Source organism: Amphiprion ocellaris, chromosome 14 (assembly GCF_022539595.1).
Source record: "Amphiprion ocellaris isolate individual 3 ecotype Okinawa chromosome 14, ASM2253959v1, whole genome shotgun sequence".
In the NCBI taxonomy this organism is placed as follows: domain Eukaryota; kingdom Metazoa; phylum Chordata; class Actinopteri; family Pomacentridae; genus Amphiprion; species Amphiprion ocellaris.
Window position 1 is genome coordinate 27,294,914 of NC_072779.1, and position 278,657 is coordinate 27,573,570.

Genomic DNA, 278,657 nt, shown 5'->3' on the forward strand with positions numbered 1-278,657 from the left:
TATCCTTGAACTGGTGTATTGTTCCTTAGTCCATATAGATGGATAGTTGGATGTGGCATCACCTGGGCTTGCCTCTGATTCTGCTGCTGCTGCTGGCTCTCTTCTGTTGTCCTCATTGTCCTCATCCTGAATCTGATCTATTTGACTCACATCTTCTCTGGTTTTTTCTTTGGCTGCACATATTCATTTTCAGTAGAAATCTTCCGCTTAAATATTTGATCAATTTTTCTCTGCATCTTTATTTCTTTTTGTCTTTCTTTCTATCTTTCTTTCTTTCTCTCTAGTTTTGATCCTCGCAAAGTATCAAAAATTCGTCTTTTAAATTACCCTATCAAAACATACACATTTATTTGTCATTTCATTTATTATTTGCATTGACCCGCTTTCAAATGTATTGTGTGAATGATTGGTTTTGACAGAAGCAAGTGTCCCCGAACATCAAATCAAACGCACCCCTTTGCAGACCGCGCATGCTCAATTCGGTCTCGGCTACTCGGCTTAGAGTAAAGGAAAAGTTTCGCCGGGTTTGGCTTTTCGCCTCTCACACTCGTGTGTGAGCGAGACAGACGCCCGCAGGGAATGAACGCTTTGTCATGGCTTATTATCCTACGGTTGCAAGCAAAAATAATGTCGTGTTTGAAATTTACGTAGGAAATAAAGAGCTTAATGTTTTAGGCTTCATGCTTTAGCATCACTTTTTTGTTTTCACGAGTACGATTCGCACGGGTCGCGGGATCCGCGGCCGGTTCACTGTTTGAGCTGGCAGCTCATCTCCCGTGATCTCCGTACCACGCCGTTTCGGGACCTAAACTCTTACCGGAACGCCGTTCCGGACCGTACCGGCCTACTTTCACCCCTGGGTACTCAAACCAGAGAAGAGGGGTAACTCTAGCCTGTTTCACAAAGAGAGGTAACTTAAGCTCTCGGTCAGTTACTGTAGTAACAGAGTCTATGAATCTAACCTGGTCGGGACCAGGTTTATCTCAGTAAACCTCGAGTTTCTCTTTGTCTCCGCCCTCTTTCAGTCACACGCTATTTGATTTCCTTATTCATTCATTCAGCTGGCGAGATTTGGCGTAGTCTACTTCTGCCGTGTGTCAAAATGTCATGTCCTTTTATGAACGATCCAGTGGAGGAAGGAGCAGCATTACTGCGCAGAGAATTAAATATTCGTCGGGAGATTGTTATCAGACCGCGCATAGATGCTCTCGTATTTCCGGACAATTATCTTTTTGATCGATACCATTTCACATCACAGTCCATAATACAACCTAATCCGTCCTTACATTTGCAATATTACCAACCGCAGTCATGCTCTCACATCCCAGCAGATGCTGTGTGTTGCAGTGCGGTTCTTTGCAAATGGAAGTTTTTTTATATAATGTCAGAGATGCAGAACACTTAAGTAAGGCAACTGTATGTAGGACGGTCAGAAAAGTGTGCCTGGCCCTGAAACGACTTTTACCCATCTTTGTCGTTTTCCCTGGACATAAACCTGTCAGAGCCATCAAGGCTCTGTGTGTGTGTGTGTGTGTGTGTGTGTGTGTGTGTGTGTGTGTGTGTGTGTGTGTGTGTGTGTGTGTGTGTGTGTGTGTGTGTGTGTGTGTGTGTGTGTATACACATACATACATACATACATACATGTGTATATGTCTATACACTGAGCTGAGTAGAAGTCTGTTAGTTTAAATAGGCTTAATTATTTAACCGAACATGATATGGATGCAGACATTTAGGCTATGTATGGGATAAAACAACTGCACAGTCAAACAGCCACCTAATATTTAGGCTACTTTACAATGTAAACCAGGGGTAGCCAACACGGTGCCCGCGGGCGCCTGGTTGCCCGCAGAGACCATGCCCTCCACACATGTTCTAAAAATAACACTAGTCACCATGAAATTCCTTATAAAAATTATAGTTGCTGTTCTTTTTAAATCAAAAAATACTTACATTAATGCAGATTGTAAATTACAATATTTATAATAATTTTTTTAAAAAAACAAAAATGTCTTCGGTGTAAATAAACTTTGACCTTGTCTGAGTCAGAGTTCAATGCGCATGTCAAACCACCACGTCACTCTGCTGAAGCGTCCGGACGCAGACGCTTTGGGAGCTAGACGTGGTTTTTACCCCCAAAACATGACAGAGAAGTGAAAGAGAAAACACTATTTTCATGATGACTGGGAGAAAGAGTTCTTTTTCAAGACAGTGAAAGATAAATGTGTGTGTCCTATTTGCGAGCGACTATTGCGACGGCAAAGCACACTGACAAAAATTTGGAGTGACGTTTACTCAAAAAAATTTAGGACACTTTTTCCACACAGAAAATGCTTGTAATCTTTACTTGGGCTATTTCTAAGTAATATTTACTTAGCACAACCAATTATCTTTAATGAAAAATAGGCAAGTAAATTATACGGGCAATACTCACGTTTACATTGTAACTTTCACTCAGATTACCATTGCACGTACTTACCAAACTTAAGTAAATTTTGCTGCTGTTGCTTTGTGTCTTGTACTCATTTTTTCTTTGTTCTAATCTATGTATTTATTAATTAATATTTATTATGAATGCATTACTAAATATTAATCATAATATTGAATAAATTAAATATTTTTACTATTGTATTAAATAAGTCAATATTTCCGCCCCCAAAAAAATTGCAGCTTAAGGGATTCTTGAAAGACACTTTTATTTCACATCTTAAACAGTACATATATTTAGAATATATATATATATATATATATACACACACACACACAGACACACACACACATATATATATTATATATATACACACATATATATATATATGTATATATATATATATATATATATATATATATATATATATATATATATATATATATATATATATATATATATATATATATATATAACATTATAACCACAAACACACATACATATCATATATTACAAATTATGTGTAAATGTTTTTTTTAATATTACCTGTAGGGCCAGTTGTCTTGTTTTTTAGTCCAAAGTCGTTGCTATTTGTGCATACAAAGGCTGATACTCCTCACACTCCTAAAGACTGTTGTGACTTCCTGTTCAAGTCTAAAAGGAAAACAGAAATATAATAACAAGAAGAAGTGTCTCACTTTACATAGTGCTGTGTTGAAAATTCATCAAACAACAGAAAGTTACATTCCCTAACAAGTACATAACATAACTTGCTGGTTAGACAGGTGTAACTGCTGGTGTATGTGATGTGACATTGTTACACAACAGTTTACAAAGTTAAAGTTATTGAAAGTAGATCATAATAATTATAACAAGAATAAGCAAAAACAGATCTCCAAATTTATAGTACAGACAGCAGAAATCAGAAAATATGCCTCATTAGGTTTCTGACTCAAACATGCATACAATGTAAAAGTGGAGCCCAACTACAAAAATCATAATAATTCCCCAAATTTTTACCTGATATTCACACGGTTTTGTTTTTTAAAAATAGCTGAAATATTTATGAAACAGGACACTCTCACACATTAAAATACATGTTTCATGTTGAAATACAAATATTTGGTATGACATAAATGTATATTTTTACATTTTACTAAAGAAAGAATTTGACTGTTAATTTCAATTTATATGTTTATATTTGTATTTCATTCATATAAATAGTTTTAGCTTGTGATGCCCAAACTATAAATGAGCAGACTTACACTGTCTTGACATTCAGTTGAAGTTAAAACTGAACCAAAACCTTTACTTGTTAACTCAGACTTCTTCTTTCTCGCTGAAGAAACAAAAACCTACAGGAGTTATTAGGTGCATACTAGTTTAATGGTAACAATTCAGACCTATGTTTATGTTAGTTTCAACCTTAGGCAGTTAGTAATTATTTAAACTTTATAGCTGAATTAAACTAAACAGATCAATAGTTTCCTTGAGTTATGTTCATGATTGAAGTATTGCCTTTTAATTTTAAATTTTAATAGGAAAAGAATGTTTTAAAAATATGCCTACAATTTGTCTTAAATACCATGTTTTCTATAAAAACATCCTCAATTAATTGATTATTAAACTCTTCCTTATACTCATCTTTAAAACTAGACGTTTAACTTTTACCACAAAATAGAATGGAGTTGATAATTGATCTTTAAAGAAATAAAGAATATACAGTATTTTAAATTACTACCAAAACAATAAAAATTAAAATGCCTTTTTTTCTTAACAATCGATAAAAATAAGTTAGCGTGTGTATTTTATTGTTCCTTCAGTGTGACAATGGGGCTTGTATAAAAACCTAACAAAATAAATACTGAAAATTACACCAAAAAACAACTGAGTTGTACTGTTAACTGACGGTGCAGTGGAGAGACACACCCAATATGGCTGCTACGCTCCTTTACCACCAGCACCTCATGCAGCGTCTATGTATCTATCATGTCTGGGCAATTTGTTATTTATTTTTTTCTGTACACGAAGTATCATATAACAATGGCATTCACTTGTTCCAGCCAGCAACATGTTTACAACAACGCGCTCTGATAAAACATGGCCTAATGTAATGGGACATTTCTGGAGGAAAAGGACATAGCGTGTCGGAAAGGTTAGTTAGCCAGCTAGCAGGAAAATACACTCTTTACTTGCCCCGCTGCCGCTGTTCTCACTACCGAGAAACTGACTTTTTAGGTAGGTGAGCCAACAGGAACGTACAAAGTTTGTTTTGAAACTTACCTTCATTGTCCCGTATTCACCTTCTTCCATCTGCAAAGTCTGGTAATGATGTGGATGTGAACATTCCTGTCTGGAAAAACCGTTCAGCCGGATGACGTCAACTGCATGATGTCAGGCAGGGCTCTGACGTCATGCTCCGAAAGCAGAGAAGGTTGCCAGATTCACTGATGTTACTCAATTACATTTTACTCAAAATCAACTAATAAAGGCAATGAGCTGGTAAAGTGAATATTACTTGGATTGAAGGATTCAATTTACATACAAAAATGAGTACACATGATTACAAACAATTACCAAGTAATGCACTATGTGAAAAACTTCTATTTTAAAGTAAAAACACTGAATTGATATTTTTTAGTTGAATTTTTATAGATAATTGAAGTAATAATAACAAAGCCAAAAAATCATTTCATTGTGCTGCAGCACAATGTGGAGAGACTCTACTTTAGCCGCCACAAAGCTTCCATGCTAACTAGCCACCTGGTAACGCACATAGACTGTATGCGCACTACGGACAGAAAAACCCAGGACTTAAAGGCAGCTTTGGCATCTACTACGCGGCGAAAAGTTTCTTCGTGGAGAAAAATGTACCATTAGAAAAGCTTGTTTCAGTGATGACGGATGGGGCTCCTCCATGACAGGTCGACATGCAGGCTTCATTGTACGATGCAGATGTGATCCAGACTTCCCAACATTCCTACATTACCACTGCATCATTCACCAGCAGACCATATGTATGTACAAAAGTGGCCGGATTTGATCATGTGATGACTCGTGTCATGAAGATCATAAATGGCTCCAAAGCCAAACAACCAGGACGTTGAAGGTGCTGCTGGAGGAGCTGTCAGCTGAACATGGTGACCTGTTACTACACACAGAAACCCCATGGATCAGCAGGGACCAGTTTTGCAGCGTTTTTTGTCACCGTTGGCCGAAATCAAAGAGTTCATGCAATCCAAAGGGGAAGACACCTTGCTGCTTGAGGACACTGAGTGGATTCTTGCCCTTGCATTTTTAACGGACATCACTGGGAAACTGAACCATCTGAACTGTGAGCTGCAAGGTAAAGGTAAGACATGATAAGCTCTGCAATGCCAGGCTTCCCACTAACACACATTTACAGACAAAGAAAGAAGTAACATATGTTGTCATTCAAAACACCATGCCATTACACAAAAATGTGAAAAATAATTTGTTAAAAACGTAATGATTTGTTGTTATGATCTGATAAAATTGTTGCAATGCTGGTGAATAATGCTGGTGATTAGTACTAATATGATAGGATTCATTTCAAAATGGGAAACAGTTGATTTTTTTTCTTACATAACTGTAATTTGTACAAACATGGGACAGAGTTCATGAATTGTTCAAAAATGTTACAAAGGTAGGGGTTTGCACAAATGAAGCATGATTTGTTGACAGTTAATATTTCCTAAAAATGTTAGAAGTGACAATTTGCACAGAAATGTAACTAGTGTGATTTTGAACAAAATGCTGCAAATATGCTGATTCATACAAAACTGTCAAGAAAGATATTTACCAAAGTTTCAGAGATGGGATACCTCTGACTTTTAAATATTGGAACAGATTTCCATGTGTGTGTGTGTGTGTGTGTGTGTGTGTGTGTGTGTGTGTGTGTGTGTGTGTGTGTGTGTGTGTGTGTGTGTGTGTGTGCGTTTCCTACTGTCATATATCATAATTAACATAAATGTGAGTCTTTTTACATATTATTTTCATTATTCTTATTATTGTTTAAAGATGATGGCGCAAGTTTGATAGTGAGGAAGTTTGTATCAAACAAGGTGCCCTTCATACTACTCAGTACCCTTGAAGTTGCTCTCAGGTTTAAACAGGTTGGTGACCCCTGATGTAAACCATGATCAAAATGAGGTAGCTCCATGAGATTATGCCGATTTCTTACCTGTTTTAAAAATGTTTTTATATTTCATCTTAAGCTGCTGCCACATGCTCTTCTCCCCTGCGGGATTGCACCTAAATGAAATAATTTAATAGGCTACCATTCAAACAGTTTTCCTGTAATATTATTGTGATTTAAACTTATGCATTGACCCGGGCAGCAATGTTCTCCCACGCCGTCTCCCTCTCTTTTGCAGCTGCAGGTGTTGCACTTCTTTCTAAAAACATGTTCAAACTCGCTATATAAGCGCATTAAGATTTCCAGTTCAAGCGGTGTAGTCCTCCGCTTCCCCGTTGCCATGGTGACTCGTCGAATCCGCGCTCCATTGATAATGGCTTTTCAGAGTTGTGGTGCACGTGCTTAACTCCGGGTGAAACTACTCCAAGTTGATTTAACCAACTCAAATCAGCCGTTGTGAAACTGAAAACTCAGAGTTTTCTATCTCAGAGCAGATCAACTCAGAGTTCAGGGTTACACTCAGAGTTTGTTGAACCTGCTTCGTGAAACGGACCCCAGGTCTCGACTGGTTGGGCACACTTGGTCTAAACAGTTTAGTTTGGTATATTGGTGGTATCTGATGCTCTCATTTGTGAGGATTCCAAGTTCCATTACTATGAATTTGGACAAACAGGTGCACTATGGACCTATGCCATTTTTACTTTGTATCACATAAAATATAGTACCACATACACCAAGAAAAGTGCAATCAAAGCTAGTTCACTCATTAATCCTTAAACCACACACACAAGCATGCACACTAAATATTGCACACAACTTCATATGGCAATAAACAACCCAAATAAAATAAAATTCAGTCACTAAAAACAGAGGGTGATAATTTGAAACATTGTGATGAGTTTTGGCACAGTGAAATTCTATGTACATATGTACATTATTAATGTTCCACAATCCACCAAAAAATGGATGAGCACTTTTATCTATTACAACAAAAATAATTGAGATATGTAACAATTTCATTACTAATACATAATCTTTAAAATTCTGAAAAATATTTTAATATCAAATCAGGAGTTGTAGTATGGTCAGCAGGAGCCAATTGATTGTTAGACAGAGTGTATTTTTTCTACAGTGCATAAGAGTGAAGTTATTGAATATTTTTACCAATAAAAAATCCTTAAAATTATGAAATAAATATTTTTATATCAAGCCAAGAGTTGTAGTATGACCAGCAGGAGCCAATTGATGGCTTCAGTAAATTTAGTGACACATAAGAGTGAGGTTATTGATTATTTTTACGATAAAAATTCCTTAAAAGTCTGATTATTTTTATATCAAACCAAGAGTTGTAGTATGACCAGCAGGAGCCAATTGATGGCTTCAGTAAATTTGGTGACACATAAGAGTGAAGTTATTGAATTTTTTTAACTATAAAAATTCCTTAAAATTATGATTTTTTAAAATATATATGTCAAACCAAGTGTTGTAGTATGATCAACAGGAGCCAGTTGCTCGCTGCAGTAACTTTACTGACGCTACAGTACATAAGACTGAAGTTACAGAATTTTTTAACTATAAAAATTCCAGAAAATTATGATGTATCAAACCAAGAGTTGTAATATGACCAGCAGGAGTCAATGGGTGGCTGCAGTAAATTTGGTGACACTACAGTGTATAAGAGTTAAATTATTGAATATTTGTGTCTTTCTTCGCTGCAGCGGTTTCCAATTTGCAGGCGGTCCCTGTGCACTCAGCCGGCTGCGCACAGACACCAATGTTATTTCTGCAGCTTGAAAGACAGCTAGTTTTGAGAAAACTGGGCTTGTAGCACATTGTTTACCTTACAATGACAGGAAAGAGACATTGTTTATGTTTTGAGAACGTGTACCTAATGAGTTATTGCTGCTGGAAATCCGAATATGTGAATATCTTTCCAACTTTACCGAATTCGTCCTCCCGTCCTCCCCTCTTAATCCCCCCCCCCTCCTCCTCCTCCTCCCCCCTCCCTCCCAGTCCTTCTCTCCTCCCTTCCTGCATTCGCGCGCAGCTCTCTGTACTTCACCTGTGCTTCGGACATTTTGCGGACTTTCCACACTCCTCTTAAACAAGAAAGACGCATCGACCGTATCAGTCCAGCTGAGAACGACTACAGCTCCTCGTCTCTTGGATCTCAGTGGAGGTGTTTGCTCTCAAACCCAGACGGATACTTCTCCGGGATGGATTCGGCTGCTTTCTCGTTGTTGGCTCTCGTGGCTGCCGGGACGCTTCTTCAAGGTAAAGCTCGTTAGCAGTCTGCCAGGAATGTCTGTCTGGAGGCTACTCATGCTGCTCCCACACAAGGAGTCAGTACACTGGAGACACGTTATGTTTCAACTGTTAACAAATACATGCAGCCGTTTGTTAAGAACAAAAGGAAAGTGCTTTGTGAAGTGGTGCTTAGAAAGGTGCGTTGCTAAACCAAAAGTAATAAAGGGCTCGTACTAACTCCACTGTGACAGCATGTGGTTACAGCTCTGAACTGATGTCACCTATATGGAATACAGGTAGGTAAACTGTGCTACAGCTGCAATGATTAGTCGATTAAATTATCACATCTATTTATTAAGAATCGTTTTGAGCATTTTTCAAAGAAAACGTTTCACATTCTCTGATTGCAGCAGCTTCAGCTTCTTTGTAACCTTATAGTAAATATCTTTAGGTCATAGACCAAAATGTATGAATGTGATATTGGGCTTTGGAAAACCAAGTTGGGAATTGGTGCTCTGGATCATTGATTCCACACGAGGAGGCCAAGTCAGTTAGGGGGGTTAACATTTCATGATGAAATCCATATCTATCCTCCACATAACAGATGCCAGCAGAGCAGATAGCAGCTCACAAGTCAGTCTCCAGCTGGATCTGTACCATTCCTCACATCAAAGAAGCCATGATTTCCAAGGGACTTTCAGATGTAATCGTTTGAAGTCAATTGAAGCTTTTCAGGGTGACACATGTAAACACACCTGCTAGTAGCACAGATGCAGGGGGATGCAGTGTAGGCTGTTTGGGAAAAAAGTAAGTGTAATGTTTTGAAAAGTCATCATTAATAACAAGTAATGGCATTATACAAGAATTTTTTCACAATTTGTCTGTGATGCGGATAAATTAGAAGCATGCTCACATATTTCAGAAGGGTAGTTGCTAGGGAGAATTTCAGTTCTCGGTTGAGCTTTTCATTTCTGCAGGGATTTTAAACCCTAGTTTATTAATTTTAGAGATATACTAGAATGTTACTCATAGTGTCCTCTATACTAAGGAAGGCTGACCAAAAAAATATTTTTTGACACATTTAGGGGACCATTATTAAGCATCAGTCATTGGCCTATTACTATTATTATTAACAGTCCCTTGCTTTTTTAATGCTGTTTTTGGTCTGAACAGCCACTGTGTGGCAGTTACTGCTACATAATAAGAAACTGAAAACATGTCCCCTCCCCAAGATAGCCTTTTGTCTACCAACAGAGGCACGGTAGAACTTTTCTTGTAAGATTTCACTTTCCTTTCCTAAAGAACCACACCTACCACACTGACATGTAGCCATATAAACAAATATTCCAATGGTTTGATGTCTCCCCATTTTATCACTACAACATCATTTAAATTTCCCATTTTTATACAAGTTGCAGTACTTTTCTCAAAGAAGCCAGCACCCATTCAATGATCTGGTCCTTTGGTGCTGAACTTTGATGCTTTTTTTTTTTTTTTTTTTTTTTTAGCATGGATTATAATTCACTGCAGTCAGATTGTAAGTATACTTTACACTTGTTGACAAGGGCCAAAGTACCAACAATTTGATACTTTGGTTTCAAGTACCAGATTAATGAAAACAAACAGCAAACTAAAATAAACTGTTCTCTTATTAAAAAGGTGATAAACCCTGCTGGCGGTCAGAGAAGATAATGGGTGTGGTATGCAGTTGCACTTCCAGTTTGCTTCAGGCTGGGGGGAGAGGATGGTTTGAAATGCTATATCCATCTGCCCTGACATGTAACATGTCATGTCTTTTTCTAGAGGGAAAACACCTTGGTGGGGGTTAGTGGTTGTAATGGGGGTGGGTGATAAAGGCTGCTTTCAGTAATCTTCCTCCAGCAACCCCAGTAGCTGAGTTCTGAAAGGTTGTTGTCTATGAAGTCCCACCTATTTTTTTTCTGTCAGATGGCTTTAGTTTGATCTGTTATTCAGAAAGCCCCCAGCCAGACCTTCCCACTGTTGAAATGAATCACAGAAACATTTGCTATTGTCATGTGAAAGGAGTTAATGGTTGTCAAGGTTCTTTTATGGGTTATGGAAATTCCATGAGCTGCTGTGGGATCATTTCAAAACTGTGAATGATATAGAGGTTAGGGTGAATGCAGGTGTGTTTTATTTACATTTTGAAAAGATAACATTAGGGAGAAACAAAGTTTTCTCTTCCAGCAGCGATGTCAGCTTCAAATCAAACATTTACTTTAAATAATAAATTAAAACTTTACACCAAGAAGAAACCTATCACCAAAGATTACTGAAATTATACCAACATAGGTAATGTTGGTGAGACACTGCTCTATGGCTGCTTTTTGTGTTCAATATTTTATAATTGGCAAGTGTTTTGATAAAATGTTGTATATTGCACCTTTCCTGAATTTATGCACCTATACATTAAATGTTTCATATTAACAGCATGTGTTAGCAGAAAACCTCATAACAATGCTTCTTCATTAATAAGAATATGTGCAAATAGAGTTAATAGTAGTTTTGATGTTGTAGCGTCACACTCTCCTCTCTGTTTACTGTGTAATTGATTAGTTGAGATCAATAACTGTTTGTCTATTTTCTTCATTTTTTTTGCTGGTCTGACACATGTATTGCACACTAAGGCCCACATCATTAAGCATGACTTTTTATTGTTCTTATTGCTCCTGAACCTCAGCTAAAGATTTATGAAAATTACAAAACCAATTATCATAAAAACATCAAGTATCAACCTCAGTAGTCAGTCGGGTTGACCATCGGTCGATCCCTAGTGTCTAATGCTGATGCATCACATCAAGCTAGCTTGTACTGCTGCTGTCTTCAGTTCCTGCTTGTTGTTGGGGCATTTTCCCTTCAGCTCTGTTTTCAGCAAGTGAAATGCAGCTCACATGGATTCAGGTCAGGTGATTGACTTGGCCATTGCAACTCTCTTAACTCTTTGGTTGCTTTTGCATTATGTTTTGGGTCATTGCCCCTCTGCACCGTGAAGTGCCGTCCAATGAGTTCTGAAGCATTTGGGTAAAAATGAGCAGATAATATTGTCTGAAACACCTCAGAATTCATCCTGCTGCTTTTGTCAGCAGTCACATCATAAATAGATATAAGAGAACCAGTTACTTTTGCAGCCATACACGCCTACGCTGTCATACTACCACCACCATGCTTCACTGATGAGGTGGTATGCTTTGGAGGATGAGCAGTTCCTTCTCTTCTCCATACTCTTCTCTTCCCATCATTCTGGTACAAGTTGATCTTTATCTTTGTCTCATCTGGATGTTGTTCCACAACTGCACAGGCTCTTTTAGATTTTATTTATTTATTTATTTATTTATTTATTTATTTATTTTTTTTTTGCCAAAGTCTAATCTAGCCTCTAATCTAATCTAATCTAATCTAGTTTTTGAAGCTCACCAATGGTTTACAGCTTGTGGCGAACCCTCTGTATTCACTCTGGTGAAGTCTTCTCTTAATTGTTGACTTTTACCTCCTGGAGAATGTTCTTGATCTGGACAACTGTTGTCAAGGAGTTTTTCTAGACCAGGGAAAGGATTCTTCTGTCATTCAGCAGGGTCTTTTGGCATTGCTGAGCTCATCAATGCATTCTTTCTTTTTAAGAATGTACCAAACAGTTGATTTGGCCTCACCTAATGTTTTTGCTATCTCTCTGATTGTGATGTTTTGATTGTTCGGTTGAATGACAGCTTGCTTCACTGATAGTGAGAGCTCTTTGGACTTCATATTGAGAGTTGACCTCACCAGATTCCAAATACAAATACCACACTTGAAATTAGCTCCAGACGTTTTTCTGCTAGTTGTGAATGAAATAATGAGGGAATAACACACACCTGGCCATGGAACAGCTGAGCAGCCAATTCAATTACTTTTGGTCCCTTTAAAAGGTGGAGGACACATCTAAAATGTGTTGTAATTCCTCCACCGTTCACCTGATTTGGATGTAAATATCCTCAAATTAAAGCTGGAAGTCTGCACTTAAAGCACATCTTGATTGTTTCATTTCAGAGCCATTGTGGTTGTGTACAGAGACACAAGGGTGAAAACTGTGCCAGTGTCCAAATATTAATTAATAGAAATATTGGGGCTTTCCCCCTGTACCGCAACTCTAAGAACAAAAGCACATTAAGAAGCAGTGTTCCTGAAAGTGAAACTAAATGAGATCATGGGCAAATCTGCAAAAATACCCATAACTAAACAGACATTGTCACACACTGTTCTTGTGAGGCAGTACTCACTGACAGCACCTTTGGTCCTGTTGTGAGTGTCAGGTTGTTTCCACCTAATAGTGATGTCATGGTCATTTGACAAGGAAGCGTCACTACACAAAACTAACCCTGTGGGGAAACCTGATGGAATGAGGAAGTAGTGAATGAAAGCAGTTAAAGAAGTCCTGTTATCATGTTTTTGACAGGCAAAACAAGAGTCAAGCAGTGTGTTCTCAATTGAATGATGGCAAATTCTTTGTCATGTGTAGCACTAATGCTTTTATCCCCAGCAGAATTGTGAGATTGATGGAAGAACTGTTCCTGAGGACAGGATTTTACTGATTTTTTTCCTCTGCCACTGCATTGGGTTCTGGAAAACTTGTCAGATAAGGGACTTCATTAGGCACTGATAGAGACTGACAGGAAAACTTGAATGTTGGGGAGTTAGCTTTAGAGAATAGGACACAAAGGCAGTTCAGTTTCCCTCAATAGGTAAAAAAAAGAGAAAAAATACTAGAGTCAAAAGCTGACTGTGCTGGTGGGTGAAGATGGGGTTGGTAGTAGAGCAAATCTCCATTAAAACCTTTTACACTAAAACCGTGGGACAGTGTGAAACAGTAAATTGCTACATGATTAGCACAGCTGAGGATTTCTTTTGCCACTCACCCTGTTTGCAGCTATTAGTGGTGTAATTTTAACTGTAACACGTGTAATGTTCTTTTAGGCATAGCAAAATTAACTCAGGGAAATCTACGTACTTTTCTAATCCCCCTGGAACCTCGCTAAACATTAATAGTTATTTTAATTATTATTTTTTATCACTAAGGTTCTTACTTTTTTTCTTTATATTTGGATAGTTGCCAGAGCTGGGTGTGTTTGTCTCTGTGTGTGATTAGGGTCCTGAATGAAACCGTAGTCATGTGGCACAGAGTGGGCTGCTGAGCAACTCTGTAAGATAAGTTTTGAATGAAAGATAGCATCAATGTATTTGCAATGTGGTATTCACTTTGTAGTTGCTGAATACATTAGTCAAATAGTAAAGAGAAAGGGCTGAACAGAAAGTGAAAGCGCTAATCTGTTTGATGGGCAACCCTGGGTGACAGACATACTGATGGATTAGATGAACTTTGGCTTATATGCTACAAATGAGCATTGAACCTTGAACTCAGACGCTTAGGACTTAAATGCCCCATGACTTAATGAGCTGTTATATAAGTTTATAAGGCTTGGTGTCTGTCTTAAATCCAGACTGAGCTCTAGGAAAACCATTCAGCTGCTTTGTCTGCCTTGGTGATTTTAAATGCCTTTGAATACAGCTAGCCATTGAGCCAGTATTCCCTACATCATAGATCAAATTACCTTGAGTTATGAATATAATGGAGATGCTGACAGAATCGTGCTGCATTCAGGGTTTGTGTCTGTGACTTTATTTAGAAATGCAGGACTCTGGATTAGCATTGACCCTTTAAACATCCAGTTGCTTCATTGTATTAGCATCTTGAAAGCATTTATGAGAACAAAATGCCATGGCCTTCTGTCGCAGGCAAGACAAGCTATTTGTCAGATCCATTTAAGACTGATGAATGATAGCCCATAAAAAGTTAATGAAACTGAACAGCTTAAGACATTCTGTATAACGGAGTAGTTTGAAAACACTTCCTATCAGACAGAAAAACTTGTAAAAGCATTATTGTACATTTTTTGCTATAATTCGCAAAACAGACTGCTAGCTTGTCTTTGTTGTGACCTCTGTCTTGCTGCCAGGGAGTGGTAGCTGACAACATGGGCACTAGAGCAGTTAGGGAAGTGGGTCATGTTGACTATGTTAAATTGGTTAATCTTAGTGGTTCACAACGCAGGCGTTCAACTTGTGTTTTCCCACAGCTTCCTAATGCTTAAAAGCGCCTAAGTTGTAGATCAACATGTTTGCGCTAAACTTTTTCCGACTGAATTGTCTGCCACTTACTATCTGCAATATCTTAAACTTTTGGATTCTTTGGAAGCTTCAAAATAAGGGTGCTGTTGATAGGGGCTGGACCCTGACTTACAAAACTAAGGCTGAGTTTAATGCAATTGTTGTAGTTTACTGTTCTGCTGCATGGTAGAATGAAGCCAAATATGACCAGACCCTAATGTACTTTTCTGAGGCGAGGGGTATTAAGGTCTAACTTTCATTTTGACACTGGATGGGAACCACTGCCTGTTTTGCCTCCTCTGGCCTTATTGAAGAAATATCAGGACAATCTCCTGTGGACCAGTCAGGAGGTAACACCCACCACCACCTAACTGTCTGTCAGGATATTTGAAGCCGTCAGGCATTTCATTCTGGCCTACCTGTTCTTTCTGACAACAAACTTAACACAGTGTGTGTAGTAGCAGCAGCTTGTGAGTTGGTGTCTTTGACATTTCTGTTTCATAGTATATACTATTTCCCTCAACTGCTAAAAGCTGCTTTGAGGTTCTTCTAAGTGTGTTTACTACTGATAAGAAATCATGGTAGGATTTCAGTTTGAAATTAATACTTTTGGGAGGATTTCTATCTCTGTCCGCCTAGCAGAGCAAGACAAAGATCAGTTGAGCCCCTGTCAAATATGGGACATGACACATTGCTGACTTTAACAATCTATTAAAGTGACAGAATTGTAGTCATTCAGACATAGGTCAGTTTTCCGTTGATGTTCATCACGACTGCGTTTAGATACAGCACTTCCAGTGCCGGAGAGCACCGTGGGAAACACACAGTATTTGTCATTCATGCAAGACTAGTTAATACACCAAAGGATGTATAAAACAATACTGCAATATCAGACTAAAACTTTACCAATAGCAGCTGATCAAAGTCTCCAGATAGCTAACAGCCCAGTTTATCTCTGATTTTTTTAACAGTAAAACTGAATGCTCAGGACTCCACCTGAGGACAACTGTGATGTGACAAAATATTTCACAGCTACTGCTAGATCCTGATTGATCCTTTCTCCTTGTCCGGACAATTTAAAGTTAAACCTAATAACTCTTGCTGTGTGTGTAATTGTACACGGCTCTCCCTCTCTTTGGAGACACTTGTGGATCGTACCACAGTCTGATGCTGCAGGTTTGCAATAAACTATGAAAAAATTGTCTTTAACAGCAGGACACTAAGCTGCATTTGTGTGTGAGACAGCTCACCTGTCTCATGACTGATCTGCTCTCCAAGCTGTCTCAGGGATAATTTTATAATTAGAAAAATGTAATAGACATTTTTTGTAAACAGTTTTTAGTGAAGTTGTTGTTTTCTCTCTTTGGAAATGCTCATATTGATATGCCATATGATATTTGAATGTTAATTGAATACCCCTGGACTAGATATTCCACATACCTTCTTTGGTCAAGTTAAAACTTGTACAGTTCTTAAGTCACAGAAAGAAAGCTGGTTGAGTCCTTGGGGGCAAAATTCCATTTTGTCTCTAAACAGAGTTGTAAAGGAAGTAGACCCTACCTCCACAGTCTCAATTCATATACACTAAAGACTGAGAATGAGTTAAATAAAAATCCAAGAAATAAATACTAAAAGTGCTAAATATTCAAACAGGCAAAAATGAAAAGGGTATGAGGAACATGAGGATAGCAGAGTACAAAAAGCTAATTGTACAAATCAGAAGCAGACAAGAACAGCATCAGGTAGGCAAAAACAGGAGACTGAACAGGACTGTGGCGAACAGAATGAAGTGACAAAAGGCAGGGTGAAAGAGGTGGGCAATCACAGAGACAGCAACAGACAAAGAGAGGAAGCCAAACAAGAGACACACAAAGAAGACAGGGAATGTCGAAATTAACCAGGAAATTAAACAGAACAAAACCCAAGACTATGACAAACCATTCACCAATCAAATCAAGGACAGTAACTCCATTAAATACAGGTTCGTTTTTGGCAGTTTTTCTAGTTGCTTTGCCATAACTCACAGAATTTAAACTTACTTGGACTCAAAAAAATGTCTGGCAGATAGAGGGAAAAAGGGTCAATGTTCCCTTTTTTGACAGAGTTTGCAGTTAAAACAGCATATAATCCAATTTCTTTATAAGATGAGTCTTTATTTCATTAAGACAGACAGTTTGTGTGTATTTCAATCAGCGATCCAGAGTACATGACAGTCACACAGATTAGTGGGACAACAGAATTTTTCATTAAGTCAACAGTGTGTTTAGTAATATGATCAGAATGTGGTTCAGTTGCATTCAGCAGTTGGGTATTTAACTGCTGTTTTTTTGACAGTACACTTTATGTTGTAGTTTCACCACTACAAACTTACTTAAGGTTGATCTCTGTTTCAGAATAAACAGACCATCCAATTTGCTTCTTATTCTGATAGTCCCACCACACAGCTACCTACAAGCTGACTGATAGAGTGAAATCATGAAGTTCTGCACTTAAAGTACTGGTGATGTTTAGACCTTAGTCTGTCAGGTGTAGTTGTAATATTTGTACAAGATTGTTCTATGTAAAACCAATAAGTCATCATCATGTGTGCCTAAAACAAATAGTGTTTTTAGCAGCTGATATTGGACATCCCAGAATCGTCTGCCTGTCAAATCATTTCAGAAAAAGTGATTAATTTCCCCTTAATCTGCTGTTGGCAGTGGATATATTGGTGCCATCACCTTGAGGATGTATCTTTTTCAGGGAAACAGATTGCTGTCAGCACAGCTCTTGATTTCCTGACACTGTTTCATCCTCAACTCACAACTGACAAACATGAACCTGTGTTGCCACATTCCTGAGTGCAATTCTACTGGGTCACATATGTCTCACATGTCATGTGAGACATATGTGCATATCTTTGGCAGTAAAAAGCCCTATTGTTTGGCCTTTGTTCTGTTTCAGATCTGTGACTGTAAATGCTTGAATGCTTATATGCATTTTTTAATTTTATGCTTGAAGTTAAAGTCAGTAAGAGCTCAAAGCCTAAATATGTGTAAAATTAACAACCATCCAACGTTCCGTCCAGCTAACTTTTAACTGTTTGTGTTGTCACATGATATGTCTGTATTGTATTTACACTGCGAAGAGGAATCTAATCTTTCTTTGGATCTATTTGTATGATCTCTTTAAATTCAAGTCATAATTTCATCTATAGTAAGGCATATAGTGCCATTTGTTACAGTGAGAGTTTATCAGAGCCATTGGCATGACCTGCAAGATGACCATTTTGTTTTAATAATCATGTACATTCTCAGTACTCATCTGAAGTCACACATTAAAAAACAGCTTCTTTCCGAGAGCCATCACCACCCTGAACTCACATGGCTCATGCCCCACACCCAGCCAACAATATAATGTGAAATGTGCAATATACACCACTACCTCATGCACTTTGCTATTTATATTTATATTCACACTGTTATTTATATGTATATTTGTAAATAGACTGTTTTGCACTTTTTTTTAAGATTTCTGCACTGAAAAGGAGAAGCTTTCCAATTTCATTATACACTGTATAACGACAATAAAGCATATTCTATTCTATTCAGTTATGGCACCTTTGAGACCATAGAAAAAAGAAAAAGATGGTTTTTTTTTGTCTGTCCCCTGTATCTTTTGATCCAGCTCATCTGATAAAATGGATAGCGTGAGCATGATGCCACCCCAGTGTTTCTAGCTTGTCATTTTGAAGCCAGGAGATAAAGCTAATGACACTTGCTTTGTTGTCGTTTTTTGCATACAGAGCAGTCAGGGGAAGGTAGGGGAAGTGGCAATGGAAAGAGGACACGATTAGGTCTGGGTGACCTGTTTCACTTGTGGAAAAACTCCTGATCGTATGCTACCGTCTATTAATGTAAAGTTTGTTTTTACAAAATCATATGAATGAACGCAGTTGAAACCATTTTGACAGATTTCCCTGAAAAGGGAAAAATACACCATCATGTAGTTTTTTGAAATTTCCAGACTGTTACAGGTGAACCCCGTCAAACCCAGGAGTTGCATTAGAGATTTGATGTTTTATGCATAAAATTTAGAGGTTTGTGTCAAAATACATTATACACAATTGTTGTAAACAATTACTAAAACATGAAAGAAATTAACCATCATACATTTTACTAGTTCATTCAATGTTTTTCATAATTTTTGAGGTCAGGATTTTATGGGAAGTCCAGAAATTATGGTATTGTGCTGCACTGGAGCCATACTATACCTGACCCCTTCCTTAAGGAATGACGCTACACTACAGCCTACAATTTGCCAGCTATCTGTGCCTTTGTCTCACCAATACATCGGCTCTTGATGCCAGAATTAACAAAACAGCTGGGTTTCCCTAAGAATGATGAAAGCCACATGGATTTCCATCCATGTGGCTGGTGAGATTCATCACCGTCTTCCACTTCTGCAGTGACTTTTACAAGCTTCTGTTTGAGACAGCTGAGTTCTATGAATAATTCTGTTACTGGTGAATCAGGCAAAACTGACTGTCCCCCCAGTCCCTCATTGTTCTGTCCTGCCGACATTGGATGCCATCAGTGGCAGCACGTGCCTGCCAGTGACCTAAAGTTGCCTTGGTATTTCACATGTAAGAGAGGCTTCCCCTGTCCCATGACGGGGCACACTTTCAACACCTTCTGGGTTTCAGTGCTTATCATACAATATTTATTTGTATTATTTAAATAACCATATTTAAATAATACAAATAAATAAAAAGCATTGAATGAAAAGGTGTGTCCAAACTTTTGACTGGTAGTGTACAATTTTTCTTGTAATCATCCAAATTTGATTGGATCACAAATATCACATTTTTCTGTGGTATATTAAACTCAGAAAAGCATATTTACATCACAGCTGCATATGGAAGGGGCAACAGTCACAATTCAGAGAGCAAAAGATTGGAGGAACTGGAGAGAAATGATCGCCTACGCTGAATGGCATGGCACTTGATTGATTGCATGGACTTGTCACCTTCACTAGCCTGCAAATTGTATTCCATATGGATTTGACTGTCTTCATGGTATTTGATAGATAAGATAATAATTATTTTGATGTCTACACAGCTTCCATATAAGGCTAAGATACGCTAGTCTCCATGGCTGGAATTGTTTCTAGATTACCATCCACAGACCTCGTCATGATAAAGCGTCCATTCACAGTTGTTTAGTGTCTCCTTCTCAGCCAACACTGGAGTGCCTGAGAAATTAGCTGCTGATGGAGGTTTTTTTAAGCTCACAACAGCATCACTTGACATCCCATGTCTATTATTTACTCTGATAAACAAGTTGAATCTCTGTGTATTTCTGTTATTGGAAGTCTGCTCTGCAAGCACACAAACAAGTATAATTGCACAGGGCATCTGCTGAAGGTCAAATTTATTCCCTCGCTCCTAACTGATCTCCTGAGCTTAGAAAACAAATGCTCATTGTTTTTTTGTTTTTTTTTTTGGTCAAATTAGGTGATTAGGAAGTAATGAAAGGCAATTAGACTCATTTTTTTTTTAACAAGGGCATATTATCTTTGTATACTCCAATTCAGATGCTTGTGCCTTGACAGCCTGCTGGAGCAGAAGAGGCCATTTTCCCATATTGAGTCAATTACTCTCAATTCCCAAGGGTGCTTTCCTTTCTGTCTGTGTTCTGCTACTGTGCAATACATACTGGGGCACTGAGAGGCCAAGTTGAGGCTGATCAGTAAGTTTAAGAGAAGAGCAGTTGTGTCACTGTGATAGTAGATCAGAAATAATGCATGGTCCCCTGAGAGGCAGAGAGAAAAGTATTAGCTCAGGTTCTTAATGCAACATTAAAGTAGGTGCAACTTTTTGTTCCTTTTAGATAAATTGCAAATTTTGAAAATGTAAAACCTTGCCACTGACAATGCACTAGTCATGTGATTTAGGAGTGACAACTTTTACCTTTGGTTTGTCTTTAAAAATCATCATTGGTCAAATGCTCAGATGCTAAAACCACTTGATACTTGTTCTGTGGCTAGGTAGAGATTGTTTGACCCTGTGCAGTATTATAAATGTTTTTTACTTCTTAAAAAGATAAATCATTGTCTTCATCCTATCATCTTGTACTCAAAACAGTCAATTGGTTTTTAGTCACATCCACCATGTCTTCTGGCCTTACTTAAACACACAAGTGTCTCTTAGTCAGTCTCTTTTATTCTCTGTCATAGCTGAATTATAAATAGCTAACTTCCTTAGACGTCACAGTGATTTGCTTTTACCTCAGCAGATACATGTGTGGAATAAGGAGAGATGAGCATGAAAGGACAGTAGGTGCAATTTTTCAGAAAAGCAGAAAAACACAGCCTTACCATGCATTTTGTTCTTTGAGTCATGAATATCAGTATCCCCAGTTCCAGGTGGCATGGTAATGACAAAAGCAGCTGTCAGGAAGAAGTTTCCAAGCAGCCCCATACTCCCCCTCCTGACTCCCTGATAGGCACTTCAGGGCAGTGGAAAAAGTTTGTCTGACCTCCATGACCCATCCTATTCATTTGGACTCATGTCTAGAGAGGGACACACAAAAAGAAAAGTAGTTTTTTCTCCCAGCCAGTGTATGTTTACTAGACAGACACGCAGTGTTAAAGAGCAAAAATGTCCGAAGGAATTGCAAGTTTTTAAGAGTAAAGCGAAGCGTTCCTCACAAGTCACTGCACAAATTTTATAAAAAATAACTCAACCTATTGTGAAGTAAAAAAAAAAAAAAGAAATCCTGAAGACAATGATGAAAGTATTATTTTGGTTAATAGTCACTAGAGACAAGGTAGACAATCAATATGGCATTGATCGTTTACCTCCCTGCAAACTCCACCTTTTAATAAGTCTACCTGAGGAATAGGATTTTTGAGAACTGATTTAACAAAAAAAATCTAGTAATTTCTTTACTTACAATTATGAAGAACATTTGTTTTTTAAACATCCTCTACTTTGACAAAGAAACCTGTGTTTTTCCACTGTGGAAGACTTTTTTGGTGTTTGTGGGAATGAAGGGAATCTCATCTCCTAAAACACCCAAGACATTTGTGGCCTCCAGTCCTGGTGCTGTCCCATTGCTTACAATCCTTGTATGTTAGGCTTTGATTTTTAGTAGAGGAGTGTTGCTTTTTTGATCCTCTGTTTTAATGATATGTCAAGGCCACGACCTTCCTGACATTCTTGTTCTTATCCATGGCAGTCCTCTGGTGAGGAGGTTTATGTGCCGTTTCAAATTTTTCAAGCTCCAGTAATATAACAATTTGATCTTAAAATAATAGTGCATATATATTGACAGAGTTGGCATTTTAGCAGTGCCTCTTCAAATGTCTAAAATGTCTAATATATTGTGTATTAGTGCAAAAAGTACATTTACACTTTCGAAGACTTGATTTAGATTCTGAGACCACCCTGCATCCCCTTTTGAAACGTATATGAACGTGTGCCCTGATATGAGACCTGCTTTTTGGCGATTCTTGGTTGACTCTTGGCCATCATGACCAATTGTCTGTCAGCAGCAGGTGATAGTTTGTATTTTGTTCGTGATCGTGGTAGTAAAATGACTATGCCATGCACTTAATACTGACTGTTGCACAGTTGATTTTGGGATCTGAAGCATCTTTAAAATGACTCCAAGAGACTTGTTCAATATTGGCTTCTCTCGTGTGTACTCAGCTGCTTAGACTTGAGGTCATGTCACTAAGAAAATTTGATTAGCTCAGCTTTCTACATCACCACAACTCATATTTCAAGTTTCCATATGTACATTTTTAACCCAGCACATTTTGTCATATTTCCAGAAGACCTATAATAAATCTATGAAAGAACTACAATGCATGATTGTTTGTGAGCGTCTGAGAGCGAAGAGTTCTGCTAGGATAATATGGTACTATCAGGTCTTTAAGATATGATGGAGATTGGTTGTTAAGAGTTTTATATGTCAGAAGAAGGATTTTGAATTCTAGATTTAACAGGAAGCCAATGAAGAGAAACCAGTATAGGAGAAATATGATCTCTCTTGCTAACTTCCGTCAGTACTCTGGCTGCAGCATTTTGGATCAGCTGTAGATGTTTCAGAGAGCTATTGGGACAATCTGATAATAAGGAATTACAGTAGTCAAGCCTAGAAGTAACAAATGCATGGACTAGTTTTTCTGTATCACTCTGTGAGACAGGATGGTCCTGATTTTCACAATATTTCTCAGGTGGAAAAAGGAAGTCCTACAGATTTGTTTTATGTGTGAGTTAAAGGACATGTCCTGGTCAAAGATAACACCGAGGTTCCTCACAGTAGTACTGGAGGCCAATGTAATGCCATCCAGAGTAACTATATGCTTTGAAAGCAATTCTCCAAGATGTTTGGGGCCAAATACAATGACTTCAGTCTTGTCTGAATTTAGTAGTAAGAAATTATAGGTCATCCAGGTCTTTATGTCCTTAAGACAATCTTGCAGTCTAGCTAGCTGATTAGTTTCATTTGGCTTCATAGATAAATACAAGTGAGTGTCGTCAGCATAACAATGGAAATTAATACAGTGCTTACTAATAATATTGCCTAAAGGAAGCATATATAATGTGAACAGTATTGGTCCTAAGACAGAACCCTGAGGAACTCCATGATTAACCCTAGTATGCTCAGAAGGGTCATTGTTGACATGCACAAACTGGAACCTGTCTGATAAGTAGGATTTAAACCAGTCCAGTGCTGTCCCTTTAATGCCAATACAATGTTCTAGTCGCTGTAATAAAAGTTTGTGGTCGATTGTATCGAATGCTGCACTAAGGTCCAATAAAATAAGTATAGAGACCAGTCCATTATCTGACGCTATGAGAAGGTCATTTGTAACTTTCACCAGAGCTGTTTCTGTGCTATGATGCACTCTGAAGCCTGACTGAAACTCTTCAAACAAGCTATTCCTTTGTAAATGTTCACATAATTGATTTGCAACTGTTCTTTCCAGAATTTTGGAGAGAAATGGGAGGTTGGAAATTGGTCTATAGTTGGCTAAAACATCTGGATCTAGAGTGGGCTTTTTAAGTAAACGTTTGATTACAGCAACCTTAAAAGCCTGTGGTACATAGCCTGTTACTAGAGAGAGATTAATCAGATCTAACATTGAGGAATTAATTAAAGGTAAAGCCTCCTTGAACAGTCTAGTTGGGATAGGATCTAAAAGACATGTCGATGGTTTGGATGTAGAAACTATTGAAATTAGTTCAGAGAGATGTATGGGAGTGAAAACTTGTAAGTATCCATCTGGTCTTACAGTCAATTCTAAAGCATCTGTGCTCGATGATACATCTGTGACATTTGTAGGAAGGGCCAGATTAATTTTTTCTCTAATCGTAATAATTTTATTTGTAAAGAAGCTCATGAAGTCGTTACTGCTCAAAGCTAAAGGAATACAAGGTTCAACAGAGCTCTGACTCTTTGTCAGCCTGGCTACAGTGCTGAAGAGAAACCTGGGGTTGTTCTTGTTTTCCTCTATTAAAGATGAATAATATGTTGTCCTGGCATTACGAAGAGCATTTTTATAAATTACTAGACTATGGAAGTGATGCAATACGCTCACCGTAAGGTGAGACGTCAGCAGGAAGAGTTCAACTATGTGCAACTCTATGGCAGACAGGGACAGCTATGGCAGACAGGGACCAAAGAATAGGAACTGGCAGGAATCCGGGGGGAGAGCTGAGTCCAAGAGGGGCTGAAGCAGACTGGAGGACCGCCGGGATCAGTGGGAGAACAGAGTCCATTTGAGAATCAGAGTCTATGGTTCAGCATGGAGTGAATGACTGAACCGGCTTTTATACTATGAGTTGGAATTACGAAGAGGTGAGATGAGTGAGCTAATTACTGCAGCTGATTCACATTGCTGCAATCAGACTGCAGGGCTGGTGGAGGATTCAGGAAGCAGAGAGAAACACACAGGAGAGAGACAGAGACAGGAGAGAGGGAAACAGGTAGACAGATGCAGAGATAGACAGATGCAGTAAGAGGGACCCAGAGGGACAGAGAGACACACAGGAGAGAGACAGGATGAGTGAGACATGATCCCTGCCATAACAGGGATCATGACAATTCAGGTGTAAACTTCTGTTCACAACCGTATATGTGTGTCAGTGCATGTAAAATGCTAGGCGATTGTGAGCTGTCTATCAATTTGCTCTCAACTGTAAAATTCTCAAGCATCAAGGCTAAAGATTAGGGTTGGATCAAAGTACTTATTCTGGCTTTCAAACTAGGTCTTGAATGGACAGAAGAGACTGAAGAGGACAGTGGACTGAAGCTTTAGGGAGGGCAGTGGGGTAATGATAAGGCTGTTCTGTAACACCAGCAGCATTGGGAACATTTTTTATAGTAGCTGCAGGTGGTGGACAGAAATGAAACCGCTGAATGAACCGTCAAGCTAAAACACCCAATGTCTGCTATGTTTGCTGCTCTAATCCACACTACTCCAGCATTTTAGGACCCTAAAACGGAAATTTTAGAAACACTTTAGACCCTATTTTAGATTCTGTTTTAGTCTGGAAGGACACAAACTGAGACTTTAGAAACACAGGCACACATGCTCGCTTTCTGATGGGGCTTTAATCATTGTATGTGTTGTTCATTGATTTGTCATGCTCCTATTACATCACCATTTTCCAGAACTAAACAAAGACATTTGCCTTGACTACCAGTGACTAACTCAACATCTATAACAAATTACAGTAGTGGCTGACCTGTTGTACACTTAAGGAAATCTGTGGTCCTTCTGTATTTTGTTTGTTTTATTTCTACAGCTAAGCAACCAATCCAGCTTGAAGTTTACACAAACACTTGCATGTGTTCGGCTGTCGTGTAATTAATGCTGTAATAGTGCTGAAGCACTTTTAATGCACAGTTTCGGGATAAAAATGTATTATTCATTGGTGTGGATGTAGCATCAGACTGCAGATAAATAATATATGCGTTTGCAAAAGAAGTGTGTGTGTGCGTGTGTGTGTGTGTGTGTGTGTGTGTGTGTGTGTGTGTGTGTGTGTGTGTGTGTGTGTGTGTGTGTGTGTGTGTGTGTGTGTGCGCGCGCGCGTGTGTATACATCTGTACAGCTCTGGGGTAATTTTTTTGTTGCTGCTATTGTAGAAGGTACAGTTCTGCATATCTTTGTCAGTACCTTTGTAAATTCAGGGTTATGTAAATATTTGTTTGCCTTGTGTAGTAAAATAACTGTGGGAACACATGATACCATGTCACCATTCCATTTAATTGATTGATTGCGTGACAGTATTCACTTTGTTTTTCTGGTTTCTAGCTAACTGTTAAGTTGCTTTCATTGTGTTCAGTGATAAATGATAATGTGTTGAGTCCCAAAGTGATTATCCACAATTCTGTGTGCCTGATGCTGATTTGTACATGCCTGTCCAATCAACAGCACTGAACATACAATCGTATTCTTTTGCAGCCAGTAACTACTAGTTTGCAAAAGCCTCTGCGGCATTGTTTATAGTAAAAAATACGTTAAAGAGTGGACTTGTATTTAAATGTTTTCTTTTGACTCGTCTTCAAAATTACCAGACCACTGATATGAGGCCTAGATCTGTTCTCCCACCAACTGGCCTACTCAGTTGGTGGGAGAACAACAGCATCCACTGTGGGATGCTGCTGTTGACCTTCCTCCAGCCCACTGCTTCCAGCTGCCCATTTCCACCAATCTACTCTGCATTGCCCTTACTGTACTTGATTTGCTCATCTGTGTATTTTTGAATTTACCACCAGCTATATACGTTGTATATTTAATGCCATAGCCGTACACCATAGCAGTAAACTATAATCCGTTTCCTTGTTAGTTGTACTTTGCATGTATCATGTCCTATCATGCATGTATCAAATTATGGTCCTTGCCCCGTGCTTCTATGTTGTGGGTTTTCTTGGTGAGACAGTAATTAGTTTTCTGACTCGTTCTTAACCAGGCCTGTGTTAAGTTGTGACTATCCCCAGTTGACATGGGCATGTTTCCTGAACAATCACCAGGTGTGAAACATCTGACAGAAAGACAGTGATCTATATGGATGAAGCGGAATGCTTGTCGAGCTGATCGGTAGCATAATGAGTAAAACGGTGGTCTATGATGACTCCACCCATGATGAGGTGGTACTCAATGTAATGGAAAAACAACTAAACTGAGACGAGCCAAGTCCAGTACAGTAGTGGCGAGCCATACCGCGCCGAGTAGGTGCTTGTCGAAACGCAGCTTTAGATTCATGGATCATGCTTCAGAGCACCGCAATGCAGACATCACAGATTTATGTACAGTTGAACCTATTGTCTTCTTCATGCACCACAACTTGTATCTACAAGTTGTGGCACAAAATGTGCACAAAATGAAAAAAATATGTTTTTAAGTTACACAGACTGAGAGAGCCAACACATGGACCTTCTTGAAGCATCTTGCCAACAATGAATTCAAAGAGAAAAAGGTTAGCAAATGTGAAAAACAACATAGTAACCTAATGTCCTCTAATATAAGTTAACATAAGTTAAAAAGGGGTGTGCTTTCACTGTAAGCAGTGAAAACAACTGAAACAGAACACAGTTCAGCAGAAAAACAACACAGTGAAGAAAACTTGCATTTTTTTTTTTACTTCTGCACAGGGAACTGTCACATGATTAATCAATTAAGGGAATAAACAGTATACCAACACAAATTCAAATTGCTGTCTACAACATCAGTACCATCACTGAGAACAGGCTAAAACTGGTTGTGAAGTCCAAGGCCTGTCAGGGTGAAGTCTGACACAGACACTGTTTGCAAAATTTCCAATATATTTTTGGACCACTTGTGTGCAAGCTGCCAGCATCATGTCTTAAACTTACAAACTGATATGCTGAACTTTGATTATTCATTTGTCGGATGGTAACGAGCTAGGACATCTGGATGGAGCTCAAAGTAGAGTTGCTTTCGAAAGGAGCTAGCTGTGGTAGTTGAGGCATTTGATTAGGTCGCCTCCAGGGAGACTCCGGGTAGACCTAGAGCTCTTTGAAGGGTTTACATGTCTCACTGGCCTGGGAACACTTCCAGATCCTCCAAGATGAACTGGAAAGTGTTGCTGGTGAGAGGGATGTATGGAATGCCCTGCTTCATCTGCTGCCACCGTGACCTGACCCTGGATAAGTGGAAGATAATCAATGGAAGAATAGATTCAGTAATTTCAACATCCAACAGCTGTTCAGCAAAATGTGTCCACATCATGGTGTCAAGTACAACATTCACTGTCCTCTAGCTCTGATGTTGATGTCTACCAACTTCTGAGAGTGTTATGAGGCTATTAAGATGCATAAGGCTCCAATATAGTCACGAGGTTAGTCGTTAACCACGTCTCCCATTTTGGTGCAGGGAGTATACAGTGTCTTCTCTGAAGAACTGAAAACTTCTGATGACAGTTGAATGGTTGACTGAAATAAAATAGGTTATATACCGGTACGTCAATATACTGAACATTTAATATACTGCACTTCTTAACTTCAAAAATTCTGTCTGCTGTGGACAGTGATTTATGTCATGTATAGTTTAAAGTTTCAGGTTATTGCTGCACAGTCTACCACCGCTAACTGTGCTGTGTGGGTGGGTGCATTGTCCTGAAACAGCGGACCAGGTCAAAGATTTCCTCACTTTTTTTCTTTGATCACTTGAAACATTTTAGTTTTTGTAGACAGTGATATAAGGCTATAAGTAATGCCACAAAATAGGAGTTACAGTCCTTATTTCCAGGTGAGGACTTTTTGAAGTACCATTGTAAGCCTTACATTTACCAGAAGAAAACATGCAATTCTATGCAGTTCATAATTGGGTTAATTAAATCATTTCTATTGTTGCACATTCTATACTATGCGTTGCTTTAATTTGCGACACAGCTTTATGCATGAATTCCTTGAACAATTGGCAATAAAAAAATCTCTACTGCTTTGTTATATTTTAAATTCACACATTTTATGCGTTTTGTGTTCTTTTTAAACACTGAAGCAACTTTGGCTTGTTTGTGAACAAACATAACTGCGGTTCACAGCTGACATTATTACTTTGCCAAGGAATGCAGCGGAGTTAAGTGTCGATCAGCGTACCTTTGTCTCTGAATCTGTTTGTCTGTCCGTGTGCAACATTACTTAAAAATAGACAAACGAAATTGGATGAAATTTTCAGGGAAGGTCAGAAATGACACAAGGACCACCTCATTAGATTTCGGCAGTGATATATCTGGCATATAGTGTGGATCCACAGATTTGTTAAGGGTTTGCAAGATATAGCGGCCAGCACGGCATCACTGTAACTATGACAAGAAGTGAACACTGTTTCAGTTACCTGCATCATTTCACTCAGTCCACTACATATTTCGGTCATGCAGTTTGGTATCTATACATGACATATGCATGCATAACACACGTGTGTGCTCACCGAAAAGTAATTTTTAAATTTATTTTATTTTGTGGGCATATCTATTTTAATTGGGCAGATTCTGTGTTGCCGTGATTTCTGAATACACAAATTGAGGAATGAACAGCCTTGGCAGAGAGTGTTCATTATTCCAAAAGAAAGGGAAGATAAAATCTAGTTTTGTATATGCTCACTTTCTGATAGACTCCAGAATGGATAGTTAGAGTTAATGTGATCTAATCACATTAATCAATTAATCACACTGGATCAATCTATGTCTATCATGGCAATGAAAAATGTGATTTATCATTACTGACTGGGACCAACAGGTATTTTCTTTTTTACTGTCATTGCTTTTCTTCCCTTAACCCGTCATACCCAGTTTGCTAAACAGATTAATTCTTAAGAAAAGAAGAGAGCATAAAGTGATCTGTTATGTTTTGCTCTAGTGTTTAAAAACATATTACAACCTCAACACATTTAGCAGCACTGTTTTAGCTTTTAGGGCAAGTTATTTGAAAATTTGAGCATGTTTATGAGAAGAACGAAAGGAAAAGAAACCCCCCAAAAGGTGAGATGTACCACACAAAGCTACAAATTTCTCTGTAAAAACCTGATTTTTAGATGAATCAGAAAGACATGTCATATTTTTATACATTCCTGAAATGACAGATACTAGAACCCGGACACTATTATATTTTATTTGCTACAGAGGCATTAATTTACATCTTGAACAGATGAGATGGTAATTTCTCTCTACGAAACACAGCAATAACAAACCATCAGATGCCGAAATCCTACCAGAGAAATGATAAGTTCTGTTTTAAGAAAAAAATTTGAACTGAGCCATGTTGGTTTTAAAAAAGCTGACTTTTCAAATTGAGACAGATCACTGAAATGTTCATTTTATTTATGGTTTGATCACTGTCTACTCTGACTTTGTATGAACTTGGAATAGAAATGCTATTGGATTGACTGTAGACAAAGCTCTGATAAGATCAGATACCAATCTCTACCTCCTTATTATATGTGATGTGATTTTTAACTATTTTTCAATTGTTTTTATAAAATGTTGTTTTACAATGTCTTATTTTTATTGCACAGCCTTAAAGGAATGATCACTTTGCATTTCACTGCACATACTGTATGAGAATTTGACAAATAAAAAGTCATAAATTGGATCAGCTCAGAGTTGAGGATGTATTAAAAAATGAGCATGGATTGCCTCCAGCCATTGTAGCCTCTTCAGGTAGCAGCTGCAATTGTGTGTTTTCTGACCTCATCACACTGGAATGACCAGAATCTGAACCACTTTTCGTTCTGCCTGTTTAGCTAAAAGCTCAAAGAAAAAGAGAGTGTGAGGACCTTAGTTTCCCTCCACTGTGTTTTGACCCCCATTCATCTTTTTACTATGCCTTTGTCCCTTATTCCACTTTGTACGTGAATGGACTATGTGCCATAGCAATTACTCCTCAGTTTTGTGCTGATGATGCAGAGCACAGGGATCACTAAGTTTGATCCTCTGAGCCTGATCTCACGCATGTTTTACATCAACCCCTTTTTAAGCCATGCTTAAAATGCAGACAACATTTGAAAGCATATTGTGGTGTAGCATTATTCACTTAGCTGTCCATTTTTGGACATTTATTCATCGAAAGACCTGGCTTGTCTATTCACATTCTGTTTGTGGGTGCCTGAAAACTTTGCGATCATAGGGATATGAACAATACATTTAGTTTTATTCTCTCTTCTTCCTGCCTGCACCAATAGCTTCGGTTCAAGTGATCTAAAACAGGAGGTTGTTCCTCATTAGATATGTGTGAATCTCATCAGCATTCTTATTCTCATTTTTCTTGCTGGATCTTAGGATCTCAGGTGTTTTAATACCATTAGTTCTAACACAGCTTTACAGCAATGTTTGGGTTTGAACTTGCACAAACAGCAGTATAGAACATGTGACCAGCTTTGAACACTCAGGATCCAAACAAGCAGTACTCGGGACAAAAACTCACACTGTTGATGCACATGCATTACTGAATAAAGCAGTCAAGACTGTTTTCTTCACTGGCTCTTGTCATTCTACCTTGCATTTGTATTAATAGTAACAGTCCCCTTTTGTATTGCAGTGTGGGGTACAGAAAATGTGACTGCCTTGTATGGAGGGACCATTGTTGTACCATGCAACGGTGGAGCTCCAGCTCCTGATGATCTGATGTTCATTAAGTGGAAATATGTAAGTAGATCCTGACGGTTATTATTGTCAGTGAGAGGTTTAACGTTAAACGTGAATTCCTTCGGTGTAGATGGATACACATTGTCACATTCATTTTTACAATCATTCTTCCTGGAAAAATTTGGAAAACTTTTTCATTTTCAAATGACAGATTTTGCGTGTGTGTTTTTTTGTACTGTTTAGGTTTTTTATTATTTTAAGAGGAATGAAAATACTGAAATTTACTGTAATAACTAACCACTGAGTAAGATGGAAGAGTCACATTTTTCCATGAATTACATTTGTGTCATTTTCATCATCAAAAGGCTAGAGACACTATGTTTCCTGGTTGTCCTCTGCCCATTTACCTGATTTGGGACTCCAGATTGAACTGATTTGATTCAGTGGTCGAAGGTCAAGGTCACTGTGACCTGAAAAAAAAACATGCTTTTGGGAATTATGGCAATACGCAGATGAAGGCATACAAAGTTGAAAGCACAGAGAAGAAATAGCATAAAAGCACAGTGGAAAATTCTGTTACATATAGCATGGTCACCGACTGAGACAAGAAGCAAATATGCACAACAGTGTGTTTACATTAACATATTTGTTACTTGAGCTGCAATATGCCTAGGTTTGTCTTTCTTCTAAGTATATTAAAAATTATCTCAAGGTCTGTTGTTTATTCTGTTTTGACATACTATCTTTTGTCTCCAATGCAAAAGATAGTATTTACAATTAGTGATGTGCTGATGTTGATACAAATATCCTTGTCTCTTCTAGAACTAAAATAGGTGTTCACAGGACTAAAGGGATTCTCTGTCTAAAGTCAGGCATCCTAATCGAGTCGACCACTATTTTGCAATGCCTTTCAGTGCTTTATTTTTTATATTATTATATAAAAATAAAGTAAGTAAAGAAGACAGGGTACACCGACACTGTAACATTTTTCAATCTAGCCTTCACATCCAATGCACACTGCAGGATATAAGACCTTTGTTTTATAGTAGAAGTTTATTCAGAGATATCCACTGACAGATACAGCATATACGATCTGATTTATAATTAGAGAAAATGCACTTTCAGCCAGTCAATACCTGAATGATTCAGGATAAGCACTGCAGGCCATAAGAAAGATCAGTTGCCTTTGCAAAAACGCGGGTTGTATCAAATGTAAATCTGGACCCAGGTAGCCTTTATACAAGATACTCACTTGATTGATTGAGAAGCTGTCAAATTAAAAAGGGATTGGATGGGCCAGATATATCATAGTTCATATTTAAGTAAAAAAAATGGAGTGGCTGTTTTGGTGCACAAGAAATTGAATTTTCTCATTATTAAGGAACAAAAAGATGAGGAAGGAAGAATGATATATTTGGAGGCAAAATTTAATGGAATAAAAGTTTTGTGTAACATATATACTCCAAACATGGAACATATGAGTTTCTATCATAAAATAAATAAAGTAGTTGGAGGGACAGATGATGGACATACAATTATTGCCGGAGATTATAATCAGGTTTTAGATGGGGCTCGAGATGAAACCACTTTCTCGAACAATATACCTAAAGATAGAAGGGCAATTAAATTATTGATGAAGGATAATGGATTGATTGATATATAGATACTTGTAAATCCCCGAGAGAGAGAATGTACATTCTATTCTCACAATCACAAATCACATTCCAGGATTGATTATTTTCTGGTTAATCCCTGCTGCAGTGCAACTAAGTTTAGTAATGAAGTCACATTAGGTAAAGAAAAATTGATGGAGGATGAACATATCTCTGTTTCAAGATCCTCAATTTAAGAATTTGATAAAAGAGGAGCTTGACCAATTTTTTCGGCTGAACATTGGTTCAACTGATAGGGTGGAAACGGTTTGGGAGGCCTCTAAGGCTTATATAAGTGGGAAAATTATAGCATATTCCAGTAGAAAAAAAAGAGGCCAAACACAAAGAATAAATAATCTTGAGTCTAGGCTCAAATTATTAGAGAAGGTAGTATCTGGAAAATATAATGATACAGTATTTTAAAAAATATGTGACCTGAAACTTCAAGTAAATGAAATATATAATAAAAAAGCTGAGTACGCCCTGTTTAGACTAAAAAGTCATTTTTATGAAAGTGGCGAAAAATCTGGGAAGTTACTAACTAGACAGCTGCATCTGAAGGAGGCAAGTCATGCTATAGCCATTGTTAAAAATTAGGGCTGGGACTTCAATGCGTTCATTTCAATTAATTAATTATGGCGAAAATAACGCATTAAAAATAATAACGCAATTAATTGCACCCTCCTCAGTTCCCTTATTTCTGGCACACCGGTAACACTGATGAACACTCCAGCCCAGTAGGTGGCGGGAATGAACCTGAAGTCTGTTTGTAGCCATGAAGAAGAAGCACGGAAGCACTGAGTGAAGTCAGGCACTGGTGAACAGTCAAGGAAGATGAGATTACATTGAGCTTGTTGGGCAGAAAATTTTCTTTTAAAAATCTTCCAGCCTGCAGATAAAAGCCTGGTTGTGTGCAAATTGTACAACAAAGATTTTTCTGATCACTGCGTCACTTCAAGCCGACGGTATCACCTCAGTGTAAAACATGTTGCTGTTAGCACCAGAGCTAACGTTAGCTACGAGTCACGTTAACGGCTAACGGTGTGGCCATCCCATAATAGACCACTTTTCTGGACAGTGCTTGAGTTTACAGAAAGTCTTAAAATGTTGAATAAAATCGCTATAATTGCACTTAGATTTGCAGTAGTCTGTGAATGTAGCAGACAGATGAAAAATGCAGATAAATAGAAATGAAACATTTTTGTGGTTTAAGTTTTTACTCCGTCAAGGCTCTGCCTCCTTGGAGGAGGAATAACCTAAACAACAAAAATATCTCTTTTAATAACTTAATTATAAACTTTTTGTTTATAAAAAAAAATTACATGAATAAAAATTGATATTCCTATAAAAGGAACCATCAAAATTACACCATTTATCCCAGAAAAGATGGAAGCAGAATGAATCTGTGGATTTATAACTTTCTGAAGCTCCTTGAACTACTTATGCTGATTTTATGTGCCATACAGTGGAAAAAACAACTAAATTCAGGCATACAGTGAAAAAAGTGATTTTGATGACTTAAAAGTCATCAAAATCACTTTTTTCTGTATGTCCCATTTTCCTTCTTTAAAATAAATTTTAAATTATAAACACGTATATGTCTATTCATTGATTCAACTGTCAACCACAATTTTATTTGAATTGAAAAACTTCACTTATTGTGTCAAATATTGCTATTTGACAAAACTACAATTAAATTGCGGTTAATTACAAAGCCTGTAATTAGTTAAAATTTTTTTAATCGTGTCCACCACTATTAAAAATACTAAAGGGGAATTGTTGACAAACATTAAGGAGATCAATAATACATTTGCAAATTTATATAACCAACTTTACAAATCAGAAATTAACTCAATGAGCACTCTCAGTGAGCATGGCCAAGGACACAAATTTTTGGGGCTTTCACAATATATTCAAAGCTATTCTTCTATATGGAATAATTCTTCTATCTGTACTGGAAAAACATTTTTTTGTTGGGATATATGGATGACAAAAGGGATACATGTTGTCAATGATCTTTATAAAGACTACATTTATGTAATTTGAGGATCTTAAACAGCAATTTAATTTAAATGATAAAGGGGATTTCTGGAAGTATTTGCAGCTCAGACGTAGTATGAAATCCATTTTTAAACTAGAAAGGGTAGTGGTAGAGGAGAATGAGGTCCAAAAATTTCTAAATTTACTTCGTATTTCATTTTGCATCAGGTTTTTATTTTAAAAAAAAAATCAAATTATACCAAAAAGATTATGTGAAAGTCTGAGATTGTTATGGCAAAAAGACCTTGGTAAAGAGATTAATGAGGAAACATGGCAAGATGTGATTTCAAATGTGGGGTGGGCTACGAGGGATGCAAGAAGTAAATTTATCCACTATAAAATTGTACATCAGTATTATTTTACATCCCTGAAATTGTTTAAAATGGGATTAATAAAGGGCAAAAAATGTTGGAAATGTAATAAAGAAGAGGGTACATTTTTTCATGCTATATGGGACTGTTCAAGGGTCACCACAGAATCACCACAGCTACATAGCTGTTAGCTGTTGTCTCCTATACCGTCAAGCCTGTGTAAGGCAGAGCTTAGATTGATTTTAACAGGCTGTATGGTAGGGCTGTATGGTATCATCTTACGGAATTGGAAGAGACCATGTAAGCCAGAATTTGCAGAATGGCTTAAGCTGATGACAGAGACAATTGCTTTTGAGAATATTGTCGCCAGGGTAAACAATGTCCCAAGTAAAATTAGCCAGATGTGGCAGGTTTTTCTGGCTCGCATTGGTGATGCATAACATCTATATAAAATCTATGATATTCATGAGATGTAAAACTGATATGTGATTGCTGCCCTTTTTGTGCGTGTGTGTTTTTTTTTTCTTTATTGACTCATGGTCACCATATCTTGTATGCGGACAAGAAAACTAGAACTAGAACTTTCTCCATTTTCAGATCCCTTCTGTCGGCGCCTCTTAGGAAGTTCCTCATATTCAGAGGCTTCACTCAAGGTTTCACTGACATTTCTCCTACGGGGCTTGCCCCTTTGGAACTCCTCAACTTTGATGAGGTCCCTGGGTGTTGCTCGACCTCTGCCCGCACGTTGAGCACCACTGCCGTTGTTATTGTTGTTATATGCCCCTCTGAGATTATCGCCACTTCGGCCACCACGGGTTCCACCTCTAGAGCTAGAGAGTTTTGTTGTTTATGTTTTTTGGGTTTTTTTTTTTTTTTTTTAAAGTTAAATTCTGTGTGTTTTTGTTTGCTTAAAATTAATAAAAACTCAAATGAGAAAAAAAAAACGTACATCTGGAAACGTCAGTCCACAAGTCCATTGTGTAGACATGTTCTGAAGGTTCCTGGACTCATAATTAAAAGAGACTTCTAATCATCAGAGTCATTCAGAGACTAATGGATTAGCCTCTGCTCAACAGCTTTACAAAAGAAATAGAATATCATTGAAAAAAGTAATACTTCTTTATTCTTTTATTTAAAAAAATGAAAGAAACCTGTTTGTTTCTGTAGTCATTGAATTAAATGAAAACCTAAGTTTTAGAAAGAATTTTTTGTCATGCATGCATTATTTCAGGTGCATATTCTTAGCTGGGCTTTTTTGAAGATTAAATCCAACATCAATTTGCTTTCTATTATGTCAAAAAATTGTCTTGCGTTCTCAAAATTAAAACTAACAAAATTTTTGTCTCTCTGTCACTTTAACATGATACACAACACCTTTAATACAAGTGGCTCTCAAATGAGAGGATTTGCTGCTCCTCTTGTCATGTCTCTTTATAAACTGCTTGAATTATAGGCTTTTGGTCAGAAAAAAGACAGAACATTTAAATATGACACCTTCTATAGTATCACCAGTTGCATTTGATATTTTTACACTTTTTTTTTTACATTTTACTCCAAATAAGTAAAAAAAAAACAAAAACAGGAAAAACTACAAATTAATCAGTAACAAACAAAAACACCTTTTAGTTACAGCACAAAATATATTTTTGTCATAAAGTTTTTTTGTGACCCCACTAAAATTTAAACTCTAAAGCTCTATTTTTAATTTTGTCTGACAGCAATGAAATTTAAGTGTTGCAACCTAGAAGTTATGACCAAGAAGTCACTCTGAATGTATATTACCATGTGCTGTACAGCTGTAAGCTGCAATTAAGTGTAAACACGAAACAGTATGATGTTCTGTCAGGCAGGTAGGATGAAGACCCAATTTTTCTTTGACTTATTTACCACAGCATCAAATTAGAGTAAAAACCAGTAAACTAAGATTTTGTTTCACCTAGTTAATAAAGTGTGTTAATTGACTTAATTTGACTGGTTTCAACTAGTTTGTTTGCTGGACCTGCTTAGCAAGCTAGCTACTATGCATAAAGACAGATCTGCTAGAAATTTAGTTTAGAAGTAGTTTGCTAGGTCAATAATTTGACCAGCAAGTGTTCAACTTTAAATGAAGTAAACTAAAATAACGCTTATCTCAAGGTGTTTTTTTTCAGTTTGAAGTAAATATTGTAACAGGCAATAGTAAGTGTGTAGCTATGTAATGGTTTTACAAGTGAACGATCTTCCTCGTTGGTCCTCCTACTTAATTCAGTGTCCTAGATAAATATATTTTTGTATGTCTGTTTAAGTAAACAATTATTTGGTTGAGGAATGTAATGTATGGATTTACAAAATTTCACGTTACTATGCTGTCTGTTTCCTCCCTGTGTTGTCTGACACATTAGGAAAAAAATGATGGCACTCCTGGCGATCTTTTGATCAAACAGACACGCAATGACCAAGCCACCATTCAGGCCACAGACGATTATGCCCAGCGGGTCAGCATTGATGACAAGTTCAGCCTGCTCATCAACCGGGCCTCACTTAAAGACCAGAAGACCTTCACCTGCATGGTGGTGTCAGACACTGATCTCTTGGAGTATCCCGTCTCTGTCGTTGTTTACAGTAAGCTCTAACATGAACAAGTCATAATATGAACTTGATTAGTGAGAACCTGCAACATTTCTGTTAAATTTCATCTCAGCTTCAATCTCAACTGAATGCTGTCACAATCATATTAAAACTGAAGTAGTACAAGGTTAACCTCAGAGATAGACTGAGCACTGTGAATGAGCTTATTTTACACAAAAAACTGTCAAAAATTAGTATTCAAAATAGGCAGAGCAGTAGTCCCTTTCATCGTAGCTAGGTAAATTCAATTACAGGTTTCTTGCTAAACACTGAATATACAGCAAGTAGCAATTAAATGAAAGTCCAATTTGAAATTTTGTCATTGCAAGATTTTTTTTTCAAAGAATCCTGGGAAACAAATGAAATACATAAATATTTAGTTTCTTCAAACAGATAAACTCATGCAAACCTATTCATTATACAGAATATTTTGTGATTATCAGTGTGTTACTAGCCACTTGGTGTCTTCTATTTACATTTAAAAAAAAAATCTAAACAGAAATCCCTAGCATTTACCAATCGACCTAAAACATTAGCATTTGCCTTGCTTACGCAAAGACACATGGGTGACATTTGGAGGCAGTTTTGCTTAGAACAGTTTTTGTTGTAGTTCAAAAACCAAGCTGTTTAAAAATTGTTACCTACTGTGGATTTATCTATTCTGTTTCTGTCTGTTTGATGGTTACTGATTGCTGTGGGTGAAACATTTTTGTGTTTCTTCATTGTGCCCCAGAAAAGAAAATGTAGGAATTATTGAAAGTATGGGGGAAAGAAAGTTTTTTTTTCTTTCCATTTTTTGTGTCTTTAAGCCAAACTCTGACACTGTCCTTTCACATTTGTAGAGAAACCATCATCATTTCAGATTATGGACAAATCTGAAGTATTGCAGAAGGACATATTAACAACGGTAAGACTTCCTACAATTTTAATACTTTAGTGTCTTTGTACAGTGGTGTGAAGTGTAAAGCTGTCTCACTGAGCCACATTAATTCTGCACACAGTAATGTGTTTATGGTCTGAAATGATGCGTACATGACCTGCAGCACAGTCAATGTTGTGCACTGAATGTAAACATTTATCGGTTCAGGGAATTGCTGTTTGTCTGTTTGACTGAGCTTGTGAGTTTCTGTGGGAAATGACTGTTGTGGATACGTTGTTTTAGTGAAAACCACTCCACACGATATTAAAAGCAAATGAGTGTTGGATGAGTTATCACTGGAGTCCAGTGATGGGTAAGCAGAAGGGTTAGGGTTAGCTGACATGTCGAATAATTTGCTTAGTCCAAGAAGCCTGAGGCATTAGACAAGGTCATATCAGAAGAACAAAGAAAAGAAAGATGAAAATAAGATCTTCTAGATGATACAGTTTTGTACTTGTCATCTTAACTACAGTTCATGTTTATAGGACAATATTGGAAGTTGTTTGCAAGGCATGTCAGTTGACTAATTTCTTGCTTCCAAGTAGATAATTCTTTTATTCTACCAGGGTTCTCCATAAATATCAACACTGAGCTTTAAACTCCATTTAGAGAGAGAATTGGAGATAATTTGAAAATGTGTTAGTGCAGCTATCTTGTGTGAGGTTAACATTTTTTTCAATTCAGTTCAATTCTATTTATATAGCACCAATTCACAACATATATCATTTCATAGCACTTACCGTAGTTAAGGTGAAGACCTTACAAATTTAGAACTCCCGTCCTAATTCTGGAAACTCTGGAAACCACAATTAAACCAGCAGTCTTGTTCTGTTAGGATGATATGGTACAATAACACCTTTGCGATATGATGGAGCTGGCCATTAAGAATTTTATATGTGAGAAGCAGGATTTTAAATTCTATCCTGGATTTTACAGGGAGCTGATGAAGAGGAGCTAATATGGGAGAAATATGATCTCTGTTGCTGGTTTCTGTCAGAACCCTGGCTGCATCATTTTGTATCAGCGAGAGGTTTTTAAGAGAATTATTGGTACATCATAATACATAATTAGGAATTATAATAGTCTGGCCTAGAAGTTTTAAATGCATGGGCTAGTTTTTCAGCTATAAATGAGAGATTTTGACGATATTTATAGATAAATATAACTGGGTGTCATCTGCATAGCAATTGTAATTTGTACAGTGTTTCCTAATAATATACTGCCTAGGGGGGTATGTACAAAGTAAATAGCAAAGTCACTCTGGTAAATGGTACACAATTTGGATATAACGTGTACAGCCTCCAGTTTGATCTTAAATTATATGCTGTTTGATGAGAAAATACTTTACACAGAATTAATTACACATTCCTCGAAACTATTACGGAATAATAACAGGAATGGAGGTCCTCTTGCACTATGTGGAAGCCAAGTTGAAAGTCATCACTTCTATATGGCTGTTTATCGTAAATTTCAAATATATCTCATTTAGCAGCAGTAAACTAACATTGAGAATTTATGCAGTGTGTGAATGTCAGTATTGGCATTATTTGCTGATCTTAATTATTCTACAGGCCATTTAGGTGTTAAGGAAGCTGAAAGCAAAGGCAGTTAATGTGGCTCCAGCTAAAAGTGCTAGACTAAACACAACAGAGTTTACTGTCACAGTAGCTTAAATTTGTAAACAGATCTGTCTTATCAGACCTGCTTTATCATTTTCACTTATGTTTCTAAACAGACAATCACACCCTGCATTATGTATTTGAGGCACCTCTTGATCCATAGTAGAATATCCATTCCTGAAAGAATTTCTTTCCTTACTAATCTGTTTGTATTCATTTTCTGAACACTAGTATGATAATCTGTTTGAAAAAAAAGAAAAGCTGGACAGCATATTCACAGTGGTCATCTGTCTTATCTCCCTAACAAGCAATTCACATTTCTTTCACCCTGTGCAGCAAACTCGTTCATTAAGGAATCAAGAGAGTTCCGCCACCTCTATAGGCTTTCTCACCTAAACATGTGAGGGTAGTAGTGAGGGGGGAGAGAGAGAGGGAAAAAGTGAAGTAATAGTGAGTAGGAGAGAAATATAACTGGGAGTGGAATGGATGGATTGAGTTTTGATGAATTGTAAAAAATAAAAGAGGAGGACACAGATGCTTCATACTAAATTGGAATTTCTAATTAGAGGTGAATGTCATGTTAAATGGTGAAGAATGCAGCAGGCCAGATCTACCTCTGTGGAATTAGTATTTTCATTTTCGCTACACTCAGCCCCTGTGTAGTTTATAATGAAATGATGTGAGTCATGCAGCTGAAAGGAACTGCCAGATCCTTAATAGATGAGATTCACACAATGCACAAAGTTTTGTTATTGAAAATCATGATCAGACGGGTAGTATCTGATCTTTCTCGGTCACAGCGTTCTCATCTTGTGATAGTGTGTTGCTTGTGAAAGTGAAAGCATAAAAACCTCGTTTCAGGTTAATGCAGAACAAGATATCAGCTTGGGGTAATTTTCAGGTGAAAACACCAAAACTGACCTGCTTCTTAAATGCACAGGTCTGCATGTTATGTACATATATGTGTGTGTCCTCAGTGAGCAAATACTATTGACTGAAAATGACAACACTCCAAGCATACATCTGTGAATGATATTGTATAAAGAGTAAGATGCAACATCCTGCTCTGCTGGAGTAAATTAGGCACTCCTAAACAACATACATTTCATGTAATGACAGATATGTCTTAATTTCTTGCCTTTTTTCTTTGCTGTCACCATAGCTTGACAAATCTACTGTGCTCAATGACAACAGCAGAAGATTGGCTGTACTGTGCTGCCCCTGATACTGTGTGAATGCCTATAGCTTTGGTGTGAATGTAAACCAGGGAGTCTCTACAAAAAAACTTCTGGGGACAAATTAATTCAATGCTACAATATACCTAGAATCTCATAATAGTATTAGATGGGTTTGTCAAATAATAATCAAGACAGCAGAATAATCCTTCACATAGATGTTTAAGCTTCACTGTGTAATTAGACAATTGGAAGTCTGCAGAAGAATGCAGGTTTCTCTATTTCTCCAAAATCTCAGTTTAACCACAGGATTTATGACATCGCAGCTAACTTGTAAGCCAGTCAAACACCATGATGTACCTTACACAAGTGTGACACAGAAACATGAAACTGTCCCGAGAAAATACACTGAGAAGTGAAGTCTAACTTTTCTTGTGTAACGCAGTTATGCTTTAAAGTTTAACAGTGTTGACATATTCAGAGATCCTGGATTTTTCAATGGGGAAGAAGAAGTCTTTAAATTTTAAGGCCACAGAGCCTTTTATGGTGGGTTCCCTCAGCACAGTCACATGGTCAGACAGAATTGGTGCAGTAGCTGTCTTTATTGGGGTCAACCACATATTTTCTGTTTTCTTCTGCTTCATTCTGTCCATCTCTGCTGAAGTGCACACGTCTAACAAAAACAAAGGACTTTTTTTTAAGCAAAATTAGTCTGTGTGACTGCTCTGAGATCCAGCATCCTGCTGCATAAGAAGAGACTGATGAAACAATGTGGAACAGCTGTGCCAATCAATTTACCCTGGCACTGCCCCCCTGAAGGTGCCCCCCCCCCAGCCCCCACCCCCCACACCCCCCCCCCCCAGCAGCTGCACTAAAACTACACCCCACTAGCAGTGGGTTGTGTTTCAATACGTTACTCCTTTAAGATTCATGGAACGATAAAAGTGTGTATGAAGGGAAACTTTAAATAAAAACATATATGCATACATCAGTAAATTGATAAACATTCTAATAAGGGCTTCTGTGACTTGTATTTACTGTCAGAATACTTTTTTGTGGTAAGTCAGAGGTGCAGGCTGTACAGGATATGAAACCATGGGAAAAGGAATGTAGTTATGACTCACACCTTATCTGGTTCACACGCAGCATATCTCTGCTACCGTTGGCGACCTTAAGTCCTGAAGCTGTAACAGACAGGAAAACAATGTGCTTTTGAAACAAAATCTAATTCATCTCTGAATAAGGGAATTGTTTGTCTGCTCTGGGAACCATCCACCATTCTTCTGTTACTGTTATATTGTATTATACAACTCTAGGGCAGGGAAAGTAAGGCTTCACTGGAATGGGTGTTATAATGAAGGTGCTAACAACAGCTATTTGGTCAGATTTTTGTCCAGGGCTTTCTCCTCAGTTATTCTTTTTAGAGAGAATAGCCCATGACATTTGTTTGACCTTACCATTTACATTTAACACCCAATAAAATGTTGAACTGACGTATTATCAAGGCCATAAACAAAAACTTTGTGGACAGTTTTTGTACAGATAAAACATATCCAGTTTCCTCATATACTGTCACACATTGGATATTAATGAAATCTTCTGCCTTTGCTTCTTTGCAATCTTACTGATGGAATAATCACTGGATGTGTTCCAAATTCTGTCTGTGTTGCCCTCTAAGGAATTTTGTGATGAGCACTCTGCTTATTGGATCTGACATAAAACTGAACCTTCTCAATTCCCCTGTGCAGTCCTTGTAGCAGGTCAGAGCCCACACAGGGCTCAGTGTGTGAAGGTGCCTCTCCTAGCTGCTAATATGAGGAAGAGGAAAAAATGCTCAGCCGAATCACCATAAGTCTCATAATAAGTCTCACTATAAGAATCACTATAAGTCTGAAAGAGGATGCCATGACCTTATGTTTGTCATGTGGGATGGGTGCACTGTCAGTGCACAGATGTTCCTACCCCTCTTAGCAGTGGTGAGCACCAGCAAGAGCATCATCTCAACAAACACCAGATCCAGGCTTGACTGCTTCTGTGGCTCAAACTGTGAGCGTGAGATCATCGAACACTGTCTGCAGGTCCTTGTGGGGAACAAGCCAAATTCGTCTGCCAACTCCTGCACAAACCAAAAAAACAGGACAGCAGGTTCTGCTCTGACACCAGTCAGTGAAAAAACATTATAGCCTTGCAGTAGAAGGGCCTAATCATACGAAGTTAAAATACTGATTCTCTAGTTCAGGAAAAGGGTTTCTATGACAGATAATAAATTATTGTATGTGTTGCAGCAGTAAAAGAAACAGCTCTGTGACTGTGCAGGCTTTGTTTTAACAGTCTGATTGTTTTTCTGTTTTGTTCAGGTAGGAACATGTGTTGTTGCAGATGCAAACCCTGCAGCTACTATCACATGGAAAAAGAATGGGCAACCTTTGTTAGCCAGTGGGAAAGGTAATGTGCTATACACTGTTTGGCGACTTACCCAGAAACTATCTAGTCCACACACAGTGCTGTTAATCAAAGATTCGCTCAGGGGGCAACCAGTGATTTATACATTGACAGGAGAGTAGAAATAAAATCTGTCATAGAAATACATCATTGACTCCTGTTTATCTGTCACCAGGGATGCAGTAAAATGGAACTACAAACTGTTGGATCAGACAGTAATTATTGGAGTAATCAGTGTGCAAAACTGTTAGACCTTTGCAGTAACCTCAGTATATATGAGTAGATGTGAGTGATGAGCGTATGAATAAGTGCATTCAGGAAACAGGTTAAGCACAGCACTACAAAAGTTTACATGTACTTTGTAAACACTTTCTTGGCAGTCTTGAATTTCCAGTGACTCCTACAAACCTTTATTTTCTTATTATGGAATGACTGAAACACATGCATCTTTGTCTCAGAAAACCAATCATGCATACTGTTCTTTCCTGGAGTTATTACAGATTCTCTTTAAATATCATCATTCCATGGTAGAAAATTAAGAGTTGTATGAGTCATTAGAAACCCAATACTGCCACGATAAACATTGTCTCTGTGTATGTAAAAACCTAACTAATAATTGATTAACTTCCAAGATACTTTACCTTCACTTTGTGGAAAAAGAGGAGGGGACAACATGTTCTCTATGTTTATATACTGCAGATGCTGATTGGCTGATAGAGCTCTGGTCACGAGTACTCTTCCTCAGTGACGTGGATGTGTGGCACAGTATGACAGAACCTGAATCTGAGTTTCAGTAACCGAATTTGAATTGTAAAAACCAAATGTAGATAGTTGACTTTTTCGGTGAGCAGTAAATATAACAACAAAATTCAATTTTAAATTTTTACATTGGATTTAAAGTGTATTGGAATGCAGTTTCAATTTAATGACTTCAAATTCAAATTATATGATTCTAATTCAGTTGTTTTTTTTTTTTAATTATTCAAGTTGGACCATACAAATTTAAATATAAATCATTCAGATTCTGTTTTGGTGGCACAAATTCCTGCCTATGCATATGACAACAAACCCCTTGAATCTTTGGAGTTTGTTTGATTCTATTTAGAACAATGGATGGGTGACTGATGGTAAGCATAATCAATGCAATGTGCCTGTCAATCCAGCTGTGATAACACCCAGCTTGAGGCTGGACCCAGCCACGGGCCTGTCCACTACCTCCTCCACCCTCCAGTATGTAGCCACCAAGCAGGACATTGGTGCAGTCTTTGCTTGCATTGCTACACACAAGCTGACCAATCAGGAAATGGAGATGGAACCATTTCCTATTCACTGTAAGTGAAATGCAGTTTAATTTTTCCAGTGACAGATAACCAAAAAGATGATAATTCTACTTTCTGTTTATGAACCTTTCAGATCCCTCAGAGAAGGTTAGTCTCCAAATTATATCCAAGGGGCCCATCATAGAAGGTGATAATGTGACATTGAAGTGTCACGCTGATGGCAACCCTCCACCCAGCTCCTTTTTCTTCTACATCAAGGTGAGTCGGCGCCTAGTGTTTAACCTGAAGTCAGGTACTGTTATCTACTCTGCAATGATAGCAGTGCTATTATGTAGCGCTAAGCGTAGGGTGCAGTGTTAGTGTCCTTGCCCCTGCTTTTTAGATATTGGAATGGGTTTTAAAAAGACTTAATCTTCATCTGTACTAATTTTAAAAAAAAAAATCAGTGTTAGTCTACTCAACTTCCCGTCTTCACCCTTCCTTTTTCTCTCACTTCCTGATATTATAACAGTGAGATGAACTAATGGTATCTCTGTCTACTCCTTCCTCCTCTGACCAGGGCCAGAAAGTGCTGGTGGAAAATTCAGACACCTACACTTTGAATGCCATCAACAGAGTGGCTGCAGGTGAATACAAATGCTCCATGGCAGATAATGAAGAAATGGAGGCCTCCCAAAGCATCGTTGTTAGCTGTGAGTGCTGGTAGAACGTAACCATACCGTACCACAAGGAGCGAAATCGTTGCTGCTGCACAGACAGAAACATCCAACTGTTGTCTTCACATTGCCTTTGCTAAGAAATGACAGCTCCCCCAAAACTCCAGCATAGTTTTGCAATGTTTACTTACATTATTTTGTAAAGATTAAGGCACCTTTATTAACTATAAACCAAGTCATAGGAACAGAGCTATTATAATGAAATTTTTTCTTTAAGTTATTTTTTTGGACATTTTTTGCTTTATTTGACAGGTTAGTGAAGAGGCAGACAGGAAAGAACGGAGAAGAATGAGGGGGTAGATTTGCAGCAAAGGGCCATGAGCAGGTATCAAACCCAGGCCGCTGCGTCGGGCACTGTTTATGGGTCTCAAGCTCAACCTGTTGAGCTATCTGGGTGCTCGTCATAATCAAATTTTAACTACGAAAACCCAGCCTGGCAGTGTCGCCTGTCACGCAAGAGACGGAAAACTAATTTAATTTTTTTTAAACTGAGTGAGCAACAGTGAGAAAGTGAAGTGATAACTGTTTTTTCCTCCTACCATTCTTCTTCAGCACTGCTTCAAGTAATTACTCCCTTCTTGTGTATGTTTCTAAGTCTTCAGTTCAACCGGGAACAATGATTGAAAACATTTTTTTAAAAGGCTGACACAACTTACAAATTGAGTTTGAGTGTATCTAAAGGGATCATGCCCTCCTTGTAACAGAAAATTGGTGTTGCTCTGGTTGACTTGCAAGCTGTGATGTAACTGTCCTAAATACGCAGTATATTTTGCAGTACCAAATTTCCTTCACTTACAGTCATGAACAAAAGCTTACATACACTTGTAGATACCATGTATATCATGACAGTCTTGATTTTCCAATGAATCTTATAACTCTTAATTTTCTATGATGGAATCATTAAAACATTGCATCCTTGTCACAACTTACAAACATGCATTTTGGTTCGATCGCAGATTTAATATGAATCTTCTGGAAATATGACAAAATCTGCTGGGTCAAAAATATACATATAGCAACTTAAATTATAAGTTTTGGTGATGTATAAAGCTGTGTTCAAATCAAATTTTTTGACATGACATCCTCGCAACTTGTGAGTGATTATAATTGACTACAGCTACTGACTTCTCTGTGTCTATTTAAGTAGGCCCATTTGATACATTCATAAGACTCAGCCACAAACACCACAGTGGCAAAGTCTGAAGAGCTCAGCAAAGATCTGAAGAAGGAAATCATTACATTTTTGTTTTATTTATGTTTTATTTATTTTTAAAATGGGACAGTTCGTATTCATTATTATTACTATTATAGCCATACGGCTAATTTCCATCCCGAGCCCCATTAGCAGGTTAAAAATAAAAAAAAACCTTACATATACAATATACATATACCTACATATAGCATATTACCATAACTGAACAAATATATACAAAAAAGAAAGACAAGCGACAAGCAATAACACATTGTGCACACAAACCAACAAAAGCTGGAGGGCTAAGGCAAGCTACCAAGCAATAATTAATTAACATTTACACAGGATTATATTGTAAATATCCCTTTGTTGTTATTGCAAATATCCCTCTATCAATATTGCACATTGTTATACTACAGTTGCCCCTCTGTCACTAGAACACAACATTCCACTACATATATCCCTCTAACACATTATGGTGTACATAATTGTATTGCACATTTCCATTGACTTGAACAAGTCAGCAAAGTCACTTCAAACCATTTTAAAGATGCTTCAGATCTCAGAATCAACTGTGCAAAAAAATTCTTAGAAGAAAATGCATGGGACAACTGTGTCACTGCCGCAATCGGGGAGAAAATTCAAGTTAACACCTCCTGCTGAGAGACCAAGAGACCAAGAATCACCAAAAAGCAGGTCTGCAATTAATTAGAAGCATGCTGAACACAGCTGTCAGTATCCACAGTAAAGCGTGTTTTCCATCACCATGGGCTGAGAGGCTGCCATGAATGAAGGAAGCTGTTCCTCCAAAAGTAGCTCCTTAAAGGCTGACTGAGGTTTGAAATTTGCTGCTGATCACATGAACAAAGAAGAAGGCTATCTCGAGGTGGTGGTCGTAGTATTTTGCTCTGGGGCTATTTTGTTGCCAGTGAGCTGGTACATTACGTACAGTGAATGGGATAATGAAAAAGGAGGAGGACTGACTGCATTCTTTAGGGAAAACTAAAACCATGAGATTGGGTCTTGGATATCGTCGGGTCTTCCAACAAGACAGTGACCCCAAACATACATCAAAAATGGTAAAAAAAAAAAAAAAAGCTACATCAGGCTAGAATTAAGGTTTTACAGTGGCCTTCTCAAAGTAAGAAAGACACCAAATTTATTTCAACTACACCAATTATCTTAAGAGGAGTGGTCAAAGACACCACCAGAAGTTTGTGGATAGCTACCAAAACTGCCTAATTGAGGTGAAAATGGCCAAAGGACATTAAACCAACTATTAACATTGCTGTTCAATTCAATTTCAATTCAATTTTATTTATATAGCGCCAATTACAGTCAGATTGTCTCGAGACGCTTTACAGAACCCATATGTCTGACCCCCAGAGCAAGCCAAAAGGCGACAGTGGCAAGGAAAACACCCTTTTAACAGGGAAAAAAACCTCGAGCAGAACCCGGCTCTAATGTGGGGGGACCCATCTGCCTGCTGGCCGGGCGGGTTGAGAGGGACAGAAGAGGTAGAGAGGTAGAGATAGAGGGATGGAGGTAGAGGGGAAGAGGTAGAGGGATAGAGATGGAGGGGTACAGGTAGAGATAGAGGGATAGAGGTAGAGGGGAAGAGGTAGAGGGGTAGAGGAAGAGGTAGAGGGGTAGAGATAGAGGTGTAGAGGTAGAGATAGAGAGGTGGGGGGTGGGACACAAGGACCATAAAACACAGCCACACATCTGAAGCATCCAGCTCTGGGACCAGGGACACTCGGAGAAAGGACACAGAAAGAAACAGAGTGAGTGTAATGCAATAATGGTATATATAGTAAATACATAGGTAGTTAGAGAAGGGCTCAGTACATCAAGAGAGTTCCCCCAGCAGCCTAGGCCTATAGCAGCATAACTAGGGGCAAACTAAAGGGACGTCAAGAGGGGAAGTCAGTTTTGCAAATGAAAACACCAGCTCACCCCGTCAGGGTCCCCCAGTCAGCCCTAACTATAAGCTTTGTCAAAAAGGAAGGTTTTAAGCCTGGTCTTAAAAATAGAGAGGGTGTCCGCCTCCCGAACCCAAACTGGGAGCTGGTTCCACAGGAGAAGCGCCTGATAACTGAAGGCTCTGCCTCCCATTCTAATTTTAGAGATTCTAGGAACAACAAGTAAGCTGTATGTGTAATAAATCTATGAGAGAACAAAAATGCATAATTTTTTTTTGTGACAAAGACATATGGGTTTCAATCATTAAATATAAAACATAAGTAGTAGGAGTCACTGGAAGCTCAAGACTGCCATGATATACAGTCAGATCCATAAATATTTGAACATTGACACAATTTTCACCATTTTGGTTCTGTATACCACCACAATAGATGTGAAATGAAACAATCAAGATGTGCTTTAGAGGCAGACTTTGAGCTTTAATTTGAGGGTATTCACATCCAAATCAGGTCCACCACTGAATGGTGGAGGACTTACAACACATTTTATATGTGCCCTCCAACTTTTTAAGGGACCAAAAGTAATTGGACAAACTAACGTAATCATACATCACATTGTCACTTTTACTATTTGGTTGCAAATCCTTTGCAGTCAATGACAGCCTGAAGTCTGGAACCATAGACATCACCAGATGCAGGGTTTGGTCCCTGCTGATACTCTGCCAGGCCTCTACTGCTGCTGTTTTCAGGTCCTGCTTGTTCCTGGGGCATTTCCCTTCAATTTTGTCTTCAGCAAGTGAAATAGATGCTCAGTTGGATTCGGGTCAGGTGATTGACTTGGCAATGACAGAACATTCCACTACTCTGCCTTAAAAAAAGTCTTTGGTTGCTTTCGCAGTACGCAAAAGCATACTGTCCGTCTGCACCGTGAAGCCCCATCCAATGAGTTCTGAAGCATTTGGCTGAATATGAGCAGATAATATTGCATGAAACACTTCAAAATCCATCCTGCTGCTTTTGTCAGCAGTCACATCATCAATAGATAAGATAAGATAAGATAAAGATAAAGTTCTTTATTTCTCCCCACTCCAGGGGAAATTTACATTGTTACAGCAGCTTATGTAACAGTGGACGTAGTGATAAGAATAAAATAATAATAGAACAATAGTAATAATATTTACAGTATATACAAGGGTGAGAGATGAGGATAAAGTGGCTTAACAGAAAAAATAAAAATAAAAAATAAAAATAAAGTTTAAAAGTGCAAAGATGTGCAGTGCAAGAATGTCAGTGCAAATTTTATGGTTTGGGGTGGTAATGATATAGTCCAGTTTATGTTAACATCAGCCAGTGATGCTGATGTTGTAAAGTCTTATAGCAGATATAAGAGAACCAGTTACTTTTGCAGGCATACATGCCCACGCCATCAAACTACCATCACCATGCTTCACTGATGAGGTGGTAATGCCTTGGATGTTGAGCAATTCCTTCCCTTCTCCATACTCTTCTCTTCCCATCATTCTGGTACAAGTTGATCTTTGTCTCATCTGTCCATTGATCCACAACTGCACAGGCTCTTTTAGATGTTTTTTTTCCAAATTCTAACATAGCCTTCCTGTTTTTGAGGCTCACCAATGGTTTACATCTTGTGGTGAACCCTCTGTATCCACTCTGGTGAAGTCTTCTCTGAATTGTTGACTTTTACCTCCTGGAGAATGTTCTTGATCCGGCCAACTGTTGTGAAGGGGTCATTCTTGACCAGGGAAAGGATTCTTCTGTCATCCAGCACACTTGTTTTTCGTGGTCTTCTGAGTCTTTTGGCATTGCTGAGCTCACCAGTGCATTCTTTCTTCTTAAGAATGTACTAAACACTTGCTTTGGCCACACCTGATATTTTTGCTATCTCTCTGATGGGTTTGTTTTGGTTTTTCAGCCTAATGTCGGCTTACTTCACTGATCGTGAGAGCTCTTTAGACTTCATATTGAGAATTGACCTCACCATATTCCAAACACAAATATCACAGTTGAAATGAACACCTGACCATGGAACAGCTGAGCAGCCAATTGTCCAATTACTTTTATTCCCTTAAAAAGGTGGATCACACATATACAATTTGTTGTCAAATTAAAGCTGAAAGTCTGCACCCAAAGCACATCTTCATTGTTTCGCTTCACATCCATTGTGGTGGTGTACAGAGATGAAATGTTGAAAACTGTGCCAATGTTCAAATATTTATGGACCTTACCATACATGGTCTTTACGAGTGTACGTAAACATTTGTTCATGACTGTATTTGTCACCTGGATGTGCCATAACAGCATGTTTGTGTTTTATTAAATTTAAAGATGTTCCAAAAGAAACGTGTCAACCTGTTAAACGATGGTTTGTTTGCAGATGTGTAGAAAAAAACACTCTTCAGAAAGTAGACGTAAAAACTGGACCTTTTGCTATTAGTGTAGAATGAGTCCCCTTCAAGGTTATCGCATTATGGCAGTTGTTTTGCCATGTTTGCAATAAGAAGCAGCAAAAATGAATAGACGTGTCAGCTGATAGGACTCAACAGATCCGTCCTTTTTCTGTTGTGTTTTCTCAGACCTGGACCTGAGTCTGAGTCTGACTGGAAGAGTTGTTAAGACAGTAGGGGATGCCTTGTCTGTGAAAATGGAGAAGAACGCCTCGGGTGATGCTAAAGTGTCATGGACAAAGGTAATGATGCTGGGATTAGATGGCTGATAATAGAGATTTGGCATTAAAAAATAAGAGTACAGTTGACAAAATTATTATCCCCGATATGAAATTTTAGTGGTTTTTTTTCAAAAGAATTCCCAAGTGCTGTTAAACTGATTAAGGAATTTTTAGCACAGCTTTTCCAAACATCCTAGTTTTATTTTGGATGCTTACATTATTTTACTTTGCACACAGAAACAAAATAATTTAACAAAAAACAAAAACTACCAGGGTCAAAATTATTAGCCGCTTTGATGCTAATAGTCAATTGTGTATCCTTTTTGCTGGAAAGCAGCTAGCAGTTGGTTTTTGTAGTTTTTAACAAGTCTCTGACACATTTCCTGAGGAATCCCAGCACATTCTTCTTTGGCAAATCTCTCAAGCACCTCCAGATTTGATGGTCTTCTGGAATGGACCCTGATCTTTAGTTGACCTCACATACAGACCTGATCAAAATCTTAAGACCAGTTGAAAAATAGCTAGAATTTACCTTTTGCACATTTGGATCTTAATGAGGTTTTAAGTAGAGCTACAATATGCAAAAGCAAGAAGGGGGAGTGAGACAAAAAGCACTTTGAAAAAGTCATTTATTGAAAACAACAAGTAAACTGAAATAGGCTGTTTATCAGCTGATCAAAAGTTTAAGACCACAGGCTATAACAGCCCAAATCTGCTCAAAATTCTCATTTTCTGTCAGGCATTCACACGGTCATGCCCTCCTGATGGCTAAAGCTAAGAAGCTTTCTCTTCTTGAACGTGGTCGGATCGTCGAGCTGCATAAGCAAGGCCTCTCGCAGCGTGCCGTTGCTGCTGAGGTTGGACGCAGTAAGACAGTCATTCTAAATTTTTTGTAAGATCCTGAGCATTATGGAACAAAAAAGTCAAGTGGTAGACCCCAAAAAAATTACACCTGCTCTGAGCCGGAGGATCCGATTGGCTGTCCGTCAAGACACAGGGCGGTCCTCGACTCAAATTAAGGCCCTTACTGGTGCCGACTGCAGCGCAATAACCATCAGACGGCATCTGCGGGAAAAGGGTTTCAAAAACAAAAAACAAGTTCAAAGACCTCGTCTCCTACAATGCCACAAAACTGCCCGTTTAGACTTTGCCAGGGAGCATCAAACATGGGACATTGAAAGGTGGAAAAAAGTCATATTCTCTGATGAGAAAAAATTTAACCTTGACGGTCCAGATGGCTTCCAGCGTTACTGGCATGACAAGGAGATCCCACCTGAGATGTTTTCTACCCATCATGATCTGGGTGCTTTTTCATTCAGTGGAACACTGGAGCTTCAGGTGGTGCAGGGTCGTCAAACGGCGGCAGATGTTGCAGCGGGCATCCCTCATGACTGAGGGCCCTCGTCTGTGGTAACAGCTGGGTTTTTCAACAGGACAGCGCTGCAGTTCACAATGCTCGCTTGACGAAGGACTTCTTCGGGGAGAATAACATCACTCTTTTGGGCCATCCCGCATGTTCCCCTGATTTAAATCCCATAGAGAACATTTGGGGATGGATGGCAAGGGAAGTTTATAAAAATGGCCATCAGTTCCAGACAGTTGATGCCCTTCGTGAAACCATCTTCACCACTTGGAGCAATGTTCCCACCAGCCTCCTGGAAACACTCGCATCAAGCATACCCAAATTTTTTTTGAAGTGATTAACAAGAACTGTGGAGCTACTCATTACTGAGTCCTACTGAGAAAATTTTTTGTTCTGGTTTGGAGAGTCTTTTGTAATTTTTTGAGCGATGGTCTTAAACTTTTGATCATGTTTATCAAAACAGCCTATTTCAGTTTACTTGTTGTTTTCAATAAATGACTTTTTCAAAGTGCTTTTTGTCTCACTCCCCCTTCTTGCTTTTGCATATTGTAGCTCTACTTAGAACCTCATTAAGATCCAAATGTGCAAAAGGTAAATTCTAGCTATTTTTCAACTGGTCTTAAGATTTTGATCAGGTCTGTATTTTCAATGGGATTCAAGTCAGGGCTTTGTGCAGGCCAGTCAGTAAGTTCACTTTGGTCTTCTGGAGGTAATTCTTCACCGGGAGCGATGTATGTTTTGGGTCATTGTCATGTTGGAAGACAAAGCAACCACCCAGACCCAGTTTTGCAGCTGACTGCTTGAGGTTTTCTTTCAAAATTTTCATATATCCTTCTTTCTTCATGATTCCTTCAACCTTGACTAGATTCCCAGTTCCAGACGCGCTGAATGTTTAGAAGTGCTAGATTGAAAATCCTCTGCTCTGGTAAAAATGCAAATGGTAAAATATAGAAAAAAATGGATTATGTCACATTTATAAACGGGACGGGAGATTTAGAAATGTTCATAAGTGGAGACTATGGATCAGATTTATACAAAAACAGTTTCATCTCCACCTCTCTACCTCTTCTGTCCCTCTCAACCCGCCCGGCCAGCAAGTAGATGGGTCCCCCCCACATTAGAGCCGGGTTCTGCTTGAGGTTTTTTTCCCTATTAAAAGGGTGTTTTCCTTGCCACTGTCGCCTTTTGGCTTGCTCTGGGGGTCAGGCATATGGTTTCTGTAAAGCGTCTCGAGACAATTTGACTGTAATTGGCGCTATATAAATAAAATTGAATTGAATTGAATGGATCAAAGGTTTATCTACAGTTAGTTGATATAGTAAACTGAGTCTAGTTTTAAACATAATTAAAATTCAGAAAAGGTTATTCTTGAGTCTAGCTGTAGCTGCAAAAGTGGAATAAACTGTGGTAAAGCGCAAAGCCAATGAGGAAATACAGAAGACTAGATACAGCATCCTCATCCCATTGATACTTGATTTCATAATCACTTAATGGCTGCTGAATTTCCATACTAAATTCTGGAATGAACATTTCTGCAGCTTAGAGTCCAAGCGGGTATGGAAAATATCTTGCATTAATACATTCGTAGCTTGTCATTGGTAGGGCCAGCTGTAAGAGCATTTGGAAAAGTGAAAATGACACTGGATAAAAAACAAATCTGTGTGCTTCTTTTGCTTTTACACTTCACTGTTTAACACTTCACTTTAGAAAACAGACTGAATATGGTTCTGATTTTCAGAATGGAAAGACCGTGAAGGAGCCAGAGTATAGCAAATTGACCTACACTAATGCAGGAGTCTACATATGTGAAGTTTCCATGGCTGGCCTCACGCGACGTCAGAGCTTTGAACTGGTCATAGAAGGTCAGTAAGTGTGTGTGTCAAGACGTCACATCGTCAACACTGACAGTAGTCAGAAACAGCGCGTCTACTCGATTTTTGGAGTTTTTTCTTTTTATTAATTAACAATTTTTTTTAAAGCCAATGCCTGAGATGTGAACTGATAGACCAAAGTGTTGGAGACACGTTTTATATTGCACCGGTTCACTCATGTGCCTTTCTCTCTCATGAAATGATGCACAGTCTGTCCAGTCCATGGAATTCACAAGTGCATCACAATTAATCTGGATTTAATCCATTTTTCTGGAAAAAGCTGGAGTTCATAAAATTTTCTAAACTTGTTGTATATCACATTCTGTATTGGTGTATGATAAAATATTACTGAACCAAACTATGTCAATAAGATTTTTGTCTTTCTATCAGGAAAGCCTTTAATCACAAGCCTGAACAAACACCTTGCTGATGATGCTAAACACAAAGTCCTGACCTGCGAAGCTGAGGGAGCACCAGAGCCAATCTTCAAGTGGAGCATCAATAACACAAATGTAAGTGTTGGAGTATATGTGTTAAAAGTAGTGAATATGCGCTTGTAATTGCTAAATCCTTGTTAAACAGATGATAAATGGTGGCATTTTCCCACAGTCTCACAGTGCATAGTAAGAATAGTAGTCTGCAGTAGAAATGAATGCTGCTGTAAGTACCTGATAGTGCATTTTCAGTCAATCCTGTGTGTTTTTAATGTTTTTTATCTTGAGAGATTTTCCTAAATGATACAGGAACTCTTAATCCAAGAGAATAAACACTCAACATCAAGATGTTTTGTGATTAACTACCTCAGGTCTCATCACAAACAATGGTCTAACAACAAGTCAACATTTTTCTGTTAGATTCAAGTTGGCAAAGGAAGAGGATTTTTGTGTCTACTTGTATATTCAGATTGAATTGGCAGTTTGGGTTTATTGTCAGAATTCACAGCATGTCAGCAGAACTCAGCTCCCCTGTCTGGTGTTAACTTTTGCAGTATTTTCCCCACTATTACCTATCTCCAAGTACTCTCCACAATATAGAAAATGTCTTCATTTGTGTGTAACTAAAGAGGCTGCTACATTTTCAAGCTATTTCTCCAGAGATTTCAGAAGCCCTTTATTCGTATTAATGTGTTTTTGGTATGCTTCCAGGAGGAGAGCTCTTACATCAACGGCAAGGCCACCCATAAAATCACTGTGATACCCAAGGTGAACCTGACTGTCACCTGCAGTGTCAGCAACAAGCTGGGAGAAGATACCATGTCAATCAATGTTTCCTCTGGTAAGTTAATGCTTCTGTATCTTCAGGTGTGTTTCCTGTGTTAGGTTCCTTGTTTTAGCCATTTTTGTCTTTGAAGCACTTTCAAACAGGCTGGCTTCGTATAGACACAAAGCACGGCAATGACAATTGTGTCTTTTAATAAAAAGCACGACCTTCATTAGTGGAACACTGACACCAAAATAACAAAATAACATTGCCCAATACTTGAAATTTCTTATGTATTTTTATGGAAGCAATCAGTTTTAAATTTTTAATGACTTTTTTAAGGATTTGTTTAGTATTTTGGCTGTAACTGTACTAAAATAAATTGCATTTGCAGACCTAAGAGTGATTCTTAATGCAATATTTCACAAATGCATGGTGTGTCCGAAAACTTTTTTGCACCACTGTAGTTTAACACAGAGAGACAAATTAGTTGAAATACAATGAAACTGAAAAACTATTTTCTGAAATGTTACTTTTAATGTTCCCTAAAATGCGGAATTGCAGAAATTTGCTGTATAGTGACAGCTTTTCTGAGCTTGTCAACCTGTTGATCATCGATACACCATACAATTTTTCAGCAGTTAACTCAATAGGAAACAAACTGGTAACTTGTGTTGATGATTGTGTTGCTGCCAGTTTGATTCCACATTCCGACTGCAGCTTTGAGTGCAGTTTGACTATTTGAGCCTATTTTAATCAGGACTGCTTATTGTAACAGTGCACTTCTGGTTCTAAGACAAAAGAAGCTACAGAACTAGATCTAATATTTATATTTATTGAATATTACACAGAGATAACCCACAAAACACAAAATTACATTTTTAAATTATGTTTTAATGAAGATTTAACGAAAAACTTGTATCACTCCTTTGACAAAGTAATTGCCCCCCTGAACCTAATAACTGGCTGGGCCGCTCTTGGCAGCAACGGCTGCAGTTAAATGTTTGCCTTAGCCTGTGATCAGTCTTTTACATCACCATGGAGGAATTCTGACCCACTGTTCTCTGCAGAATAATTTTAATTCAGCCACATTAGATGGTTTTCAATCATGAACTGCCCTTTTAAGGTCTTGCCACAGCATCTCAATTGGATTGAAGTCCGGACTTTGACTTGGCCACTCCAAAGTGTTAATTTTGTTCTTTTTGAGCCATTCAGCTGTGGACTTTCTTGTGTTCTTTTGGCCTTTGTCCTGCTGCATAACCCATTGGTGTTGAACTGACAGTGGATATTCTCCAGGATGATTTTCTGATAGAGAGTAGAATTCATGGCTCCATCAGCTATGACACCACCATGTTTCACTGTTGGTATCGTGTTCTTCTGTAGAATGCAGTATTAGCTTTACACCAGACATAACAGGACCTGTGTCTTCCAGAAATTTCCCCTTTTGACTCATCAGTCCACAGGATGTTATTCCAAAAGTCTTGGGACTCATCTAGATGTTTTTTAGCAAGCCTTCCTAATTGTGGAATCACCTTAACTGAGGCTAGTGAGGCCTGTAGATCTTTTGATGTTTGTCTGGGTTCTTTTGTGACCTCCTGGATTAGTTATTAATGCGCTCTTGGAGAAAAGTTGGTAGTTGGTCCACTCCTGAGAAGGTTCAGCACTATTCCATGTATCCTCCATTTGTGGATAATGTCTCTCACTGTGGTTCTCTGGAGTCCCAGAGATTCAGGAATGTTTTTTTTTTTTAACCCTTTCTGAACTGATAAATATCAATGACTTTTTTGCATCAGTTCTTGAACCTCTTTAAAAAATGGCATCATATGCTGCTTTTTGAGACCCTTCGGCTACTTCACAATGCCAGATTGCCAGGTTCTACTTAGTGATGTTTAGATTCAACAAGTCTGGCAGTAATCATATGTGGGTGTGGCTAGATAAAGTTAACCCAATTGTCAAATGAATTTGGTCATTTGGTGGATTGATAGATTGATAGATTGATAGATGTCAGTTACTTTTTCACATACGCTACCAGTCAAAAATTTGGACACACCTTCTCATTTAATGTTTTTTCTTTATTTTCATGACTATTTACATCATAGATTCTCACTGAAGGCATCTGAACCATGATTCCATGTTTTAGATTCTTCAAAATAGCCACCCTTTGATTTGATTACTGCTTTGCACACTCTCGGCACCTGAAATGGTTTTCACTTCATAGGTGTGCCTATGTCAAAGTTAATTTCTGGAATATTTAGCCTTTTTAATGGGGTTGTGTTGTGCAGAAGGCAGGTTGATACACAGTTGACAGCCCGATTTGACAGCTGTTAGAATCCATGTTATGGCAAGTGACTGATTGGTATCAGGTAAGTAAGAGAAACGACAGTCCCTCATTACTTTAAGAACTGAAGGTCAGTCAGTCTGAAAAAATCGCAGAAACTTTGAATGTATCCCCAAGTGCAGTCACAAAAACCGTGAAGTGCTACAATGAAACTGGCTCACATGAGGACCAACCCAGGAGAGGAAGACCGTCACCTCTGCTGCTGAGGATCAGTTCATCCGAGTCACCAGCCTCAGAAATCACAAGTTAACAGCACCTCAGATTAGAGCCCAGATAAATGCCATACAGAGTTCTAGCAGCAGACACATCTCTACATCAGCTGTTCAGAGGAGACTGCGCCAGTCAGGCCTTTATGGTCAAATGGCTGCTAAGAAACCACTACTAAGGAAAATCAACAAGCAGAAGTTTATGTTTGGGCCAAGAACCACAAGCAATGGACATTCAACCAATGGAAATCTGTGCTTTGGTCTGATGAGCCCAAATTTGAGATCTTTGGTTCCACCTGCCATGTCTTTGTGCAATGCAGAAAAGATGAATGGATGGTCTGTGCATGCATGCTTCCCACTGTGAAGCATGGAGGAGGAGGTGTGATGGCGTGGGGGTGCTTTGCTGGTGACACTGTTGGGGATTTGTTCAAAATTGAAAGCACGCTGAACCAGCATGGCTACCACAGCATCCTGCAGCGACATGCCATCCCATCTGGTTTGCATTTAGTTGAACCATCATTTATTTTCCAAAAGGACACATCTCCAGGCTGTGTAAGGGCTATTTGACCAAGAAGGAGAGTGATGGAGTGCTGCATCAGGTGACCTGCCTCCACAGTCACCTGACATAAACCCAATCGAGATGGTTTGGGATGAGATGGACCGCAGAGTGGAGGCAAAAGGGCCAACAAGTGCTCAGCATCTCTTTATATATGATATGCATGAGGTTAATTGTATTCCCAGGGTATATAAGAGGTCATTTCATGTCACAAGCAGCACTGCACATGCAAAGGCCTAGATTGGTTTCCTGCTTACATTACTTGTTCAGTAAGGACAGTTCGAAAGTGACTCCTTGAAGCTGGTCTGAAGTCACACAGGGCACGGAAACGAAAGGCAGAGGAAAGCCTGGTTACTCTGGGGATCACAAGGACTGGACTGTTGATGATTGGGCAAAGGTTTTCTCCAGCGATGAATCCAATTTTCAGTTGACGCCCACTCCAGCCAACATACTGTTTAGGAGGAAGCCTGGAGAAGCCTACGAAACAGACTGTCTTGCTTCTATAGTAAAACATGGGGGTGGATCAATGACGATCTGGGGTTGTTCAGTATGAGTGGAACAGGGCAAATGCAATTGCGTGAAGGGAAAATGAACCAGGTCATGTAATGGGCTACACTTGAAAACAGTCTAAAAGGTAATAAAGGAACGAGTCGAATATTCGGATCGGCTTGTAACGTACTATCAACTTGTAACGTTGGACGATCATGCAACATCGTCCGACGAGGGGGGAGTGTGCAGTGGGGGAGTGGGGGTGGTGATTCAAATATTCGAATCTCAAAATAAAATTTCAGACCATCGTGAGCCAGGTTAGTTTTACCGTACTGATGATGTGTTGTTGCAATGGTAATTGGAATATTTGGATATTCTAGTCCAGCCCTACAGGAATGGGCTGCTGTGACAGCAGGAGAATGTCAGAAGCTGGTGGAGAGCATGCCAAGACACATGGCTGCAGTCATCAAAAACAATGGTTATGCAATCAAGTACTAACTCCTTTGTGTGTCTTGTGACTAAAATAGACAGGAAAGAAAAGATGGAATGCCTAAAAGCACTGTTTTTTGCAGTACAATGCCATAGCTATTGATGTAAGAACTTAAGTGATTTTGGTTATTATCAAGAAAACCATGGAAAAAGGCTAGATATCAGCTCTTAACTTAAACACCTATGAGCTATTTTTTTGTTATCATAATATTTGTCCGAACAAATGTACAAATGTACCTTTAGTTGTACCAGAGATTGAAATGAAAATTGTTACACCACCCTTGTTTTCTTCAACAAGGGTGGTATATATATATATATATATATATATATATATACAGTATCTCACAAAAGTGAGTCCACCCCTTGCATTTCTCCAAATATTTAATGATATCTATTCATGGGACAACACTGACGAAATGAAACTTTCATACAATGTAAAGTAGTCACCGTACAGCTTGGATAACAGTGTACATTTTATCTTCCCATCAAAATAACTAAAACACAGCCATTGATGTCTAAACTGCTGGCAACAAAAGTGAGTACACCCTGAACTGAAAATGTCCAGATTGGGCCCAAGTGTCAATATTTTGTGTGGCCACCATTATTTTCCAGCACTGCCTTCACCCTCCTGGGCATGGAGTTCACCAGAGCTTCACAGGTTGCCACTGGAATCATCTCCCACTCCTCCATGATGACATCACGGAGCTGGTGGATGTTAGAGACCTTACGCTCCTCCATCCGTTTAAGGATGCCCCACAGATGCTCAATTGGGTTTAGGTCTGGAGACATGCTTGGCCAGTCCATCACCTTTACTCTCAGCTTCTCTAGCAAGGCAGTGGTCATCTTGGAGGTGTGTTTGGGGTCATTATGTTGGAATAATGCCCTGCGGCCCAGCTTCTTAAGCGAGGGGATCATGCTCTTCCCTGGAAATTTTTAGCAATTTTTGGATGTTTCAGGCCTCAATAATGGCTTCTTAGCAGCTATTCTTCTCTTTAGCCCTTGTTCCTTCAGTCATCTGCTTATTGTCATTCTGGGACTTTCTCAGATTCTGATCTAGAACCATTCTGATCTAGAACCAAGATCAGCAGTGGTCTTCCTTATGTCTCTCATACTTGAAATATTGAGTTGTCTGACATCTGCTTGTTAGCTTTGTTTTTTGGCCTCTTCCTTGCCATATTTTCTAAGAAAGAATCTCTGCAGTTGAGTTCAAAGTATACTTGACCACACTGTGAGAACACTTTATGTGTTCCCTATTTGTCTCAAAGACCATCCAGCATCATGAAATGCTTTAATTTAGACTCTGTCTTTCTCAATGAGTTCCCTACACTTCACCATTTTGAACAGGAGTCAGGAATTTCAAATTAAATTCATGTTTTTATACCCATATTTGAGCCAGCACATGGGACTTTTCTGAGAAGTCAGAAATGAATCAAGAATAACATCCAACCACTAAAACAAATACTCTGTTCAGGAATGCAAGCAAGCAAATTTTTAGCGTCTCAATTTAGCATCTCAATCAAAAAATACTAATGTGCTCCACTGTTTTTTTCTGCTGTTTTGTAAAATAGTAAGTTTGAAAATTGATGGATTACAACAATAATTATATTTCAGCATTCAAGATTCAAGATTTTGATTAAATAGCTTGTGTACTGGGTGATTAACCATTTCAGAAACATAAAAGGATATTTTGGTAATCAGCAATGCTGTTAATTTAGGGCAGCAGCGGCAAACATCTTACACTGGGTGGTCTGATACATTTATCAAGCACTATATATGCTTTTTCACTGTTGTTTAGTGTATATAATTTGAGTTCTAATTTATTTCTCTTTGATTTCAGTTTTTAAGGAGGACCCTGAAGGAAGAGGTAAGATTTTGTTTTCCCATATTTTCCCAGACTTTCTTCAAAAATGTCATCTTAGCTTTGTGGTAATAATTGTATCATGGCAAGTTTAATCTGTTTAACCTGACTCCACTGAGACTCTATTGGATTCTCTGACTGGGCACACACTTACATTCAAGGGCAAGGACCATAAAACACACAATTTGATAAATGCATGATAACACAGATGATACATGCAAAGTACAACTAACAAGGAAACTGATTATAGTTTACTGCTATGGTGTATGGCTCTGGCATTAAATATACTACATATATAGCTGGTAAATTCAAAAATATGTAGATGAGCAAATCAAGTATAGTAAGGGCAATGCAGAGTAGATTGGTGGAAATGGGCAGCTGGAAGCAGTGGGCTGGAGGAAGGTCAGCAGCAGCATCCCACAGTGGACATGATGGAGACTAGGCCAGTTGGTGGGAGAACAACCACATATTTTCAAGGTTTTCAAGAGTGATGAAGTCATCAGATCTATCCCTGCATCTCTGATAATGGCAACATTTGAACTACAACATGACATTTTATTCATTATTTTATTTATTTATTCAAAGCTGTAGTAGGCAAATTTGGAAAAGGCAAAAACTAAACATCAACAACAACAAGCAAAACAACAAAATGCTACCATTTGAAAGAAAATACAGCCGTCCACTTCTCCTCTCCCCTGTCCTCACCTCGTTCTACCAGACAAGCATAAGCCTCAAAGATAGTCAAGAATCAACATTCATTTCTGCTTCACGCAGGACTCAAGTGAAAGCCCTCATCTATCCCATTGTATCAACACGTCCTGTTCTCACTGCAAGCTTTGTTGCTCTTTATTTGCTCTCATTTGGGGCCTGTGCTACAAAGTTCAGCATATCCAGGGTATCTTTTCATAATTTGGTTTCCTCAACCTAGCAGCCGCAATCGGAATAAGCGATCTTAAGAAGCTGGCTATCAACTCAGTAAGCCAACCCTGGGTTTGTAATTCTACCTCTGAGCGTATTCACATTATAGAAGCAGAACTGGCATCATATGACCAATCCCAAACATGGACCAGAGTGGCAGATTTTACAAACAAAGAGCTGACTGTAATATTAGTAGGGCTGGACCTGAATAGCCAAATATTCGGTTGTTGTGGTGATGTCCGAATATTAATTTTGACTTTTGGCCTATGGCTGTGACGAGGGCCGGACTTTTATCACACGTGAAATTTCATGTAGATTGGAGCATGTGCAGGCTAGATATGCAGCACTTCCTGTCCGTTCAGCTGGTGGCACTATGACTGTGAGTGGATATTGCAGCAGCCAGCTTCACCGGAGAAGAATGGAGTAATCACAAAAATACTACCACAGACAGCGTCTCTGTTATTGTTGAGAAGCACTGATCACACCGTTCAAACTACCACCTATCCAATTCCCCCGGATTCCTGCCTGTACCGTCTCTGTCTCCAGTGTGTTCTTCTTCTGTGAAGAACACAGAATGTGATCAGGGCAGGACTGTTTTCAATTATTTAAAATTTGAGACAGATTGCAGCATGTACAGGGGGTTGACACAGCACATCGTCTTTCATGGCAAAGCATCAAAGTTCATTCAGCTCATTTGCATAAAGTAGACTGGACTTCTATTTTATGCAAATTTCACGCATCGTGGACAGTTGTCCTCAAACTTCTAAACTAGGTGTCGGTGACCTAAAACGAGGACAGATTCAGCTGCTGCACGGATTATTTCTCGCCTCATATGATTTCAGAAATACTTTTCGCTGACGTGTTTTTGAAATAAAAGGGAAAGTTTGCGGCCGAGCTGCTGTGTTTATCCGACTTGTCTGCCGGACTGTCCAGCTGAAAGCTCGGTCAGGTGACCACGTAGCGGCCTGCTGTATCTCAGCGCTGTCATGTGACCATGTTGTGGTCCGCTAGTGACTGCCCGCCATCCGTGCGATTTTCAGATGCGGTGCGTTGCTGTGCGGGAAAATCGCATCTAGTGGACACGAGCCTTTAGCTCTGCACCGGTCGCCGCCATGTTGTTTGTGTATCAAGCGCGGGGGGGAGGGGCGCGCACTCTGAACTACGGGAGCCCAGCGGGAAGGCGTTGGTGGCGGATGTTGATGAGAAAATCGATTTTCATTAAAACAAATCGACATTAAGTACAAAGTCGAATTAATCGATAAAATCGATTTATCGCCCAGCCCTATGCTGAGGACAGTTACACAGCAGTTGATGTTTAATGGCGAAGCATCAAAATTCTGGAGACTGCCATGGCTACTCAGACTTTTGTAGAACATTTTGAAAACTTTTAATCACTACGTCCTGGCCAAATTCGAAGTCTCTTGGAGTTACCCTGTATAGCTCTTGTTATAGCTCTTGAAAATGACATAAATCACCAAAAATCCCACACTTAATTCAAATCGGTGGACTTCCTGTTGGGTTTAGGGGATGCTGCAGGGGGCGCTATGGCACATGCAGTGCCAAGATGCATACAATGTCCTTCCTTTATCCGACTGTGATGTGTGTGGTAATTTTGGTGTGGTTTTGAGCATTTTTAGCCTGTCAAAAAGTACTTTGTTTGTCACAGCGGCTATGGGTTACCACATCAACAGCGTTGTATCAAAAGTCAAAATCTTCACCATATGGCATTGTCAAGAGCTGAAGACTGAGCTGACCAATTTTCAGAATTATATGACAAAATTTGGGCCACAGGGATGTGCAAATGTAATGCCTAAACTTCCTTTTAACAATAGGTGGCGCTATGATTATTTCAAAATTTTTGAGTGTGGATGTCTTCAGACTGGGCCTGGTGTCTAACATATGAAGTCTGGCACAGATATGATCATGTGTAACTGAGATATAAACACTTCAGTAGTCATTGCAAGACATCGAAATTCAGCGCGCCGTCACAGTTTGATGACAAGTCACCATTTTCTCTGTGAATCATCATCAGCGTCTTAAGGCTTATGTCACCAAATTTGAGATGAATATGTGCAATGGGCTAAGAATAGTACATCAAAGTGTTAAAAATGGCATTTCCTGTTGCCAGCAGGTGGCATTATGACTGTGAATGTATTTCACAGTCATAGCGCCGTGACAGTCATAGCATCTGGATGTGATCAGGGCAGGACACTGATCATACCTGTAAAGTTTCAGGCAGATTGGAGCATGTTCAGGACATTTACATAGCACCTGATGTTTCATGGCAAAGGATCAAACTTCCAGAGACCACCACAGCCATGCCCTTTGACTTATGCAGAACATTTTAATGACTTTTCATCACTAAGGCCAGTACTGTATGTACTGGCCAAATCTGAGGTGTTTTAGAGTTACACCCTTTGAGTTTATAGCTCTTAAAAATGAGCAAAAATCTTCAAATTTCAAACTGTCAATTCAAAATGGTGGACTTCCTGTCACTGGCTATCACTGACTTTTTTGTCCAGCCTGATGTGCTGCATATGCCTATCAAATTTGGGAGCTGTAGGTGAAACGTGCTGCCTGTATGTCACACATATTCCAGGGGGACGCTATGGAGCCGTTTTGGCTCACACCTATGTATTTCCCCTAAAATATCAAATTTTTTGCCGGTCCTGATGTGTGTGCAAAGTTTCACACATTTTTCAAGTATTTTTAGGTCCTCAAAAGTCCAAATGAGAGGTCTGCCAAAGAAAGAAGAAGAAAGAAAAAGAAGACGAACAAAAAGAAACCCATGGGTTTCAATAGGGTCTTCGCACCGTTCGGTGCTCGGACCCTAATATAGGGAATAATGGGAAATATAGCGAGTAGAAATAAATGACAATTATCCTTCAGAGCTAAAACAGAGCATACCAGACAAAGGGTGGAAAGAGGTGCTGCAGCAACAATATGAGAAAAAAATAATGTGTTCCTTTACATTAAAGCATGTAAATATAATGTAGTAGACCCCTGAAATAAATTTAGAAACCCAAAGATGTGCCTAAAATGGGCTCTTCAGAGTAACGCCAAGTACTCTGTAGAGTGTCACATGTCACTCTGTTGAATAACACAAATTAACCATGACAAGAACAGGTTCCACATTCCTGCTATGCTTTGTAAGATGCAGACAGTATTGTTCAGCATCTGTAGTACAGCAGAATAACTGGTGAGAAAATGGAGAGATGTTGATTCATGGTGATGAAGTCTCAGCTGATGACACATTTTTGCTTGAGTATAAACTAGTGCAACAGAGGCAAATTTGAAAAATTGATGAAAATTCAGATCTCTGTAGTGCGGGCTAAGCTAAAATGTTAGCAAGGATCGTAATAGTTCATCAGAATAAAAAATATTTTATTGATCCTGAGCTGAAATCGCTTGATTGCTTGAAGATGCATGTTTGTGTTGTCATCACAGCCTTTCATCACATCCTTCTGCCTTTCACTGAATGTCTTTACGTGCTCTGTTGGAAAGCTTCTTCTGCGACTTTGTGTGGTAGTCTGCAGCTAAAGCATGGAGCGGCTGTTTGTTTACAGAATCTCCAGAGGATTCACAAGACCAGGCAAGACTCATCGTGGGTGTCGTGGTGGGGCTCATCGTAGCTGCTGCTCTAGTGGGGCTCATCTACTGGCTCTACATAAAAAATTCAAGGTATAGAAACACACCTGAGCACAAACATTTCACTGTCAAATTTCAAGTTCCCACTGAAGTTCCCATGGCAATGCTCTTACCTCATGCTGCATTTTAAACCAAAGAAATGGAATTTGTACCCTAGAGAGTAAATTTAGAATAATGGGATAGATAGATAGATAGATAGATAGATAGATAGATAGATAGATAGATAGATAGATAGATAGATAGATAGATAGATAGATAGATAGATAGATAGATAGATAGATAGATAGATAGATAGATAGATAGATAGATAGATAGATAGACTTTATTGTCATAGATAGACTTTGTCTGTCCCAAATGGTGACAGAAATTCTTCTTTGACAGTCTCCAACAATAAAATACAACACATAAAAACACACTGAAAACGCACTGAATAAATACTTCTGTCTACCAAAAAAGATTACATGTCAATGAGTTACTGATAACAATGTGAGGATGTATGTACTAACTGGTGGGAGATGCAGCAGCTGCTGGTGTGACTCTCGTGGAGAAATTAGAAACATAATTTCTGTGCATTGAAGAAGTGAGCCTGCAGCCTGCTGTGGCGTGACTGGCTGTGCTGTGAGTCACCCCACATCTTGATTTTAGGATTCTGTATTCATTACAGACAAGGAAGCTGGAAAACCGGTGAGAATGGAGTTGAAACATCTGAGGAGAGCCAGAAGCTAGAGGAGAACAATCACACTGTTTAAAAGGCACTAAGGCTCTATTTCATGAATGAAAGAGGTAAGGACTTGCATACACAAACACAGGTCTATATTATGCTTAATAATTTGACCGGAGTCAAGATGTTAAGTATAATTGTCGCTTAGAGAAACAACTTTTAGTTCTCAGTAAATTATTTGCTACAATCTCATTACAGTGATAAAGTTAAAACAAAATCTGATGGGACAAAAAAAACAACAGAAAAAAATGTTGCATATTGGCCTCTTTGAGAAACTCAAGCAAGTCTAGTTGGATTTGTTTTAGCACTCATCAATACCTTGACTTAGATCAGTGAGAACTTCTACGGACATTGTTAAGCACTTTGGGATGACCAGTGAAAAAAGCCTTAACTGTAGAAGTACAGTGAGATGAGTCATTCAGGATGAGCTGTTTTCTCAAAGTCCACCAACTCTAGAATGTGCCAGCTGTTCTCATTTACATATTCTTTCTGTTCTTCCTGTTGTCAGACAACTTAATGGGTACGAAGTAGTGACTGAAATGTAGATCATTAAGTAGTCATGATCAAGTTTTTTTCTGCCCCCAGGCTTATCTGAGTCATTTCATATTTTGTATCTGCTTTACCAGTGTCAATCCAATTTTTCTTCAATAGTACACACTTCAAGTACATTAAAGTCATTAAAAAATATCTAATGCCCATGCTTGATGACTCAACAACCCTACAATGCATTAAAAAAATGCATTTCTGCATCCAAGTTGTTCCTTAATGCTATGTTTCTTGTACTTTGTTGTAAAGCTCTGATATGGCACCATCTGAAATGTTGGTTAGGTAAGGGCTCCACAAACCCAAAAGAGAATAAAAATCTGTATTCTCCATCACAGGATTGGGTGCTCATCTAGCATGATAAATTCAGTCATTCTTGCTGTCCTTTCGCCGTCTCAACTAAAATTTTCTCTCCTTTAGGAGTAAACTCTAGCATGCGTTGCCTCAGTGCAGCCTTTGCCCGAGTTACCCGAATGAGCTTACTACATTCCATTGAGCATATACTTTTTAGGTCCTGCATCAAATTTGTAATATTGTATGCCGCTCAACCACTACTACTACTACTTCTGCCTTGTGAAGGTGGGTGCCCAAGAAAGCCAAGACTGACCAGGTCAAAATGCCATTTTACAAATTACTGTTTTGCCTGCAAGCACAGTGACACTGGCTGACAGCAAAATTACTATTAACCTTCTTTTAGACATGGGATAATAAACACTGGTGGCTTCACCAATACAGTAAAGTGACTGCATTCTAGAGTGTGTATCTTAGAAGGGACTTTAGATTCCCTCCTCATTTTCTACATATTTATCATAGGCCACTACAGTCATGTCGCACTGGAAAATCATGTTATGCTGGTCTGAAAGATACATTCATGGAAAAAAATTATTAGGCCACCCTTGTTTTCTTCAATTTCTTGTTCATTTCAATGCCTGGTACCACTAAAGGTATTTTATTTGAAGAATACAATGAACATGACAAGAAATGCAGCTGATTTCATAATACTTTATGTCCTTTTTGACATGCTTAAGCTTAATTATATTCCAAGGGTATATAAGAGGCCAGAAAGTATTGTTGTGATTCTCTTTCATAGCTACCGCTTGCTTGTTCTTGAGACGCATTTCTGAAATCCTTGGATTTGAACTTGTGAAGCTGCACTTGGCCAGCCGTCTCTCACTTCAGACCAGTGCAGAATGTTTCTGCACTGGTCTGTACTTTGGGATATATATATATATATATATATATATATATATATATATATATATATATATATATATATATATATATATATATATATATATATATATATATATATATATATATATATATATATATATATATATATATATATATATACACATATATACAGTGGTCCCTCGTATATCGCGAGGGTTATGTTCCAGACCCTCCAGCGATAGACGAAAATCCGTGATATAGGGACCACATTGTAACCCTTAAATATTGGTTGACTCACCCATCTCCAGGGCTGTAGGTCAGGCCGGTTACAATTATTTTGCGTTTTTATGCTCATGTCTTTTGCTGTCTTCCATGCTAAACATCCCTCAGTAGGACAGGACAGTTTTCTGCAGGTTTTATTCACCGCTCAGTACAACAAACACGGACCGCTCAAAAATAATAAACAAAATGAAGTAAATGCAAATGAACACAATTATACACAAATCCGATGCTAGAATATTTATTTTATTATAACTCTGCCAAGGAACGTGGCAGAGTTATGTGACGATCAGTGTACGTTTCTCTGTGAATCTGTCTGTCCTGTGCAATATTACTCAAAACAGACCAATGGATTTGGATGAAATTTTCAGGGAAGGTCAGAAATGACACAAGGACCAAGTGGTTAGATTTTGGCAGTGATGCGGCTTATAGTCTGGATCCACGGATTTGTTAAAGATTTCCCATTGCGAGATACAGTGGCCGGCATGCGTCACTGTAACCAGGACAACAAGTGAACGCTGCCTCAGCTCCCTGCTGATGATCATGTGATCCTACTACAAATCTGCCGTTGCCGACTTATTGGAATTGATACAAGGAACAATTGATTGATTGATTAAATTGTGAGGTTTTTTGAGTCCATCACATATGTCCCGCTACATATTTAGGTCAGGCGATTCACGCACACATGCATAACACACATCTGTGTTCAGCGCCAGGTCAGAGAATGAACAGTCGTGGCGGAGTATTGCGCTCTCTGAGTGTTTTTCTTGTTGATATACATTTTAAGGCTTTATAAATCCTCCAGACACACCTCACATCACCGCAGAGCAACACTATGCAGCAATCAGACGTCTGTGTGAGACGGACAGGCCAGATACTGAATGCCGCTATACCATACGCACTATACTCAGGGGAGACGGAGGAGACTGACTACGGTCGCTGAGCCAATCAGAGCCCAGCGCTGTACGCTGGTCGCTATGACTGAACTATTGTGCTGCAATGCACCATGGGAGTTCGGGCTGTTGGGGCTTTAAATGTCATTATTGTGGTTTATGTTAGTGTTCCAGTGTTATTAGTATTTAGGTTTTATTGTGTTTTTGTGGTTTCGTCAGCCTAGTTAGTTTGATTAAGTGTCATGGTGTCAGGACCATGAGTGTGAAGTGTAGTGTGTTTGATGACTTCCTGCCACATTTATATTGTAGTTTGTATCAAAATAAAAGCTCTAAGCAATTATAATGTTCCTAATGAGTAGGTACATGTTGTCTAGCGTTACCTTTTAATGCAACTTGCAACAGTAAGAACAACAGAAAAAATATCTGTACTGAAAAATTCTGTGATATAACGAAACATCCGCAGACCCAAACCCAATCCAAAAATCCGCGGTATAGTGAGACTGAGAAGTGAACAGCGATATAGTGAGGGACCGCTATATATATATATATATATATATATATATATATATATATATATATATATATATATATATATATATATATATATATATATATATATATATATATATATATATATATATATATTGCTGTAAAACGATTAAAATTTGTAATCATAAATCACAGGGTTTCTGTAAATTAATTTCAATTAATCCCGATTAAATATCATTCATATTTATCGCGTTATATACACACATACGCACACACACATATATGTGTGTGTGTGTGTGTGTGTGTGTGTGTGTGTGTGTCTGTGTGTGTGTATATATATATATATATATATATATATATATATATATATATATATTCTGACTCTAGTGCCATCATCAGCAACATTGTCCAACACTTTGCGACACGTGTTTATGACCACACACCTGCAAAACATATAGCACCAATTTTCACCAACTTTTTACAAATATTAGCATGGTACCATGGTAACCAAGCTGATAAACCTGCTTTACATCGGCATGGTAACATTGTCCTTTTGAGCATTTTAGGATGCTACCACATATCAGCTTGTGTGCTGCAAGTGGTGGCATATACTAGTATGCATGATTTTCTCCAAAAGTATGTGGTCCTTGGAGTTTCTTGCCACATATACATGTAGTGATACCGCAAAACTAAGATCAGAGTCTTCATATTTAGTAGGCTGATGGTCAAAGCTAAAAACTGAAGATTTTATTTGTAATGAACTCACATTTTCTGTCAAGATGAATGTGACATTAGATTTGTGTACAACTGTTTTTCACAGTTTGTTTAAAATCTTGGAAGAATAAATTATTTTTAATTACTGTATTTCTAGGTATGTCTGTGGGGAAGAAGCAGTTGACAGCAGCCTTGCAGCGTCAAAATACAGACTCCTGGTTGGTTGCTGAAGTGCTCCGTTAGGCTCCACATGCCATGTAACTGGTAGTGGCCGTGCTGGACTGCCGTGACGGGGCAACAATCAGTTTTCCACCAGGTCCAGCCCTCAGTCTGCTGTCCCACTTCGCTTTCTGAAATCTACACTGAGGCTGCCCTGTGTTACTGTGTCATTCATTTTTTGTGTGTTCTTGTCTGTTCTTGTCCACTGTTGTTTTACTTTGGCAGTTTTGTGAAGCTGTGTGGAGGGGTTTTTCGGTACCTTAATTTTTCCTTTAGGACTTCTTCTTGTTGTTCTTGAATTTCTTCAAAGAATGTAAATTCCTTGTACATTTTTTAAGGCCTGCATAACTAATTATAATTATGCATGTGCCCTGGGTGACAGTGCCAATGTTTTTTACTTTTCATTTTTGATCTGGCTGTGTGTGGAGAATCCTGTGTTCAGCTGTGCACAGACAAAAAGGCAATTCCCTGCTGTTTACTGAGACTGTTCTAAGACTATTCAAAAGATAGTCTCACCATCTCTTAATTTCTGATTTTCAAATGCTGGCAAATTAATTGTTTGAATATTTCATTAACAACACAAAAACCCCAGCTATAGTCAAAATATTAAATTAGGAACTCTGAATGATTTGTTCATTTGTATTAGCATTTCTTTGTAAGTGTTGTAAGAACCAAGCTGAGTGCGTTTTAAATTGCAGTTGCGGAAATGTAAATTGGACGCAATGTGGAGCATTGAAGCATTATGGCACACTCTACCACTAATGAACAGTTTTTTTAAATGACACAAATTTGTTCCTCTTCAGTGCCATTCACATTTTGTTAATCTCAAGGACTTTTTTATTCCTTTAAGTTACAAAGGATTATCAGAGAAGGTAAATGGAAACAATAATACATTTGAAAAGTGTAACAACAAAAAATGCAGTGTGTTCTGTTGTGTTGTCCATGCTAAAATGAGGTTCAGTTTAATGCAGTACATTGTTTTCTCTCTTGAAATAGCTTTACTGATGCCTGAATGTTCAGTTTTATTTGTTTGTTTTTTCATGTGTATTTGATGTATTTATCATCTGTGTGCAGCTTACTTATGAAAGATCATTATTTCTTTTATTCCAGTAAAGAAATCATCATTTGATGTTTAAATGGCACTGTGTGGTAGAAATGCTAAATGGGGATGAATAAGGTTATCACCTTATTCATCCCCATTTAGCATTTCTACCACACGCTCTAGGAACTGCACGGTGTCAGACCCCCCCCCCCCCGGCCTGTTCGATGGCCACGTCTGGCCCATGTACCTGCAACACAAGAACATCATGGACATATATTAGTGTCCATGCTAATTTTCTACTGTATTATTATTATGTTGTTGTTTTAGCTGGTGTAAAGGATAACCCAGTCCTCCACTGAGGACAGTGGATTGGCAGATTAGATGAGGTGCACAAAGATAGTCACCCTCTGAGTTTTTCTGGTTTGTCCCACAATACAACCCCAGTAAGCCAGCTTAGCCTTGATAAGACAGTTTAAGAGGAGTTGTAAACCATTTTCTTTGCTTTTTATCAAAATCATATTGTGTGGTGGCATGAAACCAGTAGGTCAAGATTGTTAAGTACCAGTCGCTGTTTTTTTCATGCCTTTCGATTTAACAGTTTAATCAGTGAAACCAAAGAGGTTACAATGAGAAAGCCATAGTAGTGTTGTAAACACAGAGTTTTTGTATTATTGTTGACAATAAAATGTAGATTTGAGTTAAAAAAAAAAAAAAGTTCTGTCAAAGGGGTTTTCATAATGACTCCCTATTTGTTTCCATTTACTGTGATGTTGTTACTGAGTCCCACTGGACTCAGTAACAAGAGTAGTAAGAATGGGCAAAATAAAACACTAGATGTATATGCTATGTAATGTTAGTGCTGATCATATGTTAAATTTTATCATAGTGGTTAAATAAATACAACATTTTCTAAAAGTACAGAAATACACACACACACGTGTGTGTGTGTATACACATACACACATGTACAGGGTGGGCCATACGTTTCCATACATAGGAAAAATAAACATTTAATGTTGGACAACCGTTTTTATTTATATAATGAGCTCTATATGATTACCATTGTTCCGAAAACACATATTAATACGTGTTTTCCAGTGTTGATGAACTTGCATTAGCACAGTTGAAGTTATGCTTGTAATGGTGTTGGTGATACGTTCCTTGAGATGATTTATGTCTTGTATCTTCACCTGATACACCATGGCTTTCAAGTGCCCCCAAAGATAGCGTCAAACCCATCTTCTAGGGTATCTGAAACATAAATATACATTATACATTTTCCTATGTATATATATACAGGGCCATAATCCAGGGCTGCAAGTAATAACAGTTGTAAACTTCTGATTAAAAATGGTGATTAGTTATTATTTATTGGCAAGATCTATATTATTCCTCTGAAAAGATTCACATTGTCTGCTTGCATATCAAGGAAGCCTGACCTACATATAAAGATTTTTTTCTCAAGCGTTGCTAAACAGACGTGACTCACAACCTCCCATTCACAGTGGAAACCACAGACATACAAAAGGCCAAGAACTCACACACAGTGCTCACATAGAAAGCATAACAAGAGGAGAAGCTGAAAGAATATAACATCTTCCCACAATTTACAAACGCATGACATGACTCTTCACTGACAGTCCACAATGAGTAAGCATGGAGCAGTGCAGTTTTGTGGTCCATGTTGTCAGTCGATCACTTAATAGATGAGTCCACCAATTCGTTCCCTTATGATTTTATTATTCCCAGGTAAATTCTGAATTCCATTAAATCAAGTACTTTGCATCAGTTATCAGCTTTCTCCCAATCTGCCTTCAATAGCTTGTGAGCAGAGATGGGCTCCCTGATGTCATAGTTACAGTAACACTGTTAATTCTGTTGCATTAAAAATTACTAGAAGTTTCTGACTCCAAGTCACATATTTATTTCATACACAGTCAGGAAGCCGCTGTCTCATGACAAACGCACGCACTAAAAAAAACAAAGGAACCTTGACTTTTTATTTACTTATCCATACAAGTAACATATCAAGGAAAAGCATTAACAGTATATAAATTACTAGCACATTACTCTATGCTTTACATGTAATGAACATATTTTTTGTCACCAAAACACATTAATATAAAATGTAATCAGAGAATAAAATCTGCCCCTTACCACCTAAGGCCGTTTACCCCCTTTCACAAGGGAGTCCGATGAAAGAGATTCATTTAAATTTGACAAGTAAAAACCGTCCAGTGCAAAAATGAAGCCTCTACATAAAGGGTAATGCCACTGCATCTCACATCTCAATTGCCTGTTTGTTGTTTTCTGAGTCTACTGGAAATACACCAGATGAGTGTTAGCTTATCTTCTACTTTGCCACATTAACTATGATCTCACCTGTGAGCTGGAAAAAAGAGCAGTCTTGCAGTTTTCATTCAGAGGATTGAAATTTAATACCAATAGAAGTGTCACAATAGTGTCAAAATGAATCTTGAAGTTTCCTCTCCTATTGTTAGAGGAGCAGATAAAGCTGCTTAGCTGATAAACATCACCTAAGTGTTTAATTATAGATTTATTTATGTTTTTGTTTGGCTGATTTTTATGGTTGAGAATATAATACTTAATTGAGAAGCTCTGTCAGCATTGTGGATGATCACAAAGATTAGAGACTTGGTTCTCTGGCATCCTCCTTGCCCATGCACATTATGACTAATTCTGTATGAACTAATAGCCCCACTATTAACATATGTACATTAACAATGGTGTTCCCCTTTGGAGTGCTGCTCAGAAATGCAAGGAAATGCAGTGCAGTGGGGTGAATGCATCCTCTTGGTAGGATGGGGGTCATTGCGTTTCTGCTATCTGTTACACTGACCTAACTAAAATATTCAATTAAATGAAACTATTTAAAACAATGTTTTGTTCCTGAGTGTATGAGCACATTCACTGATGGTTATTTTCTCTCTGTCACACTGCATTGTTTTATTTTTCCCCTTGGTTGGCACAGACAGCCACACTGACTGAATTTATCCATCCATCCATTATCTATACACCGCTTAATACTCACTAGGGTCGCAGAGGGGGCTGGAGCCTATCCCAGCTGACTCGGGCAAAGGCAGGGGACACCCTGGACAGATCGCCAGTCTGTCGCAGAGCCACATACAAAGACAAACAAGCACTCTCACATTCACACCTACGAGCAATTTAGAATAATCAATTAACCTCAGCATATTTTTGGACTGTGGGAGGAAGCCGGAGTACCCGGAGAGAACCCACGCATGCACAGGGAGAACATGCAAACTCCATGCAGAAAGATCCCGGGAAAGCCGGGACGCGAACCAGGGACCTTCTTGCTGCAAGGCGAAAGTGCTAACCACTACGCCACTGTGCAGCCCCTGACTGAATTTAACTTATAGCAAATATGTGACTTTTAAGCATTTCATTTTTCCCCAGCTTAGTTCTTATTTCTACAATTTTGCTCATCATGTCCATCTGTCACAAAAGCTCTGTACTCTCCAAATTGCAGTCATTTGGAAACTCTGCTGAAAGGAGAAATGTTCATATGGTAGGACAGATCTGAATCAAACCCCCAGTTTGGTACCAAATTCCAAATAGTTGTGTAAACGGATAAACGGCTGGCTTGTTTACAACTTGTTATCATCTGACAGCTCATATTTCCTGACCTCTCTCATACTTTGTACTGATGTCAGTCTGTTACCACCACCGCATCTGAACAACTACTTTATCGCAAAATTCCAAATTATAAGGTAGAATTATTAGTGAATTACTTAATATAAGAGTAACTTCTGTCTCATGGCAAACTACTGGTACAGAGCTACCAAAGTTCTGCATACTACCTCAAAAATAAAATTGCACAGATGGGACATATTGCAGTCATTAAGAAGAAATACGAGTGCTTCCTATGAGACGAGTCATTGTACAGTGAATGAGTATATGACTCGTCTCATAGTTTCAGTGCTCTGCAGTATTGTTTGTCTCCATTGTGTTCCCATACTTGTGTTGACAATTTTATATTAGGTAAAATGCATAATGTTCCAGAGCTATCAAACAAAGTGGACAGTTATTCCATCTAAGGAATATAGACATTTTTACCTTTTGATGACTGTGACTGAAGAGGAGGCAGGAGGCATTTGGCTCACTGATCTACACAACAAACTCACTCCTGTCATTTAAATGCTTGAGTTTCAATGCAGACACAATCATCTAACTTTAATAAAATAAAAAATAAAAACATCCACAAACATTCAACATTTTCGCCGCTTAATCATTTACGGGCATAACAGGGCTTGAGAGGAGTGTACAGAGAAGCTCATTCATGCAGAACAAATACATTCATAGACTTGTTGGCTGCAAAGAAATAAAGTAATTACAAGAAAGTCCCAGCCTCTGTTCAAGGAACAGAAACAAAGAATTAAACCAAAAATACTAGATAAGAGATAAGAGTCTAAAAAGAGTGCTCCTCTGGAGCCATCATACAGTTTCTCCAGGTTGGAGGAAACAAGTGAATTAATAAGGCATAAGACACACCCTGGACAAACAGAGGAGTATTTTCTAATGAAGACCCCGTAAGGGATAGAAGAGTAGGAAGTAGGTGAAACAGGAGATATTTCAGAGAGAAAAAGAGAAAATTAGTTATACAAGAGAAATGGTGGAGTCTGGCTCCCCCACCTGGTGGTAAATTAAATTGATCTCTAACAACTGGCTGTGCATGTAAGCTGAAATGAGCTGGAAATGTCTTGCACTTTTGAAAGTCCCCTCAAATTAAAGTCTTTAGAGTGGCAGGATGTGAAAGAAACAGTAGCAGCAGTAGCCGGATCAGGACTTTAAAACAGGCATACAGGTCAAGCCCTCCACGCACAGGAGCATTTAAAACCAGAGGCCAGCACTGGCAAAGCTCACTGTAAACAAGCCTCTTTTTCAGTTTCACAGATTGAAATCATTCACAGATGGTCTTTTCTCCCTTTTAAGACTCTGTGTTCTGCCATGATTTGATTTTAGCCACTTTTATTGTGCGTTGCCATCTCTGTTCGACAGCAAAAGACAAATCTCTTTTAAAACATTTGTGTTTCCACTCATTATGGGTTTTTCCAACAGTGACCAGCAGAATAAAGAAGCCCTTTTTAGAGGCACAGCTTAATTGTTGTGCTCCTCTGTGACAGTCTCTTAGGACTCCAGATGTAGTCTCGGGTTCACTAAGGCAAACTCTCGCAGGATGTTTCGGGCCACATCCACTTTATACTGGGCAATCATTAGCGCCCGTTTCACATCATCAAAGGAGTAACCCTCCCCCATCAGCTTGGCAATCTTTGCGTCTTCATTCTCTGGGCTGTGTGGTATTCCCAGCTGACTGTCTGGAGGGGTCTTCCTGGGAAATGGTTTGGGCGGCCTGGCAGGAGCTTGCAAATTGTCCATCGATACTTGAAGAAAAAGAGAAATCGTGAAAATGACTTGCTTTTCTACTAAAACTCTTGTTCTTTTGGTTGAATAAAGGAATCTTGTAAAATTTCAATTTCAAACTCTTTCTCAGGACTTTAGTTCATACAGTACAGATTTAAAATAATTAGTGCTGTCAAACGATAACATTTTTAAATCAGATTAATCACAGGATTCCTTTTTAATCTATATTAATCGCATTTCATTTTGCATGAGGAAACAGATTCAAGAAAGAAGGGAATATATATGCACTCAACGCCAACACCTGTAAGTTGGTGGACTGTTCTGTCTTTGGGGGGTTTTTTGTGTTCAGAAAGAAGGCCAACATGCCGTTTAGCGCAGGGGTATTCAACTAAAATTCGAAGAGTCAGAGAGTCAGAGAAAATGTATTAAAGCAAAGGTCCAGAAAATCTTAATGTCTAACTTGAATTAGCATGATATATGTTGTTGATGTAACCTAGTAGTTTTTATTCGTGTCTGCATGTAATCAATAACTGACCGTCAAATCAAATAAATTCAGTACAGTTCAGAAACATTTTGGCAACATTTATTAATAAATAACTTTTAATATAACTGTACATCTGAAAATAAAGTGAAAGATAATGACTGAACAACCTGAACCAACTTATATACATCTTTAACAATACCTAAATCTCAAAAAATTTACATTTTTTTCTGTCTTACACCATTCCCTTTATACCCCTGCTGCTTAATGGGAGAACTGAGCTGCCAGTATTTTGAATCGTGGCCTGAATGGTGTCAGGGTTTTTCTCAAACACATTTGTGTCATTGGTGAGTCTGGAACCAGATTTAGTTTGGATTATATTCATAGTTGAGAAGCTGGCTTACAGCTGTATGTTGAGCCAAACACAGTCAACATATGCAGGGCGACTTTTCTCTCGGTGTTGATTTGTTTATTACTCCCTCAAGGAACGCGGTGGAGTTATGTGACGATCGGCGTACATTTGTCTGTGAATCTGTCTGTCCGTCTGCAACATTGCTCTAAAACAGACTAACGGATTTGGATGAAATTTTCAGGGAAGGCCAGAAATGACAAAAGGACCACCTCATTAGATTTTGGCAGCGATGCAGTTTATAATCTGGAACCACGGATTTGTTAAGGATTTTCAATTGCGAGATATAGCGGCCGGGACGGCGTCGCCGTAACCATGACAAGTGAACGCTGTGTCAGTTACCTGTGTTGCAGGCCAAGCCTGTTCTCCTTTAACCTAGGCAGGTTGCAGTGTGTGTGTACGTGTGTGAGTGAGGGTGACGTAAGGAGGAGCGCTGCAGTGTGTTATTGCAGAGACGAGTGTGGAAGCGGAGGCATAGTGAGATGCACCTTGATGATAGAGCCAGTCATAGAGAGCAAGTGGGAGAAGCCAGTGTACCCTGGATGTAAGTGTGGACAGTTGCTGCCGGTTCAATAAAGTGCCTCGTTCTCCCCCCTGCAAAGTTTGTCCGGACTTATATTGGCTGTTACCATTAACGAGCCACGCTAAGCTAAGCGGGCTAGCGCTACCCGAGACTGCCCAACCACGGTTCGGCGGCTTGCAGAATTGGGTCAGTAACACCTGCAACAATTCACTCGACCGGTTACGTATTTCGGTCACGCAGTTCGGTATCTGTACTACATAACGTACGCATGCACAACACATACATGTGCTCTGGCAAGGCAATTTTGTATTTATTTAGTTAGTCTGTGGGTCGATCTATATTAAACGGCCACATTCTATGTTGCCGTGATTTCTGAATACACAAATAGAGGAATGAACAGACTTGGCGGAGCACTGCACTCTCTGAGTGCTTTTCGTGTTTATCTTTTTGTCCGTCCTCCTCTCGTCTGTCCCTCAGCTGCGATGCTTAGCGGCTGGAATGCAGAGATCAATTCATTGGCTGAGTAGCGTCACATGGGAATGGCTTAACTCGTACCTAATTGGTCTGTGGTGTTTCCTCAGCTGATAAACTAATGCCGTAAACACTGGAAAAGCTGCGCCGGTGAAATAGAAGCGACCCATCAAATTTAAAATGCCCGAAATGCGTTGCCGGAGACGTTTCAGGGATTTTGAGTCATTCTGCTCTGCAGATGCATTAATTGCGTTAAAATTTTTAATCTGACACTCCCTGAGCTCCAAGTTAGGAACACCTGTTTTTTCTATCCAATCAGCTAATCAAGTGGCAGCACCCCAAACATCAGGATGAGGGTGATATGTTATATCAGTGGCTGCTTGGAGTAGTTCTGAATCTGTTTATCAGAACAGATTAGAGTTTACTCAGAACACAATCATTCAGTGGGCAGCAGTTCTTCTGTGGGAAACTCCTTGTTGGTGAGAGAGATCAGAGGCCAGATTGGCTGGAGCTGACAGAAAGGCTACAGTACTCATTTAACCATTATTTATAATTCTGCTGAGCAGAAAAGCAAATCAGACTCACAGCACACCCAGTTTTGACATGCAGGGGCTACATCATAAGAACACCAAACTGGGTTGCACAAATGTCAGCCAGGAAGGAGAAATGTGAGGCTAGGATGGTGCAGGCACAGGCTCACTGAAACTGTAAAGTTGAAGATGGAAAACCACAGCCTAGTCTGATGAATCTCCATCAGATCAGAATATGGTTGATAACCTCAGAGTTTGGAACTAATGACTCAAATCCAGGGATCCAACCTCCTTGTGTCCACACTGCAGGATGCAGGTGTGGGGAATGTTTTCTTAGAGACTTTGGGCCCTGTAATAGCAGCATATTTGACCATGTCCATCTTTCTGTGGCCAAAGTTTGCCACCACAAAACAAACACTATCTCAAACTGGTTTAAAGAGCATGACAATGAGTTCAGTGGATGTAACTGGCCTCGCTTGTCATCAGATCTGAATCCTGTACACCTCTTGAATGTGGTAGATCAACAGATTTGCAGCATGGATGTGCAGCTCACAAATCTGTAGAAATTTTGTGATGAATCATGTCAACACAGAGCAAAAGGAACGTTTCCAACATTGGATGGGATCCATGAGAGCAGCGGGAGGTATGGTGTTCCTAATGTAGAACTCAGGGAGTGTATGTTACAGCTTCATTTTTAAATGTTTTGTGAAAGTTACACACCTAGAGCTAGACATGTTGTTGAAGCCACATGAGTGCATTTAACATGTAGTAGTTTGCTGAAAAATACATATACCTTCACCTTGACTGGATGGTAAATGATCACACTCCAGGCAGCTTCTGGAGTCCTTAACGCTGTCAGTGTGTTGTCTGGTTGGAGGCAAACGAGCAGCACCATTCAGCCTGTCAAACACTGTATCTACACAACAGATGACACAGATAAGTTCAAGCAAGCAAGTCTGTCAACAAAATCATACTGTAAAAAAATATGCAATGTGTTGCATTTTACACATTTTGGTAAGCCAAATAAACATTTAATCTAGTGAGAAATATACTAGATCATGATCTAAATGTATGTTTCATTTTCTTTTGGTCTGAATGATGTGTTGTGACAGCTCACTGGGGGTTAACAGCAAGTGCTCTTCTCCAGAGGAGGGCCAGTGTGGTCGAGTGATAACAGAGGAGGAGAATGTGGAGGAGTTGCAGGATGAAGGCGGAAAAGAGGAGGAGGGGTCAGTCAAACTGTGTCGCGCTGGTGGTGGTGGTGGTGAAGGAAGAGAAGGAAGCTGGAATGGAGGGTGCATGTTGAGGGGGTCTTCTAATGCTGGAACATAACAGAAGCCACAAACAAGATTGAGCTCTGTTCTGCTCTCGTTTAGTTTATACTTATTCCATGGGGATGGGGCTGATTATAAAGTCTGAACCATCTGCAGCAGTGGGATTACATGCCGAAGAGCGGCTGGAATAGGGGTGTGCGATATGACGATATTAGACCGTCTTACGATCTCCACAGCTGACGGTCTGTCATTTCCAAGAGATCGTTTTATCACGATCTAGTCCACAGCACCTTTGCGCAGTCTTTAGTCTAGTATCACTTTGCCGTCTGACACTGTCTCTGGGCCACGCGAGAGAGAGAGACAGAGAGAGAGAGAGCGAGAGAGAGAGAGACCCACACACGTGCCCTTAGCCAATCAGTAAGTTCGAAGGTGTACGCCCCCTCCTTTCTGCTTTTGTTTTCGAAAAAAGATGGCAACTGCGGCGGTGAGCGATAGCGAGCTGCTTCCGAAAAGAAATTCATCATCCATAATATGGAACTGGTTTGGCTTTATCCCAGACGACAAAGACCAAAAGAATATCCTGTGCAAACTTTGTAAGGAGAGCGTAAAGGCAAGCGATGGCAACACAACCAATTTATTTAATCACCTGAAAAGAAGGCACCCTACACAATACAATGAGAGCCAAACAGCTAAAGCTACAAAGTTAGCAGCGACTGCGCCTGATTCTGCTCCTTCAAAACAACAACAGACGCTAACCGAAGCATTTGCCAAACTTACTCCATATGACAGAAGCAGCAAACGCTGGAATAGCATTACAGATGCCATAACTTTTCATTTGGTGAAAGATTTATGTCCAATTCAAACAGTTGAGCGTGTGGGATTTAATAAGATGGTAAAAGTTTTAGACCCACGTTACGAAGTTCCCAGCCGCAAGTTTTTTTCGAACACGGCCATCCCTCGTATGTACGCAGACTGCAGAGATAAAGTTGCACAAGAAGTACATAAAGTGGTGTTCTTTGCTACCACAAGCGACCTTTTACAACGTAACGTCTTTCTTCCCAAACATTAGCATTGCTGGACAAGTTAATGTTTTTATTTTGTATTTATTTTGGTTGCATTCATTTTTTGAGTTTACAGTATTTATATTTACTTATGTTCTTGAAGTGTTAAGTTACTTGTTGATTTTGTTTTTTGTTTTTTTCATTTATTGTGGTAGCATTTTTCCAAATTCATATTTTAAGTTTACATTTTATATTTGTATATATGTTCTTTGAGTGTTGATATGCACAAATGTTTAATAAATGTGCATGCTTATCCAAATTTTGTTTTCATGTGTAATTTATGTTCTATTTGTAAGTTTTTAAAAAAATCGTGATAAAATCGAAATCGTGAGTTTAAAATGAAAAAATCGTGATATTCCATTTTTGTCATATCGCCCACCCCTAGGCTGGAATGTTGCCTTTTAGAAGAAAGGAAAGACAGAGTATTTTTGAGATGCGACCTAACGTGAGAACTGGGAAAGGAGGTGCATGAAGGCTGGCATTGAAACTTCTTGTGGGTCAAAAATGATCCAAGATTGGGGGTGGGCTACCTTGGGGAGGAAGCAGAATGTCATAATCAGAGGGTGTCTTGTTGGTGTTGAAAGGGCAGAGGTTTGTATGGACTGCTCCCAGGACCAAGGAGCTGACTGAATCAGAGTGTCCACCTGAGGAACACAAACAGTGAGTGAGGTTCAAGCAGCCACTCCAGCAGGAACAACACACTCCACTGTCAAGATAGATAGCTAGATAGACCTTCATTGTCCCCAGGGGGATATTTGTTGTCACAGGCACCGTCAGGTACATAAAAAATACACATATCATGGACAATTGAGCACAGGACAATAGGACAACACACATGCTGGTGAGGAATGGGTGGGAAACACACTACCGGTATTTAAGAGCAGCAACGGCGGAGGGGACAAAACTTTTGCTAAAGTGTGCCCATTTCCACCTAAGAGTCCTGTATCTCTGGCCAGAGGGCAGTAGGGAGAGTGGGTGTGGAGGGGATGGTCCGGGTCCCTGCTGACTGTCTGAGCCATGCGTGTCACAGCTCTATTGTTGAGTCAAGTATGTTTTTAAAAATAGTGTTTGTACAGTTTAATTAATAAGTCAGAATAAGACAGGACATGCTATAGGGATCAAGATAATTTTTTTCAACAAGAATCTCTTCTGGAGTCAGTACTACAATGCTAATATAAATACTCATTTTATCAGATTAAGATGCCAATGGTAACTGAAATAAAGGGCTCACCAGGCTCGGGGGATCGGGACCTCTTCTCCTCAATGTAAGACTCTGAAGGCCAGTTCTCCAAGTGCCTACATGAGAGAGGAAGGCTTTTTGGCTCACAGCTGCCAAATTAAACAATAATGAAACCAGCAATCATCATAGCAACTTCTAAAAACTCAGAAATCATCTGTACCTGCTGGACACAGAGATGCCGATGGGAGCCTGGCTCAAGCAGAGGTTGGATGAAGGGGTTTGATAGTCACCCTCCAGCCTCTCCATCAGCCCCCACTGTCGTTCCAGCACAGGACTGCTGAAAGGATTGGATAGTCTGTAGAGAAAACCATGATTTATGCACTCAACCTTTTTAGTGTCACTCACATTTATTATATATAATTTCATTCACAATTTTATACTGACCTCCTTTGTCCTGAATAACAAAGTAAGTTAACTCACAAAAATCGTTATTCAGGCTAACCGTGGTTAGCAAAAAAGGAGTTTCATGTTGTGTATAGTGCTATGAAAAAGTATTTCCTAATGTTTTCTATCATTGCATATTTCTCTCACTTAAATGTTCCAGATCATCAAAAAAATATATATATTTTTAATAGTAGACAGAGATAACCCACAAAATACAAAATGCAGTCTTTACATGATAGTTTAATGAAGATTTATTAAAAAACCTGTATCACCACTTTGACAAAGTATTTGCCCCCCTGAACCTAATAACTGGTTTTGCTGCTCTTTGCAGCAACAACTGCAGTTAAATGTTTGTGATAGCTTGTGATCAGTCTTTTACATCACCATGGAGGAATTTTGAACCCACTGTTTTCTGTAGAATAGTTTTAATTCAGCCACATTAGATGGTTTTCAATCATGAACTGCCCCTTTAAGGTTTGCCACAGCATCTCAATTGGATTGAAGTCCAGACTTTGACTTGGCCACTCCAAAACATTAATTTCGTTCTTTTTGAGCCAATCAAAAAGGGCCACACTCTTGACCTGGTGTTGTACAGCAGTCTCAGTCCATACAATCTTGTGACCAAGGATATCTGTGTGTCCGATCACAAACTAATTTCATTCAGTGTAGTTTTATCAATTGTACCGGCCGATCGGAATGCTCCAATCTGCCGCCGTGTCTGCTGTCAAGTTCGCCGAGTTTTTCATCTCTGCTTCTTCAACTGCTTTTAATCCAAATTTTAACACAGATGTGCTGGTCTCCCTTTTTAACTGCAATTGTCAATCCATTTTAGATTGTGTTGCCCCTTTTAAATTCAATCACTCCAGTACTACACTACTGCTGCCCTGGCTTACTGAAACCACACAAGTTTAAAAGAGATTGCAGAATGAAGGAAAGGAAATGGAAGAAGTCTCATTTACATGTGTTTTATGAAATTTGGAAAGATGCTATGAAAAAATATCAAAGTGCACTTAAAGAAGCAAAAGCAGCCTTTTTTTCTAAGTTGATTTTAGCAAACCATTCTAATCCCAGATATTTATTCAAAACAATAAATTGTCTTATTGCCCTCTCCTCCTGCCATTTTATCGATCCCTCTCAAGAAACCTGCGAAAACATTTTTGCAGTTTTTTACTGACAAAGTTAATGCCATCAGGCAACCGATTACCCCAGCTGATGTTCTTTTATCTTCTACTCGGCACATTTTTACATATTTCAACAATTTTAAAACTGTTTCTTTATCCCACATAATCAACGTCATAAATAAGATGAAACCAACCCCGTGCAGTCTCGACAGCATTCCCACAACATTTCTTAAAAAGGTTATTCACACTGTTGGGCCCAGCATTTTATCGATTATTAACAGTTCCCTTTTAAGTGCTTGTTTCCCCTTCTGCTTTTAAACATGCTGTGGTCCAACCCCTTCTAAAGAAACCCAACCTTGACCCCTCTGTTCTAAACAATTATAGACCGATTTTCAAACTTCTGTTTCTATCCAAAGTTTTAGAAAAAGCAGCTTCTACCCAGATTTTATCATTTATGTGTCATAATGACATATTTGAAAAAATTCAATCAGGTTTTAGAGCTCTTCACAGCACAGACACTGCCCTCCTCAAGGTTACAAATGACCTACTTCTAGCTGCTGACAGAGGGGAGAGCACAATTTTAATTCCTTTAGACTTAAGTGCAGCCTTTGACACAGTAGACCACACCATTTTAATCGACCATCTTAGATCATGGGTTGGTGTCAGAGATACTGCACTTGACAGGTTACAGAATCTTTTTGGTCACCATAGGTAACGACTCCTCCTCCTCAGCTCCTATTACTTGTGGTGTACTGCAAGGTTCAATTTTAGGCCCAATTTTATTCTCTATTTATATTAGAATGGCTTTATTGTCATCATACATGGCATGACGAAAATATAAATAGCTTCCGCTGGACAGTGCACAACAACAAGCAATAAGAAATAAAATATCAACATTAAATAATATAATCAAATGTACATATAAAACAAAACAATATTAAAAATGACAACATCTGAAAAGGAGGGCTGATATATACAATATGGGAGGTAAATGAAATAGAATAAGAACCAGTAGAATATGAATATGTTAGGAAATTGTACGAAAGCAGCAAAAAGTGACATTGTGCATTCAGGTAGACAGGTATTTGGAGTTCAGGAGTCTGATGGACCATGGGGTAGAAATTGTTCCTAAGCCTGTTTTCCTGCATTTTGAGGATCTCAGTCTCTTTCCCTGATGGCAGCAGGCTGAACAGCTTCTGGCCAGGGTGTGTGCTGTCTGTCCAGATCTTTTTTACTCTGCTGATGCAGCGGGAGGTAGGTCAGCACAGACTCTATGGTGGCCCAGTAGAAGAACACCTGCAGTCTCTCTTCCAGGTGGTTCCTCCTCAGCACTTGGAGGAAGTGGAGTCTCTGCTGTGCCTTTTTAATTAGTGCTGCTGTGTTGACTGTCCAGGTGAGGTCCTCAGATAAATGAGTCCCCAGGAACTTGAAGGAGGCCACTCTTTCCACACAAACCCTGTTGATGGATAGTGGAGCATGGTCCCCCTTATGCCTCCCGAAATCAATGGCCATCTCTTTGGTCTTCTTGGTGTTCAGCTCCAGGTTGTTCCTGAAACACCACCCTGCCAACTCCTGTATTTCAGCACCCCACGAGATGAGGCCAACCACAGTGGTGTCATCAGCGAACTTAATGATGGTGTTCGAGGGGTGGATGGGTGTACAGTCGTATGTGTAGAGGGCGTACAGGAGGGGACTCCGCACACAGCCCTGGGGAGAACCAGTGCTGAGTGTCAGGGTGAATGAGAAGAGCTGATCCACCTTCACAACCTGTGGTCGGTTAGTCAAGAAGTTCTCGATCCAGGAGCACCTCAGGGGGTCGAATTGAAGATCCCCGTCAGAACTCCTGCCAGCTGGTCTGCACAGGCACGAAGCACCATTCCAAGAACGCCGTCTGGTCCGGCAGCTTTTCTTAGATTTACTGCCTTAAGTGCATGCCTCACCTGATGTTCCTGGAGAGTCAGAGACTGGGGGCTAGAGGGTTGATGAGGCACCAGTGGAGTGGCTGATCTTGATGACTCAAAGTGGGCGAAGAAGCTGTTAAGTTCATCCACTAATGAGGCCTTTGTGTTGGCTGCTGCTGGTGACTTACCGTATTTTCGTGATCATAAGGCGCACTTAAGAGTCTTAAATTTTCTCCAAAATGGACGGAGCGCCTTATAATGCGGTGTGCCTTATGTGTGCACCAAGTTCCAAAATCTGTAAATGTTGTTGTGTGACTTTGATGAGCGCTCTGCTTGACTGACTGAGAGCGGAGTCATCGTTAAGGCCAATCAAAAGGGCTGGATGGACGAGGAGAAAATGAAAGAGTGGCTGAGTGAGGTGTACGTAAAGAGACCAGATGGGTTTTTCCACGCGTCACCGTCCCTGTTGATCTGTGACTCCATGCGCGCCCATCTCACAGCCGCTGTGAAAAACCAAGTGCAGCAAATGAACTCGGAGCTTGCTATCATTCCGGGAGGCTTGACGAAGGAACTCCAACCACTGGACATCGGTGTAAACAGGGCGTTCAAAGTGAAGTTGCGAATGGCGTGGGAGCGATGGATGACAGATGGCGAACACAGTTTTACTAAGACTGGGAGGCAGCGCCGGGCGAGTTACGCCACAATTTGTGAATGGATTGCGGATGCTTGGGCTAACGTGTCTGCCTGACTCTGACAATGACGAGCGGGAACCTGGTGTGTTCGATGGATAACTAGCCCAGCTGTTCATTTTGGATACAGAAGATGAGGACTTTGATGGATTTGTGAATGAGGATTGATCAAAAAACAACGTGAAAACATTGCTAAATACTTCAGTAAAGTACAACTGAACTCAGTTTTGCTTCCGCTGCCTTTTTTAATACACACACTAGCATGCATGTTTTAAGCTAGCCATTTTACCATGCATGCGCTCTATAATCTGGTGCGCCTTATGTATGTGTTAAATACAGAAATAGCACCCGTAACTGAGACTGGGCCTTTTAATACGGTGCGCCTTATGGTTGCGAAAATACAGTACCTTTGTATTTCATCAGCTGCTGGATCCCTCGCCACATCCGCCGTGGGTCGTTCTCTAGGTGAGATTCCACCTTCCTCTTGTACTCCTCCTTGGCCGCTCTGATGCCTCTTCTAAGGTCAGGTGTGCTGTACAGGGCCTTGTCCCCTGATTTGAAGGCAGAGTTCCGTGCTCTCAGGAGCGTTCTCACCTCAGATGTCATCCAGGGCTTTTGTGTGGAATAAACCCGGATGCACTTATCAACAGTAACAGTATCTGTACAGTAACTGATGTAGGATAACACTTTGTCTGTGCACTCTTGTAAGTCCATATGGTTGAATACAGACCACCCTGTGCTCTGGAAGCAGTCCTGTAGCTGGCTGAGTGCTGCTGCTGGCCAGGTTTTAATAGTTTTAGTCACTGGCTTTGTTCTCCTCCTGATGGTGGTGTATGCAGGAACTAGGAGCAGGGAGAGGTGGTCTGACATGTCCAGGTGGGGGAGGGGGACAGCTTTGTATGCCTGCTTAAGGTTAGAATAGACCTTGTCTAAAGTGTTCTCCCCTCTGGTTGGACATTGCACATACTGCACAGTCTTAAGGCAGGCTCTATTAAAGTCCCCGGCAACAACAAAGGCTCCATCTGGGTGATCCCGCAACTACTTATTGATGACGTCATGCAGGTACAAGAGGGCTAGGCTAACATTAGCATCAGGTGGAATGTAAACTGCTGTTATGACCACCACACTGAGCTCCCGGGGCAAATAAAAGGGTCTACACATGACTGAAATGGCCTCCAAGCCCGGACAGCAGTGGGTCTATATGATTCTGCTGTTTGTGCACCAGTCATTGTGTGTGTAGATGCAAAGTCCCCCTCCTCTGCTCTTACCAGAGTCAGAGTATTGCGGTCATGTCGGTGCAGCTTGCGGCCTGTTAGCTGAACAGCAGTGTCTGGAATGAGTGGGTGTAGCCAGGATTCCGTGATAATAATTGCACTGCAGTCCCGTATAGCTTTGTGCTAGCTAGCAGCAGTTCCAGCTCATGGTTTGTGTGGCTGTCGTGCTAGCCTAGCCAGCAGTCCCGCTCTGCATCCCTGCTTCTGCTTCCGATACCTCCGCTGGCTGCTCCACTTCACATGTCTGAGGACGAGCCAGGGAGAGCCCGGCGTTCTGGCTATGTCCTCTGGGATGTCGGGGGACCATTGAAACTCAGTCATAACATCCGTGCAACACATCAGTCTGTAGTTGGGCTTGAGTGTAGGAAAGTCTGTTTCCATTCACACATACGCATTCACACAGAAACAACCACAATAAAAAGCACCGACACAGGGAGCCAAGAACCGCTGCGTCCGTGCGCGCCGCCATCTTATATATAAAAATCTAAAATATTACATGCTCCCGCTCAGTCAAATTATCATGCGTCACAATGCTTCTTTTCATTGCTACACGGATCATTGACGCACAAATATACCTCCCGCTGAGACCTGCTGAAAGCCGAGCATCTGTTTTTAACTGTTATAATGATATAAACTGTTGTATGGCATAAAACTTCTTACAATTAAACAACTCCAAATCTGAAATCATACTGTTCAACCAAAAACCAAAATTCAAATCAATCCTCCCTCGGTTAAAACTTTAAAAATATCATCCATGCCCTCATTTTCTCCCGTCTTGATTACAGCAGCTCCCTTTCAATTGGGCATTCCACAAAAATCACTCTCCCGCCTCCAACTGGTCCAGAATGTAGCAGTTAGGCTTCTTACTGGTTTTAACAGACATCACATCTCCCCTGTTCTAGCTTCCCTCCACTGGCTCCCTGTCCATTTTAGAATTGATTTTAAGATTTTACTCATCACTTTTAAAGCTTGCCAGGGCCTTGCCCCTGGCTATATTTTACACACAGTGTTGCCAACTCCTCAATAAGGAAATTAGCTATTGGCTGTCCTAAAAGTCGCTAGAAGTCGCAAAATGACGTCATCATTTAATTTGCATAATTTTTCGTTTGCATGTAATTGTCATTACCGTTGTAGAAGAGAGGAAAAATGTTGTGGAAGAGACAAAAAGTGAGTAGAAAACACACAAAATATGTTTTTTCATTTGTTCATTTGCCGTCTGGCCGCGGAGTGATGTGGGTCTCCTCTAATCAGACAGTGGGATGCTGTGGGGTTACAAGACTGATGGCCTGTGCTTTGGGACAGGGAGGAGCTCACAGCAGCATCTCTTGCTCTTTGAGGACAGTAACTGCAGAATGATCCGAGCTTTCATGTCAGTCTCCAAAACACCAGAAAAAGTCACTAGATTTGTCGCTAGTCACTTTTGCCAAAAAAAAAGTCGCCAGGAGGATCTGGAAAGTCGCCAGATTTAGCGAGAAAGTAACCAAGTTGGCAACACTGTTTAGACATGCTAACTCTGCATCCCCTCGCACAGCCTTAGATCCTCGGGTGAGTCCCTCCTAGTTGTTCCAAAGTTGAGGCTTAAATCCAAGGGTGACTGGGCCTTCTCCATCAGGGCCCCTCGGCTTTGGAACAACCCGCCTGAGGAGATAAGGCTCGCCGAATCAGTAAATCCTTTTAAATCACTTTTTATAACCCACTTTTATAGACTCACCTTCCAGTAAAGTTCTCTTTTATTTCTCGTTTATCACTATGTTCTACCTGTCAAAGCACTTTGTGAATGTTCTTTTGAAAGGTGCTATACAAATTAAGTTATTGTTATTATTATTATTATTATTATTATTATTATTATCATTATTATTATTATTACTATAATCAGAGGTGGACTTGCTTGTACGCTTTGGGTCTTTTTCGTGCTGCATAAATCATTTGTGCTCGAGCTTTAGGTCATAAACTTATGGTCAATATTCTCCAGGAAGATTTTCTGATAGAGAGCAGAATTCATGGCTCCATCAGTTATGACAAGTCGTCCAGGTCCTCAGACCATCACACTACCAACACGTTTCATTGTTGTAATCATGTTCTTCTGTAGAATGCAGTATTAGCTTTACACCAGATGTAACAGGACCCATGTCTTCCAACAAGTTCCCCCTTTGACTCATCAGCCGACAGCATATTGTCTCAAAAGTCTTGGGGCTCATCCAGATATATTTTTGTAAATGCCAGATAAGCTATTATGTTCTTTTTGGTTAGCAGTGGTTTGTGACTTGCGGCTCTCCCATCAATACCATTTTATCCCAGAGTCTTCCTTATTGCTGAATCATTTAGACAGACCTTAACTGAGGCTAGTGAGGCTTGCAGATCTTTTGATGTTCATCTGGGTTCTTTTATGACCTTCCGGACTAGTTATCAATGCACCCTTGGAGAAATGCGGGGAGTTGGTCCACTCCTGGGAAGGTTCACCACTATACCGTATTTCTCCATCTACTTTGGTGATTGGAGAAGTCCTATTCTTAAAATGGTTATAGGAATAAAGCCATGATATGACAGAGAAATAATTTTGACTTTAATAAATGGATGAGACTCAGTAAAATAATATTCTGACAGCTGTGATGATGCTCAGGGCTCAGCCTGAGGACAAATGATTTAACTGCGATTTGTTTGTCATTGTAACTCTGTATGACAGCTCACCTGAGATGAAAAAAAAGGACACAGTGTAATTTCCTGTCAGATCTTGATTGTTCCTGTCTCCATGTTGTGGATGATTTATAATTAGAAGCAATGCCTATGTTTCTGCTGTTTCATGTGTGCAAACAACATACATGGAGAGGTCTGCGCGCGCGCGCACACACACACGCACACACACACAAAAGGGAAATGGGAAATAGGAAAATGTGTCTACACTACTCTAACGAAGTCAAAATATTTCACGAGACTGAATTGTTTCCAGAAGAATCAGAGCTTCCCTTTTGGCTCAACCTTCATCAGTAATGACAGTTCTTTCTCCTGCTTCTACTGCAGCACAATACACAAAAATACACTACCAGTCAAAAGTTTGGACATATTTTCTCATTTAATGGTTTTTATTTATTTTCACGACTCTTTACATTGTATATTCTCACTGAAGGCATCACAACTATGAATGAACACATATGGAATTATGCAATAAATGAAAAAGTGTGAAATAAGTCAAAACATGTTTTATATTCTTCAAAATAGCCACCCTTTGCTTTGATTATTGCTTTGCACACTCTTGGCATTCTCTTGATGAGCTTCATGAGGTAGTCACCTGAAATGGTTTTCCAACAGTCTTTAAGGAGTTCCCAGAGATGCTGAGCACTTGTTGGCCCTTTTACCTTCACTCTGCGGTCCATCTCATCCCAAACCATCTCGACTGGGTGTAGGGCAGGTGACTGTGGAGGCCAGGTCATCTGAAGCAGCACTCCATCACTCTCCTTCTTGGTCAAATAGCCCTTACACAGCCTGGAGATGTGTCCCGTTGAAAAATAAATGACAGTCCAACTAAATGCAAACCAGATGGGATGGCATGTCACTGTAGGATGCTGTGGTAGCCATGCTGGTTCAGTGTGCTTTCAGTTTTGAATAAATCTCCAACAGTGTCCCCAGCAAAGCACCCCCACACCATCACACCTCCTCCTCCATGCTTCATGGTGGGAACCATGCATGTAGAGACCATCCGTTCACCTTTTCTGTGTCGCACAAAGACACGACAGGTAGAACCAAAGATCTCAAATTTGGACTCATCAGACCAAAGCACAAATTTGCACTGGTTTAATTTCCATTCATTGTGTTTCTTGGCCCAAACAAATCTCTTCTGCTTATTCTTTTTCCTTAGTAGTGGTTTCTTAGCAGCTATTTGACCATAAAGGCCTGATTGGCGCAGTGTCTTCTGAACAGTTGATTTAGAGATGTGTGCTGCTAGAACTCTGTGTGGCATTTATCTTGGCTCTAATCTTAGGTGCTGTTAACTTGCGATTTCTGAGGCTGGTGACTCAAATGAACTGATCCTCAGCAGCAGAGGTGACTCTTTGTCTTCCTTTCCTGGGTCGGTCCTCATGTTAGCCAGTTTTTTTTGTAGCATTTGATGGATTTTGTGACTGCATTTGGGGATACATTCAACATTTTTGTAATTTTCCAGACTGACTGACCTTCAGTTCTTAAAGTTCTTAACGTCAATTCTTTTAGTAAAAAGAATCGACAAAAAAAGAATAGCTGATTGGTTCTTGCCATAATATGGATTCTAACAGTTGCCAGAAAGGGCTGTCAACTGTGTACCAACATGACTTATGCACAACACAACTGATGGTCCCAAACCCATTAAGAAGGCTAGAAATTCCACAAATTAACCTTAACAAGGCACACCTGTGAAGTGAAAACCATTTCAGGTGACTACCTCATGAAGCTCATCAAGAGAATGCCAACAATGTGCGAAGCAGTAATCAGAGCAAAGGGTGGCTATTTTGAAGAATACAAAACATGTTTTAACTTAATTGACACTTTTTCGTTTACTGCATAATTCCATATGTGTCCATTCATAGTTATGATGCCTTCAGTGATACAATGTAAAGAGTCGTGAAAATAAAGAAAAACATTAGAAAATGTTACTATGCCCCTCTCCACAATCAGCTTCGGGTCTTTAGGAGGGCATTTCTCATTTTTGTGTCCAAAAGAACCTTGCATAGTGGAAAAAGGATTTATTGCAGCATTCTTGTGAGCCAGGTTGCCCTCTCTCTCCCATGTGAGTGACATGCTCACCCCTCATGATACCTCAGCCAACAGTCGATAGGATTTTACTATAGTGGTCTTGCCCACCTGGTTACTCTCTCTCCCATGTGAGTGACAAGCTCACCCTTCACGACACCTCAGCCAGCAGCCAATAGGATGTTACGGCTATTGGCAGTGTATTTGACTGTAGTGGAGAGCAGACCAAAACATGGTCAACAAAGCATTCATGGGGTCCAGCGCTATGCCACACCACTGTTGCGAGTTCCAAACATGCCCAATTTATCTGCTCCTAAGGCAGCTGTGCTCCCTTGCTTCACAGCACTGAGCAAAGATTGGCCAAAAGTCCTGAGCAAGCACTTGCCTACACTGCAGAGATCCAGAGACTGGAAAGGGAAGGCTACATTGTTAAACTTCTAGCAGGAGAAGAGGAAACCACCACTAGCTGGTATATCCCACACCACATGGTGGAACACAACAGCAAGCTTCTCGTTGTGTTCAAATTCACCTTCCGGTTCCAGGGACAGAGCCTGAACGACCTTCTACTTCCCGGACCTAACCTGGGACCATCTCTTCTTTTTTTTTTTTTTTCTAGTGTAACCCTGAGTGTCATGTGGTGCATTAAAAGTGGGGAGGCTGGGCGAGGCGTCCAGGGGGCGGGCCAGAGGACCACAGAGGATGGCTACTCTGCAGCCTACCCTGGCCCAAGTTCCCCGTGCCGTCCCAGACCTTGGGGGTCCAAGGTGTGAGTGTGTGTGGTGCATTAAAAAGAAATTAGAGAGCAGGGGAGGCAAGCAAGAGGGTGATGGGGAAGAGACAAGGCCGTAGAGCCCTGCCATCCGCCCCACCACAGAGCCCATCACTCCTGCCCCCACCTGCTCTCGGGGCCCTAGCTGTCATGTGTGTGCCTAAGAGTAACTATATACAGTGACGTGTGAAGTATGTGAAGTGCACAGTAAGAGGCAGTCTGGTGTGGATCCGGCCCATGAGGAGAGAGCAGCGGGGGAGACAGGTAGTAAGACCACCGGTACTGATGCAGAGGGCCCCCAGAGCCCGGAGGCAAGAGGCCAAGGTGGGCCCACACGAACCCAACCGGCCCGGCCAGCACCGAAACCCCCAGAAGTCGCAGCGCCCCGGCAGACGCCGTAGCCCCACCACGGGCCAGCCGCATGCAGCACCCTGCCCCGGAGGGAGGACCAGGCCGCACCACTAGGAAGCAAGGGCCATGAGCCCCCACGCCCACCCCGGAGCCGGCACGTCCAGGATGCAGGGCGCCCACCCCGCAGCACCACCGAGACCCCACCCACCCCACTACTCCCCAGGACAGCACCGGGCCCGGACAGAAGCCCCCAGCCAGCAGAAACTTATCTCCAGTGGCGGCACACAGGCAAGTACCAAGGCCTGTGCCCGGATGAGCCAGAGCCACCCCCCCAGAGAGACCACCCGGCCCCCATGCCAGACCCCCAGGCAGCGGAGGGCCCCCAGCCCCCCCAGGGGAGGGAGAGGGACGAGGACGAGCGGCCAGGCAGGAGAGGAGGGAGGAGGAGGGAAGCAGAGCAGGAAAGGACAGGGGAGCGACCGGAGGGCCGACCCACCCCAAACCCCAGGGCCAACCAGGGCGCCCCAGAAGAGACCAGCCGCCGCCACCCCCAAGGCCCCGGGAGAGCGCACAAACCCAGCAGACCCAGGGCTCAAAGGGAGAGACACCGGGGACACCCACCCCCAGGCAGAGGGGCCCGAGCCACGCCGGCCCCGCAGAGCCAGAGAGCGACCCCAAGAGCAATAGGGAAGGGACACCACTAGTGCATGCACACAGCCTTGAAGTCCATGGTGCCATCCTACTTAAAAAGGTAGAGGGTTAATAAACTGAAATAAAGCAGACAGAAGTCAGACCATACACACAGACAGAATAATAATTACAATTTTATGAGGGAAGTGGCATACGCCCACATACAAGCGGAAGCTATAGATTAATATTTATTGATTTAATAAATGGAGACCATTTTTCTTTGAAGGAGTCCAATTGTTTTTTTCTGATAGCAGATATTCTCTCAAGTGAAATGTGTTCTGTGAGGAGGTTCAGCCAATGGATGATGTTGAGGGCTTTCTTATCTTTCCAGTTAACGAAAATAGTTTTTTTGGCAATGGCGATAGCTGCAAGTGTGGGTTGGATATGAATGTCTGGAAGGGCTGTTTGCGTTAGATCACCAATTAGGCAAACGTTCGGGGAATGTGGAATCCCGCAGTCCAAAATATTGGAGAGTTTCTGCATGATTGTTACCCAGAATTGATAGACGGGTGTACAAAGCCACAGAGCGTGAAAGTAAGTGTCCGTCATGTTTTGGGTGCATTGCGTACATGTGTCTGAGTGTGAGAAGCCCATTTTATACAGTTTATATTGCGTTATATGCATTCTGTGAAGCACCTTAAATTGGATCAATTGTAAGTTGGTGTTTTTAGTCATTTTAAATGTGTTTTCACAGATTTGGGTCCAAAAATCAGAGTCAAAAGATTTGGATACGTCTTTTTCCCATTTTTGAGTTGGTAGGTGTATAGAGTGTGTCTTTGAGAGTAAACTATAAATTTTTGAGAGATTCTTCTTATTTCTTGGAGAGAGTTTCACAATGTAGTCGACAAATTAGGGTGGCTGTAAATCCGTTGGCTGTAAAGTAGTCTGAAGCGATGGAATTCTACTTGTAATAGTCTTCTTTACCTGTAGGTACTGAAGAAAATTTCCATTTCTTATTTCAAATGTTTGGAATAAGTTTATATATGTCCTAAATGTGTTATCATCCAGAAGGTGATGGAGGTGAGTGACTCCTCTCTCTGCCCATGTGCTGAAATAAAGAGCTATTTTGTTGTTTGCAAAATCAGGGTTGTGCCAGATTGGGGAGAGTATACTGGGTTTTAATTGGGAGCCTGTGATTTCCAGTGCTTTCCACCAAGCAGACAAGGTGGAAGCGATCATAGGGTTCTTGAAGCAGGAGTGATGTTTAAGGGCAGAAGTGATAAAGGGAAGGTCAGAGATTTTGATCTGGTTACAATCTAACTGTTCTAGTTCCAGCCAGGATTTATATTCTTCATGAGGATGTATCCATTTGGTGAGATATTGTATTTGGTTGGATAAATAATAATACATGAAGTTGGGAGCCTCCAGTCCTCCTTCGGATTTATTCTTCTGGAGGGTAGTCAAACTGTTTTTATCCTTTTTATTCTTTGAGTAGAATTTACCAATAGCAGAGTCTAATGATTGGAACCACTTTGATGTGGGTTTAAATGGAATCATGGAGAAAAGATAGTTGATTTTAGGTAATATTTTCATTTTGACTGTAGCTATTCGTCCCAAAAGGGAGATGGGGATGTTGTTCCAACGCCTCAGATCATCACAGACTTTGTCCAAAAGTGGAGTGAAGTTCAGGTGAACTAATTCTGAGAGTTTGGAGGAAATATTTATGCCCAGATATCTGATGTTGCCAGTAGGAAAAGAATAATGCGAGTTTTGGGCTGCGGGCTTCCACGAGTTTTCTGTTAAAGGTAATATAATTGATTTTGACCAGTTGACGGAGTAGTCTGAAAGACGCGAGAAGGTTGTGATGAGGTTAAATACTTCCTTTACTGAAGTTTTGGGTTCTTGTAGATAAAGTAAAATGTCATCTGCGTATAGGTTAATTTTATGTTCAGACTCCAGAGCGCAGATACCTTTGATATCGGTGTTCTGACGTACAGCTGTTGCTAATGGTTCGATAAAGATCGCAAACAATAAGGGAGAGAGTGGGCATCCCTGTCTCGTTCCCCTTTGCAGACTGAAGCTTTGTGAAGTGATCCCATTAGTGGTGACTGTAGCCTTGGGTGAGTTGTACAGAGCTGATACCCACTGGATAAATGATTCTCCGAAGCCAAATTTGTGGAGCACAGCAAAGAGAAAGGACCAATTAACTTTGTCAAAGGCTTTTTCTGCGTCCAGTGACATAACAATAGCTTCTTTGTTGTGGCGTTGCGTGAAAGAGATTAGATTTAGAAGTCTTCTGATGTTGTTGGTGGAGTGTCGGCCATTTATAAATCCTGTTTGATCGCTGTGAATTATTGATGGGATGATTTTCTCCAGCCTAGAGGCGAGAGCTTTTGAGATAATTTTGATGTCGGTGTTGATTAGTGACAGAGGTCGATAGGTAGAGGGAAGCGTATGATCTTTGTCTGGTTTCAATAGTAATTTAATTGCAGCTGTATTCATGTGCGGACTGATATAACCATTATTTTTAATCTCTGTCACTGTCCTGAAGAAAAGGGGTGCTAACATTGACCAAAAATGTTTAAGAAATTCAGCAGGGAAACCATCAGGACCAGGTGCCTTGCCTGCTGGCATACTGTCTAATGCACATTGTAATTCTTTCATAGTCAATGGAGCATCTAATATGTCTCTGTAATTTGACGTTAGTTTGGGCATGTTTAAATTGTTGAGAAAATTATGTATATCTTCTATGTTTGGGTTAACTGCTGCTGAGTATAAACTCTGGTAACAATTATAGAAGGTCTGGTTGATTTCCTGAGGTGACTGAGTATACTTTCCTGAGGGATCCTGAATTGCTGTTATGAAGGATTTTTCTTTATTGCGCTGGAGTTGGTTCGCCAGAAATTTTCCTGATTTATTATTGTGTTCGAAATCATTATATCTTAGTTGTTGTAATAAAAACTCTGTTTTCTTGGATAGGATATTATCGAGGTTTAGTTTTGCATTTTGTAGTTCGGACCATAATTGGTCACTTGGGTTTATTGCATAATTCTCTGTAAGTTGTTTAATTTTTTCTTCAATTTCTTTCTCTGTTTGTAGATCTTTTTTTTCTTGTATGAGGAGTATGATATTATTTTACCTCTGATTACGGCCTTTCCAGTTTCCCACAGCAAAGATGGGGGTAAGTCATCAGAGTCATTGTTTTTTAGAAAGTCTGCCCACTCACTCCTTATTACTCGATCAAATTCTGGGTCTTTGAGTAGAGAGATGTTGAGGCGCCAAGTCTGAGGAGGTTTAGGGATGGAATCTGTTTGCAGGCTGAGTGATATTGGTGCGTGGTCGCTGATAATGATTGGGTGGATTTTAGTAGTAACTTTATGTGCGATAGAGTTATTTAAGAGGAAAAAGTCAATTCTTGAAAATGTTTTGTGTACCGCAGAGAAAAACGTATAGTCCCTCTTTGTAGGGTTTTTGAGTCTCCAGACGTCGTCTAGTCCGAAATCTTTCATATAGTCATGTATGACTTTAACTGATTGTGACTGTTTTATGTGTATTGGACTATTAGATCGATCTACTGAAGGGTTTAAAACTATGTTGAAGTCACCACCGATAATAGTTGTTGAGTTAGCAGATAAGTCTGCTAAGTGAGAGAAAACAGTGTGAAAGAAGGCTGGATCATCATTATTCGGAGCATAGAGGTTTACGATAGAATATAATTTATTAAAGATTGTTGCCTGGATAATAATATATCTGCCCTCTGAGTCCGTTACTGTACTGTTTAAAGTGAATGGTACTCTCTTATGGACTAGAATGGAGACCCCTCTTTGTCTGCTGTTATAACAAGATGAAAAGATGATACTATAATTCGAGTCTGATAAACATTTTTCTTCCGACTGTAGTAAATGTGTTTCTTGAAGGAGCAAAATATCTGCTTTTAATTTAGAGACATAGTCCATGATTTTAACTCTTTTTGTTTGTGAGCATATGCCATGAACATTCCAGGCTACGATATTAAACTTGAACATACAGAGAGAAGATGTTCTGTCACTGAGTATGTAGAAATGTAATATAACATCTGTGTGTGTCCCTGTGAGCTGTCTGTTGCTGTCTGTGAGCTGTGGGTGTTGGAGAGAGATGTATACAGCAGGTCAGGATCTATATATACATTATATAATAGCACATCATTGCGTGAAAAACTATCAACAAACACATTATAAAACATACAAGCACAATAAACATGGGGGGTACATAGAGTGTGAGTGAGAGTGTGGGGGGTGAGTATGTGAGAGGGGGAGAGGGCTAAAGGGAGACATATAGAGAGGGAGAGAGAGAAAAGTAGAAGGAGGAGGGGGTTCTCCAGTGGGGAGTGTATATTAGGAGAGTGAGACATTTACACCTGTGAGATATTTCTTTTTAAATAACATTTTCTAACATAAATGACTAAGTGATATATTAAACGTTTAAGCCATTTTTTTTTTTTTTTTTTTTTTTTTAGAAGAGCCAGGGAGTAATGGAGGGTTCCCGAAATAGCTGCCCATCTATGTATAGTTTGTCCACAACCAGTGCAGTCCGTTTACCTTTCTGTCTGTGTTCTTTCATGATGGGATATAATACTTTGCGCCTCTCGTTGATTTCCCTGGGAAACTGGTCGTTCATCCCGAACGACGTGCCTTTCAGCTCCCGTCCTTTGCTTCTTACGAGCACTTTCTGCTGGAAGTGCTCGAACTTTGCAATGATAGGACGGTGTCGGTTTCCTCCTCGGGGTCCGAGCCGGTGGACGCGGTGGAAAGTGATGTTTTTCACCGTTTCCGCAGGGATTTTAAGCACCAACACCATGAAGTTTTTAACAAGGGTCTCTGGGTTATCCGGTGTGGACTCAGGGATACCAGAAAAGATCAGGTTGTCCCGCATGCTCCTCGACTGGATGTCCAGGACGGTCTCCCTCAGGGTTTTGTTTTCTTTTTTAAGTGTATTCACCTCTGAAGTGACCGCTGTCAGCGTGGACCGGAGTTCGGTGTTGTCCCTCTGCAGATCCTCTATCTGCTGGTGGGTGAACTCCAGGCTTGCTTTCAGGTCTTTTATCTCCTGGTGAAGCAAGCTAAGGATATCGAGCTTCTTATTAATTGACCCGAGAACACTTACCTGGATATCCGTGACCTCCAAGTCTTGTGTGTCTGTCGAGGAGTCTGCCTTCTTCCTCTTGCTCGGGTTTACGTCTTCCATCGTGCACCGGACGAAGTAGTCGTCAATAAAGTTCTCAAGGTCCTCCACTGTGAGCACTACTGTTTCCGATCTTGAGCAGGCTATTTAGTTAGGTTGTTGTTTTATTTATTTATTTATTTTTAATACAAATACGTCGAGATAACGGCGATTTGTTTACTTCTCATCTAGCAGCTGGGAGCCGCCATGTTGAATTTCGTCACTCTCACTGAATCTCGCGATCTCACAGCATCTCGCGATCTACCATCTCTTCTAGCGGTGCTGCTGTGGTTCAGAGAGCACTCTGTTGCTGTAAGCAGTGATGTAAAAGGGATGTTCCATCAAGTGAGGCTCTTAGATGAGGACCGCCCACTGCTGCGGTTCCTCTGGCGAGACATGAAATGGGACGAGCTGCCCCATGTCTATGAGTGGAGAGTTAGGACTCTTTGGCACTACATGTAGCCCATGTTGTGCTATCTTCGCTCTTCAAAAACACATGCTGGACCATAGTACACCGGGAGAAGCTGTCCAGGAGACAGCCTACAATCATTCCATGTGGATAACTGTCTCCAGAGCTGGCCAACAGAAGACACTGCCAAGGCTTCAGTGTTAAGCTGTATGCATTGCCAAAGGAGGGAGGGTTTGAGCTTCGACAGTGGGCAAGCAACCAGCCCTCTGTTTTCAGTCACCTCCCTTCAGAGGCCAGGTCCACCAGCGCTGAGCTCTAGATCGCTCAAGGCAACCCTGATGTGGCAGAGTCAGCACTTGGTCTCCACTGGCACTGCTCATCTGACAGACTACGGTACAAGCTGTGACCTGTTGACCATCCCCAAGTGACACTGTGCACAATCTACAAAGTTCTGGTGAGTCAATATGATCCCCTTGGCTTTATTATCCCATACACCACCAGGGCTAAGGTCACTGTGCAGCAGCTACGGGCAAAACAACGGGACTGGGGTGATCCTAACCTCCCTGAGGACCTGCTCCAGGCATGGAAGCAATGGGAGAGTGAGCTGCCAGATCTGCAGGATGTATCACTAGCACATTGCTACATCAGTTCTGAGATGAACACAGAGAGTTGTCAACATGACATCCACATATTTTGCAATGCATCAGAATGTGCTTATGGATCAGTAGCCTATCTTAGGACTGAAGACGCTAGTGGCAAAGTAGAAGTCACCTTTCTCGCAGCACACTCCAGAGTAACTCCCAGAAATCAACAAACCATCCCTTGTCTGGAGCTGTGGGTAGCTCTAATGGGAACCCAGTTGGCCCAAGTCCTCACCAAAGAGCTAACAGTTCCTATCTGCCAAGTCATGCTATGGAGCGACTCAACTACAGTGCTAACGTGGCTTCAGTCTGACACCTGTCGATATAAGGTCTTTGTTGGTACTCGGATAGCAGAGATCCAAGACCTAACAGACTGGCATTATGTAGACTCAGATAACAACCCCGCCGATGACATAACTCGGGGTAAGCGTCTGTCTGAGTTAGGGATGCAAAGCCGTTGGTATTGAGGCCCAGCATTCCTTTATGGAGCTCAAGAGCAGTGGCCTGAGAAACCAGATTCCATACCTGATAGTGGTGAAGAGCTACGAAAGCCAGTTACATGTCTGCATATTGACACAACCGTAAGCCTGCCCTTACCTGATGTCAATCAATTCGAGACCTTCCAGGACCTTTTGATTGCCACAGCACTGTTGCTTCATGGGGTGGCTGACACCCCTGTCTCTGCTGAGGAGTATAGGAGTGCAGAGAACGCTCTCATACAGAAGGTGCAACAGGACTGCTTTCTGTCGGAGCTGACCCACCTGAAAGAAGGTAAGCCATTACCTAAAACCAGTTGTCTGCTCGCTTAGGTCCTGAATTGGACACCATTACCAATCTCATCCTAGTAGGAGGCCGACTTCAGCAAAGCCCTCACCTCGACCAAGCATCCATACATCCTGTTGTGCTTGACCCAAACCACCATGTTACTCAGCTGATTATTGCTGATTTGGATGAGAAACTACACCACCCTGGTGCAGAGAGAGTGTTTGCTGAAGCGAGGCGCAAATACTGGATTCTGCAAGGGAGAGAGGCAGTTAAACGACACCAGCAAAGATGTCTAGAGTGTCGCAAATGGCGCAGCAAACCCAAGGTGCCAAAAATGGCTGACTTGCCCCCAGCGAGGCTCTGCTTATATCAGCCTGCCTTTTATTCAACTGGTGTGGACTGTTTCTGCCCTATAGATCATCAAAGTCGGCAGAAGAAATGAGACAAGATGGGGTGTTATTTTCAAATGTCTGACCACCAGAGCAGTTCACCTAGACCTTCTTGCAACTCTTGACACAGACTCTTTCCTAATGGCCTTCAGGAGATTCGTGGCACGTCGAGGTAAGCCATTCGAATTGCTGTCTGACCAAGGAACCAACTTTAAAGGTGGAGAAAGAGAGTTAAAGGAAGCATTTGCTGCACTTACACCTACCCTTCAAGCTGAGCTGGCTGCCCAACAAGTGAACTTCAGATTCAACCCCCCCAGTGCCCCGCACTTTGGTGGCTGCTGGGAGAGGGAAATCCGATCACTGAAACAGGCCCTACAGACCACCTTGGGTGCTCAGACTGTAACAGAGAAGAAGGCAGACTGTTCTCATTGAGATCGAGGGCATTCTAAACGCCAAGCCCTCGGGCTATGTTTCATCTGATGTGGCTGACCCAGATCCAGTCACTCCTAACACTCTATTGATGGGGCGGCCTGATGCAGCTCTTCCCCAGGTCGTCTACCCTAAGTCAGAGATGCTCAGCAAGTGAAGATGGCGACACAGCCAAATATTGGCAACATTTCATCAAATAATCTCCCCAGTCTGCAGACTCGTCAAAAGTGGGCCACACACAATATCCGTTTTGATCCATGAGATGAGAGGCAGTGAGCTAACGGAGGAAGGAGCCGAATTTTCGGATACCACCGTCGGGACCGAATATTCGTCACATGGGCAGTTGGGTGTTCTTTCGGGTTAGGACCTGTACAGTACGGCTGATGGTTGGAGTAATGAGGCAGATTTCCACAGTAAATCTGGGGGCGGCTGTAAAAAGGATTTATTGCAGCATTCTTGTGAGCCAGGTTGCCTTCTCTCTTCTATGTGAGTGACATGCTCACCCCTCATGACACCTCAGCCAACAGCCAATAGGATTTTACTGCAGCAGTCTTGCCTACCGCAGACCTGGTTACTCTCTCTCCCATGTGACTGACATACTCACCCCTCATGACACCTCAGCCAGCAGCCAATAGGATGTTACGGCTATTGGCAGTGTATTTGACTGTAGTGGAGAGGAGACCGAAGCTGTGTTAGATACAGAGCTGCACAGAATATGCAGGGTTGGAGTTGTGTGCATTCTTGAAACACGTGAGTTGTCAACTATGATTGTTTGTGTAGAGTTCTTGTGTTGGAGTCAAAATGTTTAAGTACATTACAGGCTGTATCTCTGTTAGCTTGTGTATTTATTTAGATTGTTGAGCTAGGCTACAGAGCAGTTGTTTCATTGTTAAGAATTGTTAAGAACATTAAGAATTTGGTTTGTTCGCTTTGTAGAACCACACATATAGCTTTCAACTTTGACTGAATGTGTTACATGTGAGGCAGTGCTCAATAAAGATGTCGAACGAGTGTGGCATCTCCTCGTGTTTCTGACTGAACACATTGCAGTGGAACAGCACAACAACCATCTCAACATTGGATGGTGATAAGATCTTGAAATCACATAGTGTAATATTGGAAATAAGATATAGCTGAGTCTAAGAGAGATTTGGCATACCTGGTCCACTTATCAAACAGATTTTTGTCCAGCACTGAAGTATCACTTTATATTTTACACAGACTTTTATCTCGATGCACTGTTTCAAAACACAATGATCTGTCTCAATTTGAAAAGTCAGCTTTTTTAAAAACCAACATGGCTCAGTTCAAATTTTTTTCTTAAAACAGAACTTATCATTTCTCTGGTAGGATTTCAGCATCTGATGGTTTGTTATTGCTCAGAGGCAGGTTCATGAGCCAAAGCATGGATGCAGAGAACAGACATGGAATTGCAAACTGCCTGTTCTGCCCAACATCAACACAGAGTGGCTGTACACGATCATTTCAATTTTGCTAAAATGTTTGTCTGGTATTTGCAAGGAATGTGTTCAAATACTATTGGATAAATGTCCCAATTATGTGTGTTTGTAATACTCACTTGTGGCTACTGGCAAGTGTGAGCTGAGCTGGCAAGTGCCGTGAGGGAAGGATGTCATACTTGTCGCCGACTTGCACACCATTAGAAAAGGGCTGCACAGACATACGAAAGTGAAGGGGGTAAATTATAGAAACCCAAAGCAACAACTTCAAAATTTTATATCAGCTGAGTTTGATGAATAGAAATAAAGTTGAATACAGTATGTTATGCATACTGTATATATGTTATGCCAGTGTTCCTTCCTGATTCTGTAGTCAGAGGCTTGCAGTGAAGTTCTTAGCAGTTAGTGAATAAAGTCAGGATAATATACTGAAAGTGGATATAGCAATTCAACAGTCAGCAGCTGTGGCAACTCACTAAAAAATGATAATGTGGGTTCAAGATGCAAAAAAAAATTAAAGTTTATATTAAAATTGATTGTTTCATCACTTTCTCAGGGCTAATCTATTGTTATTTACTATCACAAAAAAGTATGTCAAGTTGTTCTTGTAAAATCAGTGCTGCTGAGACAGAATGCAACACAGCACATTATTATGTGAGGATTAGATCTTAATTATCTGTGTCAAACAGGGAAGACAATTTGTGAATCTGGTGCCAGATTAGCCAGCATGAAGCATATACCCAAAAATTTGTATATAAATATAGTGGAGTGGAGTGATCCTCTAAAAAGACACACATTTGGTTTCCATACAACTGCTTGAGGTGACAAAGCTACTACATTTATACTGCATTTATGGTATTTTATAGAAGTACTCCACTGCAATTAGTAATATCAGTGGAAAATTCCAAAAACCCAGGACAAAATATTACCTTCAGTAACACTGGTTTAGAAATATATTCCACATGCAAATCGCACTTGCCTTTGAAATGAAGGTTGCATTTGCAGAAATGGAAGACGAAAGTATGAAAAAAACACTTCAACTTCCTAAGTATTTCCAGAAATGACAATGCTTCTCTACATGCAGCATGAGGTACATTTTGATAAATAAAGAATCTCTAGATAGAGATTGGGTATGTGCATGAGTGTATACACAGCACTCTCAACATTAAATGATGAAGCAGAGAGAGGGTGCAAATTATACATATGCTCAGCAGTTTTCTAGCTCCCACCCTGGGACGTCCGGAGGCAGTCTCTGGACAATTTGTGTATTGTATTGAATGGTGAGTTACATTTTTGAGTTTCAGCTAAACCAAGGATTTCATTATTTAGCAGTAATTTTTATAATTATGCTCCATCTATTTACTCACTAGCGCTGCATAGTGGCTTGGTGGTTAGCACTATCGCCTCACAGCTAGAAGATCCCCAGTTCGCATCCTGGCCTTCCTGGGATCTTTCTGTATGGAGTTTGCATGTTCTCCCTGCGCATGCATGGGTTTTCTCTGGGTACTCCGGCTTCCTCCTACAGTCTAAAATCATGCTGAGGTTAATTGGTGATTCTAAATTGTCTGTAGATGTGCATATGAGTGTGCTTGTTGGTCTCTTTATGCAGCCCTGTGACAGACTGGTGACCTGCCTTCACCCTAAGTCAGTTGGGATAGACTCCAGCCCCCTCGTGACACTAATGAGGATTAAGTGGTGTATAGATGATGGACATTTACTCATTAGCAGAACTTAACTAATGAAACGAAAATCTGGAAACAATGAAAACATAAACTATAAACAAAAATATTATAAAATTGACAAATCTAAACTCATTAACATTTTGTCCCATTTAAAAAAAAAATACACTTTCACCTACTTTATCTAACCCATTGTCCAAAGAGCTGTACCATTGTATTTGGGGATTATTTATCTTGTTGTCAGTGGGAGGTGATTCAGGGAAAAACTCTATTCAACTGTGAACAACAAACCTTTAACAGACAGGACAACACTTGACAAAAAAATTGAGAGACTAACCAGAATAAAAGGACAAATGTATTACAGCAATACATTTTCAAGTTAGTGTCCTGTTTAATTGAAAACAGATGTCCTTTTGTTTATTTTGCACTTGATGCACTTCAATTATTTCTACCACCAGATAATAAAAAAAACTTTAGTTTGGTCTAGTGACCAAACTAAAGTTTTGTCATTGGACATGTTTAATCTTGAGTTGACTGTTTTTGGCTTTATGACTGTAATTCTTCCACACAGTACTTGTGCCTAAACATGACTATTTACTTAAGTTTGTTTTAGTAGCAGACTAATCAGTCTGAGAAAAAAAACAACTCTGCCTCACTGACTGTGGGGATTTTTATCTTCCTGTAATTGTTCAAAACACTTCAGAACTACATAACTCTCATGAATAATACAGACAAGTACAGTACAAGTTTAACTTTCTTTCAACCATACTTTCACATGCCTTACTGAATACTAAATCTCATTCTAGTACAATACCTAACATTTTTGAAAGTCTGCAATCTATAGAAAGAGCTGCAAAAATAACACTTTATATATTACAGAAATGCATGCATAATACATTTCACAAACGTAGGCAGAAGGAAACCCACATGATGGCGATGGATGGTATCCATCACCTATTATGTTATTATAAGGAATTGCCAAAGTAACTCATTTTTTTTGGCATGCAAGCAAGCTGTACATGTACAATTAGCATCACGTTGTTCTAGCTGTGAGGAGCTCTTTCATTCCCAGCATGGCAGCAGAATCATGTGAATGTGAATCATTCAATGGTTTTAAATAGGCATATTTTGGATTTGCCCCAAAGGCTGAAAAGCTCATCATTAGCAAAACCAACCTGTACACACTTGGACAAAATGGTTGGTACCCCTCGGTTAATGAAAGAAAAACCCACAATGGTCACAGAAATAATTTGAATCTGACAAAAGTAATAGTAAATAAAAATTCTATGAAATCTAACCAATGAAAATCAGATATTGCTTTTGAACCGTGGTTCAACAGAATTATTTCAAAAAATAAACTCATGAAACAGGCCTGGACAAAAATTATGGTACCTCTAGAAAAGACTGAAAAAAATTTGACCATAGGGACATGTTTAATCAAGGTGTGTCCTGTAATTAGCATCACAGGTGTCTACAAACTTGTAATCAGTTGGCTTTTTTATAGGGTTGCAAGTAGTCACTGTGCTGTTTGGTGACATGCTGTGTACCACACTAAATATGGACCAGAAGAAGCGTAGGAGAGAGTTGTCTCAGGAGATTAAATAGAAAATTATAGACAAGCATGTTAAAGGTAAAGGCTATAAGACCATCTCCAAGCAGCTTGACGTTCCTCTGACTACAGTTGCACATATTATTCAGAAATTTAAGATCCATGGGACTGTAGCCAACCTCCCTGGACGTGGCCGCAGGAGGAAAATTTATGACAAATGGAAGAGACGGATAATACGAATGGTAACAAAAGAGCCCAGAACAACCTCTACAGGCATTAAAGTTGAACCCCAAGGTCAAGGTACATCAGTGTCAGATTGCACCATCCATCGTTGTTTGAGCCAAAGTAGACTTCATGGGAGACGACCAAGGAGGACACCATTGTTGAAAACAAATCATGAAAAAGCCAGACTGGAATTTGCCAAACTGCATGTTGACAAGCCACAAAGTTTCTGGGAGAATATCCTATGGACAGACAAAACTGTAACTTTTTGGCAAGGCACATCAGCTCTGTGTTCACAGACGCAGAAATGAAGCATATCAAGAAAAGAACACTGTCCCTACTATGAAACATGGAGGAGGCTCTGTTATGTTCTGGGGCTGCTTTGCTGCATCTGGCACAGGGTGTCTTGAATCTGTGCAGGGTACAATGAAATGTCATGATTATCAAGGTATTCTAGAGAGAAATGTGCTGCCCAGTGTCAGAAAGCTTGGTCTCAGTCACAGGTCATGGGTCTTGCAACAGGATAATGACCCAAAACATACAACTAAAAACACCCAAGAATGGCTAAGAGGAAAACACTGGACTATTCTGAAGAGGCCTTCTATGAGCCCTGATCTAAATCCTATTGAACATCTGTGGAAGGAGCTGAAACATACCATCTGGAGAAGGCACCCTTCAAACCTGAGACAGCTGGAGCAGTCTGCTGATGAGAAGTGGACCAAAATACCTGCTGAGAGGTGCAGAAGTCTCATTGACAGTTACAGAAATAGTTTGATTGCAGTGATTGCCTCAAAAGGTTGTGCAAAAAAATATTAAGTTAAGGGTACCATCATTTTTGTCCAGGCCTGTTTCATGGGTTTATTTTTTCAAATAATTCCGTTAAACCACGGTTCAAAAGCAATGTCTGATTTTCACTGGTTAATTTTCATAGAATTTTTATTTATTACTACTTTTGTCAGTTTTAAATTATTTCTGTGACCATTGTGGGTTTTTCTTTCATTAACCGAGGAGTTAACAATTTTTTCCACGTGTGTAAGACAGATGGACTACAGTAAAGGACAGTTCCAGGTTTTGATCATGTTTCATGAAAAGCAGATTAACAAAGCTGTTAAATACCAGTAATGTGTACACCAAACTGCAGATTCATCAGTCCAGTAAGTGGCGTCAAATTCACTATATAGTCGCCATGTTAGTTTAGCATATTGGTTTCAGTATTTTGCTGAGGCTGATAGGGATGCCATTACTTTTGTAGGTATATTAGACAATTCAAATTTGGATCTGACAATTCCACTAGGAGAGAAGTTTAAGAATCACTAAGTGGTTCTTATTCTTTCTGAGAAGAATGTCCAAACCAAATCATGAAAATCCATTCAACTGTTGAGGCATTACATTTACAACTTTCTGCTAGTGAGTTAATAAATTAATTAAGGAATTACGCTTTTCCGCTCACATCCAACCCATTGCTTTACCGTGAAATTGACATCTAATTCCTACCTTGGAGCTCTCTGAGTTTCCTGCTTCTTCGATTCTGTGATGACACCTCCCAAATTCCCCAGATGGACAACTGAGTGGTCGTCCGTTCAGGTGAGAGGGCCCAGCAGGTCCCAGCTGGAGTTGGTATTCTGCTCCAGTCCGGTGGGTGTCTGCCAAGTGGCTGTCTTTGGAACACCTTGTGTCAGGTGGTGTCTGGGAATCTGACAGCGCACTGGTAGAAGATGAGATAGAAGAGGACAAGGAAGAGGAACTGGGGAGCCAAGAGTGGCGGGATTCTAGTGGGATAGGAGGAGGACGCTCAGGGGGAGGAGGTGGAGGTGGGTCCCTCTGAGGAGGAGGTGGAGCTGGTAGAGGCTTTTCCTGCTTTCTGGACATGCCTGGTGAAGACTACAAAGTAACAAAGATACAGCTTGCTCAGTGGTTCACTGAAATGTAAATGATCGAAATAATTTGACTTCTTCTTAAATACAGTAATTAGTGCTGTCAAACGATTAAAATATTTAATCGGATTAATCATAGGGTTGTTGTGGATGAATTTCGATAAATCACAATTCAATATCATTCATTTTTAATCAATAAAAATCGCATGTGCAAACACTTTCAAGAAAGAAGAGAATATATATGCACGTAAGGTGTTTATTAAACACTTTTAAAGGTTCATGTTAGAGTCCCCGACTAATGCATACTTTGTGTTAATGTGGTACTTTAAGCTGGAAGTGCTTCGGTGAAAAGAAAACTCCTTCTTGCAGAGTGTACATATTACTGTAAGTCGGTCGACTGTTCCGTCTTGCGTTTTTTTATATTCAAATTTACCACTGAGAGGGCCAATGTGCTATTTAGTAGGGCCGATGCCGATTACAACATTTGGCAGAAAAAAATTTCCAAAACTGATTAATTGGCCGATTAATTAAAAAATATAGAATGAATAAAATAACTTCTTTTTTGATCCCTTAATGTTTACAACAACAAAGATATGAATTACAGGCAGAACATTTTACTATTTTAGAATACTTTGTCCGCAAGTATTTGTTTAACTTTAGAACAGAGAGGAATTTTCAAGTACAAAAACATGCAACAAAGCATTAAACCTTTGGGAAATTACATAACCTTAAAAAGAGTCAATCTATAAATGAGTTATGAAATACATCTTGTCTTGTACTTGTTGCTGCAAATTAGAGGTATTTTATATATATATATATGTGTGTGTGTGTGTGTGTGCGTGCGTGTATGTATGTATGTATGTTTGTATTTATATATATATATATATATATATATATATATATATATATATATATATATATATATATATATATATATAAACATTATTTATGCAGCCCTCTGATGCCCTTAAACGTTAAATCACATTTTCTCTATTCCATTTCTTTCTTTGCCATGAAGTCATGACTCATATGAACCAAAATAAAAACCAGAGACATCTTTCTCAGATGTCAACACGTCATCTATGACAGAGTTGCATTTTAAATATATTATAGTCACAAGTAGTCTGACACTAATGTTACTCCATAACAACACACACACTGAGTTGCTTTAACAGCCTGTGCACTGTGTTATAGTATTTTCTGACAAAGTAAAACTAAGAGTGACATGACATCATGACAGTTGCTGAAGACAGACAGTAATGCTAATCATTTTCACTTTAACTGTTTCTCTTAACTGAAATGGGAGACATTTTGAGTCATTGTTAATTTCACAACATCGTTGTGAACTTACCTGTCGGCTCAGCCCACTCCTGTAATGTTGCCTGGCTGTAGCTTACTCCTGTACATTACTGGGAAGACAGCGGTGAGGACTGAGGATTGAATGGAGTCAGAGCTCCACATATTGGGCAAACAGCGCAAGGACGCTTGACAGCATTTACTGTTTTATGAGAAATTAAGACTATAACGGCGTTTAATCAGCAAAATTCAGGCCGTTGACGATTATTTTGAAAAGGGCTATAATCGGCTGATTTAATCAACCGATTATACCCTACTGATTGATCCTACTGATTAACAGTAGGGTCCTACTGTTTGCCGTCTTCCATGTGGAGTTGCTTGGTTCTGCCACTATTGGATCAACTGCCGACTATCACCGACTGCCGACTTACCGTTGCACATGCCTTTGCATGTGCAAAGTCTATGTAGACAAACTGCCCAAAATGTGTTGCCAGAGGCGTTTCAGGGATTTTGAGTCATTCTGCGCTACAGATGCGTTAATTGCGTTAAAATTTTTAATCAGATTAATCATGATGATGGATTAATCCGCGTTAATATGTTAATTTTGACAGCTCTATAAATGTTAATGTTTTTAAGCCTTTCTGTAAAGCACTTTCTAAACATTGCATTAATATTTGTATATTTGTTTTAAATAATTGTGTAACAAATCAGTAGTGCTCAATGATGTGATGGTGTGCCAGAAAATTCAGGTGACCCATTTTTAATGTTTATGCCTGTGGGATCCTGTGGCTGACCTTTGGAGAGCTGGTGGGACTGGCAGATGGAGAGCGGATGGCACTTTTATGCATGAGGTCGCGTCGTGGTGGGACAGGGGGGAGGCTGAGGTGCTGGACACAGTGGCTGGGGTCTCCCCCGTGGGCTTTCCTATGTTGGCTGACAGGTGAAGAGCTGGGAGACACTATGGGTGAGTTTTGGTGCTCGGTGCAATGCTGAGAGAAAAACAAAAAAAAATCTTTTAAATCTGTTTCTAATAATTTAGTACCCGCTAAGGTTATGTAATGTGTAACAGAGGTTATGGGATCAAATTTCACAGACTGCTAGTAAAAATTATGGACAAGCAAAAGACTTTTTTTTTCATTTTTACCACTAAAAGTTAAACATAAAATCAATTAAGCCAATTTCTTGTGTCTTGTAAGCACCAGAGGGGCTTTATGTTGATAGAAGGGATATCCTACTAGACAGATACCAATAGACAGACAGCTCATTTATTACATGTACTACCTCTTTGACCCCTTGCTCAAAAAGACAATTCAGGATGTTTTGAAGTTACTCTGAATACACTTCACATTTGCCTTATTTTACTCTTTTTCTGTAGGGAATAACATTTTCTTTTGTTCTGGTAAAGCGCTGCTGGTTTTAAACTCTGGGCATATCAAGGTATTAGTAAAATTATTATTATTGGGCACCCAGATAGCTCAGCTGGCTGAGCGGGCAACTCATTAACAGGGGCTATAGTCTTGACACACAGCAGTCATGGGTTTGAATCCAGCCATTTACTGCATGTCATTCCCCCACATACAACCCATGTTTCCTGTCTGTCTCTCCATTGTCCTATATAATGAAGGCAAAATGGCCAAAAAATAACTTTAAAAAAGATTTTTACTCTTTCCATGCATCTTTATTTTCCAAACTTGTTTAGGTGGCACCAAATTCTTTTTAGACATTTTTGGTTAAAGAATATCATCTGCCAGTAGCAGAATTTTCTCCTTGCTCCAATTTAGCTTGTTTATTTATTTTTTAATTCTATCTCAGTCAACATCTAGCTATTTAATATGAATTATTATATACTCACATACCATTAATACACTGGAGAGGATTTCATTTCATGTTTTGATTGCTACTAGAGTTTTCAGATTCACACAAATAAAATGAACCTTTACAAACAGATGTTGTTACAGAATAACATATCTGTACAAAAAAAGTAAGGTATGGATCTTTTGTGGCCGAGGCAGAGTAAATCCTTCAACACGTGAGTAATCATGAAACACAAAAATATTACCTGGTATTGTGCACCTATTACAAACAACCAGAAGAAAATGGAAATCAAATATCTTTCAGCCCCTTCACTTGCCCATGAATAGAACAACAGCTTGCACTGTAAGTCTTTACCTTCCTGATGTTAGCCAGTCCATTCATGACAAGACAGTCTTCTCGATCTTCATCGTCATCCACATCCAACATTGGGCTGCTGTGCTGGTCCAAGAAGAAACACTTGGTGCCCTCATTTCGAGGGTCAAAGGGATCCACAATGATGGGCTCTGTGCCTTTAATCTCACAGCGACAGAAGGGGCATCCTTGGCCATCTGATTCCTTTATGAATAAGGAAGAAGTGTGCATGAAACCGATTATTTCATACACACAGACACACATGTGCAGTGACATTGCTAACCCCCAAACATACATAAATACATACATCAATACATACATACATACATAGGATATAAAAAGTCTACACACCCCTGTTCAAATGCTAGGTTTTTGTGACGTAAAAAAAATGATACCAAGTTAAATAATTTCACAACTTTTTCCACCTTTAATGTGACCTATAACCTGTACAACACAATTGAAAAACAAACTGAAACCTTTAAAGGGGAAAAATAAAAAAATAAAAACCTTAAAATAGCCTGGTTGCATAAATATGCACACCCTTAAACTAATACTTTGTTGCAGCACCTTTGGCTTTTATTACAGCACTCAGTCGTTTTGGACAGGAGTCTATCAGCATGGCACATCTTGATGTGGCAATATTTGCCCACTCTTCTTTGCAAAATCGCTCCAAATCTGACGGATTGCGAGGGCATCTTCTGTGCACAGCCCTCTTCAGATCACCCCACAGATGTTCGATCAGATTCAGGTCTGGGCCATTCCAAAACCTCAATCTTATTCTGGTGAAGCCATTCTTTTGTTGATTTGGATGTGTGCTTTGGGTCATTGTCGTGCTGGAAGATGAAGTTCCTCTTCATCTTCAGCTTTCTAACTGAAGGTTTTGTGCCAACACTGACTGGTATTTGGAACTGTTCATAATTCCCTCCACCCTGACTAAGACCTCAGTTCCAGTTGAAGAAAAACAGCCCCCAATACATGATGCTGCCACCACCATGCTTCACTGTAGGTATGGTGTTCTTTTGGTGATGAGCAGTGTTGTTTTTATGCCAAATATACCTTTTGGAATTATGGCCAAAAAGTTCAACTTTGGTTTCATCGGACAATGACACATTTTCCCAAATGCGTTTGGGAGATTTCAAATGTGTTTTTGCAAAATGAAGCTGGGCTTGGATGTTTTTCTTCGTAAGATAAGGCTTCCGTCTTGCCACCCTACCCAACCCAGACATATGAAGAAGACGGGAGATTGTTGTTACATGTACTACACAGCCAATACTTGCCAGAAATCCCTGCAGCTCCTTCAATGTTGCTGTCGGCCTCTTGGCAGCCTCCCTGACCAGTTTTCTTCTCGTCTTATCAATTTTGGACGGACGTCCTGTTCTTGGTAATGTCACTGTTGTGCCATATTTTCTCCACTTGATGATGACTGTCTTCACTGTGTTCTATGGTATATTTAATTCCTTGGAAATTCTTTTGTACCCTTCACCTGACTGATATCTTTGAACAATGAGATCCCTCTGATGCTTTGGAAGCTCTCTGCGGACCATGGCTTGTACTGGAAGATGTGGCTACAAAAATGTCAGGAAAAGCCTACTAGAACAGCTGAACTTTATTTGGGGTTAATTAGAGGCACTTTAAATGGTGATAGGAGTGTGTTGACTCCAAGTTAACATGAGTTTGAATGTAACTGGTTAAATCTGAACACAGTCACATCCCCAGTTATAAGAGGGTGTGCACACTTATGCAACCTTATTATCTCAGTTGTTTATTTTTACTTCACCTCCCTGTAAGGTTTCAGTTTGGTTTTCAGTTGCGTTGTACAGGTTATAGGTCACATTAAAGGTGGAAAAAGTTGTGAAATTATTAATCTTGGTGTCATTTTTTTACATCACAAAAACCTGGCATTTGAACAGGGGTGTGTAGACTTTTTATATCCACTGTACATACATATATGTGTATATATATATATATATATATATATATATATATATATATATATATATATATATATATATATATATATATATATATATATATATATATATATATATATATATATATATACCTATTATTTATATTCGATTAAAAATTAATATATTGAATAAAATGTTGTTAAAAATTTCATTTCTTGAAAATATATATATCACTTAGACTGTCAGGCTGGAAGACTGCTGTTGCAAACAACTGGGTTGCACATGCTTATTGGCTTTAGCACTGCCCTATATCTCACTCTCTGTCCCCCCATTCATGAAAGGCATAATCAATAGACACGTTTGTGTAGATCACCTCAAGTGAAAGCTGTTTTTGTAAACTGCACAACAGTCATTGGCCATGTACATATTTCTGGGGGACAAATCATAAATAAATAAAATAAATAAATAAAAGAGTAAAAGATGCTTTGGTTTTCAGTGCATCTCTCTCTTCTAACTCAGACAATATTTACAGAGACCAAACGAGGGACAGATCAAAGGCATGTGTGAAACTTAATCCTAATTAGAGTGGGAGGAGAGGGGAAGGACTGGGAGGCCAAACGTAAGAGAACTCAGAGGGTGAATGAAAAATTTTTGTGGTCATAGACATTAAAGAAACTGTTCAGTTAGTAAAGACAAGCTAAATGAATCTGCTTCCTGGTGAGAGGAAGAAAATGTTCTTTGATTAACTTCTGCTCTGAAGTAGACAGAAAAGTTCAAAAACAGAGTGACAGTAACCCTTCCCACACCGATTTAATGATTTGCATGTTTTGTCCAGATGTTGACATTAAAACAGAATAAAATTTGGTTGAGTAGTGAAAGTTTTCAGATTGAGTAATTTGATCAGTTGGGAGCCTATTAACACACTCAGAAGACAAAGTATGAGCTATATTAACATTTATTTGTAATGATATTTCTGTCAGTGTGACAAATGTCAATATTTGCTCTCCTTTAGTTGGAAATGGGTCTCCAACATCTGCAGAGGAACTGCTGCTAAATATTCCCCAAACCCCCACTGTGTCCATCTGCCGATTGCTGCTGACCAGTACAGTGGATTTGTTAAAATGCTTAGAGCTGATGGGAACTACAGTCAAGTGTGACTTTATTTGTTCACACCTTTCATTATATAAATACACATTTTATCTGTCGTTAATATAAAGATATGATTCATTAAGACAAATGAATATATTAGTTTTGAAAGTATCCTCACTTTACTATTAGTGTACAACATTTGCACAGTACTGTATGCATAATGAAACCTGTCCTACAGTCTGCTAAAACATTCTGAATCCTCACTGTATTGATTCTGGATAAAACTAATAGCTATAATAAGGGAACCCTCACATGTTCCACACAGAGATCAAAAATAGTCATTAAAGAAAACAGGACGTGGAATTACATTGATCATCAGCCAGCTGTGAGTGAGGATGTCTGTTCCACCGCAGCTGACTAATACATAGAGGAAAGCACCACTGAGTCAATGGCCTGAATGGACTACTGCGGGGTTACTCACTGTTGCAATGTAGGAGGACTCCCTCTCTCGCTGACACAGTCTTTCATGAATGTGGAAGGAAATACTTCATTTCTGAAGCACACACACTGACATATTTCACTGAGGTTGTGGGTAAAGCAGCATCACACTGAGTTGTCCTAACAGGAAGAATGACGAACAAACGCTGGTAATGTGGGTGCTGCTGAACGAAGAGCACACGACTGAACTCTGGAAAGACTGCACTCATTTACTAGACCTACAGTTATGTACAGGCTAAAGCCAGTTAGTCTGAATACGTCCTGGGAAACAAGCATCAGCTCAAACACTACTGCATGTACTCCAAGACGCTGCTCAAACATTTAAGGTTTTCTATAAACCTTTCAGGCCAAGAAGTCTTAACATTACATTCTGTGGATCGTAGAGCATCAGTTAGGAAACCCATTGCAGCTGCTGTAGAAATACATTGTTTCAGTGCTGTAATAATTCTGAATAACCCAGACCAAAAACATGGTGCGAAGACATCTCAAAACATGTTGGTATAGATTGTGTTTCCTTTTTTCCCTTTTTTTGGCGAAATGAAAATGTCTATATGTCAAATTAGCAACAGGTGTGCAAAATACCTCTCAGTATTACTGAGTAAACACTGTATTATCATAAAGAGTTAACCAAAGTTGTTTAAATCAATCCAACTTAAGAAAGTTCCTTGAAGACGTTTCACCTCTCATCCAAGAGGCTTCTTCAGTTCTGGTGGTGGTTGATGTTGCCTCAGCTTATAACCCCTGTGAGGTGTGGTCAGTGCTATTCACATTCCGACGACCATTGCCAAGGCCCATCTGGCTCCTCAACAATGGTCGGTGGGAGCCAGGGAGTGACAAAGGGGGTCGTTGAAATACGAGTTTCACCAAGCCCTCGTATGCTAATGGTGGTCGTTAGCATGAGCCACTTCACGAGTCATTCTGCTGAGTAGTTCTTTTGGGGAGTTTTGAAAGGACCTGATTGTAAATCGGCAAAAGATGATGTCGCAGACAACCCCCCCCGTTCAGAGATGGCTTCTCCACTTTGACATGGATGGCCACCATTGATGGTTTGAGAGAGGTGTGAAAGAAGCCATCCATGTCAAAGTGGATCTGAGTCCTTTAGTCTTTTCTCTCTTCTATGCAGATTCGTTCTGACAACAACAAAAAATGAAAATCTAAAATCTCATATCGGTGAAAGCTAAAAATGTTCATGTCTTCCCAAATGGACACAACAAAGAGGCAAAGATGGGGGGAAAATTGACACAAACCTACAATCCCCCATGTACACATGCAGTAACTCCAGCAAACAATTTATTTCTGGAAACAGGGTTCTGCAGAAAGGTTCATTACAATACCTGCCAGGCCGTAAGACATGAAGTACACATGAGGTGACCACAGGGTTCGATCTTGACATCTTTGTCATTCTCAGCACATATCTTGCAGAGCTGGAAGGTGGAGCCCATTTCACAGTACAGCTCATACTGCTCCTGTTCAGGTGCAGCAAACTCCAGTTAGTCATTAAGTGATGCTCATATCGAACTATACATGAGAATAAGATACAAACCTATACAGACAAATACATGCAGAATACATGAAATAGAAATTTTTCACCATGGCCCTAATGACAAATTCGACCATGTTTTCAGGTACTTCCCAACACTAATTTTGAGCTATCCCATAACTGTTAATTATGATGGCCACTGTTCTTGTCAAACCCACTTGTGTCACTTTGATGTGATCATGAGGCATCGGCCCACATAAACCAGTGAGGTCAGGATTGTAACTGCGACCATCAGGGAACAAGTAGCTGTGAATTAGAAAAATAAAAAACACTTAAAACACACAATAAGATATTCATTTTAAATATCTAAAAATAATGTGTTGTCCGCTGTGTGTTATGAAACTGATATATTATCAGGTATACATTTTATTAAGAATCAGCTAGGAGCAGATGCTTCATGAAAGAATCTGAAGTGTTATAAAATAAAAGAATAAATGAGTCAGTAATACACTGCTCTCTGTATAGAATAACAGACTGAGCAGAATCTGTGTTCTGTTTAAAGTCAGTTTTGCAAATGAATTTCCAAATTTGGGTATAACCATCATGACTGGCAACAGAAAGAATAACTTAAGTGAACTTCAGTTCCTCAGAGTTTCTATGGCCTCCCTACTAGACTAAAAACAGATATGCTTAAAACAGGAAGAAGACACTGTGTCTTTTGGATAGCCTCAACCTGCTGCAATTGATGGTTGGAAAAGGTAAGATCCTGACCACTAAAAGAAAGGCAGCATCTCTGATTTGTCTAGGTCAGTCAGATTACATGACTGAAACAGTAGTGGTTTTCAGAAAAGGCTAATACTTTCACAAAGCACTACTATGCTATTGACACAAACCTACAAACCTACAAACCTAAATGTCTATTGGTCTGCCAATAGACATTTAAAGACGATGCATCAGATGTGACAAAGTTTGTCACATATCAATTGTACACAGTGAAGAGATTAGGACAACTGGTCAATTTTCACACAGAGACTGACCTTGAGAGAAAGACAATATGTGAAAGGTTACATACAATCCCTCTCTGTAGCCATCGATAAGAGCCTGGAACAGCGGTTTGTTGTGGGGAATGGTCTGCAGTATGTTGCAATCATTGGTCACATAGCCGATGGCCCACTGGCCCAAACGTGTACAACTCAGTCTGAAGATGTAACTGTTAGAGAAAGAAAAAGGACAGACTTCCCTAATTCACACACACTGCAGAAAAACCTGAATAACAAACTTTAAAAACTAATCCTGTTTAAGCGATACGGTACAGAAGTTTTCAAATGTCAACTTCCTGTTGTCTTTTATCAAGAACATTCAAAAAGATGTTGTATGTTGTAAAACTAGTAAGAATAAAAAGTTGTGTTTTAAATAAATGTAAAAACTATGGTTTAACACCCTAATTTTTTTTGACTAGTCATTAGCAAGATTCTCATTAACACTTTTCGTTCAACCACACATATTATATTTATATAATCATATCAGGCCTTCAAAAATACTCAAATTTGGAAGGTCATGTGATGCAGCGGAGCTCAGTAGACGCTTGTCCCGGAGCTCTTCATGTACACTCGGTTTAAAAAAAAAAAAAAAAAAAATATCCACTTGTAGTATCTGACCTGAGATATGTGTTGCTTATCAGAATATAATGTGTTTTTCTGCTGAAGGAACTCAATGCTGTGTTTAGATGGGAGTCCTTATGACTAGGAGGATGACCTCTGGGGCTCTTTGGGTGCCACAGGGACCCTTATGATGGGTGCCACATGTCTAGGGGGTTGATCAATATGGGTCTTGTTTTTTTGACCAGATGTCTTCTAAACAGGACACATATGTTGTGACCTCGTACTTGTCCAAAACATATAAGTGATCTCCGGCTGTTGTTCTGGGAGGATCATTTGGCGAAGTCGTTCTAGGCAATTTCTGTCTGACCGAAGCTGTTCTTCCTTATAATAAAACTTATTAAGTAAGTCAGTGTCAACAGATGTTTCATCTTCACCTGCACGTCATGGACGTTTGAGAAACCCGACACACTTAACCTCCAATTTCATCTAGAAGTTGCAACATGGACTTGAGACCTAGAAATAAAGCTCACAATTTGTCTACTGACCAATTTCCAGTTGGGGAAGCTACAACACCTGAAGCAAGCGACAAAGGCAGCATGGCGGCTAGCAGGCAACATGAGGCGGAGGGAAGCTCACTCATACTACAAGAGATAAAACGTGGTAATGAAGCCCTGTCACAAAAGCTCGACTTTAAAACTGCTGAAATCAGCCAGTCTGTTTCTTAAAACAGTGATAAATGGGATGTGCTCTTGTATTGCTGAAGCAGAGGTACGAATTACCACGGCGGAGGATAAGCTAACAGAGCTAGATACCCAGGTCCTTCGGCTAAGTAAACAGAAGGACTTCCTGATGGATAAAGTTGACCAACTGGAGAATCATAGCTGCATAGCATTTTGCTGAGCCCCTGATTATTGAACGAGCGCACCAGTCCCCGGCATCCCGCCCCCTGGCAGACCAGCGACCCAGACCCATCCTCATCCGTCTGCTGAAGTACCCGGACCGAGATAAAATTCTACGCATCTCCGCCAAGCTATCCAAAGAGAAAGGGGGACCCGTCATGTACAATGGAAACCCGGTGCTGTTTTTCCCGGACCTGAGTGCGAATCAGGTGAATCGCAGGAAGGAATACAACCATGTCAAGAAGGAGCTACACATGAGGAAACGTCCATTCAGCCTTCTCCATCCAGCGATATTGAGAGTCACCCTGCCCAATGAAAAGAAGAAATTCTTCAAAACACCTGAGAATGCAGCTTCTTTTCTCCAAGATTTTCCAGGAAGCACCAACAACTGATGCCGATCCTCACCTGCACCGCAGCCTCTCGGGGCATAAAGAAGAAGGGGGAGGCCCGCTCAAAATTTGTCTGTTTGTAATTAGGTTTTCAAATGTGTAAAAAAAATCTGCTAATCTGTATTAAATTTGTACATGTAACAAGATTTGTCCATGTGTACAAAGAGTTGTCCATGTGTACAAAGGTATTCATAGTTGAAAAGTTTACGTATTCGGCTACGCAACTGCTGCAAATACAGACAAATCACCAGTCCAGCGGCTTCACAATTAGCTGTTTTTTTACACGACTTTTGCTACACTTCTGCTGTGAGAGGGATTCGTATCTAAAAGCTCAGGGTTTCTGCTCCCTGAGCTCAGGCTCACAGTCTTGTTCATGCTGGCTGCGTTCCACTCTGCTGTCCTGTACCTCAGTAGTTGAGCAGAGGACTCTCTGTCCCGCCCACATTTACCGGCTTCTCCTGTTTACCGACGGTGCTACTAGCAACGTTAGCATCTAAAAGTGAAGATAAATTCTACAGGTAACAAAGGTTAAAGTAATCTTAGTAACTAGTTCTCTTCTCCACATCTGGACAATGTTATATATAAAGCTACACTACCGTGGCTGAAGTTACTGTAAGTTAACATCAGATTGTAATCTCTGATGTAAACATGTTCTAACATAGGATTTTAAAGTTGTTCTGTACATCTCAGGCTACATTTCTTGACTTAGTGTACACACTGATGCTAAATCAGGTTAGTCAGCATCATAAATTTGTTAACTGTTAGCTTTAGCTAAGTGTTCTGCAGGTTGTATTGTTTTTGTTGTGGGTTCTTAATAATAAAGCCGTTACTTGAAGAAGAAGGTACTTTATATATAAAGTTTGGCTTCATCACATGTACAGACAGGAAGCTTGAACACGTCTGAGTTCTGCGCTTAGTCTACTCACAGACCCCAAACGCCCCCTACTGTCCGGAGGTATAAACAGCATTCACATGAACCACTGATACTACACAAATATGCATTTGCTGTTATCATTACATCTTCCCTTTTTTCTTTCAAAATAAACACATTCTACTTTCATAAACATAACCTCTCTCAGTTCAACATAAAGAACATATACTACTATTAGAATGACTTTTTTCCACATAAAACCATTTTTCAATTATTAACATAAAACCTTGCTCTGTCTTGACAAAATTGTTGTCTTCCTTATGTATATACTTGAAGAATAATGATTGCTCTCTTTTTACTTATTAAGCTAAACTCAGTTAACTTAAAGTTAATAACAAAATCAGCTTGCACTAACCTCAGTCTGTACCACACAAGTACACAATTGTGCTTAAAACTTAAAGACATCATAACTTTACAACCAACATATAAACACATTTAAATCTGTTCAATTAGTCTCTCAGGTGGCTTCACATTTCTTGAAGACTTTCTGAGTGTTTGTTCTTGCATATGGGTAGGTGACTCAGTTGATGGAGTCTTGAGTGTGTGTTGAGGTTGTTCAGCAGCCTCAAACCTCTGTTCTCCAGTCGCAGGTTCCTTGAGAAGATCTCTGCGATTTCGTCTCAGGAAAGCTCCACCTTCTGTCTGAATGGTATATGACCTTGGTTGAACTTCACTCAGAACATTTGCTTTCTGTGTCCATGTATTTGTTTTGTCTTTAAACCTCACTTGGTCCCCAGCATGCAATTCCGGTAGGTTCTTTGTTCCTCTGTCATAATAGAACTTCCGCTTTGCTTTTTGCTGCTCCTTGAACTTCTTCACACTGTTTTGGAGTGTTCATCAGAGTCACTGGTGTGCCAGAAATTAGGGAACGGAGAAAGGTGCGAGTAAACACGTTTATTTAACGTGTTATTTTGGTTGCAATTAATTGAAATTAACGCGTTAAAGTCCCAGCCCTAATATATAACATGCATATATACATACATACATATTTCTTATGTGTTTTTATTCTTTATTCTTTTGTTTCGGTTTGGAACAGGTGCACAACGCATTTCACTGCGCATTATACTATGGATAATTATGTTTGTGATAAAGGTCTTGAATTTTGAATTAACTCCAAAATGTGCGTAAGATGAAATGAAGTTTCACACCACGTTGTTTTTAGTTGTGGTGTAGGAGGTACTAACTGTTTTGTACTTTGGTAAAAGTAAAGAGTGCCAAAAATTTACTCAAGTAAAAGTATCAAAGACATGATTATGATTGAAAGTGGAGGGACGGGTGGCTAAACACATCATTTTTCTGTCTTTGGTCTAGAACAGTGGTTCTTAACCTGGGTTCGATCGAACCCTAGGGGTTCGGTGAGTCAGTCTCAGGGGTTCGACAGAGGTCAAGACACACAGCCGATATGATTCGTGATAACACGCCCTGCTTGGCCATCACTGGCTGCAGGTGATCACGCTACATTGCTTGGCCAATCTGTGCTGCAGGGAATTTGGTGCGCTCAGTAATCGACTTGTGACTGTCGTGATGGTACGTTGTGTGATTTCTTTCTTAATATTTTAATCCATACTAACTATGTTGAGCAAAAAAAAGAAAGTGGTCGTACGAATATGTACAACATGGATTCACATGTATAACGGAACGTGATGGGAGTCAGTGTCCTATCTGCATGATTTGCAATGCCAAGTTAAGCAATTCTAGTCTAGCACCGGCAAAACTAAAGGAACACTTCCTTAAGCTGCATGGAGATGGGGAATACAAGAACACAAGTGATGTTAATGCACGGTTCATTTTGTGCACCAGTAAAACATATAACTATGTCTGGAATTCGAAAAAAAAAAATCATATTTTATTTTTCAATAAAGAAGGGTTCGGTGAATGCACATATGAAACTGTTGGTGTTCAGTACCTCCAACAAGGTTAAGAACCACTGGTCTAGAAGAAAAGGGGCCACAGCAAATTGGACCTTCCAAGTGTACTTGTTGAGAGGCAGGCTGAGGAGGAGCGGAGCCGTGCCCAGCATGATGAGCACACCCAGTTACTCCTCAGCGACGCACGTGAGGCAAGAGAGAATGAAGCGGCATTGTGAAGGGAGGAGATGGCTCAGAATGCTGCCTTCAACCAGGCATTCCTGGTTGAAGGCAGGTGTAAGAGACTGCATAGCAGTGCCACGTGTAAACTAAACAATACCAAGTCCATGATATTTAGATGTAGGGGTATCAATGTAAAATATACGATTGATGGACCCAAAAATTGCAAGAGCCTTTTCAAGTTCGTTATCTGTTTCAGTTTTAGTTTAACCAGAAATTACACGTTATTGCAGACTTCATGATTTTTATATGCTTCAAATGCTGTTCCTGAGCTGAAATGCACACTTTGGTAAAATATGTTGTCCCGGCAATTCATTCTTACCAAATCAACTTAAACATCACCTGCCTTCATATGAGGACATTGCTCAGAATGCTGCCTTCAACCAGGCATTCTTTGGGTGTGCTGGTGCAGCTGGTGCAGGCAATGGGCTGCCGGCGAGTGTGAGCGAGTCCACCTCCCAGAGACTTGAGATCTAATTGCAAATATTTATACTTTCAGTCCTCCGTTGTAGGAGAGGCCTACCACAGTTTGTACTTTGCACATTGTAAATAGTTTTGATTTTGCTGCTGACTAATAAACTATTTTGTGACTTATGTGATTGCATCATAACTTTACATTTTGTCTGTTAAGACACTGGCGGGAAAAGAGTCAACAGTCTGAACCAAACAATTCTGTATGCTACTAGCATTTGCATTCCCTAATAATGTATTTGTGTTTAATGGGTTTTAACATGTTTTAACACAAACTACTTTATGGTTCATCATTCCGTTGACCAAATTACACCAAAGCAATACGATTTATCAAACTGGAATATTCTTAAAACAGCCGTTTTAATGTTTTGGCATTTAATTTCTCATTTACTCTTGCTAACCTTTACAAATAAAACAAACAATAGCGTAGACACATCTGCAAAAGGTACAAAATTTATTGTCAGAATTACATTATATATATATATATATATATATATATATATATATATATATACACACACACACATATATATATATATATATATATATATATATATATATATATATATATATATATATATATATATATATATATATTATAGCAAGAATAATAACTTTTAACTTTTGCACAACAAGTACTGCATCCCATACATCTCTGCCCTCCTCCTCTACATCTTGTGCCACTACCATTGCAGGCTCATGTGCTACTGCTTCAGGTACATCCCATGAAGTCTCGTAAGAGAACCATCTGAAACACATACGCAGCATACATATTTTAATACCTGACAGCAATAAATTGCAGCCATTACAGGGTTGTGCACGTGACTGATATACGATAACTGTAGCGAACTAGCATTAGCTTACCCTCATACGTCGTCTAGTTTGTGTCCTCTTGTCTTCAGCTTGATACTGCTGTATCGCCTCCCTAACTCTCCTGTGCGTCTCCTGAGTGTTTCGACTCGCCGCCCTCAGCTTTCTGTGACTCTCTTCTTTTACTTTGAATCTGACAGAAAGCCATAGACCGAGCAGCAGTTGTACCATCGTCTCCATGTCTTCCATTGTTGTGTTGCGTTTGTGTCGCACACAAATGACGTTAGGGACTTCCGGGCCGCCGTGCTCTGACGACTCCACCCGCGATGAGGTGGTACTCAATTGTAATGGAAAACCACCTAAACTGAGTCAAGTAGAGTAAAGTTGAGACGAGTTGAATCGAGCCGAGTAGGTGCTTATGGAAATGCGGCTTTAGCTTTCGGTGTAGGACTGCTATGGCTCACTTGTTTATTCTCTAAACCTTCATAATGAAGCTTGGTCAAAGTTGACAGTAGCTGCTGAATTTGATGACCCACTCTTCTGCACTTGCTGAAGGTCGCTGATGAGGGCGTTGTCCCAGCAGCCATGACAAAACTGCTTCAGGAGATGCCGATTAAATTCAGTAGCAGTGACACCTCCTCTCTTCATGGCTGTGTTCAAAACAACTTGGAGACGATGCAAATACTCTGAAGGTTTTTCACCACAGTTTTGTAAAGTGGTTAAAAACATTGCGAAACACTCATCTCCATCTGCCACAGTGTTGAATGCTGAATCAAGAAGTTCAAGATAAGCACCAGGTAGCTGGTGGCACCAGACTTTCAAAAATCTTCCGAGATCTCTCCAAGTCAGAAATTGAAGAATCTATGAGAAACAAGTCCACGTTATTTCTCCATGTGTCATAGTCTGTTTCATTACTGGGCTGTGTGACCTTCCCAGAGAAAGTCCTGAGTCTGGAAGAGCCCTGGTGGGACACAACATTGTCTGTCTTGACAATATGGTCAACTATGATTTTTTGAACTTCAGGTGGGTTAAATACATCACCTGGAAGATGCTTTACTGTAGCAGGAGGTACAACAAGGAAAGCAAAATCAGTGGTCAGGCTTCTTGATGGAGTTGTTTCAATGTGTGTCAAGTTAACTTTGAGTGGACTGTCTTTAAGACCTTTTACTGCAGGCTCACTGGTAGGTGGTGATGCTTGTTCCCTCTTTGACTCAACCTTTACCTCCTGTGTCAAAGAAGGGGACAGAGGAAAATTTTGCTAGCTCCTCTTGCAGAAAAATTTCAAATGACTTTCCAGTTAAATTTGCAATTTCCTGCAGTTCCTCAAGGTAGCTCTTGGTACATGCGATAGGACTATACATACTGGCCAAATTACACACTTTAAAAGTAACATCTGTCTCTGTGGAACTATTGTAAAGCAAAGGAAGTAAAGGTGTAAGAGACTGCATAGCAGTGCCATGTGTAAACTCAACAATACCAAGTCCATGATATTTAGATGTAGGGTTATCAATGTAAAATATACAATTGATGGACCCAACAATTGCAAGATCCTTTTCAAGTTCTGTTTTATCTGTTTCGGTTTTAGTTTAACCAGAAATTACAACAGCATCTGGGACTTTTATGGACTCTTGCACAACAATTTCTATTATTGCAGGATTTTTTTTCCACTCAATGTACCATAAAATGTATGTTCATTAATATTCAATCCAGCTCCTGGCTAGCTCGCCATATTTTATGTAACACATATGATGCGATATTAAATTAATATTATTAATAAAAGTTAATTATAGAACAGGGCTTGTTTGTTTGGTTAGATAAGGCTTCTGGAGCTGGAAGGAAATTAATGAAACAACAGAAACAACACAAAGTTCTTTTCTAACCAACTGTATTAAACAAAAACATGATGTAAATCAAGGAAAATAGCAAATACAATGAATTAAATGAAAAGATTACAAAATAAATTTAAAAAGTATCTAATTTATACAATTCAATAAATTTCAGTCCTTTAAGTTCAAAACAGAATCAGACAAAACAAAAAAAGTTCAAAATAAAGAGTTCGGTTGAGATTTTCTAAATCTCAAGGAAAAATGAAAAAGAGAGGGAAAACTGTTGGCACAGCATGCATGCTCCTACCACTACAGCAGTACTGCAACAAGGCTTTGAGGCCTGCAGCGAACCAGGAGTGAGGCATACATCGTACCAGAGTTGGAGGCCTGCATCGAACCAGGGTTGAGGCCTGCACTGAACCCAAACTTGTAGGGTTGTCTAGCTCGCCATCATCAATCCACACAAAAAACCTGACCTGTTTTGGTAAACAGGTAAATCTAAGATGGCACCAGGGTGATCAGCTGGACGTCTGCTCTTCTCTGTGTTTGCTGAGTACTGATTTACCCGTTCTGTCATGAGGTGTCATCTCTCCTCACCTATGACTGTCAGACTCTGCTTGAGATTGGAGGCCTCTCCGATCAGCTCAAATATGATCTGTTGATGAACTTTTCTCCATGCCTCGAGGAAATCCCAGCATTCCTGAGGTGTCCTCCACTCCATCTTGCCCGTCGGAGGCACCGGAGAAGACAGGGTAAATGCGGAGGTCTCCGGGTCAGGCTCGAGGCTCACCTGAGGTATGTTTGTGGGTCTGATTGCTGCATTAATTGGCACTTTCTGGATGTTCCCCCCACCCTGCACTCGAGGAGGATTAGAGACTGATGGATCCGGCCGATGCTCCCTGATGTTAGCGGCTCTGACAGCGTCAGCTGTTCGGCGGACCCCGATCAGCTGTTGCTGCCTCCAACCAGCTGGCGCGTTTGGACCGGGAGACGTTGCGTGAACAGTCGGAACCTCCGCACACTGATGCGTGCTTCACCATCTGACACTTTTCATCTCTATTTGGCTTTGTTGAATGTGAGATCCGTCACCAATAAAACTTTCTTACTTAATGACTTTTTTATCCCACACAACCTGGATTTTATGTTCTAGACTGAAACCTGGCTCTGTGACGGTGATCTTGCTCCTTTTTCGGAGCTCTTCCCCCCCTGGATGTAGTTTCTTCAGCTCCCTTAGCACCACCAGCAAAGGTGGAGGACTGGCATCCGTATTCAAATCCTCCTTTCACGTCCAGCAGTCCCCAGCTGTCAACTGCTCCAGTTTTGAGCTCCAACTTATTGAGGTAAAAACTCCTGTGATTGTTCTTTGTGCGGTGGTCTATCGCCCACCGAAATTTAATACAGACTTCATATGGGACTCTGGAAACTTTGTGTCAGGTGTTATTCTCGAATATGGTCATTTTCTAATTGTGCATGTCTGCTGGGAGACCAGACCGCTGGTCAGAGACTTTCTGAATCTCATTGACTCTTTAATCTCACGCAGTCTGTTTTGGAGATGACACACAAAAAAGGCCACACATCTTGTACTGTCATATGGATGGAATGTACAAATAACTGAAATCCACCACACACCCTGTTCTGACCATCTACCCGTTTTATTTTCCTTCTCACTGCCTGCACCCTCCACCAGGGACTCCGAAATTGTTGAACACCTATGCCCTGCTAACTGTCCATCTGACAGCATTCCATCTTGTTTGCTTAAAAAGGTTTTCAGCTCAGTTGGGTCTTTTATCTTGTTTCTTATAAACCTGTGTCTCAGCTCTGGATGTGTTCTATCCTCCTTCAAATATGCCACAGTACAGCCTCTTTTAAAATAGAAGATTTTAGATCCCTTGGTTCTGTCTAATTTCAGGCCAATTTCTAAACTCCTTTTTACATCCAAGTTGTGTTTAACCAACTCCAAGAGTTAGTGAATTGTTTCAGTCTGGTTTTAAGCCTCTTCACAGCACCAAAACTGCTCTTTTAAAAGTTTTTAATGATCTCTTTTCAAACCTTGATTCTGGTAATTATGCCTTTTTAATTCTTCTAGATCTAACAGCGGCGTTTCACACAGTGGATCACACTATTCTTCTATCACGTCTCGAGCACTGTGTAGGCATTGAAGGCACTGCTTTGGACTGGTTTAAATCTTACCTCACAGATAGATCCTTCTGTGTGTGCTTGGGGCAGTTTTCCTCCTCAGTGGCCCCTCTGACCTGCGGGGTCCTCCAGGGGTCAGTTCTGGGCTCTCTACTGTTCTCCCTTTATATGCTACTGGGGTCGATATTTAGGATTCATGATACTCCTTTTCACTGCTTCGCTGACGATATGCAGGTGCCATTAAGGGTCCCTTCTAAGGAATCTCTTCATGTTGTGTTTAATTGCATGAGGGATATTAAAACATGGATGGACTTAAATTTCTTAAATTAAATGAAAACAAAACTGAGATTGTCCTGTTCAGTTGCCCTGACCTGGTTCAGGTCCTTGCCAGCTCCATTGGCCCACTAGCATCTTATATACAATCACAGGGTAGGAATCTTGGGGTTATTATTGATGGGGCGTTTAAATTAGACTAGCAGATCAGCTCAGTGGTCAAGGCTAGCTTCTTTCAGCTTCGGCTTCTGGCCAAAGTCAAACCCTATCTAAGAAGGGCTGATCTAGAAAAAGGTATCCATGCTTTTATTACATCACGCTTGGAATATTGTAACTCCCTGTATGTCGGCATTGGCAAGTCAGAACTCAGCCGTCTGCAGCTTGTTCAGAATGCAGCAGCTCGTCTCCTTACTGGGACAAAGAAACACAAGCACATAACGCCGGTGCTTTCCTCACTTCACTGGCTTCCAGTTACGTACAGGATTGATTTTAAGATTCCTAGAGCCCTTATGTCAGCTGACCAGATGGTTCTGGATGTTCCTCGATCCCTCATGAAAACCAGAGGAGATCGAGCCTTTGCAGTTGTGGCTCCCACGCTGTGGAATGCATTGCCCCTCTCTGCGCGGTCTGCAAGTAGCCTCTCCATTTTTAAGACGCATCTTAAGACCCACTTGTTCACCCTGGCCTTTGGTTGAGCACAGTCACCTCCACTGGATCTTTTATCTGTTTTATTTCACTGTTTTATTGCTTTGCTTTTATTGTTTCTTATTGTTGAGGATTATTTTACTGTGAAGCACTTTTGTTGGCCATAGGCTTATAATATATATATATATATATATATATATATATACATATATATATATATATATATATATATATATATATATATATATATATATATATATATATATATATATATATATATATATATATATTAGTGGTGGGATGCGATTAAAAAATAATCTAAATAATCACAGGCTTTGTAATTAATTAATCACAATTTAATTGCAGTTTTGTCAAATAGCAATATTTGACACAATAAGTGAAGTTTTTCAATTCAAATAAAATTGTGGTTGACAGTTGAATCAATGAATAGACATATACGTGTTTATATTTTAAAATTCATTTAAAAAAAGGAAAATGGGACATATAGAAAAAAGTGATTTTGATGACAAAGCCTGAATTTAGTTGTTTTTTCCACTGCATGGCACATAAAATCAGCATAAGTAGTTCAGGGAGCTTCAGAAAGATTCATTCATTCATTCATTCTGTTTTCATCTTTTCTGGGTCTGATAAATGGTGTAATTTTGATGGTTCTTTTTATAGGAATATAAATTTTTATTTATGTAATTTTTTTTATAAACAAAAAGTTTATAATTAAGTTATTAAAAGAGATATTTTTGTTGTTTAGGTTATTCCTCCTCCAAGGAGGCAGAGCCTTGATGGAGTAAAAACTTAAACCACAAAAATGTTTCATTTCTATTTATCTGCATTTTTCATGTCTGCTACATTCACAGATTACTGCAAATCTAAGTGCAATTATAGTGATTTTATTCAACATTTTAAGACTTTCTGTAAACTCAAGCACTGTCTAGAAAAGTGGTCTATTATGGGATGGCTACACCGTTAGCCGTTAGCATGACTCGTGGCTAACGTTAGCTCTGGTGCTAACAGCAACATGTTTTACACTGAGGAGATACTGTCAGCTTGAAGTGACGCAGTGATCAGAAAACTCTTTGTTGTACAATTTACACACAACCAGGCTTTTATCCAAGCTGCCATCGGGAACATTTTTAAAAGGAAACTTTCTGCCCAACAAGCTCAATCTCCTCTTCCTTCACTGCCTGACTTCACTCAGTGCTTCCTGTGCTTCTTCTTCATGGCTACAAACAGACTTTAGGTTCATTACCGCCACCTACTGGGCTGGAGTGTTCATCAGAGTTACTGGTGTGCCAGAAATGAGGGAACTGAGGAGGGTGCAATAAATTGCGTTATTATTGTAACGTACATATATATATATATATATATATATATATATATATATATATATATATATATATATATATATATATATATATATATATATATATATATATATAAAAATAAAGCTGACATTGACATAAAGAAAAAAATGGTCGTTGCAACAGGATTTAAACTGCAAATCTGGCATTTCCATATCGAGCAGCTGTTTTGTATTGCATGCCTCACCATGCATCCACCAGCTTGTCAAATAGAAGCTGTCCTGAGCAGTCCAAGTTCCAGTCTGCTCCAGGTTTGAAAATGCAGTGGTTTGTTGAGAGGTTCAGCTGGGCTGTGCAGTTTTTTTTTTTTGTGCAGTTTTAAGGGCTTGGTCTGACTGACTGACTGCATGCATGCAGCAATTCAACTGCACAGGTGTAGAGCAGGGCTAAGGTGCGCTACCACTGGTTTACTCACATTGACTGACAGCTTAGCTGTCCAAATAAAAAAACAGAACAGCTTGATGACCAACAAAACTATTTCAGAGGGTCCCATTTTACCTGGGTTACACAAACTCCATGCAGAAAGATCACAGGCCCAGGCCAGAACGTGAACCGGGGATATTCCAGCTGCAGAGCAACAGTGCTAACCACCAAGCCGCTGTGCAACCCATCTGTACCCTTACTAGAAGCTATTTTATTGTAATTTCTGACTCCTCATGGCTTCTGTTTGCCATTGACTAGTGCTCAAACTCTGCAGGGAGGCACAGTGTGGCTATAGATATACAGTACACAACAGTCATTTAATCTCAAATCATCTATATTTTTAGAACAATTCCTGCTCAACCATCTCTGATTTGCCTGAAAATTTTAGAGCATAAAATACCCTTTCACATAGGGCAAAGTGGCTCTAGATGGCATTTTTTCTTCAATAAATTAAATCATCTTTTATAAACTGCATTTTTGTTTTCTTGGGTTATCTTTGTATAATATTAAATTTAGTTTGATGATCTGAAATAAGTGTGACAAATATGCAAAAATAGAAGATTTATGTAGGGGGGCAAGTTCTTTTTCACAGCACTATATAAGTCTGACACATATACACAATTGCTTATGGTAACACTTTTCCTAAAAATCTTTGAATCTTTGAAGTCTTCATGACTATGAACTGTAAAAGCATGATTTTTCTTTTAACCTAGTAGCAATATTATACAACTCTTCCAGTTGGGACTGCTGTTGGAGTGGTTTCACCATCATACCTGCTCAATGATTGTCCTAATATTGGCCATAAATGTAATAAATGTAACTAGGTTTTATAGTTGGTAGAATATTGGAATAGAAAAGAAACATGGAATTTTTTTCTACCAAATTTATAACTGGTTTGTATTGTTGTCTTAATGGTTGTGTAGTATCTGATCTGATATGAGTTCTGATAGTTGTTGACCATAAAGTGAACTTGTAACTAACAGGAGGCAGTAAGTATTGAGGAATGTCTTTTCGGCTCCAGAAATCCTATGCTTTGTTGACATTGGGGTCCACTGTTAACCTATAGCTGACCTGTGACCCTTAGGAATGTGCAGAGTAGGGGGTTTTTGTCTGAGGAGGTGTTGTTCTTGAGTAGGGGTTTAAACCAGATGTTGTAATTCTATCCTTTACCAGAGGGTATAAAATGACCACCAGCCCTTTGTTCAAGTGGGATTTTCATATTGGCTGGGAAACTCTCCACAGGCAGACCATGGTGCCTGTTCAGATGCTGTCTTATTTATGTAATAAATTATATCAAAAACGTAACAGTGTCAACGGACGTTTTCTTCAACATCTACACATCCTTGAGGTCTAAGAGAAACTACGACAAAAAGTGGCGACGAGGATGGGATCAGTTTGTGGTCTCCTTTGAGGTCACCGACAGCTCCAGCGCACTTTGTCACCGCTTCAGAGAGGAGAAGAGAGAAGGACTGGTCAGAGAGAGAAGAGTGAGTATGTTTCTCTCACAGTGTGAGGTGCTGGTTGGTGCGTGGAAGCTGGGGGTGCTTGGCTGCACTGTAAAGGATCATGTGTGCATATGCCAGGATGTGTTGAGGTTGAGGATAGCGTTTGGTCTAAATTGGGGGGTTTATTGCGCATAGATAGAGTTGAGGTTAGAGTTGACAGACAAAGAGTTTATTGAGTTTAAGAGAGAAAAAGTATAGAGAGAGAGTTTAGAAGTGAAGAGAGATGATGCTGCAGCAATAGAGTAGAGAAGAGAATAGAAGTTGAAGAGGTAAATGTAGAATAGCAGAACTAGTAACGATGGAGCAAGCTAAATAACCATGCAAGTTTAATGAGACAGGCCTGAATCTTGTTAAGGGTAAGACATGTGTAAATTAGATGCTTTAAGTGAAAGTTGGCTTTTGAGTAGTCGAATTGGTGTTTAGAAACAAAAGAGGACAGAGTGGATTTTACCTGTGGGGCCCAGAGGTCAATTGGCAAAGTGAAAATATAGAGAGGAAGAGATGAGATGAAGAGAGACTAAGGGAGAGAGAAGAGGCCTAAACGAAATAGAGTTTGAGAAGAAGAGGAATGAGGATAATAAGGGAAGCCGCAGATTTGGACAAAGCCCTCTGGGAGGCAGGTAGCTCTGGCCACAAACCCTGTTATGTGAATAGCCTACATGTAATGGGTCAGTTCATTGAACTGGGGGTGTAAGTTTTAATTCAGTCGTAGATGAAGTTCCCACTCGATTTATAAGTAGACGTACTGTAAACGAAGCAGCTTTTCGATTGAATATTTACGCCTCAAGGTAGCACAAATTTAGATGATAAGGGAGAGAGAAAGTTGAAGGAGCGGCTTAAGCATGCTTTAGGATTTGTATGAATGTTGACTGCGCTTGTGAGTCTGGGTCTGGGTCTGGCCGTCCCAGCCCCTCCTCCCTGCTCTGTCTGTGTCTGTCTCTGTGTGTGTGGGAGATCTCTGACATGGGGCAGGTCCCTGTGCTGTTTGTTGGGGAGAAATTTGGCCAAAATGAAACAGATAATGAATACATAGATGAATATAGGGGATATTTCTGATTGAGTCGACTTTTGTAGCTGATATAGATAGATATATATATATAGGATAGACTTCTTATTAAGTAGATATATAGAGAGAGGTTGTGGCCTCCTTAGTGTTGAATACCTATGATCCCTTCTGCAGGGGGGACGTTTATGAGTTGCTGAATCCATATGAGCCTTATGAGAGGACTATTGTGAATTGATAATACATCTGAGCCTTATAGTGGATGTGTATACATCTGATGAATATATGGGAGCCTTTGCTGAGTCTGAGGAGAAGTAGAGACTCTTGAGGGAAGATATTAGTGGGGGACAATTGAATGATTTAAATGTTGATGGAGAGATGAGTGCGAATTGCAATGAGTGGTTTTTGGGGTGATGTGGAAGATTGATGGTGATCATATGACATTAACCCTTTGTTTTGTTTTTCCAATGTTCGACTGTGATGTGTGAGAATTGTGGAGGAGACGGAGGAGATGGAATGCGTCTGAATTCCGATCCTCCAAGAGGACAGATGAGAGGACAGCTGATGGTGCTCTACAGGAGCTGAAGCTTTGCAGATGACAGCATGTGTGGCTCTGGTGTCTGACGTCATCAAGGCTAGTGTGATTTTATCCACAAACTGTTTTTGATGTTATTTTGCTTATGCACACATACATTTATTTCTGATATTGGGGACACATATTTAGTTTGTTCACATATCGGTCCACAGTGTTTCCTTTAGTTTGGGGTTGATGAAGCACATCTGTGTATATATAGAGGGGATGTTTCACTTATTGGAGAGGAAGCTTGGCAACAGACTGACCATCTGAGGCATTTATTGGTTAGTGGAGCATTAGTGATTGAGATGATTGTTGAACATTTGTGGAGAGGTTGCTTTGGCTTAGAGGCTGTTGAGTGGATGATGTCAAAGATGGACCGTGAAGTTAGGGGAGTGATTATGCCGGTTGATGTAGTCCAAAGGAGCAATCTGCTTGTTGAAGGTATTGCAGAGATGTCAGGGAAGTGGAGCAAGCGATGGCCTGATGTCGACCGACCTTGGCCAGTACAGGGGACTCTCAATCCTGATGTGATAGAGACGATGCAGGTGCTGGTGTCCACCCATAGAGCAGAGAAGAAAGGGAAGAAAGGACAGAGACGCATGGAGAGGAGACGGATGGAGCTGGGTATGCTGAAGTTGTTTGAAAATGAAGGACAGAAGTTGTTGAAGGCTGTGAAGGGAAGGAGAGAGGAGAAGGTTGAGGCAGCAGAGCAGCTAGTGGAGAAGGTTGATGCACCTTTCTCACATGTGGCTTCGATGAAGAAGCCCTCACCCAAGGAGAAGGAGGTGAAGTTTGCTGATGTTTATCCTCAGCTCCCAGTGCTTAGAAAGTGGGGTGACTGTTGCATCAGAGATGAGGCTGTTGGAGGATATGATCCAGTAGTGAGAAGGATTTTGGCTAGAGCAGAGAAGAGAGGTGATGAGAGAGTGCAGAGAGGAGGTCTAGAAGAGGAGGAGATCCTACAACAGGTGGGTCTTAACAGATATGTGGCAACTGTGGTGAATGATGCAGATCTCTTTGCTGCAAGTAGAGGTAGGATGTGGAGAGCATTGAGGGATACGTTCCCAACGAACATACATCCGGATAATATTTTGGTTGAGCCACTGGGTCCAGAGGAGAATCCGAGGGCCTATGTGTTGGGGGCTCATCAGATGTGGAGAAATGTCACAGGAAATGATCCAGATGTGAATCAGATGGAGAAGTTGATTCTGCGAGGTACAATACAGAGGGGGTTGCCCCTACCAGTGAGGAGTAGATTGGCAGAAGTGGTTTCTCTGGGGAGCATGACGAGAGCTGCCTATACAGATCATGTGGCTCATCTGGTGGAGCTACACAGGAAGAAGGAGCGTGCCCGGAAACAGCAGGACGAGGAGATGCTTAGGAAACTACATCAGATGCAGCTTGAGGACTCTAGGAGAGAGGCTTGTAGTGACTAGTGGTTATAGAGGAGTGAGTCTGACTCCTGAGAGCAACATATATCTGCAGTCAGTGAAACAGTGAGAGGATTCTTATTGTATGATAGATGATTTGTGAGTGATTTTTCAGTGTTTCACTAAGTGTGGAGACATTACATAGTTCTCATATTTGCGATACATATTGGAAGATGACTTGGATACTCAGTCCGTTGCTAAGTTGTTGCTAAGTTTTTGTTAAGTTGGTTGTTAAGTTTGATGTTGGGGTGTCACTTAAAATAGAGATGTCCAAACCTTAAGGGGATTTAGTTTGATCAAAGGGGGGACTGCAAGATGTCCGATGATAGTCTGATGATAATCTGATGATAATCTGGTAACAAAGTGAATTGCTATGCATGATGTTGTTGGTTGCAAGATACTGGTGGATGATGTGTTTCTTCCTAGAACACTGAGAGTGGCTGTGGTGCAGAGATTCCTGCAGCCGAGTGGATTCAGATGTTCACATGTGGACAATGGAATGGACAATGAGAAAGGAGGGAGAATCCTGAATGAGGACACTGCAGTGAGAGCATACTACGACATCAGATGCTGCTGCTGAAGAGCGACAGTTTGATATATTGATGTGTTTTCATGTATGCTTACAGGATTGGATGTTGTTTCATCATGTATGATCTGTTTTATTATGAGAGGTTTACTCTTGCTTATATTTTCCTAGATAGGTGGATATTTGAATTGTGATAATGCTAGTATGTCTAGTTTAGGGGGTTTCTATAACTCTATGATGGATGTGAGCTGTTTATGATGAGGGGATGTTTTCTCCTAGGAGGTGAGTACATTGGGATCTCAGGTGTTTTGTTTTTTTCGATTGTTTAGGGGCAGTGATGTTAGGCAGGAAGAGGTCCACTGAAGGGTACGATGGGTCGACCAGCCTGACTTTGGACACTTTTTGAGTTTTATTTCTGTGACTCCCAAATGTATTTGCTTCTTTTTATTTCACATAATTGTTTGAACCTCTTTTCTGATTGGCTTGGAGTACCATATGTGGTCGCCTAGGCAGAGGGACCGTGGGAGAATTTTCCTGTCTTGATTGTTTGATGGATAATTTGGGAAAGATAGCTGCCAGGCAGGTTTTTCGCTCTCACACTCCATAAATTTTCTATGTTGCTGAGCTTGTGCCATGATTAGCATGGACAGACGAAATGTCATGAACATTCTGTGTGTGATTCTTCTGTACTCAATATTACGATAATTAGCGAGACAAATGTCTCGAAGGGGGGAAATATGTAGTATCTGATCTGATATGAGTTCTGATAGTTGTTGACCATAAAGTGAACTTGTAACTAACAGGAGGCAGTAAGTATTGAGGAATGTCTTTTCGGCTCCAGAAATCCTATGCTTTGTTGACATTGGGGTCCACTGTTAACCTATAGCTGACCTGTGACCCTTAGGAATGTGCAGAGTAGGGGGTTTTTGTCTGAGGAGGTGTTGTTCTTGAGTAGGGGTTTAAACCAGATGTTGTAATTCTATCCTTTACCAGAGGGTATAAAATGACCACCAGCCCTTTGTTCAAGTGGGATTTTCATATTGGCTGGGAAACTCTCCACAGGCAGACCATGGTGCCTGTTCAGATGCTGTCTTATTTATGTAATAAATTATATCAAAAACGTAACAGTGTCAACGGACGTTTTCTTCAACATCTACACATCCTTGAGGTCTAAGAGAAACTACGACAGTTGTACCATACTGCATATATGGAAGAAACACATTCTAAATCAAGTTTTCCATACCTATAATTAAAGTCTTTAAAATATAAATTATAAATGTTTCATTTGTAGAAGCATTAGAGCAATACTTCGATGACACAGTGACATACCTGCCGGGCTTGCTGATGTACTTGTGCAGTCGAGCTTTGACTTCATCATAAGTAAGGAAGGCCATGTAGCCGGGGTGCGTCACTGCCAGGAAATTCCAGTTCCTCAAAATTGATGCCCATGGCTGAAAAAAACAACCCAATTTTGTTTGAGCTAAACAGATTTTTTTCTACTTACATTTACATTACATTTTTGATTATCCAGACAAAGTCATTTTGAGTCAATTCATCAGTAGCAAGCGACTGATGAAATATATGCTGACCTAGCTTGACGTGAATTCTCTGGTTGGCTTTCAATTGGTAAACAACAAAATAAATTAGATAGAGGACAGAGACTATGATTTCTGCATAGACTGTAAAGAAAAATTAGATGTTACCTCCATGTCTGAAAAGTGCCTTAAACCTGCTTTCTTTCTATCAGCCAGCAGGGGCAACTCTTCTGGTTGTAAAAAGTACGAGACCCAAACCAGCAGACAAATGCAAAACACTTTCAATGAAACTAGAATAAAACATTCCCATAAAAGAGATGCCAACATTGAAACTTTCAAGTTTGCAATAAAATACAAGTGCTGGTGAGCTTTTCTGCAAACAACCTCAGTGTTTGAGTCAAAGGTTAGTTGGTTGTCGATCATAGTTCCAAGGCACTTATACTGCTGGACATCTTTAACACTCTCCTCCTCCTGTTTAAATATAAACAGGAGGAGCAGGTGGAGTGTTCCTTCTAAAAATCAATGAGCATTTCTTTAGTTTTTGACACATTTATGCTCAGATAAGGTTGTTGACACCAGTCTGTGACATCATCGAACACGGGCCCATGGTCGATGACATCCTCACTGAGCAGAGACACGATGGCAAACTGCTCCACATGCATTACTGATCACTGCATTACAGTCTGTGTTTGCAAGAGCATCCCTCAAGAAACCCACCTGTGACAGTTTTCAAACACTTTCTGAAAAACGTCAATCAACAGGCTTTCTTGTATGATCTAGCACATGTGGACTGGCACAGAATTCGGCTTTTCCCTGATGTTGAAGAGGCGTAAGCATATTTTTAAAAAATCAGGGTAAAAAAAAAACGTCTCAGCCCTTGGTTCAGTCCTAACTTGTCTGAGCTTTTTTGCCAAAAACACAACCTATGGCGTAGTTTTCTCTACGCCATAGGTTGTGTTTTTTGACCTCTAATAAGACATCTGACTGGCACTCATATAGGGTTTAAGAAACAAATGTATTCAGTCTATCTGACAGGCAAAGTCGAGCTGTTACAAATAGCAACTGACTGTTGACTGTCCATCTGCCCACTGTAATTAAATGTGATGGTTTTGTCGTTGCAGACAAATCCATAATAGTGGACCACTTCAACAGATGCTTTGTCAAAGCTGGCTGTGCCTGTGAGGACAACTCCAGTACTCCTACTTGTTTTCCTGTCAACCCAGCATCTGTCACCCACTCATCTGCCTCAGGTTCTGATGACACAATTATTTACACATCTAGTTCCTCCGTGACTACTGCACTGTCTTCACTGCAGGCCAGTTTCACAAGCAGTCTCAATTTAGTTTTAAATACAAATAAAACTAAATGCATGGTTTTCAACAGAAATCTACCACTGGCTAAGTGTCCCCATAAAAATTCCTGCTTTGATGACTCTGAGATCAAGCATGTCGAAAGGTATAAATATCTAGATATTTTGCTTGACAGCAAACTCTCATTGGAAATGTATATAAATCTACTGCTCACAAAGGCCAAATCTCATATTAGTTTTCTTTACCATGACAAATGGATTTCAGATATTTTGGAAGTTTCACAAATAAGAAGTTTGAAAAGCTACTTGTGCAGTGTAGCCTACTGTTTTTGTCTTTGTTTACAACTGGTTTGTGGCTTTCTCCATGACAGAACTACACAGATGTCAAAATATTTCAAATAGAAGACAGCTAACATTATCGCTGAAGAGTACAGTCTGTTTGCTTGACTGTTGACCAAGTAGCATTTAATAAATTATATGTTGAAAAAATTAAAACAACAAATTAATGCCTGAACATTTTAATAAGCACAAATGTGTGGATGTTTTTTTTTCTGTAGCACAAGTGCAACTTATTTCTGAATCCAGAAATTTTGTCCAAAAGGAAAAATAAAGTGAAAAACAACACATGGCATTGACACAGAAGATGTCCACATAAGATCCTTAAAATAAAAATCTAAAGCTGTGGGGCACTGTGGTTGAGAGTTTCAGTGAGTTGAATCAATGTGGTGCCACAACATGCACATCCATTCCATTAGCTGGAGATCACCAGGGACAATGATGTGGTGTCCTCACTGTATAGCTTATTTGGAAGAAGAAAAAGATTGGACTGAAATGCAACCAGCCCTAACCACTCTGTGAGTTTGTTGATTTGAGTTTTAAGCTGGAAAATGTCCAGCTTAAAACCTGAAAAGCAACCTGAAAAGCAGAAGGCAGCCAAATTGGGGAAAAAAAGACTATAAAGTAAGTAAACCATCATCCTCTCATTCAATCCTTCATGTGCGCATCACACTTTTTTGGAATGTTTAATTGATTTGAAAATTTTAATGATAGCACCAGCAGTCACATTTTATATACAATACCAGTCAAAAGCTTGGACATAACTTCTGAGTTAATGTTTTTTTTCTTTATTTTCATGACTATTTACATTGTAGATTCTCAGTTAATGCATCAAAACTATGAATGAACACATATGGAATTATGCAGTAAATGAAAAAGTGTGAAATTAATCAAAACATGTTTTATATTTAGGATTCTTCAAAATAGCCACCTTTTGCTTTGATTACTGCTTTGCACACTCTTGCATTCTCTTGATGAGCTTCATGAGATAGTCACCTGAAGTGGTTTTCCAATAGTCAAAACATGTTTTTTTTCCCTATACAGTGGTCTCTTAAACCTTCTCTTCTGGATAATGCCTTCCCACAATGGTTCAGGAGGGGGTTGAGATGTGTGAGGGGTTGTTTGTCAGGAAATTATGTTCTTTTTTTGAAACAGATATAATGGATAGCTTTCTGTTGTTCCATTAACTTCACGTGTTCATTTAAGTTTTGCCCTCATAATTATTGTAATTCAGTAAAAAAAAAAAAAAAAATCTCCCCACTATGAGTCAGCTAAAAGAGCAGTAGGTTAAAAACTTTGATCATGGAATTACAGACAAAATTTTGCAATGTGTACTTTCAAGAATCATTTTAACGCCCATACATGGTCTTCATGAGACCTTCATTATATCTTTATTTTTTAGCCTTATTGTACTTTTTGTAATTCTTGTCCTGCTTCTTCCTGTATGTAGCTGTTGTAGCATGTACATTTCAACAGTGATAGATAAATAAACTAAATCTTATCTTACATTAGAAATGCTTTCTTTGGGTTTTCCAGTAGTACACAGACTACACTACATAAGTAATGTAGCTACTGCTGTCATTAAGATGAAATCATTCTGTATCACATTTGAACTGGTTTGATTCTGGTACCACTCTGTCTATTATCTTCAAAACACTTTCATAAGTAAAAGGAAACCTGAACCAGGAGATGCAGTATTTGGTGTAACACAAAGAGAGTTTGCACTTCGGTGACACAAGGATGAAGGATAATGTTGATTCAGTGGAAATCTGCTGAGCCTTCACTATTCTCTGACAAGGTCAAGGACAAATATGGCCTTGCACAGGTCACTCAACGAAGAGATTATTCTGCAGGAATGTGTATCTCAGCACTTGCTGAGGGTATCTGTGTGAAAGTTTTTTGATAATTTTGATGTATATTTTTATAATTTCTCGTGGCTTTTTACAGGGTTTGTTTCACAAAAATAACGGTGAGTGAGGGCACAAATCTGAGAAAAGAGGTTGTGCGAGTGCACAGAAGCAACGTGAGTTTGAGGATATGCACTCAAATTCAAGCAGTGGACACTAATGGAGGAACAGTGTAAATGCAGAAAAATGGTTTGGAGCAGGAGCAGAGCAGACTGGCACCTGAGCAGGGGCTATCTGAGGGAGAGGGCTGGGTTTTGAGGAAAAGCATATCAAAATCTGGACATAAAATGAAGAAATAATGCTCACAGATTGAAAGACCACAATCTGTCAGTCTGGAAAATTGCAAAAAACTTTAAATGCATCTCCAAGTGCAGTCGCAAAAACCATCAAGTGCTACGATGAAACTGGCTCACATGAGGACAGCCCCAGGAAAGGAAGGCCAAGAGTCACCTCTGCTGCTGAGGCTAAGTTCTGGACATTAGACCATTGGAAATCTGTGCTTTGGTCTGATGAGTCCAAATTTGAGATCTTTGGTTCCACAAGGCGTGTCTTTGTGTGACGTAGCATGGCTACCACAGCATCCTGCAGTGACATGCCATCCCATCCAGTTTACGTTTAGTTGGGACTATCATTTTTTTTTTTTTTTTTTTTAACAGGACAGTGACCTTAAACACACCTCCAGGCTTTGTAAGGGCTATTTAACCAAGAAGGAGGGTGAATGGAGTGCTGCGTCAGATGACCTGGCCTCCACAGTCACCTGATCTAAACCCAATCGAGATGGTTTGGGATGAGATAGACTGCAGAGTGAAGCCAAAAGGGCCAAGAAGTGCTTTATTAATTGATTAATTTCACACTTTTTTTGTTTACTACATAATCCCATATGTGTTCATTCACAGTTTTGATGCCTTCAATGAGAAAGTACAATGTAAATAGTCATGAAAATAAAGAAAAACTATTAAATGAGAAAGTGTGTCCAAACTTTTGCCTGGTAGTAGTGTATATTAAGATTTATCAAAAGGTTTAAAAAAAATTCATAAGCCACAAATTTGCTCCAGTGTTCACCAAAAGTGGTACAGATGATCTTCACACTGGACCTCACAAGTGTTATCAGAAGAATTGTAGCTTTTTGAAACAGCAGTTTGAAGTCAGCAGCAAAGCTACCAAACAAGGAGTGAGATCATATCTTCAGTATCTTAATAACTGTTTCATGCACTGACACCAAACTTAGTGTCAACTTTGGACTTCTGCAGGTTGTCCAAAAAATTGCATCATTTGACTACTGGGTTGGTACAGCAAAAAAGCAAAAATGTGCTTCTTCGAAGTGAACTTTCAGCCAAACTTTGTACATGTCACATTCAAGTGTGGCAACTGTGTCCTTTTGAGCTAATTGCCTTCTCTCAGTCTTACTCTGAATTTTGGACTTATTTTTGACCAACCTGGAAGAGGCGTGTGAAAATGTCAAACTCAAACACAGAAATGTAGTCATTGCAGGTGAGGTCGATGGTGGATTTAAGGGCCATGGCTTCCAGGCCCGAGCTGATGGGATGCACTTCATGAAGGCACTGTCGGAACGCTTTCCATTGCACAATCGTCCTGCAAGAGAATGTATTCATGAACCCATATGGTAAACAAAGATATTTGTGAGATAATTGCTTTATCCAGCAATGCATCTTTGCTGATATAGATGTCGATCTGCCAAATAAAGTGCAAGAGATTCTGTACAACAAACAAAATGTATAAGGAGAACATTGAAAAGATTCATAGATATGACTGAGATTCTATCTCACTGATACAGCTGTTATGCCTTCAGATTAACTAAAACAATGAAAAGCACAGAAAAATGCATTTTCTCTAAGGTCATGAGACCTTAAAATGAATGAATCTGATGTGAGCTAACCCAGGAAGTTAATCTTACACTACTGTCTTACTTCCACTGCATTGCTACCAGAAAGGAAAACACATTCATTAGGTTAGAAAAAGCCATTTTCAAAGAAATAATACCAAACACAAAGTTTTCAGGAACAAGCATCATATTTGTGTACATTGGCAAGGAATGCGATGGCAGTCAGGTGCCAAATGCTAAATCAAAACCCTGATGTCTGTTTAATTTCATGATTCAAGAAACTGAACCACATCAAAGTGGAGAAACTTAAATCAGAATCAGCAAATGCTTCTAACAAAATTCTACAACACTATAAAGTCCTGTTATACATGATCAACACAGATATAATTCCATACATAACTGACAGCATGGAAAAATAAAGGACATATACAGTACATTTTACTGGCCTCTCAGCCAGACTACTGTAAGCTCCATTGTTCTGTTTTGCACTGACATGATGCTAATGAATGCATCTCTGCTACAACAATGGAAATGTCTATTTGGAGGGGAGACTGTCATGTTTAACACCAGCACACAGCCAGAATTAGAAGGAAGGGAAATGAGAACGGAGGGAGATAGAGGGAATACACATCACACTATAAAAAATTACAAGTATATCCTATGGCAAAAACTACAATTGTATCATAGATTGGTAGGCTTTAGAATATAAAATTACCTGTATTAAAGCATGACACTGAAATTGTGCAAACAAACAAAAGCTGTCTCTTGCTTCAACTGAATGTGAGTCCCAAAAATCACAATACATGATTTATTCCAAACGCAAAAGGTCAGTGAACCTGTGGTCTTTAGTTGGGGAATGTAAAAAAAACAGTTTGTAGTCCTTGTTTACTTCATCTGTCATAATGTTGCATCTCTTTTTGAAAGTTGTCAAGGCTGTGAAGAAAAAAAGTTAGCCAGTGCTGATGGTATCATCACTGTCTAACTCAATGAACAGCCGGCTACAACTTCAGTATTCTCTTGCCTGGATACATTAACCTCCATTCCACACATCCCACTGCTGTGTCTAATCTCGCTAGAATACACACACACACACACACACACACACACACACACACACATGCGCACACACACACACACACACACACACACACACACACACACACACACACACACACACACACACACACACACACACACACATACACACACCTGCAGCCAAGCTCACAGTCAGCAGCTCACATTGGTGCCTCTCGTGTTCTTGTGTTTTGTGTTCTATGTAACTTCTGATAGCAGCTGTTTAATTCTGATAAGAAGTTACTTGTAGTCTCTTGTTTTCTGTGTCCTACAGTTGCCTAAAAATGGTTACTAGTTGGTATGTGTTTTGAGGAACTCATGTACCCAGCTGAGCCCAGACAGCTGGGTCATAACAATCAAGATTAAATTTGATTTCAGAGAACTCTAAAGGTCTCTAAGGATAGCTAAGAATAGAATGTTACTGTTCAATATCATTGACAATAATGAATAAAGCATTAAAATTAATTTCCTGCTCTAGGTCAGTTTTCTTTTTAAATTCAGACTATTTCTTATGAGTTCATTCCTATTTACAGAAATATAAAATGGTATTAGAAATGTTATTAATTGCTGCATGAGATACTGATCCCTATGAGCCATAGGCTGTTGTCAGAGTAACTTTACTATCTTTGAAGTTTTTATCTTAGTCATCTAAGTACTAGTCATACATGCTGTATCTTTTACATTTCAGAAAGGTTTAGGTTATGCAGACCGTTTGATATAATACTTGTATATTTATATAAATGTAACCCCTGGGTTATTATTTTTATTTCATTTCTTCCTGTAAATGTTCATTTGACCAAGTATTATCTTTGTTTATTTCCTCATGTAAACGTTCGGTTGACTTAGTGTATTTACTGTACTTTATGTATTCCTATGCTGACATTAAGATCCAATCGTATGTGTTACTTAGGATGTAGGTATTGGTGAATAATAGTTTCCAGTTCACCTTGAACGCACCATGAGAAATGGGGACTTCCTAACTTTTTTTGACTTTAACTCGATTGGATTAGCAGCTGGAAGTGGCTCCGGAGACTCCGGAGGTGAAGAGGAGAGAGAAGAGCGGGTTTTTGGGCCGGGCGGAACGGGAGAGGAGAGACGGCGAGGATCCAGGGGAACACCTGCGCTTTGCGAGCCGAGCAGCACGCGTCGGTGAGCCAAGGCAGCACTCGAGGCTGGTTCCTGTGTGCGGCAGAGAGACGCTACCCCTGTCGGCTGCGAGAGGAAAGTTCTGGGGAGGAAACGGCCCGCGCCTGCCGGCCTTTTCAAAATACAAACTGCGAGCGAGAGCTGGTGTCGGTCTGCCTCGGTCCGGGCGGCGTTTCTGGACGGAGCGGAGGAGACCGTCTACTCATCAGGTTGGAGCCATCTCGCTGTGAATTCATGTCTGCAGAGGAGTGAGTACTCCTTCTCAAAGAACCGCCATATTAACTTCTACTGTGAGTGAGTACTCTCGTTCGAGTAGCCGCCATCTTGTCTTATACTGCGCGGAAGTCCGCTATTGCGCTCCCCTCACCTACAGGCCTACCCGGGTGACTGTTATATTAGCCGGCTTTTTCTTTTCTTTGTTCGGTTAGCAGTATTAATTGAACGGGCCCACTTCACATATTAACTGTATGTTGATGCTGTGTTTAATAAACCGCAACTTGTTGTTAAAGTTTAATATGTGTGTACATGTGATTTCCTCTGAAAAGTCCCACAGTCACTGTTATCTTTGGGGGTCGCAAGACTTCCAGGGAAAGCATAGTAGTTAGTAACGAACCTAAAGCACTGTTAGTAAGTCTTAAGGAGCAAAACAGGGCTACATAAACATAATTGGATGGTAGCGTTGGATGGTAGGACACAATAAATCTTAGAAACTGGGAAAAATATGCCTAAAGGAAATAAATGTCATTATTTTTATTTACTTAAGTGCTTACTTACACATAATATCAGTATATCATTGCACAGGTGTTAAATGTCCCATATGGGGAAAATTAATTTTCATTGTTTTCTGAGGTTGTTAAAGAATAATCTTTCAAGATATGAACAAATGTATATGTGCCATTACACAAGCCCACCGACAACTGGATGGCCTCCCAGCTTCACAATCCAATAAGACTGTTACTGAATTTCTACGTACCAACACTAGTACCAATAATCATCCAGCTTAAACGTTGAAAAATCTTGCACCCTAATTGCCGCTCACATAAACTGCATTTTCATACAACCAAATTTCCAGGAAAGATGTTCTTAATTATATTTTTTCTGTTTCTGTTGTCAGACAAGGGTGGCACAGTGATGCAGTGGTTAGCACTGTCTTCTCTCGAATCTTGGCCTGAGATCTATTTGTTAATTTTGCATGTGCTCCCTGTGCCTACATGAGTTCTAACAGGGTGCTCCAGCCTCCCCCCACAGTTCAAAGACATGCTGAAGTTAATTTGTGACTAATTTGTCCATAGGTGTGAATGTGAGTGTACTTGGTTGTCTGGCTCTCTGTGCTGCCCTGAGATAGACTGGCAAACTGCCTTCACCCTTAGTCAGCCACATGACCCTACAGAGGATAAAGTCGAGTATAGATAATGGATGGATGGACCATGTCAGACAATAGAACAGCTATGAAATAGTTGCCATGCAGCCATTTAAAACTATGTGTTAAATAGCAGTTACTTCGAGTCTTTTTCAAGCTGCTGCACTGCACTGCTAAAATACAGATTTTTATATCCACATTGTCTGACAAACTCATTATACATGAGTTAAAAACAATGGCTGTGCTATGAATTCTGCAATATTTCCCTGTGAAATAAAAGTTAGGAGTAATGGAGAGTTTTGGAATAGTCTTACACACTCATTCATATCTGTCCCAGCTGCCATGCAGTCAACTGTTTTGCTCTGTGCCATCTATCACAGATGCAGTGAGAGTCTTCTTCCTGGACGGGGCATGGACATCAGCAGCTCTGCTACATTTAAAGCTACAGACACTGAAACAGCCTGTTTAGAACATGGCTAAAACTTCATTGTGAAGTGAACCATCTCTGCAATATTTTGATCTCAAAATGAAGACACATTCTTGTTATATTTGAGGCTTTCCTTAATTTCCTAAACACAATATGGGACCTTAAACATATTTACCGTATTTTCGTGACCATAAGGCGCACTTAAAAGTCTTAAATTTTCTCCAAAATGGACGGAGCACCTTACAATGCAGAGCGCCTTATAATGCGGTGCGCCTTATGTGTGCACCAAGTTCCAAAAACTGTAAATGTTGTTGTGTGACTGTAATGAGCGCTCTGCTTGACTGACTGAGAGCGGAGTCATCGTTAAGGCCAATCAAAAGGGCTGGATGGATGAGGAGAAAATGAAAGAGTGGCTGAGTGAGGTGTACGTAAAGAGACCAGATGGTTTTTTCCACGCATCACCGTCCCTGTTGATCTGTGACTCCATGCGCGCCCATCTCACAGCCGCTGTGAAAAACCAAGTGCAGCAAATGAACTCGGCGCTTGCTATCATTCCGGGAGGCTTGACAAAGGAACTCCAACCGCTGGACATCGGTGTAAACAAGGCGTTCAAAGTGAAGTTGCGAACGGCGTGGGAGCAATGGATGACAGATGGTGAACACAGTTTTACTAAGACTGGGAGGCAGCGCCGGGCGAGTTACGCCACAATTTGTGAATGGATTGCGGATGCTTGCACTGTTGCACTGAAACACACTATGAGCCAATATGAAGAGACAGAAATAACGAAGCCAGTGTAAAGACAATGAAAAAATAATGAACATGAATATGGGCAATTGGCTAATAGTACATCAAAATGTAAAATATGTCATTTCTCTCCAGCAGGTGGCGCTATCACTGTGAGTGGATATTAGCATATGGATGGGATCAGGACAGGACGGTGGTTAAATATGTAAAGTTTGAGGCAGATTGAAGAATGCAGAGGGTAGTTAGACAGTTGTTGATGTTTCATGTGAGATGCTAACTGCCTGCCTGCCTGCCTCCTGCTCCTGGAATTCCTGCTGACGTCTGACGTTATGGTGAGCGTATTGCGTCACTTCCTGTTGGAGCGCTGTGTTGTGTTCTGTGACTGTTGTAGCTTATCCACTCCATCTAATTTGATATTCGTTAAATCTGTGTGTAGTGGTAATATTTGAATCGTAACATACACTCGTTTTCTTCAAGCACCTTCTCAGTACTTAATTCTAAGTTAATCTGTTATCTCTGGGTGCTAGCCTAGCACTTAGCAGTTAGCATTCTCCCTCTTCCTCTCCTTCTCTTTCCTGCTCAGTGTGTCACATGTTTAGTTACTCCTCTGCCTCCTTTAGTGATAACGATACCTGTAATAAATGCAGTCTCTTTGTAGCTTTGGAGGTGAGGCTCTCTGAATTGGAAGCGCGGCTCCACACCATGGAAAACACCCCGCTAGCTGTTAGCCAGGCCCCCTTAGCCGGTGCGGACCGCAATAGCATAGGTGCTAGTGTAGTTCTGCTAGCCGTCCCCTAGCAGCTCCCGAGCAGCCAGGAAGTCAGGGTAGCTGGGTGACAGTTCGTAGGAAACGTAGTCGCGCTGCTAAACTCAAGCCTGCTGTCCCAGCACACCACAAACTGCTTCACGTTTCTAATCGTTTTTCCCCACTCAACGACACACCCGCTGAGAAACCAACTCTGATCATTGGCAGCTCCATAGTCAGAAACATGAAGCTAGCGACACCAGCGACCATAGCAAAATGCCTCCCAGGGGCCAGAGCGGGCGACATAGAAGCAAATTTGAAACTGCTGGCTAAAGATAATCGTAAATACAGTAAGATTGTTATTGATGTCGTCGGTAATGACACCCGGTTACGCCAATCGGAGGTCACCAAAATTAGTGTGGCATCGGTGTGTAACTTTGCCAAAACCATGTCGGACTCCGTAGTTTTCTCTGGACCCCTGCCAGATCTGACCAGCGACTATATGTTTACCCGCATGTCATCGTTTCGCCGCTGGGTGTCTACGTGGTGTACTGCAAATGACGTTGGCTTTATAGACAATTGGAGCTCTTTCTGGGGAAAACCTGGTCTGATTAGGAGAGATGGCATCCATCCCACTTTGGCTGGTGCAGCTCTCATTTCTAAAAATATGGCTGATTTTATTAGGACTCATAAAGCATGACAACCCAGAGTTCAGACCAGGGTGCAGAGTTGTAGTCTTCCACACCTCTCTGCAGTTTCCTCTCAGCTGTCACCCTCCAGTATTTCAGTTAGCTTTATTGAGACTGTGTCTGTACCCCGACCACCAAAATTCAATAAATTAAACAATTGAAAAATAAAAGACATAGTAACCATAAAAATCTAATAAATATTAATACCACTATTTCAACTGAGCGAAGAAACAGGACAATTAAATGTGGTCTGTTAAATATTAGATCTCTCTCGTCTAAATCTCTGTTAGTAAATGATTTGATAACTGATAACCAGATTGATTTTTTCTGTTTGACTGAAACCTGGTTGCAGCAGGAAGAATATGTTAGTCTAAATGAATCAACTCCTCCTAATCACACTAACTGTCATGTTCCTCGAATCACAGGCCGAGGAGGAGGAATGGCAGCAATCTACCACTCTAGCTTAAAAATGAACCAGAGACCTAAACCTAGTTACAGTTCATTTGAAAATCTTACTCTCAGTCTCTCTCATCCAGGTTTAAAAGCTCAGAAACCAGTTTTATTTGTTGTTGTATATCGTCCTCCTGCTCCTTACTCTGAGTTTTTATCTCAATTCTCAGACTTTTTATCTGATTTAGTGCTCAGCTCAGATAAAGTGATTATTGTGGGTGACTTTAACATTCATGTTGACGTGGACAGTGATAGCCTTACGACTGCTTTTAATTCAATATTAGACTCAATTGGGTTTTCTCAACATGTAAATAAACCAACTCATAGTTTTAATCATACCCTTGACCTCGTTCTGACTTATGGCATAGAAATCAAACAGTTAACTATTTCCCCGGAACCAATGTTCCCTCTAAGCTGCGCACGTGCGCAATTGTGCACTGCTGACACGGTCTCCGCGCACAGAAAATCTGCGCTGCGCACAAAAAAAAAAAAACTCCAACCTAAATTGAAAATAATTCTGTGCTATTTTTCAATGTGAGTCAGTGAGTGACCGGTGACTGGCTGCTCCAGCCAATGATACGATTCACATACGTATTTACGCAGCTAATCAACGTCATTGACAGGCGTCCTTCTGTGCAGCCACCGTTGTTCTAGCTAGCAGAACGGTGTGGCCGATGTGGAGGGAAGACACGCTAATGATGCTAAATGCTGCTTATGTTGACCCTTTATAATAATGGCAAAACGAACGGGCAGTGGCGCATCCCCTCACCAAGCCACAGTAAAAAAGAAATGCGATTCTTTTTAAGATGGAATGGCTGTCGGAGTTAGGGTTGCCACCCGTCCCTTAAAATACAGAATCGTCCTTATTTGACAATTAATTGTTGCGTCCCGTATTGATTCAATACGGGACACAAATTGTTCCGTATTTTCATAAATGCCCCATACACGTCTGTCACACACTCATCAGAACTGTATAATTAACAAAATAAAACACAGGAAATATTAAGGGCAGCCAATTTCATTTTCGTAGGACCTATGTAGTGAGGACCCGATGCGAGGTCCAGCGGATAGACCTGACTTCTCTGTGTGTCCGGTCCTATGGTCCTGTCGTGGGTTGCCAGGTTACAGATGCTGCTGCTCCTGTGCGTTTAAAAATGTCTGCACCCGAAACTCCACCATGTCCAAAGAAACGAAAACGTTTGCAAATGTAGCGACGTGAGTGGGAAGACTCGAACCCCTGGCAGTAGGCACAGGGCAAAGTATGTTTTCTGTTGCTCATGGATTAGCTGAAGTAAGGCGGCATCAGGAGACCAACATGTAAGAAACATGAGAACAGAGAGAACCCAACCAGCAGGTCACAGTTTATCATCATCTAATTATCTCCTGAAGTCCATATGGTAAGGGACATCAGTATCTGGTTGTTAATTTACCAGATCATGCTCATAATCATGCTGATGTGGTCCTAGACTCTACAGTATTTTAGTGACTCAATAAATGCCTAAGTTGTTTTTGTTGTTTGTTTTTTATAAAGCTTTTTAGTTTTTAATAAACATTTCTTTAATAGCCTATATGTGATCAATAAATGGCCTTTCCCTATCTAAAGAAAAACTCACTCAGAACTCTATGTTAACAGTACTAAATAAATCAATAAATACATGCATACACACATAAGTTAATACATTAACTGTGGTCAGATTAAGATTTAGATGAAAAAAAATGTCTGTAGAATTTCTTTGTACAGTATTCTGCATTCAGTTAAAGTTTTTGCAGAATCCAGTATTGCACACTGGCTGGTGTGCAATACTGAGGCCACTTATTTTCAGACAGAACCTGCGATCATAAAACAATACAAAATTTTTAGTTCCGTGTTAATAAAGCACTTAAAGCTTTAAGTATGGCTAAATGCTTTTTTCAAAATTAAACATGCCACTCCTTGGGTGGTAGTGGCCCTGAGTTTGGTAAAGTTGGAAAGATATTCACAGGTTCGGACTTCCAGCATCAACAACTCATTAGATATAGGTTGTCAAAACATAAACGATGCCTCTTTCCCATCGTTGTAAGGCAGACAATGTGCCACAAGCCCAGTTTTATCAAAAGTAGCTGTCTTTCAAGCTGCGGAAATAACACCGGTGTCTATGGAGTGCCCAGGTACAGTCTGCAAATTGCAAAATCGCTGCAACAGCAAAGACAGACACAAATATTCAGTAACTTCACTCTTATACATTGTAGTGTCACCAAAATCCCTGCAGCCTTCAACTGGCTCCTGTTGACTAAGTGTTTTAACAGAAATGTAAATTCTGTAATTAGATTCTTTTAATAAACCATGTAACTTGAATGGATGCGATGCTGGTGTGACCACAGTGCACACGTCTGATGTTGCTCACAGTGGTCCAAGGGACGCTCAGGGAGTTTGTGTGTTTGCTCAGACTCATGAAAAATTAGAGGGAACATTGCCCGGAACCCTCTTCTTTCTGACCATTTTATGATAATTTTTCATTTCAATTTACAACAATAGATTGTATAGGAGTTAAGAATAAATATCATTACAGTAGATGTCTGACAATTCGGTGACTAAATTTAAGGAAATAATACCCTCTCTATTTGGTTCAGCACCACTTACTGATAAAATGGAAGGGAAATATTATAATTTTTATCCCCGCAGAAGTGGATTATATTGTTAATAATGCTGCAGCCTCACTGCGTACAACACTTGATAGTGTTGCACCTGTAAAAAAGAAAGTTCTATCTCAGAGAGGACCTGTTCCTTGGTATAATTCCCAGCTGCGGACTTTAAAGCAGACGTCCCGAAAGCTGGAAAGGAAGTAGTACTCCACTAATTTAGAAGAAGTTTATGTAGCTTGGAAAAATAGTCTCGTAATTTATAAAAAAGCTCTTCGTAATGCCAGGACAACATATTATTCATCTTTAATAGAGGAAAACAAGAACAACCCCAGGTTTCTCTTCAGCACTGTAGCCAGGCTGACAAAGAGTCAGAGCTCTGTTGATCCTTGTATTCCTTTAGCTTTGAGCAGTAACGACTTCATGAGCTTCTTTACAAATAAAATTATTGCGATTAGAGAAAAAATTAATCTGGCCCTTCCTACAAATGTCACAGATGTATCATCGAGTACAGATGCTTTAGAATTGGCTGTAAGACCAGATGGATATTTAGAATTTTTCACTCCCATACATCTCTCTGAACTAATTTCAATAGTTTCTACATCCAAACCATCGACATGTCTTTTAGATCCTATCCCAACTAGACTGTTCAAGGAGGCTTTACCTTTAATTAATTCCTCAATGTTAGATCTGATTAATCTCTCTCTAGTAACAGGCTTTTAAGGATGCTGTAATCAAACCTTTATTTAAAAAGCCCACTCTAGATCCAGATGTTTTAGCCAACTATAGACCAATTTCCAACCCAGACAGGTTCCAGTTTGTGCATATCAACAATGACTCTTCTGAGCATACTAGGGTTAATCATGGTGTTCCTCAGGGCTCTGTCTTAGGACCAATACTATTCACATTATACATGCTTCCTTTAGGCAATATTATTAGGAAGCACAGTATTAATTTCAATTGTTACGCTGACGACAATTGTATTTATCTATGAAACTAATCAGCTAGCCAGACTGCAAGATTGTCTTAAGGACATAAAGACCTGGATGACCTATAATTTCTTACTACTGAATTCAGACAAGACTGAAGTCATTGTATTTGGCCCCAAACATCTTAGAAAATTGCTTTCAAAGCTTATAGTTACTCTGGATGGCATTACATTGGCCTCCAGTACTACTGTGAGGAACCTCGGTGTTATCTTTGACCAGGACATGTCCTTTAACTCACACATAAAACAAATCTGTAGGACTTCCTTTTTCCACCTGAGAAATATTGTGAAAATCAGGAACATCCTGTCTCAGAGTGATGCAGAAAAACTAGTCCATGCATTTGTTACTTCGAGGCTTGACTACTGTAATTCCTTATTATCAGGTTGTCCCAAAAGCTCTCTGAAACAGCTACAGCTGATCCAAAATGCTGCAGCCAGAGTACTGATGGGAGTTAGCAAGAGAGATCGTATTTCTCCTATACTGGTTTCTCTTCATTGGCTTCCTGTTAAATCTAGAATAGAATTCAAAATCCTTCTTCTGACATATAAAGCTCTTAACAATCTCCATCATAGACCTGATAGTACCATATTATCCTAGCAGAACTCTTCGCTCTCAGACTGCAGGCTTACTTGTTGTTCGTAGAATCTCTTAAAGTAGAATGGGAGGCAGAGCCTTCAGTTATCAGGCGCCTCTCCTGTGGAACCAGCTCCCAGTTTGGGTTCGGGAGGCGGACACCCTCTCTATTTTTAAGACCAGGCTTAAAACCTTCCTTTTTGACAAAGCTTATAGTTAGGGCTGACTGGGGGACCCTGACGGGGTGAGCTGGTGTTTTCATTTGCACAACTGACTTCCCCTCTTGACATCCCTTTAGTCTGCCCCTAGTTATGCTGCTATAGGCCTAGGCTGCTGGGGGACCTCTCTGGATGCACTGAGCCCTTCTCTAACTACCTATGTATTTACTATATATACCCTTATTGCATTACACTCACTCTGTTTCATTCTGTGTCCTTTCTCCGAGTGTCCCTGGTCCCAGAGCTGGATGCTTCAGGTGTGTGGTTGTTCTCAGCTCCAGCTGCCCATTTCCACCGATCTACTCTGCATTGCCATTACTATACTTGATTTGCTCATCTACATATTTTTTAATTTACCACCAGCTATATATGTAGTATATTTAATGCCAGAGCCGTACACCATAGCAGTAAACTATAATTAGTTTCCATGTTAGTTGTACTTTGCATGTATCATCTGTCTTATCATGCATGTATTATACTGTGTGTTTTATGGTCCTTGTGTCACCCTCCACCTCTCTATCTCTATCCCTCTACCTCCACTTCTAACCCTCTACCTGTAACCCTCTACCTCTATCCCTCTACTCCTCCACCTCTCTACGTCATCTGTTCCTCTCAACCAGCCCGGCCCGCAGGCAGATGGGTCCCCCCACATTAGAGCTGGGTTCTGCTCGAGGTTTTCTCCCTGTTAAAAGGGTGTTTTCCTTGCCACTGTCGCCTTTTGGCGTGCTCTGGGGGTCAGGCATATGGGTTCTGTAAAGCGTCTCGAGACAATTTGACTGTAATTGGCACTATATAAATAAAATTGAATTGAATTGAATTGAATTCATGGTGAAGCATCGAAGTTCAGGAGGTTGCCATGGCCACCCCCCTTTGATGCAGATGATTTTGATAATTTATCTTCATCACGGCCTGTTTTGTAGACTGTCCAAATTCCTCTTTGAGTTGTCCCTTATGAGTAGTTAACCAGTGAAAATGACCAAAATCACCAAATATCTCGCAATGAATCCAAGATGGTGGACTTCCTGTTGGGTTTAGGTCTTTGGTTCCGTAGACTTTTCCAATCGGCCTGATGTGCTACATATGCATACCAAATATCGTGGATGTAGGTTCATGTGTCAAAAATTATTTATTATTTACTCTTTCATAGTGAAGGATCAAATTTCCAGGGGCCGCCATGGCCACGCCCACTGTTCTCTCTAAGCTGTGCACGTGTGCAATTGCACACTGCTGACACGGTCTCTGCGCACAAAAAATCTGCGCTGCACACACAAAAAAAAATCCAACCTAAATTGAAACTAAAATAAACACATAATTCATTCTGTGCTATTGTTCAGTGTGAGTCAGTGAGTGACCGGTGACTGGCTGCTCCAGCCAATGATGTGATTCACATACGTATTTACGCAGCTAATCAACATCATTGACAGGCGTCCTTCTGTACAGCCACCATTGTTATAGCTAGCAGAGCGGTGTGGCCGATGTAGAGTGAATTTTCAATCCAATTCAATTTTATTTATATAGCGCCAGTTACAGTCAAATTGTCTCGAGACGCTTTACAGAACCTATATGCCTGACCCCCAGAGCAAGCCAAAAGGTGACAGTGGCAAGGAAAACACCCTTTTAACAGGGAAAAAAAACGTGAGCAGAACCCGGCTCTAATGTGGGGGGACCCATCTGCCTGCTGGCCGGGCGGGTTGAGAGGGACAGAAGAGGTAGAGAGGTGGAGGTAGAGGGTTAGAGGTAGAGGGGTAGAGGGATAGAGGTGGAGGGTTACAGGTGGAGGTAGAGGTAGAGGGATAGAGGTAGAGGGATAGAGATAGAGAGGTAGGGGGGGACACAAGGACCATAAAACACACAGTTTAATACATGCATGATAAGACAGATGATACATGCAAAGTACAACTAACATGGAAACTAATCATAGTTTACTGCTATGGTATACGGCTCTGGCATTAAATATACTACATATATAGCTGGTGGTAAATTCAAAAATATGTAGATGAGCAAAGCAAGTATAGTAAGGGCAATGCAGAGTAGACTGGTGGAAATGGGCAGCTGGAGCTGAGAACAACCACACACCTGAAGCATCCAGCTCTGGGTCCAGGAACACTAGGAGAAAGGACACAAGGAGAAACAGAGTGAGTGTAATGCAATAATGGTATATATAATAAATACATAGGTAGTTAGAGAAGGGCTCAGTGCATCCAGAGAGGTCCCCCAGCAGCCTAGGCCTATAGCAGCATAACTAGGGGCAGACTAAAGGGACGTCAAGAGGGGAAGTCAGTTGTGCAAATGAAAACACCAGCTCACCCCGTCAGGGTCCCCCAGTCAGCCCTAACTATAAGCTTTGTCAAAAAGGAAGGTTTTAAGCCTGGTCTTAAAAATAGAGAGGGTGTCCGCCTCCCGAACCCAAACTGGGAGCTGGTTCCACAGGAGAGGCGCCTGAACTGAAGGCTCTGCTTCCCATTCTACTTTTAGAGATTCTACGAACAACAAGTAAGCCTGCAGTCTGAGAGCGAAGAGTTCTGCTAGGATAATATGGTACTATCAGGTCTTTAAGATATGATGGAGATTGTTTGTTAAGAGCTTTATATGTCAGAAGAAGGATTTTGAATTCTATTCTAGATTTAACACGAAGCCAATGAAGAGAAACCAGTATAGGAGAAATATGATCTCTCTTGCTAACTCCCATCAGTACTCTGGCTGCAGCATTTTGGATCAGCTGTAGCTGTTTCAGAGAGGTTTTGGGACCACCTGATAATAAGGAATTACAGTAGTCAAGCCCAGAAGTAACAAATGCATGGACTAGTTTTTCTGCATCACTCTGAGACAGGATGTTCCTGATTTTCACAATATTTCTCAGGTGGAAAAAGGAAGTCCTACAGATTTGTTTTATGTGTGATTTAAAGGACATGTCCTGGTCAAAGATAACACTGAGGTTCGTCACAGTAGTACTGGAGGCCAATGTAATACCATCCAGAGTAACTATAAGCTTTGAAAGCAATTTTCTAAGATGTTTGGGGCCAAATACAATGACTTCAGTCTTGTCTGAATTTAGTAGTAAGAAATTATAGGTCATCCAGGTCTTTATGTCAAGACAATCTTGCAGTCTGGCTAGCTGATTAGTTTCATTTGGCTTCATAGATAAATACAATTGAGTGTCGTCTGCGTAACAATGGAAATTAATACTGTGCTTCCTAATAATATTGCCTAGGGGAAGCATGTATAATATGAACAGTATTGGTCCCAAGACAGAGCCCTGAGGAACTCCATGATTAACCCTAGTATGCTCAGAAGAGTCATTGTTGACATGCACAAACTGGAACCTGTCTGATAAGTAGGATTTAAACCAGTCCAGTGCTGTCCCTTTAATGCCAATACAATGTTCTAGTCGCTGTAATAAAAGTTTCTGGTCGATTGTATCGAATGCTGCACTAAGGTCCAACAAAATAAGTATAGAGACCAGTCCATTATCTAACACTATGAGAAGGTCATTAGCAGCTTTCACCAGAGCTGTTTCAGTGCTATGATGCACTCTGAAGCCTGAGTGAAACTCTTCAAACAAGCTATTCCTTTGTAAATGTTCACATAATTGATTTGAAACTGTTCTTTCCAGAATTATGGAGAGAAATGGGAGGTTGGAAATTGGTCTATAGTTGGCTAAAACATCTGGATCTAGAGTGGGCTTTTTAAGTAAAGGTTTGATTACAGCATCCTTAAAAGCCTGTGGTACATAGCCTGTTACTAGAGAGAGATTAATCAGATCTAACATTGAGGAATTAATTAAAGGTAAAGCCTCCTTGAACAGTCTAGTTGGGATAGGATCTAAAAGACATGTCGATGGTTTGGATGTAGAAACTATTGAAATTAGTTCAGAGAGATGTATGGGAGTGAAAAATTCTAAATATCCATCTGGTCTTACAGCCAATTCTAAAGCATCTGTACTCGATGATACATCTGTGACATTTGTAGGAAGGGCCAGATTAATTTTTTCTCTAATCGCAATAATTTTATTTGTAAAGAAGCTCATGAAGTCGTTACTGCTCAATGCTAAAGGAATACAAGGTTCAACAGAGCTCTGACTCTTTGTCAGCCTGGCTACAGTGCTGAAGAGAAACCTGGGGTTGTTCTTGTTTTCCTCTATTAAAGATGAATAATATGTTGTCCTGGCATTACGAAGAGCTTTTTTATAAATTACGAGACTATTTTTCCAAGCTACATAAACTTCTTCTAAATTAGTGGAGTACTACTTCCTTTCCAGCTTTCGGGACGTCTGCTTTAAAGTCCGCAGCTGGGAATTATACCAAGGAACAGGTCCTCTCTGAGATAGAACTTTCTTTTTTACAGGTGCAACACTATCAAGTGTTGTACGCAGTGAGGCTGCAGCATTATTAACAATATAATCCACTTCTGTGGGGGTAAAATTATAATATTTCCCTTCCATTATATCAGTAAGTGGTACTGAGCTAAATAGAGAGGGTATTATTTCCTTAAATTTAGTCACCGAATTGTCAGACAGACATCTACTCTAATGATATTTATTCTTAACTCCTATACAATCTATTGTTGTAAATTGAAATGTTATCATAAAGTGGTCAGAAAGAAGAGGGTTCTGGGGAAATACTGTTAACTGTTTGATTTCTATGCCAGAAGTCAGAACGAGGTCAAGGGTATGATTAAAACTATGAGTTGGTTTATTTACATGTTGAGAAAACCCAATTGAGTCTAATATTGAATTAAAAGCAGTCGTAAGGCTGTCACTGTCCACGTCAACATGAATGTTAAAGTCACCCACAATAATCACTTTATCTGAGCTGAGCACTAAATCAGATAAAAAGTCTGAGAATTGAGATAAAAACTCAGAGTAAGGAGCAGGAGGACGGTATACAACAACAAATAAAACTGGTTTCTGAGCTTTCAAATCTGCATGAGAGAGACTGAGAGTGAGATTTTCAAATGAACTGCAACTAGGTTTAGGTCTCTGGTTCATTTTTAAGCAAGAGTGGTAAATTGCTGCCACTCCTCCTCCTCGGCCTGTGATTCGAGGAACATGACAGTTAGTATGACTAGGGGGAGTTGGTTCATTTAGACTAACATATTCTTCCTGCTGCAACCAGGTTTCAGTCAAAAAGAACAAATCAGTCTGGTTATCAGTTATCAAATCATTTACTAACAGATTTAGACGAGAGAGATCTAATATTTTACAGACCACATTTAATCGTCCTGTTTCTTCACTCAGTTGCAATAGTGGTATTAATTTTTATTAGATTTTTATGGTTATTATGTCTTTTGTTTATTTTTGAAATGTTTAATTTATTGAATTTTGGTGGTCAGGGGACAGACAGTCTCAGTAAAGCTAACTGAATTACTGGAGGGTGACAGCTGAGAGGAAACTGCAGAGAGGTGTGGAAGACTACAACTCTGCATCCTGGTCTGAACTCTGGGTTGTCATGCTTTAGGAGTCCTAATAAAATCAGCCATATTTCTGGAAATGAGAGCTGCACCAGCCAAAGTGGGATGGATGCCGTCTCTCCTAATCAGACCAGGTTTTCCCCAGAAAGAGCTCCAATTGTCTATGAAACCAACGTCGTTTGCAGTACACCACGTAGACACCCAGCGGCGAAACGACATACGGCTAAACATATCATCGCTGGTCAGATCAGGCAGGGGTCCAGAGAAAACTACGGAGTCTGACATGGTTTTGGCAAGGTTGCACACCGATGCCACATTAATTATGGTGACCTCCGATTGACGTAACCGGGTGTCATTACTGCCGACATGAATAACAATCTTACTGTATTTACGATTATCTTTAGCCAGCAGTTTAAAATTTGCTTCTATGTCGCCCGCTCTGGCCCCCGGGAGGCATTTTGCTATGGTCGCTGGTGTCGCTAGCTTCACGTTTCTGACTATGGAGCTGCCAATGATCAGAGTTGGTTTCTCAGCGGGTGTGTCATTGAGTGGGGAAAAACGATTAGAAACGTGAAGCGGTTTGTGGTGTGCCAGGACAGCAGGCTTGAGCTTAGGACTACATTTCCTATGAACTGTCACCCAGCTACCCTGACTTCCCGGCTGTTCGGGAGCTGCTAGGGGCCGGCTAGCAGAAGCTACACTAGCTTAAAATATTTGGCTGCAAGACTAAATATGCATCAATCTCATACAATGTTGACACCTCTTTTGTGGAGTTAAACAATGAGAACAAATGCAGACAAAAAAAAAGAAAGAAGCTACACTAGCAGCTATGCTATTGCGGTCCGCACCAGGGGGCCTGGCTAACAGCTAGCGGGGTGTTTTCCACGGTGCGGAGCTGCGCTTCCAATTCAGAGAGCCTTGCCTCCAAAGCTACAAAGAGACTGCATTTATTACAGGTATCATTATCACTAAAGGAGGCAGAGGAGTAACTAAACATGTGACACACTGAGCAGGAAAGAGAAGGAGAGGAAGAGGGAGAACCCATGCTAACTGCTAAGTCCTAGCCTAGCGGATAGAGATAACAGATTAACTTAGAATTAAGTACTGAGAAGGTGCTTGAAGAAAACAAGTGTATGTTACGATTCAAATATTACTGCTACACACAGAGATTTAATGAATATCAAATTAGATGCAGTGGATAAGCTACAATAGTCACAGAACACAACACAGCGCTACAACAGGAAGTGACGCAATACGCTCACCGTAACGTCAGACATCAGCAAGTCTGTTGGTGTGAAAGCTGCTGAAAGTGGCCGTGAAGACACACTAATGATGCAAGTGCTGCTTATGTTGACCCTTTATAATAATGGCAAAATGAACGGGCAGTGGCACATCCCCTCACCAAGCCAAAGTGAAAAAGAAATGCGATTCTTTTAAGATGGAATGGCTGTTGGAGTTAGGGTTGCCACCTGTCCCTTAAAATACAGAATCGTCCTTTATTTGACAATTAATTGTTACGTCCATATTGAATCAATACAGGGTGCAAATTGATCCGTATTTTCACAAACGTCCCACACACATCTGTCACACGCTCAAGAAAACTGTATAATGAACAAAATAAAACACAGAAAATATTAAGGGCAGCCAATTTTATCTTCGTAGGACCCGAGGACCCGATGCGAGGTCTAGCGGATAGACTTCTCTGTGTGTCCGGTCCTGCCTGGTCCTACCCGGTCCTGTCTCTGGTTGCCTGGGTACAGATGCTGCTACTCCTGCGTGTTTCAAAATGTCTACACCTGAAACTCCACCACGTCTAAAGAAGCAAAACCATTTGCAAATGTACAGATGTGAGTGGGAAGACTCGAACCCCTGGCCTGACAGCGATAGTGGCAATAGGTACAGGGCAAACTGTGTTTTCTGTTGCTCATTGACTGGCTGAAGTTAGGCAGCATCAACATGTAAGAAACAGGAGAACAGACAGGACCCAACCAGCAGGTCACAGTTTTTCAACACCCCAACCATCTCCTGAAGTCGATATGGTAAAGGACATCTTGATGAGATCAGCTAGATTTCCTACAGTATATGGTTGTGAATTTACCAGAGGATGCTTATAATCATGCTGATGTGGCCATAGACACTGCAGTATTTTAGTGACTCAATAAATGCCTAAGTTTTTTTTTAATGCTTTTTTTTCATAAACATTTATTTAATAGCTTATATGTAATCAATAAATGGACTGTGCCTATCTAAAGAAAAACTCACTCAGAAGTATGTTAACAGTACTAAATAAATCAATAAATACATGCACGCACACATAAATAAGTTAATATACACTGCTCAAAAAAATTAAAGGAACACTTTTTAATCTAAGTATTGCATCAAGTCAGTCAAACATGTGGGATACTGCTCTGGTCAAGTAAGTAACAGAGGTGGTTTTTAGTCAGTTTCAGCTGCTTTGGTGTTCATGAAATTAACAACAGGTGCACTAGAGGGGTAACAATGAGACAACCCCCAAAACAGGAATGAGTTTACAGGTGAAGGCCACTGACATTTTTTTCCCTCCTAATGTTTTATGACTGTTTTTCACTAGTTTTGCATTTTGCTAGGGTCAGTGTCACTTCTGGTAGCATGAGGCGATGCCTGGACCCTACAGTGGTTGCACAGGCAGTCCAACTCCTCCAGGATGGCACATCAATGCATGCCATTGCAAGAAGGTTTTCTGTGTCTCCCAGCACAGTCTCAAGAGCATGGAGGAGATTCCAGGAGACAGGCAGTTAGTCTAGGAGAGCTCGACAGGAACGTAGAAGGTCCTCAATCCATCAGCAGAACAGGTATCTGCTCCTTTGTGCAAGGAGGAACAGGATGAGCTCTGCAATAGCTCTAGAAAATGACCTCCAGCAGACCACTGGTGTGAGTGTCTCTGACCAAACAATCAGAAAGAGATGTAACGAGGGTGGTCTGAGGACCTGAAGTCCTCTAGTGGGCCCTGTGCTCACTTACGGGCACCGTGGAGCTCAGTTGGCGTGTGCCATAGAACACAGGAACTGGTAGGTCCATCACTGGTGCTCTGTGCTTTTCACAGATGAGAGCAGGTTCACCCTGAGCACATGTGACAGACATGAAAGGGTCTGGAGAAGCCATGGAGAAAGTTATGCTGCCTGTAACATTGTTCAGCATGACCGATTTGGTGATGAGTCAGTGATGGTCTGGGGAGGCATGTCCATGGAGGAACGCACAGACCTCTACAGGCTGGACAATGGCACTCTGACTGCCATTAGGTGTCGGGATGAAATCCTTGGACCCATTGTCAGACCCTACGCTGGTGCAGTGGTCCTGGATTCCTGCTGGTGCACGACAACGCCTGGTCTTATGTGGTAAGAAAATTCATGCAGTCCCTGGAGGATGAAGGAACTGATACCATTAACTGGCCCCCACACTCGCCTGACCTGAATCCAATAAAACATCTTTGGAACATTGTTTTGGTCCATCTGACACCACCAGGTTGCTCCTCAGACTGTCCAGGAGCTCAGTGATGCCCTGGTCCAGTTCTGGGAGAAGATACCTCAGGACACCATCCGTCGTCTCATTCCCCCGACATCGTCAGGCATGCATACAAGCACATGAAGGCCATACAAACTACTGAGTACCATTTTGAGTTGCTGCCAAGGAATTTCAGCAAGATGGACTAGCCTGCCACATCAGTTCTTCACTTTGAGTTTTGGGGTGTCTTGAATTTAGCCCTCCTGTGGGTTGATAATTTTCATTTTCATCAAACAATGTGGCATCTTTTCATTCCTAACTGTCCATATCAATGTAAATATCCAGTTAGTTTTTTCCTCGTATTGAAATATGATGTGTTTTCAAAGTGTTCCTTTAATTTTTTTGAGCAGTGTATTAACTGTGTTCAGGTAACATTTAGATTTATATGAAAAAAAAATGTCTGTAGAGAATTTCTTTGTACAGTATTCTGCATTCAGTTCATGTTTTTTGCAGAATACGCAAAACACTGGCTGGTCATTACATTTTATTAGTATGGTTTCACTGTTTAAAATGATGCCACTTCTTTTCAGACAGAACCTGTGATCATAAAACAATACATTTTTTTAGTTATGTGGTAATAAAGCACTTAAAGCTTTAAGTATGGCTAAATGCTTTTTTCAAAATTAAATATACCACTCCTTGTGTGGTAGTGGCCCTAAGTTTGGTAAAGTTGGAGAGATATTGAAAGATTCAGACTTCCAGCATCAACAACTCGTTAGATATAGGTTGTCAAAACATAAATAATGTCTCTTTCCCATCGTTGTAAGGCAGACAATGTGCTACAAGCCCAGTTTTATCAAAAGTAGCTGTCTTTCAAGCTGCATAAATAACATTGGTGTCTATGGAGTGCACAGGGACCGTCTGCAAACTGCAAAACCGCTGCAATAGCAAAGAGAGACGCAAGTATTCAATAACTTCACTCTTATACATTGTAGTGTCATCAAAAACACTGCAACCTTCAACTGGCTCCTGTTGACAAAGTGTTTTAAAAGAAATGTAAATGCTGTAATTTGATTATTTTAACAAACCATGTAACTTGGAAGGATGCGATGCTGGCGTGACCACAGTGCACACGTCTGATGTTGCTCACAGTGGTCCAAGGGACCGCTCAGGGAGTTTGTGTTTGCTCAGACTCATGAAAAATTAGAGGGAACATTGGCCACGCCCCCTTTGACTGATGCAGATGATTTAGATAATTTGTTTTCATTATGACCTGTTTTATAGACTGTCCAAATTCGACGTCTCTTGGAGTTGTCTTCTGTACGTAGTTAACCACTGAATACGACCAAAATCATCAAAAATCGGACAATTAATCCAAGATTGTGGACTTCCTGTTGGGTTTAGCTGTAGGGCACAATACACTTTTTTTTCCCACCCTGATGTGCTACACATGCCTACCAAATATTGTGGATGTAGGTGAAACGCGCTCTTTGTTAAAAATACTGCAGTCGGCGCAATGGCACATGCAGTGTCGAGATGCATACAGTGTCCTTCCTTTTGCCAATTGTGATGTGTGTAGCAATTTTGGTGAATTTTTGACCATTCCTAATGTGTCAAAAATATTTACTGTTTTATGGCGAGGGATCAAATTTCCAGGGGCTGCCATGGCCACGCCCTTCAGCTCCTGAGGAACCTTTAGATAGCTTTTGATCATGACGTCGCGTTGTTTAACCTCCTGAGAACCAAGGGAAAAAAGTGTCTTACAGTTTCTCTTTTTGTGTGATGTCCTATCCATTTGGGCCTAAAAAAACACTTTACAATTTTCATTTTTTTAAAAATATTTTTTATTTTAATTTCACAGCATGTCCATTGTAGAGGACAGCAGGACGATATCTGCCTGAAAAAATGTACTGTGAAAAGTACTGGATTGGACTCCAGTATTCACGAATTTTAGGGTTATCTTGATAGCCAGGAAGCACAGGTAGCACAGGTGTGAATCTATTATGATGGATGATCAAGAAAAAACACACAAAAAAATTCAAGTTAATAAAAAGAGGAACACTGAAATTTTTTCACATCAATTTCAATTAATGCAGTAATTTCAGTGTCATGGATGTGATATGACTCCCTATTGACTAGCTTTAGAAGCAAATTTTTACGTAACTTGCATATTTTTAACAGCATTTACATAGTACAAATACTACAATAATATAACATGACGATAAAATGTAATAAATTAGCCTGAAACTAAATAAAACATACAAGCTAGTCCTGGCCCATAGATCACGATGACTTTGTTGCTCCCTCTCTGGCTCTAACTCTGTCTCATCAGATTCTCCTGCATCTTCTTCTTTTTCTTCATCATCATCTGTCACAGGCTGATACTCATCTTCTGCATCCTTTTCCTCATCTGAAAGCTCCAAATCTGAATCTCCCTCTACTATCTGGTATAGAATCCTCTCTGCTTCACTTCTTTCTCCTACAACAATATGCAGTCATTGATTACATTAAAATAGTCCTGGTGTCCACCACAGTTGACATTCATTAAAGGCCTGTTATTTCAAAACATAAATAATGAAACTGTTTTCAGATGTAAAAATATTGTTCTTAACATGTTTATGAACAAGAATATATATAGTTATCATGGTAAAAATAGCAATAGATAATGAATATTTGACTTACCTCTCCTCTTTCCATAAAATGTGGTTGCTCGTATAGCAGCCATCTTGATACAGGAAAAAAGTAAAGTTCCCAGCATGCAAACCCATCACGTGACACATCACTGGAAAGCCCAGGATGTCCCCTACAGAATACAATAGGGCTTGGAAGGGTAACTCCAAATACTTAAGAAATATACAGGTGAACAAAATGTCCATTATAAAGGACATAAATGAATAGGCCGGGTCTATATACTGGACAAATTTGAGGTGTCTAGGAGTTAACCCCAAGGAGAACTTCGCTCTCGAAAATGAAACAAATCTCCAAAATTTGTTCAATTAATTCAATATGGCGGACTTCCTGTTGGGTTTAGGGCATGGCTCCAAGAGGCTTTTTTGTGTTTCCTGGTGTCCTCTATATGCTTCCCAAATTTTGTGGACGTAGGTGAAACATGGTGCGGGGGCTGATTGTTAAGCATACTGCAAGGGGGCACTATAGCACATGCAGTGCCAAAATGCATACAATGTCCTTCCATGAGCTAATGGTGATGTGTGAATGGATTTTCACATATGGACGTGATCAAGGTAGGATTCTGATCATACATATAAAGTTTCAGGAAGATTGGAGCATGTTCAGGGCATTTACACAGCACCTGTTTCATGGCGAAACATCAAAATTCAGTCAGCTGTCATGGCCACGCCCTTGGAGTTCTGTGTACAATTTTCACAAATATTCAGCCTGATGGCATGTTGTATATATTGCCCCAATTTCAGGTGTTTTGGAGCTATCCCCTGAGAGAAATCAATTGTTGAAAATGATCAAAAACACCAAAAATCTGACATTGAATTCAAAATGGCAGACTTCCTGTTGGGTTTAGAATATGGCTCCCGGAGACTTTTTTGTTTGCACTGGCATGCTACATACGCATGTCAAATTTCGTACTCGTAGGTTAAACTTTGTGCGGGGGTTATTTTTTAAAATGCTGCAGGGCACATGCTGTGAATGCATTTTGCCATATGGATGCGATCAAGACAGGAATATGATTAATCAATTGAAGTCTGAGGACTGATTCTGATTGGAGCATGCAGAGGATAGTTACACAGCAGTTGATGTTTCATGGCGAAGCATCACAATTCTGGACACTGCCATGGCCACACTTTCACTTTGGAGGAACCTTTTGATAACCTTTGATCAAGACATTGTGGTGTATATACTGGTCAAATTTGAAGTCTCTAGAAGTTAACCCCTAGGAGGAGTTCATTCTCAAAAATTAAAAAAAATGGAAAAATTTGTCCAATTAATTCAAAATGGCAGACTTCCTGTTGGGTTTAGGGTATGGCTCAAAGAGGCTTTTGTGTGCATCCTGATGTTCCTATGTATGCCTCCCAAATTTTGTGGGTGTAGGTGAAACGTGCTGCGGGGGCTGTTTGTTAAAATTACTGCAGGGGGCGCTATAGCGCATGCAGTGCTGAGATGCATACAGTGTTCTTCCTTGGGTCGACAGTGATGTGTATGGTAATTTTGGTGAGCTGCTGAGCATTCCCGACCTGTCAAAACGTACTTTCTTTGTCACGAACACAACGCGTTGCCATGACAACATTATTGTATCAAAAGTCAAAATCTTCACACTGTGCCATTGTCAATGGGTGAAGACTCAGCTGACCAATTTCCAGAATGATATGATAAAGTTTGAAGCAATGGTGTGTGCAAATGTAATTTCTAAACTTCTTGTTACCAATAGGTGGTGCTATCACTGTTTCCAAATTTTTGAGTGTGGATGTCTTCAGACTGGGCCTGGTATTCAGCACATGAAGTTTGGGGCATCCTTGCTGGCCAGCGAATCCAAGCATGTCCACCAGGTGGTGCAGCGACCAAGAGTGTATATTGGCCTATGGACGTGATCAGGATTGGACTCTGATCACACATGTAAAGTTTGAGGCAGATCAGAACATGCAGAGGATAGTTACACAGCAGTTGATGTTTAATGGCGAAGCATCAAAATTCTGGAGGCTGCCATGGCCACGTCCTTAGACTGAAAATGAAAATTTTGATAACTTTTGATCACAAGTACCTGTTGTACATACTAGTAAAATTTGAGGGCTCTTGGAGTTACCCCCAATGAGGAGTTCTTCCTCGAAAATGATAAAAATCACCAAAATTGTCACAATTAATCCAAGATGGTGGACTTTACCTTTTTTGTGCGCCCTGATGTGCTCTATATGCCTCCCAAATTTGGTGGATGTAGGTTAAACACACTTCAGGGGCTGTTTGTTAAAAATGCTGTAGGGGGCGCTACAGCACGTTGCTGTGCCAAGATGCATACAGTGTCCTTCCATTCACCAATGGTGATGTGTGTGGTAATTTTGGTGAGTGTTGGAGTATTCCTAACCTGTCAAAAAATACTTTGTCTGTCATGGCAATATTTGGTTGCCACGACAACAGCGTTCCATGAAACGTCAAAGCCTTCACAGTGTGGCATTGTCAAGAGGTGAAGACTTGGCTTACTGTTACCAACAGGTGGCACTACGATTTTTTCAGAATTTATGAGTGTGCATGTTTTCAGACTGGACTTGGTGTCCAGCATGTGAAGTTTGGGCCAGATTGAATAATGTCCAGCTGAGATATAAATAATTCAGTTTTCATGGTGAAACATCAAAGTTCACCGCGCCGCCACAGACATGACCTTTGACGACAAGTCACCATTTTCTCTGGGAATCATCATCAACATGTTCAGGCTTATGTCACCATATTTGAGGTGAATATGATCAACCTGCTAAGAATAAAACATCAAAGTGTAAAAAAATGGCTCTTTCCTGATACCACAAGGTGGCGCTGTGACTGTGAATGTATATAACAACATGGATGTCATCAGGACATGTCACTGATCAAACGTGAAATTTCAGGCAGATTGGAGCATGTACAGGAGAGTTAGACAGCACTTCCTGTTTCATGGCAAAGATCAATATTTTTAGGCAACACCATGGCCACTCCCTTTAACTTAATATAAAACCTTTGAAAACTTTTCATCAGGAAGCACTGTTGCATATGCTGGCCAAATTTGAGGTTTCTTGGACTTACCCCCTAGGACAGGGATGGGCAATTAATTTTCATACAGGGCCACATGAGAAACTTTGACGGTTGTTAAGGGCCGGACCAGTACACTTAAAAGCTCTGTTCAATATATATCTCAATAAAAACAGTAAATGAAACAATACAATGATATAATGAAAATGCAGAACACAGAACATAGCTATTTAATGAAAGATTTAGTTTTTTCATTCAAACTATGACTGCTGCCTATTGAGTTGTAGATATTTACTATCATAAAGACATACTTAAAATGTGAAACTGATTTTCCAAGTGCTTTAATTACTTTTCAGCAGTCACTGTTTTTACAAGCAAAGTAAGTAAGCCATCACTCAGAATTTATTCTACAACAATATGACCATCAGCTGGCAGAGATTTGAAACTTGCCTTATCATGTCAGTTTTTGTTCATCATGAACGCTATGAGGTGTTGTCAGTTTTTCTAAATTTACATTAAGATGACTGTGAAGCATAAAGAAAGACAACAGCTCCCCACTACACTTACAGCAATGTTCAATATATCACAATAAAAACAGTAAATTACACAACACAATGATGTACAATGCCCAAGTCGTGAATCTCTGCTCTCAGATCCCAAACTCGTTTAAGCACCTTGTCCAGGCTGAGCCATCTGACAGCTGTCTGGTAACCAAGGTCACCATGTTCACTGTCATCTCCTCCAAAAAGACAACAAACTGTCTGTAATTCAACGGTCTTACCCTGATGAAGTTAACTACTTTAGCTACGTGATAGTATGTGTTTTTCTGGGATACGTGCTTTCCATATATTTTCTTTAGCTCAAGAATGTTAAACAGAATGAAACCATATGTTGAAACGTTTACTTTAGCTATCATCCATCACAGGTTGACCTGTGGGTTAACCTAAAGGGACTAGGGACCTCCTAGCTCCCTCTTTCTCTCTTTCTTCTTCTCACGCGATGTATCCTAATGTATGCCAGATGTTGAAACCTATAAAGATCTAGTCATTGTAACTCTCTTCATTCATTCACCGCATGATGCTTGAATCACGAGCTTGTCCGTATTAAATGTACTCTTAATTTGATCTACCTGTGTCATCTCTTCATTGATGAACATCCACCTTCAGATCAACATCATTTCACTACGACATCAGTCACGTGGTTGATTTTTAGCACTGACTTACACAGCACCTCCTGGTGTATAATACAATGCAAAAATATCAGTTTCTGTTCTGGGTTTATTTCAGTCATTTTATCTTGCATCCGTTTCAAAAGTCCAACATTTTTCCCTGTCAAATTTGGACAGCCATCAGTTGTAACACCAACCAAATTCTCCCATTTTAGTCCCAGCTTGTTCAGGCATGTATTTACCTCAGTGAACCGTCGTGGTTCCTTTCATTGGCTACACAGCTACCAGCTCCTCCGTCATCTCAAAGTTTTTTTGTTAATCCACGTACAAAGATAAGTAACTGGGCTGTGTCACGGACATCACAGCTCTTGTCCAGAGCCAAGGAGAAAACGTCAAAATCGTCCACTTTGTTGTGCAGCTGAAGCTCCAGATTCTCGGCGCTGCTCTCCACCCGCCTCGTTACGGTTCGCCTCCTAAGGGGCACATTAGCGAACGCTCCTTTCTTCTCCGGGCATATAAGCGCTGCACACTCCACCAGACATTCTTTTACAAACTCTCCATCAGAGAATGGCTTACTGTTTTTGGCGATTTTGTAGGATATTAGAAAACTCGTCTTGACTCCTGCATCCCTTGATGTGAGCTTTGGTAAAACTGCTTTAGCAGTTTAGCTAGCAAACCTTCAGATATCCTCCCCGCTCTGCATCAAATGTTTGGACTTCTCCGCATGTTTGGTCTCGTAATGTCGATTCAGATTATAATCCTTGAGCACCGCGATCTGTTTGCCACAAACTAGGCCACAACTTTACCTCTGATTTCAGTGAAGAAATACTTGGAAGTCCATGTCTTGTTAAAAACTCTGCATTCGGAATCAATCTTTCTTTCTTTGCCGTTAGCTGACATCTTCCCGGGTTGAAGCTGACCAACAAACCAATCAGCGCATAAACCTTATGCTAAGTACGGAAAGCACGCGCAAAAAATGTTAACTTAGCAGACCTTTCAAAATAAAAGCAGCGCGGGCGTATTGCTTGCATGTAATTGTGATGATATATATTTGCATTGACTTTTAATATTTTCCAGTGACCTCATACGGGCCAGTCAGGGTCGTCCGGCAGGCCGGATGTGGCCCGCGGGCCATAGGATGCCCAGGTCTGCCCTAGGAGGAGTTCATCACAAAATTTTTACAGCTAATTCAAGATGGCTGACTTGCTGTTGGGTTTACAGTATGGCCGTGATTGACTTTTTCATGTGTCCTGATGTGCTGCATATGCACACCAAATATTGTAGCTGTAGATGAAATCTCTTGCGAGATGGCTTAGTAAGAACAATTTTCAATTTTGTAGGGAGCGCTATGGAACCATTTTGACACACACATGCACAAGTCCCATAAAATATCAAATTTTTCGTAGGTCCTGATGTGAAGTTTCATGCATTTTCGAGTACGTTAAGGCCACCAAAAATGCATTTTCCCCAGCAGAAGGAAAAATAATAATAATAATAATTAAAGCTGTAAGCAGCGTTGAACGGGTCCTCGCATCCTTGCTGGTCGCCGAATCCAAGCATGTTGTCAGGTGGCGCTGCGACCAAGAGTGTATTTTGGCCAGTGGATGTGATGAGTGTTGGACTCTGATCACACATGTAAAGTTTCAGGTAGATTGGAGCATGTACCAACTAATTATGTAGCACTTGTTGTCCATCCACTAGGTGGAGCTATGACTGTGACTGTATATTGTTCTATGGATGTCAACAGGACCACTTGATGTTTCATGGCAAAGCATCAAAATTCTGGAGGTTGCCATGGCCACGCCCTCAAGACTTATAATGAAAATTTTGATAACTTTTGATCATGAATACCTGTTGTATATACTGGTCAAATTTGAGGTCTCCTGGAGTTAACCCCTAGGAGGAGTTCGCTCTGAAAAATGACAAAAATCCCCAAAATTCTCACAATTAATCCAAGAAGGCGGACTTCCTGTTGAGTTTAGGGTATGACTCCAAGAGGCTTTTGTGTGCGTCCTGACGTGTTCAAAATGCCTCCCAAATTTGCTGGATGTAGGTTAAACACACTGCGGGGGCTGTTTGATAATAATGCTGTAGAGGGCGCTATAGCACATGCTGCACCAATATACATACTTTACATACAGTGTTCTTCCTTGGGTCAACTGTGATGTCTGTGGTAATTTTGGTGAGGTTATGAGAATTCCCAACCTGTCAAAAGCTGCTTTGTTTGTCATGACAACAATGCATTGCCACGGCAACAGGATTGTATCAAAAGTGAAAATCTTCACACTGTAGCATTGTCAACAGGTGAAGAGTCAGCTGACAAATTTCCAGAATGACATGACAAAGTTTGAAGCAATGGTGCATGCAAATGTAATTTCTAAACTTCTTGTTACCAACAGGTGGTGCTATGACTATTTCTAAATTTATGAGTCTGGATGTGTTCAGACTGGGCCTGGTGTCTAGCACATGAAGTCTGCGGCAGATAGGATCAGGATTAGCTGAGATATAAACACTTCAGTAGTCATGATGACACATCAAAATTCACCATGCCGCCCCAGACACGCCTGTTGATGACAAGTCACCATTTTCTCTGTGAATCATCATCAATGTGTTTAGGCTTATGTCACCACATTTCAGGTGAATATGAGCAACAAGCTAAGAATAGTACATCAAAATGAAAAAAAGACATTTTCTGTTGCCAGCAGATGGCGCTATGACTGCCAATTTTTTCATCATATGGATGTGATCAGGGCAGGACTCTGATCATACATCTAAAGTTTCAGGCAGATTAGAGGATTTTCAGGGCATTTACACAGCACCTGATGTTTCATGGCGAAGGACCAAAATTCCAGAGGCCGCCACGACCACGCCATTTGACTTCTGAGGAACCTTTTGATAACTTTTGCTCACTAAGGCCTCCTGAATGTACTGGTCGAATTTGAAGTGAATTGGAGTTTCCTTCTATGACGAGTTCGCTCTAGAAAAAAATCAAAAATGGGCAAAATCTGACATTCAACACCAAATAGGTCACTTCCTGTTGGGTTTGGAATATGTCTGTTGCTGACTTTTTTGTTCAGCCTGATGTTCTGCATGTATGTACCAAATTTGGTAGCTGTAGGTGAAATGTACTGTATGTGGGAAAGTTTAGTGGGCGCTATGGGGCCATTTTGCCATACACCCCCACAATTCCTATAAAATATAAAAATTTTTCGCCAGCTCTGGTGTGTGTGCAAAGTTTCATAAGTTTTCATGTATGTTTAGGCCCTCAAAAATGCATTTTTCCCGTCCAAAGAAAAAATAAAATAATTAATGCTGCAAGCAGCATTGAACGGGTCCACGCATCCTTGCTGGTCGGCAAATCCAAGCATGTCCACCAGGTGGCACTGCAACCGAGAGTGTATATCGGTCTATGGAATTCATCAGGGCTGGACTCTGATCACACATGTAAAGTTTCAGGCAGATTGGCACATGTACAGGCTAGTTATGGAGCTTTTCCTGTCCATTAACCAGGTGGCACTGCGACCGAGAGTGTATTTGGGCCTTTGGATGTGATCAGGATTGAACTCTGATCACACATGTAAAGTTTCAGGCAGATTGGAGCATGTACAGGCTAGTTATACAGCATTTCCTGTCCATCCAACAGGTGGCGCTATCACTCTGACTGTATATTGGTCTATTGATGTCTTCAAAGCTAGACTCTGATCACACATGTAAAGTCTGAGGCAGATTGGAGCATGCAAAGGATAGTTACACAGCAGTTGATGTTTCATGGCGAAGCATCAAAATTCTGGACACTGCCATGGCCACACCCTTTGACTTTGGAGGAACCTTTTGATAACTTTTGATCAAGATGTTGTGGTGTATATACTGGTCAAATTTGAAGTCTCTGGGAGTAACACCCTAGGAGAAGTTCGTTCTCAAAATTTAAAAAAATTGGCAAAATTTCTCAAATTAATTCAAAATGGCAGACTTCCTGTTGGGTTTAGGGCATGTCTCCAAGAGGCTTTTTTGTGCATCCTGATGTGTTCTATATGCCTCCCAAATTTTGTGGACGTAGGTGAAACATGCTGCGGGGGCCGTTTGTTAAAAATACTGCAGGGGGCGCTTTAGCACATGCAGTGCCAAGATGCATACAGTGTCATTCCTTTAGCTGGTGGTGATGTGTGTGCAAATTTTGGTGATGTTTTGATCATTCTTAAGCTGTCAAAGGCAAGTTGTTTGTCATATCAACTTTGCATTGCCACGGCAACAGCATTTTATGAAAGGTCAAAATCTTCACAATGTGGCATTGTCATGGTGTGAAGACTCAGTTAACCAATTTTCAGAATGATATGACAAAATTTAGGGCAATGGGATGGGCAAATATAATGCCATAACATCCTGTTATGAGTTGGTGGCGCTATTACTATTTCAAAATTTTTGAGTGCCGATGTCTTCAGGCTGGACCTGGTGTTCAGCACATGAAGTTTGGGGCAGAATCAATCTTGTACAGCTGAGATATGAGCACTTGAATTTTCATGGCAAAACATCAAAATTTGCCGCGCCGCCACATGTCAGGTCACCATTTTTTCTGTGATTCATCATCAGTGTGTTCAGGCTTATGTCACCAGGTTTGAGGTGAATCTGGCCAACGGGCTGACAACAGTCTATCAAAGTGTTAAAAATGTCAAATGTCCTGAGGTGGCGCTATGACTGTGAATGAATATTACTATATGCATGTCATCAGGGCAGGTTTCTGATCAAACATGTAAGGTTTGAGGCAGACTGGAGCATGTACAGGAGAGTTACACCAGTACTTCCTGTTTCATGGTGACGGATCAAAGTTTAGAGGATTGCCATGGCCACACCTTTTAGCTTTGGAGGAAGATTTTGATAATTTTTTTTTATCAGGAAGGTCTGTTGTATGTACTGACCAAATTTCAGGTCTCTAAGACTTACCCCCTAGGTGGAGTTCATCACAAAATTTTCAGTTAACGCAAGATAACAGACTTCCTGGTAGGTATGGAGCATGGCTGTCACTGATTTTTTGTGCATCCTGATGTGCTGCATATGCCTACCAAATTTTATAGTTGTAGATGAAACATCCCCACAGTTGGCCTAGTGACCACTTTTTTCAATTTTGTAGGGGGCGCTATGAAGCCATTTTGGCACACACAAGTGCAACTCCCATAAAATATAAAATTTTTTGCCAGTCCTGATGTGTGGGCAAAGTTTTCTAAGTTTTCTAGTACGTTAAGGCCACCAAAAATGCGTTTTCCCCATCCGTAGAAAAAAGTATAATGATAATAATAAACCTTAGGGTTTCAATAGGGTCCTCCACAGGTCGGTGCTCAGACCCCAATAATAATTAAAGCTGCAAGCAGTGTTGAACGGGTCCTCGCATCCTTGCTGGTCAGCGAATCCAAGCATGTCCACCAAGTGGCGCCGTGACCGAGAGTGTATGTCATCCTATGGATGTGATGAGGGCCAGAATCTGATAATATTTGTAAAGTTTCAGGCAGATTGGACCATGTACAGGCTGGAAATGAAGCATTTCCTGTGCGTCCACCAGGTGACACTATCACTGGGACTTTATAATGGTCTATGGAAGCCATCAGGGTTGGAGTCTGGTCACACACATAAAATTTCAGGCAGACTGGAGCCTGTACAGGCTAGTTATACAGCATTTCCTGTCCATCCAATAGGTGGCACTATCACTCTGACTGTATATTGGTCTATGGATGTCCTCAAAGCTGGACTCTGATCACACATGTAAAATTGGAGGCAGATTGGAGCATGTACAGGATAGTTACACAGCACTCGATGTTTCATGGCGAAGCATCAAAATTCTGGAGGCTGCCATGGCCACGCCCTCAAGACTTATAATGAAAATTTTGATAACTTTTGATCATGAATACCTGTTGTACATACTGGTCAAATTTGAGGTCTCCTGGAGTTAACCCCTAGGAGGAGTTCGCTCTGAAAAATGACAAAAATCCCCAAAATTCTCACAATTAATCCAAGAAGGCGGACTTCCTGTTGAGTTTAGGGTATGACTCCAAGAGGCTTTTGTGTGCGTCCTGACGTGTTCAAAATGCCTCCCAAATTTGCTGGATGTAGGTTAAACACACTGTGGGGGCTGTTTGATAATAATGCTGTAGAGGGCGCTATAGCACATGCTGCACCAATATACATACTATACATACAGTGTTCTTCCTTGGGTCAACTGTGATGTCTGTGGTAATTTTGGTGAGGTTATGAGCATTCTTAACCTGTCAAAAGCTGCTTTGTTTGTCATGATAACAATGCATTGCCATGGCAACAGGATTGTATCAAAAGTGAAAATCTTCACACTGTAGCATTGTCAACGGTTGAAGAGTCAGCTGACAAATTTCCAGAATGACATGACAAAGTTTGAAGCAATGGTGCACGCAAATGTAATTTCTAAACTTCTTTATACCAATAGGTGGCGCTATGACTATTTCTAAATTTATGAGTCTGGATGTGTTCAGACTGGGCCTGGTGTCTAGCACATGAAGTTTGGGGCAGATAGGATCAGGATTAGCTGAGATATAAACACTTCAGTAGTCATGATGACACATCAAAATTCACCATGCCGCCCCAGACACGCCTGTTGATAAGTCACCATTTTCTCTGTGAATCATCATCAACGTGTTTAGGCTTACGTCACCACATTTCAGGTGAATATGAGCAACAAGCTAAGAATAGTACATCAAAATGAAAAAAAATGTCATTTTCTGTTGCCAGCAGGTGGCGCTATGACTGTGAATGTATTTCATCATATGGATGTGATCAGGGCAGGACTCTGATCATATATCTAAAGTTTCAGGCAGATTAGAGGATTTTCAGGGCATTTACACAGCACCTGATGTTTCATGGCGAAGGATCAAAATTCCAGTGGCCGCCATGGACACGCTCTTTGACTTCTGAGGAACATTTTGATAACTTTTGCTCACTAAGGCCTGCTGCATGTACTGGCTGAATTTGAAGTGAATTGGAGTCATCCCTTAGGAGGAGTTGGCTCTAGAAAAAAATCAAAAATGGGCAAAATCTGACATTCAACGCAAAATAGCTCACTTCCTGTTGGGTTTAGAATATGGCTGTCACTGGCTTTTTTTGTTCAGCCTGATGTGCTGCATGTGTGTACCAAATTTGGTAGCTGTAGGTGAAACATGCTGCTTGTGGGAAAGTGTAGGGAGCGCTATGGAGCCATTTTGCCACACACCTCCATAATTCCTATAAAATATAAAAGTTTTTGTCAGTTCTGATGTGTGTGCAAATTTTCATGAGTTTTTGCGTATGTTTAGGCCCTCAAAAATGCAGTCGTTCCGGCAGAAAAAAAACTCTAGCATTCCAATAGGGTCTTCGCACCGTTTGGTGCTCGAACCCTATGATACTAATATTGACATTTTAGGTTTGTCTTATTTACCCAGATGCATTGTCATTGGCATTGCATAAAAGAAGTGCTGAATCAAAAATAAAGCTACAAAAAAGAAAGCCAAGATGAGGTGAAGCTTACTTTTCTCCAAAAAATCTTCTCCAAAAGTCAGCGGCATCAGCTTTGGTGATTCTAAAAGTATCCCCCAGGAACTGTCCACCAGGGAATATGGCTTTGATTTCAGCCAGCATGTGGCTGAAGATCAGCGACAACTTGGTCAAGTTTCTCCTGCAGAGAAGAAGCCAGAAAAGAGACGAAACAGTTGATGAACCATTATAGCCTCAAATGGTCAACAGACACAATATAGAAATTATTTGATCTTGAGGATTCTGGATATATTAGAAAATGTTTAGTGGAAATGGCCTGTGTAATCTGACATTCACTTACTTCAAAATACACCACTTTGTAGTGTAGAGATGTGATAACTTGACATTCACATAATCTAAGAGAAATCCTTCAAAATGGCCATGTTTACATGAGACCTTTAATTCCTCTTTAATTTGGAATTAAAGTTAATTCCGCTTTAAAATCTCCTTGTAAACACTTAATTCCGAATTAAAAAGTTAATTCCGAATAAACTTAATTCTGAATAAACTAAATGGTTTATTCTGATGTTAATTCCGAATAAACTAATTCCTGTGTACGTTCTATTCATGTATACAGTTAATTCCGCTTTAGTTAATTCCGGTCATTCTGCGCATGCTTGGCTCCTCACGTAGCGATGATGTAGCGACATACATGTTCTCCTTCTCAAGTGACACAACAGAAGTAGTACGCCATTGTCGAGTTGCTGTTTCAAAATAACATTAAAAAGCAAAGCGAAAAGCGTGCTTATTAGTTGTTCCTCCATGTTGTTGGGGAAAAGAAATGCCGCGGCAAACGGAGTTTCTTTTCTTCCGGTAAACAGGGATACATCACGTCCACTCCCTGTCCAATCAGAATCCTTTCCAACGCCCAAGCGTTAAAGCAGAATTAAGGAAGGGGAATAAACGTGCGGTCCATGTAAACCTTAATTCAGAATTAATATTTCCATGTAAACGTGAAGCACAAAACTTTGGAGTTTTGTGTTTCATCCATTTTCAGTCATAGTCTGGAGACGAGGTCCACTGTGATCAACAGAGCAGACACCAAGGCACCCCGCCAGATGGTCAGTCTCAGACCTTCCAGATCTGTAGCATTAAGTTTGTGTTATCAGGAGAAGGCCAGGGGAAGGCAGCCCTTCAGAAGATTCCACAACACACACCTCCAGACAACGAAGTTGCATATTGGGGCTAGCTTAGCCAAGTGGATGGCTCAAACCCCCAGCCACTATCAGACCTACAATGGACCAAATGACTGCCAGAAACACTGACTTCTGACCCTGCAGTAAAAGAGGGCTCCACTTCACCGACGATACCGCAAGGAACACTGAACTCACATTAGGACCAAGAAAGACAATTATTTTATCATCCTGGATTTCACCATTATTTGTATTTATTTATTTAAAAGAACTGGTGAACACTGACTTTAATACCCTCATTATGATCACCATTACACCATGATCCCACTTTAAATGTGTTGTTTTATATGTAAGTTCATGTGAACTAGAAATTTTATGGAAAAACACATTTGTCATCTACGTCTGATGACATATGTGCTTAGTCTTGTTGTGATTGTCTGTCTACCAGGAGTAAAAATATAAAAGTGATGCATCACAATACTGGATCAAGTAGAAACCATAAACTATTAAAAGCTATCTGAAAGTTTAACTCTGTGAGGGAACATCTGGACATCAGCCATCCCTGATGGACAATGTATCAGACCCCCTCCTGAGTTAATGTTATGCAGAAATCCACTTTAAAAGACCACACCTGAAAGCACCACTTTGACTCCTCCTTTCTAAGAGTCATCCTTCCCCTGAGTCATCTTTCCTAATAGCCCTACGTAAGTTGTCAAGACCTACTCGGAGAGTCCACTCTGTTCCGACCCGCATCCATAGGCCAATGGACCATTCATCAGCAGAAGCTCGGTGCCAGCATCACTACATGCACGCAAGTTGCAGTCACTGAAACTGGGTGGGTGTCTCCGGTGTCTCTCTCTTTGAGCCCTGTGTCTGCTGGGTCTGAGCGCTCTCCCAGGGCCTTGGGGGTGGCGGCGGCTGGTCTCTTCTGGGGCGCCCTGGCTGGCCCTGGGGTTTGAGGTGGATCGGCCCTTCCGTTGCTCCCCTGTCCCTTCCCACTCCGCTTCCCTCCTCCTCCCTCCTCTCCTGCCTGGCCGCTCGTCCTCACCCCTCTCCCTCCCCTGGGGCCCTCCACTGCCTAGGGGTCTGGCATGGGGGCCGGGTGGTCTCTCTGGGAGGTGGCTCTAGCTCATCTGGGAACAGACCTTGGTCCTTGCCTGTGTACTGCCACTGGAGTTCAGTTTCTGTTGGCTGGGGGCTTCTGTCTGGGCCTGGTGCTGTCCTGGGGTGTGGGGGATGGGTGAGGTCTCGGTGACGCTGCGGGGTGGGCGCCCTGTGTCCTGGACGTGCCAGCTCCAGGGTGGGCGTGGGGGCTCGTGGCCCTTGCTTCCTGGTGGTGTGGCCTGGTCCCCCCTCTGGGGCAGGGTGCTGCGTGCGGCTGGCCCATGGTGGGGCTATGGCGTCTGCCGGGGCGCTGCGACTTCCGGGGGTTGTGGTGCTGGCTGGGCCAGTTGGGTTCGTGTGGGCCCACCTCGGCCTCTTGCCTCCTGGCTCTGGGGGCCCTCTGCATCAGTGGTCTTACTACCTGTCTCAACCGCTGCTCTGTTCTCATGGGCTGGATCCACACCAGACTGCCTCTTACTGTGCACTTCACATACTTCACACCTCACTGTATATAGCAACTCTTAGGCACATATAGGGACACAACAGTTAGGGCCCCGAGAGCAGGTGGGGGCGAGAACGATGGGCTCTGTTGTGGGGCGGACGGCAGGGCTTTACGGCCCTGTCTCTTCCACATCACCCTCTTGCTTGCCTTCCCTGCTCTCCAATTTCTTTTTTTTTAATGCACCACACACACTCACACCTTGGGGATGGCTCGGGGAGTTGGGTCAGGGTAGGCTGCAGAGTAGCTATCCTCTGCGTTACTCTGGCCTGCCCCCTTGACGCCTTGCCCAGCCTCCCCACTTTTAATGCACCACATGACACTCAGGGTTACACTATCACGGCGCAGGGATAATGTCTCCCGTCAGGGATTGGGAGACATATTAATAGGGGATAATGGGGGGGGGGGGGTTCACTGGTATGGCCTTGCTGGTGGGACCCGGCCCCCTTATGGCTATGGGGCGGCAGGGGTGGACCATCATCCGTGTTGCTGTGGCTGGGGGGTCCCCGGGGCCTGGGGGTTGTGGCCTGGGGGGGCTCTCCTGCTTGCCCGACGGGTCCCGGCTGGTGTGGTGGCTCTTGGTGGGCTGCGGGGGCTGGATTGGCCATCCTGGTGGGTCCTGTGGCTGTGGCTGGTGGTATGTGGTGGCTCTGTCCTGGGGTTGGATTGTCGGGGCGTGTGCAGGGTGTGGGGACCTTGGGTGTGCTGTGCTCTCCTGGGGCCTGGTGCGGGGGGTATGCGGGGTGCCTCCCTGTCGGCGTCGCCGGGCCCCCACCACACTGTCCATTTTGGCCCTCTGGACTCGCATCGGGGCCCGGCTCCGATTTCCTCTGGCCGGCTCCCGGTGGCGGCCTGCTTTGTGCTGGGCTGGTGGCCATCCCTTCGGTGGGCCACTCGGCCCCTGTGTCTCGCTTCCTGGCTGCGTGGGGCTGTCGGCCCCCTTGGGGGTGGAGGAGTAGGCGGACGGGGTGGTGGGCTGGGGTGGGCGGGGTAGGGGTTTGGGTGGCGGGGGGGGTCCTCGCGCCCCGGGTCGCCTGGGTTGGTTTTGGTCCACTGGGGGTGTCGGTAGCTGCTCCCTCTTGTTCTCCGGGTCTGCGTGATTCATGGTGGCCCCAGTGGCTCTCTGGGGGCCCCGGTGGCTCTCTGGGGGGGTGCTGCCCTGTGGCTCCTGCGGCCCTGGGGGGAAGGGTGCCCCGTTGGCTTGGCCCTGCCTTGCCGTGATAGCTGTTCTGGGCTTCAGGGTCCTTCACACTTGTATGTTTGATCAGGTCTTGCCAGCTCCTGTCGAGTCCCATTGACAGCGAATGATGGGACCCACCAGAATGTGCTGAGACTCTCTCCAGAGTCTCTATACTAAACTCATTCACTTTTTCACTAGTATCCTCTTCCGGCCTATTCTATTCTATACTGTCAGGACATCCACAATTATGGTGTTCAATACTGTTTATTTATTTATTGAATCTCTTTTTTGTTGTTGTTTTTTTTCTGTTTTATTGATGGGCAGTTAGTAGTTGGGAATAACACACTACCTCACATTCGTTAATTGTAATAGCACCGCCTGTTAGTTTCTATCCCTGTTCATCCTGTTTCGTCCTGTCCAGTCTTTGTTTCCCCTGCACATCACTGAGGTGTAGCACTGCCCTCCCTGGCTCATAATAGGAAATTCTAATAAAGAATGTTAGCTTAGCTTTCAGGGAGAGCTGGTGATGGTCACACATGCACTAAATATTAAAATATTTGGCTGCAAGACTAAAATATGCATCAATCTCATATAATGTTGACACCCCTTTTCTGGAGTTAAACAATGAGAATAAATGCAGACGAAAAAAAAAACTTTCTGCCCAACAAGCTCAATCTCATCTTCCTTCACTGTTTACCAGTGCCTGACTTCACTCAGTGCTTCCTGTGCTTCCTCTTCAGGGCTGCAAACAGACTTTAGGTTCATTACCGCCATCTACTGGGCTGGAGGTTTCATCAGAGTTACCGGTGTGCCAGAAATGAGGTAACTGAGGGGGTGCAATTAATTGCGTTATTATTTTTAATGCGTTATTTTCGCTGTAATTAATCGAAATTAACGCGTTAAAGTCCCAGCCCTAATGTGGACAGAAGAACAGCACTCAGAGAGCACAGTACTCCGCCAAGGCTGTTCATTCCTCTATATGGCATTGTCAGAAATGCAGTATATTTTTGCAGAAATGCAGCATTGTTTTTATTACTTATTGATGATCAGAAATCACTAGAGATCAACCGATATGGGTTTTTCAGGACCGATACCGATTATTAGTAGTTAGAGGAGGCCGATAACCGATATTTGGAGCCGATATTCATTTGCAATAAAAGTGTAAAAATTAGCGTGAAAAAAATTGAATAATGCAAACACTGAACTTTGTTTAAATGCCTAAAGCATGTTTATTTAATCAAACAAACAGAAAATAATAGCTCCAGAAGTGCATGGATTTCCTAGACTCAGAAGCATCTCTTATAAAGTTGAATAAAAGCTTAAATAAATACCTCCCTGAAATTTTTCCACAGTAAATAAAGTAAAATTTAAATATAACTATAATGACTTATCTTTGCTTTAACCCTTAGGAATCTGGGGGGACAATTTGACTGAGGTCCATTTTTGACCTGTACCTTTATATTTCACCTTAAAAATTGTTGATCTTGCTTTGCTTGGTGTCCTTTTTTCAGCACAACCTCACCTGTATGATTCTACAATTATTTATACATTTTTGATATAATGTATGAACACACTTGACCTAAAATTGCTGAAAAAATACAAAGTCTGAGTATGAAAAAAGTTAGATTTTTTTTACTGTGGACACCATAAACATGTGTAAAGAATCCTTTTCAGAACTTAGAATGCAAATATAAATTGTTTATGTCATAAAATAATGTGCAAATTCAGCAGTCAACACAGTTATATAGCACTATTTGCACTAAAATGCAGGAAATTTTTAGGCACTTTGTCACAACTATTTACAAAATCATCAGGAGTCACAATAAAATTTTACATAAATGAATTTGTACCACTCCAAAAAAACTTTTTCTGTCCACCACAGTCTCTACAATGGCAAAAACAATAGGAAAGGGGCTTTATGGCTCAGTGGGTAGAGTGGCCGTCTTGTAACTGGAGGGTTGCAGTTTGATCCTGGCCTGGAGAGCCTGGAGAAATCTCCCCTGACTAAATAAAATGATAGAAAGTTCCAAATCCGCACTTTGGCCATCTCTCCTCCGTGTATTTCTTAAATATTCCACTCTCTTACTAGTAACACAGAGACGCTCTGACTGGGATCATGCCTGTGCAGACGCTCTCATCCCCCAGCCGCTGCAACTGTTGAGCGTCTTTGTCCCAGGTGCTTCCAGCAGGGAGTCTCAGAGCTGTTTGTTTTTCACACGTCACTCCCTAAGAGTTGCAAAAGTCTCCCTGATGTTTCTGATTGTTTTTGTGTCGGCTACAGAAGGCTTCAAAGAATCTCCCGTTTAGCCGTTCACCATACAATGACGCACGAAATGCGCTCGTCTAAAGTTCGCTCAAAAGTACAGCGTTTATTATTGATCATAACTCTGGTTTTACTTGGTCGATCAACACTATTCAAAAACTGGTAGAAAGTTCAAAATCCGCACTTTTGACACACGTTTAAAGGGAGACTCGTCGACGCTTCATCTTCCTGCTTCGTTCGATTACGCAGAGGATTAAGTAATTCACAGACATGTCGGGAGGTAATAGGAGTTAGCAGAGCTGCCGCTAATGTTTACTCCGCTCTTACGTTATTCTGCTGCTCACTGTAACGTTAGTAGTAGTTGTGAGATCTAGAGCACTGGGATGTGTATTACAATTTTGGAAGAGTTTTCTGCATTTACCTTCGACACGTGTTTTCTCTCTGGAGCTTCTCACACAAGAAAACGTTCCCTCTCTGCTGTGTGTGTGTGTGTGTGTGTGTGTGTGTGTGTGTGTGTGTGTGTGTGTGTGTGTGTGAGGACAGCTACTGCTTCAGAGGCTCTGCCACTGAAGCTTAACCAATCAGAGCGCGGGGTGGATAGTGCTGGAGACAGAAAGCAGGGAGAGAGACGCGGCTGCATCTGAGCCGAAATAACTCAGGTTTAAATTGATTTCTTCATATCGGCCCGTCGGATTAAAAAAAGGCCGATGCCAATATACGTCAAATATCCAAATATCGGCACCGATAATCGGCCCGACCGATAATCGGTCGATCTCTAGAAATCACGGCATTATAGAATGTGGCCATTTTATATAGATGTACCCACAAACAAAATGATCTTGCGCTGAGCAGAGGCACGTCTTATGCATGTGTACATTATGTACGGACACCGAATCGTGTGACCTAAACATGTAGCGAGTGGCGGGAATTGATGGGACTCGGAAACACCACCACAATTTATTCAATTGTTCCTAGTATCATTTCCAATAAGTTGATTTGAGGTAGGATTGCAATCAGGTGATCATCAGCATGCAGGTGACGTAGTGCTCACTTGTTGTCATAGTTACAGTGACGCCATGACGCTATCTCGCAATGATACCGAAATCCTTAACAAATTTGTGTATCCAGACTATAAGCCACATCACTGCCATAATCTAATGAGGTGGTCCTCGTGTCATTTCTGACCTTCCCTGAAAATTTCATTCAAACCCGTTATTCCGTTTTTGAATAATGTGCACAGACAGACAAATTACTCCACCGTGTTCCTTGGCAGAGTAATTAACAGAAATGTCTGAAAAGGGATTGAAAGACAGAATGCTGTCACTTTATTGGAATGATGAACTCAGCAATGTTCCATATCCCATGTCTGAAAGGGCCTTTACTTCGACTGACAGAAAAAACTGAATGTCAATACTTTATTACTGCAATGTGGTCTGCTGCAGAGTTTGATCAGTCGGAGTGCTGTTTGGGTGAAATTATTTAAGATATAGTACACACTGTGTATGTTCTCGCCTTCACAATCCATACACAGCTTCTAGATGTGTTGTACACAATACAGACCTGATCAAAATCTTAAGACCAGTTGAAAAATAGCTAGAATTTACCTTTTGCACATTTGGATCTTAATGAGGTTTTAAGTAGAGCTACAATATGCAAAAGCAAGAAGGGGGAGTGAGACAAAAAGCACTTTGAAAAAGTAATCTATTGAAAACAAGTAAACTGAAATAGACTGTTTATCAGCTGATCAAAAGTTTAAGACCATCGCTCAAAAAATTACAAAAAGCTCTCCAAACCAGAACAAAAAATGTTCTCAGTAGGACTCATTAATGAGTAGCTCCACCGTTCTAGTTAATCACTTCAAAAATTCGTTTGGGCATGCTTGATGCGAGTGTTTCCAGGAGGCTGGTGGGAACATTGCTCCAAGTGGTTAAGATGGCTTCACGAAGGGCATCAACTGTCTGGAACTAATGGCCATTTTTATAAACTTCCCTTGCCATCCATCCCCAAATGTTCTCTATAGGATTTAAATCAGGGGAACATGCGGGATGGTCCAAAAGAGTGATGTTATTCTTCCTGAAGCCTGAAGAAGTCCTTCGTCAAGCGAGCATTGTGAACTGCAGCGTTGTCCTGTTGAAAAACCCAGCTGTTACCACACAGACGAGGGCCCTCAGTCATGAGGGATGCCTGCTGCAACATCTGCACGTAACCAGCTGCCATTTGACGACCTGCACCACCTGAAGCTCCAGTGTTCCACTGAATGAAAAAGCACCCCAGATCATGATGGACCCCCCTCCACTGTGCCGGTAGAAAACATCTCAGGTGGGATCTCCTTGTCATGCCAGTAACGTTGGAAGCCATCTGGACTGTCAAGGTTAAATTTTTTTTCTCATCAGAGAATAAAACTTTTTTCCACCTTTCAATGTCCCATGTTTGATGCTCCCTGGCAAAGTCTAAACGGGCAGTTTTGTGGCGTTGTGGGAGACGAGGTCTTTGAATTCATTTTTTGTTTTTGAAACCCTTTTCCCGCAGATGCCATCTGATGGTTATTGCGCTGCAGTCGGCACCAGTAAGGGCCTTAATTTGGGTCGAGGACCGCCCTGTGTCTTGACGGACAGCCAATCAGATCCTCCGGCTCAGCGCAGGTGTAATTTTTTTGGGTCTACCACTTGACTTTTTTGTTCCATAATGCACAGATCTTTCAAAAAATTTAGAATGACTGTCTTACTGCGTCCAACCTCAGCAGCAATGGCACGCTGCGAGAGGCCTTGCTTATGCAGCTCGACGATCCGACCACGTTCAAGAAGAGAAAGCTTCTTAGCTTTAGCCATCAGGAGGGCATGACCGTGTGAATGCCTGACAGAAAATGAGAATTTTGAGCAGATTTGGGCTTTTATAGCCTGTGGTCTTAAACTTTTGATCAGCTGATAAACAGCCTGTTTCAGTTTACTTGTTGTTTTCAATAAATTACTTTTTCAAAGTGCTTTTTGTCTCACTCTCCCTTCTTGCTTTTGCATATTGTAGCTCTACTTAAAACCTCATTAAGATCCAAATGTGCAAAAGGTAAATTCTAGCTATTTTTCAACTGGTCTTAAGATTTTGATCAGGTCTGTATTGCTGATAGTAATATGACTCAGTGACTGTGACTGAGAAGCAAAATCTGTTTTGGAGAAATGCTGAAAACAATTCTGCAAATGTCCACAAAAATTAAATGCATTCACTTCGAACAACATTGATCAAGATATCAGATGATTATCTGATATCATTGTTTTGAATGTATCGTATTGCAGGGTGGTGACTGGCATTAAATAAAGAAGAGAACAGCAGGTTAACGTGAGAATCACTGTTCTCCGCCTTGGTGATAATAACACTCCAGTCTGTTTGCATGCGTACGTGCATGCGTGCGTGCGTGCATGCGTGCGTATTTGTACAACTACTTTTGTGAGGACCAGTTTGAGCTTCAAACCATCAGAGTGAGGGCATTTTGGGAAAGTGAGGAAACTCTAGCCCAGCCCATAGTTTCTCACACCCCTGCAAGGTTTTTTTTGTTATTTTTAGCACTTGTGATGGTTAAGGATAAACGGCTGAAAAATACATAATGCTAAATGACTGTCTCACAAAGATAGACAAACAGACGTGTCTGTGTATGCATGTGTGCCTGCATCGACAAAGCCAAGCCTGTCTCAGTAATTTCATGCTCCTCCAGTCACCATTAAGCCTCCAATCTACCGAGGACCTGCCAAAAAACTCTCCATTGGGATGCAGAGGGAAACACTGCAGATGCTTACATAATGATTTGAACTCAATTTTAGCTTTGTTGTGGAAAAGAGCTTAGCTCGAAAACACCTCAAACTTGGGCTGGCCGATAAATCGATTTTATCGATTAATTCGACTATGTACTTAATGTCGATTTGTTTTAATGAAAATCGATTTTCTCATCAACATCCGCCACCAGCGCCTGCCTGCTGGGCTCCCGTAGTTCAGAGTGCGCGCCCCCCTCCCCCCCGCGCTTGATGCACAAACAACATGGCGGCGAGTGGCGCAGATCTAAAGGCGCGTGTCAACTAGATGCGATTTTCCCACACAGCAATGCACCGCATCTGAAAATCGCATGGACGGCGGGCAGTCACTAGCGGACCACAACATTGTCACATGACTGCGCTGAGCAACAGCAGGCCGCTACATGGTCATGTGACCGAGCTTTCAGTTGGACAGTCTAGCAGACAAGTCGGATAAACACAGCGGCTCGGCCATAAATTTTCCATTTTATTTCAAAAAACACGTCAGCGAAAAGTATTTCTGAAAGCATTTGAGGTGAGAAATAAGCTGTGCAGCAGCTGAATCTGTCCTCGTTTTAGGTCACCAACGCCTAGTTTAGAAGTTTGAGGACAGTTTCACGATGCGTGGAATCTCCGCACGCCGCATCCAATTTGCATAAAGTAGAAGTCAGTCTACTCTATGCAAATGAGCTCCAGCCCTCTCCAGGTAAACACACTGGATCGCAGCTGGAAACGCACCGCGACCGGACCTGCATGCTACATGCGGCACATTTCCAGCTGCGATCCGGTGTGTTTACCTGTAGCGGGCTGCAGCTCATTTGCATAGAGTAGACTGGACTCCAGCATGCGGAGATTAGTTAGGGGGTTTAAAAAAAATCGGATAAATCGTGAATCAGGATTTTTTGTGAAAAAATCTGAGACTTTTTTTTTTTAGGCCATATCGCCCAGCCCTACCTCAAACAAATGGAGATGATTCTAAACTATTAGATGCACAATGCAATATGTTTGGCATCAAAATTTTCTGTTCGCTTATTGCATCATGAAACTGCACTTCTCAGTGACAATGTGATTGATATATTTTTCTATCAGTGCAGACTGTATGATCAGGCCCGCAACAATTACATTTTCCATGGTTTGGATTGGGTAATTCTGTCTCAAATCATGAGGGGCTTTATGCTCAACCATCTCTGATGGTGCTTGAAACTTTTCAATATCAAATATTTTCCAAGATGACAATTGTGTTTTGTTTTTTTTAATGCCCGTCGACCCACCTTTAGCATATGTTTTTGCACATTGAAATTTGAGGCTGTGTTTGAATGACAATATCTCAGGAACTATTAATTATTAAAGGTAATTTCTCACCATGCCATTGAATAAGAATGGAACTTCGTCTGTTGTTGTGGCAACTTTCTCTATCATATACAGTCTTGAACAGAAGTTTACAAACAGCTGAACAGACCATATAAATCATTTCAGTCTTGAGCTTCTGATGACTCCTATAACTCTGAATTTTCCATTTGATACACTCATTAGATTCAGCCACAAAACACTACAGCGGGAAAATCCGAGGCGCTCAGCAGGTCTGCAATGAATTAGAACCTGCTGGAACACAGGTGTCAGTGTCTACAGTCAAGCATGTTTTACATCACCATGGGCTGAGAGGCTACCATGCAAGCAGGAAGCCCTTCTTCTAAAAGTGAGACCTTATGACTCAAATGACGTTTGCCACATGGACAAAGAAAAGGCCTTGGTCAGATGAAACAAAAATGTAGCTTTTTGGCCACAATGACCAGAATTATGTTTGGGGGCGAAAGGTTGAGGTTCTTAATTCCAAGAAAACCATACCAATCAACAAGCATGGTGGTGGTAGCATTATGCACTGGCAGTGTTTTGGTGGGTGCTTTACCCAAATTAAAAGAAACAATTAAAAAGGAGGATTACCTTCACATTCTTCTGGAAAATCTAAAATCATTCACCAGAAGGTTGGATCTTGGGCATAGTTGAGCATTCCAACAATACAATGAGTCCAAACACACATTAAAAGTGGTGGAGAAATGGTTAAATCTGGTTAGACCCTAGGTTTAAGACTGGTCTCCTCAGAGTCCTGAGTTAAACTCCAACAATCAATCACAGTCTGTGGACTGTGCTAAAGAAAAAATTATTTGTAAGAAAGCCAACAAATTTAGGTTAACTCTACCAGTTCTGTCAAGAGGAGTCAAACATAAACCAGAGGCTTGTGGACAGCTACCAAAAACCCCTACTGGGGTGAAAAAAGCCAGGGGACATTTAACCAAATATTAGCATTGCTCTATGTATACTTTATAGTATAGTACATCATTTTCAGAAGAACTACATGTATTTTAATTCTATGAAAGAATTAAAATACATGATTATTGGGGGTTTTTTGTGACAAAGATGCATGGGTTTTAATGATTACATCATTGAAAATTCAGAGGTATTAGGGTCACTCGAAACTCAAGACTGCCATGACTGTGGTTCTCTGGAATCCCAGAGCTTTAGCAATGGCTTTCTAACCCTTTCCAGGCTGAAAAATGTTATTGAATCTCTAGAACATGACATCATGTGCTGCTTTTTGAGACCCTTTAGCTACTTCGCAAAGCTTGGCAGTAGTCATACATGGGTGTGGCTGGTGAAATTGAACTAATTGCCAAATTAATTTGATAAATTGGTAGCTAAGGGGGCAACTACATTTTTACATAGGGCAACGTGTGCTGGACAGCATTTTTCTTTCAAAAAATATAGTCATCATCTAAAAACTACATTTTGTGTTTTCTTGGGTGATCTTTGTCTTACCTTAAAATTAGATTGATGATCTGAAATGTGTACGTGTCACAAATATGCAAAAATAGAAGATTTCTGTAGGAGGGCAAATACAATTTTACGGCATCGTATGTAGGGTCCTTGAAAGATGAAATTGACATGAGATTCTCCATTGACACAATAGATTTTCTGTTATGTCAAGCAACTGTGGAAAAACGGTAATCTAAGAATTTCTCTTTCTTAGATGTTGTAGAGAAATCTAAAAACCTACTGACATACTTCTTATGTCAGGTAAGTGCAGAGAAAGGGTGGTCAGCTTTGAACCAAGTCAAGGTATCCACTGACTCGTATGCTTAATTTTCCTTTCAATGGTTTGCAGAGACTGTGTTGCATGATGGTGTATTCACCATTATCGAGAAATTCATTAAGATACTGCTGCATCTGAAAGCAGACAAAATTAAAAACGAAATCACAAATTAAAACAATTGTCACAATATGATGCTCATGACAGAGCTGGGGATCTACAAGAGCAGTTTTAACAGAAGATTTTTACCAGAGATCTTATCAAGCGGAATGTATTAAAATATAGGGGACAGAGGACAGAGAAAGAATAGAGCATGTCATGGATGTCATTCAAATATCCCTGAACTTTGAAGAAAGCGATGAAATGCAATCTATGGGAAGAACAGGACAAGCTAAGACCTGTAGTCAAGCCTACAAGTAGTATCTCAAAGTGTATTAATTCCCCATAGATGAAGCATTGAAGGGAGGGACCCCAACCCGCACTTTGAAAAGTCAATTTTAAGGCCCAGATTTGACAGATTATTAGTAGTGCTCTGCTATGTTTTACCCAAAAAGTATGAAATCAAATTTAAACTGCAACATCGTTCAAATACTAGGTCGGGTCAGACGGAGCAGACGGGGGTCCAGGTCCTCTTCAGGAGGAAGAGTCCAGGTTCCCAGCAAGCGGCTGGGTCAGATGGAGCAGACAAGGGGTCTGGGTCCTTTTCAGGGGGAGGGGTCCAGGTTCCCGGCAAGTGGCCAGGTGAGGCAGAATTGGGTATAACCGGACAGTGCAGTCAACAGATAGCTAAGCTGGAGTGATGAGCTGGTTTTTATGAAGTTGTTGATGAGGCAGGTTGCTGATCCACAGCTGTCCAGAATTCCTGGAGATTTGATTGCTTAGTTTGTTACAGCCACAGGAGAGCGGAGCAGACAGGAGAGTGCAGAGTGGTGAGGGGAGAGAAAGGGAGCACAGAAAGAGGGAAAAAAGAGGGAGAGCAAAAGAATGAGGGGAAGAGGGAGGTAAAAGGAGGTCAGGTGGGGGCAGATGCAGAGACCAGGCAGAGGGCCCTGACAAAAGGGCTAACATAGATATTGATTGCATGGTGAACTTTCCCCACTGCAAGATCAATAAAGTTCATCTTATCTTATATTTTAAATTCCCAAATAAAGCTATTCGGTATCAGCAAAGTGAGACCATGCATATGAACTGTTGGAGGACAACAGATGTAACCCACAGAGAAGATACACTGTAAACTCCACACAGAAGAGCCAAGGCCAGCAGGATTGAGACGATGGCATCATATTATCTGTGATATACAGTCATGGAAAAAATTATTGACCACCCTTGTTTTCTTCAATTTCTTGTTCATTTTCATGTCTGGTACAGCTAAAGGTACATTTGTTTGGACAAATACAATGATAACAAAAACCGCTCATAAGAGTTTGAGCTGATATCTCGCCATTTTCCATGGTTTTCTTGATAATAACCACAATCACTTAAGTTCTTACGTCAATAGGTATGACATTGTACTGTCAAAAACTGTGCTTTTAGGTATCCCATCTTTTCTTTTCTGTCTGTTTTAGTCACATGATACGCATAGGAGTTAGTATTCGATTTGCATAACCATTGTTTTGATGACTGCAGCCATGCATCTTGGCATGCTCTCCACCAGCTTCTGACATTGTTCTGCTGTCACAGCAGTCCATTCCTGTCGCACATATTCAAACAAATTTGCTTTGTTTTTGGGCTTGTGGTTCTCTATTTTGTGTTTTATGATTTTCTACAGGTTTTCAATTGGATTTAGATCTGGTGATTGAGCAGCCCAAGGCATGGTTCGACTGTTCTGGTTCTCCATCCAGGCTTTAACTGACCTTGCCCTCTGGCAAGGGGCATTGTCTTGTTGGAAAATCAAGTCATTGGGGGCAGGAAAGAGTTTTCCAGCTGATGGAAGAAGACTGTGTTCAAGAGTAGCCCTGTACATGATCTGGTTAATTCACCCTTCACACAATTGCAGTTGCCCTGTTACACTCATACTGAAACAACCCCAGATCGACACTGATCCGCCCCCATGTTTTACTGTAAGGGCAAGACAGTCTGGTTTGTAGGCTTCTCCAGGCTTCCTCCTAAACAGTATGTTGGCTGGAGTGGGCATGAACTGAAAATTGGATTCATCACTGAAGAAAACCTTCGCCCAATCTTCAACAGTCCAATCCTTGTGATCCCCAGCAAAGAGTAACCAGGCTTTCTTCTGCTTTTCGTTGATGAAGGGCTTCTTCCGTGCCCTGTGTGACTTCAGACCAGCGTCAAGAAGTCACTTTCGAACTGTCCTTACTGAACAAGTCACATTTCTCGACAGTGCCCACTCATTTTTACGGCCCCTGCAGGTTTGAAGACAATTCCCAACATAGGAATGGATGAGTGCACAGTCATCTCGTGGGGTAGAAAGGTGTTTCTTGCCGTGACCAGCCAGCAATTTGTAGTACCATGTTTGGCTTGTTTTTTCTTGGTGTAATGAACAGCTGTCTTGGAGATCTTCAGTTTTGTTGCTACCCATCTCTCACTCATGTCAATTTCCAGCAGTGTCAAGGTGGCTGCCTTTGTGACTTCACATAATTCTTTTGTTTTAGGCATTGTGTGAGAGCTCACATCTTCTGAGTTGTGCTACGGTTTGAATGTAAGCAGAAAACCACTCTAGGCCTTTGCATGTGCAGTGCTGCGTATGACATGAAATGGCTTCTTATATACCCTGGGAATACAATTAAGCTTAAGCATGTCCAAAATGACATGAAGTATGATGTAATCAGCTGCATTTTTCCATCATGTTCATTGTATTTTTCAGGTAATATATCTTTAGTGGTACCAGCCATTAAAATGAACAAGAAATTGAAGAAAACAAGGGTGGTCTAATAATTTTTTCCATGACTATATATATGTCGGTCTTACTCTGATGCTCACTTTATCTGTGAGTGAGTGAAAGATTATAGGTTACAGCTGTTTAAATAAATGTCATGAGTGAGTTTGTGAAACATCTGGTTTTTAAGTTTATCAAGTTATGGAGGAAATACTATTTCATGGCCAGTCCTTACAATGTGTTTGAGCAGATTCAATCATCTTTAGTCAGAGTGCAGTGAGTAAGCTGACAACTAGCCTACTCACTCGCTCACTCACTCGCTCAATTGAGCTGGGCTTAGGCCTTTAAAGTGTTCCATGGTAAAGTGTGATATCATCACTTCAAAGCAAAACTGCTCTCTGTGATGTACGAATATGTGAGGATATGAACAAGATTCTTCTTTAGAGCATATACTCCACATTAAACATCTTACAGATTATGCTCCAGACAAAAAATAACATTTACATTAAAATGAAACTCCACAAAGGTCGATTATCAGCTGTCAGCAAGAGGTAAACTTGTTGCAATAATTGGAAATAAATTTCTGTTGTTTCCATGTTTTTGTAAAAAATCTGACCATTTGGTTACCTCTGTCTCAACCTGTGAGGCATCATTCGCCACACAGAGACAGCTGACAGGTGAAAGTAATGACTGATCAATGGACATCTCACCCCAACTGGTCGAGACAGACGGCCTGTTTTTTTCTTTGAATGGTTGCCAAAGAGCTTGTTCAAAGGAAATCATTGGGAAACATTGGATTAGTTGGGTTTCTCTCTTCAGTCTAAGGTCTTCACCTGACTATGAGAAGTGACACTATATAAATAAAACTAAATTAAACTAAAAGTTATATGCAGTGTCGAACACAGCAGTAAACTCTTCGTATATTAAGAGGCTATGGAGCTAAAACTGAGACAGTAGAAGTTGTTATTGAAACAAAAGAATTTGTCATTGAAAAAATAATGAACTTGTCATTGAAAATAATATTTGTCATAAAAAATAAAAAACTTTGAGTGTAAAAAAATAATTTGCCTCTGAAAGCACAGACATGAAGAAAAATTCAGAAAATTCTAATTTCACTTTCAATGACATTCTTTTTTTTTCAATGACAATTTTTATTTTCAATGAAATATTTTTTTCAATGACAAATTTTATTTTCAATTTTTCTTTTTCAATGACAAATTTTACTTTCAATGACAAATTCTTTTTTTCAAAGACAACCTATACTGTCTGTTCTAGCTTCAAAAAAGCCCTACAAGATCTGTGCATGTAGCGAGCTCAACTAGCCATCACGCAGATGCTAGAACTAAAATACCACATAACATTATTTACTGTCTCATCATCATAAAATGTCTTTTTCATTCATTTGGACAGTAAAGACTTGCCTGGCAGTTTTGTCTTGCAACATCATATTGGTAACAATTTGCAAAAGCCTTCTCATAAAAATACTCAAATGCTTGCAGTGACGAAGTATGCATATGGAAGCATGAAACCTCTGCTGAGTCTGCGTTGCCTCAACTTGTATTCGAGAAGGGTTTAAAAGAAAGCATCCATTTTAAATAATTTCTGCTAATTTCAAAAAAGATAAAATGGTTGACTAAGCTGCAGTAAAATATATTGCTCCCTTTTCTTTTTCTTCATTGTTTAAGTCATCAGCATTACTGTTTCAATTCAAAATAAGTTAAGGGGATGTCAGGACATGGATTGTGGAGGGAGAGAGATCAAACTAATTGTTAATCTGTTTTCATGAGAGCAGTAATTAAAAAATGACCAATTGATACATCTTTTGGTAAAGGCAAGGAGCTTTCTAGAGCCAAGGCAGAGCTAATTTACAACTGTATGATTTACAGCTCAGCCTCAGCAAATTACATTTTGTGCAGTAAACGGATCCCTCGCAGCAGTGAGTTCTGAAGGCCACAGAGCTTATGTTTGGAATTGTCATTTTTTGCTGTGGTTGCAGACCTGTCTCCTGAGAAAAGCTCATTTCAAAAAACATGAACTGGCTGAGTAAAGAATTATATCACCGTTTTGACCACTACATCGTATCCTAAAAGTTCGTTCTCCCCAGAAAAACAAAGCTCAAAGACTGAATATGCAATATAATCAATTTATTCAACAAGATAAGCACTCAGAGAGCGCAGTACTTCGCCAAGGCTGCTCAGCTGACAGGTGGTCGACGGATGAAATCTTTAATACAAAATGACCTTATGCTGAGCACAGGCATGTGTTATGCATGTGCACGTTATGTATTTATACAGAATCACATTTAAATTACTCTTATAAAGGTCTGTTGATCACTTCATCACTTTTGGCAAGCCTTTGTTTTGCTAGTGTTAAAATCACCGTTACATTCCAGGCTTTTCTTTTGAAGGCTTTTTTTTTTTTTTTTTTTTTTTTAATTTTACATATTTTATTTTGCAACAAATAAGAACCTCAAACAAACTGGGTTGCTACTGTTGTAAGGATATACATTTTACAAATTTTACAACTGCGTTATATAGTGTGTCCATTTCTCCCATCTCTTCTCAAATTTGTCCATTGTCAGTCTTAAATAATGAGTCATCTTTTCCATCACATAGATTTCGTCCATAATTTCTCTCCATTGTGTCACAGTTTAAATGGCACTTTTCATCCAGTTCCTTGTTATGGTTTTCTTGCAGACCAACAAAATCACTCTGTAGAGGTAGATATCCTCCACACGTACCTCCTCTTTAGATGGTAGACCCAAGTACATAGTCCGTGGCTCGTTTGATATCTTGTAGCCAAAGATTTCCTCGATTACCTTTGCACTATTCCCCCAAAAAGGTCTGACATTTGCACAGGTCCGAAATACATGAGAATGATTGGCATCCATATTACCACATAGTCTCCAGCATGGTTGTAAAATTTTAAGCTGCTTACTTTTGATGTGTGGTGTTATAAAATACCTAATTATGTTTTTCCAGCCATATTCCCTCCATTGTCTGGAGCTGGTTGAAGCATGTTGTAAAAGGCAAATAGAATGCCAATCTTCCTCTGACACTTTAAATTGTAATTCAATTTCCCACTTCTGTTTTACATACAGTGAGTTTGTCCTATTACAGTTATGTAGACATTTATATAGTCTGGATACAATTTTTGATGGCAGTTTTCTGTATGCCCATCTCACCATTTCAACTAGTTCACTGCCCTCTTGTGATAAATGAACCCTGATATCGGCATTAAAAAAGCGTCTTAATTGGAAGTACCTAAACAGGTCTGAGTTATCCAAGTTAAATTCAATTTTTACTTTCTCGAAAGATTTAAACACCGTCCCTTCAGTTAAAGTACATACAGCTGTGATTCCCTTATCCACCCATCTTAGAAAGGTATTATCAAGCTGACCACTTGTGAATTTAGGGGAATGCGAGGGCCATACCAGCAACTTACAGTCTCCTTCCAACTTGAATTTATTCACTATGTCCCACCAAATCTTAAGGGTTGTTTCTATTATAGGGTTCACTTCTTTAGGTCGTGAACTAGCTTTGTCTCCAAGTCTTGATTGGGGTTGGCATGTATCAAAGTTAAGTTCAATATGCTTCCATTTGGAATAGTATTCTGTTGCGCACCAGTTAATAACATATTTCAACTGAGCAGCTAAGAAATATTCCTTTAAATTTGGGAGATAGAGACTTCCTTTCTTTTTCTCAGGCTGAAGCATTTTAAAACTTACTCTTGGTTTTGCTCCTTTCCAAATAAACCTACTCACTTGTTTATCCCATTTAGCAAACTGAGTGTCTGGTATATGAACTGGTAAAGAGTTGAATAAATACATCAACCGGGGAACAACATTCATTTTTATCACCTCTATTCTTGAGCTGAAATCTAAAACTAAATGTGTCCATTTTGTCAAGTCTTTTTGAATTTCTATATTTATTTTACCATAGTTAACTTTATATAATGTGCTTAATTCTTTAGTCAGATTAACCCCTAAATATTTTGTTTGTTCACAATCCCATGCAAGTTTATATTTTCATCTAATTAATTCGGCTGGTCTATAGTTAATGCAGAGTATTTGAGTTTTTGTGATATTTAATTTATATCCAGATAATTTTCCAAAATCTTTTAAAATTTTTTAAAGTTTAGGGAATGACTGATCAGGGTTTTGGAGGTATACTATAATTTCATCTGCAAAGAGGCCTATCCTTTGTTCTTCTTTGGTGACTGTTACTACTTTCAGCTCAATCGTTTGTCTTATGTGCTGGGCCAAAGGCTCTATAAACAAGGCAAAGAGGGCGGAGCTTAAACAGCAGCCCTGCCTACTTCCTCTGAAGAGCTCAAAACTATCAGTCAAGTCACCATTTATTTTGATTCTTGCCTCTGGCTTGTAATACAAGGCTTTTATGCACTGAATTAAAGTTTCATTAAATCCCATTCTCTTCAAAACTGCAAAGAGATAGGTCCAGTAGACCCGATCAAAAGCCTTTTCGGCATCTAGGCTTACTAAAGCTGTTGCAATGTTTTGTTTTTTGGCTTCATGAATTACGTGTAAAGTCCGTCGTATGTTGTCCTGTGTTTGACGTCCCTTTATAAATCCTGTCTGGTCCTCGTCTATTAAATCCGGAAGAAGAAGCTCTAGTCTTCTTGCGATTATGGAGGTGAACAATTTATAATCAACATTTAGGATGGATATTGGACGATATGACCCACAATACTCCTTATTTTTCCCTTCTTTTAGTATAACAGAAATAACAGCCTCCTTCCAAGAAGGAGGGCTTTTTGCCTGTTTAAGTGTCCAGTTGAATGAATCTAACAGCAGGGGAGTTAACTCTTCTTAAAAAACCTTATACCACTCATTGGGATAACCATCGCTCCCTGGACTTTTATTACTTTTTAATCTACTAATTCCCTTATCAAGTTCTTCTTTAGTTATCGGTTTAGATAGCATCTCGTTCTGTGTAGTCCCTATAGAGGGGAGGTCCAATTTAGCCAGATAATCCTCCGTTTGCTTTTCGTCTACTTGTGCTGACTGCTCATACAAGGTTTTATAATAAGACTGGAAGATATCTTTAATTGTTCCGAGTTCAAAGTTTAATTCTCTGGTAGATAGATCCCTAATTATGTTAATTGAATTTCTCATTTGTTGAGATCTTAGACACCTTGCCAATAATTTAGTTGCTTTTGGGCCTGCTTCATAAAAGGTCTGTTTTGTAAACCTTAATTTCCTTTCGATCTCTTCAGTAGCCAAATCTGTCAGTTGATTTCTTATTTCTTTTATACTTCCCGTCAAGGCTTCACTTTTGTCTAGGTGTTGTTTTTTCTCTAGTTCCTTCAGTTGGTCTTCTAATTTAGCCTGTTTAATTTTTTTAGTTTTTTTAATATGGGCAGTTCTTGATATCAAATTTCCTCGCATTACTGCTTTAATAGTGTCCCAAATAATTATTGGCTCTATTTCGTCATCTTTGTTATTGGCAATGCAATCTTGAATTTCTTATTTTATTTCTTTGACATTCTTTTCACTATTAAGAATACCGACGTTCATTCTCCACAATGATCTCTTGTTTGGGTTATCTAAGTGAATGGTTAGATGTATACCATTGTGATCAGAAATATCAGCTATTCCTATGCTGCAGTCTATGACCCGATGCCTGTCATTATTGTTCATCAGAAAAAAGTCAATCCGGGAATGAACCTTATGAGCTGCTGAATAGTGAGTATAGTCTTTCTCTAGATGGTGAAGATCTCTCCACACATCACATAGACTTGCCTCTTTTATTAACCTTTTCATATCTTTTGATTTATTGTTTTTATTTATGTTTGTACTAGTTGTGTCCTTGGAATGATTTAAAACTGTGTTCCAATCACCCCCACAAATTAAAATTCCCTCACTTTTAGTAATAATCTTGTCAAATAATAATTGAAAGAATTTCCGGTCGCTCTCTGGCGGAGAGTAAACATTAATTAAAGTGACAATAGTATTGTCAATCCTTCGTTTAACAATCACATATCTACCTTCTTTATCACAATCTTCCTCCATCACTTCAAAATTAACAGAATTAGAGACTAGGGTGATTACTTCTCTTCTCCTGGTATTTTTGTGCGAGCAGGAGAATGAATTTATATAGCCGAGCTTTTTAAATTTCTCATGCTCTTCTTTTGGCAAATGAGTTCCTTGAATAAATGCCACCTGTGCTTTACACCTTTTTAATTTTGCTATCAGCCTGCTTCTCTTTATTGCATTGTCAAGATCATTCAGATTTATTGACACAATGTTCAGTTTATCCATACCACTCATAACGAATGTATATCATGACAGTAGACCCCACTAACAAACTTGGAACAGATACTTGAAAACAACAGAAATGGAACAATACCTGACTCCCACTCGGGGGGGGGGGGGGGGGGGGGGGGGGCGCCCTATAACAGATTTAGAAGGCTTAGAAGATGCCTCCATCCCTAATGTCCAACGTTACTCTTCCTTCTTCTGGTGCCACCCCTCCGTATCGATAAATTGAGGAAGCCATATGAGCGAGAATACCAATGATGGAAATGTCTGTTGTTAGAATCACATTTCGTCGGGTCTTTGAAACTCCTTCAGCCTCTCTTTTGCTCTTAGCGCCGTAGATGACACGTGTTCTCTCGAGGGCTGCTCTTCCTGCTGCTGCCATCCCAGCAACGTCTGCAGCCGCATCTCCGCGTCGTCTTCGGTACTCGCTGCTGGCATCTCCACTTCGACTCCCCGTTTACGGAACTCGAGCCCAGCTTCGTGCGCGGTTCTGTACAAGCAAGATCCTTCTTCCCAGTGAATTTGGATGCTTGCGTAGGGCGTTTGAAAGTGTATGCCTCTCTCCTTCAGCGCTTTTTAAATCTTTTGGTACTGTTTATGCTTTTGGACAACCTCCGTCGCGTAGTCGCGGTCAAAATAGATGGTTTTGCCGCTTAACTGGATCGGACCTTTTTTCCAAGCTTCTTTGAGGATCATCTCTTTAGTTGTAAACTCCTGGAAGTTGACTGTGATCGGTCTCGGCGGTGTACCTGTATCGGGCTGCTTGGCTGTGGGGATCCGGTGGGCACGCTGCACATGAAGATCCAAATCAGCTGGTAAGTTCTACTCACGGCAAAGAAAATCTGCAATGTATTGCACCATAGATTTCGGGTTTTCTCGTTCGGCCACTCCAAAAATCCTTATACTGTTTCTTCGGGATCTAAATTCCAGAGCAATGAGTTTGTTTTGTATTCCCCTCTGTCGCTTCAAACACTTGGTCAGCGCTTGAGTCAGTTCCAATGCCATGTCTTCAACATGCCCGACCCGGGCCTCCGCCTCAACCATTCTATCTGTGAGGCCTCTCATGTCCTCAGCCATGTTATCCAATTTGCCACTCAGCTCTTGCTGCAGGGAGATGTCCCTTCTCACGTTGTTATTGTCCTGTTTCATCTCGGTTTTGAGAGACTCGATAGCTGCTGCGAGCAGGTCGTTTGCGGTTGCAGTGGCTATGCTAGGATTAGCATTAGCCTGTTCCACTGCGATGCTGGCTTTCGACGGCGAGGCGTTCTTATTCTGTGTTTTAAATATTTTTGAGTCTTCTATGCTTCCTTTCTTTCTTTTTTTTTTTTTAAACCAACAACTGCTTCTTTACTATCAAAAAAAAATTATCCAAAATTGAGTTTTTGGTGGCTAATCTGTCAAAACTTGGGAGAGTTGGCACGAGCTTGTCCTATCCCCTATGCCACATGACACCGGAAGTCCCTTGAAAGCATATTTTTAATGCTACAGGCTTTTATTTTGCCACCATTCCAGCTGCATAAGAAGTGTTTATCTAAGAAGCAGTTTCTTGACATGACGAAGGCACTGCCGGAAAGTCCGAAAATTCACGTGAAGATGAAAGAAAACGGTTCCACGCTGTTGCTGTCTAGCAAAGGATGTGTATAAACACATGCTTGTAGGTGCTTGTAAAAGCACCTAGCTGCAATGGGGACAAGCTCTTACGCTGTTTCCTGAAGAAAGGAGTGAAGGACAGAAAGGTGAATTTGTGTTCAGTCTTTCAGGCATAGAATATACGAGGTTCTTGACTGTGGATGGTTCCCCCACTCACATGGTTTCATGGCGGTTGGTGGTGGGTTGGTAAAGATGTGAATGTTCAGATTCCCCAACAGCTCTCGAATAGGTTGAGGTCAGGGGAGTTTGGTAGCCGCTCTTCCTTCACAGAAAGCCAGGTAGATGCTCAGGACACCACTGCTGATTCATATGGGCAGTGTGAGCAGGGGCACCATCATTATCAGCATAAATACCAATTCTGAACAGACATTCAGAATTGACGTTCAGTCACAGACCCCGATTTTTTTGTTCTAGCAAAACTGGAAGTAGTACCTTTTCTAAAATGTTGTTGGTATAATATTGTGCATTAACAGTGGTAACCTAATGCACAATGTGCAGCTCTGAGAGACCTAAAGCCGACATAGCCCCCCCAAACCATACTATGGGCACTGGATTTTACTTGCTCAGAAGATGGAACTTGTTCACCATCATCTGTACAGATACAGTCGTTTTGGCTGTTAGGTGTAGGAAATAAGCGAGAGGGCATTCATCAGAGAAAATCCAGGTCTCCCGGTCTTTTGGCATCAGAGTTATCGACTTCATTGCAAAAGCAAGTCTCTTCTCCTCTTACAGTTTGGTGAGTTGTGGGGTACATTGCCTCTTGTAAGCTTTCAGCCCTGATTTTTCTGTTAAATAATGATGCACAGAGCTCTTAGAAACACCTTCTCCAAGATTTTTCAGCCTCTGACAGAGTCGCCAGCATGACTCGTGTCTTTTACCCTTGGCCTTTGTCATCACTACCTGACTGACCAGGTGTGACCCATTTTGGTGACAATCACACATGTTGTTCAGTGAGGAGAACTAACTTTTGGGACACTGCCAACAAGCAGGACAGATTGACTAAAATGTTACTCATTCTAGGTAAGGAAGTTTCACTAAATAAAACCCATTACACACTGATCCAGCTTTACTAATATAGGAAGCAGGAATTCACTCACTGCCAAAGTGCTTTGTGCCAAATATTTAATTTCCCCAATGCCTGACTACCTTCAATTTGACCGATTTTTTTTAAAGTTTTGAATATTGATTGGGTTAACCATGTGTAAAATCTGGTTCAGAGGTTACATTACATTTTTGAGATAAAAATTCTTTAAAGGGGTGGGTCATGTTGATTTTTGTGCAGCTTTCTTCAAGACAATTTGTGAAGCAATGATTGAAGTGCCACAACTTGAGAAAAAGTGAAGCCAATGTATCATTTTTCATAAAATTATTTGAAGGACTATCAGTTGGAAAACCATGATTTTTCTTTAAATGTAACAATATTACAACACTCTCCCACTATAGGAGTGGTTTCACCCATCATACCTGCTTAATGATTGTCCTAATATTGGCCATAAATGCAATAAATGTAATTTTAACATTTTCTTTCTCATAAAGTATGTCTTTGACTTGCACCATACTCTGCATTTTTAAAGCTCCTATCACGGGTAAAAATAAAAAATACAAATAAAAAATGATAATAATCTGCCTCATAGGGTGAAAAATAAAGGTTTTACAGTTGGTGGAATAAACTGAAATATGTCAAGCCTTTTTTGTTCAATAATGATTATGATTTATAGCTCATGGAAGTCAGAAATCTAACATCTGAAATTATTATATTTCGAAAGATCAATCAAAAAGGGTTTAGAACACAGAAATGTCCAATTTCTTAAAACTATGTTCATTTACATAATCAATACTTGGCTGGGGTTTCTTTACTACAAATTACTGCATCAATGCATAGTGACATGGAGGTGATCAGCCTGTGGTCCTGCTGAGATATGACTGAAGCCCAGGTTGCTTTGATAGGAGCCATCAGCTCATCTGTAATTTTGGTTCAGATGTTTCTCATCCTCCTCTTGACATTAAGACGTCTGTGCTTGGTGGTTCTTGATACACATTTTCCTTCCAGTCCATTTTTCATTAGGCTTCGATACAGCAATCTGCAAATGACCAGTCTTTTCAGCAATGATCCTTGTGGAGGGTGTTGATGACCGTCTTCTGTACAACATTCAAGTTGGCAATACTTCCTATTATGTATATTATGTAATGTAATTTTCAATTCACTGAGGCAGACCAAGAGATACACTGTATACACTTTATAATAATGAATAATTTACTAAATTAAAAATTAATTATTTTAAATTGTTTTTCAAAACTTTTTGAGCTGTGGAATTTAAAATAGAAATTAAAATAGAAAAGTGTTTGTAATGTAATAATTTTAGAGTATATAAAATTTCCCCTTTCTTACATAACTTAACAAAACATTTAGCTTCATCATGATGCCCTACTTTGTTGAGACGCATTAGTATATGTGCACTCGTGCAAGCCTGTACATGGTTATTTCACACAGTGCTGATATTGCTGCTAAGATGTTTTGGCCAAAGTGTGGGCAAAATGGAATTCTTAAGTTTACACAGTCATTGCTGCATTCGTTCCTTGTGTGACTATACTAAGTAGGTAAAACAACATTATTTATTTATTTACCTCTGGCCGCATTACTTCGTTTTTTTGACAAGTACATTGCTGCCAAGAAGTAAATTATTCTGTGGTGTGAATCATGTGAATCAATTGCCAGTGTGCATAAATAAGTAAGATGCTTTTATGATAACATTTTAAATCTATGTAAACTGAATTTAATGAAGCAGCACACCTGGACAAATATAATCTATCCTAAAAGATTGCTAATTACAGTATTGTATAGTAATTTACCCAGTCAATCAAAACAACCAATGTTTTAGGCAATCTCTTACAGTCATGCGAATGAGTGCATGTAAAATCTCTGAGCTTTTCAAACAGGTAGTGGTGTTGTCCAAGACAGTAAGTGTTGTCAGTGTCTCTGCTTTTCCGTGTCTCAGGTAATGAAGAAAATTGAGGAGAAGCTTGTTGTAGACATGAAAAGATCTATTTTGATCCAAACCCAGATCTTTTCCTAAACCTAATCAAGTAGTTAGATGCCTAGAACCTAAATACACAGTGATTGCAAATGAAAACATAAATGAAAAACGACTAAGAAATAATTTAAATGCATTTAAAAATAAAGGTAGAACACAGGACATGCACTGCACTCTATTTAGTAAATGTCCTGCAATTAAATTATGAAACCACCACCACATGTCTCCTCAAAATATGCTCTTTATACTATATTACTTACAAGCACCTTTTATGTGTCATTTCTGCAAGTTCTTGTGTTTTTTGAAGCTTCACAAGGAGGAAGCTTTGCAAGCAACTGATTTTGAAAGAGAGACCTCTAGTTGAAGGACAGACCTTCTTGTTACTAAGCACACCCTGCTGCCTCTAAAATTAGCCAGAACATTGCCTTGAATAGGAGCAGTAACAATGTCTGAGTGTGTAAAAGTAGTGGAGAAGACAAGAGGTGATGTCGAAACATTTCTGTTAACCTACAATATTTTTGGCATCCAGCAACACCTGCCCAAAATGTAACAGGCCTAATGTAATAAACACAGTACAGTACAGTCAGTGACACCAGTCAATGATGAAATCCCAAAACAGTAGCACAAAATTGTTTTTTAACAGAAATGCAATAATGTTTCTAAATAATGCAACATTTAATAAAGTTATAAGTAATGAACTAACAAATGTGGCCAGCAGCAGTTTCATACCTGATTTAACCCAGGAAGAGTTTTGTAATTTAAAAAACAGCAAAACTACAATGTACTGATCAAAGGATTTAGCTATGACCTTCTGAGAAACAGAATAATTTTGAAAAAAAGATTCTTAATAGTTCCAATTTTCCATCCTTCCCGGTAAGTGCAACAGCAACATGTAGCATTTGCTGTAAACACTGTCGGTGATGTTGCTTTCACTGCAACAGATAAAGTCACATTGATCAGAATCTGTTGAGAGTTTTGTGGCACAGAGCTAATTCATGATTTAAGGCAACAAGAACGTGAAAAAACAAAAGACAGGGTTCACACAGAGATTAGAAAAACTACTGGATGACTTTTTCAGAACTGAACTAGAGAGGAAATATATGAACAGGATGTGAAATACATGGGGATTTTCCCCCTGCAGCTCCGCACCTGGCATTCAGAGAGAGCTCCTGAGAATCATTGGAACCTAAATACATCTGACTCTCATGTCAGAACAAAAGAACCGAGCGTCTTTCAGTATCAAAAAACAGTTGTAGTACAGCATCCACAACACACACTGGCTTCCAAGTGAGGCAGTTCAATTCTTTGCTATTTGGAGGCATTGTTTTTGCAGAGAGCTCACAATCATCCAGTATATATGTACTATTTAAATGTTTCCAGTCATCCTGTCTCATCTTCGTTGCCGACACTTTTCCAGTCAGTACTAGGTGACAATAAAGCCTCTGCAACCGTGGTTGTCGGTGAGTAAGAAAAGAAGCACACTGAAGCCCAACACAACTCAAATCCTGTCTCTGATATTATTCTATAAAAGGCAATGACAAATGTATGGAGGGAGTCCTGCAACATCTACTGTACATGCCTAACTCCAGAGCTGCTGCCACTGAAAACTTTTTAATGATTTAAAATCTTTTTTTTTTAACTGTCATGAACAAAGACCTTGACTGCCACAACTTTCAAATTGCAATGACGGAATCATTTAAACCCATGCATCTTTGTCACAAGAAACAACCATGCATTTTGGTTCTTTCATTCATTTATTGAGTCTTCTGGATATATGACAAAACCTGCTGGGTCAAAAATACACATACAAAACTTCAGTTATTAGTTTGGTGATTGTCTTAACTTCTTAAAGAGCCATTCTTTTAATGCATACAAAGATACTCTTCTTAATAAATTATGGAAATTCTGGTAGCCTGCATAATTGTGATAGTAAGTTTACATACACTAGTAAGACCATGTATATCATGGCAGTTTTGATTATTATTGGCCTTCTGGAAAAAATACTAAATCTGCTGGGTCAAAAATATACATACGCAACTTGAATTATCTGTTTTGGTGATGTGGAAAGTTGTGTTAATCAAATTTTGTTAGTGGCATAGCATTTTAATTTCTTGAAGGTGATTATGATTAACTACAGCAGCTGACTCCTCTGAGTCAATTTAAATAAAAGCCATTTGATACACTCATTAGACTCAGACACAAACACTACAGTAGGAAAGTTTGAGGAGCTCAGCAAAGATCTGAAAAAGCAAACACTGACTTGAACAAATCAGGAAAGTCACTTGGAGCCATTTTAAAGATGCTTGAGATCCCAAAATCAACTGTGCAAATAAGTGTTGGTCAGTATTAAGTGCATGGCACAGTTGTGTCACAGATTTAATCAGGAAGGAAACACAAGCTGTCCCCTGCTGATGACAGATAATTGATCAAAATGGTCAAAAGTCAATGAAGAATCATCAAAAAGCAGGTCTGCAATGAATTACAAGGTGCTGAACCCAGCTGTCAGTATCCACAGTCAAGTATATTTTACATCACCATGGGCTGAGAGGCTGCCATGAAAGAAGGAAGCCTCGTCTCCAGAACAGGTCCTATAAAGGAAAGTTCTGAGCACAGGTGAGACAAAAACTGAGCTATTTGGCCACAATTACCAGAAATATGTTTGGAGGAGAGAAGGTGACCTTTTAAATCTCGAAAACAACATACCTACTGTCAACATGGTGGTGGTAACATGATCTTACTGTGCTGTTTTTTTTGGATTTTTTTAAAGTTATTTTTTGGGCCTTTTTTCGGGCCGCTGCGTCGGGGGCCAGCCCCTGTACACGGGTCGCCCGCTTAACGCATTGAGCTATACAGGCGCCTACTGTGCTGTTTTCTGCAAGTGGAACTGGTGCTTTATACAACGTAAATGCGATAATGAAGAAGGAGAATTATCTCCACATTCTTCAGAAAAACCTCAAACCACCAGCCACAATGTTGGGTCTTGGATGTAGCTGGGTGTTCCAATAAGACAATGACCTCAAAAACACATAAAAAATGGTAAATTAATGGCTAAATCAAGCTAGAATTCAGGTTTTAGACTGGCTTCCCCAAAGTCCTGACTTAAACTTGATCAAGAATGGGTGTCAGAAGTCCAACAAATTTAGTTAAACTGCAACAACTCCGTCAAGTGGAGTGGTCAAAGACACAACCAGAAGCTTGTGGATAGGTACCAAAGGCACATAACTGAGGTGAAAATGGCCAGAAGACATTGAACCAAATACTATAATTGCTGTATGCATATTTTTGACCAAGCAGACTTTACAGTTTTTTGCAGAGATGCATTAGTTTTAATCATTCCACAAAGAAAATTAAGAGTTGTAGAAGTCACCGAAAACTCAAAACTGCCATGCTATACATGGTCTTCACAAGTTTATGTAAACTTTTGTTTACACCTGTATGTTGAAGTCCTGTCAGGTTGTCATTTGCTCCTTGTGTCTGATCATAGGATTGCCATTGCTTTAGAAGTCAACAGTCAGGTCAGGTCAAAACCTTTGTTTACCCTCCATACATTGTGAGCACAGTCACTCATCCAGCCACTGCTGTAAGCCTCCTCAAAGCAGAAAGTAACATAGTAGCAAGATAAACCTTTTCTTAAAATTTAAAGTTAACTTACCTGTCCTGTGATTGTTCCTCATACATCCTCTCTTTTCCCTCTTTAAAGAGCCTGATGGCCCGTTTGGACTTCTTCATGAGGCTATCAATGTAGATTTTAAAGTACTCATTCTCACTGAGCTGTGTGAATCTCTGGTTCTCTTCATATTTTCCCATTATAAGTCGCAGGTGCTGGTAGGCGTCAGGTAAGATATCTAGGATATATGGAGGACTGTTTTTCAGCTGGAGTCTGGGATTTTGGCAGAGCCGGACCTGTGGCAAAGAAATCAATTAATGAATGTTTGCTTGAGTTACTATCAGAATGTTAAAATTTGACCTATCAGATCGTATATGTAGTGTATATGAAACATGGGAACTGCATTCACAACATCTGGTCAATATGAAGCCACAGTGATTAGTCAGCTACACTGGTGTGACCTCAGTGGCAACTACAAAAATAGGGAGTACAATGGTTGAGAAAGAGGAAAATGTAAAAAAAAAAAAAAGATGTTTTTGTTGTGTTGAGAAGAAATATATTAAAGGTAGTAGCATTGGAAATTAAAATTAGATTTCTTAGAGTTATACACTTTTGTTGAAATTAATGTTCTGTTAAATTGGATGGGTATTCATCTGCAATTTGTTCAAATAAATTATCGAAAAAAAAATTTCTTTTAGTGGGAATGGGCTATTCAATGTTCACAATCACATCGCCGTATGGGTATCTATTCTACTCAGCCAACCAACTACCAATGTTGTAGAATCTTTTTAAAATAAGCTAAGAAAATCAGTCTTATGTTGTCTTAGAGTGAGCTATCAATGAGTCAGACAAATGTATTCCACCCATGATGTGTCCATCATTAGAGTCTTAAACTGATTGAATTAATTTAGTACCATCAGAAACCATGGGCAGGGAAAACATGTGCAACCCATTAGCATTAGCTCCACCTCTCCAGTCCATCTACAACAAAGACTGTGCTTAACATCTGGCAGACAGGGTTAGCAAGACAGACTTACAACTTTGTCCATGAGTTTCCAGGTTTTCTCCACAGTCCTCCGGTCAGCAACCGCTTGTTTTGGTGGCCCCACAGCATCCTGGATGGCATCAATGATGCCTAAAATCCGGCCCTTACTTCTGTTTGGTCCACGTCCGCCAGGGTTTCGGCCACTGAGAGCAGTTGCCATTTCCTATACACTGATCCAAAAATATATATATTAAAGACAGTTATTACTGTCTATGAAAAATCTAATTATTAGGGCCAATAACACATTCCCGATGTCCTGTTGCATAGCCGTTAAACCTTTTTTTTGGTTAGTACATTTAATCAATTACAGTGGCCCTATTATTCAGTTCCTATGCATTCATACAGATTTTGTTTGGGGCTTTTTGGGTCACAGTTCTGTTGAAATATTTAACATTTAGCAAAGAAAACTTCATCTTTAACATGAAACCAAAAATCAGCTTGTTACAGAAAAGAATCTCCGAGGAACTGTTAAGCAGCATAACTGCTGTTGCCATTGTTTCTCCAATAAATACTGTTCAGCATAAAAAATAAAGGGTGTTTTCATGTGCTACTGATGCTGAACACACCTGTTTGGGAAAGAGGTTCAGCAGTGCTAAACGTGTGTACTAAATCCTTCCTTATTTCAGATATTCATTATCTTGAGTCTTCTAGGTTCAGGACCTGACAGGGAAGCCCTTGCTGAAATGCTCCTATTGTTTTTTCTGATGACTGCCATCTTTACTTATGGTCACGTCATTTTCATAAATCAATTATTAAAGGACTGCTTGTATGATTTAGCTGTAACCAGACTGCACAAAACAGCTCAACTTTTTTCCTAAATGCTGGGGTTTGATTAATGATGCACTTACTATGCTGCTGCCGCTAAGGTGAGGTGGTGTGACCTGAAGTTTGAACGTATCATAGAACCATCCGCGACACTTGGCTGGATTTTAGAAGCGAATACGACTGAACAGCAGATCCTTCAGCGTTTTTAACAGCAACTCACAGGACAATCAGTGCGTGTGCGTGTGCGTGCGTGCCCCCCCCCCCCCCACACACACACACACACACACACACACACACACACACACAAACACACTTAGAGAGAGAGAGAGAGAGAGAGAGAGAGAGAGAGAGAGAGAGAGAGAGAGAGTCCTAATTTACCAAAGAGGAGGATCACCTCTGAACTCGGTCCACATCCAGCTCACAAATATCAGGCACCGTCTGAAGGAAAACGACAAGTATCCAGCGTTTCTTCACGTGTGTAATCCCGTTACTTCATCCGAAATCTTCCGTATTTTACAGTCTGACCAAAGCTGCTCCCTCTTGCCATCGGATGAGTTGAACAAACGCGGAGCAGGTCGATCTATCCGCTGTTTTCTACAGCGATTTCAGTGTGAAGCTAACTGTTTTTTTTTTTTTTAAGTTATATCCAGTTGAATATTTCAAAATAAAATCAGCATTGAGGCGCAAAGCATTGCCATTAAATCTGCACTGGCCACTCCATTCTCACATTTTATGTAATTTTATAATTCGCTTTAGAGTTATAAATTAATTCAGTTTTCCACCATTGTTACTTCTCAGCCAAAAGCCTTCTCTGTTAAATCCAAGGCTGGTATTATTACTATGCTGCCTGTGTGTGTGTGTGCGTCTGTGTGCGTGCTTGACACAGCCATTGGGAGCGTCAGTGGGAGTATGAAGTAATGTTTTCCAGGAAACGACCAATGCAACGTCAGAAGCGACTAGCTTCAGCTTGGTGCTACCGAGGATCAGTCTGACTCAGACAGAAGACAGTGTTAGGATCACTGCAACAACAACATAGTGTATGTCTTTGGTGTACGCTACATCTGTCTGTTATTTCCTGTTAGAGGTGACTATAAGATTAAGGGTCATTCCAGAATAGGAGGACATTTGGGCTTCAAAATTTTTGAAAAATGCACCTTCCCTTTTACAGTTTTCTGCTACATATTCATCAGTAATAGGCAATACACTATAAAGTTTTCAGCAGTAGAAGGGTTTTTTTTTACATGTATTTGTTGTTTGCCAACCCTACTCTAATCACAGAGTGACAGGGCTGCAAATCCATGCTGTTAGCTTTTTCTCAGGAGTAGCATCTAGATCAGGGGTCGGCAACCTTTACCAGTCAAAGAGCCGTTTGGACCCGTGTCCCACAGAAAAGAAAACACAGGGAGCCACAAAACCCTTTTGACATTTAAAATGAAATAACACTGCATATAACGTTTTTTGTTTGTTTGTTTTGTGGGTTTTTTTGCCTTTATACTATGTATAAACAAACTATGTGTTGCGTGTATGAAATCACTGAACTCCTGCAGAGAAAACGAAATTACATTTCTGCATGCAACAAAAACATTTTGAACTTCGAAAAAAAGATGTGGGCTGCACAGTGGCGTAGTGGTTAGCACTTTCGCCTTGCAGCGAGAAGATCCCTGGTTCGCGTCCCGGCTTTCCCGGGATCTTTCTGCATGGAGTTTGCATGTTCTCCCTGTGCATGCGTGGGTTTTCTCCGGGTACTCCGGCTTCCTCCCACAGTCCAAAAATATGCTGAGGTTAATTGATTACTCTAAATTGCCCGTAGGTGTGAATGTGTGAGTGCTTGTTTGTCTATATATGTATATGTAGCCCTGCGACAGACTGGCGACCTGTCTAAGGTGTCCCCTGCCTTCGCCCGAGTCAGCTGGGATAGGCTCCAGCCCCCCCCCGCGACCCTAGTGAGGATTAAGCGGTGTATAGATAATGGATGGATGGAAAAAAAGATGTTGGGTTGAAGGTTACTTTCAAGTAAAATACTTAATGTCTAATGGAGTCCTTCTTGTATTTATGAAAAAAACGCCGAACTAAATTATCCACTGGCAGCAAACCAAAAATGCCGTCCTCTTCTGTGAGCCGTCATCCTTTTACTGACGTGTACAGTCAGCTGTCAACCTGAATAATAAAAGGACTATTTCACTGAATAATGAAAAAATATGAATTTATGCAAAATAATAAGCAATTAAAATATTTATCATACTTGGTTAATGTGGTTTCTGCTCCTGAACCTCAACGCACAGCGTCTGGTCATCAGGGCTGCATATCATCACCATCTTTACACAGGATCGCAAGCTGTCATCTGTGAGGCATGTGTGGTGTTTGTTTTTAATAAAGTTCATGTTGGAGAACACCTGCTCACATACATACGTGGATCCAAAGATCGACAGGACTCCAAGTGCATACTTTTTCATGTTCACATAAATGTCGGGGATGGCATTTTCGACTCGAAAAGTTCAAGAAATCGCGCGCCGGCGGGTGCCACACATTGGCGGTTGTGATGCATATTAAAAGCAACAAAAATCTTTAACACGTTTAATTTAGATTTTACAAGATCACCATAATCTAGTGGGGCAGATAACTGCAAAATACACACAGAATACTTTGGTTTGTGATGCAAGCATGAAATTTGCCAGAAATACTCTTTTTGGTCCACTCTGTTAAAAAATGGCGCTGGCCATGAAAATAATCAAGATGGCGACCATTTTTCAAGATGGCCGCCATCCCTGATTGAGTTAAAGGGAGTGATGGATGTACTGGTTGTACCCTGTAAGGGCCCTGTGTGGCAGGAACCAAGCCCCAGTTTGTGCTGAGCATGGTGGGGGCACCTAGAAACCCAACTTTTTTAAGGCAAAGTCACTTGTGATCTATGATGTTTGTGATGTTCATGAATAAGACCTGAGACCGCATTCTGACTTTACCACGTTTCCATTACCACACCACCCAAACCAACGCCAACTGCGCATGTGTTTGTAGGCTCCTGTCGCATATCGTGTCATGGGCTTAGGCAGATGGACTATGCATGTTACACTGGTGAGCCAGCACTAACAAAGTGTAGGCTTCATAATTTTAACAAATGGTTTATAACCATATCTATCAATAAGTGAACCCTAAAAATCTTAATTTTGTTCCAAATGTCAGTTGGTGAACAACGGTTTAAAGCTATTGTGACAGCCATCTTGGACTGCATCTTTGTTTCAGCAATACCCATGGGAACTAGGAATCTAAAAGCATGTCCAACTAATTTAATGTTTCCGAAAACCTAGGTATAGATCACAAAATAGGATTCTATGTCTAATGTTTCCTGAGGTATCAGCATTTTTTTGGGGGGTTTTGTGACAGACATCTTGGATACTATCTTTGTTATATGTTATTATATTATATTATTATTATATTATTATTTTTATTATTATATATAATTATTATTATATTATATTGTTAGTTGTTATTTGTTGCCGTGATGTGTTACATTACAACGAATAATCAAACTAAAATTCTTAGACACAAAAACACTTTGGTTTTAAGGCTTAATGTGTTCTTTTTCAAATATTTAACTGCAGTAGAGGAATTTGATGCGCATGTGGCGACCATCTTGAAAAATGGCCGCCATCTTGGAATTTTGCATGGCCAGCGCCTTTTTTTTTTTTAAAAGTGGACCTAAAAGAGTATCTGTGCAAAATTTAATGCTTGCATCACAAACCAAAGTATTTTGCAGTTATCTGCTCCACCACGTGGGTTGTCGACCCCTGATCTAGATATTTTGCTAGCTGTTACTGTTGACCAAGAGGACAAACTTACTGATGGAAAAAAGTAAACAAGAATTTGTTTTCTCCTGATAATATCCATTACAGGGTTGCATGAGGTAGAGTGAGACATTCAATGAAGGCTAACAATGTTATGAAACTATGAAAAATAGAAGAGAGGGCATAGCTTTGCTCTACCCATTCTTTAGGAAAACTGTTTGATGATGTACTTTCCAGTGTATCATGTGATTCACTGTTTTCTTCTACCAGCTAAAAAGGTTATGCTAAAAGGGTTACATGCATGTTGTGGCACACACGTTTCATGCTTAATATTTTTTTTAGAATATTATGTTGATTTAAAGAAATGCTCCCACAATTACAAGAGACAATAATAAATTAAAATAAAAATAGCAAAAAAAGAGATTTCAATTTCATTTAACAGTTTTATTTGAGATTTGGTCATTGGGGGATGGGACAAGAGAAAAACTGCATTTCAGGGGGACCCATAGAAAGTATAATAAAGATGGATGTAGCAACTGGCCCCAAAAATGAAGCCTACCCAGAAGTGCCAAAAACTTGCAGTACCGCACCATCCCCAAGGGGCTGACTCCAAAAAGCTCTGACTCCACAGACCTAAAATCTACATGGGAAAAATAAAACACGACAGATTGCTTTTCTACGGCTCACCACCTGCAGGGCACGAAATCGAGGTCAGGTGCTATGGCCACTAGGCAGTAGGCAGGAGCGGGCGCCTGGGTGCACCGCCCCCTGGTGGCGTAGACTAGCTCTGGGGACATGGAACATCACCTCACTGGAAGGGAAGGAACCTGAGCTGGTCTAGGCATAGATTGTCCATAACAAACACCATGTTCGAGCATAAGGTTGCTCATAAGTGTACTTGGTACCAGAGCATCTTAGGTCAAAGGTCAATGATTGACTTCATAGTCATATTGTCAGACCTGCGGCTGTATGTTTTGGACACTCGGGTGAAGACAGGAGCAGAGCTGTCAACTGATCACCACCTGGTGGTGAGTTGGATCCGATGGCAGGGGAGGCTGCAGGACAGACCTGGTAAACCCAAGCGTGTAGGGAGGGTGAACTGAGAATGTATGGTGGAGGGCCTTGTCCGTGGGGTTTTCAACTTCCACCTCCAGAAGAGTTTCTCCTGCATCCTGGGGGAAGCTGGGGACATGGAGTCTGAGTGAGCCATGTTCAAAGCCTCCATTGCTGAAGCAGCTGTTGGGAGCTGTGGCCAGAAAGTCACTGGTGCCTGTCGTGGCGGCAACCCAAAAACCCGCTGGTGGACACCAGTGGTGAGGGAAGCCGTCAGGCTGACCAAGGAGGCTTTTTAGGCCTGGCTGGCTTGGGGGTCACCTGAAGCAGCTGACAGGTACTGGTCGGCCAAAAGGGCTGCAGCTGCAGCAGTTGTGGAAGCTGAAACTCGGGTGTGGGAGGAGTTCAGGAAGGCTATAGAGAAGGACTTTCGGTTGGCCTCGAGGAAGTTCTTGCAAACCATTTGACGCCCCAGTAAAGAGAGGCAGGGCTTTGCTCAGGTTGTGTACAGTCGGGGTGGAGAACTGCTGACTTGTACTGGGGACATTGTCGGGCAGTGGAAAGAGCACTTCAAGGAACTCCTGAATCCGGTAAACAACATCTCTGTGGAGGAGGCAGAGCCTGAAGAATCAGGGGATCTTTGTTCATATCCATGGCAGAGGTCGCCGAGGTAGTTAAGAAGCTCCTCAGTGGCAAGACGTCAGGTGTGGACGAGATTCGCCGTAAGATGCTGAAGGCTCTGGACATTGTTGGACTGTCATGGCTGGCACATCTCTACAATGTCGCGTGGTCATCCGGTACTGTGCCTGTGAAGTGGCAGACCAGGGTGGTGGTTCCCGTTTTTAAAAAGGGGAACCGGAGAGTGTGTGCCAACTACCGGGGTATCACACTTCTCAGCCTCCCCAGGAAAGTTTACTCTAGGGTGCTGGAAGGGAGGCTCCGACCAATTGTCAAACTTTGGATTCAGGAGGAGCAATGCAGATTCCGTCCCAGTCATGGAACAGTGGACCAGCTCTTTACCCTTGCAGAGCTGCTGAGGGGATCATGGGAGTTCGACCTGCCAGTCTACATGTGCTTTGTGGATCTGGAAAAGGCCTATGACTGTGTCTCCCGAGGGGTTCTGTGGGGGGTACTGCAGGAATGTGTTGTACCTGGCCCGTTGATACGAGCCATTCAGTCCCTGTACAACCAAAATGAGAGCTGTGTCCACATACTTGGCACAAAGTCAGACACATTTCCAGTGGGTGTTCGACTCCGCCAAGGCTGCCCCTTGTCTCCAATCCTGTTTGTGGTGTTCATGAACAGGATGTCAAGGTGCAGCCAGGGTAAGGAGGGTGTCCAGTTTGGGGGCATCTGGGTCGCATCTCTGGTTTTTGTAGATGATGTGGTTCTGTTGGCTTCCTCAGACCGTGACCTTCTGCAAGCACTGGAGCGGTTTGTGGCCGAGTGTGAATCGGCGGGAATGCGGATCAGCACTTTCAAATCTGAGGCCATGGTTCTCTGCTGGAAACTGGTGAATTGCTTGCTCTGGGTTGGGGGGAGTTGCTTCCCCAAGCAAAGGAGTTCAAGTATCTCGGAATCTTGTTCACGAGTGATGGGAAAATGAAGCGAGAGATGGACAGGAGGATTGGTGCAGTGTCAGCAGTAATACGAGCATTGTACCCAACCTTTGTGGTGAAGAGGGAGCTGAGCCACAATGCGAAACTATCCATTTACCAGTCCATCTACGTTCCAACCCTTCCCTATGTTCATGAGCTCTGGGTAGTGACCAAAAGAACAATATTGCACATATAAGTGGCTGAAATGAGCTTCCTCCACAGGGTGGCTTGGCTCAGCCTTAAAGATAAGGTGAGAAGCTCAGACATCCGGAGGGAGCTCGGAGTAGAGATGCTGCTCCGTCAAAAGGAGCCAGTTGAGGTGGTTTGGACATCTGATTCTGATGCCTCTGGGCATCTTCCTTTGGAGGTTTTCCGAACATGCCCGCCTGGGAGGAGACCCCGGGGCAGGCCCAGAACCTGCTGGAGGGATTGTATATCTTGTCTGGCCTGGGAACGCCTCGGGATCCCCCAGGATGAGCTGGAAAGTGTTGCTGGAGGGAGGGACAACTGGCACAACCTGCTTTTCCTACAGCCTCCATGACCCGGCCCCATTTAAGTTAATAAGATAATAATAAGATAAGATACACTATATTGCCAAAAGTATTCGCTCACCTGTCTTGACTCGCATATGAACGTAAGTGACATCCCATTCCTAATCCATAGGGTTATATATGACGTCAGTCCACCCTTTGCAGCTATAACAGCTTCAACTCTTCTGGGAAGGCTGTCCACAAGGTTTAGGAGTTTGTTTATATGAATTTTTGACCATTCTTCCAGAAGCACATTTGTGAGGTCACACACACTCGTTGGACGAGAAGGCCTGGCTCTCAGTCTCTGCTCTAATTCATCCCAAAGGTGTTCTATCGGGTTGAGGTCAGGACTCTGTGCAGGCCAGTCAAGTTCATCCACACCAGACTCTGTCATCCATGTCTTTATGGACCTTGCTTTGTGCACTGGTGCGCAGTCACGTTGTAAGAGGAAGGAGCCAGCTCCAAACTGTTCCCACAAAGTTGGGAGCATGGAATTGACCAAAATGTCTTGGTATGCTGAAGCATTCAGAGTTCCTTTCACTGGAACTAAGGGGCCAAGCCCAGCTCCTGAAAAACAACCCCACACCATAATCCCCCCGCCACCAAACTTTACACTTGGCACAATGCAGTCCGACAAGTATCGTTCTCCTGGCAACCACCAAACCCAGACTCATCCATCAGATTGCCAGATGGAGAAGCACGATTCGTCACTCCAGAGAACGCATCTCCACTGCTCTAGAGTTCAGTGGCGGCGTGCTTTACACCACTGCATCCGACGCTTTGCATTGCACTTGATGATGTATGGCTTGGATGCAGCTGCTCGGCCATGGAAACCCATTCCATGAATCTCTCTGCGCACTGTTCTTGAGCTAATCTGAAGGCCACATGAAGTTTGAAGGTCTGTAGTGATTGACTCTGCAGAAAGTTGGCGACCTCTTCGCACTATATGCCTTAGCATCTGCTGACCCCGCTCCGTCAGTTTATGTGGCCTACCTACTTTGTGGCTGAGTTGCTGTCGTTCCAACACATTTCCACTTTCTTATAATACAGCTGACAGTTGACTGTGGAATATTTCGGCGTGAGGAAATGTCACGACTGGATTTGTTGCACAGGTGGCATCCTATCACAGTTCCACGCTGGAATTCACTGAGCTCCTGACAGCGAGCCATTCTTTCACAAATGTTTGTAAAGGCAGTCTGCATGCCTAGGTGCTTGATTTTATACACCTGGGGTCATGGAAGTTATTGGAACACCTGATTCCGATTATTTGGATGGGTGAGCGAATACTTTTGGCAATATAGTGTAGACGTTGGTGCTGTTTATTTCTATGTGTGTTGACAAGAGAAGAGAGTTAGCATCCAGTAAATATTAGCTTTGATGTGAATTAGCAATGCTAACTGAGCTAGCTGCTCAGTCATAGCCTGATTACAGTTAAATGTAGCAGCATCGAGATGTTTGTGTTGTTTCATGTAAGCAGCTGAAGTGTATTGTGTAATGTGTGGTACATTTAGTTAATAAAACTGTCAGTGGAGACACTGGTTCATGTTTATGTAATGTATAGAAAACCTAAATGTGATTAAAACAGTAACATTAAGGTTCTGTGTTGTCAGTAGTCCTGAATATCTGCTGAGTCTCTTAAGTTATACTGGAGAACACAGTAAATCTACTCTCTAATTGTTAACGTTTAATGATTCACGTGTTGTAGTACTTCTTACTGCAGTTTAGATTGGAAAAATAAACTCCCAGAATATGACCACAGTAACAATTAACACTACAGTTTTTACATTTAAATTGCAGCACAGATAAGCTAAAGAATAAAGTCCTCTCAACTCCTCTCCCCTAAAACTAGTGACAAAAGGCCTTTCTGTCTTTCAGTGCTTGGAAAACTACATAACATAGGAAATCTTCCAGGATCACTTTAAAATGAACCTCTGCTGCTGATGCTGATGCTGTGATGTCTCTCTTCATTTCAGGTGTCTCATATTCACTGTGAGGCTTTTCCGAGTGAAGCCGACAGAAGGAAAACCTCATCTGGTTGTGAAGAAGGAGACTGAATGGACAACATCCTGAGTGAACCACTTCCTGTTTAGCTTTTACTTACAGAAGTATAGATCGACTCTTTTGGTAGTTCATTACTCTCTGTTCTTAGAGTTCACAGGTTCCATTTATTCCATGTATTGCCTTTCACTTAATCTCTGCTGTTGTAGCATAAACACAATACAGTGTACATGTTGCTATCATTTACAGCAGATATGCAGCATTAAAGCACAAACACATTCAAGGCAAGAGCTTCATTATTTTCCTTATTGCACATTTTAAAATTACATTATTTAACAATTCTGAACTGTATAGATGTGTAAATGCATGTAATAAATGGATAAAATAAATAATGTGTTGCTTACAGTGACGTGTAAATACTGAACAGTCACAAGGCAAGTTGTATTATGAAGAGAGAAGCTGAATCTGCAGCGTTATTGTTATTACTGAAACGATGAGGAGGACATCAGTGCTACTCTTCCTCACAGTCTGGAAACGTAACCTGAGATTTACAGAACAACTTTAAAACACAACATTAGAACACATTTTACTATCAGAGGTTACAGTCTGTTAACTTACAGTAACTTCAGCTACATTAACGTAGGTCACTGCTTTATGTGTGATATTGTCCAGATGTGGAGAAGAGTACAACTAGATGATTTTAACACTTACCTGTAGAGTTTATCGTCACTTCTGGAGGCTAACGTTGTTAGCAGCAGTGTCAGTAAACAGCAGAAGCTGGTAAATGTGGGCGGGACAGAGAGTTCTGGGCTCTCAGTCAGTCTGACCAATCACTGCTCTCCGGCTCCACCCTCTGAAAATCTTTTTTCCGTCTCTGGCTCCAAAAATCCAAGATGGCAACCAGGAAGTAGCAAAACCCTGGCTTCATTTTCTCTGTGCAGAAACCAGCGAGTGACATCACGTTAGCTACATCCATCTTTATTATACAGTCAGTGGTCAAGACCCCCAGTATTGGTAAATAATTACCTTACTGTAATTCTATATTGCATTTTTATATTTTATAATCAAAATGATGTGACATTTTAATTATAGACCATGTGTATATATCAGTGGAAGACAGCCAGGGTTTCAACTTCTCTTAAGGATTTGGAGAGAGCTGTAGGAGAAGTAAAGAATGGGAAATCCATACATCAGGTGGCAAGGCAGATGAAGATCGACAGAATGACTTTAAAGCGATTTATGGACAAAAAAAATAAATAAATAAAGACAAAAAGAAACCAGAACAGGGTTTGAAAGAACAAGATATGCCCATCAGGTCTTGGATGAACAAATGGAAACAGATCTTGCATTATATGAGGTATAAAATTTTCAATTTTATTTCAATGTAATTGATGGCACATTTTGCCAAATATCATTAAACCCAAACCAATTATTCCCAGGGATGTCCCACATCCTGAAGTATATGCACATGTTTTATTTTTAGACATTACTGTCATGCCTCCACTGAAACACACCTCAAGTAAAAACTGACTCATTTACCCCACTCTCCCCTATATATCCCCTATATATATATGTAATATCCTGATAAACATCAGTTATTACACTGCCAAGTGATGCGGTGGAGTTATGTGATGATCAGCATATGTGAATCCTTCTGTCTGTTCGCAACATTACTCAAAAACGGCAAACCACGGTTTGCTTGTTTGTTGACACTAACAGAGCCCATGACATTACACAGGTGTGTATCGTGTAGCGATGGAAACTGATGCTGTGTCTCCTGATGACGTCCTCAAGAGGAAGCATGTAAAGATTAAAAACAACAGGACCTAAAATTGAGTCACACCTAATTTCATGGGTTCCTGAGGAACATGTATCCATGCTTACACCAAAACATCAGTCAGTGATGTAAGAGGTAAGAGGTTCTTATATTCCCGTTTCTGTGTAGTGTACTTAACCATCTGCTGTGGTCATTCTGATGATTTACTATACCACACATAATATTTTTAGCCAAATGTTTGATGGAACTTAGTGATTGCATTTTTATTTTTTAAAAATCATATTTATCAGTGCTATAAATGTTTTAAAATTCATCATTGTACTGCTTATTCCACTGGAAAAGTATATAAACATTAAAAAATGCTAGCACACCTTATTTTTGTGTATATATTTAATTAATGTGTGAGTATGGGAGCCACTGTCTGTTTAGATGTGATTATTCAGTGTTTATGTGCAGGAGAGCTGCAGGAGGTTCTGGAAATGAAATAAAACATGGATGCCACCCTTATCAGCTGAAACCAGACTTAGGGTGCTAGATGTTCGATAACCAAAACAACGTTCAGTCACACACATACTTACTGGGTGCTACATCTTTCTGTCAGCTAGACCTGGTGATCAAGAAATGTGTGGAGGAAGGAGATATACAATGTTGTGAAGATAATATTGCTGACGCCCCTCATCTCCACAGAATTACTGTGAAAACAACGCAGAAAAACATAGCACTCTCTGCAATGACCTGCTCCATGTTTTGCTTTGCCACAATTAAAGACAAAAGAAAGCAGAGGTAAGGCATATATATATATATATATATATGTGTGTATATATATATATATATATATATATATATACATATGACATACAGTTGCTCTTGTTCCTCTTGTTCAAAGCAGCATTTAATCAATTGGCATGTTCTAATTGCAACATTTTTGGTGTAATGTGCATGATTTTGATGTTTTTAGATTCTAATTTTACATAATTGCTGCAGAGACCTCTGTCTGATGTCATTGAAATTATCGTTTTTGAATTTGTAACAGACAAACATGGCTGAATCAAGAGACGTTGGTGAGTTTTTTTTAATTTCTCTCTCTCTCTCTCTCTCTCTCTCTCTCTCTCTATATATATATATATATATATGTATATATATATATATGTATATATACATATATATATATATATATATATATATATATATATATATATATATATATATATATATATATATATATATATATATATATATATATGGGATAAAACTTGAAATATATATGGACCATTCTACCGAATTGGTTGAAATTGCAGTCCCACAATGAAAATCTTATTTTGAAAAATAATTAAGTGTTCAGACCTTGCATACATGCTTAAATCATGTTATGATCTATTTCATCACATTAATTGAGATACCATTAAATATATATAAAAAATCATCTTATATGTCACTTAATATATATATGTGTGTGTGTACACACACACACACACACACACACACACACACATATATGTATATATACATACATATATACACTACTCAAAATAAGCTAGGGATATTGTTATTTACATGAGTGCTTTTCCTATTTAGTCTGAATTTTAATGAAATAAGTAATAGTGCCCTTTGATATTACTATTAATGAATGAGAAGAAGCACCATTTTCATCAGTGCAATATTTATTACCCCAGCAATTTACACAATAACAAAGATAGCCCCAAATAACCAAAATTGACAATGTCAGTAGCAGGTGTTTCCACCATTTGCCACAATGACAGCTTGACAGCGACGTCTCATGCTCCTATCTAGCCTCATGATGTTGTTCTGAGGCAATGCGTTCTACTCCTCCACAAGTGTTACACGCAGTTCTACCAGGTCACATGGGGGTGGGGTGTGCATATATATATGTGTATATATATATATATATATATATATATATATATATATATATATATATATATATATATATATATATATATATATATATATATATAAATATATATATATATATATTTGTGTGTGTGTCATTCCAAAATTGGAGGATATTTGGGCTTTTGAAAAATAAACTTTTACAATTTTCTACTACATACTCGTCAATAAGAAGTAAGAGTAAAGCTAGCTATTTATTATTATTATTATTATTATTATTATTATTATTATTTATCTAGCTATTATTGCTGACCAAAGGCCAAACTTACTGATAAGAAAAGGTAAAGAAAAAAGTAAAAAAGAACTTTTCTTAACATTAAGTCAAGGCTGACAATGTTATGAAAATCTGAAAAATAGAAGAGAGGACATAGCTTTGCTCTACCCATTCTTTAGGAAAGCTGTTTGATGATGTTAATTTCAGTGTATCATGCCAGTCACTGTTTTCTTCTTCTTCTACCAGCTAAAACGGTTATGCTAATAGGGTTGTATGCATGTTGTGGGACACTCGTTCGATGCATAATAATTATTTTTAAAATTTTATGCTAATTAAAAAAAATGTCCCCACAATTACAAGAGATAATAATAATAATAATAATAATAATAATAATAATAATAATAATAATAATAATAATAATAATAATAATAATATCCAAAAAAAGGAGATTTCAATTTAACTTTAACTGTTTTACTGTGAGGCAATTTGGTCATCAAGGGAACGGGACAAGAGAGAAATGGCATTTTAGGGGGTACTCATGACTTATTTAGTATTTTAGAAATATATATATATATATATATATATATATATATATATATATATATATATATATATATATATATATATATATATATATATATATATATGTACAGTGGATATAAAAAGTCCACACACCCCTGTTCAAATTCCAGGTTTTTGTGACGTAAAAAAATGACACCAAGATAAATAATTTCACAACTTTTTCCACCTTTAATGTGACCTATAACCTGTACAACACAACTGAAAAACAAACTGAAACCTTTCAGGGAGGTGAAGTAAAAATAAACAACTGAGATAATGAGGTTGCATAAGTGTGCACACCCTCTTATAACTGGGGATGTGACTGTGTTCAGATTTAACCAATTACATTCAAACTCATGTTAAATTGGAGTCAGCACACACCTGTCACCATTTAAAGTGCCTCTCATCAACCACAAATAAAGTTCAGCTGGTCTAGTAGGCTTTTCCTGACATTTTTGTAGCCACATCTTCCAGCACAAGCCATGGTCCGCAGAGAGTTTCCAAACCTCCGGGGGGTCTCATTGTTCAAAAATATCAGTCAGGTGAAGGGTACAAAAGAATTTCCAAGGAATTAAATATACCATGGAACACAGTGAAGACAGTCATCAGCAAGTGGAAAAAATATGGCACAACAGTGACATTACCAAGAACAGGACGTCCGTCCAAAATTGATGATGAGACGAGAAGAAAACTGGTCAGGGAGGCTGCCAAGAGGCCGACAGGAACATTGAAGGAGCTGCAGGAATTTCTGGCAAGTACTGGCTGTGTAGTACATGTGACAACAATCTCCCGTCTTCTTCATATGTCTTGGCAATGGAGTAGGGTGGCAAGACAGAAGCCTTATCTCACAAAGAAAAACATCCAAGCCCAAACATCCAAGCCCAAACATCATTTCGCAAAAACACATTTGAAATCTCCCAAACGCATGTGGGAAAATGTGTTATTGTCTGATGAAACCAAAGTTGAACTTTTTGGCCATAATTCCAAAAGGTATATTTGGCATAAAAACAACACTGCTCATCACCAAAAGAACATCACACTTACAGTGAAGCATGGTGGTGGCAGCATTATGTATTGGGGCTGTTTTTCTTCAACTGGAACTGAGGTCTTAGTCAGGGTGGAGGGAATTATGAATTCCAAATACCAGTCAGTGTTGGCACAAAACCTTCAGGCTTCTGTTAGAAAGCTGAAGATGAAGACGAACTTCATCTTTCAGCACGACAATGACCCAAAGCACACATCCAAATCAACAAAAGAATGGCTTCACCAGAATAAGATTGAGGTTTTGGAATGGCCCAGACCTGAATCTGATCGAATATCTGTGGGGTGATCTGAAGAGGGCTGTGCACAGAAGATGCCCTCGCAATCCGTCAGATTTGGAGCGGTTTTGCAAATAAGAGTGGGCAAATATTGCCACATCAAGATGTGCAATGCTGATAGACTCCTATCCAAAAAGACTGAGTGCTGTAATAAAAGCCAAAGGTGCTGCAACAAAGTATTAGTTTAAGGGTGTGCATATTTATGCAACCAGGCTATTTTAAGTTTTTTATTTTTTTTATTTTTCCCCTTTAAAGGTTTCAGTTTGTTTTTCAATTGCGTTGTAGAGGTTATAGGTCACATTAAAGGTGAAAAAAGTTGTGAAATTATTTAACTTGGTATCATTTTCTTACGTCACAAACACCTGGCAGTTGAACAGGGGTGTGTAGACTTTCTAATATCCACTGTGTATATATATATATATATATATATATATATATATATATATATATATATATATATATATATATATATATATATATATATATATATATATATATATATATATATATAAAAATATTGAATTTATTCCATTGCCTTCCAACTGTCAATACTTTTCAGCCACCTGATCATATCACAATTAAATTGGACAGGACGCAATACCCTGGAAGCCATTGAAGCATCCTATGTTGAACACCAGGGGCTGCACAGTGGCGTAGTGGTTAGCACTTTCACCTTGCAGCTAGAAGATCCCTGGTTCGCGTCCCGGCTTTCCCGGGATCTTTCTGCATGGAGTTTGCATGTTCTCCCTGTGCACGCGTGGGTTCTCTCCGGGTACTCCGGCTTCCTCCCACAGTCCAAAAATATGCTGAGGTTAATTGATTATTCTAAATTGCCCGTAGGTGTGAATGTGAGAGTGCTTGTTTGTCTTTGTATGTGGCCCTGCGACAGACTGGCGACCTGTCTAGGGTGTCCCCTGCCTTCGCCCGAGTCAGCTGGGATAGGCTCCAGCCCCCCCGCGACCCTAGTGAGGATTAAGCGGTGTATAGATAATGGATGGATGGATGGATGGATGTTGAACACCACTCTTTCATTCTCTAATCTGGACGTTGTGGCTCTTTGGCAGTGGAAACATTTCTGATGTCATTCGTTTAACCTACGATGAGAAAATGTGTTTCCCTCAAAACGTAGCTGAGACTGCAGTTTAGTTAAATAGGAACATCATTTTTGAGAGACAAGGTTAATGGAAGAGAAGGAGGTTGAGAAGGCGACAGACTAATGATTAGGATCATGAAAGGAATAGCAAGGTCTTCGGTAGAACAATATCACGTGAAGAGGTTCAGCTGGTTTCCCACTTTGCACCCCTTTTCTGGCCCCCTACATACTGTAAGATGTGTTGTAGAGTGTCTTCTCATCAGTGCTCTCATTTGTTAAACAAATGCTGTTCTATCCATTTTTGACCAACAGAACAAAGACTACAGAGCAGTAAGATGACCCAAACAGAACAAAACTGGACAGTGGAAAACACAGTGCAGTCAGAAGACAAACAAACACAAGTTGGCATAAAAATCGAAAGGGAAACTATAAAAAAACACAGACAACTAACATTTCAAATAATTGAGGAGATTGCCCAACTTTTGGAAGAGACACAAACAGAGAGAAATGAAATTGACTTCCTGAAGACACAGACAGAGCAGCAACAGGAGAACATTGAAAGACTGACATCTGAAAAACACGAGCAGTTCTTACTAATAAAAAGGCTGAAATTACAGATAGAAAATGTTATTGAGAAACTTCTGGAAAACAAAGAAACTGCCCTTCAAGGAAAAGCACTACTACTGAAAATCCAGAATGAAATTTATCAAGAAAGAGAAACTCTGGACAGAAGACATTATGACATCATCAATGAGCAACGCAGGTTGGCCAAGATCAAGTATGATAAGACAATATCACAAGCAAATAATGAGTCCAAAGAACCTATGGAACAGATACAACAAAGGCAGAACTTAATAGAAAGGCTGATGGCTGACAGTGAAAGCCTAATTGATAAAAACAGGAACAAAATGGTTCAAACAAAGAAGGCACAAGAGCAAATACAGAAAACCATAGCAAATACAGAGCAGGAGTTAAAGATAGTTAAAAGAGAAATTTTACAAAACAGAGATCATGTTGAGAAAATTAAACATACAATGAATGGAAAGATCAACAAGCTAAAGCAAAGGTGGGCAAACAGTCAGAGAGATGCTCAAGTGGAGAAGGCCACAGAGATGGAAAGCAGAGACAGAAAGAGAGAAAAACAAGTCAGATTTGAAACTGTGAAGGCAAAACTCAGCAGAATCCAAGAAGGCATAGAAAACGTGTGGGATGTGATGGAATACTGTGAACAACAGCTGGATGTGACTATGAGAGAAAGATGGAAGCTAAAGACAGAAACCAGTCAAATGGACAACATAAAACTAGACTCCCATAAGCAGCAACAAGAAACAGATGGAAACATAACAGTTACACAGAGCGAAACAGAGATATGGGATGACATGCAAAGACAAGACATAGGGAGCAAGTTAGCACAGATACAATCAGAAAGAGCTGAGATAGCAAGAATAAAAAATAAAATACAGACAAATAGAGAAAACGTACAGAGAGACAGACAGCTGACTAAAACAGAAACAGATACAATGAAGTGTATGAGGGAGTATACTGAAAAGCAAAAACAGGAGCTGGACAGCAAGTTACTGATGACAAAATCAGAGATGAGAGAGATGGAAGTTATGAGCAATGAGACTGAAATGAAGAAGAAAGAGCTGGCAAAAATGATAAGAATGAGCAGAAGAAAAATGGGGGAGAGCAGCAGGACAAAGGAAGATGTTGAAAATTCTAAACAAGACATGGGGGAAAGACAAGGTAGGAGTCAGAGGCAGACATCAGAACAAATGCAGGAATTGAACATGGAGAACAAATTAAGACAAGCTGATAGAACCAGAGAATTAATGTTGGTGGAAGACAGCAGGGAGGACACCAAAGACAAAGTGAGCGCTGTTGAATTAGAAGACATCAAAAAGTTCCTACATTTGGTGGGAGAAGATACAGAGCAGAGCTTGAGGGACTTCACAGAAAAAAAGAGCAAAACCAAATGGATGAAATTTCAAACAAGAAACAAGAGACAAGAGGTCAGCCAGCAGCTGGAGAAGACCATAAAAGAGAGGGATGAATTAGCTATCATGAAGTTAAAAATACAACAACAAGGACAGAAAGTTGAACAAAAACTGGAAGGTGCTATGACCACAATTCTGTCAATGGCTGCAATGAATACTAACATAGAAAAAACTGCAGCAGAGATTAACAGCACCTGGGAGGAAATGTTAAGAACCCAAAGGAAGACTGGAAAAAACAAGGAAGAAGCAAAAACATACATGGTAAGTCTTTTGTTGTTATTGTTTTTTTATTCTGGTCAAGTAATAGCCTTTCCACAGCATTTATTTTTGTATATCAAAGCAGAAAAGAAAAAATATATTTCACTGACTAAATAATGAGTGCTTTCATTTTAGCAATGTTTCATCTGATGCTTTAATGGAGCTGAGACCTTACTAATATTATTAGCCACACCTGTGCTTTTCTGCTATGTTTTCCTGTGAAATATCTGCTGTGAAAAAGGCATAGAGCTTACTATGATACCACAATATAATGTTGGGAATTAAAGGTGATGAGATTATAAAGTGTCATCAGAATAGTTTGAGAGACGCTTATTGTTTAGACAAAGTGGTCTGTTCACCTTCTACAACCACTTTACACATTAAAACATCAGTAACCATCATTTACTAGTTTATATTTGACAGATTTGCACTGCATAGGTTACTGATGCAGTCTATTTTTTTTTGAAAACTGTGAGCAAAAGATATGAAAAAGATATGATGTCTTAACTTCTTAAAGAGCCACTCTTCTTTAAATAATAATTTATGTACATTTTGATAGACTGCGTAAGTGTGGTAATAAGTTTACATACACTAGTTAGACTTTGCATTTCATGACAGTTTTGATTTGTATTGGTCTTCAGGCTAAATGACTAAATCTACTGGGTCAAAAATATACATACAACAACTTGAATAACAAATTTCAGAACAAGTCAAAAAAGTCACATGGAGACATTTAAGCACACAGTGCATGGTCCAGTTGTCTCCCTGCCACGATAAAGGAGAAAACACAAGCTATCACATGCTGCAGAGAGACAGATGGTCAGGATGGTCAAGAGCCATCCAAAAATAAAAAACAGCAGGTCTGCTATGAATTAGAGGCTGCTGAACACAGCTGTCAGTATCCACGGTTGAGTGTGTTTTGCATCACCATGGGCTGAGAGGCTCTATGAAAGAAGGAAGCAATTCCTCTACAGGTAGCAACTTAAGGCTCAAATGTAGTTTGCTGCTGGTCATATAGACAAATAAACGGTCTTCTGGAGGAAAGTTCTGTGGTCAGATGAAACAAAAATGTAGTTATTTGGCCACATCCATCCATCCATTATCTATACACCGCTTAATCCTCACTAAGGTCGCGGGTGGGGGGGGAGCTGGAGCCTATCCCAGCCGATTCGGGCGAAGGCAGGGGACACCCTAGACAGGTCGCCAGTCTGTCGCAGGGCTACATATAGAGACAAACAATCACTCTCACATTCACACCTACGGGCAATTTAGAATGATCAATTAACCTCAGCATATTTTTGGACTGTGGGAGGAAGCCGGAGTACCCAGAGAAAACCCACGCATGCACAGGGAGAACATGCAAACTCCATGCAGAAAGATCCCGGGAAAGCCGGGACACGAACCAGGGATCTTCTCGCTGCAAGGCGAAAGTGCTAACCACTACGCCACTGTGCAGCCCTTATTTGGCCACAGTGATCAGGAATATGTTTGTAAGGTGAGCACTTTAACCTCCAGAACACTGTACTTACTGTCAAACACGGCAGTAGCAGTATTATGCTCTAAGGCTGTTTTGGTGCAAATGGAGCTGATCCTTTAACACCAAGTGAAGGAAATAATGAAGAATAATAATTACCTCCAAAGTCTTAAGAAAAACAAACATTCTCCAGAAGGTTGGTTCTTGGATGAGGTTGGGTGTTCCAACAAGACAAAGACCCTAAGCACACTTAAAAATGATAAATAAATATCTGAATCAGGCTAGAATTAAGGTTTTAAACTGGCCTCCCCAATGTCTTCAAAGACAGACTCGATGAACTCGCACGTCTTGATGTCTGTCCACCACTGAGGCAGTTCGATCACACGTCCCCTGCCATGCGAAGCCGGTCTTTATAGCAGCAGATGGAATGAGCTGCTGGTGTGAGGTTCTCACAGCCACTCCTAATCCACTGATCAGCAGCTACAGAAAGCCTCACAGACCGGCAACACACCGGCAGGGGAACAGATGGCCGGAAGGGGGCGGGGATAGACCAGGCCTGTAACAGATTCATTACACATAAACTGAAATATTTCAAGCTTTTATTTGTTTTAACTTTGATGCTAAATTAGAGCTCATGAGGATTTCTGATATTAATGAGCTGTAAGCCATAGTCATCAAAATTAATACAAAAAGTTTGAAATATTTCGCACAACATAATGAATATAGAATAGACGAAAATGTACCTTTTTTAAATTAAAAAAATCACTTTTTCATGATATTCAAATTCTTTTGAGGCACAATAATGATTGATGACTTATAGTTGCTCAAACAAAAACAAAAAGATTAATTTTTTTTTTTTTTGTGAAGGACAAGCTTTCCATGAAAGGTGAGCTCCACAGATGGATTTTGTCTCCAATCAAAAAGACTTTTGCATCAAAACTTCGACAACCACAAAGGGAAACTGGCATAGACTCCTTCAAAGATCAAACATTGAAAATTCCAGCTGAAAACAAAAAAGCAGAGGATCAACGTATAACAGAAGCTGTGTTTTTGCATCACATAGTCACATTACAAAATTGGAATCAAAGTGACGAAATAACAGAACAGAAGCATAAGCATTCAGAGCGCAAACTTTTTCTTGTCATGGACATGGAAGAAGAGCAGAATATTTGCTTACAGATTAGGACAGAAATTGATGAAGGAGCATTAATAGAAAATAATGAGACCAACTTTCTGATAAATTTGAGGGAGAAGGAAGAAATGAAAAAAAAATTATCCAAACTCAAGGAAAAGGAGGAGGAAATAAAGGAGCAGATGAAGTATGCTATGGAGAACATGGAAGAAAATAGTCAAGAGATTAAAAGACTCATGGAAATAAATGACTTGAAGAGCCAGAGACCAGAGACTACTGTCAAGCAAACTGGAGATCTGGAGGAAAGAGGGACTGAGCTTTTGGAAGAAATAGAGCTGAACAGTAGTGACATTTTGACTACAAATGTCAATGGAAAAATGAAATATGAAGTGCAAGTTCAAATGAATGGCAAAAACAGGAAACGCCAGTCTGACATGATGAGACTGGATGTTAAGCCAAGAAAGCAAAGTCAGGAGTCAAGAGAAGATCTATGGACACATGCTGAGGAGATGAATGGAGATTCTGATAAAAAGTGTACAGAAAGTACAGTTATACAAAGATTTAGTGGAAAGTTTTATACAACTCAAGAAATCATGAGATCGGTAAAAGTACAACTTGAGAACCACACTGAAAAAAGTAAAATCAAAGACTATACAAAGAAAAACTGTAAAATTCAGCGATTGCTGCAAGATATGAAACAGTTCCAAGAGCTTTTGAAAATGCTGAAAACTGCAATAAAGCAAAGTGAAATGTGCCACAAAGAAGAAATGACCAACATGAAGTCAATGAAAACTGCTGCAAAAAAAGGGGAAAGAGAACTGGATCAGAAATTACAGAAAATTTTGAAAGAGAGAGATGCATTAGAAATGTTAAAAATAAAAATACAGAGAGAAACTGAAGTGTTTCAACAGAGGTTGGAGAAAGTGGGAAAAGTTAAGAGAACTGTAGAGAAAATGGTTGTTAAGACAAGAAAGAAAAGTGAAAACGTAGAGAATAATTTGAAAGAGACTGAAGTAAAACTGAGGCAGTTAGAAGACCTGAACTGTAGAATTGAAGCTACAAAACTAGACATGGAAAACTGTTTAACCTCCCAGGAAAGAGCTGAGCTCGAAAAATACAAGATTGAAATAAGGCAGAAAAAGCACAGAGAATCTGCAGTGGAAAAAGCTGAGAGGCAGAAGGAAAGTGTTAAAAAAAGTGTCAGTGCTAAAACAGACACAGAAAGGGAGAAGTTGACAGAAAAGACAAAAGGCCAAGAAACAGAGTCAATGGAAAATGAAAACTTCAACTGTGAAACTAAGCAACTAAAAAAGGCCAAAATTGAGGAAGTGAAACAAACAATGGAGAGAGAACTAATTGAAGCAAAAGGACAAAACATGAACAACTTACAGGTGAATACTGAACAAAAGAAAAATGAAATCAATGAACTAAAGCAAATAAACAAAAGAGAAATAAGAGAAATGGAGCTGCTGAAGTCCGAGCTGGAAATGAAGAGACAAGAAAATGAACGCATGTTTAGAAAAAATGTGAGAAAAAAGGAGGAGAATGAAATTCTGTGGAATGAATTACAAGAAGAAAAGAAATCACTGAGGAGAGAGACCAAAAAGAGTAGAAGAGAATTAGACCAAAGATTGGAAAAAAACGCAAGACACAGGGATGAGTTAGAGTTGTTAAGAATAAAAATGAGAGAACAGAAGGAGGAGCTGGAAGAGGAGAGGATGAGGATCCAAGACCTGACAGTTCTCATCTATGAATACAGAGAACATGAAAAACACAGTTTGGAAAAGAAAGACATGAAAAGCTTCAGTAAGATAATCAGAATGGTACATGAGACCTCAAAAGTCACTGATTCCATTAGTAACCTTCAAAACATAAGACAAAAATTCCATGTACACTTAGAAATAATTATGAGAGACATGGGAATTCTTGAAAATGTAAGTGTTTATTTAAGGAAACAAGGAGATGGACTAAAAGCACTAAAAACTAAAAATATGAATGTAAGGGACTACATGGGCAGAGTAAAATCTCAGATAAAGGACTTTGAAAAAATTACTACACGAGCAAAAGCAGAGATGGACAAAATGTTTAACATCAGGGATGACATCCAAAAACAAAAACAGGAGCTTGCCATCACACAAGAGAAAGCTAAAAGAGAAAGACAAGAGATGGAGGTGTTAACGTCTGAGTTGGAAATGAAGAAAAGAGAAAATCAACAGATCATTCGAAAATGTATTCAAACAGAGCAGGAAGGTAAAAAAGTGTGGGCTGCTGTCAAAGAAGAGAAAGATCTCCTCAAGAGGGAAACACAGAAGAGAAAGAAGGAGCTCAACCTGCAACTGGAAAGGATCATCAGAGAGCGGGATAAACTGGAGATTATGAACTTGAGATTGAAAAGTAAAACGGATGAGGGCAGAAGTAAAATGGTGAAGTCAAGGACATCAGTCATCACAGATTTTCAAAATCAAGTTCAGAAGCACTGGGAACTAATTGAGATGTGTATTGAGAAATATAAGCACATGAAGACACATTGTACACTTATGATTGCAGCAGTTAAAGATGAAAAACAACATATCAAGGTACAGGCAAAATTAACCACTCTCACAAGGGAAGAAGTTGCAAATACTAGGATAGAGATGAAAAAACGAATGGAAGTGATGATACATGAATTTAAAAATGTGCAACAAAAACAAGAATATTTGGGACAAGTTGAAACAAATATCCAAAAAGAGAAAAACTCAATCAAGAGCGAGAAGAAGAGAACCACTGAGAAAACAGAGATGATACTTCTGAGAAAAGAGGAGCGAGAGAATGAAACAGAGATACAGAAGGGTGAGATGATGATACTGAAAGATAAAAAACAAAACATAAAGATTTTGCGCACACCTATAAGACGAAAGAGAACATCAATAACTCAAGCTGAAAAATCTATGTTAAAAAGTAAAAGGAAGCTCAATCAAGAGACCGAACAAACAAAGCATGAATACCTGAAAGAAAAGGAAGAACTCACTGGAGTAAAACAACTGGAAAATAAAGAAAAAGGGAAATCTGGAATGGGTATAAATTATACAGAAAAAGATGATAATGAGCTGGAAGCAGATGACCATAAAGAGGCGGAAAAAAAGAAGAGTACACAACAAGGGGAAAATGTTAAAGAGAATGAAGTAATACAAACAAGTGAAAACAACACTGAAAAGGGAAAACTGGAAGAGATGTCAAATGGAGTGATGAATAGAAAAGAAATAAAAAATCAGTGGAAACCAAAACTGGGAAAACGTAAAGATGCTGAAACACGAAAGTCTCGTTTAGAGCAAAGAAAGGTAGAGCTGAAGAAATCTCAATATCAATTGAAAGAAAAATTTGAAACAGAACAACACCTTGAAAAACAAGCAGCACAGGAGAAAGAAGAAGGAGAGGGTCTGAATAAAGTCAGTGAAATGATGAACAAAGAGAAAGTGGACTTGGAGCTGATGAGATCGGAAATCCTCAAACAATCTGACATATTGGAACAAGAGAAACAAGATATGGAAGATGAAAAGGACATGTTGGAGATCACAATGGCTGAGCTACAAGAGAAGAAAGAACATGCAGACAACTTGTTTGATGAAATCAACAGAGAGAAGACCAAAATGAATGACCTCAACCTCCAGCTACAAACAAATCAGAGGAGCCTGGAGGAAATGATGAAGATGATGACAGCGAAACAAAAACAACATGAACTCAAGAATGAGGAGTTCAACAAACAAACACAAGAACTAGAAAGTATCAAGAAAAATGTGCTGGCAGAAAGACAAGAATTGGAAATTCAGAAGAAGAGTTTCAAGAAGAAGGTAGAAGAGATTGAAGCGTTCATGAAAACCATGAAAGAAGAGAAAGAACAGGTCAATCAGATAAAAGCTGAAATGGAGAGAGAGAGAGATGCAATGTTGAATGAATCAGACAGATTGGAAGGAGAAAGGTCTGAGTTGAAAATGACAGAAGATCAAGTCAAGAAAAGAATGGAATCAATAGAAACTCTGAGGGAAAAACTTGAGTGGCTGAATGGAAGGATGAATGAGCACACAAAACACAACATAGACAGATTACAACTAAACAGTGACACTGGACTACAGTTACACACTGTATTGGAGCAAAAGCTAGCAGCACTTGATGATCAGAAAAACATCATGGCTTGTTACACTGAGATGCTCGAGAAACAACAGGATGGTATGATGAGCTTACTGTCTGAAATGACGACCCAGAGAGAGGAGATGGAAAATGAATGGAAGCAACAGTTGGAGGATGAAAAACAACATCTCATGAAACTGAAAGCAGAGTTGAAAGAAGAAAGAGAGCATCTGAATAAAGCCAGTGAAATGATGAACAAAGAGAAAGTGGACTTGGAGCTGATTAGATCGGAAATCCTCAAACAATCTGACACATTAAAACAAGAGAAACAAGATATGAAAGATGAAAAGAACGTGTTGGAGATCACAATGGCTGAGCTACAAGAGAAGAAAGAACATGCAGACAACTTGTTTGATGAAATCAACAGAGAGAAGACCAAAATGAATGACCTCAACCTCCAGCTACAAACAAATCAGAGGAGCCTGGAGGAAATGATGAAGATGATGACAGCGAAACAAAAACAACATGAACTCAAGAATGAGGAGTTCAACAAACAAACACAAGAACTAGAAAGTATCAAGAAGAATGTGCTGGTAGAAAGACAAGATTTGGAAATTCAGAAGAAGAGTTTCAAGAAGAAGGTAGAAGAGATTGAAGCGTTCATGAAAACCATGAAAGAAGAGAAAGAACAGGTCAATCAGATAAAAGCTGAAATGGAGAGAGAGAGAGATGCAATGTTGAATGAATCAGACAGATTGGAAGGAGAAAGGTCTGAGTTGAAAATGACAGAAGATCAAGTCAAGAAAAGAATGGAATCAATAGAAACTCTGAGGGAAAAACTTGAGTGGCTGAATGGAAGGATGAATGAGCACACAAAACACAACATAGACAGATTACAACTAAATAGTGACGCTGCACTACAGTTACACACTGTATTGGAGCAAAAGCTAGCAGCACTTGATGATCAGAAAAACATCATGGCTTGTTACACTGAGATGCTCGAGAAACAACAGGACGGTATGATGAGCTTACTGTCTGAAATGACGACCCAGAGAGAGGAGATGGAAAATGAATGGAAGCAACAGTTGGAGGATGAAAAACAATATCTCATGAAACTGAAAGCAGAGTTGAAAGAAGAAAGAGAGCATCTGAATAAAGCCAGTGAAATGATGAACAAAGAGAAAGTGGACTTGGAGCTGATTAGATCGGAAATCCTCAAACAATCTGACACATTAAAACAAGAGAAACAAGATATGAAAGATGAAAAGAATGTGTTGGAGATCACAATGGCTGAGCTACAAGAGAAGAAAGAACATGCAGACAACTTGTTTGGTGAAATCAACAGAGAGAAGACCAAAATGAATGACCTCAACCTCCAGCTACAAACAAATCAGAGGAGCCTGGAGGAAATGATGAAAATGATGACAGCGAAACAAAAACAACATGAACTCAAGAATGAGGAGTTCAACAAACAAACACAAGAACTAGAAAGTATCAAGAAGAATGTGCTGGCAGAAAGACAAGAATTGGAAATTCAGAAGAAGAGTTTCAAGAAGAAGGTAGAAGAGATTGAAGCGTTCATGAAAACCATGAAAGAAGAGAAAGAACAGGTCAATCAGATAAAAGCTGAAATGGAGAGAGAGAGAGATGCAATGTTGAATGAATCAGACAGATTGGAAGGAGAAAGGTCTGAGTTGAAAATGACAGAAGATCAAGTCAAGAAAAGAATGGAATCAATAGAAACTCTGAGGGAAAAACTTGAGTGGCTGAATGGAAGGATGAATGAGCACACAAAACACAACATAGACAAATTACAACTAAACAGTGACGCTGGACTACAGTTACACACTGTATTGGAGCAAAAGCTAACAGCACTTGATGATCAGAAAAACATCATGGCTTGTTACACTGAGATGCTCGAGAAACAACAGGATGGTATGATGAGCTTACTGTCTGAAATGACGACCCAGAGAGAGGAGATGGAAAATGAATGGAAGCAACAGTTGGAGGATGAAAAACAACATCTCATGAAACTGAAAGCAGAGTTGAAAGAAGAAAGAGAGCATCTGAATAAAGCCAGTGAAATGATGAACAAAGAGAAAGTGGACTTGGAGCTGATTAGATCGGAAATCCTCAAACAATCTGACATATTGGAACAAGAGAAACAAGATATGGAAGATGAAAAGGACATGTTGGAGATCACAATGGCTGAGCTACAAGAGAAGAAAGAACATGCAGACAACTTGTTTGATGAAATCAACAGAGAGAAGACCAAAATGAATGACCTCAACCTCCAGCTACAAACAAATCAGAGGAGCCTGGAGGAAATGATGAAGATGATGACAGCGAAACAAAAAACACATGAACTCAAGAATGAGGAGTTCAACAAACAAACACAAGAACTAGAAAGTATCAAGAAGAATGTGCTGGCAGAAAGACAAGAATTGGAAATTCAGAAGAAGAGTTTCAAGAAGAAGGTAGAAGAGATTGAAGCGTTCATGAAAACCATGAAAGAAGAGAAAGAACAGGTCAATCAGATAAAAGCTGAAATGGAGAGAGAGAGAGATGCAATGTTGAATGAATCAGACAGATTGGAAGGAGAAAGGTCTGAGTTGAAAATGACAGAAGATCAAGTCAAGAAAAGAATGGAATCAATAGAAACTCTGAGGGAAAAACTTGAGTGGCTGAATGGAAGGATGAATGAGCACACAAAACACAACATAGACAGATTACAACTAAACAGTGACGCTGGACTACAGTTACACACTGTATTGGAGCAAAAGCTAACAGCACTTGATGATCAGAAAAACATCATGGCTTGTTACACTGAGATGCTCGAGAAACAACAGGATGGTATGATGAGCTTACTGTCTGAAATGACGACCCAGAGAGAGGAGATGGAAAATGAATGGAAGCAACAGTTGGAGGATGAAAAACAACATCTCATGAAACTGAAAGCAGAGTTGAAAGAAGAAAGAGAGCATCTGAATAAAGCCAGTGAAATGATGAACAAAGAGAAAGTGGACTTGGAGCTGATTAGATCGGAAATCCTCAAACAATCTGACATATTGGAACAAGAGAAACAAGATATGGAAGATGAAAAGGACATGTTGGAGATCACAATGGCTGAGCTACAAGAGAAGAAAGAACATGCAGACAACTTGTTTGATGAAATCAACAGAGAGAAGACCAAAATGAATGACCTCAACCTCCAGCTACAAACAAATCAGAGGAGCCTGGAGGAAATGATGAAGATGATGACAGCGAAACAAAAAACACATGAACTCAAGAATGAGGAGTTCAACAAACAAACACAAGAACTAGAAAGTATCAAGAAGAATGTGCTGGCAGAAAGACAAGAATTGGAAATTCAGAAGAAGAGTTTCAAGAAGAAGGTAGAAGAGATTGAAGCGTTCATGAAAACCATGAAAGAAGAGAAAGAACAGGTCAATCAGATAAAAGCTGAAATGGAGAGAGAGAGAGATGCAATGTTGAATGAATCAGACAGATTGGAAGGAGAAAGGTCTGAGTTGAAAATGACAGAAGATCAAGTCAAGAAAAGAATGGAATCAATAGAAACTCTGAGGGAAAAACTTGAGTGGCTGAATGGAAGGATGAATGAGCACACAAAACACAACATAGACAGATTACAACTAAACAGTGACGCTGCACTACAGTTACACACTGTATTGGAGCAAAAGCTAGCAGCACTTGATGATCAGAAAAACATCATGGCTTGTTACACTGAGATGCTCGAGAAACAACAGGACGGTATGATGAGCTTACTGTCTGAAATGACGACCCAGAGAGAGGAGATGGAAAATGAATGGAAGCAACAGTTGGAGGATGAAAAACAACATCTCATGAAACTGAAAGCAGAGTTGAAAGAAGAGAGAGAGCATCTGAATAAAGCCAGTGAAATGATGAACAAAGAGAAAGTGGACTTGGAGCTGATGAGATCTGAAATCCTCAAACAATCTGACATATTGGAACAAGAGAAACAAGATATGGAAGATGAAAAGGACATGTTGGAGATCACAATGGCTGAGCTACAAGAGAAGAAAGAACATGCAGACAACTTGTTTGATGAAATCAACAGAGAGAAGACCAAAATGAATGACCTCAACCTCCAGCTACAAACAAATCAGAGGAGCCTGGAGGAAATGATGAAGATGATGACAGCGAAACAAAAACAACATGAACTCAAGAATGAGGAGTTCAAAAAACAAACACAAGAACTAGAAAGTATCAAGAAAAATGTGCTGGCAGAAAGACAAGAATTGGAAATTCAGAAGAAGAGTTTCAAGAAGAAGGTAGAAGAGATTGAAGCGTTCATGAAAACCATGAAAGAAGAGAAAGAACAGGTCAATCAGATAAAAGCTGAAATGGAGAGAGAGAGAGATGCAATGTTGAATGAATCAGACAGATTGGAAGGAGAAAGGTCTGAGTTGAAAATGACAGAAGATCAAGTCAAGAAAAGAATGGAATCAATAGAAACTCTGAGGGAAAAACTTGAGTGGCTGAATGGAAGGATGAATGAGCACACAAAACACAAAGACAGATTACAACTAAACAGTGACACTGGACTACAGTTACACACTGTATTGGAGCAAAAGCTAGCAGCACTTGATGATCAGAAAAACATCACGGCTTGTTACACTGAGATGCTCGAGAAACAACAGGACGGTATGATGAGCTTACTGTCTGAAATGACGACCCAGAGAGAGGAGATGGAAAATGAATGGAAGCAACAGGTGGAGGATGAAAAACAACATCTCATGAAACTGAAAGCAGAGTTGAAAGAAGAGAGAGAGCATCTGAATAAAGCCAGTGAAATGATGAACAAAGAGAAAGTGGACTTGGAGCTGATGAGATCTGAAATCCTCAAACAATCTGACATATTGGAACAAGAGAAACAAGATATGGAAGATGAAAAGGACATGTTGGAGATCACAATGGCTGAGCTACAAGAGAAGAAAGAACATGCAGACAACTTGTTTGATGAAATCAACAGAGAGAAGACCAAAATGAATGACCTCAACCTCCAGCTACAAACAAATCAGAGGAGCCTGGAGGAAATGATGAAGATGATGACAGCGAAACAAAAACAACATGAACTCAAGAATGAGGAGTTCAAAAAACAAACACAAGAACTAGAAAGTATCAAGAAAAATGTGCTGGCAGAAAGACAAGAATTGGAAATTCAGAAGAAGAGTTTCAAGAAGAAGGTAGAAGAGATTGAAGCGTTCATGAAAACCATGAAAGAAGAGAAAGAACAGGTCAATCAGATAAAAGCTGAAATGGAGAGAGAGAGAGATGCAATGTTGAATGAATCAGACAGATTGGAAGGAGAAAGGTCTGAGTTGAAAATGACAGAAGATCAAGTCAAGAAAAGAATGGAATCAATAGAAACTCTGAGGGAAAAACTTGAGTGGCTGAATGGAAGGATGAATGAGCACACAAAACACAAAGACAGATTACAACTAAACAGTGACACTGGACTACAGTTACACACTGTATTGGAGCAAAAGCTAGCAGCACTTGATGATCAGAAAAACATCATGGCTTGTTACACTGAGATGCTCGAGAAACAACAGGATGGTATGATGAGCTTACTGTCTGAAATGACGACCCAGAGAGAGGAGATGGAAAATGAATGGAAGCAACAGTTGGAGGATGAAAAACAATATCTCATGAAACTGAAAGCAGAGTTGAAAGAAGAAAGAGAGCATCTGAATAAAGCCAGTGAAATGATGAACAAAGAGAAAGTGGACTTGGAGCTGATTAGATCGGAAATCCTCAAACAATCTGACACATTAAAACAAGAGAAACAAGATATGAAAGATGAAAAGCACGTGTTGGAGATCACAATGGCTGAGCTACAAGAGAAGAAAGAACATGCAGACAACTTGTTTGATGAAATCAACAGAGAGAAGACCAAAATGAATGACCTCAACCTCCAGCTACAAACAAATCAGAGGAGCCTGGAGGAAATGATGAAGATGATGACAGCGAAACAAAAACAACATGAACTCAAGAATGAGGAGTTCAACAAACAAACACAAGAACTAGAAAGTATCAAGAAGAATGTGCTGGTAGAAAGACAAGAATTGGAAATTCAGAAGAAGAGTTTCAAGAAGAAGGTAGAAGAGATTGAAGCGTTCATGAAAACCATGAAAGAAGAGAAAGAACAGGTCAATCAGATAAAAGCTGAAATGGAGAGAGAGAGAGATGCAATGTTGAATGAATCAGACAGACTGGAAGGAGAAAGGTCTGAGTTGAAAATGACAGAAGATCAAGTCAAGAAAAGAATGGAATCAATAGAAACTCTGAGGGAAAAACTTGAGTGGCTGAATGGAAGGATGAATGAGCACACAAAACACAACATAGACAGATTACAACTAAATAGTGACGCTGCACTACAGTTACACACTGTATTGGAGCAAAAGCTAGCAGCACTTGATGATCAGAAAAACATCATGGCTTGTTACACTGAGATGCTCGAGAAACAACAGGACGGTATGATGAGCTTACTGTCTGAAATGACGACCCAGAGAGAGGAGATGGAAAATGAATGGAAGCAACAGTTGGAGGATGAAAAACAATATCTCATGAAACTGAAAGCAGAGTTGAAAGAAGAAAGAGAGCATCTGAATAAAGCCAGTGAAATGATGAACAAAGAGAAAGTGGACTTGGAGCTGATTAGATCGGAAATCCTCAAACAATCTGACACATTAAAACAAGAGAAACAAGATATGAAAGATGAAAAGAACGTGTTGGAGATCACAATGGCTGAGCTACAAGAGAAGAAAGAACATGCAGACAACTTGTTTGATGAAATCAACAGAGAGAAGACCAAAATGAATGACCTCAACCTCCAGCTACAAACAAATCAGAGGAGCCTGGAGGAAATGATGAAAATGATGACAGCGAAACAAAAACAACATGAACTCAAGAATGAGGAGTTCAACAAACAAACACAAGAACTAGAAAGTATCAAGAAGAATGTGCTGGCAGAAAGACAAGAATTGGAAATTCAGAAGAAGAGTTTCAAGAAGAAGGTAGAAGAGATTGAAGCGTTCATGAAAACCATGAAAGAAGAGAAAGAACAGGTCAATCAGATAAAAGCTGAAATGGAGAGAGAGAGAGATGCAATGTTGAATGAATCAGACAGATTGGAAGGAGAAAGGTCTGAGTTGAAAATGACAGAAGATCAAGTCAAGAAAAGAATGGAATCAATAGAAACTCTGAGGGAAAAACTTGAGTGGCTGAATGGAAGGATGAATGAGCACACAAAACACAACATAGACAAATTACAACTAAACAGTGACGCTGGACTACAGTTACACACTGTATTGGAGCAAAAGCTAACAGCACTTGATGATCAGAAAAACATCATGGCTTGTTACACTGAGATGCTCGAGAAACAACAGGATGGTATGATGAGCTTACTGTCTGAAATGACGACCCAGAGAGAGGAGATGGAAAATGAATGGAAGCAACAGTTGGAGGATGAAAAACAACATCTCATGAAACTGAAAGCAGAGTTGAAAGAAGAAAGAGAGCATCTGAATAAAGTCAGTGAAATGATGAACAAAGAGAAAGTGGACTTGGAGCTGATTAGATCGGAAATCCTCAAACAATCTGACATATTGGAACAAGAGAAACAAGATATGGAAGATGAAAAGGACATGTTGGAGATCACAATGGCTGAGCTACAAGAGAAGAAAGAACATGCAGACAACTTGTTTGATGAAATCAACAGAGAGAAGACCAAAATGAATGACCTCAACCTCCAGCTACAAACAAATCAGAGGAGCCTGGAGGAAATGATGAAGATGATGACAGCGAAACAAAAACAACATGAACTCAAGAATGAGGAGTTCAACAAACAAACACAAGAACTAGAAAGTATCAAGAAGAATGTGCTGGCAGAAAGACAAGAATTGGAAATTCAGAAGAAGAGTTTCAAGAAGAAGGTAGAAGAGATTGAAGCGTTCATGAAAACCATGAAAGAAGAGAAAGAACAGGTCAATCAGATAAAAGCTGAAATGGAGAGAGAGAGAGATGCAATGTTGAATGAATCAGACAGATTGGAAGGAGAAAGGTCTGAGTTGAAAATGACAGAAGATCAAGTCAAGAAAAGAATGGAATCAATAGAAACTCTGAGGGAAAAACTTGAGTGGCTGAATGGAAGGATGAATGAGCACACAAAACACAACATAGACAGATTACAACTAAACAGTGACGCTGGACTACAGTTACACACTGTATTGGAGCAAAAGCTAACAGCACTTGATGATCAGAAAAACATCATGGCTTGTTACACTGAGATGCTCGAGAAACAACAGGATGGTATGATGAGCTTACTGTCTGAAATGACGACCCAGAGAGAGGAGATGGAAAATGAATGGAAGCAACAGTTGGAGGATGAAAAACAACATCTCATGAAACTGAAAGCAGAGTTGAAAGAAGAAAGAGAGCATCTGAATAAAGCCAGTGAAATGATGAACAAAGAGAAAGTGGACTTGGAGCTGATTAGATCGGAAATCCTCAAACAATCTGACATATTGGAACAAGAGAAACAAGATATGGAAGATGAAAAGGACATGTTGGAGATCACAATGGCTGAGCTACAAGAGAAGAAAGAACATGCAGACAACTTGTTTGATGAAATCAACAGAGAGAAGACCAAAATGAATGACCTCAACCTCCAGCTACAAACAAATCAGAGGAGCCTGGAGGAAATGATGAAGATGATGACAGCGAAACAAAAAACACATGAACTCAAGAATGAGGAGTTCAACAAACAAACACAAGAACTAGAAAGTATCAAGAAGAATGTGCTGGCAGAAAGACAAGAATTGGAAATTCAGAAGAAGAGTTTCAAGAAGAAGGTAGAAGAGATTGAAGCGTTCATGAAAACCATGAAAGAAGAGAAAGAACAGGTCAATCAGATAAAAGCTGAAATGGAGAGAGAGAGAGATGCAATGTTGAATGAATCAGACAGATTGGAAGGAGAAAGGTCTGAGTTGAAAATGACAGAAGATCAAGTCAAGAAAAGAATGGAATCAATAGAAACTCTGAGGGAAAAACTTGAGTGGCTGAATGGAAGGATGAATGAGCACACAAAACACAACATAGACAGATTACAACTAAACAGTGACGCTGCACTACAGTTACACACTGTATTGGAGCAAAAGCTAGCAGCACTTGATGATCAGAAAAACATCATGGCTTGTTACACTGAGATGCTCGAGAAACAACAGGACGGTATGATGAGCTTACTGTCTGAAATGACGACCCAGAGAGAGGAGATGGAAAATGAATGGAAGCAACAGTTGGAGGATGAAAAACAACATCTCATGAAACTGAAAGCAGAGTTGAAAGAAGAGAGAGAGCATCTGAATAAAGCCAGTGAAATGATGAACAAAGAGAAAGTGGACTTGGAGCTGATGAGATCGGAAATCCTCAAACAATCTGACACATTAAAACAAGAGAAACAAGATATGAAAGATGAAAAGAATGTGTTGGAGATCACAATGGCTGAGCTACAAGAGAAGAAAGAACATGCAGACAACTTGTTTGATGAAATCAACAGAGAGAAGACCAAAATGAATGACCTCAACCTCCAGCTACAAACAAATCAGAGGAGCCTGGAAGAAATGATGATGATGATGACAGCGAAACAAAAACAACATGAACTCAAGAATGAGGAGTTCAACAAACAAACACAAGAACTAGAAAGTATCAAGAATAATGTGCTGGCAGAAAGACAAGAATTGGAAATTCAGAAGAAGAGTTTCAAGAAGAAGGTAGAAGAGATTGAAGCGTTCATGAAAACCATGAAAGAAGAGAAAGAACAGGTCAATCAGATAAAAGCTGAAATGGAGAGAGAGAGAGATGCAATGTTGAATGAATCAGACAGATTGGAAGGAGAAAGGTCTGAGTTGAAAATGACAGAAGATCAAGTCAAGAAAAGAATGGAATCAATAGAAACTCTGAGGGAAAAACTTGAGTGGCTGAATGGAAGGATGAATGAGCACACAAAACACAACATAGACAGATTACAACTAAACAGTGACGCTGCACTACAGTTACACACTGTATTGGAGCAAAAGCTAGCAGCACTTGGTGATCAGAAAAACATCATGGCTTGTTACACTGAGATGGTCGAGAAACAACAGGACGGTATGATGAGCTTACTGTCTGAAATGACGACCCAGAGAGAGGAGATGGAAAATGAATGGAAGCAGCAGTTGGAGGATGAAAAACAACATCTCATGAAACTGAAAGCAGAGTTGAAAGAAGAGAGAGAGCATCTGAATAAAGCCAGTGAAATGATGAACAAAGAGAAAGTGGACTTGGAGCTGATGAGATCGGAAATCCTCAAACAATCTGACACATTAAAACAAGAGAAACAAGATATGAAAGATGAAAAGAATGTGTTGGAGATCACAATGGCTGAGCTACAAGAGAAGAAAGAACATGCAGACAACTTGTTTGATGAAATCAACAGAGAGAAGACCAAAATGAATGACCTCAACCTCCAGCTACAAACAAATCAGAGGAGCCTGGAGGAAATGATGAAGATGATGACAGCGAAACAAAAACAACATGAACTCAAGAATGAGGAGTTCAACAAACAAACACAAGAACGAGAAAGTATCAAGAAGAATGTGCTGGCAGAAAGACAAGAATTGGAAATTCAGAAGAAGAGTTTCAAGAAGAAGGTAGAAGAGATTGAAGCGTTCATGAAAACCATGAAAGAAGAGAAAGAACAGGTCAATCAGATAAAAGCTGAAATGGAGAGAGAGAGAGATGCAATGTTGAATGAATCAGACAGATTGGAAGGAGAAAGGTCTGAGTTGAAAATGACAGAAGATCAAGTCAAGAAAAGAATGGAATTAATAGAAACTCTGAGGGAAACACTTGAGTGGCTGAATGGAAGGATGAATGAGCACACAAAACACAACATAGACAGATTACAACTAAACAGTGACGCTGCACTACAGTTACACACTGTATTGGAGCAAAAGCTAGCAGCACTTGATGATCAGAAAAACATCATGGCTTGTTACACTGAGATGCTCGAGAAACAACAGGACGGTATGATGAGCTTACTGTCTGAAATGACGACCCAGAGAGAGGAGATGGAAAATGAATGGAAGCAACAGTTGGAGGATGAAAAACAACATCTCATGAAACTGAAAGCAGAGTTGAAAGAAGAGAGAGAGCATCTGAATAAAGCCAGTGAAATGATGAACAAAGAGAAAGTGGACTTGGAGCTGATGAGATCTGAAATCCTCAAACAATCTGACATATTGGAACAAGAGAAACAAGATATGGAAGATGAAAAGGACATGTTGGAGATCACAATGGCTGAGCTACAAGAGAAGAAAGAACATGCAGACAACTTGTTGAATGAAATCAACAGAGAGAAGACCAAAATGAACGACCTCAACCTCCAGCTACAAACAAATCAGAGGAGCCTGGAGGAAATGATGAAGATGATGGCACTGAAACAAAAACAACATGAATTCAAGAATGCTGATGTCAACAAACAACCACAAGAACTGGAAAGTACCAAGAAGAAAGTGCTATTCGAAGGAGACAAATCAGAAGTTCAGAAGAAGAGTTTCACATTGGACACGTTAGAAATCACGATGGCTGAACTTACAACCACCCAAGAAAAAAATTATCCTCCTGAGACAACCCCAAAAAACAAAATAACATGTCAAATGATGAAATGCATTGACCCTGTGAAAGAAATGTTTTTAAATGAACGTGAGGAGATGAAAGAAACACGCTCTGAGATCATAATTACACAGGACCAATTTTGCATTGTCCTTAACACAATTGTACATTTGAGAAGCATACTAGAACTTCTCAATCAAAAGACATATAAAGTGTCTTGTATGAATATTGACAGATTTGAGCACAAAAGTAGAACCATACTAAAGCTACTCACTACATTGGGACACAAGTGTGCTGAAATTGATCAGCTGATTAATCTGATCACTTCTTATTATTGTCAGATACAATGCGAAAAGACATATATGTTGAAAGGAAAGCTACACAAAGCAGTTCAAACTGTGGCTGCAGTACAAGAATGCTTGCATGAACACGATGGTGAAAGGCTGGACTTGAGAGAATTTAAAGAATCTGAATGTAAGAAGGATGTTCAGCAATCACCTTGCGTGACTCAGACTGACAAATGGGAACATCAGCAGAAATCTGGTCGAGGTCAAGGTGACCTTAGAGGAACAGCTGTCTCCCTGAAACCTGAAAGGGAAGGTGTTCTGATCAGAGCAGAAGGTAAAGAAGTGATCAATGTCGAGATACAGAAACTTGCAAAAGTGTCTGAGTTATCTGCAGAGATAGATGACTTTACAGAACAGCAAATGTTAAATAGAGAGTGTTTGAGAAAGATCTGGAAGGGTACCAGAGTTGAACAAAAGGAGATCAGTCATATGAAGTGCAGTGCTCATGATATGAGAAACAATCTGGAGAAAAGACTAAAGGTAATCAATCAGTTTGTAAAGAAAACATTGTCACAGAAAGGAAAGACACCAAAGAAGACAAAGCTGGAAAAAGATCAAAGTGAGGACACATTATCTCAAAATGATTGGAATGGAGACCACAAATCTCTCAATGAAAAATACTTAGAGCTCCAACAACTTAAAATGTGTATGTTCAGTCAATTTGAGAAACTCCACATTAGAGAAAAAGTGACACTGACAACTAGCAACAAGACAAATCAAAAACATCAGATAGACATTTTCGCAGGCCATCCAACAGTCCAGGTATTACAACAAGCTTCAACCAAAATCAATCAAGAGCAGATTAATGAAGGAGAAACTGAACAAGCTCCAGAGACATCTAGTGGATTCCTGTGTCAGCTTCGGCATTACTGCTATCGCTGCTGCTGTTGTGCTCACTGTAAGCAAGTTTTCCCAAAGGAGAAATAAGAGGTAGGTGAACGTCATGATCACTGCAATAATTTTGGTTGTTTGGTTGTATTTTGTTCAAAAACCACTGAATTTTTCTTCTTTCTGATGTGTTTTACAGTGTCTGGAAATAGTTCTGTTCACCTGAGAAACTTAAACAACTGAAGATTACCAGTGTGATGTTTAATGTAAGAAGTAATTTGGTAAAATCTAATGTTACACATTATAAACCAAGTATAATGCCTCAAAATTTGAAAGTATTGCTTCAGACCAGAGTGTACATTGTGTGAGGTTTGTGTGTCTTTTATGCTTTAAGTCTACCGATTATTGTATTATGTTCATTGACATAAATCTTTATTTTCTATTTTAACCTTATTTATGATATAAGGCATTCTGTAAGTGTAACTTGGGGACCAAAATCTTGCCTATGGGGGGCCAGAGATCAAACCAGCCTTGCTGTTGGTGCACAATCTCCTCGATCACCTGAGTCATGGCAACTAGTTAAAATAAAATCTACTTATGTATTTCACTCATTTTAAGAGTGACTGCTTAATTTTCGGTTTGATAAATGCTTGTTTTTCTTGCTCTTTTTGAAAAGCATTAATCTTGTTAGGTTACAATTATATAAAAACCTTAAATAAAATCAAAGCAGTTGAGAAGCACAGCACTATACACATTTATGCTGAAATGCAAAAAGAAAAAAGTGTTTACGATACTTTCAATAACCTGTCCTTAGTCCTTTTACATACATACATACACATACACAGAGACACACAGACACACACACAGACACACACACACAACTCTAGGCCTTGTGCTGCTTATGACATGAAATGGCCTCCTATATACCCTGGGAATACATTTAAGCATGTTAAATAGGATGTGAAGTATTACGTAATCAGCTGCATATTTTGTCATGTTCATTGTATTCTTCAATATACCTTTAATGGTACCAGGCATTAAAATGAACAAGAAATTGAAGAAAACAAGGGTGGTCTAACAATTTTTTCCATGACTCTCGCTCTCTATATATCTCTATCTATCTATACATATAGATGATATAGATAGATACAGATAGCGGCGCGACACTACACGAACATAATATACATTGTACAAGTTCAAAATTAAGTCAGCTGTCCGACAACACCATCCTGGGAATTTCGCCCAGAGAATTATCCTCCTCTAACACTTGGAGGCACACAAGTTCATTTACTCATGAGGCTTGATATGTGTGTCCAAATTAAAACAATTTATTATAATTTTCTAAAAACAACAGATTAAAACAGATAAACACCATTCACACTGGGTGGATGGGGTTAGTGAAGGTGAAGGGAGGATCCCAAAATAATATAAGGAAACACCCCAAGCACACGTGACATACACTCTGGACATGAACCACTTCCCCGGAGCACAGCACACCAAAAGGAGGGGGACGCCACTACCCGAACACCAGCACCACCACTGCTGGCCCTCAGCAACTGAAAAGTAAACAAAAACAAATTACTGGGGGGAAAAGCAATTAATCTAACACAATATATTACAAAAACTGAATATACAAAAGGGGCGGGTTCAAATGAAACTATATAAGTCATACAAATCACTAAATGCCCCGAACAAAAACAAAATGAGCCGAAACGATAATTAACCAATAAACAAAATAAGGTAAGATAAAACAATACAATTTTTTCAGTCATACAATTAAGATGAAGAGCATTGGTGCATGAAGTGCATACACACAATGATCAAACAACAATTAAAACTCTGCACAGTGGAGTAGAAGTCTGCATTGTAGAGGCAAAGTAGTGGTAGGAGCCCAAGTAGTGAGGACAAAGCAGCAGCTGGAGACAGAACGGCAGGAGACAAAACGCCAATAGATAAAACACCAGGAGACAAAACACCAGGAGACAAAACAGCAGCGGTCCCAGTTTGCTGACATCAGCAGCGCACCAACACCCAAGCTTGCTAAAAACAATGTTAGCATTACTATGCTAAATCGCTACCACGTGGCACGGTCACTATATTTAGAAAGGTACGTTCCTGTAAGTAGCGGCAAGTACACAGACATGAGAAGGGAGGACAAGAGCCTATGCAGCTCGGCACGTTTCCTGTGACCAGGGGAGGGTTAGCCAGGTGATAAAAGCATACACAATAACGCGGTACAAGAGCGGACACATGCCAATGCAGCCAGGAGCGGGTGACGTGCGTACACACACACGAACTCGAAGAGTGCACCAAATGGGGACACCAGTCGCTCTAAGGCAGTGGTTCCCAACCTGGGGGGGCGCCAGAGATCTGAGGGGGGGCGCGAAGCTTTGTCTGCTCTGAGGCTGTGATGTTATAAAAAATAGATTTTTACATTCTGGATAAAATAAGAGTAACAGACTCACTGTGTCATCACAAGTTTACCTATAAAACATTTTAAAAACACATTTATTTGGTCTTTCTTCAAAAATCCTTTACTACTTCGATGGCCACACCTCCTTGACCTTTCAACTTCTCTCCACGCTTTCTTCAGGTTGGCTCGCTAGTTCATCTATGGAATTATATTTGTGTCACAATCCTGAGCGTGCAGTGTGAAATTTTGAACACAGAAAAGAAACTTGAGCAAAGAAAAACTTAATCTGAGCAAACAAAAATCTATTCTGTGCTCAAAGAATATATTTTTGTGTTTGTAACTGTCCACATACACGCTCAATCACAGTGTTTTTCACTCGGTTTTGGCATTTGCTCGCCTGCAGATCTCTGCTCTGCTCCCTCGCTGTCTCTATCGCTCTCGCCCAACATCTACACTCTGCACGTGCTCAACTCTGCCTTCACGCTTGCTCGACTTGGCACAGCGTTGCACATGTGCCACAAAACCAGCCAGTCACAGACTTGTACAGGGTCGTTCTGATTGGCTGATTCTATCCAATCGGGTCGCTATTTCGGCCGCCTTTCGGAAGCGCTGTTAAAAACGATACCTAAATAAACTGGAGTTTTGCGGTTTATACTGCATTACGACACATTTTCGGTGATTATTGTTTTATTATTGAATTATATTAAATAAAGCACTATTTTGTTCAGTGTGTTAAAGTACAATTGTATTGTTTAAATCCACATTTCAGAGCCATTGGATGGTATGTAACGTTTTTCCCCATCCTTGTTTAATTAGCTCAGGTTAGCAAAGCTGGACCATGTCCTTGCATTCTGAACAGCAACACAACAATGGTGCACCACGGCCGCATGTAAGTAGTTGGTTTTGCTAAAATATTTGGTCATGTCAGCTTGTATGAAAGTCTATGTGTCTATTTCGTTGTATATTTCTATTCACTTGCTAACTGACGCTAGATTTCTTGGCTGGTTGCTAGCTCAATCAGTAGCTCTCACCACAACAATTAGTTAACAAACTTGACAAACATACAAACTGATGGAACAGATACACTAAGATTGACGCCTTTCTTTTTACTTGTAATATTCAATCGTGGTAATTTAATGACATACAGAGCAGTATATATTAAAACAACTGTACTACAGTTATAGTGTGGTCTGTATTTCCCATTCTCCACATGGCTGCCTTTAAGTCAACACCTCACTGGAATAGGTGTGCATCTACCTCAATTCTTTAAAACATAATAAATAGAACTGCAGATGCATGGCTGAAGTGGGGATTCATATTCAAGCTTTAACAAAGTCAGAAAGTGCTACACCTGTTAAACCTTCAGCTAAAACTGTAAAGGGCATATTTCTATACTAAAAACTGCCACACCACATAGCCTGTTGTACTTTATACTGAGACACTATATGGCTGTCTGCTAGTTTAACTACTAGTCCATCCTCTTGGCTAATTTGAGCTCTGTCTACTCCTACCAGGACATGTTGAAACATCTGTTGATGGAGAGACTTCTGACCAAACTGGAATCTGCTATGAACCAGCAACCACTAAATTTGGATTATCTGGAGTTCCTCACACGCCATGAGCTTATTTTGTTTGAATCATTCTCTGAGCAAATAGGTGGTATAACAGAAATTACAGAAACACTTCAGAATCTCCATTATCTGGTCCAGTGTAACATTAATGACAGTTCTATGCCCATTGTGGAACATGAAACAGAAGTTGGTCCTGGTTCTGGCCACCCAAAGATCATAATTCAAAAAGAACACCTGAAGAATTTGCTGGACACACATCTGCCAGTCGCCTGCATTGCTAAATTCCTCGGTGTTTCAAGAAGGACAGTTTACAGAAGGATGCAAGAATTTGACTTGTCTGTGAGAGGAACATACAGCACAATGACTGACCAAGAGCTTGACATCATCATATCATCCATTCAAAGTCAGATGCCAAATGCTGGATATCGGTTGGTTCAAGGACATTTGGTTTCAATGGGTCTGCGTGTTCAGTGGTGGAGAATGATGGCTTCAATGCATCGAGTTTATGCTACTGGAATCTTCTCACGGCTCACAGAAATAGGATGTGTTATTCGATGACGTTACTCTGTGCAAGGCCCTCTGTCCCTGGTCCACATTGACACAAATCATAAACTCATAAGTTAAATAAGCTTGCTAAGGCAAACTATTTCACAAAAGTAAACAGTAAGGGGAATGTCATTAAAAATATTTGATAATACATTATGGAGCCCCTAATTTAAACATGTCCCCCAAACATAATTTAATAGAATATTTTTGTTCATAAAAGCTTGTGTGTCGATGCTAGCTTTCTGGAGCATTCATTTACTTTTTTTTTTTTTTTTTTTTTTTTTTTACACTTTTCATTATAAAAGTCAACTTAAAACAGTCTGCAATTAGCTTACACGGCTAACACATAAGACTTATTGAAATAGTATTCCCTATCTTGAACAGGTGGTCTTTGGTGGAGTGGATGGTTACTCAAGGAAGGTAATTTTTTACTTTTAAATTTATATGACCATATGTATGCTGTTTTGCAGTTATAAATCAGAGTAATTTGATCATTATGTAAATATCAGAAACTTGGACATGGCTGACTTAGCTTGATGAACAGCCGTTTAAAGCTTTAGGTACTTTTATCATCTTAATCTTCAACTAAAAGGGTACAGATGATTGGTAGGTGTTTTGGAATAACAAATACAGCCAAGTACACAGAGATCGGTATGCCAGCCTTTCAACTTGGTTTTGAGTATTTGTTTTAGCCAGTAGCTTTCAGTATGAAATTTCTGATAATTATAGCAAAATCAAGCAGTTAATATCTCATCTGGATACATTTGTAAATACAAGTAATCTGAAGAGCAATATTGTCTTTCTTTAAGTGTCCTGTATGTAATCATTTAGATTAGTGAAGCAGATTTTGTCACACTATTACCCTACCATTTCTAGCAACAAGCACAAAAAGACATTAATAAAGCAGTTATTTAAAGATATAGTGTATCTCAGATAGTAACTGTTGGCAGAACTACAGCCCCATTCACTTTGCAGAAGGTAAAATGAATATAAAGTTGTGTATTTGACATCAACCTTTTTTTTTGCTTTATTACATTTATGAATATTATTTAAATGTGCAGTTGGTTCAAAGAAAAATTTTGCTGCATTGGTTTTAGCTGTATGTGTCTTAATAAACTGGACACTCATTGTATGGAGTGTTTTTGTATGTAGGGTATACAACATTGATGTTTTTGAAAATAAAATAACACAACAATTGAGATACCAAATACTACAAGGAACTGTTGCAATGTTATATTATGCTGTTAGCAGATCTTTTCATTATCCATGTGGTTTTACTACAGGTCTTGTACTTGGATGCTGCAACAAATAACAGAGCAAAAACTGCATTTTCATTCTTCATCAGATCGGCCCAGCTTCATGGTTTACCGTCAAGGTATTTCAACCTGATTAAAATTATCTTGTTGTATCAAGTTTGATTTAATCTATATAAATTGCATTAACTATTACTGATATTTTTTTATATAATTTCGTTACAGGGTTAGGGCAGATCAGGGAGTAGAGAACCTGGACATTGCACATTTCATGTTTGCCACACGGGGAACAGGAAGATCGAGCTTCATCTCTGGAAAGAGCGTCCATAATCAGAGGTTAGTTTTTTTGTATTTTGGTTATGTTATTTACTTTGTGGCTGCAGCAATATGTTGTCCTAGCAACTTGATATTATTTTAGAAAACATACATTACAGTTTTTATCCAAAATAATGTATTTAAAATGTTATTACAGAGTAGAGCGAATGTGGCGGGATGTCTGGGTTGCAGTCACTAGCAAGTACCATGATATTCTTCACACTCTGAAAGAGGATGGTCTACTTGACATATCTGATGCCACTCTTCTCTTTGGTGTACACTACGTCTTTGTCCCTCGACTCTGGGCAGATCTTGATACCTTTATTGAAGGATGGAATAATCATTCATTCTCTGTGGACAGAGGGAGGTCTCACTCCTGAACAGCTGTGGTGTATGGGACATCTACAAGATCTGGACGAGGGGGAGAGACTCGAGGTACAATTAAAAAACAAGTAGAACCTGTATTTTAAAAAGTTGAGTTGTAAGATTGATCAGTACATATCTGCTATGCATTCTGATAGATTAGACTATTACAGACTGTAGTTTACAAAGCCCACACATTTTCATAAAATGAAGAGTACTGTATTGTTTATAAGGCTTGAATCAGGAAATATGTCATTATTTGTGGGATGAGCCTGATTTTTTTTTCTTTTCTAAAACTTCTAATGAAATTGAGTTTGAATGTGGAGATGAGAGGCATATATGACAGATGTATGAAAGTAACCATTATCAGTCATATGTTCAGTAACTGGTAACGTTAATTTCTATGCTGATGAATGAAAACAAAGCATCACTTTTTGTAATGTTTGTGTTTATTATTAAAAAAAAACACTCACACAAACACCAAAACAATATCTCAACAAGTATCCAGTCCTGACTGATATGTTTTGTTTTCTGAATTTAAAGGATCTTCAGGACCCAGGCATTGACTGGGAGAGTGCTGTGCTGCAAGAAGACTCTAACGGCACAGTTGTGGTTCCTGAAGTTGAGTGTCCACTGGATAACGAAGCCTTGGAAGAACTTCAGAGAACTATCAACCCTCTGGAACATTCAGAGTCACATGGTCGTGACTTATACATAAGATTCTTGCAACAGGTGTCTAACCAATAGACATTTGGAGAGGAACTTGAAAGTCAACAAATGTGGACTTCCAGCACAGTGACAGAATTTATTGAAGCTTTTCTCACTAATGCAAGCAGAGAACCCTGTATAAAGGGAATTTATATGACTGAAGAGAAAGAAAGTCAAACACTGTCTGGGCTAACAGACAGTGTTTTTTTCATTAGCAATGAACATTCTATCAGTTAATGTTTAGAAACATTTTATTTTTTGTTTAAGATTACAAGAGAGCTACTTCTGTTAAACTCTGTGGAAGCCACCACCATATCTAAACTGCTTCACTCATAATTCTTCTGAACTCAGTGTAAGTGTTGAGATGCTGTATTGGAAAAGTTACTGTACGAGTGCATGAACTCACAACTGGGTGTGATCACAAATGGAGTGATCTCCAAGCCGCTCCCTGCAGTCATGGTCAAACATGCATGTTATTTTAAAATGTCTCTTTTCATCAGGGAGGATGGGAATGTGGGATTGCCCGGTCAACCATTGGAGCACATGCTGAACTCCAATAGAGTGTGACTCCTCAACTGCAGCACTGTCTTCCTCCTCACCTGTGATGTGTAAAATATTTCAAATAAAACACGTTACAAACAATTTGAACGTAAGGAATTTCAATTTCAATTATCATGTAATAATGGTGTAATATTCATCTTATAGCATGATTACTATCATCCTGGAAGAGATCACTCCCATCATGATAAATGTGAACACTCAGAACTACTTTGTTTTAATTTGCTGTGACACTTGCTTCTAATGGGACAAGTGGACCCAACAAAATGTACCCCACAGCATAACAAACCTACTGGATCCCTTAACTGTACCAATAATTTGTTACCTGTCTGCAGTACTGTATAGCATAGTACCTGATATTTCAAGCTCCTGGCAAAAATCTTGCATGAAGTTTATGATCTTTCTCTCAGTTCTCTCACGAGAATTCCCCGTTTCACTGAAATGTGGTTGGCAGTTCATCATTATGAAATCAGCATCTGGCTATAAAGAATAAGTAAATATACAATTGGTGTTAAAATTTATAAATATATAATAACACAATCCAGAACAGCGCGATTGTCTGCAAGAACACAGTGAATTACACTTATGAATAATGCTTACTTTGATGATCTTCCCTGGAACAAAGAGTGTGTGGCAAGCTTCAGGATTTGCAGCCATCTGATTGACCAGACCATACAGCTCCATGCCCTTTCTCATTTGCTGAAACATTGTAATCAGTCTTGTTGTAGAGTGCAAGACAATAGCACTATGAAAGAACACAAAAATCAAATACTGGTTTAAAAAGTAAAAATACTTAAATGACAGTTGTTTTTGTTACTGAATGATGTTTTCCTTACTATCCAGCTTGATTTGGCTTGTGTATCCACAGTTTATAACTTTATCAGCCAACAACATCAGAGACTGTGCATCAGCCACATCTTCAACCTGAAAGTGTTCACTGTTAAGCGAAAAATGTACAAAGCAAAAGGTATGAATGAAAAAGCATTGTAGTGTGCTAGACAAGGTGCTCACACTGCTGATGAGTAGGGAAGATTCTTGGTCAGCCACATCCTCCTTGGATAAATAACTGAAGTCCACCTCTCCTGTGCACAGGAAACGGTAGCACCACTCTTTGAAAAAAGCAGGAGCTGGGCCACCTTGGGCCAGACTGACTGCAATTATTTCACCAACAGTTCTGTGTGAATACATGGAAAAAATATGTTTAGTTTTTTTAAATTATGTGGGTAACATATAGTGATATACAACAATTGTTATGTGACCAACCTGAAGTTTTCATCATCAAGGTCTGTCAAAGAGTACTTGGGATTTTTTCCCTGGCTTCCAGGTCCTTCGAAGAATCTGTTTTCGATACCTGATATCATATCTTAGGCACAAAAGCAAACCCCAGTTTAAGGTAATCTTCTGTTATTGATTTACATAAGGACAAAACAGGTGATGGAAAACTTACCTGTCAAAAACTTTTTCTTTAGTGCTCCTGTATCAACACCTGCCTCGCCTATGTACACCACCTTCAGAGCACTCATGGGAGATGCAGTTTTTTTCTCTGCCACTGGAGAATACCTCTGTCTGGAAGGTCTTCTCTGTTCATACACAATTTAAATTCTGTTGTGGTGTCAACCTGTTTTTCAAGGAAGCGTAATACATCTTCCATGCTTTAGGAAGAGAATAGAAAGCTCATTAATCCTTAACTGTCAAACATTGTAAACATTTGTGTGAATCAGACTCGTTTAACAAAGAAAGGGCAATCAAATTAAATGTGATTTTAACTTATTGCAGCATGTGCTGAGATTTTAAAAACCTGCTAAAAGAACAAAGCAAAGCTTATTTTAAAATACAAACCTGTCTGGTGTGCATACTGCTGTTTGAGAAGGCAAACAGGGATCTTTTGCTTCAGGCACTGCCCATTCAGAGCTGTACATAAAACAAACTTTTAAAAATCAAACACTACATGTGTACCTCGGGGAGTGTTAGATCAAAAATAAATGTGTCATGAAGAGAACAGGTAAAAAGAGATTACCTCTCTCCACATACACTAGCATGAACTGCGATCTCTTGTGGAAAGTCCTTGTTGCAAATTGGACAAATCATATGAAATTTGTTTTAAAGTTACATGTTACAAGCAGCTAAGACTGGTTCAAAATGAACATTGTGATTTTGGATTTTATTGATGTGCTGAGTTTACCTTGCAACTGCGTTCCACAATGCTTAGCTCAGAGTACTGCAGATTTACAAAACGGCCACTTTAAAAAACACTGTATGTTTTGTCATTTCCATCATAATGAAACAAAAACTATTTTTTCTCACCTCTTCATCAGTCTCATCACAAAGCGATTTTCCTCTGCATGTCTTAATGTGTATTGCAAGCATCTGCAGAGGCATCACTTCATTACACTGGTAACATGTCTTCTTTGGCATCTTTGAAAAGTGCTGTGAGCCAGGAGGCAGAGGAGAAGTGTCTAATGTCTCCTGTAGTGGCACTATGTAAAAAGTGGCTTTGCCCCCTCCTGACTGAGCTCTTAAGAGTTTTGACAGAATAACCCTCTGCTTCTGGTGGAATTACAGTGAGTTTCCGTCGACCACTGCCACCTTTATTGTAAGAAACAGAAACATATTTTAATAAAAAATACACCTATTTATCGTCAACGAGCCATCTCTAATGCTTACAACTAGTGGCCTGTGCAGCATTAGCTCTTGTGTACAACTAAAATAAATTGCAACTACAGGAGTAGGATGTGATACAAAAATACATAATCCTGGCCTTACAAACCTGTTGCCTTATGCAAGAGCCATCCCCCATAAAGATCTTCCATTTTTGGGAATGCTTCAGCCAGGACCTTTGAAATCTTGACAATAAAGTAACGAGAGAGAGAAATAAAACACTTCAATATAGACTTTAACATATAATTTGGCTTAAATGTGGGGCCCAGTGACCACCTTAAACACTAAAAGTCAGAACTCTGAACTGACTAGTGTACCGCTGCATGGTCACTGTCGTCAGGCAGCGACACTGTTTGTCTTCCCATGCCAGCTTGAAGCTTCAAGCTGGCAACTGGCAAAGATGTGTTTTTTGGAAGCAGATAAAAATTGAGAGTGATGGTCTTGCTGGTTGTCCTAGGAAGCTGCTTGGTGGAAGTTAAACACCTCTTTTTACCTCGACTGAAGTTTGATCTGAAATATCCTGGAAAAGATCTGTACAGGACATATATATGTACGTATTTATAAATAGTCAAATGCTAGATAAAATGTAAATGTTTCAGAATCTCTCAATTCTGATTGCTCGTCGGCCTCGCTACCTCGATGACTTCATGGTTACTCTCCCGCCACGCCATCTTCCTTCTCTTACACTCCATGACCACTCCATCGAGGGTGCAGCTATCCCACCTCCTGCAGCAGTCTTCTCTCCAACTCCAGTGAGTCCTGCGTCTCAAACCCTCAGCTCCGAAGCAGTCATGTCAGCCTTACAGGAGATGAAAGAGGAAAACAGCCAGCTCAGACGAGATATGCAAAATCTCTTCAATACTCTCTCCCTGAGATCGTCGCCTCAACCTCAAAGATTCACTCCAAGGCAACCTGCTCGGTTTGAGGTCAGCGCCGCCTCATATGTGCCCTATGCTCCTCCTGAGAGAACATCTACTCCAAATCGCAATCAAGCGGCACTAGCAGATGATCTCCCGCCCTGGCCTGAAGCTGTGCCCATTCCTCCATCTGTTGAGCCCTTTCCTCCTCCTCCTCCCGCTGATGATCTGCTACCTCCTCCACCACCTCCGGTGTCATACCTTCCATCATATGATGTAGGTTTTCAGACCACTCCAGAGTATGTTGAGCCATACACTGCCATTCAGGAGCCACCCTCAGTAGAGGCAACCTACAGAGGGCCTAAACCTCGTATTCCTTATTTCACTGATGATGATCCACGCCAGTTTGCTCGACTTAAGATAGCTCTCGACAATATCTTGCCTAGAGATGCAACTGAGCGATTCAAATTCCAAATATTGGTCGATCACCTCAAGCTGGAAGACGCTCTCCTTATAGCAGATTCCTATAGCAACAGCTTAACGCCCTATTCTAAGACGATGTCCGCATTGACTGAAATATATGGGCAACCTCACAAATTAGCCCTGCAGCGCATTAATGAAGTTTTGGCCGAGCCTCCAATCAGAAGTGGAAACAGCCGAGGTTTCCGCCTCTTCGCCCTCAAAGTCAGAGCCCTGGTTGGCATGTTAGAGCAACTGGGCAAGGATGGCAGGACTGAGTTGGAATGTGGCTCGCATACCTCTCGTCTTCTTTCTAAGTTGCCGCACGAACTCAGGTCACAGTTCAAGCGCTACATCGACCCTATCCGCACTCCAATACCAACCTTGGTGCACTTTTCCAACTGGCTCGAATACGAAGTCCGTGTTCAGGATGAGGACTTCCAACCCTCTCACTCACGGCCCTCACGAGACGACCGCCAGAAGGTTGTTAAGCCCAAACAGCCTAAATCCAGTGCACGCACTACTACAGTACTGCTTGGCTCAGATCCTGCTCCCAAGTCTGCTGAGCTTTTAACTCAAGTCCGCTCTCATAACTCTAGACTTGAGAAACCAAAGAAGTATTGCCCCTTCTGTGATAACATACAGCATTACTTCAATCAGTGTCCAGAGTTCAAAAGGTTGTCTACTGATCAGAGACTATCCTGGATCAAGACTGGTAAGCGCTGTTGGAGATGTGGCAGAAATCATCTTGCCGCCCAATGCTACCTCAAGGCTAAATGTCAACAGTGCAATCAGACCCACCTTGACATTCTCCATGAGGTTAACTCTACCACTACAACTACATCAGAGCCAGCTCTGGCAACAGAGCAGCCAGCTACCTACTATCTAGATCCAGACCTTCGAAGTAGTTGTGTCTTGCTGAAGATGGTCAAAGTTATCCTCCACAATGGCAAGCACAGACTCGAGACTTACGCTATCCTCGACGATGGCTCTGAGCGCACCATCATCCTTCATCGTGCTGCTCAAGAGCTCCATCTCAAGGGACAGAATGAGGACTTGGCTCTAAGAACTATCTGTCAAGATATAAAGACAATCTCCGGAAAGTCAGTGGCCTTCTCCATATCCTCCATGGCCCATCCTCAGAAACGTTTTTGTATTCAAAGAGCCTTCACCGCTGCAGAATTGGGCCTCTCCAAGCACTCTCATCCAGTCGAAGCCCTTCAGAAAACCTATCATCATCTCAGAGGCCTACCCCTACATTCATTCAGTCAAGCCCAGCCACTCCTCCTTATCGGCTCGGACTATCCCCACCTTCTGACACCGGTGGAGCCAGTACACCTAGGCCCATCAGGTGGCCCCGCGGCACTGAAGACTCGACTTAGTTGGACTTTGCAAGGTCCTGCCAAAGTCCTGCTGCATCAGCCCTCTACTCAACAGTGTCTGCTAATCAACACTTCTCCATCTGCTGACCTCCTCAGTCATGTGTCCAGATTGTGGCAGATGGACATTCTACCACATCGTAATGAGAAGCTCATTACCAGGTCCAAGCAAGACAATGCAGCCATCAAACTGCTAGAGGAGAAGACAGTCAGAGTCGAAATAGACAATGTCCAGAGATATGCCACTCCACTGCTGTGGAAGGAAGGTCTTCCTCCTCTCAAGGCTCCTAAGGAAGCTGTAATGAGTCATCTACATGGTACAGAGTCTCGCCTCGCCAAAGACTCAGTCAAGGCTGCTTCCAATGGCCAAGAGATCACGAAGCTAGTGGACTCAGGCTACATCAGAAAGCTCACACCCTCCGAAGAGCAGAACAGCAGTTCTTGGTATATCCCACATCTTATGGTCCATCACAATGGCAAAGACCGCATCGTCTTCAACTGCTCATTCACATTCCAGGGCAACAGCCTGAATGAACATTTACTTCCAGGGCCAACTCTTAGTTCCAGTCTTCTCGGTGTCCTGCTCCGTTTCAGACAGTACCCCATAGCAGTGAGCAGCGACATTAAGGGTATGTTTCATCAAGTTCGCCTCCTGTCTGATGACCAGCCCTTCCTCCGCTTCCTTTGGAGAGACATGAATCGCAGCACCAAGCCTGATATCTACCAATGGCAGGTGCTTCCTTTCGGCACCACCTGCAGTCCCTGCTGTGCGACCTTCGCCCTCCAAAAGCATGTTATCGATCACAGCGGCCCTGAGGAAGACACTCGGCACTCAGTTGAAAACTGTTTTTACGTGGACAATCTCCTTCAAAGTTTCCCGTCCATCTCAGATGCAAAGCAGCTTGTCTCCAAGATTCAAGTTCTACTCCAGTCAGGTGGTTTCGAACTCCGGCAGTGGGCCACCAATGTCCCAGACATCATCAGTCACATGCCTCCTGAGCTCACATCAGAGGGCAGAGATCTATGGCTGTCCATGGACGTTGTTGATCCACCAGAACGGACTCTCGGGCTTCACTGGCACTGCAGATCTGACACCCTTGCCTATCGCCTCCGTCACACCGAGCAACCAGAGCCTACAATGCGCAACATCTACCGAGTCCTAGCCAGGCAATATGATCCCCTGGGGCTGCTCATTCCATACACCACACCAGCCAAGATCATGGTGCAGAGCCTCTGGGGAAAGAAACGGGACTGGGATGATCCTCACCTTCCAGAAGATCTGCTTCAGCTGTGGCAGGCATGGGTGAGCGAACTTCCATCACTTTCTAATGTTACTCTTAGTCGCTGTTTTGTCCATCCAGAGACCCACCTCTCAACTACATCCCAAAGCATCCACATCTTCTCAGATGCATCAGAGAGGGCTTATGGGTCGGTCGCCTACCTGCGTACTGTCAGCGCGGAAGGTGAAGTCCAGGTGGCGTTCCTAACGGCCCGCTCTCGTGTTGCTCCTGTCCGTCAGCAGTCCATCCCCAGGCTGGGGCCCAGCTTGGTGCGGTCCTGAAACGAGACACAAGTCATTCTTGTTGTTGACCACCAGCTTCCCCGCGCCTTGTGGCTTGTTGGTAAAATCACTGCTGTCTTTCCTGGAGCTGATGGAAGGATTCGTACTGCTCAATTACAGGCCAGAGACAAATCCTACACCAGACCTGTTGCAAAGCTCATCAAACTCCCTGCACTTCCCTAAGACATTCCAGATTGACTTGTGTTCAACTTTGCTCCTCAAAGTTGGGGGCGGCTGTTAACAAGGTTTTTTTTTATTGTATATTGGTAATGTTTCTTTAAGTTAATGGATATTCCGTCTTCTAGCACTTTCTAAGTTTCTATTTCTTATATTATCATAATCTACCTAGCAACCAATAGTATTTTTTCCTCGGTGTTCCCCTCCCTGCTCTCCACCAATCAGGAGACAGATATCAGTCGTGCTGGTTTTTTTGTTAGTCTGCAGGTGACTTCGGCGAGAGCACACGCTCTGTCCTCTCCCCTTCTTCTCGGCATACTTTTCTTCCCCTTTTCGTGTTGTGCGTCCATGAGAATGTAAGTCATGTCCAGTTTATGTTGTTATATGTCTGCTAAAGTTTCGTTTAACCATTATTCCATAAGCCTCGAAGTTAGGCAGCAATGCTCCATTCACATGATGAGCGCGTGTGCGCCTCGCCTCTCGTCCATTGGGACCATTAACCCCTTATTTACAACTCGTAACAAAGACGACTTTAACACTTACCTGTACAGTTCAGCTCGACTTTTGGAGGCTAACGTTGTTAGCAGCAGCGTTGGTAAACAGCAGATCCGGTAAATGAGGGCAGGATAGAGAGTCCTCGGCTCTCAGTCAGTCTGACCAATCACTGCTCTCTGGCTCCGCCCTTATTGACATCACTGACTCCAAAAATCCAAGATATCAACCAGGCAGTAGCAAAATCCGGGCTTCATTTTCTCAGTGCAGAAACCAACGGGTGACGTCACGGTAGCTACGTCCATCTTAATATAGTCTATGGAGTAGACATATCTGTCGCGTGGAAGTGACGCAGCTGTGAGCAGAGAAAGAAGCAGGGGAGGGACTGCACCTTAAATACTCTCCCTCTTCAGTGCACCAGCTGAAGCAGCACCACACTAACAGCAGTAATATAAATGCTGCTACATTTACAGCACACACACACACACACACACACACACACACACACACACACACACACACACACACACACACACACACACACACACACACACACACACACACACACACACACACACACACACACACTTCTCATGAAATATTTGAAGAGTCAGTTTCATCTATGGATTTTCAATAATATTCCTAAACCTTTGTAAATTACTGTCAACTATAATAGTTTGCAGGGACAACGAGTATTCTCTCGTCAGTGTTTTTACACTGGGCATCAAAAGATGGGTTGCACCAGCATATCACAGTTCTCAACTGTGCTGCCTAATAATAATCTTTAAGAGGAACTAAACCCCTTCTCCCTTTTTCTTTTACTAACTGTAATGTCTTAAAGCAGATCCTAGGTATTTTTACCTTGCCATAAATACCTTGATAATATTCTGTCCCATTCATTTAACTGTTTCTGATTGATATCTTTTGGCAGGATCTAAAAAAATGTAATAATCGTGGCAATATGTTCATTTTAATTCAATTCAATTCAATTCAGTTTTATTTATATAGCGCCAATTACAGTCAAATTGTCTCGAGACACTTTACAGAACCCATATGCCTGACCCCCAGAGCAAGCCAAAAGGCAACAGTGGCAAGGAAAACTCCCTTTTAACAGGGAAAAAAACCTCGAGCAGAACCCAATAATAGATTCAATCCTTGAGCTAAAGCCAAAAAATGGAATTAAGTTACATGATTAAGTTATATGATATTTATAGATAAACAGTTACAATCTGATAATTTTTGTAAGATCTTTTGGTATTATGATATTCAAATATTTAAACTATTTTGTTTGCCATGCCATAGGGTGCTCCATCATGACATCTCCTGGTGGGCTATAATTGTATGTAAGTAATTGTGTTTCGCTTATATTAATCTTACAACCTGGTAATTGACCACATTGTTCAAATGAATGCATCAATTTGGGTAGAGAGTTTTTTGCTTGCTCTAGATAAATTAAATTGTCATTTCTGTAGGTCAATTAGTGTTCTGGTTCCTTAGCAATGATTCCTCTTATTTCTTCATGGTTCCAGACACAATGAAAATAGGTACAGTGACCATGTGCACCCCTGTCTTGAACCCCTTTCTTGGGTAAAGCTATCTGATGAATATACATTTACTTTAATCCTATCCATCCATTATCTATACACTGCTTAATCGTTATTAGGGCTGTGGGAGGCTGGAGTCTATCCCAGCTGATTTAGGGTGAAGGCAGGGGACACCCTGTACAGGTCACCTGTCTATCACAGGACTACATGTAGAGACAAAAGTCCCACTCATATTCACACCTATCAATTATCAATTTACCTCAACATATTTTTGCACTGCTCACGTCACTGCAGCCTTCATGAATTTTATACGTTTAAAATAATGTTCCTGAGCTGAAATGCACCCTTTGGTAAAATATGTCGTCTCCGCAATACCTTCAAACCAAATGAGCTTAAGCCTCATATGCCTTTATATTTATCACATTTCAAGTCATTCTGAAGAAGAACTTTGTTTGAAAACATGAATTCACGTTACTGCAGCCTTCATGAATTTTATGAGTTTAAAATCGTGTTCCTGAGCTGAAATGCGCACTTTGGCAAAATATGTCGTCCCCTCTATTCTTTGAAACCAAATCAACTTAAACATCATTTGCCTTCATATTTATCACATTTCAAGTCATTCTGAAGAAGACATTGGTTTGAAAACATGAAGTTCACATTCCTGCAGTCTTCACATGATTTTCAGATGCTTAAAATGCTGTTCCTGAGCTGAAATGCACACTTTGGTAAAATATGTCTCTGCAATTCCTTCAAACCAGATCACTTTAAGCATCATTTGCCTTCATATTTATCACATTTAAAGTCATTCTGAAGAAGACATTTGTTTGAAAACATGAAGTTCACATTCTCCTGCAGTCTTCACATGATTTTCAGATGCTTAAAATGCTGTTCCTAAACTGAAATGCACACTTTGGTAAAATATGTCTCTGCCATTCGTTCAAACCAAATCAACTTAAATATCATTTACCTTCATGTTCATCACATTTCAAGTCATTCTGAAGAAGACATTTGTTAGAAAACATGAAGTTCACATTCCTGCAGTCGTCACATGAGTTTCGGATGCTTAAAATGCTGTTCCTGAGCTGAAATGCACACTTTGGTAAAACATGTCTCTGCAATTCCTTCAAACCAAATCAATTTAATCATCATTTGCCTTCATATTTATCACACTTCAAGACATTTTGAAGAAGAAATTTGTTTGAAAACATGAAGTTCACGTCATTGAAGCCTTCACATGATTTTTGAATGCTTATAATGCTGTTCCTGAGCTGAAATGCACACTTTGGTAAAATATGTCTCTGCAATTCCTTCAAATCAAATCAACTTAAATATCATTTGCCTTCATGTTTTTCACATTTCAAGTCATTCTGAAGAAGACATTTGTTAGAAAACATGAAGTTCACGTTACTGCAGCCTTCATGAATTTGAGATGCTTCAAATGCTGTTCTTGAGCTGAAATGCACACTTTGGTAAAAATATGTCTCTGCAATTCCTTCAAACCAAATCAATTTAAGCATGATTTGCTTTTATATTTATAAGATTTGAAGTCATTCTGAAGAAGAAATTTGTTTGAAAACATGAAGTTCACGTTACTGCAGCCTTCATGAATTTTAGATGCTTCAAATGCTTTTCCTGATCTGAAATGCACATCTTGATAAAACATGTTGTCTCTGCAATTCCTTCAAACCAAATCAAATTAAGCATCATTTACCTTCATATTTATCACATTTCAAGTAATTCTGAAGAAGACAGATATGTCCTCTCTACAATTCCTTCAAACCAAATCAACCGAAGCATCATTTGCCTCCATATTTATCACATTTCAAGTAATTCTGAAGAAGAAATTTATTTGAAAACATGAAGTTCACGTTACTGCAGCCTTCACATGATTTTTGAATGCTTATAATGCTGTTCCTGAGCTGAAATGCACACTTTGGTAAAATATGTCTCTGCAGTTCCTTCAAACCAAATCAATTTAATCATCATTTGCCTTCATATTTATCACATTTCAAGTTATTCCTAAGAAGAAATTTGTCTGAAAACATGAAGTTCACGTTACTGCAGCCTTCATGAATTTTATGCGCTCAAAATCGTGTTCCTGAGCTGAAATGTACACTTTGGCAAAATATGTCGTCCCCTCTATTCTTTGAAACCAAATCAACTTAAACATCATTTACCTTCATACTGATCACATTTCAAGCCATTATGAAGAAAAAAATTTGTGTGTCAAAATGAAGTTCACGGTACTGCCGGCTTCATGAATCTGAGATGCTTCAAATGCTGGTCCTGAGTTTAAATGCACACCTTGATAAAACATGTTGTCTCTGCAATTCCTTCAAACCAAATCAACTTAAATATCATTTGCATTCATATTTATCACATTTCAAGTCATTCTGAAGAAGACAGATATGTCCTCTCCACAATTCCTTCAAACCAAATAAAACGAAGCATCATTTGACTTCATATTTATCACATTTCAAGTCATTCTGAAGAAGACATTTGTTAGAAAACATGAAGTTCACATTCCTGCAGTAGTCACATGAGTTTCGGATGCTTAAAATGCTTTTCCTGATTTGAAATGCACATCTTAATAAAACATGTTGTCTCTGCAATTCCTTCAAACCAAATCAATTTAAGCATCATTTGCCTTCATATTTATGACATTTCAAGTCATTCTGAAGAAGAAATTTATTTGAAAACATGAAGTTCACGTTATTGCAGCCTTCACATGAGTTTTGAATGCTTATAATGCTGTTCCTGAGCTGAAATGCACACTTTGGTAAAATATGTCTCTGCAATTCCTTCAAACCAAATCAATTTACTCATCATTTGCTTTCATATTTATCACATTTCAAGTTATTCCTAAGAAGAAATTTGTCTGAAAACATGAAGTTCACGTTACTGAAGCCTTCATGAATTTTATGCGCTCAAAATCGTGTTCCTGAGCTGAAATGCGCACTTTGGTAAAATATGTCTCTGCAATTCCTTCAAACCAAATCAATTTAAGCATCATTTGCCTTCATATTCATCACATTTCAAGTCATTCTGAAGAAGAAATTTATTTGAAAACATGAAGTTTACGTTATTGCAGCCTTCACATGATTTTTGAATGCTTATAATGCTATTCCTGAGCTGAAATGCACATTTCGGTAAAATATGTCGTCCCCTCTATTCTTTGAAACGAAATCAATTTAAACATCCTTTGCCTTCATATTTATTACATTTCAAGTCATTCTGAGGAAGACATTTGTTTGAAAACATGAAGTTCATGGTACTTCAGCCGTCACGAATTTTATACACTTAAAATGCTGTTCCTGAGCTGAAATGCACACTTTGGTAAAATATGTCTCTGCAATTCCTTCAAACCAAATCAATTTAAGCATCATTTGCCTTCATATTCATCACATTTCAAGTCATTCTGAAGAAGAAATTTGTTTGAAAACATGAAGTTCATGTTATTGCAGCCTTCACATGATTTTTGAATGCTTATAATGCTATTCCTAAACTGAAATGCACACTTTGGTAAAATATGTCTCTGCAATTCCTTCAAACCAAATCAATTTAAGCATCATTTGCCTTCATATTCATCACATTTCAAGTCATTCTGAAGAAGAAATTTATTTGACAACATGAAGTTTACGTTATTGCAGCCTTCACATGATTTTTGAATCCTTATAATACTATTCCTGAGCTGAAATGCACATTTCGGTAAAATATGTCGTCCCCTCTATTCTTTGAAACGAAATCAATTTAAACATCCTTTGCCTTCATATTTATTACATTTCAAGTCATTCTGAGGAAGACATTTGTTTGAAAACATGAAGTTCATGGTACTTCAGCCGTCACGAATTTTATACACTTAAAATGCCGTACCTGAGCTGAAATGCACACTTTGGTAAAATATGTCCTATCCACAATTCCTTCAAACCAAATCAACCGAAGCATCATTTGCCTTCATATTTATCACATTTCAAGTTATTCTGAAGAAGGAATTTGTTTGAAAACATGAAGTTCACGTTACTGCAGCCTTCATGAATTTTATGGGCTCAAAATCGTGTTCCTGAGCTGAAATGCACACTTTGGTAAAATATGTCTCTGCAATTCCTTCAAACCAAATCAACTTAAATATCATTTGCATTCATATTTATCACATTTCAAGTCATTCTGAAGAAGACAGATATGTCCTCTCCACAATTCCTTCAAACCAAATAAGCCGAAGCATCATTTGCCTCCATAGTTATCACATTTCAAGTATTTCTGAAGAAGACATTTGTTAGGAAAAATGAAGTTGACATTCCTGCAGTCGTCACATAATTTTCGAATGCTTAAAATGCTTTTCCTGAGCTGAAAAGCACACCTTGATAAAACATGTTGTCTCTGCAATTCCTTCAAGCCATATCAATTTAATATCATTTGAATTCATATTTATCACATTTAGAATCAATCTGAAGAAGAAATTTATTTGAAAACATGAAGTTCATGTTATTGCAGCCTTCACATGATTTTTGAATGCTTATAATGCTGTTCCTGAGCTGAAATGCACACTTTGGTAAAATATGTCTCTGCAATTCCTTCAAACCAATTCAATTTAAGCATGACTTGGTTCAATATTTATCATATTTGAAGTCATTCTGAAGAAGGAATTTGTTTGAAAACAAGCAGTTCACGTTACTGCAGCCTTCATGAATTATAGATGCTTATAATGCTATTCCTGCTCTTAAATGCACATCATGGTAAAACATTTCGTCTCTCTAATTACTTCAAAACCAAATGAAATTAAGCATCATTTGCCTACGTATTTATCACATTTGATGAAGTCATTCTGAAGAAGACATTTGTTTAAAAACATGAAGTTCACATTCCTGCAGTCGTCACATGATTTTTAGATGCTTCAAATGCTGTTCCTAAACTGAAATGCACATGTCATCTCTGCAATTCCTTCCAACTAAATCAATTTAAGCATCATTTGCCTTCATATTGATCACATTTCAAGTCATTCTGAAGAAGAAATTTGTTTGAAAACAAGCAGTTCACGTTACTGCAGCCTTCATGAATTTTATGCGCTCAAAATCGTGTTCCTGAGCTGAAATGCGCACTTTGGTAAAATATTTCTCTGCAATTCCTTCAAACCAAATCAATTTAAGCATCATTTGCCTTCATATTGATCACATTTCAAATCATTCTGAAGAAGAAATTTGTTTGAAAACATGAAGTTCACGTTACTGCAGCTTTCATGTGATTTTTGAATGCTTATAATGCTGTTCCTGAGCTGAAATGCACACTTTGGTAAAATATGTCTCTGCAATTCCTTCAAATCAAATCATTTTAAGCATGATTTGTCTTCATACTTATCACATTTCAAGTTATTCTGAAGAAGGAATTTGTTTGAAAACGTGAAGTTCACGTTACTGCAGCCTTCATGAATTTTAGATGCTTATAATGCTGTTCCTGCTCTGAAATGCACATCATGGTAAAACATTTCGTCTCTGCAATTCCTTCAAAACCAAATCAAATTAAGCATCATTTGCCTACGTATTTATCACATTTGATGAAGTCATTCTGAAGAAGACATTTGTTTAAAAACATGAAGTTCTCATTCCTGCAGTCGTCACATGATTTTTAGATACTTCAAATGCTGTTCCTAAACTGAAATGCACATGTCGTCTCTGCAATTCCTTCCAACTAAATCAATTTAAGCATCATTTGCCTTCATATTGATCACATTTCAAGTCATTCTGAAGAAGAAATTTGTTTGAAAACAAGCAGTTCACGTTACTGCAGCCTTCATGAATTTTAGATGCTTCAAATGCTGTTCCTAAACTGAAATGCACATGTCGTCTCTGCAATTCCTTCAAACCAAATCAACCTAAGCATCATTTGCCTTCATATTTATAACATTTCAAATCATTCTGAAGAAGAAATTTGTTTGAAAAGACGAAGTTCACATTACTGCAACCTTCATGAATTTTATACACTTAAAATGCAGTACCTGAGCTGAAATGCACACTTTGGTAAAAATATGTCCTCTCCACAATTCCTTCAAACCAAATCAACCGAAGCATCATTTGCCTCCATATTTTTCACATTTCAAATCATTCTGAAGAAGACATTTGCAAGAAAACATGAAGTTCACGTTCCTGCAGTCGTCACATGAGATTCGGATGCTTCAAATGCTGTTCCTGAGCTGAAATGCGCACTTTGGTAAAATATGTCTCTGCAATTCCTTCAAACCAAATCAATTTAAGCATGACTTGTTTTAATATTTATCATATTTGAAGTCATTCTGAAGAAGAAATTTGTTTGATAACATGAAGTTCACGTTACTGCAGCCTTCATGTAATTTTTGAATTCTTATAATGCTGTTCCTGAGCTGAAATGCACACTTTGGTAAAATATGTCTCTGCAATTCCTTCAAACCAAATCAATTTAAGCATGACTTGGTTCAATATTTATCATATTTGAAGTCATTCTGAAGAAGGAATTTGTTTGAAAACAAGCAGTTCACGTTACTGCAGCCTTCATGAATTTTAGATGCTTCAAAACGCTGTTCCTTAGCTGAAATGCACACTTTGGTAAAAAATATGTCCTCTCCACAATTCCTTCAAACCAAATCAACCGAAGCATCATTTGCCTCCATATTTTTCACATTTCAAATCATTCTGAAGAAGACATTTGCAAGAAAACATGAAGTTCACGTTCCTGCATCCTTCATGTGATTTTTGAATGCTTATAATGCTGTTCCTGAGCTGAAATGCATACTTTGGTAAAATATGTCTCTGCAATTCCTTCAAACCAAATCAATTTAAGCATCATTTGCCTTCATATTCATCACATTTCAAGTCATTCTGAAGAAGAAATTTATTTGACAACATGAAGTTTACGTTATTGCAGCCTTCACATGATTTTTGAATCCTTATAATACTATTCCTGAGCTGAAATGCACATTTCGGTAAAATATGTCGTCCCCTCTATTCTTTGAAACGAAATCAATTTAAACATCCTTTGCCTTCATATTTATTACATTTCAAGTCATTCTGAGGAAGACATTTGTTTGAAAACATGAAGTTCATGGTACTTCAGCCGTCACGAATTTTATACACTTAAAATGCCGTACCTGAGCTGAAATGCACACTTTGGTAAAATATGTCCTATCCACAATTCCTTCAAACCAAATCAACCGAAGCATCATTTGCCTTCATATTTATCACATTTCAAGTTATTCTGAAGAAGGAATTTGTTTGAAAACATGAAGTTCACGTTACTGCAGCCTTCATGAATTTTATGGGCTCAAAATCGTGTTCCTGAGCTGAAATGCACACTTTGGTAAAATATGTCTCTGCAATTCCTTCAAACCAAATCAACTTAAATATCATTTGCATTCATATTTATCACATTTCAAGTCATTCTGAAGAAGACAGATATGTCCTCTCCACAATTCCTTCAAACCAAATAAGCCGAAGCATCATTTGCCTCCATAGTTATCACATTTCAAGTATTTCTGAAGAAGACATTTGTTAGGAAAAATGAAGTTGACATTCCTGCAGTCGTCACATAATTTTCGAATGCTTAAAATGCTTTTCCTGAGCTGAAAAGCACACCTTGATAAAACATGTTGTCTCTGCAATTCCTTCAAGCCATATCAATTTAATATCATTTGAATTCATATTTATCACATTTAGAATCAATCTGAAGAAGAAATTTGTTTGAAAACATGAAGTTCATGTTATTGCAGCCTTCACATGATTTTTGAATGCTTATAATGCTATTCCTAAACTGAAATGCACACTTTGGTAAAATATGTCTCTGCAATTCCTTCAAACCAAATCAATTTAAGCATCATTTGCCTTCATATTCATCACATTTCAAGTCATTCTGAAGAAGAAATTTATTTGAAAACATGAAGTTTACGTTATTGCAGCCTTCACATGATTTTTGAATGCTTATAATGCTATTCCTGAGTTGAAATGCACATTTCATTAAAATATGTCGTCCCCTCTATTCTTTGAAACGAAATCAATTTAAACATCCTTTGCCTTCATATTTATTACATTTCAAGTCATTCGGAGGAAGACATTTGTTTGAAAACATGAAGTTCATGGTACTTCAGCCTTCACGAATTTTATTCCCTTAAAATGCTGTTCCTGAGCTGAAATGCACACTTTGGTAAAATATGTCTCTGCAATTCCTTCCAACCAAATCAATTTAAGCATCATTTGCCTTCATATTGATCACATTTCAAGTCATTCTGAAGAAGGAATTTGTTTGAAAACATGAAGTTCACGTTACTGCAGCCTTCATGAATTTTATGGGCTCAAAATCGTGTTCCTGAGCTGAAATGCACACTTTGGTAAAATATGTCTCTGCAATTCCTTCAAACCAAATCAATTTAAGCATCATTTGCCTTCATATTCATCACATTTCAAGTCATTCTGAAGAAGAAATTTATTTGAAAACATGAAGTTTACGTTATTGCAGCCTTCACATGATTTTTGAATGCTTATAATGCTATTCCTGAGTTGAAATGCACATTTCGGTAAAATATGTCGTCCCCTCTATTCTTTGAAACGAAATCAATTTAAACATCCTTTGCCTTCATATTTATTACATTTCAAGTCATTCTGAGGAAGACATTTGTTTGAAAACATGAAGTTCATGGTACTTCAGCCGTCACGAATTTTATACACTTAAAATGCTGTTCCTGAGCTGAAATGCACACTTTGGTAAAATATGTCTCTGCAATTCCTTAGAACCAAATCAATTTAAGCATCATTTGCCTTCATATTGATCACATTTCAAGTCATTCTGTAGAAGGAATTTGTTTGAAAAGACGAAGTTCACATTACTGCAACCTTCATGAATTTTATACACTTAAAGTGCCGTACCTGAGCTGAAATGCACACTTTCGTAAAATATGTCTCTGCAATTCCTTAGAACCAAATCAATTTAAGCATCATTTGCCTTCATATTGATCACATTTCAAGTCATTCTGTAGAAGGAATTTGTTTGAAAAGACGAAGTTCACATTACTGCAACCTTCATGAATTTTATACACTTAAAGTGCCGTACCTGAGCTGAAATGCACACTTTCGTAAAATATGTCTCTGCAATTCCTTCAAACCAAATCAATTTAAGCATCATTTGCCTTCATATTCATCACATTTCAAGTCATTCTGAAGAAGAAATTTATTTGAAAACATGAAGTTTACGTTATTGCAGCCTTCACATGATTTTTGAATGCTTATAATGCTATTCCTGAGCTGAAATGCACATTTCGGTAAAATATGTCGTCCCCTCTATTCTTTGAAACGAAATCAATTTAAACATCCTTTGCCTTCATATTTATTACATTTCAAGTCATTCTGAGGAAGACATTTGTTTGAAAACATGAAGTTCATGGTACTTCAGCCGTCACGAATTTTATACACTTAAAATGCTGTTCCTGAGCTGAAATGCACACTTTGGTAAAATATGTCTCTGCAATTCCTTAGAACCAAATCAATTTAAGCATCATTTGCCTTCATATTGATCACATTTCAAGTCATTCTGTAGAAGGAATTTGTTTGAAAAGACGAAGTTCACATTACTGCAACCTTCATGAATTTTATACACTTAAAGTGCCGTACCTGAGCTGAAATGCACACTTTAGTAAAATATGTCCTCTCCACAATTCCTTCAAACCAAATCAACCGAAGCATCATTTGCATTCATATTTATCACATTTCAAGTTATTCTGAAGAAGGAATTTGTTTGAAAACGTGAAGTTCACGTTACTGCAGTCGTCACATGAGTTTCGGATGCTTAAAATGCTTTTTCTGAGCTGAAATGCATACTTTGGTAAAATATGTCTCTGCAATTCCTTCCAACTAAATCAATTTAAGCATGACTTGTTTTAATATTTATCATATTTGAAGTCATTCTGAAGAAGAAATTTGTTTGATAACATGAAGTTCACGTTACTGCAGCCTTCATGTAATTTTTGAATTCTTATAATGCTGTTCCTGAGCTGAAATGCACACTTTGGTAAAATATGTCTCTGCAATTCCTTCAAACCAAATCAATTTAGGCATGACTTGGTTCAATATTTATCATATTTGAAGTCATTCTGAAGAAGGAATTTGTTTGAAAACAAGCAGTTCACGTTACTGCAGCCTTCATGAATTTTAGATGCTTATAATGCTATTCCTGCTCTTAAATGCACATCATGGTAAAACATTTCGTCTCTCTAATTACTTCAAAACCAAATGAAATTAAGCATCATTTGCCTACGTATTTATCACATTTGATGAAGTCATTCTGAAGAAGACATTTGTTTAAAAACATGAAGTTCACATTCCTGCAGTCGTCACATGATTTTTAGATGCTTCAAATGCTGTTCCTAAACTGAAATGCACATGTCATCTCTGCAATTCCTTCCAACTAAATCAATTTAAGCATCATTTGCCTTCATATTGATCACATTTCAAGTCATTCTGAAGAAGAAATTTGTTTGAAAACAAGCAGTTCACGTTACTGCAGCCTTCATGAATTTTATGCGCTCAAAATCGTGTTCCTGAGCTGAAATGCGCACTTTGGTAAAATATTTCTCTGCAATTCCTTCAAACCAAATCAATTTAAGCATCATTTGCCTTCATATTGATCACATTTCAAATCATTTTGAAGAAGAAATTTGTTTGAAAACATGAAGTTCACGTTACTGCAGCTTTCATGTGATTTTTGAATGCTTATAATGCTGTTCCTGAGCTGAAATGCACACTTTGGTAAAATATGTCTCTGCAATTCCTTCAAATCAAATCATTTTAAGCATGATTTGTCTTCATACTTATCACATTTCAAGTTATTCTGAAGAAGGAATTTGTTTGAAAACGTGAAGTTCACGTTACTGCAGCCTTCATGAATTTTAGATGCTTATAATGCTGTTCCTGCTCTGAAATGCACATCATGGTAAAACATTTCGTCTCTGCAATTCCTTCAAAACCAAATCAAATTAAGCATCATTTGCCTACGTATTTATCACATTTGATGAAGTCATTCTGAAGAAGACATTTGTTTAAAAACATGAAGTTCTCATTCCTGCAGTCGTCACATGATTTTTAGATGCTTCAAATGCTGTTCCTAAACTGAAATGCACATGTCGTCTCTGCAATTCCTTCCAACTAAATCAATTTAAGCATCATTTGCCTTCATATTGATCACATTTCAAGTCATTCTGAAGAAGAAATTTGTTTGAAAACAAGCAGTTCACGTTACTGCAGCCTTCATGAATTTTAGATGCTTCAAATGCTGTTCCTGAGCTGAAATGCGCACGTTGGTAAAATATGTCGTCAACGCAATACCTTCAAACCAAATCAACATAGGCAACATTTGCCTTCATATTTATCACATTTGTTGAAGTCATTCTGAAGAAGGAATTTGTTTGAAAACATGAAGTTCACGTTACTGCAGCCTTCATGAATTTTAGATGCTTCAAAACGCTGTTCCTTAGCTGAAATGCACACTTTGGTAAAAAAATATGTCCTCTCCACAATTCCTTCAAACCAAATCAACCGAAGCATCATTTGCCTCCATATTTTTCACATTTCAAATCATTCTGAAGAAGACATTTGCTAGAAAACATGAAGTTCACGTTCCTGCAGTCGTCACATGAGTTTCGGATGCTTAAAATGCTGTTCCTGAGCTGAAATGCGCACTTTGGTAAAATACGTCTCTGCAATTCCTTCAAACCAAATCAATTTAAGCATGATTTGCCTTCATATTTATCACATTTCAAGACATTCTGAAGAAGAAATTAGTTTGAAAGCATGAAGTTCACGTTATTGCAGCCTTCACATGATTTTTCAATGCTTATAATGCTGTTCCTGAGCTGAAATGCACACTTTGGTAAAATATGTCGTCAACGCAATACCTTCAAACCAAATCAACATAGGCAACATTTGCCTTCATATTTATCACATTTGTTGAAGTCATTCTGAAGAAGGAATTTGTTTGAAAACATGAAGTTCACGTTACTGCAGCCTTCATGAATTTTAGATGCTTCAAAACGCTGTTCCTTAGCTGAAATGCACACTTTGGTAAAAAATATGTCCTCTCCACAATTCCTTCAAACCAAATCAACCGAAGCATCATTTGCCTTCATATTTATCACATTTCAAGTCATTCTGAAGAAGAAATTTGTTTGAAAACAAGCAGTTCACGTTACTGCAGCCTTCATGAATTTTAGATGCTTAAAATGCTGTTCCTGAGCTGAAATGCACACTTTGGTAAAATATGTCTCTGCAATTCCTTCAAACCAAATCAA

General features: G+C 39.9%; 3 protein-coding genes and 1 long non-coding RNA gene across 21 annotated transcripts; 2 read left to right on the top strand and 2 right to left on the bottom strand.

Annotated features, from left to right (window-relative positions):
• The first annotated feature begins 8,608 nt into the window (after positions 1 to 8,608).
• alcama (activated leukocyte cell adhesion molecule a) lies at positions 8,609 to 73,284 on the top strand. Of its 2 annotated transcripts, none has more exons than XM_023269345.3 (16): positions 8,609 to 8,861; positions 31,547 to 31,653; positions 37,978 to 38,197; positions 39,046 to 39,110; positions 44,274 to 44,361; positions 45,522 to 45,689; positions 45,772 to 45,896; positions 46,198 to 46,330; positions 52,063 to 52,175; positions 55,256 to 55,379; positions 55,779 to 55,900; positions 56,534 to 56,663; positions 62,504 to 62,530; positions 67,009 to 67,123; positions 67,755 to 67,873; positions 72,060 to 73,284. In XM_023269345.3, exons 1-15 carry the CDS (start codon positions 8,804 to 8,806, stop codon positions 67,837 to 67,839), a joined length of 1,680 nt encoding a protein of 559 aa, XP_023125113.1. In that variant the 5' UTR covers positions 8,609 to 8,803; the 3' UTR covers positions 67,840 to 67,873; positions 72,060 to 73,284. The 2 variants fall into 2 exon arrangements, with proteins under 2 accessions (XP_023125113.1, XP_023125114.1); XM_023269346.3 differs by having other exon boundaries at positions 46,198 to 46,264.
• Positions 73,285 to 77,346: 4,062 nt separating this feature from the next.
• Positions 77,347 to 212,643, bottom strand: cblb (Cbl proto-oncogene B, E3 ubiquitin protein ligase). Of its 11 annotated transcripts, none has more exons than XM_055017229.1 (19): positions 212,230 to 212,642; positions 211,063 to 211,240; positions 210,071 to 210,321; positions 179,579 to 179,725; positions 144,880 to 145,036; positions 139,686 to 139,807; positions 120,521 to 120,658; positions 119,667 to 119,754; positions 119,303 to 119,434; positions 114,475 to 114,675; positions 113,100 to 113,294; positions 110,630 to 111,016; positions 105,805 to 105,896; positions 84,716 to 84,850; positions 84,547 to 84,611; positions 83,846 to 83,959; positions 82,098 to 82,301; positions 81,780 to 81,896; positions 77,347 to 78,586 (listed from the first exon to the last, which is right to left on the bottom strand). In XM_055017229.1, the coding sequence occupies exons 2-19, from the start codon at positions 211,228 to 211,230 to the stop codon at positions 78,333 to 78,335; spliced, it is 2,967 nt and encodes a 988-aa protein (XP_054873204.1). In that variant the 5' UTR covers positions 211,231 to 211,240; positions 212,230 to 212,642; the 3' UTR covers positions 77,347 to 78,332. The 11 variants fall into 11 exon arrangements, with proteins under 11 accessions (XP_054873204.1, XP_054873203.1, XP_054873202.1 ...); XM_055017228.1 differs by having other exon boundaries at positions 81,774 to 81,896; positions 212,214 to 212,642; XM_055017227.1 differs by having other exon boundaries at positions 81,774 to 81,896; positions 212,230 to 212,641.
• Positions 212,644 to 223,232: 10,589 nt separating this feature from the next.
• On the top strand, positions 223,233 to 257,319 carry LOC118471376 (golgin subfamily B member 1-like). Of its 5 annotated transcripts, XR_008603936.1 has the most exons (12): positions 223,233 to 223,356; positions 223,607 to 223,634; positions 227,984 to 229,929; positions 232,268 to 249,610; positions 249,708 to 249,774; positions 252,738 to 252,810; positions 253,436 to 253,920; positions 254,423 to 254,458; positions 255,322 to 255,413; positions 255,517 to 255,627; positions 255,764 to 256,041; positions 256,513 to 257,319. XR_008603936.1 is itself a non-coding variant. In XM_055017203.1 (5 exons), exons 2-4 carry the CDS (start codon positions 223,613 to 223,615, stop codon positions 249,605 to 249,607), a joined length of 19,308 nt encoding a protein of 6,435 aa, XP_054873178.1. In that variant the 5' UTR covers positions 223,233 to 223,356; positions 223,607 to 223,612; the 3' UTR covers positions 249,608 to 249,610; positions 249,708 to 250,115. The 5 variants fall into 5 exon arrangements, 2 of the variants coding, with proteins under 2 accessions (XP_054873178.1, XP_054873179.1); XR_008603937.1 differs by lacking the exons at positions 252,738 to 252,810; positions 253,436 to 253,920; XR_008603938.1 differs by lacking the exons at positions 252,738 to 252,810; positions 253,436 to 253,920 and having other exon boundaries at positions 254,423 to 254,452; positions 255,320 to 255,413.
• A 734-nt stretch (positions 257,320 to 258,053) lies between these two features.
• On the bottom strand, positions 258,054 to 260,780 carry LOC111580512 (uncharacterized). Of its 3 annotated transcripts, none has more exons than XR_008603941.1 (8): positions 260,003 to 260,780; positions 259,540 to 259,821; positions 259,418 to 259,453; positions 259,075 to 259,146; positions 258,683 to 258,887; positions 258,499 to 258,598; positions 258,247 to 258,409; positions 258,054 to 258,159 (listed from the first exon to the last, which is right to left on the bottom strand). It is a non-coding gene; the product is annotated as an uncharacterized LOC111580512 (long non-coding RNA). The 3 variants fall into 3 exon arrangements; XR_008603940.1 differs by having other exon boundaries at positions 259,253 to 259,453; XR_008603939.1 differs by having other exon boundaries at positions 259,253 to 259,821.
• Positions 260,781 to 278,657: the final 17,877 nt, after the last annotated feature.

Excerpts from the sequence above, each read along its gene's own strand:
- alcama (XM_023269345.3), top strand. The coding sequence starts at position 8,804 with ATGGATTCGGCTGCTTTCTCGTTGTTGGCTCTCGTGGCTGCCGGGACG. Across the intron at positions 39,111-44,273 it reads AGAAGGACATATTAACAACG|GTAGGAACATGTGTTGTTGC; the intron begins GTAAGACTTCCT and ends TGTTTTGTTCAG. Across the intron at positions 45,690-45,771 it reads GGAACCATTTCCTATTCACT|ATCCCTCAGAGAAGGTTAGT; the intron begins GTAAGTGAAATG and ends TGAACCTTTCAG.
- cblb (XM_055017228.1), bottom strand. The coding sequence starts at position 211,230 with ATGGCAACTGCTCTCAGTGGCCGAAACCCTGGCGGACGTGGACCAAAC. Across the intron at positions 139,808-144,879 it reads TTTTCACACGCCTCTTCCAG|CCATGGGCATCAATTTTGAG; the intron begins GTTGGTCAAAAA and ends TGTTTTTTTCAG. Across the intron at positions 82,302-83,845 it reads CATTCTGCTTCCTCCCCAAG|CATTAGAAGACCCCCTCAAC; the intron begins GTAGCCCACCCC and ends GTTATGTTCCAG.
- LOC118471376 (XM_055017203.1), top strand. The coding sequence starts at position 223,613 with ATGGCTGAATCAAGAGACGTTG. Across the intron at positions 223,635-227,983 it reads GGCTGAATCAAGAGACGTTG|AACAAAGACTACAGAGCAGT; the intron begins GTGAGTTTTTTT and ends TTTGACCAACAG. Across the intron at positions 229,930-232,267 it reads AAGAAGCAAAAACATACATG|GACAAGCTTTCCATGAAAGG; the intron begins GTAAGTCTTTTG and ends TTTTTTGTGAAG.